Source organism: Passer domesticus, chromosome Z, assembly GCF_036417665.1.
Source record: "Passer domesticus isolate bPasDom1 chromosome Z, bPasDom1.hap1, whole genome shotgun sequence".
Lineage (NCBI taxonomy): Eukaryota > Metazoa > Chordata > Aves > Passeriformes > Passeridae > Passer > Passer domesticus.
The window spans coordinates 58222765-58511122 of NC_087512.1; the positions used below are offsets into that span (position 1 = coordinate 58222765).

The following is a 288358-nucleotide window of genomic DNA, read 5'->3' on the forward strand; positions in this document are numbered from 1 at the left end:
TGGGACATTTGGGAGGGTCAGCTTCTTACTGTGGCAGCACCTGACCTCCAATCAAGAGTTAAGGAAGTAAACTCCACCACTGGACAGCGAAGAAGGAGTCAATAGACAGAACTCTGGGAGAGGCTAAAGGGTTAAAAGCAAAACCTCCATTGTGTGGATGAGCACATGGTGGGAAAAAGCTTCTGCTCCTGGTACTGTAATATTTTCTCTATTTCAGTCTTCTGTTGTATTTTTGATAAGATTTTAATAAACCTTTTGAAATTCTGGAAGTGAGTATCATTTCTCACATTAGCTTCTATCCTCAGCTTCTGTGCTGCTTTGCAAAGGGCCCTGTGTGCTGCTCACCATGACATCAGGGGAGGCTTTGCCAGTGTGACTTTTAAATCAGTTCTGATGCTGTTCATCCAGAGGGCTCTGCAGCTGCAGCACTTTTTAACAGTTACTGGTTTGAAGGATGTGCTGGATCCACAGTCCTGATCACATTCCCTCTGTATGTACCAGTTTTCTCCCTTACAGAAGAAAATTGACAACTGTATGGCATTCTCAAAGTTTTTCTCACTTTTATGTAAATTTCTTTATGAACACAATAGCATAGCTTTATACTTTTACCTGGTAATAATTACAGGTGCAGTTTCAGCCCAAAAATACAACCTGCAAATTGTTTTATAATCTAGTGAGAAATAAATTATTTCACTTGGCCTTAATTACTAACAGAAAATCTGGAAGATGATAATAAATATAAGAGTAGTTCTCAGCTCCCATGTACAATCATTTTGCACCTTTTTAACCTTTTTAGCAGGTACAGTCTGAGCCAAGCACAGGTATGAACTCAAAGGTCTCCACACCTGACACAGAGATGCAGGGATTGAAGGGTAATTTATTACTGGAAAAGGTCACCTGTGGATTATTAGTATTCTGAGGAGTAAGAGGTGACCAAAAAACAAAACAAAAAACAACAACAACAACAAAAACACCCAAACAACAACAAAAGAAGATTATGTTATTAGCTGAGACCATTTAGGAATATAGTTAACTTTCATCATATAAATAGTTCCACAGAAGTCAACAAAGCTTTGTGTGCTTCATGTTAGCAATTCTGGGCACTTGATGCTCTTTTTATTTTGAATCATTGAGGTTTATGTGAAATGTGTTCACTCTAGAAATACATTACCTAAAAAATATTTTTCTATGTATATTGACAAAATATACAGTTACAGTATGAATTTTATGAATGCCAGAGATTAAAATACTTTTTACAAATATACTGACATTCATAATGAACTAATACCTTGCAAACTATTTGTGTTTCTCTCACATTCACGTTTTTTTGTGTCTGGCCTTAGCCCTGCAGGCAATTATTTACTTCAGTAAATAATTTTTAAACTTTTCCACATATGGCTTCTTGTGGCAATCTGAAGGCCTATCCTCAAAAAAAAGATAGTTATTTCAGCGCTTCCCTAAGGTTGCTAAGTAATAATTTCCACTTGTAGGACTTTCACATGACTGTCTTGGTTTTACAAGCCAGGACACATGACACTTAAAATAAACTGCTTCATTAAATTGCACAAAAGCTAGGTTGTCCTAAGCTCTTCTGATAAAGACTTTTCTTTGGAACTCTTGTCCCCAAAAGAACAGCCACATAAATCTAGATACTTCTCTGGATAGAAGAGTGCCTCCCAATTTGACTTCAAAATCCTAGAGATTTGCACCACTCAACCAAGGGCCTTACTCCAGATGAAGTAAAGCCTGGCTATGAACAAGTGAGCAAGGGGCTACTATGAAGTGAATTCCAGGGACCCAATGACAGGAATAATATGTGTGGAGGCAGATCAACCTAACACAGCTGCATGAGTAGGGAAAACCAGAAGATGACCACACAAAGGAGAGTCAGATTGCGGAGGCTGATTGAAAAATAGGGATGTGGGAGAAAATGCAGTGGGAGGAAAAGGAAAGGAGAAAGGCAACAAATTGAAGGAACAGAAGGCTAGGAATGAAGGTAAAGACTGACAAAAATCCCCCAGCAATGGTGAGCTAAGAGTAAAAAACAGTTATGGGAAATAGTAAATTACATGTTGGAAAACTAGAATAGTTTTCCAAGATGTAATTTACATCTTGGAATAGAAACTTTATAGAACTTAACAAAAAGCTGAACGATACACACAAAACTATGGGGATGGACAAGTCTATATCATGGCCCAGTATTTAGCCTTTCCTACAATGTTTTTGTAAGAAAGCTGAGCAAGATAATTGAAATCTCTGCTGGAAAACAGAAGGTCTAAAGGCAGACCACACAGCTACAGAGATTTCTATATATGGTGACAAAATTGAAAGGGTGATAGGAAGTTGCTGTGGCCTTCAGTATTTCTTGCTCTCCTCTGTAAATTTCCAAACCAGCCCTGACAGGGTTCAATTTTATTCTTAGTTCTTAAAGAGTAATTGGTTTTGCTTGACAAATAGACTACAGAGCAGGTATTTCCAAAATATCACTCACTGCAGAAACACTGAATTTCTTTAGGGAACTGCAAAATATCTCTACTTTGTACAGCAAGTATTACAATCCTTGCTCTGTAAAACACATAGCTGATGCTTTTTGAATCTGCCACTTCATTGTGCTTGAGCAGAGCTCACTGGACATGGATAGATACAACTGAGAGTAGTATTAGATTATATATTAAGAAGAAATTCTTCCCTAGTGGGGTGGTGAAGCACCAGAAGAAGTTGCCAGGATGTCCTGGGAGGGTTCAGGACCTGGTTGGATAGGGTTGAACCAACCTGGTCTTGTGGAAGGCATCTCTGCCTATGCAGGTGAGTTGGAACAAGATGATCTTTAAGATGCCTTCCAACCCAAGCCATTGTATGATTCTATGATTCTACAATCAAACTGTCCAATGCCTGTGTTCCCTCCTTTATCTAGTTCTTCACTTACTCTGTGCAGTCAGTTGAACTGGTAAACTACTCTGGATAATATCAGTATTGTTCTGTTCAGGGTTGTGAGAGACTGGAATGTTAATGATTAATGACTCCAAGTATTCTTTCATTTGTAGAGGCAGGAGGGTGCTTTGCTGAGGCCAGATTTGCACTCACCACTCAACTGAGAGCAAGGCAGAGAGTTTTTTGTGTGCTGCGGTTTGAGCCAGGTAAGGGAGAAGTCTGGCAAGAAGCAGATCATGCAAAGAAAGGACAGTGCTTTTTATCATGCCAATGGTTTTACAACTGGTTCAGTTGTAAAACTCCCCTCTCACCTTGCCTTGCTTTGCCTTGTCTTGCTGGAACTTCCTGGAACTTCCCTTCCCAGAATTTCCCATCTTGTAACTTTGCTTCCTGGAACCTCCCCAAATTCCCCTTCCCAGAACTTCCCCTCCCCTGTAGGACTGTGATTAATTCTTCCCTTCTGATGGGGAATAACTGGCTCAACCATGCTGATAACAGAGGCAGCTGTCATCTTTTAGAGAGGCTCATAAATCATCAAATACCCTCAAAGTGCCCCCAGACTTTCCTCCTGAGGTCTGCCACCAGAGAACAGCACAAGATTCACATTGTTACAACAGAAACACAGTGTTGAAATAGGCAGTGTAATACTTCTTTCTCCCACCCAGGGGAGGTACGTTCCACCTAAACCTAAATGTACATTAACCAACTGATCTTGTGTTTCAACACAAATTCATCTTTGTGTTTCATGGGCTTTTCCCATGTCCTGACAGATCAAGACTGAGACCATAATCTCTACAAACTGACACCAAAATTGCAACAATCAAGGTTAGATCCATGGGTGGTGATACCTTTCCTGTCTTATCCTTTCTTTCACTTTCTTTGTTTTCCTTATACATTTTTGTCAGTGTTATTTTTAGGCTTATATGTTACTATATTACTATAGATAATGATAACAAAAATGGCTACATACCCACTTTCCACTGTAACCAATTTGTTCTAAAATAAACCTACATATATATATATATATATATATTTATTTATTATACACACCAATCATTCAGTGTCATCTCACTTACTCTGCCCCAAGGGATCTTTTAACAAGAACCTGGGTTACCTTTACCTCCTGGGGCAGGTGATAACAAGAGTCCACCCAGGACATCCTTACAGCCACTGTCTGGTCTCAGCACTTCTACGCTGTTCCTTACATGAGGGTTTTGAATGCAACCCAAATGTTAACAAATTGAATACTCCTGCAGTTTTACAAAGCTACAAAGAAATTTTACTGTCTGTCTTTATTTCAGGGGCATAAATTTCCTTAATCAGAATGAATTTGTCCTCATGAGGCAGACTTCCCTCACAAACAAGCCTCTGGCACGGCTGAGAACAAAATCTAAGTCCTATATATTTATTGAATTATTTTCCTTATTCTAAGAAACCATTCTCAACACAGAAAAATACTGTTCAAAAAGCTACCAAAAACCAGGACAACAAAGTTCTATTAATTTTCTCTCTCACTCAGCAACACAGTTAAACCTTTGCATATCTTTTAACTGTGAGAACACAGTTAAGTTCATCCTGCTCATGAGTCTGCAGCAGATTAGTTTCAAGGTACTCAGTACCTTGCAAAGTTGCTCTGGTGATTTTGTTAGCATTATTAATATTCCTTTCAAAGTGTAATTGTGCAGTTTTCATTTACCTTATGTGTCATTGACTAAGAAAGTAGTGCTGGTGAAAACTACTCACAGGACTACTACAGAATTAAGTAAAATGTAGCATATTCAAAACTTTATTAAAGGATTTTTGTGTAAACAACATGGCAATATTTCATCTTAGTAGTTTTTATTTTCCTTTATTAATTAAATTTCCTAGTTAAGGAGAAATGAAAACACAAACTTTACAAATTGTTGCTGGGTGTGTTTTTCCTTAAGCTATGTAAGAATGAATCTGTTCTGTAATATACTTGGTATTTTTATATTATACTTAATATATTCATTTTTTATAGTAATAGTGTAGTAATACATTATAAGAATGAAGATTTGCTTATGGAAACAAAAATTTGATGCATACTCCATGTATTTATATGCATATTTATATTGTGTGTATTGAAATAGATACATATTTATTGATGTATATATGTACACATATATTTGTAGTATCGCTTTTTTTTTAAATGGTATACTCTGTCTCACCCCTCCAAAATGTATGGTATATCCCAAGCCTGTAGTCCTGCCCTGAACCATCCTGTGTCTGTTATTCCATTGGCACAAGTCTGATTCCACGCCCACATTCAATCTGCCTCTTAAACCCTGCGAGCGAGACCAGTCCCCCTCTTAGCCTTCCTACCCTCTTGTCCCTTTCCTTCCCTAGGCTCCCCCTCCTTCCCCCTCCCCTCTTTTCCCTCAGTAACCATGCTGTTCCCAGGGATGGGACGCCAAATAAACTCTCATCTAATCAGCATCCTCAGAAGCTGTGTGGAGTCTCCTTGCCTGCCTGCTGCTGCCAGCCAACTCACAGCCTAAGGGGCCCTCCGGGGACTCCCCAGGGTGCCCCCTCCCAAAACGAACCACAACATATATTTTATATATTTATACTGAAATTTTAACATAATATGATTACAGTAAAATTATATCTAATATGAAATATATATTTCAGTGTATGTTTATATACCTGTATATATATATATTCTACATGTTCTACATGCACATATTGTATGCTGCAAGCATTGTATATAGAGATATCTATATATGTGTTTATATAGAAATACATACTTTCATAAAAAAACCCCAATTTTCTGATTTTTAAACACTTTTTGCCTTCAAATAAAATAGGAGGGAGGCATTATCAAAATATTTATTTTGAAAAAGTTTCAATAATCTCCCCAAAGGATTATGTTTATGTAATCTAATTTTTCTCAAAAGCTGTTTAAAGCATAGAATACAAAGAAATATTGGCTAATTCTTCTGGGAATTTGAAGGCTGCAGTACTGTTGACTGGCCAGAAATAGATTTTCAAAAATAGTGGTTATCTTAATATTCTTTCTACAGATCTGGCACCAACAATCCCATATTTAAATAAATGAGATAAAAGCCCTGTATACAGGAACCACAGAGAACATTTAATTTCTATATTATACTGATATGTATTAGGACCTCATGATATACCTGTAGCAGCTAGCATAAGCTAAACAATACTTTCATGTGCTGTTTTTATTTACACTATAATTGCATATTTAACTAGAAACTCTTGAAAAGACAAATAATCACTCATGAGACAATGCAGGTGTACTTTGCATAATTCTCACACATGATTGCACTAGCTACATGTCTAAGAATATATATAACTGTTCTGTAATGGATAATAAACTTAGATTCTGTTATTATAAATTTCACTTTTTATGTAAAGAAAATGACGATCTTGTAGTTGCAAACTACACTATTGTCACCATCATATATCTGGGAAAAAACCCTTCACCAGGATTCTTCTCCTGGGAAGCTGAAAAGCCTCAGAGAAAAATGAAAAAAATAATTACATTATTTACTTCTTCTATGTTTTGCTGCTTTGCAGTTTACCAACAGGTGCATGTTTCATTGGTTTCATGTGAATTGTTTTTACTAATGACCAATCACCATCAAACTGTGTCAGGGCTCTAGAGAGAATCAGGAGTTTTTCATTATTATCTTTTAGCCTTAGGTCTGTATCTTTTCTGTATAATATAATATAATATAATATAATATAATATAATATAATATAATATAATATAATATAATATAATATAATATAATATAATATAATATAATATAATATAATATAATATAATATAATATAATATAATATAATATAATATAATATAATATTCCTTCTAAGAACATGGAGTCAGATTGATCAATTTCCTTCCTTCGACAGGGACCCCAGAAGCTACCCCACACTATTATTTTCCTTATAGACAGACATAATTCAACTATTTTTCCCTATCTTGAAAATGGTGCTGCTCAGTTTAACAACAATCATGTATATGGTACTGAATAAGTAACCTCAAAAAATAGCACAAAATCACAACAGTGGGCTTCTGATCAGTAAACACAGTACCAAATAATATAAGAAGGATTATTACTAAAACCAGGATTTTTTTGCCTGTCGTCTCTGAATCTGCAGAATAATTTCCTAAAGAAAGACATTTTATTTTGATAGGTGTTAAATCAAAAAAATCCGCATAAAAGACTAGACCATTATACACTGAAAAGGTAACAATAAGCTTCAACAGAAAGCCAGTTCTTAATTTTTGTGAAATCAAATTAAATTAATGATATGAGATAAGAATACTAAAAATTGCAAACATGAAACAGGGTTTATATTAATTGAGATCACAGAGGGTCTTAAGGGAATCCTTGTGAAATAGGTCTTGTTTTGTGATTCAAATGCATTATAAACCCTTTTTCTTCTTGCTACATAGTCAGTACAGAGTCAAGATTTAAAAACATCTTGAAATACAATTTTTGATAAATATAACATACAAGCAATATTGTACCCTATTGGAGACTTTGTATTACAGGCCAACATTCATAAAATAATATGTTTTTATATGCTTTAAATATTTACACAGTTTGTTATGGTAGCAGAGCATACTTTGAAAGGAACTAAACTTTGCAAAAACATCTTAGATCATCCTTACACAAATTTTGGCAGTACAAAGCACAAATTGTAAAGGATTTTTTGGTTTTGTAAAATTGATTAATTTTTGCTTTAATTTTGTAAAATTGTTTAAGAATCAGATACTTCTCTATACGAAAGACTGCTTACGACCTTCTGCATCATTATTTTATAGTAAGAGTCTGACTTCATCAAACTTTCATCTTGGGTTTTGGGATAAGGATTTATTATAGATCTTTCTTGTAGAGGCTCTATGCACACCCTGCAGCTTGGCAAATGGATCATTCAATGAAGACTCCTTTGTCTTCTTTAGAATATTAACACTTAAAACAGACTTTACCAGCACCCTGTGGTAGATACATAGTTAAATGCAACATAAAAAAATGGAAACTTCACCCTGCATCTCTGAAGAGCACACCACTCTGCAGATGACTGAATATTTACAGGAATGACAATAATTGCACCATCAAGCCTGTCAAACTTCCTGGCCACTTTCAGGTGAATATGTATAAAAGTCTGTGCAAGAAACACTTGAGAACTATTTTGAGGGTTTGGCTTTCTCTCACAAATGCCCAGCTATAAAAATATGAAATTACTGACACTGAAATAGAAATATTTCTTTGTGCACCCATATCTCCTATACCATCATAACATGACTATAAACATTTAAATAACCTCTAGATTCCTGATTTTCTAGTGATACAAATTCAACAAATGGCTGTGTGTTTTCTCCCACTTTGTTGTTTTGGTGATGTACATTCATTTATACAAGTATTCACATGTTTAGGTGTATCTTTACAGTTAAAAATGCCTAATGCAGGGTCAGATCCTGAGTCGTTGCTGAGGAGGCTTTCACAAGCCATATTACACATATTTCCATTGTTTAATCCCAGCCTTTCCCTACAGACAGTGTAATTTACACAGTTGCAGGCCAGGGCTTTAAGTCTTCAAACTGCAAACACAGAGCTTCCATTGGCTCCACTACAAATAGGATACGCAAAAGGCTCTTGTGTTGGGACCAAGATTAGGTCACCTTGCTCTGAACAGAGGATGAAGTGGAACTGGAGAACTAGAATCATGGCATGTCCTGTGTTGGAAGGGACTCACAAGACTAAGCCTAACTCATCACTACTTTCTGATTTCTGTTCTCATGGTGAGCAGCATTTGGCCCCAAAATAAGCAGTGGTAGATCAGTGGAGTGGCTCATGAAGCAGGCATCATTCAGGGAGAAGATCTTGGAACGTGGTCGAGGAGTAACTTGTGGCCACCATGTGTTCATATTGATCCTGAAGAGTAGATTGAGTTTAGAAACACGAAAAGATGTACACAATTGTTCATCCAAAAGCATGCAACTGTGTTAGTAGAGTGTGAAGGAGAACTTTGAATGGAAGCCGTACAGTATCAACACTATCAGTGTTTTGAAAGCACAGGTTTGAGCACTGTGGATGTTGACAGAGTTGTTGTGAATGCAAGTAGAGAACTGCAATTTGCTGAGCTGCATGGTCATGGTATAATGTCTAAACAACCACATAAAACATCACCTTGCTCATGTTGTGCTCTTGCCTGTAAAAAACCCAATAAACAACAACAACAACCCCGTACAAATGAAGCATCAAATGCAGTGGTCCCTCTCTGGTGGAATCACAAGTATTAAAGAGGTCTAATCTTTACTTTTGGGTTTGTTTCCTTGTTAGGCTCTAATAGCACCTCTGCCCCCTACACTGAAGTCTTGATGGTATGACAGGTTTGGCTTCTCCCCATACAGCTGGCACCCCTGATGCCAAAAACTGGAATCTGCTGCAGCAGGATCAGGAGAAGCTCCTCTGGAATGGGGTCTGGCCATCAGTTTCCCACCAGCAACCAACTTCCTCTCCAAAGGCACTCAGTGAAGTGGAGGACAATATCAATTGTTGTTCCTATAAGGGAACTGGAGGAAAGAATAATCAGGTTCCCCAAGCATCTGTGCTGGTCAAACCCTGCCAATAATTACTTCTAGGGCCTCTAGTTAACTCTACTCTCCATTTTAACATAAAATGCTATTAAGCCAGAGGCAGGAAAAGCTTTCTGTCTCTCCCAGACTTTTAAGAGATTTCTTGAGTGTTTTCTGGGCCTCATCTTGGGTGCAGAAGTGAGGGTGCACTTGAATCTGTGATGGGCTTACATGGGTCAGGTGAACATTTGCTGGAAACTCACTTTCTGCCTCCAAAAAATAAGACAATCTTGAAAACACACATCTGGTTTCTCATTCTTGGATTTCTTTATAGCTGTCAGTAATAGGAAAATATGTTTCTAATTAACATGGGTATCCCCCAGAAACTTATCTAGGCTAAATTTTTCTGGCTAAGTAGGGAGCACAAAATTGCCAGCAAATTGAAAGCATTACGGGAATGGTGCAAGGCAAATTGCTTTGGTTTTGTAAAATATAAGCAAAAGTGTTGCCGAGACTGTTTATAGGATGCTAGTAATAAATTTAGTCTTCCTGATTCATCCAACTCCTTTCACATCCCCCTCATGCAAACTGCTACTAGTGCTATGCTTAAAATGCATAAATATGCTTAGTTCTGGATATTTATGGTAATTTTTCAGGATTATCCAACATGACATGTATAGGACACAAGCACACATCAATTTAAATGAGCGACAAATATACTTTTTATTTCTATAGTATTTTTAATATTGCCTTGAACTCTCCTGAGAACAGTTTGGGCTGGTAGGAGCTTGAACAAAATATTTTAAAATTCAAATACTTTGCTGGTATACTACTTTTAAAGGCTTCAGGTTTTTAATGCATATCTGGTGTACATTATCTTAATGCAGATTATTTATGTGCAATGATAAAAAGTGTTCCTGTAGGTATTTTATATGTTATTGTTCTACTCCCTACAGATAACAATCGAGAGTAAAACAATGTCATTAATTGGGCTGATTTATGAAAATTAGTTTGATTTTCTAATTACTTTAATAATTATTACCCACTTGATAGAGCAAGATTTTCCTCTCATTTTTATTTTAACCGCAGAGACACAGATTTGCTGCAACGGCAAACTGCAATTACATTCCAGATCTGTTGTATGTCATAGAGGTTTGGATACATTTTTATTGGAGAAATTAACGGAGACACAATCTAAAAACTTACTGCTCAGTTACTAATTATGAGCATTTTTGTTCTTGGTATATTGAGTTGGCCAGCACACCAGCTAGATCTTCAAATACATGGTTTCAGTTAAGATTAGTAAAGTTACTTGTAAATGAAGATGCAAAGCATTCTGAAACATCAAAGTATCAGTGGATATTTACCACACAATAGCACACAACAGAAAGTTTGAGAAAACTAAGTTTTTACAAAAAACTATTTAAATTGCATGTTACATTGCAATAACAGTGATACTGGATATTGTTGTCAAATGAATTAATTTGCAAAACAAAGTCTTTGTAATTTACACTGCTCCGTGCCTCCAAATATTCACTAGTAAAACATGCAACATCATTATTCTATGAACCTTTCAATCTTAAGAGACATTATTCTATTCTCATATGCCTAAACAGAAAAAAAAATGTTGCAGACCACATAAAAGGGAGAACACAATTTTAATTGTATATGTTTTTAGTAAAACTTATTTACTCTTCATATATTTCAAGAATACATTTCACTGCGTCTCTTAAATATATAAATACACCGCTGCATTTGTACTTTGAAAAATATATGTACTTTTTGCTTCATTTGTTATTTTTTCTAAGCTATTTTGTATGGTATTTTAATGGATACCAACACAATCCTGTCCTTCTTGTGGAACAAGAGTGATAGAAGAGTTCACTGAAAGTTTTTCATTATTGTGCAAGGTGTTCGATTTAACTGGGGAGAATAGCCAGAAGGTAATAAAACAATGTGGGAATTTTTCACTTTGCATGAGACAGGGATGTCAAATCAGGCAGTTAACCTTTATTTGTGGCCATGTATATACACAGTGTAAACCTGACTGTGACTCACTGCAAATACAACTTAGAGCTGTGTTACTGCATATGAAAGGAGAGAATATTTTGCACCCAAGGACTCAGACTCGTGGAGGTGCTCACATATCTGCACAAGGACATCGGTACATGAGCTTCCCAACTACACAGACCAATATGGTCCCCCCAAACACTGCATTTTCAAAATGGTTAAAATTTATAATATGCCAGAGGATCTGTGAAGATCAAATTAATATCTTAAACTGAATATGTGTGTTTCAGAATATGTGGATATGCATAGATATAAATATAGGAATTTTCTCTGCTTGAGTAGATATTGAGCTTTTATCAGCCACAGAAGGAGTGACCAAGGTTTACCACCATCTCCTCCCTGTTCACAAAGGTTCTATGCCCAGAGACTTCCATACAGTCACAAGAAAGAGTCCTCCGGAAACATTCAGTGCCTGACAGACATAGGGCCAAAGTGAATATCAGGGCATGGCTTCTGGATAATCTATTTCATCACAAACTTATTGAAGAAAACATAATAGGAAAATACTAAGGCTGTGTCTCTGTGTACTCTCAGGGCATATTTTTTTCTGTTAGTGTGGTAAATAGGTGTGATTTGTGCTGATAAAATTGAAACAGTAAGCAATATTGATACAATAATTAGTATTTGTAAATAGTGAAATAGTTAAAAAGTGCAATGCCAGGAAAGAAAGGGAGAGGAGGGGTCCTGTTCCCCCCCACCCCCAGCCACTGCAGATGTTCAAAACAGGAAAAAGCAAGAGATAACGATTACTAAAATTAACAGAAAGAACAGAAAATTTGGATTAGGACCCAGGAAAATGCTAACTGTATGAGATTTATTGCTTTGATGCTAGAATATCATATTGGCTTATATTATACTAGCTTTGGCTTGCATTATACCAGCTTAGTGCGTATGTGTAATCCAAAAGATGAATCAAAGCACATCGAGGAAGAGGGGAGGTCTTCATCAAAGACGACCCTCAAAGAGAGGGGTGTGACCACCTAAAATGGTGGAGCATGCGTGGTAAAGGTGATGATGAGGGTGCAGATACAAAGTGTGACAAATCGAAAAAAGGAGGAGATGGTGATGACATACAGTATAAAAAGGACAATTTTGGGCTTGGAAATTCATACGTGAGGTGGCAAGGGTTCAAGGACCCTGCCCTCCGTACCCCACGCGGTGAATCTTGCTTACACATTATTATCAGAACAAAAATTATTCCTTATCATAACCAAATTATATTATCAATATTTTTGAGTGTATTCAATTTTATATACTTTTAAGCTACTTCATTAAAAATTGTTGCTACATTTAATCTCATTGAGTTTCTTTTATGATGGAATAATTGGGCAAATGTAACAGTTAGCATACACTAACTCTTGTAGAAGCAGCATGGAGACTGAGCTGGTGTTTGTCCTCTGCTCTCACTCTTCAGACCAAGCTAAGTTTCAGAAAAAAAGGAAGATTTGGAATCCACATTTAAGTGGATATGGCCTGCTAATGCTCTGATCCTGAAAAGCCACTTAACAGGTAATAGAAGGTATTGGCATCAGAGTTCCTGGGACAGCCTTTTGGAGAGCAGCACTGGTAAAAACTGTGCGGTGTTTCTTTAAATTAGTGAGCGGTCAAAGAACTGTACTATCTCTCAATAAAAATGAAGGTCTGGTGTTACCGGATATCCTGTACTAAGCCCCAGAATTGACTGACAGGGTTGTCTCTCAATCAGATCTCTTATGAAGCTGCAAGCATTTCACTGGCTAGATCCTGAGGGGGTGTGGAGTTCAGACCAATGAGAATATCCAGACCGGGTCTTTCAAAAGTCTTTATAAAGGGTAGGCTGCAGACGAATGTTTGGGGGTGAGTGTCTTTGTCTCCTTGCCCCTCAGCGTCCACCCCTCCACCCCCGCCCCCCATCACATGCAACCTAACAGTCTGATTTATTTAAAAAATTTCAATATTGCATTATGGGTTTTTATCACTACCAGATATTAAGACAGGAGTGCTAAGCATCACCAAAATATTTTATGAAGTTATTAGGTAACAAAAATCAGATCGTTCTCTGTTATAAATTCACTACCTGCACACTCACATGTAAGTTACTTTTATCTTTCATGCTGCTTGGAAAACAGTAATTGATGCATAGAGCAGGTAGAAAATTGCATCTCTCTACATAAAGATAGAAATATGTAAAATCTTTGTTATGTATCTCTTCGAGATTGTTTTAATTTCCCTCTAAAACCATGATTTGGAGTTTTATTTATGACACAAGTAAACTTCTGGAATCAAACATGTCGTTGTCGAGGCGGTCACGACACAAAGCAGAGACCACAAGCAGTCTCAGATGGCAACAGTTTATTATCGAACATGGCTGACCTTTTATACACTTTTTAATTGTTTATGCTTCTTCTACCCTAACTATTGGATACAATAAATCAACATAACACCATTGGTGAAAAGTTACAGTGACTTAACTAACTTTCTAAATATACTTCATGCAGCTGTGAAGTTCTTATCTTTCTTCAGTCCCTCAATTCTCTTGGTCTCCTTGGTTACAGCCTTGGAGAGAGCTCCTTATCAGCTTCTTCTTTCTTCTCAGCTTCTTCTTGCTCCTTTAGCTAACAGGCCCGCTGTTAGCCCCTTCCACAATTCCCCCTTTTTGTTTTTAAACACAACTGCTATGGATTTCTGCAGGGCCCTTTGCAAAAATCCAAGCAGACAGGGGAAACACAGAACAACAATCACAACCATCAACAAAATCAACATTCCCATTCTTAATACAATCATTCCTGTCTTTCATCCATCTATAGGTGCTTTAACATTTCCTAACTACTTTATCCCATAAAACCGTGAACTATAACCACCCCAAAGTGCTCAAAAGGAGCTGCAGGAATACTAGAACAAAGGTTCCAAAAACCTGCATTGTCTTGGTCAGCCTAAACCAAAACTACACCCTTTAATTACTATGAAAGCACATGAAGAGCAATGAAATACATATCCTGATTTATATATCTAGATATAGCCTTAGCCAGTGTCATCCGAACGTTCTGCTTCAGCTGCGGAGCCATCCGTCTTGTCCCTGCCTGCTCGCTCCAGATAAGGTTTGACACAGCGAGCAAGAACCCATCGAGGACCATTATCTGTCAAAACACAAGCATAACCTCTTCCCCAGGTTATTAATTCCACTGGGCCAGACCACATGCCAGTAATTAAATCCTTGACCTATACCTTAACATTTCTACGGAGATCTGGTTGCTTAGCATTCAAAGAAGAAAAATGGTAAAAAATTGGAGATAACTGTGAGTCAGGTAGGGGACGCAAGAAGTTTAACACATAAACAGCTTTATCTAATCTCACTTCAGGTGACTCCTGTTGCATTCCCCCTTTTTGTTTTTGAACCTGACGTTTAGGAAGACCGTGAGCTCTTTCTATAATTGCTTGGCCCGTGGGGACATGTGGAATACCTGTTGAATGTTCAATGCCCCAAGCACGAAAGAATGCTTGCATTTTCTGCGAAACATATGCTGGGCCATTATCTGTTTTTATGTGACACGGAACACCTAGAACAGAAAAAGCATGATAAAAACGACGAATAGCATCACGAGTTTTTTCTCCTGTGAATGCTGAAGCAATCATTGCGTGAGAAAAGGTATCAACCGTAACATGAACATACTTAAAGCGACCAAATTCTGGCATTTTCGTAACATCCGTCTGCCATTCCTCTAAAGCGGAAAGACCCCTAGGGTTGGTACCATAATATTGAGTGACATGACTCATGTGAAAGTCAGGACAAGAAGAAAGAATTGATCTCGCTTCACCAGGAGACAATTTAAATTGCTGCTGTAAAGCTCGAGCACTTTGATGAAAAAATTGATGAGATAAAATTGCCTGCTGCAACACATTAGGTATGGTTTTGATTGCAGCAGCAGCTACTAGAGAATCCACAGAGGCATTGCCTTCAACAAAAAATCCTGGTAACGATGTGTGGCTGCGAACATGCATGATAAAGTAAGGATGTTTTCGAGCACCAATGACTGTCCATAACTTCATAAACATGGTAAACAATGGTTTCTCTTGGATATTATACAACTTGATCTAACTGCTTAACCAAATTGGCAACATAGATAGAATCAGTGACTATATTTAGAGAATCAGGAAATAAAGTGAAAGCCAGAAGAACAGCACAGAGTTCAACTAATTGAGGAGATCCCTGCTGAATCATTGTCTCATATTCCCAGTGGTTATCCTTTTTCCAAGCTACAGCTGCTTTTCCGGTTTTCCCGGATCCATCTGTAAAAACCGTTATACCTTCCACTGGAACAGGAGAACAAATTTGTTTTCCTTCAAAAGGAATCTCCTTGGTCAGTTTTAAAATTGGATGAGAAGGTAAATGATATTTTATTTGGCCTGTAAAACAAGACAAGGCAGACTGCAATTCATGATTATTTTGAAAGCACCATTCAAAATACCACTGTTGCACAGGTATCACAATAGTCACAGGGTCGTGTCCCAAAATTTCATGACAACGCCTGTGGCCCTTGATGATAATATCTGCAAAAAGCTCATAAAGTCCTGGAGCTGTTTTCTGAGATCTGAAAGACAAAAATATCCATTCCAAAATATGCAGTTGATCTTCCCAATTATCACTCCATTGACACAGTATTCCACATGGTATTTCATGGTCTCTCAAAATAAACAATTGGACACCAACAGAGGTATCTATTGATTACACGTATTAATTACATTACCTCAGAGGAATTAATACTATATTGAGCTACCTTCAACTGGAGATCTTGTACAACTCTAGGCAAAGACATGATGACTATTATCCTGCCTTGTTCCACGAGCTGCTTTAAAAACTGGAAAAGCCATAGGGTTAGTACAGGCAGCAATTGCATCAGCACTCTTCTCCTGAGGTACTTTTGGAGGACCTAATCTTTCTATTATGTCCCAATTATTTTCTTCAACTGCTTTTTTTCTAACAAATTCCCAAAACTCCTGAGGATGTCGAGGAAGCACAGTTACTTGACATGGAGGCAAAATCCATGGGGCAGTAGGGCTAGAGCTATTAAAAGGTAAACTGACAACAGTTCCTTGCCCCAACTCAGGTGTTACTGCGGGTGACTCATCACTTGATTCGCTCTCACTGCTAGGTAACGGAGGATACGACCTTGCAGATTGTTCATGCAGTTGAAAGCGGAGCGGGGGGGCAGATGGCTGGACTAGAGCAGAGGGAAGTGGGGGGGGCAGATGGCTGGGTTTCTCTCTCTGCTAAAGACAGTTCAGCTAGCTGGCGTAGCGGTGTATCATACACAGGCACCATCGCGAGCTGCTGCACAGGTGTGAGATACAGAGGTTTAGGAGTCTGATAAGGAGACGCCACAGCGGTTTGCCCAGAAGTTTTGGCAGTTCTCCCAGAAGCTTTGGCAGCTTTCCCAGAAGTTTTGGTAGCCTGCCTGGCAACTTCCACAGCACCTGCACCTTCTTCAAGGATAGTTTCAGCAAGTTCCCCATCAGAGGCCCCGTCTGCCTCATCCCCCCCGTCAGTTTCTATTATCAACCCCGATTCTTCGTCCACATCCCGCTCTGCTTGTTTCTGCTCTGTTTTCCATTGTTTCAACGCCTCAAAGAGCGATCCCCAGGTAACAGCTAAATCGACAACACTTTTATCTCCCGCTCGGATAACTTCCCACAGTCTGTCCCCGACTTTTTTCCATGCCTTAACACTATATGCTGTACCAGGGTCAGTGCCAAAACCCTGTGATTTAGCCCACAGCAATAAACTTTGAAGGGCATAGTCTGAAGTAAAGATTCCCTTATTTCTTAACAAAACTTTCCATGTAGCCAAAACACTTTCTTCCTCTTTAGACAAATTATTTCCCATTACTGCTAGTTGGTGGCTCACCTAATTCCAGGTGTCTTGATAGGAGAAAATCAGGTCCAGACCTCCCTGTGGCTTTCACCGGCCACTCTCAGCTACACCAATGCCGCCTCCCCCACTACGTCCCAGTGGGTCACGGTTGCCAATTGCTAGGACCCCGAGTATGTCGTTAAGGGTCTTGTACCACATCAGGGATCACCAAATGTCGTTGTCGAGGCGGTCACGACACAAAGCAGAGACCACAAGCAGTCTCAGATGGCAACAGTTTATTATCGAACATGGCTGACCTTTTATACACTTTTTAATTGTTTATGCTTCTTCTACCCTAACTATTGGATACAATAAATCAACATAACACCATTGGTGAAAAGTTACAGTGACTTAACTAACTTTCTAAATATACTTCATGCAGCTGTGAAGTTCTTATCTTTCTTCAGTCCCTCAATTCTCTTGGTCTCCTTGGTTACAGCCTTGGAGAGAGCTCCTTATCAGCTTCTTCTTTCTTCTCAGCTTCTTCTTGCTCCTTTAGCTAACAGGCCTGCTGTTAGTCCCTTCCACACAAACAGAGACTTTTTCAACTGGAACATGGTAGCTATTGATAAATATTTCTTTGAATTGCCAGGGAGCAAAATACAATAATTTGATAGCAAGAATCTGCCTGGTTATCACATAAGATAAATTTGTAAGAAATATAACAAAGATATTTATGTACTACTGCTGCTAAACTAGCTTTATTTATCTTAGAAGGTTTTTCCATTTATGAAGGGAAAACAAACTTTCCTTTGAGAGGTTTGTGAACTAAATAATAAATGTCAAGTTTAAATCCCGTGTGGAAATTCGTTGGATTTTATCCTGGATTGTCTTTAAGATGCAAATAAGGATGAAAGTTTTCATAGTTCTGCTGTTACACAGGCAAACAATTTACAAGCATGGACACACGCTGTACGTCCTGTAACTCCCTCTCACCCCAAGGCTTGGACTCAGCTGCCTACCTTTCATGGAAAACTACAAACTAAGGAAAACATATCAGTAATAGTGCCCTGTAAATTAACTTCACATTTGATGCAGCAGAAAAAACCCAAACAACCAAATGCTAAAAGCCTACAAAAGGCATGGAAAACAAAAGACACTCAGGACATGCACTATATATAGTGTGAATTTAAGAGTTCTGGAAGGTGGTTATTCTCTTGGAAACAACATACTTAGCCCTCCTTCTCTTTAAGAAAACTCAGTTGTTCTTTGTTAAAGCCCCAACATCCACCAAATAAAGCAAAAATATACACTATACTTTCACAAAACAGTCTGTATGGGCTCACCTTCATCTTATATTTTTAAAACTGTAATTTTTTTGAATATGCTGTTGTTAAAAGAGAAGTTGTAATTAGTGATATTAATTCACTCTTAATAAGCCATTCTAAGTAACCAAGATGTATGCCAGTATTTTATGATTGGCAAGCAGCCTGTGAAACATGTGAGGCACTGCTGTATCTTGAAAATTAGATTAAAGTAAATATTTCATTCTCCCCTGTACTTGAAGTTACAATTTTTTTTTCCTATGTCAAAGAATATTTGAATTAGAAACCAGCAATTGATGGACAATCATCTGCTTCTGTGACCCTGCTTGCAGTACTGATAGCAGTAGAACACAGATGGACAGAGCAGACACGTGCCCTCAGGAATGTTATTATGCTTTATAGTGTCTACATGTCCCTACCTCTATTCCTCTCCCTTCTTCTTTGTGTCCTACACATGCACACGCACACACGCACACACACACAGACACACACACACACACAAACACTCCCCTCTGCAGAGCTGGCAGTATTGCATCTCACAACTGCCTACCTTACCGTTTACAAGCAAAGGGGTGTACTGATAAAATCATAATCTTAGCATCCCTGCCTCTTGTTATTCTCAGATTTATTTACAAGTTCCCATGTTCTGCTTCTTTCCTGTTACTACAGTTTATATCACTGGTAGGCCTATAGCTTTGCAAGAATTTTGAATAAAAGTCTATATATATTTGGCAAATATTCTGTATTTCCATAATTTAGCTGTTTGGGTGTTTTTTTAAGACACAATTTAAAGATGTTTATGAACTTACAGATATGTGAAAAATATGTTGATTTGCTTTTTTAATACTTCAACTATATAAGGTTCTGTTTGTGTAAAATAGCTTGAATAAAATGAGTGCGTGTGTATGTAAATGGATTTGAAATGAAAATGTTCATAAATCCTTGTCAATTATGCTGATTAAACCCCACACTGATATGGGCAGTGATAAGGTTTTTTGCAAAAGAGTTGAAGAGTAAGAGAGTTACTAATTTTAATTTTTCTTTTGGTAGAGAGTAAAGAAAGGATTTAGCTAGTTCAAAGAAAGCAATTCCTATTTATCTAATTTTCATTTCTTTAAGAAAGCCTTTCTTTAGCTTACAATTGCCAAATGAATGTTTCCTTTTTGTGAAGAGCAGGGTTTCATGTGTGACTTATTTTCTAAATACAGTCTTGGGCTTTAATCTGCAAGTTCTTACAAGATGCAACACTTATCCTCTTAATATCAATAAATTACTGATCTGAGTAGTTTCTTTTAAGTAAATTTGCTGAATCTGGCTCTAAAATTTAAAAATAATTTTAATATTAATTCCATGTACCAGTTCTGTGTATTTTTCTCCTCCCACTTTTTTCCTTTGAGAACCACTTGTGAACAAATAATTGATATTACTTTTTCAGAAGCCAATATAAATTATGTTTACTGAGCTGCAATAATAAAAGAATCTCACAACATGTACATATGTAGCATCTACTCCCCCCCCCCCCCCATTTTTATTGGAAGTAACAGGATTTTCCTCATAAGTTCTCCATAAGTAAAAGACTGTTGCTCTTAATGTGGGCATGCATGCCACATTATTGAGAGAAATATATTTCAAAAAGATAGTTAATTTGCAGCCAAATGCAGAACAGTTCACATTAGCATTATTCTGAGGCTTAAAGATTATTCATTCTAGAGCATGAGGTTTTATTTTCTTCTGTAAATAACCATAGTGCTTTTACAAGACATTGCCTCAGCAGTAAAGCAATTTAGAGTGGCGGAGAGATTACATAAATTGGAAGAGGGGGAGGGAGGCAGTGAGGTAAGATATATGAATTTGTAATTCATATTTGTACTCTGAGCTCATAGTTGTACCTGGAGCTTCCATCATGGCTGAAATTGGGAGCTGACATCTAGGTAGTGCAGCACGGCTGTAAAAAACCACTCTCAAAACACAGAACAGGGATTCTTTCGCTCTCTCTTCCATTACTGCTGCTAACTATTACCATGCTGATTCTGTTTTAAAAAACATAAGTAAATAGCTGTGGGGCAGAAAGGCATATCTGGGCAGTCTGTTAAATAACACTATCAATCCTTCTGGTCCAGAAAGACATCTTTTCATTCTGATCTTTCAGGAGCCTCAGTCTACACATTCAAAAATGTGACAGAAAAATAAACTGAAATGACCTGACACTAAACACATCAACTCTCTACTGCTTGGTCATTTCACTTATGGCCATGTTTTAAATTCTCCCCTCCTCCACCATACTTTTGCTGATTTCACCTCATTTTCACAACCTTATTATGCATATAGCCTTTGTTCTGATATAGAGTGCAGCATGGTGACAAAGCAAAACCTATATACAGAGTAAACATTTTCTCTTCTTTAAAGTTGTTCCTGCTATCCAGTATTAACATTAGATTTTTCAATATAATTCAACATTAAGTTCTTGCTGATAAAAAAGTTACAGATTTATTATTCCTTGAGAAAATAAGAAGTCAATGGCTAGACTGTCTCCAAAAGTCTTTCACTTTTAATTTTTCTGCTGAAAACATTTTAGGCAAACACATTAATGGAAGGTAACAATTGAGAACATTTATTTTATTTTAAAAATAAAATACTATTATTAAAATATTATTTTATTTTATTTTTTTATTTCTTGTTTATTTACACCGTATGAGATATCTGTTACATGCCTAATTATAAAGACAGAGATATCTGCTATATGCCTAACTACTTGATAAAGTAATATTGTAAACTCCTTAATAAAACTGATAACACTCAACATGGACAACCAGGTTTCAATTCCAAAGATTTCTGATCGCCTTGTTTCTGAAAATAAAGAGACTGTATTCCCTTACTATGTTATTACTTTCTGGTTGTTCTTATACTGCAGTAAGTGTATTTTGTGTTATGGAAGTTTCAGTCTGATTCATCCAGATTTTCACTGATTTAATGGATCTGCCAATGAGAGAGAAAGTTTCATAATGCAATTTCTTGGTTGCTATCCAGAAGTAGGGGATAGAGTCCTTAAAGTCATCCCCTTGAAAGGGGAAAAAATCTCCCTCTGGCTGCTACCAGAACACAGCTGGGCCCACCTTGTAAAAAGCATGAATTATTTTAAAAAAGAAAAAGCCTTTCCTTCAGTAGAATTCTAGAGTGTAAAAAGAAATGAATAATCTAGATGAAACTTGAACTTCATCTCGTGATTCTGCAATACTGAGTACCTTCCCTGCTGAAAGAATCCTACATGGGAGATAAACCATTTTGTTAATTTCTAAAATCTGGTGGAAATAGTGGAATTATTCAAATACAATATCATTAAATTTTTTTCTAAACAAGATTTTAGTAGTGCTCAATTTTTACAATACCACCATCAACACCTTCCCATAGAAACCAGAATGCAAAAGGTGTTTTCTTTCTCAAAGGAGGGTGTTCTCACACCATTCTTAAAGAACATGATGCTGTCCTCATTACCTTGTTTAAGCGCACTTCCAGTGGAAAACTTGGTTACATCTCATCAACATGATGCAGCAGCTCCACAATACAAGAGGAAATATTACCTCTAAGAATTTGTCCATGCCTTTCTGGTAGCTGCCAAAATTACTCAATTCAGGCGGCTTTGTTCAGTACATATTTTTAAGCAAAATAGTGAGATGTGTAGTGCTTTTAATTGTTACCATTACTTTGTTCCAATTGTTTCTTGTGCTGTATAGTCCAGTCATCTTTCATACATGGATATAGCAGTTGTTTATGTTTTTCATGACACCTTTTTTTGTGGGAGACTTTCTATAAAAGCTGACAGATACAGTCTGGGAATATGCATATGGGGGCTCAGAATTGTCAAAGCATCATTTCAAACTACCAAACTGCCAGTGAGTTCTGCACACACACCCATACCAATGTCCTGTATGCTGTCTTTCCCAAACCAAACCATCAGGCAGTAGTTTCACAATAATTATAAATGATATTTTAATAAATCTAAAAGGCTTTGTCATGTCATGCATGCTATTATGCTAGCTTCTCTCTTGCTGTGTGTGTGGTTGGCACAGAAATCACCACACTGAACAGGCAGTCTATGCAATGTCTTTGTCAGCAGAAGGCAGGAGTTCCTTCCTGTTGACTGCTCACCATGAGCCCTCACCAAGAGGTGACCATCAACATGACCTGACTCAGTCACCCTGGTGTCTCCCTGATGAGACATGGGATGAAGGGTATCCTGTAAACTACTGGTTTTACAGAGCTTTAATGTGAGTTGCCTAAGAATCCCTTCAAGGTCTCACTCTAGACGCTTTTCCTATATAGGAGAAATAAGATCAAAGTCAAGTGTTATGGACAGATCATGCAGAAGTGGGTTTTATTGAGAGTCAAAAGTCAACTCATACTCCATAGTGAAATATTTAATTTACACAGTCTTTTGCCATGGTGTCATTTCACACAAATACACTGTCCAGGATGACAAATCTGCAAGTATAAGAAATCTAAACTCCTGGGAGCAATGTCAACAGGATCCTTTTCATCCATTAGATACTTATGAAGCTGACAGAAATCAGCTGTGGAAGAAAACATGGTTATGTGCAGCGGCGATGCCTGGCTTCCTCAAATTCGTTGGTTTGCCCACGCTAGCACGGCCAGCACCGCCGGCAGCACCGGGGCACTCTCCCAAAGGGGCGTCCTCTGAAGGAGAGCGCCTAAGGCTTTCGCCTTTGGGAAGAGGATCGACAGGAACAGTTGGTAGAAAACAGCTGCAACCCGTTGGAGGCGAAAAAAGGAGGGAGGCCAAGAGACGGGGTAACAAGGGTCGGGTTTATTGAAGGAGGTCTGTCGGACTCCGAATAACCCAGAGACGACAGTAGTTCAAATACGAAAACAGTTAACCAATAGTACACAAGAACCTGGGAGGAGCAACATGAATGACAACTTCGGGGATCCAAACAGGAGGCAACTGGGGAGGGGCCCTGGCCCTTGAGCCAATCACAGGTTACCTTTGGTAGAACTATCTGGAAAAGGGAGGGAGGTTCCCTGTGACGGACAGGGGCTCAGGGCAGGGTGAACAATGTAACATTTGTCAAACTGGGAGGGGAATAGGAGGGGAGCAGGGTGAATGGCAGGGCGAACAAGAGCTACTGGAGACAGAGAGAAAAGGGAGGAGACCTGAGTGGAACCTTATTGCATACAACATTATACAAAAGCAAAAAAAAAAATGATGCACCACTACAGTTATGAGTCATCACATCCCAGCTGGCAATTTTGAAAATAAACTAGAGATGAGGAAATCGGACCTAAAAGTAACCTGTTAATACCTTGCCTTTCCATACCCATCCAGGACAAGCCCACAAGACAGGGAAGCAATTGCCTTCATAAGCATGAAGTTCTGAAGAGTTTACTTGAAGACTGTCAGGTGCAGGAATATATGAGCTATATGGTAGCAAGAGAGGAAGATTGGAGGGAAGATGTTTTAAGATTTGTTGGGTTTTTTTCTCCTTGTTGTACTCTGACTGGATTGGTAATAAATTAAACAAATTTCCCCAAATCAACTCTATTTTGCTATGGTTAAGCATCACACCAAATATCTTTGCAGATTATCTTCCATTATCCGTGATATATTTATGTCAAAGACATATTTTATATATTTTGTTATTTAATAAATAACTTTTTATCTAAAATAATTATTTCTAAATCAATATCCCTATTTGGTTATATAAGTAACATAAGATTTTCTCCTGCGGGCTAATAATATTTTGGAATGAGACTTTTAACACTCATGGCTGTGAATGATAATTTCCACATCACGAGATTAAAATTTTCTGTTAGTGATTGTTTACTCCAATAAACTACTTTCTAAGACTATTCATACAGAGAAGAGCAGAGACAACTACAGAGACAAATCACTCAAAGATATGAAAAAACATTTCTTGACATTGATGTGAGGTGTTCCCCAGCCTCTAATGCAGAAGGAAGGCAATAGCTATAGGCATTCAAAGTCATCTCTGAAGCTTTAAATTGATTTCAAACAGGGAAATAAATGTTTTTAGGGGTGGTTTTGCCTTATTCAGGTAGATTGTGTACTCAGACTGGCTCACTTGCTCTGAGGTAGTTGCTGTTAGTTTTGTATGGCTCATCCACTGCAGTTGCTTTTATCCTACCTTATATTGCTGGAGATGGTGAGTGGAAGTATTGTTTCAGTTTCAGATGTCAAAATCTGATTTTACCTTATATAAGTACAAACATTCAGCTAGATCCACATATTTTCACATGTTGATGTTGTAATCAAATACATGCATTTTCTCTCTTATGTTTAAAAATTTCCTAATCTACTTTTTACCAAAAAGAAAAATAGAAAAAAAAATATTATTTTCAAACAAGTAGATGCTAAGATTTTTCTAGAAGTCAGAGAAGACATTTTAAATTTTAAAATGTGTCTGTTTACCTGCTCTTCCCCTATGCTGATGCATAAACTGCAGTCTAATATTGGCCTGTATTAAAACAGGGCCTTTGACACTTTAGTGCTGATTTTTCAGAAGTCCAGATTGATAGTGGCTGAGCTGTAAACAAAAAACTGTGGTGCAATGATAGTCAGTGGATTTGGAATTAATCCAAATTAAACAACCATCAATGATTTTCTCACAGCTTTAGCTCTGTACCATATCTTGAAGAGAATATATAAGCAATGAAAAAACTGTATTTAATAAAAATATTTTACTCTAGAGAATGAGCTAAAACTGAAAAGAGCATCACTGAAAATAAGAACCAACCTTGCATTCTTCCAGTTTTCCAAGGGTATTCTTCTTGCCCTATGCCTTTAAAAAAGTGCCATGTTCTGTCTCCTACTTTTATTTAAATACATACATGCATGCATATATTTGCATATGTCTATAGCACTCCCACTGTTGCAAAGGGATTTATGTGTAGCATCTAGGGCAAAAAAACCCAAAGCACCACAAGCTTTAAAAAGTTCATTTATGGAAGGAAAATACACTCAGATATGATTTAAGGAACAAAAGGACTGTTTTACTTTCTTTCTGTCTTAGGATGAATTTATGATGATACTCTATTCCCTAATCCTCTGCTTTATGCCCAGTACAGGTTGTTGTATCTCTAGGGTGGGGCTGGGAGAGTGGGAAGCCTTGGGCTTTCTGGCATATCTTTTTTTTTTTCAAAGTCTCATTCCCATGGCATCCAGGGTGCCATGCAATCTGGGTTTTTTTTACTTGTCCAGCTTGGCTTTTTTGTTAGTCCAGGTAAGGAGCTTTCTTATCCTTCCCTGTCCTTGGAGAGGCTGCAGCATCAATCCTTTGGCATATTTTTCAAAGTGAACTGGTCTAAGATTAGAGAGGGTTACTGGCAGGAGCAGGGTTCAATCGGAACTGGCAGGAAAGGAAAGGGGCCACTCTTTTTTGGCTCCAAACTTCAGAAAAAGCCCAGCCACTGAGAGAAAGCACACCAAGCCCACCTTCTTCATCTGCTGTGAAGAGGGGACTGGCACCAGAGTTACCAGGTTCACATCTGTTTGCCTGAACTGTTACTTGAATCTCATATTTGTTTTGTGTTTGGCTTTTTTTCCTGAATGCCCGTGCCATTTTCTACCCACCATGTTGCAAGCTGCTGTTGCTTTTTTCTTTCCCTGACATTTTTGGGTTTTGTTGCGGGGTAGGGGGGGAGGGTGGCAGGGTTTAGTTCTGACATTTCAGTAGCTAGCATTTCATTACCTTTTCCCTGTGCTATGTGGGCACTCTGTTTTTCAGTAAATAGTTGGTTTTGGGGTTTTTTTTTCCACATTCATTCACTAATACTCATTTCCTGTTAGTTGAAAGGGGTTGTTGGAATCCATCTAGAGGAAACACTCATTCCATAGAGGGTTTTCTCCTAAACTTGTCTCTAAACTGAGACATGTCCCCATTGTGCTCAGAAGAATTCCGCTCTGTTTATATAAAGCTTTGTTTCGCAGTATGATTTTTCCCTTCACAGATAGCCCACGAAAACCTACTTTGCAAATAAAATGTCCATAGGATTACAATTCTTGTAGAATCTTGTACAGGGCTACCAAGCCCACTCCAGCTCCAGATGCAGAGCCCAGCAGCCCAGCTAGCCTAAATTCCACTCATGCATAGCTTGGAGGTAAAATATACATGGTATGTCTCCAAGCTCTGCCCATGTACAGGAAAGTGTCTGACCAAAGTTGACTCAAATGAATGCAGCCTATGCTACAGCTCTAAAGGTCCTACCATCAACTTCTGCTGATTGAATAACTAAGAAAAACATTATGTGAAAGTATCATAATGGCTTCAAAGGAAGCTTTAATTCTTACACTGCTAAACTTTCAAAAACTCAGCAGCACAATTCTCTTCTAGGGAAATTTTAAGACTGAACTTAAAAACTGACAGTTTTCCAAGATTCTGATGCAAGAGGGGCTTATCTTTTTATTTTTGCCATATATGGTTCACTGCCTGACACACTTTTTCTGTAAAATGGTGACAAAACAACAAACATGTAGACCCTGGAAGAACAGGGTCTTTTTGTGCTGATCAGTTAATTAAAACATTTATTATATGAAACAGTAGGTAAAGAGGTGTTTGGGTTTGCTGCTGACATTTATTTTGCCACTAGCTTTATCCCGGTTAGTGAAATATTGCCCTTTGTGAGCAGGAGAGCCCATTTTATCACACAGTTTAATAAAAACAAAACAAAACAAACAAAAAAAAAAAAAAAAGAAAATAAAAACAACAACAACAACAAAAGCCTCCCCTCTCCTCCACTCAAAAATCCCCCAAAACCAAAAAACCTCAAAGCATAAAATCAAGTGATGGGTCATAGTAGTGGTTATGGTAGGAGAGCGGAAGATAATGTTGACAGAGATTTGCTTTTCAAAGGACCCTTACTTTTCAGGAAAAAAAAAAAAAAGACACCTTATTGGGAGCTTGTTCAACTCTCCAAACATATCAAATTCATCACCAGGCTCTGGCTTATCAGATGTAGAGCTAGTGGAGATGTCAAAACGAAGGAGTTACATAAATTAAGCTGGCCTGGATGCAGGCAGCCTAAATTCTACCTAAATCCTTCTGCCTGTCCTTATTATTGGCTGCTTCTATTTCCTATCTCTAGAGAGAAAGTCAGAACTATTCCCCTTCACCAGGAATGGGCAGTTTCTAGATGAGGACACTCAGTCTTGCTCAACTTGCAAAGTTGATTTGCCTCATTCATGATTGCCTCATTCATGAATCTCATTAATTCAAGATTCATCAGGCCATAGAGACAAAGAAGTAGAACAGCTTATGCTTCCACTGTACAAGTTTTATGATTTCTAAAATGTAAAAAGCCCTGTTTCTCTTATACAAAAACTATAAATTTTTTCAGAATATGACATATGAACAAACACCACATCAACTACACCCACCTTACTGATCCAAGTCAGCTGAGCTGAACATAAAATTCATCCTATCTAAACCCTTTTCCAGGGGGAAGGCACCTTGATGCTATTGGCTAGCTTGATGAGTCTTTCTGTATCCTTAAAAACTGGGATGAACCTACCCTGGAATTTAGATGAAATCTCAAAGCTTTCCTGAAGAAACAGTTGCATAGAATGGCAAGGTAATTTGTTTTCCTGTGTTCAACTTAAAACAGGTTCTTAAATTAATTATAAAGAATACCTTGAATTAAGGCATTTTCTACTTTCCAAGAGTCTTAATTTTTATGGTTTTCACCTTCTTCTAGATAAGCTGTCTTTTCTGTTGTCTTTAGCCCCTTTTTACTAGGGAAGACCAGCACCTAAGTTACATATATCTAAAATAAGACTGAGGAGAGCAACAACAGCACACTCAGTCTGAGATCTTATGAATGGTTTCCCAGATATGAGGTAGCACTAAAAATCCTGAAGACATTAAGCATTTTGTTGAACTCCATATTAATAAAATATTTCTTAAATTAGATGGTACTTGTATTATAGAATAATGTACGTTTTAATAAAGACCTTCAACAGCATAAGCATTTCATTCTTCTAGAATTAGAGACCACTAGAAATTGCAGGAACATCTGCATATATACCAATCTGAATAAATACACAATTTTGTGCATACTTCCTTTTAAAGAGAACTGTATGTATGTATATATATATATGTGTATATATATATATATATATATATATATATATATATATATATACACATTTTTGTTCACACTTTTTCTTAATATCAGTTTGGTCCTTTGTCCTACATATTTTTGGAATGAGGATTTTGTTTTTAAGAACCTAGATTTTCATTCCTCTGTTTATAGACTTCCCACGGAAATCAGGTCACACTTTTGGAGTAAATGGAACTTCTGAAGATGAAGCATATTGTTTGCAATGGGTTTAGCATTTTCATTTGTGTTCTGATAGTAATCTGAGCACCCTGCTTTTTTGGGGGGGTGCAGGTTTTTCAGGTTGCATAATGCCAACAGCATTGTTGGCAAGTTATTCCTTCTCTCAGCAAAGGTGGCAGAAGCACAATGTACCTATAACATAATTAAACAATAATTAAACATAATTAAAATGGTACCAATTTTGTTTTGACGAAATTATTAGGAGAGGCAGTATTTTATTTTACACTACAGACATCTTAACGAACAGTTTATCATGTACTCTTTTAAACACAAACAATTTTTTAAATACTCACAAGAGAGAAACAATTAGTCGAAGATATTTCATAATAGTTTATATCTTTCTAAGGCCAGACTACTATCCATAATGAAAATGCCATACATAATTTATGTAACCTTGATCACACAGAATGAGACAGATATACTTCATACCAGGGCTAATTTAAGGAAAAAATTTCAAAAAATCATTCCAGAGTAAGAAAATTTATGCTTGTGAATATCACTTGGCGAATTCTACTTGTCTTATTTATGTGTGTAATCCTAATGTGGCTGATTTTGACTTCATTTTATGTCAGGTCCACCCTGATAGAAAAGCATTGTAACCAAAACCTGTTCTGGTGAATAGTTAAAGCAGAATTTGTGAATTTTCTAGCAGAAGGCTTAGTAGTAATACACTACATAATTTTACTGCCCACACTATCATTTTAAATTGTCTGATTTTTTCATAGTGGAATCTCTGAGATTTTAAAGGCTCTACAAACTAACCAAAAGCAACACCTCTCCTGGTTTTGCCATTATGTTGAGTATTGTTAGGTAAATAACTAGTTAATTAACCTCCAAGAAGTTGCTTTGTTGTGGCAAAAGTCTGGGCTATCATTGTTAATAAAACCTGCACCTAGAAATTACCTAGAGAAGCTTTTGGCTTCACTAACCACCTATCCCTCAGAAGAGACTGATGTCCTCAGGTTTACCCATTCTGACTGTTTCCTTTGGCCTTAGGCATGGGGAACCTTTTCTGCAGTTGACATTGTCAATGCACAGACAGTTGGACATATATTGCTTCAGTTTTCTTGCCTTTCAACAGAATTACCTCCGTTTGTTAGAGGAGATCTCATGCTAGTTTAATTCCAGGAGTAATTTCAAAGACATCTCAGCCATTCTCCTCAGGAAGATAAGTCACTGGCCATGCTCTGAAAAACAGAATTATTAAGAATATTAGAAAAATGTTTGCTATGAAGCTTAGTAATTTTTTTAAATTTAAATCAAACTTTAAATGACAAAACCCGCCTTCTTTGATTCTTTGTGCAATACACTAATGCAGATTTGTGCTCATCTACCAAGACATGATCACTAATTTTAGAGGTAGCATGACACACAAACACTTACACAAAAATGTTTCTGATATTTTGCTTTGACAGTCTTGTCTTAATAAATTCATCTGTATTAGAGGAAGAGGACAAATGATATATAAATATGCAGTCCCTAAGAAAACGAAAAGCACTTGAAACCTCCTAGTTTCAACCCTAGTTCTGATAATATCTTGTACTTTTCCTATAAATAAACTCTACCTCTGTGTATACCTCTATTGATCTGAAAAGGGAATAAAGACATAATTTATTGTTTGCCAAGGTGACGGTGAGGATTTTTATTTAAAGCAGGTATACTGTTTTAAGGCATTACATGATAGTTATTACTACTAGTAGAGGTTCATGCAGTAAACCTCTTTTAGAAAACTATTTGCTAGACAAAAATGTCAGCATGAGCAACAAATAAGATAATTTTGCAGGAGTGAGCAGTATCTGTTTAACTTTGTGGGGGGGTTTTGTGTACTTAGCTTGCTACTGTTTTACCAGCTAAAGTTCCAAATTATTTGAATCTAACAAAAAAGACCAGACTAACCTCTTTTTCAAGGGCAGAAATACAAGCAACCTGGACTGAAGCTGTCCCATTTTGTCTCAAATCCAACTTGACCTTGGATTTCCTTTGTTGTTTCCATAGCCCTAGTATAGGTGATAGGTTGCAGACTGTTTCAGACTAGTATCTGCCCATTGCCTCCTCACCAGAAAGCATCACATATAGGTTGATGGCTGACTCTCACTTTCTGGCAGCCAGGAACAGAGCAGGTCATGCCAGACAATATTTAGATACTTAGTGAGAATGGAGCTAAAGATCTACACAAGCTTACCTGTCTTTAGTACTAGGCCAAGTATATCAGCAATCTTTGAAGCAGCCCTTGAGGAACTGGGAAAAAGAGATGGAGACACTGATTAAGGAGTGTGGGAACACAACTTCCAGCAGCAAGTCCATCTGATGGCACCAAAACCCCAAATTCAGCTGTGTGCATCCCATGCACATAAAGCATCATTGCTTCAAGACATACTTAAAAGCAGATCAGATAAATAAAAATAAAATTTACTGGAATATTAGCTGCACACTGTGGCCAAGCGTTGAGCATTGGAAAGCATTCCACAGAGATGTAAAGATACAAGGAGATTTAGGGTTAAGAAGTATTATTTTAGAGTGCACATTAACCTAAGTGATGTGACAGAGCATATATTTTCCATCATTCATTAGGTAAAATTATAAGAACACTAATATTACATCTTAATATTGCCTTAACATAATAATTGTGTGCTTTGCATGTCTGGGTAAAAAATACACTTCTGATAGAAGGAGTCCTGAATTATTTTATGCCTGTGGTTAACACAAGTTGTCATTCCGAAGCTGTAACAAAGTTCAGTCAAAAGAGAACTGGAAAGACATAATTTATAATTTAAATGCAGTGCCACCTCAAGATATTCAATGAAGGTGTGAAAAATATCTTTTTTCAAATTTCAAAGATAAGTAAATGTAATATAGGCAAGGACATTCACTGTCTATATCCTCCAGATATTTTTCTGGAGGATATAGACAGTCATTCTCTGAAGTGAATTAATTTTGCATTCTAAAAGTATATAATGACATGAAATACAACAGCACATTTTTGCAAAAAACATTTCTCAGAAGTGTTTTGCTAATCATGTTAGAAACATACTAGTTGCTGGGGTTTTTTTTCTTTCATCCAAAGGCTGCATTATGTAGTTAGGTGTTGCTAATCATTCAGTTTATTAATTTGGCTTTATGTTAAATGAAAGGTTCTTACAATTTAGCTGTCTTTCAGGTTGCGTCAGGCTGCAACGGAAGATGTGTTTGCGGAACAGCCTTAAGAATAATGTATTGTATATCTCTGATGAGTTGTTTCGTAAGGTCACTTCCCCCATTTGAATTTATTGGTATGACTAATGCTTGAGTTAGGCATGTGCATTCAGCCCTGAGCCAGCAAACATTAGCACAGGGGCAGGGAAGTGAATCTGTGCAGAAGCCCGCCGGATTCAGTATGGGAACACAGAAACCTGCCATGGCTGGAAACAAGGTGTTTACAGGACAGAAATTAAAACACAAAGCAATTCAACTCTGCTTTCATAGCAACCCATTAAAGATATACACAAAAAATCTGTTCACTTCATTTCCTAGTAATGTAATTTCAAATAGGATCAAAAGACTTAATGTTGGGAAAAAGAAGGACCATTTAAACAGAATTATTTCTAACTCACTTTTTAAAAAAAAGAAATACAGGAGAAATCACTAATATGGTATTCTCTTTGTTGTGTTTATTCTCGGATAATTTCTACAACTGTGTTATTCTACAAAGAGCACTTTCTGACTGCAGTCTTTACACCTGCTCCAGTAGCCTACACCTGAAAATAAGTTACTATCTCATTGGAGTAACTGCTTCTTCAGCCTGAGTTTCAATAGGGTTACACTTGAGTAAGGGCTGTCTATAGTGAAGCAATTTTCTATGTGCATGAAAACCTTCCAAGAAGAATTTAACAAACTCAATACTGCAATATCTGCATTTAATATTATGAATATGAGCCATCTAAATACCCTGTAGGGGACTCTTGAGTGCATAAATATTTGCAAAATTGAAAGTGACATATTTTTGATGCACAAGAATAACAGAATTTAAGTTTTTTCAACATAATTGCTGTTGTAGGTTTCTTCCTTTTTTCGCTTTGGCACTCCAAGTCTTTAGTTCAGTGAATTAAACCATACTGTCAAGACAACAGGGGTAATTTTTGTTCATTCTCACTGACAAAAATAGAAAGATAGGGTGAAGGAGGAGGTGGGGGCAGAGGGAAAGAGAGAGATGAAAATTGGGTCCATTCAGTAGATCAGCAGATACATATGGTTAAGTGCAAAATCTACCCTTTTATAAGTTTATATACGTAAGTGTAATGTTTATATGTAGACATGTTCATATATATATATATATATATACATACACCTTAATTAGGTATATGCTAGGTTCCAAAACACTAAAATTTCTCTCTCATGAAGGAGACAAAGACTTACTTCGCTTACCAACAGCATTTAAGGGATTGCTAATTTTTTATACGATGCATATGTGATGCTTCTGCTATATGAACTGAGTGAAGAAGGTTAAGTTTATAGAGATTTTTTCCATATAGTATGAGAATCAATTTATTGAAAAGTTAAGCTCTTGTTACAACTTCAACTTCTAAAAACACAGTGGTCAAGTCAGTGTTTTCCCACAGATTGTCAGGCTTTATAAACTAAGTATTTATATAGCTTCTTGACTAAATCTGAGAACAATTTTTAGAACTTGATTAAGGTCACATAAAACAGGCTTTCTTTCATTAACAATTTTAACTACAAGTCCCACCTTACAGATCCTGGTGAGACAGAAATTATAAATAAGTTTGAGCTGCAACTATTGGAAATGCTAGATTGTAATGTTTAAGACTGATTTTAAAAAAATTAATAAATATCATATTTTCCAGTCCAAAGGAAACAACTTTCCCATTTCAGTGGAGGCATCAAATGTGTCTTCTCCAGACTGCTTAACAATGGTCCTTCCATTACCTGCAGGTTCAGGAGAGAGTTACATCACTTGTATCCTCATCTTCTGGGCAAAGGCCCCTTAAGCATCCTCCAGTATGTCAGCACCTGCATCCTCCAGTATGCAGCTGCTGCTGCAGACTCTGAGCCTGCTTCAGAGCTTATTCTTGCCCTGACAGCAGCCTCAGACCCTTGCTGAGCATCCCTTCTCCTGCTCACATCTCAACTGCCTTGCAACAGCCCAGCTCCCAGTAAGATCTGTTACCCAGGAGATCTGGCTATCACTCACCACACATTTTCTATCACTGCTGCTCAGAACAGCCCTTCTTGCACTCCATAGCTTGGTGTACCCTTGATTTACCCTCCTTGTCTGCAGAAACACCCCCCCCCCCCCCCCCCCCACCCCGTCACAAGCTTATTAATTATTCCCTCCCTAACCCCACTTCTCCCCAGGTGTGATTTCAGGCACTCTCCTGAGCTCACCATTTCCCGGTGATGCTGGCAGGTGTTAGTGATGCAGCAATTAGTCCACCACCACTATCATAGTGTGCTGTGGGCAGCATCTGGATGAGGAAATGGCTTCCTGGCCAAAAAGCACTAGAGTTTTATTAGCAAAAGAATGCCTTCCAGTAATTTAATTGAGTTATTGATGCTGACTCTTGTTTAAATCTTGTTATTTTTGTTCTTCCTCCCAGATTCTCTGTCAAAACATCCCTCTTTTTCATTCCAACTATCCAAAATGTATTTTCAAGATGACTCTGCAAGTACTTTTGCAAACAATGCCCTCAACCAGCTGTATCATTTTTTGCAGCTTCACTTGGCTGCTTACTCTGAAAACACAAGAAGAAAAAAAACCCTCAAAATGAACTCCTAGTAAGATGACTGATTTTACTTTTGTTTTTGCTATAATCTCTACTGTAATATAAACAGCAAAATGACACTAGGCATAGATAATTGCTAAAAAGAAAAAAAAACCCCCAAGCATTAATATATTAATACTTGAAGACCAGATTTCTACATGTTCTGTGTTTTTCCATTTATTTCATCAGCAGAAATAAATGCTTATTGTTTCTGGAAAAATGGATGACATTGGACAAGAAATCTGAAGCAAGATTCTCCATTAAATTTGGTGGGGTGAAAGAAAGCCAAACCCAAACTCTGCTATCTTTGGTTTCCCACAGAACATTATTAAATCCCAGGCTTTAGAAGTACTATATCTCTTCTGGGTAGTATGAAAGATACCAAAATTCTCATTAATTGTGCGTTTTCTACTGCATCACAGCAGTAGCAAAATATTGCAAAGTTGAAAATAACAGTAAAATGAAAGACTCTATGGGAAAAGTTTATAATATGCTCAGAAGGTAGTGTAAAAGCACAGATTGTACCAAGGAAATCAGAATAAAAATTGTAAGGACTAAGCTGAGAAAAGTGTTGTATAGTGATACAACAATGTGTTCTTAGCTGCAGTCAAGCAAAGTGCTCTTATTTCACAAACTCAGTGAAGCTGGACCATATCAGTGACTAAGGTAAGAGATATGTGATACCAGTGGTAGTTTTTACGCATCAGCAGCTGGCATACTTCTGCAAAAGTGGACATTAAACATTCAGGTGAGCAGTCAGTTGTGCAACTTTGCCAGAAATTGTTCAGAGAAAATATCGTTGTTCAGAACAAAATCCAAATCCTAGCACTCAGCTGGTTAAAAAACTCCAGACATAATAAGGAATTATATGAAAGTCACCATCATCTATGAGCACCCATAATATTCAGTTTTTCCTATTCATTTGGTACTTAATGAATTCTAACCTTAAAATTCAAATTTTAATTCTAAAGTCAGATTTTCCCAGCACAGCATCCACTGAAATACAGGCATGGATTTTGCAATTGTTCACAGGATCCCTCAGGCCCTATTATGATTTGTTCTCTGGACTCAAACAAACAAACAAAAAAATCAGTGTTTAGTTAGATAAAGTGAAAGACTGGCTCTTTCTGTGGTGTAATGCAAGTTTGGAGCAGAACAGTGTTGAACAATGAAATCCTGTGTGAAGGGTCAGAATTCTGGACAGACCCATTTCCACAAGGAAGCAGTGATTTGATGTAGCCAAGTAGAAGGATGAGTAGGTGATGAAACATAATCAAGAATTCATATGAAGAAAATCAGAATATATGATTATTATCCTGCAGTTGGTAGATGTGTGAGAGCAAGTGTACACACAGGGCTTTCTCTTTTGTAGTTATGATTCTCACTTTTCAAATATATAGTGTCAATAAATAAAGGGATAAAACTTCACCTTCTCAATTAAGTTTGTAGAAATACAGTGAGTTAACTAAAAATAACAGCAAGAAAGTTTCACTGCTGCGTACACAAGGATATCTTTGCACCTAAAAAGAAGTTCAAAGAAGAAAGTTTTGATATAAATTTTCTGTAGCTCCAAGAAAAGAGAAAGATATGTAACAAAGGCATTACGTTGCATGATTTTATCAAGGCCACTTTCACATAATCATGGTTTTATTGGAGACTGATTTATAAGTGGGCAGATTTGGCAAAAATGTCAAATCACAAGATTTTTAAAAAAATATTTTAAAGAATACTTTGGTTTCATTTCAAATAAATTACATTGTTGTATATTTTTTCACATTTACTTCATAGGCTAAGGACACAGGAGAATTCTGTTGTATAAATAAAAACTGTAGAACAAAAAGGAATGGAGGACTCCTCTTGGTTTTTAAATTATTTCTTAATTTACATAAACCCCAAGCTACATTTGATGTTGGAGTGTGAAGCCTATGGAGAATTGCAGATTTTTTCTCTATTGGAATTTCAGGATCCAACTACTACTACTGTTTTACTACTAAGAATGCATAATTTTTCTTAGACTTTATATCTTTGTTAGGCATTGAAATTTCCTGAAACATTTAAATTTTTAAGCATTAAATTTTCACGTCAAAAATATTAATTTTTAAAGCATTTTTAACCTTCTTAAACATTTTTAAATTATTTTTTAAGATTTCTTAGGCATTTTATTTCCAAAGCAAACATCTTTTTTTTTCCCTAAAGTTTACTACCATTTCATCACAAGTTTGGCAACAGAATCAAATGAGACCAGTGACGTAAACCTCACAGCATAAATAAGACCAGTGACGTAAACCTCAGTTATTTAGCAAAAGCAGTTGATTATTTCAATATTTATAACTTCCAAAATAAATATACTAACAAGCATTCAACAGTATCACACACACCTTGCTTTAATTTTGTTGCCAAATATTAAGTTCTCTTTTGTCGGGCCAGGGTTTTATGAGCCTTTAAAAGGGAACTTAATACACCAAGGATAGCCTAGCTATTACCTTTGGAGGCAAATAATGAGCAGGATGGCTTCTGCTGCAGTGTTGGAAACAAAAAGGTTTAATAAAAGGAAAAACAATAAACAGAAAATCCGATCCAGGTACAGAGGTCTGCTCCTGGTAAAACACCTTCACAAAAGCCTCGTGGCTCTTTTGTCCTCTCTTTTTCTACCTTATGGCCCAGGCGGGATCTTTTGGCTCTCATCCAATTAGGTGACCCCAAGGTTTTAGTGAAGTCTCTGGGGTCCTATAAGGTGCCTTTTCACCTGATCGTTGGGAGAAACTTCTGGGCTTCCTTCCTTTTTTGGGGGACAAAGGCTAGTTTGCCCCTCTCTCATTGGGGGCATCCCCCTACACTCCTTCAGCCAAAACTTGGAATTCCCCATGGCTTCTGCTAAGAAGAGGTGGGTATTACTTAATTCCTTTTTCTGAGGATGTGAATGGATAGGAGGAGACAAAACAACACAGATGAGGAAGGTAGCCAGGACACCATGGGTAACACTAGCAGAATTGTATTTGGAGACTAACTTTTCATCATTGTACATTAGTGTAGGAGTGTAGGAGAGTGCCCCCTCATGACAGAGTGGCAAAGCTAACCTTTGTCCCCCAAAAAAGGAAAGAAGCCCAGAAGTTTCTCTCAACCATTAGGTGAAAAGCCACCTCATAGGACCCCAAAGGCTTCACCAAAAACTCGAGGTCATCTAATTGGATAGAAGCCAAAAAGTCCCGCCTGGCCCATCAGGTAGAAAAGAGGAGAACAAAAGAACTGAGGGGCTTTTGTGAATGTGTTTTTACCAGGCGCAGACCTCTGTACCTGGATCGGATTTTCTGTTCGTTATTTTGCCTTTTTGTTTCTAACACTGCAGCAGAAGCCATCCTGCTCATTATTTGCCTCCAAAGGTAATAGCTAAGCTATCCTTGGGTGTGCTAGGTTCCCTTTTGAGGGTTCATAACACCTGGCCTGGGAAAAAAGAACCTAGCACATTAATAGTGACTGTAGAATTAGGTCACAATTGCTTGGAAATGTGTCTGGAAAAATTATATAGTCTGTTTGTCAGATTATTATCATGAAATAGAAGTATATGAATGAAATGAAGAAAAATCAAATGTAAGATGAACAAAGTGAATTCTATTATATCAACTTCTGTTGAAAAGTTTCCTGAGACAGCAGTGGGCTTCTGTTCTTTTCAAGATAAAAACACATTAAGGAACAATCCCTCAGTGGCATAGAAAAGCATAAGGTGACCTATTAGGTCTTCACCATGCTTTATTTCTGTGGAACTGAACACAGTCAAAACAATAGAGCATCATTAAGAAATCACAAACCCTAGTTTAGGGAAAAAACCTTATTCCATCAATGTTTGTGTGACCTGTGAAAATGCAGGTAGGTAAGTGTTTGCTACCATGACAGAAATGGAAGTACCAAAAATGCTAATGTTGGTGCTTTTGCAAATATGTGTTAATGCAGATGTCCTAGTCCAAAACAAGCTATACATCTTTTTAAAGACACCTACTTTCATGAAATAAGAAGCATGAAAATTCATTAAATAACATAGGTAACATAACAAGAAAGTAAGGTAATACCACCTGCTATACAACACAAGTGTTGAATTAGAATATAAAGCATCCACATGAAAGTACAGTCAAATGCCTGAGAATTTATCCACTGCACTAACTTTATCTGAGCATAGTACTGTTTTACAGAAAATTGCTGTGAAGAAGCCATAATAAAACCATATCTATTCATTACTGATTTTTTTTTCATTTTGAGTACTTTCTGTATAATTTTGACAATTAGTTTCTCACAGAATATTATGAAGAAATATTTTTAAAATATCATTTTGCTAAAAACACCCAATTAGAATAGTCATTCCTGTGATACAATATAAGGCAACAAAGAAGTCTTGTTGTGAAGTCCAGCCAACTAAATTAATATCATCCCTGGATCTGTAGATTTGCAACCAGAATCCTCAAACAGAAAAGTAAAAAGTGCAACAAGCAACACTGCTGTTTTTCATTTCATTACGGTCACTGTTCTGATCTATGAAAAGGTGGTTGCACTCTTCCTTCCACCTTCCACCTACATTATTGTAGGAACAAAGAAGTGGTTATACAGAACTATTATCAATCTGTTCTTCAGTGTTAGGTTTTTATTTTGATAACACTCTACTTGAGAATATTGTAAGAAAAGTCAAGTAAAGCTCTTTTGGCCCCATCCGTGCTCCTGATACAAGGACAGGTGACAAGGGTACAAGTAGAGAAGGGCTTTTAACAATATTGAGGGCTAAAAATTGGAAACAGTGCAAGAGCCTGATTGCAGTTATGGCCAGAAACCCTCACAACGGCACATCACATATCCTATTCTTCCTGCTCTGCACTTTCGTAACGTTGCTTGCACATGTATTTTGAAAAGTACCACAAAGAAACTTTCAGGGATCTTCCTTGAAAGTGGGTGCAGCTGCCTTCCCAATGTAACACTGCTCTTTGTATGTATCTGAAAATCTGTATTTAATGAGACAAGTTTAGATCTTTTCCATAATCACTCCATTCCATTTTCAAATCCTTCCCTTAACTGGATATTTGGAGATAACATTTCAACACGCACCTGATTTGCTGTGTTTGATTTTGCATGCATTTTTTTCCCCCTCATTCATCATATGTTTACATACTACATAGTGCCATAGGAGTTGAAGATAACAGTCACTTAAAACAGATCCTGACTACATGTTTGTTTCTATCCTAGTGATTTTCTTATTGTTGTTATCTTCATTGGAGGTATTATTCATGATCCCAGTACAGCTCTATAATAATAGTCTCTGTATTGCAAAATCATTACAAAAACATGCTGTCAAGCTCTTTCTACATTCCTTTATTGCTGGAATCTGATATTTTTATTTCAAAATGTGTAAATAAGTCTATAAAATGCCTTTTAATAAGGAATACCTAATCCCTATGCAAATAGCAAAAATAAAGGCCAAAACCTGAACCAGAACAGTTGAAAAATGGTAAAATTATATATTCTAATGCAACATTTTTTGTCTCTCTCCACCTCTTACCTTATGAGTGATAATGCTTCAGAGGAAGATCTCACCTTAGAGAAAAATTATATAGTAACTTAAAAGGTTTTTGAGTGATACTGAGGCTGACTTGGCCTTTGTAGATAAACACTTTTCAGAAACTCTTCCTGAACCTTTTGACATTGACCAAATTCTGTTTCACAACATTCTAAACAAATGGAATTTGGCATTTTGGTCAAGAAAGGGTAGTATGCATATAGGTAATACAAGGTTAACAGATTTTATTTTTCCTTTTAAATTTTAAGGACTTTCAATTTCAGCTTTATTTCTCTATTCTGTGACACGGGAAAAAGGCAACAAATGAAATATTTAGCATGTCAGCAAACCATTGGTGTGACATCAAGCCTGAGCAGGATCTTGGGGCTGTTAGAAAAGGATTTAGTTCATCTAATGACTGTGATTTCTCTTTATGGACACTTGAGGATTTCAAGTCTAAAATCCTCAACAGACATTTTCATTAATTTTAGTTTTATTTTTATTTAGCACATGATGCATATAACCCAAATTTTTAAAAAATATTACTTGATCAATGGGAAACATATAGTAACAAGAATAATTATGCTTCCTGGGTCTTAAAATGAGACCAGTTTTTTTCTGAGACATGACTTCATAATTGTTCTGGTTTAGGGCAAATTTGGAAGAAAATCTCCAAAGGAGACCCCTCCAGGAAGCAAATCTGCGCGTCCCCTTCCCCAGACAGTTTGGGAAGGATTCCTCTGAGAAGTGGAAAGAACCTGTTTATTTAACAGGCAAAGCACTGCCCAGCACACAAAATGAGCAATACCAGATAACAAAACTCATTTACAGCTCTGAAGAGATGACAAATTCAGAAAGTCTCTCCAGTGGGTGGTTGCTCTGTTATCAGTCTCTCTGGCGCTGGTAAAGGCTGCAGAGTGGTGGGGGCAGTCTGCAAAGTGTTCTCGGTGTTTCCCTGGGTCCTGGTATGGAGCAGGTTCAAATGGTTCCAAGAAAAAGGAAAGTAAAACAGTCCAGGGAAAGCTCAGACTGCCTCAGCTAGCTAAACTAACTACCTAGCAAGCAAAAGGAGAAAAAGGAGCACAGTGTTCTGCCCTGTCCGTGCCCAAAAAACACAGTCCAGCCGAATGTGGAGGAGTGAGTGAGGCTGATAACAAAAACTCTGTGCTTCTTCTCCCCACCTTCACTCTCAGCACCAGTTTTGAAGGCACAGAATAGAATATCCAGCAAAAACACAACACACAACTGGGGATACAAGCATCATAAAGTTACCCTAGGACAATAATTTAAATCTAATTAAGAAAGAACAATAAATTACATCCTAAACCCAGTGCTGAGATGACAATAATGTCTTATTTATGTGTATATTTGTACATAAACAGACTTGATTAAGAAAACTTAATTATATGTATCTTTTTACGGAAGATAAACTGGACTGAATAGAGCTGAAATAATTTAATCCATGTTTAAAATCTCCGTATTCTATAGTTTCAGTATACTCACACATCAAGGTGATCTTGAGATATTTTATACTATACAGGGTTGTAAATTCACCTTGCCTTTTACTGCTTCTCTAATGGTTAAGCATACATAAGATGCACTGTAATTTTGGTCCTGTGATCCTTGTCACAATGGATAAAAGTCTTTAAATAATGATTCCAACAATACCATTTCCCATTCACATAAAAAAAGAGCAGGATTTTCTCTTATTTATGCCAATTTGTTTTTTAAGGTACTAAACCAATTTGGAAGAGTTGACTGATGTGACAGATAATCATATATAACCCCACAGCACAAGCAATCTAGACACAGAGTTACTTTACTGACTTAAGAGAAAGATCATCCATCATACTTGAATGATAAGGGTAAGAAAGTCAAAGGGTGTATGGAAGAAAGAGTAAGAAGAGGTCTCTGAGACTTGGAAAGATATAAAAAAATGCATATTGGAAATGATAAAGAAAAAGCTATATAAAAATCATGCAGAGAAGAAATCAGAATAATAAAAGAAAATACATGCAAAAGATTTGCAGGAGTCTGTCTCAAAAGAGGGTTGATAAAATTGTGCAGAAATTGGCTACAAAGACAGAGCTTACATCAGATTTTACAGAATAAGGGGCTTTATGCTTTTACAGTACTCTTAAGATAAAAAGAAAGCTTCATTTATAATTCAAATGGAGTATTTGATCTAATAAATATACTTATCAAAGAAAGAACACCTTGAAAGTACCTTAAGGAAGCCTTGGGTCAATAATTTTTTCTGAGATTTAACACACTGTAGCACTAATCTTATAAAATTATTTATATTGTATAGAATTATCAAATTTAAGGTATCTTCAGTTTCTAGATCTGAAAGATCACCTTGGTTTATGTTCTATACAAAACACAATTTCTCTAAGGATTTTTAGTTGGGCTTTTTTTCATACAAAACCTTTAATCACAATTCTCATTAATTTGTAATCACTGTTGTACCACATACAATTTCCCTTAATTCTGTGGGAATTACGTATCCAGTAGAAAAAAGAATTGGAATTAGTATCCTGGATCAGATTGACTTGACTCTCCAGTTTGCCAGCATTATCTAAATTGAAGAAAAACAATTTACAAATAGAAATGGCCCATGATGAAGTTACCAGTCCAGAGGAAATGTTTTGTTATTTGACTTGTTGATTGTTTATCTGTATGCAGTTTACTTCTCATATGACATAACTGTGGCTAATTGACTTGTCGTAAAATACTTAGTATTGTGCTGGAGTGTCATCCTGGTTATTGCTTTTGGAAGTGACTTCTACACATCAGTTATGTAGCTTACCTTAAGAAACAGCACCTCCTCTCATCTGGTTTAAAATATTCCTTTCAGGTTTTGAAAATTATCCCATTTATTAAATGAAGTCTGCCTTGCTTTCTATGGCAGGAGTTATTATATAGCACCCATGATAATTTTACTTTTGCAACTATTCACAGGTATTTGATCAAGATTACTTAATTAAAACCCCAATATTAAAGAAATGAATGTAACACTTCTTTAGAGTTTATGTGCTAGCAGGTTACCTTAAGACATAAATTAAGACATTAATGGATAGGCAGAATTGACCGGTTTTACATGTAAAGGAATATACTAAAGAAACCAGATATACTATGTTGAAATACTGAATTATAAGGAGTATGACTTACAGTTTATTCCAAAGTAATTATTATCTATGTGTAAAATTTTAAAATCAGAAAAAATACAAAAGCATATAAAACTTTAACTGCGAGTGATTATATAAAAAAATTGTTGTTTTTCTAATAAGTAAATAATAAAAAATGAATGCAAAATGTATTTTCACAGCAGACAATACTTAAACCTAGCTTAGTTACTGTTTAAGAAACTTCTTAAGGTGGCCATATGCATTTCAGCAAACACCAGTAATTTTAGTCCCTGGTGTATTGATATTTAATAAGTATATTGTGTTTTTCTCCTTTTCTTTTGTTCAAGATTATTATTTCCAAAAACCTGAAATCCTAATAACTGTGCTTGAAAACAGCTCTGAATCTCAGCTACATTTACATTGTCATTCTGTAACCCTGGATCATTTTAATTTTGGAGGAAGGTCATCTCTCAAGGTCTTCTGAAAGACAGTTACAGAGTTGAGAGATTACCCTGCTTAAAAAAATAATAAAAGCCTCCAAGTAGTGACCTTCACAATCAAGTGTATCTTATTTTATTATTAATAAACATTTATGAAGAATTTGATATATGAAGTGCATTCTCTCCATCTGTGTATACATATGCATCTTATACATTAATGTAAACATTTGAGACTACACATATAATTCCTCACATACACATATATATATGGTAAGCATTTTGTAAGGATGCTGTATGACTTTCAATATCTTTGCAAGTAAAGACAGGAAAAGGGTTTTTTTAAATCCTGATTTGTAAATTAAGATCAACAGATCACATTTTGATATTTTAGAATCTCCATATTTTTATATTTTATTTCATTACTACTTGAAATTTACATTTTATGGAATATTTTAAATGGCAATTAACATACAAAGACAAGTTTAAAAATATGTTAGAATTCTTCCAATATTCTTAACTGATTAAGAATCATGGAATAATGTTATTTCCTTCAATAAGTTTTTTGCCTTTGTGAGGAAGACATTGTTTGTTTTGTGAAATATTGACTAAAATATAGTTTATCCATTTATAATCTGTCCCAAACTTTCTGTACAGAAAGGCTTATAACTAAACTATACACACATTTTATACCTAGCTTAAAGAGAAATCATGTAGCAAAACCACAAATCATGTTATTTTCTTAAATTTACTCAAAGGAAAAAACCTTTTTCTTTACTTACTAAGTTTCAGACCTTAGCATTTTGGAACAGCAGTTCCAAAACTCTACAAACTTTGTTGTAATAATCCATTTCTATCCAAACCCATTATATATTAAGTACAAATTTATCTGGAACTTTAACCTAGATTATGAAAAATAAATTTCATAAATACATTGTAGAATGAGTCTTCATGGCAAAATTATAATAAAACTTCTTATTGCAAATTACTGTGCAGATACACTCAATTGCTGTATAAAGTTTATTCTTAGCTTTGCAATTCTTTACCTTCTGACTTACTGAAGAGCCTCTGATTTTACCCATCATTGCACATTTTTTCCTCTTTAAGTACCTCCCCTTTATATCCTTTCCTGCTCTTTGGCAGAGTGAACCAACCAGAGAATCTGGATGTACATTATATATATGGGGCTATTTTTTGACAATCTTACTTCCACAATCCCTTACCGTATTTGTTAGATTGGCCTTAGAAAACAAACTTTCCAACCTTAATCCTCATTTAAATACTGAAAAAATGTGTTGTTATTATTATTATTAGCAAAATAGGGCTGGCAAACCTAAGGGGAGAAAATAAATAATTTTATTCTCTTCTCATTTTAAATCATGGCAAATACAAATTAGTTCTATTAACCATCACTGGGAACAGCTGAAGTCAATAGGTCAGACAACGTCCTGGTTTGAAAAGGTAGAATTCTAACTGATGCCCACACTGCAAAAAATATCTTCTCACTTAGTTACCATTAACGACAGCAAAGCTCTCATCTCAAGACCAGCAGCTATGTGTTTGCTCTCTGTGTTTAATTTGACAGCAAAATCATCCTCTGCATGAAGGTATGTAGGAAAAGATAGCAAGCACAGAAGGTGAAAACAAGAAATTGAATGTGGAGAAAGTGCAAGAGACAGATCCTGTGAAGGCTATACTCACACTTGCACCAACACTTTGTGACTTCTAATACACACCAAGATATAGCTGGCATCAAATGATGAGGCGGTATTTGAGCAAAAAAGGCTGTATGAGAAAACATGTAAGACAACACACTGACTTTGTCATACCTAGTTACTATTGGAAATTATAAGGAAAAAAAAATTAAAATGGATTCCCTTACAATTCAGAATATTGTTTGATACTGAGATTCTGTGATTTTGTATTGATAGGTCTTTTTTCCACGTTTATTTCCTTTTTAAAAAAAATATATAATTTCTATTATTTTTGAAAGGTCTTTTTTTCCCCCCTCTAATTTGGCAAATAATGACTAAAGAAGTTCTACACTGAAGTAAAATCTGTCTAGGTAGTTCATTCTATATTGTACATAAAATATAACCCATATTGTATATGGTATATGTACATGTGTGTATAAATATAAACATATAGATATACGTATATATGTATAACTATAAATGATGCACAGCAGTGATGGTGACAGTAAGACATAGAGAACAACTCAGAGACACCAAACTAGCTTTCATATCATACTGCCAAAGTGCTTGAATTTGGTGGGCTGTATTATATTCTTCTTATTGAACAAGGAGGTTGAATATTCCTGCTATGCTAAAACTGAAAGTTAAGGATGAAACCAGGACAGATCTCTCTGAAAGTAACCTGGTCTGATATTCTGTCAGTGCCTACTCAAAACCAATACATATTTGACACTCAGTAGTTTTAACCTTCTACAGACATTCATAAAGAGATCTTGATTTTACAATACTACCAACATCATTCATCGACTTCAGTAGAAAGATGCAAGCATCCTTAAAAGACAGTGTAAACTGCCAAACCACAAAATTTTAAAGATATCTTTTTTGACCATTGTTATGGACCACAATATAATGATATACAATATGCTGTATTTGTACTTCATGCACTCACAGAAAGGAGTAACTCATACACTGTGTTACCAGAAACTGTGAAAAAAAGGCAAAGGCAGTAGATACCTATGGAGTGTTGAATAAATGGGAGGTATGTGCCAATATCTAATATAATTAGACCTTTGAGATCTTCAACACATTTTAATTTCTGATTTTTAAAATTTATATTTTAAGATAATATTTGTATTCCTATTACTCCAGTGATGGTGTCTGGGCAGCAAACATTATCAGTAAGTCTCTATTATACGTGCTTCTCAAAATAAGCCTTCAGATGAACTTTAGAAAACATTTTATTTGAAGATTAACCTGAGGCGAAATCATCACCTGGAATCAAATCTAGATCAAAACTATCTAATAATAAAAATTTAGATATGAAAATAAGATCTAAGAGCTGATCTAGTCAATCCTCTCAAAAACCCAGGACTATAATCTGCAATAGGTTCTCTGGAGTATTCCTCACTCCGAATTTAAATGGATCAGGCTATGGAGTCAACATTATTTCCTTTCAATCTAACCCACCATCTACCTCCTAACTAGGAGTTTTTTCAGATACTCAGACAATGACCTTCTGTGTTCACATTCTTAGTTACCTTTTCTAGATAAACAGCTGATCACATCAGTATGGCCCTAATGTTACATTGTGTTTTGTGTTTTATTAGCCACACCGTTTTGGTTAACGTTAAAGAAAACTCTGGGTGCCTACAAAAAATGACAAAAACAATGCAAGCCTTTGGTTGCTGAAATTCTTCCTTATCCAAACACCCACACGTATTTCCCTTAATCATCAGTTAGCTTAGTCACTTCCCATAAGCTTTTCTTCTGAAGCAATGCCTCCATTCTGTTATTTTAATAGATTTTTTCATTTTTTCCCTGCTTGGTTTGACTTATTATACATCTTTTTTAAAGGCAAGTTGTATTCTAGGTAATCTAATGTTTCTACGCCAAAATTATGGGGTCCCAAGAGGATGCTTTAAAATACACTGCATATGAGGGATTGCTGCTATTTCTTTTTTGTGTTGTATTTTTTTAATCAGATTTCATCCTTATAAGTTGTCCTTTTCACCACTTGGTCCCTTTCTATTACTCATTATCTGTATCTATTGAATATTTATTTGTGTTTCAGATTTTTTTTTTCCAGTCACATATACACTGCCTTTTCTTTACTTGTTAAATCTTACATCTAGGTTTCCAGAAAATATTGATAACCTGTCTTGACTATGATTATTCTTTTACTTTTCCTACAAGTTTTTATAGCATCTCCAAATACAGTAACATGAGTTGTTTCCTTTGCACTCACCAAATTATTAATGAATAAATACATTCAGATTTTAATTCAGTATTCATAGACCTAGATAATAAACTTTCTTAAAATTACTAAAGTGTCTGCAATTTTTTAAGCTTTTTTTTTGAGAGGGGGAACATTATTAATATTTTTAATTATTAGAAGATTAAAATTACATGTTCGTTAGCTTATTTTTTGGGTTAACTCATCATTTTGTACTTGAGAATTCAAATATCCTGTGGTCCTAGACTCTATGTAACTGGTGGCCAGTTAGACACAAAATTGGTCTTCACTTGAGGGTGTTAAGCTACAGGGATGAAACATTAAAAACAGAACAAAATCCAGTTAAAAACTGAAAATAGAGAAGATTGTATCCGTTAATGAGAAATACTAATTTTATGTATGATAGCATGAACCTAAGACTCTGTTTTAGCAGCTCCTAATTATAGGAGATGCTGAATTTAAAAGACACCATAAGACAATAAAAATTGCCTGAAAAGCAGGGACCTTACAGAATTGGACTCAATGACTGGGAGTCAGTACAGGATATTTTTTATTTGATAGCGTATATTCCTACAGATTCTTGAATGTATACTGCTTGTGAAATACTCATGAAAATATCCACAAGCTTACTTTTTTATAGCTGCAAGTAGATTAACACTTTAAATTTCACTGTGAAATTAAACCTCTATGCTATATAGAGTATCTTATGTTTATTGTGTGTACAGCCAGGGAATGTTTCTGTATATTACATGTTTCTAGGAAAAATGTATTGAAATGGCTGACTTTCATTTCTATGAACTGGCATATCTCTTCAATGATACACTATTTATTTTGCAGATGTTGAGAGATAAACAAGTGCATATTTCTAAGCAAAAGGCTTCAAAATTTTATACTTTCAAAGACAGAAATATTTCAAAAATATAACTAATTTATACTCAATGGAGTACAAAATTTATAAAAAAATTTATACAAAATGGTCTTTCCCTGGGAGAATTTACATGTTTCAGCATTGTCTGTCAGCAGCATTTAAAGCAGGAGAGGTACCTTTCAAATGCAGCATTTAGAAGTCATCACTTGTCATTACATGTAACTGTATGTCAAAGAGGCTAGTAATAATAGCCTTTAATTAAACTGCAGACTGTTAGAGGTTTTCTGTTGTCCTTTGAAGTTCTTAATGATTAGTTGTATCCAGTCTTCTATGCCACACTTAAGGTTAAATTAAATAATTAAAATATACCTACAAGAGAAAGAAAGACTTCATAAATTTTAATTTGATTTCTGAATTTCAAGGTTTTTAAAATAATAACACGATTTGGTTTTATTTTGTTGGCACACTACGATGTGATATACATTAAAAAAAAACAGTACATTTTAATGGGAATAATCAGTAAGCATGACACATGTAAATGAGCTGTTTCCTATGCATGGCTGGCAAAAGTGCTAATTGAATAGTTGGTATTCCAGGCTATGCTCGTTCATTGTTTTGTGACATACAAATCCAGTGATGTGTGCCAGCAGACATTTTAAGTTGAATGTTTTCTCCTCTGTGTTCTTTGCCATGAAATGGAGGCACCATGATGGGAACACTAGTGTAAGCAAAACATTGAAATACGCTTCAGTAATGTTTTAATCATGTAGTGTTAGTAGTCTAGTTTTCTAATGAATTTTTAACTTCTTCCCTCACATAAGGACATTATGAGTTATTACCAATGCATATTAAATCATATACAGGTGTTGTTTTCTCACAAAATTTACATAAAATGGCTAAATGCGAATGCACCAAATGGGGTTTACTATATATAGTAAAGTAAGTAAGCCTTTGCAGGTTTTCGGCAATTAATCTTCTGTTTTTCATCAGCAGCCTGATCAAGGTCTTTTCTGAAAAGGGCAAATAAAAGCTATGGCATGTACTGAGGTCAGATGATGCCTGTGATGATTTCTACAGGGGGATTAGAACACAGTCTAGAATTAAAATTTGCATGAGACTAAAAATAAAGTTCTTTTACAGATAGAGCTAAAAGTACAGCCTTGTGCTTCTAATAACCACCAGGCTACTAATTGAGGCTTTCCACATTTAGCACTGAATACTGACTTGAAAACACACATAATCCATTATTTTAATTTTGCAATCATTGATGTATCTCTAACATTCCCTATTAAACCTATAGCTGCTGAAATCTTGCCATCTCCTCACTGTTTCTAAGTGTAAGTTAAAACTGCAGTTCTTCTCTTACTGTTACATACAATCATTTTTCACCCACATTAATTCTTACCTTCTTTCCTCCTTTTAATAGAAATTCTATATATTAGCCAAAATATATTATAATTGATAGCAAGTTCACAGTGAGAATGGCACCACTGTTGTAATATTATTAACCAAAACAAAGTCCTTACAGTTAACGAAGGAAACTTGGTTCTCTCTCTCTCTTTTTTATTTTTGATATCTGCAACATTTTTTGACCAGATGCAAAAAAGTGCTATTTAAAAATAAAGGTATGCTTTTCCTTACTCTTATTTTGAATTAGTCTTGATAAGTAATTAAGTAATTTGTAATACATTCTTTAGATGCAACGGCTTTTCAACAATTATAGTAATTTATTTATCAGTAAAAAATTTACATAATCACACTTTCAAATCCATTGGAGAGATATCAGAAGGACATCCAGGAATGTGCATAATGACTCTGGACATTAGATTAACTTAATAATATAGTACTGTGCAAAATATTATAATATGTATATTTATATAATGAATAATTTTTAAAATATGAAAGCAAATAATCACTTTCTCTTCTCAGTTTTATTTTAAGCAAAAGACAATATTTGCACACAGACTAGGAATGAAATTATTCTATAGGAAATAAAGTATTATTCCTACAAAACTGGAAGAAATTAAATTAAAATATAATTTATAGTATCATCCTAGAGTCTCTCTCCAACTGTTGTGGGAAATGTCAATTTAATTATAGTATCATTAAATGGTTACTTGATTTTTTGTAGTTTAATATATCTCATTATATATCTCAAGGTATCTCATTAATCATCAGGGGTAAAGGGCAATGCAGGGAAGAAATGGAAGTTTTTAATACTCAATACTCACAGTCTGGGGACAGAGGTGACTTACTTCTGGTAACTGTGTTCTGGATCTGTGTGGAGTTGTGTTATCTATGAATATTTCCCCAGCACAGTTACAGAATCAGAGAAGCACAAAACTAACTAAGCTGGAAAAGACCTTTTGGAGACAAATGAGGTAGACCGCATGGCTATGATGGAACATAGTAAACTCGCTTCATGATGGTGCTAATGCTGATACAGATCATAGGTTTCCAGATTCAATGTTATGAATTTGGATATGCCAAATGCCCATGCATATAAAAGAGGATCTTCATAGCTGTTATATAAGCCCAGCCATATGAGGATTACAGGAATTTAGAGGAAGACATAAATTTAATATTCATCAATTTCCCAGCAATATACTGGTAAGAAGATATTGGTGCCTCATAAAATCCCAAGTACTCAGCTGAAGAGAAATCTCTACAATGTATGCTTACACCAATTACAGCCATAGAGAAGTGGTCTATTTTGAAACAATTTTCCAATGTGAAAAGAAAGTAAAGAATTATCTCTGAAGAATTATCTCTGGCTCTGTGTCAGTCTGTACCACCACCAGCCTGTACCTTCCTACACACCTAGAGTGAATTCTGACATGCTACAGTAGCAATGCTTTCTGAGATAGAAAATAGCTAAAGAGAGTAATGTACATATATATATATGTATATGTATGTGTGTGTGTGTGTGTGTATGTGTGTATATATATATATATAAAAATTTTAAGAAGAAAGGTAATTTTACCTTTATGGTCTACCACAACTGCTGCTGAATTAGATGAGAGGAAACTGCATATGTGCGATACCACCCTTTCTGTGCAGGTTTTCTGACTCCAGTTTTCTCATACAAGGTTATTATAGTTTAGATTCCAATTACATTAAACCAATACTGTTATTCTGATTATAATTATATTATTTTATTAATAATCTTGTTTCTTAAAGACAGTATTCTACATGAATGATACTGGAGTATTTTTATGTTAATTTCCCTTTCAGTCAACTGATATTATTAACAGAGACATATTTTTAAAAAATCATAGTTAACTATTATATGCACCTTTTTATTGACACAGAGTTTATTCTGAAGGAAAAATGATCCCATTCAGACTACACAAGTTCTTTTTTAAAAGGTGCAGTGCTGCTCCTATTTGAGTCACTGATAGACTTACCAAGGTTTGACCCAAAGCACAGAATATTAATTTTTCCCATCAAACTATTCTAAGACTCTAAAGAAGACAAACTGCTGTCTCACATATTCATTTACTTATAAAGTTCATTTTGACCTGGCTTCTACTTTCCCCATGCTGAGATACAAATTAGAGGCCAAAGGGCTAAGCAGAAGGTGATTCCTTATCACAATTCCCTGTGCACTGTCAGTTTTCTTACTTTATTTATTATATTGGTGTGCTGATCTTGCTCCCTTCTGCAACCTTGCTCACCCACCTCACAGTACCATCAAAATCGTAATAGTAATTAAACAAAGAAGATCTGGGTTATTATCACACACTACAATTTGACACAGATATTTAAATATTCTGTTGAGGAGGTGTGAATACCTATTACTCATGGTGTGAATCTTGGGCCTATCCTGGGCAGTTCCTTGGGCCTATCCTGGGACTTCAATGATCCTTGTGGGTCCCTTCCAACTTAGGGCATTCTATGATTCTGCACTTCAGATTTCAGTAAGAGCTGAACAAACTGAGAAATAAGGCAACAAAGCATCTACACCTGAAAGAGAAAGATCAGTTTTGCCCTTAACTCAGTGCATCCCATGATTTTCCCTACATTAAATATAAGTGTTTATCATTCTAGAACAAACCACTTTTTAAATGTGTTTTTATGTAGGTCAGGCACAGAAATTTCAGAGGTGGCTATGGATTTTTAAATGAAAAGCAAGGCACCTTGGGTATGAGGTGACAGCAGGGCCCTCCAAAGAGCCTTTTAGTGGCGTATGCAGAGCGAGTGGGTTGAGCTGCACCTGCCACTGCTGTGGAGCCAAAATGGTATCATTAGACCTGTGTAGCATGATTTCTCCTTAATCCTTTCTTTAACTTAAAACAAGTTAAAATATCCATGCACGATGTCATTAACTGGCTTGAGTAACTACTTAAGGCCTGAACCTTTTTTTTGTATGTTTTTTTTTGTTTGTTTTGTTTTTATTTCTGTTGTTGTTGTTGTTGTTTTGTTTTGTTTTGTTTTGTTTTGTTTTGTTTTGTTTTGTTTTGTTTTGTTTTGTTTTGTTTTGTTTTGTTTTGTTTTAAACCTGCCTTGTCGGAGGAGCACACTAGCGCGGCGGGTCAATTGCGATAATGCCGCAGTTACACGGCGACGAGGGGAAGAGAGCGCTGGCTGCCTCCAGAGGCGGCTCCTCGGCGGGCAGCGCTTTGAGTTTACCACTAACAATTAATGGCGGTAATGCAGCCCCGCGGCCGAGCGAGGGCAAGAGAGATGAGGCCGGGCGAGGAGATACCGGCTGGGTACTAGCGGGAAGAGGAGAGGCACGGAGCCACACACCGGCGCATCACGCTGCATCCCGCCCTATCCCATGCTCTCCGCCACCGATCTCCCGGAAACTCCAATCAGAGCGGTCGTCGGGCAGCGGGAATGGAGACTGGCGACTGGACCGCGTCATCCCCTCGACTGGGCTGAGGCTGCGGAAGCTGGGGATGCTCTTCGGCGGTGCCTCCGCGGATCTGGGTCGGTGGCTTAGGCTTCGAACCAGCAGGATCCGCCTGGGGAGCCGTGGAGGCAAGTGTGGCCTGGTAGGGAATCAGCGGGCCGAGTGCAACCTCTTCTTTTGCCAGGGGAATTTCTGTCCCCTCCTATCCCTCCCCCACCTCCGCAAGCATGGATTAGCATTAGTTGTACTGAATTATTGGGAAAATAGCTTTTTGAGCATTAAAGACACAGACTGAACATTCCCTTTCCATTGCATTACTCCATACATCCCTGAAATCAGGCTGTACAGCTTGGTGTCAGACTCAATCCTGATCTCCACAAAGTGGATGACACAAGTTTTTCCATGTCAGACTCTGACTCTGACAGGGTCACACCAGCTTTACACCATAAACTATGGATGTATATGTATACATACAAAAATGTGTGTCTCTAATTATATGTTTATACATATATTATATGTTATGAGAACTTCAGGAAGAACAAAACAGGTTACTATTGACAAGCAACAGCACAGTCAAAGGGCTCCTTTTTCCTCCTTTCCCATTCCCAGAAAGGGCAATAAGAAATGCCCTAATATTTACCTCATGCACTTGCTGTTTAATAGGAAATCTAATCGTCAAAGTCTCACATTTTCTTTCTTCTAAATTAAAGTAATGGACGATGTAAGGGGTAATAAATGTTCTCACACCAGGGTGAGCAATCTCTGGAAGCGGTGTATGCTTTAAAAAATTTAATGGCCTTTTAAAATAGTGTTCCTGTGGGACAGCTATGCACATATACCCCTCCTTCTAGCCAAAATAAGTCAGAAAACTATTTTTAATTCAGATGGGAAGGGAGGAATCTGGCTAACAAGCAGTGTGTCTTTGGCTTCTCTATGAAACAAAATATTTCAAAACACCAATTTTAATTGAAAGAAAAATAATTAATCTACTCTATTCTATTGCATGTTAATGGCAACTTCGGGGAAGAGGAGGTGTGCACAGGAATATATCCATTCATACAAACAACACTTCTTTGGTAGGTGAAAGGAACTCCCCCCTCCAACAGCTGCCAGCTGTTGTACGGCAGGCAGGGGACTAGTGAAGGACTGGCTTCTCTTTAAAACTTCCCATCACCTTGCTGTGTTGCCCTGCTTCTTCTCCAGATCCAGATGGCCTCAGCTACCCCTCATTCACCAATGGTTGCATGAGCAAGTCAGAAAATAATTTATCTAGCCCCAACCCCTGCCCAGTTACCCCACCAGTCCCCTGCCTGCCCCATGCACCAGCATTCCCAGTTTCCAGGGCTGCAGTGATGGAACTGCTGAGAAATGCAGCAAGTGGAGCTGCTGAAGAGATGTGTTGCTCAGCATAAGAGTAGTTGCTCATCATTTCAAGTTTTTATGCCAGGAACTGTACTGTGCTTTATGAAATGCAGACAGAATCATGGTCACCTGGTTTAAAACACATTCCAAGGAAACACACACAACTAGCTCTTCACTATGCCTTTGAACTGTTTCATAGTCTTCACTGTGCATGAATCCTAAGCAGAGGACTGACCTGAACAGTACTCAAAATAGAAAGTGAGGGTAAAAAAGCAGTAGTTATAAATATTCTCATTTATACCCTCATTATAAAGTAAGGGCAAAAAAGCAGTAGTTAAAAATTGAGAGAACTGAAAACTGTCCTTCTGGTACCCGTGTAAACACTGAGATGCCCTGGTGGATTTCCTTCAGCACCTGAATAAATATATTTCTCATTGCTTTGCTTGTCATTTCTGCTGAACATTAAAGAAGAAATCATCTGCTAGACTCATAAAAAGTTATCTGAGTACTGTAAAGTATATCTACTAATATTTTATCACTCCTAAGCTGGAGGGTTAAAATACTTGCTGAATATAAGTCAGTTTGCACAATTTATTTTTTTAAATATCATAAGAAGCAGTTTGGTTTCCTGACATTCTCAGGAAATTATTATCCAGCTCTATGTGCTGAAGTAATTTTAAGAAAATTAAAGTGCTTGTCTGGCTGAAATAACTTGTAAATTAACTCATTTTTTTCCTTGGCCTTCTTTCGTTGTATTTCATGCATTCCAGGCAGTAGCAATGATATTAGTTCTAGTGTGGGAAAATATTATAGTTGAGATCTGGTAAGTTATTTGCAGACTTCCAAGTTTTTCTTTACACTATACTGACATTTAGTGCAGCCCCGTTGAGGAAAACAATGCTGCCATTCATAGCTCTAGACGCAGATTTCAATCGACTTAAGCGGGTATAATGAAACTTGGTCATTCACCAGTTACCCATATTGTGTTCTCAAATTTTCTCTCAGCAAAAGTATAATGACTCAGTATTGTGTGGTTGCATAGACAAGGACACAGAACAAGAGACACCAGTTTTGTCTGATGGTGTGAGAAAGTGGTCAAGGGATGTTTTCTTCCAGATGGTGTTAAATTCAGCTGCCTTTTTAATACTGGCCTTGCACAGCAATCTGCTATTCTCTTTTCACAAAGAATAAGCCCCAATTCCTGCTAGTTAACATGCATATTCACACAACCTGCAACTACCTTCCAACTGTTTTACACTGCACTGGTATGCTAAATAAACTTGATGGTCTCCTCCAGTGCTAGAACTGTCTTGGAGAGAAATGCCCACTTATAGTTCAACTTTTTGGGGTTTGGGTTTGGTTTCACTTCCTGTAACATAAAGCTTTTTCTTTGTTTGACAGAGTGACTTTTTTCCACACAAGCTTTGAGGGAACAGCAGGTAACAGGCAGACAATCCTAGGGAAGGATTACCTTTCCCAGTTACTTGCTGCATGAGCCTGTTAAAGCACAAAATTGAGGGCCTGCTACCACATTTCCACATGCTCTTTTTCCCCAAGTCAGACTGTGTAGAAGAAAAGGTGCCGAGAAATGGGTCTCTGTTCCTGAAGAAGTGGAGCCAGAGCAGTAATAATAGCCAATAATATTTTATTGATTGATAGTCACGTGACATTATTATGGTACAAGACAATTTAATATGACAATAGCAAAAGCGCGATTATAATGCTGCTGTTTTTCTCTGGTGTTTTCTTTCACAAATTTACAAGACCAAGACGCAAACAATAGCTTAAATAAATTAACCCCATTCATGCCTAAGTAAACAAGGGATTTCCCCAGAAAACAGCTTATCGCCTTAATTGAAGCTCGTCAAGAAACAAGACCGCGCACTTTGTCATGCAAACGTTAATTGTAGCAGACAATGACTCTAGGTAAATAGCACCCCGAGATAAGCAGTTAAATGAGAGGCGGGCACTCTGCGGTGTAAGCCTGGTGGCTCAAACACGGTTCCGATGTAAATAAACACGGATCCCCTCGCCGGGCACTGCAGCAGTAAAACTTTGGCACACGCAGCGCAGACAAAACAGAGGTTTAACCTCAAAAGATCCTAGCCGGGGTCCCGGCCAGCATTGCCGGCTGCCAGCGGGAGGACCCTCCGGCCGAAACTAAGGTTATTTTAACAGCTACAGAGACGATGGGATAAATTTGTAGGCAAAATTCTTTGATTTAGCTACAGAGTACTCCTGCTGCTTCCAGAACACGCTGACTGGCTCTTTGTTCCGTCCTTTTCACAGTGCAGTGTGTGGCGTGAAAGGTAAATATTCCCATTATAAGCCCCAAATTTTTTATAAGCAGTTCAACAGCAAAGCGAAAATACAAAATAAAATCAAATAATTATAAAAAGCGGCGCGCAAAGGTTTTGCCCCAGACGGATGGAGACCGCTGACCCACATTCTCTTATCGTTGATCTTATTTTAATCTGCCGTGGAGAACGTTCGGTTACTAGCTCGGTATCACATTCCAGCGTGCCTCTGGACAAACCTTTAGGTCAAGTCCAACGAAAATATGTTACTCTGAGCAATTAATTCCCCTCAATTTCACTGCGAGAGGTGCCTAAGCCGCCGTAATTATAAAGATAATATTTGTTAAAAAACACAGGACTGTTTGCATCCCGACACGCCTGCCCTGACTTTTCCTTCCTCCATTGGGACCAAAATCCGCGTACCGCCGCGACCTTCGCTGGAGAAGGGCGCAAGTTCCACCCGAGCGCAACTTCCACCCTTCTCCCTCGGAGTGCAAGGCGGGGTGCGGCGCAGGGGAAGCCGGCGTGTTCTGCAGCCCCGTCCCTTCGTCCAGCATTTCTGGGATGGCAGTTGGTGGGAAATGCTCTTGCGGGTGCCGGCGGTGGGGGCCCTGGCCCCCGCCGGGCTCTGTGTCATCGATCGCCGGGGCACGGCGCTGCCATTTGCCTCGAGCGTGGGAATGGGAGCACCCAGCCGTTCACATCTCCTGCATGTCGTTTAACGGAATCAATTAGGCAAGACAGACCCTCCGCTTCTCCACCTCCTCCCCTCCCCCTGCCCACCTTCCTCTCCGTGTTTTTGTCAGGTCTGTATACGAACTAATTATTTCGGTATGGGATGCCAGAGCTGTTTCCAGGATAGACCTGATCATTCTTAAACAAAAAGACAGGAGGCGCACACGTGGGTTTTGGAGTAAATGTCATTTTCATTTCCAATGCTAGGTGCAGAGCAAGGTGTAGAACATTTTTTCACACTTTGACGGGGAGAGGGCGATCTCGTCTCCATCATGTCTTTCTGCTTCAGTAGCTTCCTCAAGGAAACCCTCTCGAAACAGAGAAGCATTTATGCTCGCGTTTTGAACAGAGGAATAAAAATCGGCCATTACTTTTTTTTTCTTTGTGCAACTCCGCCGAGTTCCAAGTATGTATAAATTATTAAGCTTGCCTGCACTTCGGTGTAAACTTTTTCTGAAAGCCTGCTTTCACATGATTTGAAATTAACCTCAATGCTTTTTCTCAAATGCACACAGACAGGTTTTGGTTTGTTGCTTTTTGTTGTTGTTGTTGTATGGGTTTTTTTCCTCAGTTCATTAGTCAGGTCTGTATCATCAGCGCCACCATCTTCATCACCACCAACTACCACTTAATTAAGGCCACTTAATTGCAATGAATCACATTGCAAAATGAAACTCACCATTAGGTTTCTAATAGAAAAAAAATTATATATATCATCTTAGTCCGGTTTAATGCTGACTGTTCTGGGTTTCTCTTTGTTTATTTATTCAACAGGAATAGTTGCACATACATTTTTTTACCATCAGTACCATGTTCTCTCTGCAGTGGGTGAATATCCATTCTGTGCCATGCGACAACTTCATATTTTGGAATAAGTATGCCATTTAACTTTCTCCATTTAGTCTCACCTTTAGCTGTAAAAATGTTAGAATCAATAAGCTTTCCTGACCCTTTTCGATTTTTACTGTCTCTTGCAGCAGTCTTTCATTTTCACACACTGTACGATGATCTTGAAGGAGTTTTTACTTTCGGTTATCTAGCTTTATGAAGACCAAAACACTCATACAGCTAGATAACCAAAGATAACAACTCACTTCCCTCAGAACTTTTTTTTTTCATCCTTCTACAATTCGATTCTTTCTGGCAAAAGTATTGTTTCCACCATGAGCACTAGTGCTGCTTTAAAATGTCATCCTTTTATGTAAGTATTTCTGTATACATACACGTGCAGCTACAAAACAGCCCCTTAATTTCCGGCAGGAATAGCCAACAATTCATCTGTTAATACCAGAAAATAAAACCAGCTATTAAGTTGCTTCAAGCTGCGTTAAGAGAGAGGAGCATCCGTTTCTTTGCAGGCCTCTATTTGCATTGTAAATAGCTTCGTTTTCACGAAAGATTCCTTAGCCTCTATAAAGATGAAAAGCCTTCGGCAATTTCCAGCACAGTATAAGAAGGAACAAGAATGTGGGGAAAATCCAGTTCAGTAAGAAGTAACAAGATGATTCGAGGATGCGGCTCCTGATCCCCTTAGATTGTGCTCTTTGCCAAATGGTGGCAGCTTGATTGCAAATATCTTGCCTCCTTGTGTGTTTTAGAGGGGGGAGATTTGCTCTTTTTCGGAGCTCCTAAAGCTGGGGAGAAGAAGACAGCAGTCTTGCCGGATGTTGCTGCCCCCGGTCTGAAAGAAAAGGGCCGTCATTGGAGGACTTTCAGTGCCAAAATGCGGGCCAGCTCGGCAAGGTCAGAGATCCTGGGCCGCGGGAGACTAAGGTAATTATGATGTCCTGAGAAACCTCGAGTACACACGGCTATTAATATGCATGAGCCACCAGCGGCCGGCGCCGGGACCGAGTCCGGTCTCGCCTCCACCATCGCCGCCTCCTCCGCCCTGGTGCGGGGGATCCGCCCGCCGCCGTTACCGTGCTCCTCTGCAGCACAGGCCGCTCTAACATCCACAGGCCGGGAGAGAGGACTTTTCCCGGCGACGGGAAGTAGGCTGTCCGACGCCAGTGAGCGCTGCTGCTCTTCTCTTAGGGCAGCCCCCGCTGGTGAGGAAGGATGCCGCGGCGGGGAGCGGGCCTTGCGCTTGAAAGCCAGGAGGGGGGCTGTGCTACGCAATGAGTCGATGTGTAATTACGCTGACAATTTGTCCTGTCTTTGTGTGTCTATGGAGGATTTTTTTTTTTTTTTGGGTAGGATGGTTAGTTGCTTTAGGGAGAGAAGGGGTGTGCATTTTAATTTGTTTTTACTCATCTCTCTCGTGCTTCACACTCATCGTGATTCAGGTATTTACAGCGGGACGGTGGTGCGAGGCCTGTCTGTGTGGGAAGCTGCGAGCAGCAGGCTCAGCATATTCTGTAGCTTCTATAACCTCTCTCTGCCCTTCTTTCCACCCGCCACTCCCTCCCAGCCTGTGCGTGTTTTTGTATCTGTGTTAGAACGCAACACAGGTGAACATTGCAGCAATATTTACTAAGACCATGCACCATGCATCTGACGAAGCACCTTAATAAAAACGCTGGTTTATAGTTTATTTTTATTGACCTCATACTAAGAGAAAAGAACTGCATGCTGGTGTTACTCATGGAACCGACAGAGAAAAGTTTTGATGCATTATGTAGAGTTTTAGGATTTAAGTCTCTCAGCTTCTCCTCCTCCCCCTTTCAGCCACCTGCTAAAAGAACATTGTACTTTGAATTATTTAACAAAATAATTTTCATAGAAATCTCTCAAGTGCAAACATTAAAGGTCTCTTGAGTTTTTTGATAAAATGAACCTTCTTACTGTAATGTACTGTTTACTGTTGAAATTAATAAATGCACTTTAACAACTCTTGTGTGCTGTGTTTAGTATAAGATACACATCAAAAAATTTATCACAGACAGACTATAGGCTGTTCAGAACTCCTAAAGGAATACCAGGTTAAAATTCATGCTGCTACTCTTCTAAGCTGACAAATAAAATGTGTGCCTAAGTACATATGTGCCACATTAACACAGATGCATACTTACATGTTAAATGCATGCATGTCACCAGCTGTCACACCGCCAGATTTAAATGCAAGGTATGTTATTGTAAATTGGCATTTTTTTCAAAGAGACAAAGCATATTTCTAAAACACCAAGCTTTCACAGCCTCACACACTAGCTTGGGAAGTAACTGCAATACACCTGACGTATTTTGTTGATTAATCATTGGAGCCTAAGCACATCAAAAGAGGCAATGTGGTGGTTATGACCCAGCTGTTCATTAGCCTTATTATCAATTACATTTTCTAGCTCTGCAACACCAAGAGCCTCAACATCATCATGAATTTAACTATTTGCTTATTCTGAATACAAAAATATATTCAGCAGTTGTAAAGCACTTTTCTAAAACTGGCCTGTTGCCTAGCATGTCAAAAGTTTAAGCAAAGCACGTTGTGGAAATTCTGCCCAAAATATCACTTGGATTGTCAAAAGCAGCTGTTGACACTGCCCACTCTCTTCCAGTTTACATAATTGTATAAAACTTACTTATTCCAAAATCACTGTAGAAATACCTGCCTATTGGAAGTTATGGAATACAAAACACTGACTTTTTCCTTCTCGCTCCCTAGCAAGTTCCTGCTAATGGCTTGTAGATGGCCATGCTTGTTTTCTAATCTTTTTATAGGTCTCCAGATGGCTGTGATGTAAAGAAGAAATATCCTGTATGGATTTCTTAAGAGTAAACCGTCTCTATTGACTTTAAAGAGGAATGCTTATGATTCTCTAATTATTCAATCAGACCCCCATCCTATCTCCAGCAACCCCACCTTCTTTGGGAGGACACACAGGAACCCCACTTAAGCTGCTGTGATGTACATAAGAAGGGTGTAGTGTTACATACATTTCCTTTTTGCACTAATTTATGACAAAATTCCTGTAGAGGTAAACAATGTGGCATGCCAGTATGGTCCAAGCCATTTTTCTCTGCAGAGCAGCATCCCTTTTCTCCTCTCCAGGTAAGTCACTCAACTGCCTCACCTTCAAATGAAGGTGGCTTATCATTTCTTTTGTGACCACAATTTCATTTTACAGGCAACTGAAAGTTATACTTCTCTTATATTAAACATAGTGTATGCAAAAGGGTATCTACTACAAATCCAAATTCAGATATAAGAAAAGACAGAGTATCAAGAATTTAAAGTCACAAAAACAGTCGGTGATTACACGTGGAAACCATGTGCCATTAAAGGACATGTATTCTGTTAGTAATGCATACAATATTGTCTGACTTTTATTAAACAAAAAAACAAACAAAAATTACCATTGCAGCTGTAACTACCTGTGGTCTGAGTTGTTTAGACTTGAAAAATAGCTCCCTAAAAAGCAAAGGATCATAATTTAAACATCTTGTTCCAGAAAGATATATGAATGGATAAATCTATGTGATTAGAAGATGCTGAGTATATTAACTTTTGGGATTATTAGATAAATCACTGAAATGCTTGACCCTAGAGTAAAGGTGGAAAAAACTAGCCACATTTCCTGCAGATGATTTAAGATGACACAAAAAAGATATGAGTGATATACTCCTGTATCTGCAGGGTTAAAGATGGTAATCAATTTACCATAAATATTACGAATAATATAATATGTGTATTTTTAACTGCATTATTATTTCTGGAGAATTACACTTAAAAATAAAAGGCTAAAAATATTATTTGGGGCTCTGAACAGAAGGGGTGAAAACTATAGAGGCAGATCTGGGATGGAAACTGTAGAGGCAGATATGGAATTTTTGTACTATAAACTGCCAGTTACTTAATGAAGGTTGGAGGCTTCACCTAGCCTTCAGCTCAAAACGTGCAAAATATATTATACCAGCCTTTTCCTGCCAGATTTCCCACATGACTGATTATGTCCTGAAACCAGAATTACTAGGAAGGCATAGTCTCTATTTACAGCTCTGCAAGCTTATCAAGGGCTGCGGGGGTAAATAAATGTAATGTAAGTTGCTGGTTTTTATTGCATTATATCGATCACAACAGCCTCAGCTAAAAAATTATTGTTATTGTTATTGTTATTGTTATTGTTATTGTTATTGTTATTGTTATTGTTATTGTTATTCTTATTCTTATTCTTATTCTTATTCTTATTCTTATTGTTGCTGTTGTTGTTGCTGCTGCTGCTGCTGCTGTTGTTGCTGGTGCTGTTGTTGTTATTTCCCAGGCAGCAACGCTGTTCTTAGATGTTGCGATGAGGCAGTTTCATCCGTTCAATAGACACGAGTGGACCGTGGTTGTTGAAGGATGACATTGTTTTGGTGGAAAGGATAGGGGGATGCAGAGGGGCACGCCCGGACCAAGATGAACAGCCGGGCTGCTCTTCGCTGGCCCTCCTGCAACTCCATTGGAACTGTCCTGTCCCCGACACTCCCTTGCCAGGTGCATTCCTGTGCTGAGCGGAGCCATGTTGGCAGGGATGGATTTTGGAAAACCCGAGAAGTCATGGTCGCTTGCTCAAAGTGACCCACTGCGTGGGAGGCAGCGGATGGACTAACTGCTGCGGGCAATCCTTTGCACCCTGACCAGCTGCAAGATATGCCTCCGACTTATCTTCTTTCCTCTCCCCTTGTTTTTTCTTTTCCTCCTGCACATCTCCTTCCCATTCCCCCCACTACCGCCCCCCCCCCACCCCCTCGACTTTGTGGGTTTTTTGTTTGTTTGTTCGTGTGGTTTGTTAACTGCTACTTTTCAACTCTGTGAGTATTTGCTCTTGTGCCTGCACATCTTCTGAGGGCAACCAGGCACCGCAAAAAAACTCCCTGAGAAGCCACAGCTGCTCAGCATCCACTGGCAGTCTGCTAGATAATTAACATTTCCCGCAACTAAATACAGCCCCCACGACCAACAGGTTTAGCATCAGACACACAAAATCGGCTCACTGGCGTAAGCTGCTGCATCCAGTCATAAACCTGCCTTGTTAATCAAATGTCCCTTGCTGAGAGTGAGAGAAGGCAGATCTATGCCGAGCAACCTGCTCTGGCTGTCCGGGGAGAGCCAGTCTCATCGCCGGCTCACAGGCACTCGGGAAATCTGCATCTGTTGGGGGTTCAGCATCCAAATTTTGCAGGAAACTCAGGACACACACACGTACACAAACACTGCAGTACTTACATATCTTCGCCTTTATCAGGGAATGATTTTACCCCACATGTAGGGGTTGAGTTGAGCCTCTGGTGGCATACAAAGATTCCCAAGGCCAAGGCCCCTAGGAGCAGAAAAAGCTCTTTCAGATCTCCAGAAATTCAAGTGCTTCCCCTCTCCATCCCTATTTAAAAGTGTCCCTTAAATCTTTGCTCTAATGACTCTAAAATAGTTTAAAATCTTCCATCCATGAAAACGGGAGAGAAATGGAGAAAGTTGGCTTGGGTTTAGCTTTTTTTTTTTCCTTTCTCCACAGTGTTTCCTACGTCCCGGAATAGAAAGAGAACTATTGTATGTGAGGTTCTGCAAGGTTTTTGGGGGGTTGGCCAAGGTCTAGTCCAGCCTCTCTGCTGAGGAGGACGTGCTGCGAAATTCAACTAATTTCCCCAACGCTTTTGTTGTTGATGAACTGGAGCCCTATTGTTCTTCATCCATTGCCGCGGTCTTTTTCAGTTCCTATTATACCTTATGCATTGCCAGAGATAATGAATTTGCACCAAAACCTCTCATAGTCCCATACTGACAGACAGAACAAATTAGAAATGTCTAGTGCAGAGAAGAGCAATGAGTACTTTTTTCTTTTTTTCCTAGAGAAGAAGGGAAGCTCGCATTTCTTTGGAAACTAAAAAAAAAAAAAAACCCAAAAAACCAAACAAAACAAAACAAAACAAAAAACCCAAAAAAACCACCAAAAAAACCCCAAAAGGTCGAGCTTCCTAAGGTGTTTTCCTCCAGTTAGCTTCTGAATAACGGTTTCATCTGAGTCTTCTTTCTGGGAGGCACTGATATTTTATGCAACTTTTGTCAAAACCAAGCAGCCGGTCAACAGCAGGTAAAAAACCGCCCCCCCTCAAAAAACCAACCCCAAAACAAAACAAAATCAACCAACCAAACAAGAAAAAAACAAACAAACAAACAAAAAAAAACCCAGGAAAACCCATGGTGTTAACAAAAAACCACTCTTCCGATTCCTGTTGTCAGGCGAACTTGTAGCGTGACCTCTCGTCACTGGGAGAAGCATGTCCTAAAGCGCTGCCATTTCCTTCTGCCCCCTCTCATCCATCTCTCCGAGGCTGAGAGCAACATGAAAACACCAGTAAAAGCCCCACCTAGGTTTTAGGGTGCGGGGGCCGACGTGAAGAATTTTGGGTTATTGCCAGAACGGGAGGTGTGCAGTGAGGGAGGGGTGGAGGGAGAGATGGAGGAGGAATAGAGGTATAGAGGGACGTATGCAGGGCGAGGGAATGGCAGGATGGCTCGTCCCTGCTCTACCCCTCTCTGGGGGCATGTGGGGTGTGACTGAGGGGGGCCGATGTCGTGTTGGCCACTCACTCTGGGTCAGATATACACGGCGCCCCTCGGAGGGGAGGGGGCTGCGAGGGGTGGGGGCTGGCGGAAGGAGGGGCGACGTTAAAAAATTACTAAATACATACATACACACACATATATACACCCTACAGACGCCCCTACACAGACACGTGTGCGTATGCATGTGTGTGCGTATGTATGCATCCATCCATATAAATATTTATATATTTATTATATTTTAATATATAAAATATTTATATATAATATTTATATTTTTATTTTATTTATATTTTTAATGTTATGATATCTATAAATATAGAAATATTTATAGATATCATAACAGCGCCCGTCTGTCCCCCCCTCCCGGCCCTTGGCTCCAGGGAGAGGGAAGACGCTCTGCAGTTCCCAGCCACGGACTTCCGCGGAATGTTTCCAAGAGGAGAGCCCCGCAGCAACCCCGGGCAGACGGGCATTCCCTGCCGGCACAGTCTTCGGAGAGCCGGCGGACAAAGAGAGCTCTGTGAGGATCCCCGAGCGAACCGAGGGAATTCAGCACGAGTGCCTGGCTGCACGAAAAAAAGAATGTAAGAGTCGACACCGGTCCCCCGGTCAGAAACACACTCATGTTTCCACTTCCTGGAGAGTGCATTTAAGTTTAGCTGATATGCTTGAAGGGGGAAGCAGTGCGTGAGTATGCGGTGTGCAGCCCTAGGAACGGCTGTGTCGAGGTACACAGACATGCTCTGGAACAGCTTTTAGAAGTCTAAAAAAGCGTAAATAACGCCAGCAGAAAGGGAGAGAAACTCTGGTCCTAACAGAGAACACGACCCGTTTCTAAGACGCCGGTTACATCTCACTCTGCCGGCCTCTCCGTCTGAAGTTCCCCGGGAAGTGAAAGTTCTCCCAAACATCACGACACACCGCAGTCTCCAAAAGCAGTGGGGGAAGGGAAAGAGGACGACAGAATGCTCTAACCTACTCCCCGCCAGTACGGTATCTGTAGTTCACCGAATCCCCACTTACACCCCGTCTCCTCCCGGTGCAGTGAGAAAGCATCACTGCAAAGCCGTGAGAGCGCCTTGGACTTGCAGATCAGACTGGTAGCTGTTGCGACCCGAGATGAGGGATACCCCACTCCTCCGGCCGCCAGCCTACCTTCCCCTGCTTCCTCTCTCCGAGCCCAGTACCTGCGATGCACTACAGAGCAGCGTCCGGATGAATGCTGCGCCCTCACCAGCTCAACGTTCCTCTGTGCTCAACGCTTTGTATAGGGAGGTGGGAATTTTCTTATTATCTTTTAAAACTGCTTGGAAGTTTCTATTTCGTCTCCTGATGAAAAGAAACAGCAAATAACGTCCAAATACCACGACTACTATTACTTTTATCTATCTATCTATCTATCTATCTATCTATAAAACAAAAAAATTGAAAAATTGAAAGAAAAAAGATAGAGAAGGCTGGACGGACTCTGCAATGCTGCGGTGAGGTCGGCTTTCTTTTTGGGTCAAGCGCTGGGCTGGGCAGTACTGCTCCTGCTGCTAGAGCTTATTTCATGAGGTAGAGGGCGGGCGGGAGCCTGCGAACCCGCGGAATAGCGCGGAGCATCTCCGCGGCTGCGCCCTCGCCCTGAATCCCCCCATCCCCGCTTCACGTTCAAGGCTTAGCGGAGAGGTCGTGTCTGCTGACATCAGCTGAAGGTATTCTGCACATCCGTCTACACTTACACACATGAACGAAAGTCGGGCATTAAAAAAAAAAAAAAAAAAGAAAAGAAAAAAAAAAAAAGAATATGCAAATCACTCTGTTTGGAGAAGAGTCCGCGGATTCTGGGAGCGATCGTCCCTAATTGCGAAGATCCTAATTAGTGGGAATTAGCGGAGCCTCCCCTTTTCTTCCAAATATCATCATCATTATCAACAAAACAAACATCCCCGAAATGACCGATAGGGGCCGGGCTACGGCGCGTAGAAGAGCCCGTATGGGCTCGGGCGGCCGCGGTGTGTGAGCCGGAATTCACCGTTGCGCCATTCTCTTCTCCTCTTCCTGCTTCTGTTGGCTCCAGCGTGTGTTACTTTTAATACTGATGCGTATGTAAGGTATATTCGCATTGTTTTTAATTTACTGAAAATTGCAGACTATCACTTGTCCTTTGCTCCTTCCTTTCTATTTATTTAAATATACTTGTTTTTTCCTCCACTCCCCTCCTATTTTCCTGTGTTTTGGTGAGACTCTGCAGTGCGACTTTATATCCAGTTTCCTCCATGCTTCTATTCTGTATAAGAGTACAGATTATGAACAGTGCTAGTCTTACAAATCGAAGTGCACAAGACGTTTATTGGACATTAAAAAGACTTGAGGGTTTTACTATCCTCCTCACCGCTAGCTGGAGACTGGAAGTTGATCATCTAAGTAATTTCATATTAACAAAACCAAGGTTGAGAAATCACCAACACACCCCTCCTTTTCTGCCCAATTTTAAAGTATAAGGCAATATAGATAAGGGGTGTAGTGCGGGAAATGTAAATGGATTTAAAAGATTTTAATGCTGTTTTACGGCTTCTAAGTGCACTAGTATCTGCCTTTATTTCAGCAATAGCTTACTTCAAAATTCTTCCTTAAAATATGCAGAGACGGGTACGGAGAGCTTACTCTGAGGAACACATTTTGTAATTTCTGTTTTAGGTCCTGAATTATTAAATGTAAGACATGCGGTTTCTAACATGTGCATATTTGAATCCAGTACCTAATTCTTCATAGAAAGAGCGTTTTGATTTTTTTAAAAATACTGCTTGTAGCCTTACACTTGTTTTATCTGAACATCCCTAGGCTTTGAATTATATGACAATCACAGGTAGCATATTTCAATTTAACTTAACGTGTAATGAAAATAAAGTTTGAATAGCAAAACCAGAAGATTGCTCTGTTTTTATAGTCCAGGAATGTTGTTTTTAAAAGAACAACGTTACTCCACTAAAAAAAAAAGGCCATACATAGTATTTTTTTTTCTTTTTCGAAAGCTCAAATGCATGCCTAGGTTATGAATGACTTACCTGAATGAACATACCAGGCAAAAGTTAGCCCTCTCCAAAGACTGTTATGTATGCATTTTTTAAAACAAAATTTGGAGTGTCTCTTACTCTGTGCTCTCTTTAATTCTTTGTCGTTTCTAACTTTATTTCCTGCGCTACTTCTCGCTCCAGTTTTACAAGCCCTACGCTGACATGTCATCCAGTAAAAGCTGTCGTGTGCCCACACGTAAAACGTATAAAAAATAATACTCTCCCAAAACGGAAATCGACACGTTCATCCATCAGATTAGCTCTTACCTTACCATATATAGCAGCAATCCATTATGAAAGCACCATTTCTACACATTTTTACCAGTAGCGGATGCCGGGGATTCCCGGCCCGCGGCGCAACCCATCCCCTGCCCACATCCTTTTAATGAGCACACGTGTGCGCACGTGCAGCTGTCGCTTCCTTGCGGAGCTGCATTAGCATGTGCGGGGAGGCAGGCAAAAGTGAGCGTGGGTCCGTCCATCTTTCTGTCGCTGCAGCGCAACCCGCATCGTCCCTCGCAACCCCGCGCCCCGCTGCAGCCCCGACGGGAGGGGGTAGCCGCCGCCTCCGCCCCCGGACCAACGCCCGCCAGGATGCCGGGGGTCCGCCTCGCAGCTTCCCTCCCCCTCCTTTCCCCTCCTCGCCCCGCTTTACTGTACGGCGGCCCCGCGAATCACAGCGGTCTCTTTTGTATCAGCTCTGGGGCTGGACGGGTGGCAGCGCAATTATTTGGTGAAATAATTGAAGATGGCATGACAATTTTTTTTCCCATAAGAGAAAAAAACCCCAGAACTTAAGAGTTTTATCTGTGCATACGCACGCACACACACACACACACACAAAATATAATTTTTTACACACAAGCTTCCAGTGCATATACACCCTCACTATGTACCTCCTCTGGAAAAATAATAATAAAAAAGCCAATGACCAGTTTTGTGCGATTAAGAACATGTCTCCTTATTAGAGGTACAAAGGCAGAAAATCAAGAGGAGCAGCAGAAGAGGGGAACACAGAACCTGTGGTTTCTTTCATCCAGATTCATGTGATCACTAAATGTTAAGGTTTTCAGAGGTTGAAGTATAGCAAAAACCCTTTATTAGGTGTATTTTGGCAAGCATGCAGAATGCCAACTTCAGCTCCAGCCCGGGGATGACTGGCCAGAGCAGCCGACTCCGTGCTAGTCATGGTTTTGACTTTGCGGCGCAGGCTGCTGAAGAGTGAACCAAATTTCCTTGATGTCATTTCTGTTTGTTTGAGTATTCATTTGGTACCTAGGTGTAAAATAACTCATCGGAAAGGCAAGGTTTGGAATGCACAGTTATCTCTCTGTTTCCCGCTAATGTGGTCCCTAGAAGCAGAATGAATTGATTTTTTATTTTAAAAATTATTTGCTGGTTTTATGGGGTCTTTCTTTCTTTCTTTCTTTCTTTCTTTCTTTCTTTCTTTCTTTCTTTCTTTCTTCTTTCTTTCTTTCTTTCTTTCTTTCTTCTTTCTTTCTTTCTTTCTTTCTTTCTTTCTTCCTTCCTTCCTTCCTTCCTTCCTTCCTTCCTTCCTTCCTTCCTTCCTTCCTTCCTTCCTTCCTTCTTCCTTCCTTCCTTCCTTCCTTCCTTCCTCCTTCCTTCCTTCCTTCCTTCCTTCCTTCCTTCCTTCTTCCTTCCTTCCTTCCTTCCTTCCTTCCTTCCTTCCTCTTCCTTCCTTCCTTCCTTTCCTTCCTTCCTTCCTTCCCTTCCTTCTCCTTTCCTTTCCTTCCTATTCCTTCCTTTCCTTCCTTTCCTTCCTTTCCTTCCTTTCCTTTCTTTCCTTTCTTTCCTTTCTTTCCTTTCTTTCCTTTCTTTCCTTTCATGGCCTCATTTCATGGTTATATTTTGATTTCATTTTGAATCCAGTCTGCAGGTAGTTCATGTTTACCTCTCCCTCCCCGCCCAGTGTTCAATGCCTGGCAGGCCGGACTCCACTTCTGAGAGGGAAAAAAAGTCGGGAAGGAGGCGAGAAGACGTTTAGTTCCTCGTGGGGTCAGTCCCGACTCGCGCCCCTCATCCTCCGCCGCGGCGGGGGAAACAACGCCACCTCCCGGTGCCCGTTCGTGGGCAGGACCCGCACCGAACCGCGGATCCTGCCATCCGTCCCCAGTGCTGTCCTACTGGCACATCTGGCCGCCGTGTATGGACACTTTTCTAGCAAAATTTTAAAAAGAATAATTTGAAAAAAATTGAAGTGGTAGTAAAAACCCCCAAACTATAGAGAGATACCTAGCGGGAGGAAGCATGCTCCACAGGTAGAACATCTCTCGGGTGACAGGCAGCATTCTCGGCTCTCTGCCCCGTCTCTACTCTTCGTCCCGAGAAGGAATGAGGTGCGGTAATTGTCCGCCTCCTTCCCCGCCCTACAACGCGCTTCGCATGATGTTTGCTGTGATCAAAACACGGTGTCGGTCTGTGGGTGCCTGTTTGAAGATAAGTTGGGCTTGTGAAACGCAGGGGGCGGGGGGAGGGAGCTGCAATATCTCAGGGAAGAACAATACTTTAGTATTCGTCCCTGCAGAATGGCCCTCCGTTCTTTATTGAATTTGTACCGGTGTTGCGTGGAAAGACCTTTTACTCGGAAGCTCTTGTTAGCTGATTGTAGTAGGCTTTTATCTTCCCCACTCCTCGATTCTCCTTTCCTCTTTTTAATAAAAGTAATGAAAACGAAGGTTTGATGTTACAGAAAAGCAATTCTTCAGCGAGGGAATGGCGGGGAGCAGCTCTAAACGCAGTAGGCTGTCAGGAAAAAGACGTACTCCCGGGAAGTTAGAGGTCGTGTTGGATTGGATTAACGGCCCCTTCTTTTTCAGGTTTTTATCTTTTTTTTGGGTTTCTTTTCTATTTTGGTAGTTCATTAGCCGAACTTTCTCCAAGACGATGTGTTTTTATGATTGATTTTTTACATCTTCTCTAAGGTATTAGTGGTTTTCTCGTATCTTAACAGGCTGTGGACAAACAGAAGGGTAACCCGTCTGTCTCTCATAGGAAGTTTCTTCTGCACCTCCAGGAAATGATTTCAGAAAAAAATACAAGAATAGGATGTGTTGTGTGTGTGTAGGTTAGTTCTTTTTAGTTGTTTGGGTTTGGCTGGTGGTTTTTTTTTTTTTTTTTTTTTTTTTTTTTTTTTTTTTTTCCCTCTTGTTCCCAGTGGGCACTTTGGGCTTATGTCCATAAAATATTTAAATTTAAAAGCAGCGTCGCTGCTAAATGCAGTTGCAAAATCACGCATGACATATCTTCCCTTCGTGTTTTAGCTGCCGTGCTGCATGTGCCGATGGGTACCAGCGATGCACACAGAGGGAAATACACAAAGCTCGGCTACATCTACCACATAGTAAAACCCGAGTGTAAATTTCTCCGCCCGCCAATAGGAGAACAATTTCGAGTTGTTTTGCTTAGCATAGGCATCTCAGCCAAAGGACCGAGCAGATTATCTGAGCGCCGCTTTCACTCCGGGCGGTGGAAAAATAAATATTAAAAGCAATGACAGAAGCGACGAGCTGCAAAGGTTCTAGGAAAGAAGACCTGGTGGTGGCCTTTGTCCGTTTGTCCTTCTGGGAAGGGTGTTGTCCTTCTGTTCTGGTAGCACCTCAAACTGCGATGATTGTTTTGACACCAAAAGGACGGTTCTGACTACTTTTTCCCTGTGCAACATGTCACGGTCCTTGTCCCTCTCCCTTACTAGCGGCACCGTCTCCCCACCGTGCCGCGCCTTGCAGACGAATGGGCGGACAGACGGACAGTGCTGCTGGCGCCGATTCCAATGCTGCCAGAGCATCAATCCCCCTAGCCGGGACACCAGCATCCTCATTAAAACCTCGCAGTTTGAATGCTTATACGCCTGTTGACAAAACGTTTCGGAGCTCTCCCAGCGCATCCCCGAATCGAGCATCGGGAGGAGACCTTATCGGGCAGCCCATCTCACACCCGGGACACACCAGGACAGAGACGTAGAGCCCCTTGCCATGATAGCCCACATGCTCTCCTGTTTTCTTCTCTATCTTTTCAGTAGTAACAGAGGAATCTAGAAACAGAGCTAAGGTGATGCTAGACTGCTGTTCTGTTGCCACGTTGTGGGACCTGTGGAGGTCTGGCGGGAGAACACGGTTTCAAAGCGAGATGCAGGGCTGTCACTACACCTCCCTCCACCTTTACAGGACATCAGATCCCCTTTTTTCGCCCCCAAGAGGACGCTGAACGGAGGAAGACAGACTTGTACACAAACCTGTACCTTATCCTCTGGCGCAGGCTGCGCCCCATCCTTTTCCGGTACAGACCGGCACGCCCCGAACAATCACTGGAATGTGCCCACCACCTCGTTCCAACACCATTGATTTTTATTTCATCCCGAGGGACACTTGACGGCCTGTCTCCGCTCCCTAACCTCCCATGCCTGTGCAGGGCGATACTCAGGGCACAGTCAGTGCGGTGTAGATACACTACGGACTCCAGCTCATGTGTTTAAAGAGGCCCATGGGCCCACGGGCCCACGTCAGCTGATCAGGTTTGAAATCCAATAGCTTCCCTTCACGCGAATAAGATTTATTACTGACGGCAAGAAATTAGGGGGCAGGAGGATGTTAAGGAGAAAAGGGCTGCGGCGCAGGGAATCCCCCCGCCCGGAAGGGATGCCTTCCTGGATCGCCCCCCTCTTTCCGTTCAGCCCCGGACCCCAGCTTTTCCCGTCGCGCGTCATTTCGGAAGGCAGAGACATGAAGATCTGAGAGGGGACGGGGAACAGGAGGGTTTCCCCGACTCGCGCTCAATCCCGGACACACTTTTCCCGCCTCGTGCTGACACGGCACGACCGGACTGCTCCGAGCTCGCCGCGCGTCCCTCACCCGGGGCTCCCCATTCCGGTACTCACCGCGCGGCCCCCGTTCCGCAGCCGCCCACCGAGCACCATCATTCGCAGGGACATCAGGAGAGGCTACTCCAGACTAGTCCCTCTCGGGCGGGCGGGAAGAAAGGAAGAGGCCACGGGGGGAAGGAGGCGCAGGTTGCTTTTGGAGAGAGGAGGGCGGCCACGAAGGCTGGCCCACACCGGACTGCTGTGAGGCTCACCCCTCCCGTTTGCCCCGGTATTTCCTGCTCACCTCCCCCGTTCCCCCCCCCCCCCCCCCCCCAAGACAGACAGGCATCGCAGGCATCGGCAGCGATGGAAACGCCTTTCGAGGCGGCTTTCCTTGAGGATCCCTGTCAGGCAGGGCGAGGAGTCCGGGCTTAGGTCAGGGGTACTCGAGATTGGGCCAAGAGAGGGAGAGGGGCGTCGGAGGCTGCTCGAGTCCCACGCCGAGGCTGCCGGGGCTCGGGTGGGTATGGTCCTCTCCACGCCATGCATCGCCCTCCGCACCACCCCTACTTGTCGTTTTTAACAGTACTATTCTACTGAGAACGATGGTAAACTTAAGAGACCTCTGCAAGCGGAGGCCGGCGGGGGGTGGGGGGGGGGGGTGCGGTGCTGGAGGGGACAGAGAGCATGGGGAAGAGTCTTCTTGAGGAAGGTGGGCTCTGCTGGCCGCCAGCCCCCCAGGAAAGCAGCGGGCCCCTGAAGAACATTGCTGCACATTGCTGCTGAACAGCCGGTGGTGCCCGGCACTCTGGAGCACAGGGAGCCAATGAGCGGCAGCTGCCCCTCTTTGCCACATCGGTGTCCGAGTGTCTGGGGTCGGAGTATATGGATCCGGACCCCCTCGAAACTTTCACTGCTGCAGATATACCGACAGCTCTTGCAATTCCTTGGCCGGACCTTTATCTGGCTATATTCTCCCAAAGCTTTACCGAAAATTGTTAGCATCTGTACAGGGTGGATACCTCCCCACGGTTGTGACTGCCACATCCATCACGACTTGTGCGCGATTTGCATGTCAGGATGGCATCATTCCAAGCCTTCTTCCCTCTGTAATGCCAATGACGACACATATTATTTGCCATATAGCTATTTGGAGCAGAGTACGTCACCAAGACTATGGTTTCTATGGGGTTTTGCAAGTTTTGTTAAACAGAGTGAAAACAGGCCAACAGTGATATTTGTCAACATATTTCTGGATGTTTATACCTTATATATACTATACCCCAAAACCCAAATAATGTAATGAGAAGTTGTGTTAATGATACCGAATTAAACTAATAAAATTACAATATATTAAAACTTAGATTCTACTAATATGACAATAAATATAGCATAAACAGAAAAAAGTATTTTAAGTATCATATAAAATATTCACAAATTATCTTTAGTTTCTACCGGCTATGGTTTTATATAAAGTTATTAATATAACAGAAATAGCTAAGCCAGACCACATTGAAATTCTTATTACTTAAATTACGTCAATAAAATCCTTGAATGATGCTATTCATTCCAACGAATGCAGAAACATTTTCCTTTTTGCAAAACAAAACCTATAACATATTAGACCTGTCTTCATTTTACAATGAGAAGAGTTGGTGTTATCCTTGCTTTAATATTCCATTACCTGAAGCTGATGAAATAGAAGGAAACTCCTGAATTTGCGTGGTTGGAGGTTTTTTTTCCTCCCTTACCCAGTTTATCATTACTGCTGTTAATTACACGTACTCACTTTCTCACTTTCTCTTATAAACCATTGTTTTTCGTCTCTGCATGATTTTGGAAATACTCAAGCCTAGGTTTTCTTCTTCAGCAGTTTTTTTTTTTGTTTGTTTGTTTGTGGTTGTTTGTGGTTGTTTTTTTTTTTTTTTTTTTTTTTTTTTTTTTTTTTTTTTTGTGGTATGGGGATTAATGAAAATTGGTTTTGACTTCAGAAATCACCTAAGTTCTTTCTGGGCAGGTCAGCCCCAGGCATGAGCTGCTATTGAATTCTAAGAATTCAGGAGCGATAAAAAGCTCCTGATTGTTAGGCAGGAAATAATTGAATTGGTTCTAAAGCCATTGAAATCGGTACACCAGATTTTTAAAGAGTGAGAATTTGGCCCAGTTGTTTAACTTACAAGGGTGTGTGGCTGCTTGTTTTAAAACATAGCTCTCAAATGTATCTCTTGTTAAGTTATGTGTAAATGTATGGTAGGTAAAGGCAAGGTATTTAGCTTTTTTCAAAGGATTTTAAAGGGGCAGGAAATCTGCCGAAGTTAAACAAGTTTATTTACAAATTATTAGTGTTCCAGCCATGCAGCTGTACGGAACATAATTATCGGATAAAAAAGTCTTGCTAAGAGCCTGAAACCATACAAGAGGAGATTAAGCACTTAAAATTCTTCTTAATTATTCTGGTCAAGGGAAATACTTAGTTCTATTTCCATCTTTCCTCTGATGGTGTTCTCTCAACAAAATTCTGATCACGAATAGCACACTGGATTTCTAACCATAAGAGTAGGACATTCTGAAAAGTGTCCAGGCAACGAGAGCTGGAATCAGGATGCTCGGTCTGTGGCATTTCCTGAAGAGACCTCAACTTTAAACAGAATACACTCGTGCTCCTCTGCCCCAGACATAATTGCTTCAAATGCATCGTAAGTATTAAACGTAATATTTTTTCTTTAGTTATTTGAACAGCTCAAAGTAGACTCCAGTCCTGCAACTGCTACTGAGCCAAAACTTCCGTTATGGGGAGAGGACACTTTTTCTGGTGGAGAACCGAACATTTCTCAAAAACGATGATAGAAATTCTTCTGTGGTCTTTGGAAATGGCGTCCCTTTTTATCATTTTTTTTTCTTTTCAAACTGAGCAGAATGTTATTATAAAATTATTATAAAAATGTGTTTAAGTAATAAAACGAGAAGTTCTGGACATGCTTTGGCTTGGCATGTTTTACTTGAAGCGTTTAAAATAGGATAAGATTCCACTCCCCCTGCAGTCCAACCCAAACCATCCTATGATCCTGTGATTCCGTGATTCTAAGATTCTGTGGCTCTACGAGCAGGAACTCCGGCTTGCGCACTGGGGGACGCCCCCGTCGGGAGGGACACAGTGATAGCTTCCTCGTTTCTGTGTGGGTGGGGAAGGAGAAGTGAGCCTGCCCGACCTCAAAAACAGGGTGGGAGTCTCCCTGCTGGGAAGGTATGAATAAGCTCATCTCAAACAGCTATGTGAAGAACATAAGGCAATTTGCCCCTGAGCTCCACTGACTCATTTCAGCTGGGATCATAGAGGAAAATGAAAAGCGATATGAAATGCCGCAGTTACCTATTCTTTTCTTTTCTTTTCTTTTCTTTTCTTTTCTTTTCTTTTCTTTTCTTTTCTTTTCTTTTCTTTTCTTTTCTTTTCTTTTCTTTTCTTTTCTTTTCTTTTCTTTTCTTTTCTTTTCTTTTCTTCCAGCCATGATTAAAGGGGATGATTTTCCCAAAGAACTGTAGAAACAACAGGATGAATTTTCTTCCCCCCCTTGTTTTTTAATGCCTGTATGAATAACTACACTCGCTAAAGACCACGGGGTTGGAAATTATCTCAAGAGTAGCTCACAACCCACAGTGATCGTGCACCTGTGACCTGGGATCCACCAGGAGCTGGGATTCAAATGTGTGTGTGTGTAGGAGCAAACTTGAAACTCTCATGTATGTGTCACACCGCACTGCATGCATTAGGTGTCCCTATGTGTCGGCAGGCACCCCCATAACCTGTGTCACACAAGCCTCTGCGTCTGTGTGTTAAGGGTTGTGAGAAGAAGGACTTCGGTCACCAGACGGAAAGCAGCTTTGAGGAAGAGTTTCCAGGCACAGTCCCTGACAGGTGAGAAAACACTCTCGTCCTGCAAGGACAGCTTCCCTCCAGAGACAAGCTGCACTTTGCTTCTTTGCTCCTACTTCCAGAAAATCAACCTTTACCTCATGGGCAGATTGTCCAAAGCAGGGACGGGAAGGAGAGCAGAACGCAGGGACACACCTTCCAGAGCAGGGAAAATTCTCTTTGCTGTGGTTTGCCGGGATGCAGCACCATCCAGAGCAGACTTTTGTGCAGGATGATGGAGACCCCACCTCTTCCTAGCTGTCACCGGGACCCCATGACCATGCCGCCACAGCCAGCGAACTTTACCAAGTGAAAACTGCAGCATTAGGGAAAACCACTACAAAAACTATATTTCTCTGCCCCCACTCCCTCCGACTGGGTTAATATCTTGCTTTCATCACGATGTAATTGTTTCTGCCTGGTTTTCAAGCTGTTCTGAGCAGATGGATGCCTGCACCTAAGCCGTCTGGTGCGGGGGGAGATACAATAACCTCCCCCCAAACAACCAACCTCCAAATGGTATATACACTATACCTGGTGTTATTACCATTATAACTATGATTATTAATTATCATTTGCATTGTTACTAAAAGAAAGGTCGAAGAAACCAACCTGTGGAGGTAGAGTGGTGTACTCTCCCCGGAACGGAAAGACAGACGGTAAGACGGACAGAGAGGGAGCGGGTAGCAGACCCGTCTCCACTCAGTGAGACTCACTCCTCGCCGCCGGTGGGTGCGCGCGGCGGTGCCAGGCCCGGGGCGGCAATCCCTCGGGACCGGCCGGTGCTGCGCGGGGCGATCTGGGGGGCCGAGGGGAGCAGCGGATGTCCTGCGGCGCTGCCGCCCCCTGGCGACGCCAGGCGGGAGCGCCTCAGCTGGCACACGCGCATCCCACATTCTGCCGCGTCCTCGGGATCCCACAGCATCCCTCCCCGCTGCCTCGGAGGGGGCGGGTGAGGTGGACAAGAAACTCGTCAACATCCGAATAAGCAGGAAAAATAGTGTTAGGAACGACAAGGCACGCGGCAGTGACGCGGGAGAGAGAGGAACCGCCCATGTCCGCCCATGTCTCGCCACCGCCTATGTCCGTGCTTTGCAAGGAAAAAATCAAAATCGGAGTAAGCCTGATAATAAAGGAGACTTTCTTTTTAAGAGATACTCGAAACTTCGGAAAATCACTGGGAAATGCGGCAGTGTGTTTGTGGAGAGTCCCTCTGGATAAGCCAGGGCCCAAAGTGAAAAATATAACAAAAAGTGAAAATTTGGAAAGGGTAAAGGGAGAGAAAATTTGAAGAAAATGCCGTGGAATGAGACCAAGGAAGGGGATCATACTGAGAATAGGTGTGTAGACAGGAGGGCTGCTGAAACATACATGACACAAAAAGATGAGACCTGAAAACACCCGCAGCATGGAAAAGAGGAGTTGCGTTTTTTTTCCTTTTTTTTTTTTTTTTTTTTTTTTGTAGTATATATGCTCAGTGGGGTGTTCATTGTGTTTGCTGTTTTTTTTTAATGTTTTATTTATATATTTTTGTATTAAAATTTAATTCAATAATTTTATTTTGTCCTCGTTAGTGGTATGCAATGGTTCTGTCAGCTGGATCCTCCCTACCCTGACCTGCACAATCCCATGGAGGTTCCACTGCTGTCCAGAGAAAGAGGTGAAAGTTTGAATAACTGTATAAGGGAAAGCTTCGTTTGGGAAGTACAACCTGAGAGGAAAGCTCCTACCAATCATCTCTTTAGTCACTGGTCAACTCTCATTTGCAACAGAAAGCATGACCAAAACTGACCCTTGAAGGGAAATGCATGTTTATTAATGAACATTAGCTTTCTCGTGCCTAACAGACCCCTCCAGTGACAGAGTTTTGCTGCTACTGAGACTAAAACAAAAACTTTGTGAGATTGGCAGAAAACTGCTATTCAAGGTATCAGCTGACCCATTTCAAAACTGTTTTCACTGGGGCTGTGATGAAGAATTAGGGTCTTATTTTTGCTGGCAGACGCTGCTTCTTACACAGCACTTCTGCTTTGCTTGTGACTCCTCTTCCCAAACATGTGAAATAAATAGGTTTTCTTCCTTAAATATTATGGGGCTTTGTTTTGTTTTGAATGAATTTTTAGATGAACCTACAAACATGCAAAACATTTTAACTGGTGTTCAGCAGCCAACATTCAAAAAGCAAGTACAATGACAACAAAGCTTTAATTAGTTGCAGATAAAATAATATTTCTCTTGCCTGAGGATTGTTGTAATCAAGATTTTTTTTTCGGGACCAAGCTTTTATTTGTTCACAGAGATGCATACAACAGCCCTCATCTGTGACTTTATGTTTGACACTTGTTAAATACAATGGTTGGAGGCTCAGTTCCCTCTCCTCAACTCTACCAAAATGCCTATCACATAATTTTGACAAACAGAAAAGAGACAATTAATAAAATGGAATTCAAAATCTGTTCTCTATTGGACACTTTAAAAAGAACAAGACTGAAATGGATAAAAGTAACATGCCCTTTCCTCTCCCCTCCCATTGTGTCCAGACCAATAAAAGGAAATTGAGATTAAAAAAATTATTAAGCACACACTTAAAAATTCAGGTTATGTATTTTGTGATTTTGTAAAGTGGATGAAAGCAGCAGTTTATCTCTGTGTTGTTCTCAATGACAGAGAGTGACAGAGAGTGTCAGACAGACATTATTTTAGAACCTTATTTCAGAAGTGAAGAGATTAATACTTTTGTGGATGGAATTAGCTTAGGTGGAAGAAGGAACTATTTTAAACACAAGGAAAATAATGCTGTTTTTTCTACTCCCTGATCCTTGATACAGTTCATATTGACAAATATTTGGTAGGCCAGAAGGCAGCAAGTATTCCCTCTTTGTAGTATAACTGAGTATGTCAACAGTTTTTTTTTTGGCTCCATTGGATAAAATAATATCTATCAATTTCCAGAAGAAAATAACAAAAACATGTATTTGCCTTTTAGAAAATGTAAGGATTTTTTCTTTTAAAATCAATTTCTGACAACAGAAAATCCTTCTAATTTCCTAAAAGTGGCTACTTGTCTCCCTTACTTGCCCTAAAAACAAATCACCTTTTAAAAGTGGAAAAAAGGAACGTGATTAAGAAAACAACAGTGACAAAACCAGAAATCTGCTTGTATTCTATGCTCTCAAATGGGAAAGACAGGATAGTTAAATAGTTATGATATCATTAGCAATTTCCTCTGAAGAAGTAAGTAAAAGTAATTAAAGCATTGACGTATAGACAGCACTACTAGAGGACAGCGCTGAGTTAAACAAGTAGTTTTGTTACCTATTTAGTAAATGGAAAAATGAAGAAAACTTATCCTTTGTACAAATAGGCGTCTTTTCACAACCATACACATTTCCTGCTACACATATTGTCCTTATGGTCTGGCCTTGCTGTTTTAAAATGAGCCTAGCGTGAAGGACGGAGCTGTTCAGGAATTCTTGAACAGTCCTTATTTTCTACTTTGAATAGTTTCATTCTTGGCCACAGGAGTTTTTATTCTTGGCAACAGGGCAGTGATCTCTCTTCACTCTTGAAATTTAGCATTGGTACATGATGCGCCTGTGTGTGTGATTTGGCGGGACAGAATGGTTTGTCCCTGACATTTTTGGGGATTCTGGCAATGATGGTAATTACAAGGAGGGATGGTTCTGAGACTCTACAGACTGAGCTGTGGACATTGATTCCCTTCAGCAACAGAAATAAATTATTCATTCAAGTACATATAACACATTTTTCCTAATACCATTACTGCTCTGTTTGTGACAAGCAATCTCATGTGAGATCATGGTTTGTTTGCAAACTCCCTCCGTGTTGCTAAAATAGGGATGCAGTGTCTGACAGCCCTTGTTTCCCTCCAATGTGCGTTTGCATTTTCCATTCTTTTCAGATGGTACTGTTGATTGGGTTTTCGGATCAAGACTAACAGTTGAAATTTCCCTATGAAATTTTTCTTCCCTCAGTTTATTGTGCTGATGACAAAAGCAGCCTCTCAATACTTCCCACCATATTGTAGTCATACAATAGCAACAGCAGCAACCCTCCCTGCTGAATGGTCCAAACACTGATTCTCACATTTTCTACTGCCTGGTAAATATATCACATGTTTAGCATTCAGCATGGGATTTCTTTCCTGTTGTTCACAGCTTGTCTGGAAGGCAGTGGTTATGCAGTTTTTGTGTCTCAAACAGATGACAAGCACCTGTCCTTTGATTACCTTTCTGTCCTCTTACACCGAGTAGTGGGGTTCTTTGATGAAGTGCTCACTGTGTCCTTCCTCACTTTCACCCATCTGAACTAAGTAAGCCTACATTCATCTTGTCTGCTCTGCTTTTGGGACTGTATTTATTGTCTACTGTGTCAACAAAGACATAGAAAGAAATCTCACTCATGATGCATTTTGAAAGTAATTTTCTAGGACAATGTCATATTCTATGTGACCAAAAATTGATGCTGTTTTTGGAAAACTATTTGAATTTACATATAGACTTTCAGATATTTTCAGTCTCAGAACAAAGATGACACAGACTGCAAATAGAAGGAGAATGGAAAAACTCAGTACTTTTCCTGTGATAATTTTAAAAATTATATTTAATGCATTATTGACACAAGTCAGGACCATTTGTCAGCAAGGGCTTAAGTGTTTGTAGAGGACAACTTGCATTTCTTAAAAGGCATATATTGCTACCAATAACAACCCTTTTTCTACTCAACAAAAGTACCAAGAACAATCTTGAATCACTCATAATAAAGTTTCTGTCTCTGTACATAGTCTAATTTTTTTTTTTTTTTACATCAAGTTACACAGGAAAAACGAAATAATTAATGATTAATCTGACACAGCACAATGAAGAACTGGCATATGATTAATTAAGAAGAAATTAAGAAGAAACTTCAGGATTGGCAGCACAAGGAGTGCCAACTAACAGTTTTATGGAAAATAAGTTTAAAAAAAAAATAGATTTTTTTTTATAAGATATCTGGGTTGACTGGTAAGAGTTACTGTGTAGTTCTACATAGGGCAGTTTGATTTAGCAATGCCTGACAGTCTGACTGAAGACTATCAGTTTATCAATTTAACACATGCTGTAACAACTCAGGAACTGGTCAACCAGTAGACCTCAAAAGTTGGTGTCAGAGATAAAACTCTCAAATGAAGTGTTTTCCTGACAGGAGTCTTATTGCTCAATTGATGGCTCTGTCCTTTCCAACATTTTACTAACTATTTGAAACTAAACAAAACACTCTACAACTGGCAACTGCAGAGACAAGAGAGAAATAACATTAGTTACATGTGTTATAAATGAAAAATGAAAAATAGCCAATTTCAGTAAAAAAATAGAAAAATAGAATTTATTTTGCGACCATAATACAGTCCCGACAGCCACCAATCAATCGGACAGCATACCACCCCTGGGAGGTGAGCCGGGTGGACGTGAGATTGGTCTCGCTAGCACCAATTCTACCCCGTCCACACTGGCTGCTCCGAGGCAGTGGTTATTATACAGTTTATTGTGCCCGCGGCAGAGTCTCTTTGTTTCTTTCTGAGTTCTTCATATTCAAGTTGGTTTCTTTCTTTGGCTGGAGCTGCACAAAGCTTTTGTCTGGAATAGAATAATACATTTCCCCGATTCCTGGAATCTTACATTCAGGAGGAAGGTGTTGATAGCTCTGGTCATCTCAGATAGGTATCTTCTCTGAGCCATCATCGCTTGGGTGTCACTGGGTGCATGTTTCTATGAATGCCCATCTCATGTGCAGCCGAGGTTTCCTTTGCATGTAAATGTTGTGGTGCCTCTCTGTCCATCTGCCGTGGTTTTGCCATCCTGGGGAAGAATTTCTCCCCACCCCCCCCTTCTGTGTACCAGCCGTTTATTTTATACATACATATTTGATACATCTTTTATTCCCACAAATTACTAACCACATTTTTAACAGTTCCCTCCCCTCTTTTATTAACACATTAATTCATGGATTATTCTAAAAATTTAACCTACGTGTTTTATTTTTAGCTATTTAGTGAATCTATATACATACATGTGACCTCCCTTTTAATCGTCCAGAGGTATTTCCTGGTATGCCCTGAGTTCTGACCTGTTGCGCTCAATTTGCTTTTCAAACTGAGCTAGGGCATTAGCGGCCCATTTATGTGGGGTATCCTCTAATTTCATAATTTTCCATACTGGGTTAGCTTTCCCTGTTGCAAGTTTCGGGTCCATTGGCATGGCCGCGATCTGCATCCCTTGTACTACTGAGTATATCAGTCAGATAAAGCAAGGGATCAGACAGGGTAGAAAGATGATTCCGGCTATGGAACAGACAATAAAGAAGATTAACTCCTTCCACCATGCCCCATTAGACAGATTGTCCCACCACAAAGCATTCAGGATTGAGTTCCACTTCTGGATGGGCACATGGGCAACCCTTTTTATTTCTGCTGCAAGTCCTCGGATAGTCTCCCCATAATCGTCAATTTCAATGCAGCATTCAGACTCATTGAATTTGCCACATACTCCCCCTTCCTCTGCTAACAGGTAGTCTACTGCTATTCTATTCTGGTAGACAAAAGCCCTCATCTGAGAATGCTGCCTTGATAGTAACTCCAGGGCGTCTGCAGTGTGGTTGGATGCAATTTCCACCACTGCTTGGAGTCTGATTAACCGGTTCAGTAGATATATTGGGGTACGGTAACCCCAACTACCATCCTGAGCCCGGGTAGCAGGCCCGTAATATTCGATAATATGTTCCGTGGGCCATTCCTCCTCCCCCCATTTCTGGCTACCTTCAAAGATTGGAAATTTCTTTCTTACATCTCTCTTTTGATGGTCCAGGGTCTTGTATAGAGGAGCCCCTAGTGAGCTGCTTTCCGACCAAGGCAAGGTAAAGAAGGCTGGCCTGATCAATCCCAGGGTGCATGACCCTTGCCACTTCAAGGGCAGCTCACTATATGCCTTTTTCCCACAAATCCAGTATATTCCATTCGGTGCTTTCCAATTCTTTACCTCCCTTGGTTTATCCCAAAAGTCTCTTAATCCCCCTAGGGACTGGAAAGGTTTAGCCCCAGCCTTCTTGTTCCAGCAAAGTCCTATTCTTTCATTCCATTCACATTGGTTATCTTTTTTCTGACTCCAATACCCAGAGGGAAGCTCTGGTTGACACCTTTGGCTTTTGTTATCTGAATTTATGATCATCGTGGAAATGCAGGGAGTAAAACCTACTATCTCCGTATATTCCTTTCTTTCCCTGCTTATACAAATTGTCCCAATTATTCGCTGATCCAAAATCCATCCCTCGGGTCGTTGAAATAATTTGGAATTTTTGGTATGATTCCACTTTAACAGCAGTTCTGGGGTTAACCCTTCTCCTTTCCAAGGCCACTTTTTGGCCGGTTTTAACCCCCTACATATCCAGCAATTTGTTAGACTTAATTCTGTAGTGATTTCCTGCATGAGGTCTATAAATAAGTTTTTGTCTGATGCTAGCAAACCAAACTCACAATATTGTTTTTCCAATTGTTCATAGTGTTCACTTAATGTTTTTAACCTTTCCTGCTCGATCCTGCGTTTTCTTATTTTGGATTCCTACCTTTTTAATTCTTGGGTGACCTGTTGAATTTTGCTTTCAGGGTCCACCCCTTCTTTATTCCGGGAAAAACAAAAGGTTTTGTCATATTGGAGGCAGGTTTGATCATCGTGATCTTCGAGTAAACCTATGATGACCAGCTCTTTTCCCAAAGGAATCTTATTCTAGTATTTTAGATTCTTCCCCACCCAATATGTTTTTCCCCCCATTCCCAACTGTTCATTGTTATAGCATAACTGGTTCACCTGAAAATAACCTAAAAAAATCGAATCCATCCTTCCCCCAGTCCACACAGTATGATTGCACTTATCACATATTGGAATCTTAACAGGTTCAATACCACGCCTTTTTCTGATATGGGTTGACTTACCCATTCTTGACGAGATGCAGGCTTTTCCCCCCACTTTCAGACAAGCTCCATATCGAGTGCCGTTTAACCAACAGTACCTACATGCCGTGCCTTTAGTGCAGTCTCTAGAGGTGAGGTTAGGTAAAGCCTCTGCTTCACCCTGACCGTCCTTGGTGCAAATTTTACAAATCCGGCTGGGGTCCCACCGATTCGAATCGTTTTGGGTTTCGACATATGCACTAGGCCTGAGGCACATGACTAGACTCAGGCTCATCAGGGTTACTCCGACTATCATTCCTCTCCCCCCAGTCTTGCCCACTGGGTTGCCACCAGCGGCGGGGAGAACCATCTTCTTGGCAGCAGAAATCAATATCTCAGAGATCATAGCTGGCCCGAGCCGCGTACCTTCGCTTAAAAACTCCCCACCAGTTGAGTCTTACTGGCCGGGCACTGCAGGGTACTTTGTTCTTTTTCCAGCACTCGATCGACAAAATTTGAGCCTGATATTGAAGTGTTCCCCTTAATCCATTCTGAAAAAGCCTAAACCACGGTATAGAGTCTGCTTCAATCACTCGCAATTCTGTGAGGAGTGTCAAGAATACGTTAGTCACACGCACTTTGTGGTTAAAACAGACTTCACACAGACCCCTGGGTCTCACCCCCCCTTTCACAGTGTGCCACCCATGTTATTTTACAATAATAACACCTAAATGATACAAATGGATAACAAGGGCAGTCTGGCTCTTGGCATTCGATCTGGTCGATCTCGGTCATTAATGTGGTCTGCGCAGAGTTAGCTTCAGATTTCCAGGAGGAGAGATGACCTCCCATTCGGGTGTGCTCCTTTTAGATTCCACCTTTTTGACTCTGGATGTGTGCATCCAGCCCTTTTCAGTGGTTTGTACTGCTGTATCTGTGGTCAAAAGAGCAAGAAAAGTTCCTTCCCAATGAGGAGATAATGGTACGTCCTTCCAGGTTTTTATCAGGACGTGGTCTCCGGGTTGGACGGGATGAATGGAAAAACCCACAGGAGTCCCCTGCATTACAATTCCTTGTTTTCTCAGTTCTTGTAAGTTCCTGTTAATAGCCACCAGATAAGGTCTTATTTGCCTGTCCTCAATTCTGGAGTGTCCTATTGGCATTCCGTGTTCATAGGGCATCCCATATGACATTTCAAAAGGTGATATCCCTGTTTCGGAATTTGGCAGAGTCCTGATATTTAGTAGGGCTAATGGTAGGCATTTGATCCAGGACATCTTGGTTTCTAATATTAATTTTGTTAACTGTGCCTTAAGTGTTTGGTTCATCCGCTTAACTTGACCCGAACTTTGTGGGTGCCAAGGAGTGTGATATTCCCAGCAGATCCCCAAGGCTTCTGCCATTTGCCTTATTAGCCTAGAGGTAAAATGGGTGCCTTGATCTGAGTCGATATATTTTACCAGTCCGTATCTAGGCACAATTTCTTCTAACAATATTTTCAATACCACCTGTGCGGTTGCCCGGGAGCTAGGGAATGCCTCTACCCAGTGTGTTAGTTTGTCTACTATGACTAGTAGACATCGGTACCTTCCTACCTTTGGCAGATCAGTGAAGTTGATCTGGACCCTTTCAAAGGGTTGATATGCCACCGGTCGGCTTCCCATTGTTGTTTGTTTTGCTTGATTTCGATTGATTTTCTGACATACCATGCACCCTTGTACTTCTTGCTTGGCTAATTCATATATTCCTTTACACCCAAAGAATCTTAGGAACTGATCTGTTAATGCCTGGGTTCCTCAATGTGTTTGTGCATGTAATATTTTCAAAAGCTTTTGTGTGTATTCCTTAGGTACTAATTCCCTCCCATCGGATAATTTCCACTTATTTCCCTCTAAATTTCCCCCTATCCTCTTATATTCTTCAATATCTTTCTCAGAGAGGTGGGGGGGAAATTCCCGTATTTCCTCCTCACAATTCTCTGAGGTACTTACCAGTAGGAGTGCTGCGTGTTTAGCCTCCTGGTCTGCCAGATTGTTACCCCTTATTTTAAACTGAGTTCCCGTTTGATGCCCTTTTACGTGTACTATAGCGATGGCTTTGGGTTCTCTTATAGCTGCCAGTATTTGTTTTATCAATTCTTCATGCACTAGTCCTTTCCCCTTAGTGCTGATCAGCCCCCTTTCCTCCCAAATTTTTCCAAAGGTGTGAACTACCCTAAAAGAGTATTTTGAGTTGGTGTAAATGGTTCCGATCTTACCTTTCAGCCTTAGCAGGGCTCTTAACACCGCGTATAGTTCACACACCTGAACCGACCATCCTGCATTTAGGGGACCTGATTCTACCGTCTCCCCGGTTACCCCATCTATGATAGCGTATCCAGTTTTTCGTTTTCCCTCTATAATCCGGGCTGATCCATCCACAAACCATTTTTCCCCTATTTCTAATTCTTCCTCCTCCAAATCAGGCCGAATTTTTGTTTGCAACTGGACTATCTCAGTACAATCATGTGTGGGTGTATCTGGGACTTCTCCGTATAAAAATTGACCCGGGTTTTGGACTGCTGTGGTCTTTAATTCCAGATAATGAGAGTGAATTAGGATAGCCTCGTGTTTCAGAACCCTTGCATCTGTGAGCCACTTTTCTGCCTTCTGTTGCAAGATATTCCTGATGTTATGCGGGGAATATACCTCTAAAGGAACCCCAAAAGTTACCTTTTTGGCTTCTTCTACTAGCATCGCTGTGGCCACTATAGCCTGGAAGCAGGTGTGCCACCCCCTGCTGACAGGGTCTAATAGCTTTGATACATAACCTACTGGTTTCCTTGATCCTGCCCAGTTTTGTGTTAATACCCCATACGCAGTGTGATTGCTTACATATACAAACACTTGGAAAGATCTTTTTACATCTGGGAGACTTAGTACTGGAGCTACTATGAGAGATTCTTTTAGTCTTCTAAAACTCATCTCATCCTGCTCATTCCACTTAGGTTTTTCTGTAGTTAATTTTTCATTCAAAAATTTTACTTTCTCACTGTATCCCTCAATCCATTGCCGACAGAAGCCCACCAGCCCCAAAATCTGCCTTACCTCCTGCTTTGATTAGGGTGAGGGCAAGGAGATGATTCCTGTGATTCTCTCAGGATCTAGCTTTTTCTTCCCTTTTACGAGCCAGTGACCCAGATATTTTACCTCTGGTTCTGGAAATTGGAGTTTAGTTTTTGAAACCTTTAACCCTCTATTTCCCAAAAAATTTAACAGGGCAATGGTGGTTATCCTTACCCCTTCTTCATTAGGCAGTAGGTCATCTACGTATTGCAGCAGCTTGATCCCTTTCATTGGGACAAATTCACTTAAATGTTGCTCAAGGGCCTGACCAAACAGGTTAGGTGAGTCTACAAACCTCTGGGGGGGAAGGTCCACTGGGGTTGCTGTTTACGGTTTGTCTCCAGATCTTCCCATTGAAAAGCAAAGTAATTTGGCTTTCCTCTGCCAGAGGGCACGTCCAGAAAGCATCTTTCAAATCAATCACACTGTATCAAATATCTTCTGGTGAGACATTATTCAACAGGGTATATGGGTTGGGGATTGTGGGGAACAGAGTTTTAGTCCTTTGGTTTACTGCCCTAAGATCCTGTACAAGGCGATAGCTCCTGTCCAGCTTCTGGACTGCCAGAATGGGAGTGTTATGCCTTGACATACAAGGTTCCAAAGTCCCTTTCCGAATTAGATCATTTATTATAGGTTTCAGCCCCCACTGACCCGACAGGGGTAATGGGTACTCTTTTGCACTAATAAGATCTTCTGGTTTTTCAATTTCTATACGGGTAGGTTCCGTTTCCAATTTCCCCGCCTCCCCCCTGTGTGCCATACTTTGGGATTGATTTTTCCCTCATCTTCTGAGGTCAGCTTATATAGACTTAACACAAGCTGTGATAGACTTACCCTGCGCTATCAGGCTTATGCCTAAACTTACCATTAAGTCTCTTCCTAACAAATTATACTTAGCCTCTTCTACCAGAAACATATTCCCTAAGCACATTTTTTTCTCAGACTCCACCTCTACATTTTTTATTACCGGTACCTTAAAAAGTTCCCCTTTTGCCCCGATTACCATCATGGAATCTTCACTCTTTGAACACCCTTGAGGTAAATGTTGTACAGTAGCTTTCTCTGCCCCTGAGTCTACTAAAAACATTGTTTCTTGTTTCTGAGGTCCAATCTTAAGTTTTATCAAAGGCTCTCTCGGTATTACGGACCCCAAATTAAAAAGCCCCTGACACCTCTAGTCCTCCTGGAGCATCTTCTCATCTTTCATTATTTTCTTGCACTCTCATCAGAAGTGTCCCTTCTGTCTGCAATAGTAGCACTCCGGTGCCTCCCTCTGCCGGGGTGCAGGTTTCTTCGGAGGATGTATGAGTTTTCCTGAAGGTTTCCGAGTACGTGCCGCTTCTCCTGCAGTGAGATCTTTTTCTTGCTTCTGGGCTTCTCAGACTGCTGCTACTAGGACCTTAGCCTGCACCTTCTGCTTCTCATCCTCCCTTCGCAGATATACCTTTTGTGCCTCCCGCAAAAACTCTTGCAATGACTTTTCCTGCCAGTCCTCCAATTTTTCTAATTTTCTCCGTATATCCTCCCATGATTTTGCCACGAATTGTGTTTTTAATAATATGGCTCCTACCGGGGAGTCAGGGTCGGTACCTTAATACATTTGGAGACTCCTCCTCAGCCTTTCTAGCCATTCAGTAGGAGTCTCGTCCTTCCCCTGGCATTCCCCCAAGGCTTTTCCCAAATTCTGCCCCTTAGGTACTGCCCCTTGGATACTTTGGATAACCATATTCCTTAATTCCTTAATAATCTTTTGCGTATCTTCCTCTATTTGGGCATTCCAGGATGGTCTTTGGTTAGGCCATTTAACCTCCCCACTCTCTCCTTGCGGGTTCCTGTGTTGCCAATCCTTTATTGCAGCCACTCGTAACATATCTCGCTCCTCAGTATTAAACAACAATCTCATAATAGTATACATATCATCATACGAATAAATGCTATTCCCCAAAAATTCATCTAGTCGCTCGGCCACCCCCAAAGGATCATCCATGATTTTCCCCATCTCCTTTTTGAATGCCCGCACATCCCCTGAGTTTATTGGTACGTTAACATAACCAATAACCCCTGGAGCAGTTGCGACCTCTCTGAGTGGATAGAGTCCCGGCTGTCCCTCCTCGTCTTCGCTGTCGTCTGCGTGTACTTTCTGGGTTCTATGTCTCGTGCGACTGGCGAGTGGAGATTCCTTCCATGCTGCGTTCTCCTCAGGTTGCATGAGAGGAGGTCGAAGGGACAGAGTTCGTTCCGATGGGGAGGGGTTCGCTGGTGCTGGCTCCTGCAGGACTTCGAGCGGTGGTGCCTGCGGTCTTACCAGGTGGTGTCTTAGGTTCTCAGGTTCGGGGAGAGGCTCCCGCATTTGATGGTTTGGGTACCGGGGAGGTAGATTCTCCAAAGGTTCCCAAGTCTTTACCGACCCCTTTGGTTGTTTACATGCTCTAACAGGGAACAACTCGACATTAGCGTACTCCCATATCCGAGCATATTCCATTTCCTCCTCATTAAATCCCTCCTCAAACACAAACTCCCCTAATGCCTGACATATTTCCTTATTAAACGACCTGAATACGGGCCAAAAAACGCATTTTCTGATTTCTACATCAGCCCACTTTTCCGTACAGTCATAGACTGCCTTTTTCTTAGATTTTCCCCTTCCAGTAGTGCAGACTTCCCAGTGTTCTAACATCGATCCCAGAGGACTGTACCTCGGAATGTCAGGGAGATCAAACCTTCCCTTTCTCCCTGGTTTATCAGGATTTCTTTCTTGGATTTTACTCTTTTTCAACCCCATGTTCTACTCCCTACTTACCTCCTTCAGGCCTATTTAATTGCAGAACTGTTTTTTTTTTTTTCCTTTTTACTGGTATACCGAAAAAAACCTTTGCTGACCTACTAATCAGGTAGCGAACCAAACTGCGGATGTTTAGTCAACAAACTAGTGAGCTCACACAATACTTACGGTTCATTTTCCTGAGAGGATTCTTCATGCACATTGTTTTTATGAGTACAAATAGCCGGCTTCCACAGAGAGCTATCTCCGTCTTCGAGAGCTCTGGGCCCGTTCCCACCGTTTGGCTGTGGCTAACTTTTTTTGGCTACAAAAAAGTTCATTTTATCTGATTGGTTCCAATGGGCTTACCCAGTCTTGTCTGGCCGCTGAATTCAGTGGGGCACTGCCTGGATTATGAGAGGGGACCCTGGAATCCTTATCAGATCACGTCGGGCTAGTCACCAAATTGTTATAAATGAAAAATGAAAAATAGCCAATTTCAATAAAAAAATAGAAAAATAGAATTTATTTTGCGACCATAATACAGTCCCGACAGCCATCAATCAATCGGACAGCATACCACCCCTGGGAGGTGAGCCGGGTGGACGTGAGATTGGTCTCGCTAGCACCAATTCTTCCCCGTCCACACTGGCTGCTCCGAGGCAGTGGTTATTATACAGTTTATTGTGCCTGCGGCAGAGTCTCTTTGTTTCTTTCTGAGTTCTTCATATTCAAGTTGGTTTCTTTCTTTGGCTGGAGCTGCACAGAGCCTTTGTCTGGAATAGAATAATACATTTCCCCGATTCCTGGAATCTTACATTCAGGAGGAAGGTGTTGATAGCTCTGGTCATCTCAGATAGGTATCTTCTCTGAGCCATCATCGCTTGGGTGTCACTGGGTGCATGTTTCTATTTCACTGGGTGCATATTTCTATGAATGCCCATCTCATGTGCAGCCGAGGTTTCCTTTGCATGTAAATGTTGTGGTGCCTCTCTGTCCATCTGCCGTGGTTTTGCCATCCTGGGGAAGAATTTCTCCCCACCCCCCCCTTCTGTGTACCAGCCGTTTATTTTATACATACATATTTGATACATCTTTTATTCCCACAAATTACTAACCACATTTTTAACACATGGAAGTCACAGAGTATATTCTAGTTGTGACTTGTGTCAGTCAAAGCATTTTCTAGCACTTGTAAGTCAAAAGCGAAGTCATGAATCATGGGTCAATGATTGCAACCACCAGCAGGGTGGAGTTTCTTTTGAAAAGCAATAACCTTGTTGAGCATCTACAGTATTTTTCATTTTGAGGCTATCAGAAAAAAAACCAAACCCAAACCCCTTGTTCTTAAAAGGTGATGTGCAAAAAGATTGTTTTCCTTTTTTGTACAACTCAGGAACAGTACATCACATTCCCTCATGAAGATGTTTCCTCATGTTCACACATTCTCAGATCCATTTTTAAAAACAAAAGCAGAAAAATTGTGGATCATATCTAAAAGCTATTTGAATGCTGGGAAAATAAAAGCCTAAGACAGGTAGAGGTTTTAATATAAGTTTATATTAAAAAGCAACAACAACAAGAAGTCTTGTCTACGTAACAAAAGTAGCTTTACCAGCTGTAGAGGGAAGGGCTCTTCCTTGAGGGAAGCATTTGTATTTGTCAATAGTAGGCACAAATCTTTAATGGATAGAGGATATCACAAGTACAAGAGAAGTGAAGCTTTTAAAGCTTGTAATCCTGCCTCAAACATGTATTTTGGCACATGAGTGAGGTCAGTAAAGGGTTATGTGAAAATCTACTTCCCACAAGACACAAAAAGTCAGCTGAGATTATTTTAGATTAGGTCTGTTTTTCTAATCTGAAGGGGATCACTTAATCCATCTTTATTTAAAAAATTTAGGAGGCTATTCCCTGTAGGTATTCAATAATCATTGGAGGGAGACAGTCCTCTCTGAGAGCACTTAAGGACTGTTTTCAGAAGGAGTATTTTCTGTTACGGCTGTACAGCATGTCCAGAAAGAGAGCTTTTTCCTGATACTGATAGTAAGGCAGAGGTGACTCAGTGCTGATGTGTGTACATTGCTGCTGGGCAGCTGGAGCCACCTCAAAAGTGCTTATGCAAGCAGGAAGTGGGACAGAATATCCGAAAAGTGCTGTCCTAAGTATCCCAGGAAGCAGTCTCCAGGAAAAGGGTGGACCAGGAGCAGGTGGTATTTCAGATGCAGTGTCTCCACAGAAACAAAGCAAGACAGTGTAACTGAAACACCACTTTGCTCTGGAAATGAATGTCATTACCTGGTTGTTTGATGTCAGCTCCACAACATCAGTTTCTGAGACAGGGGTGCCAGACAGCTAGGCTATAAAGATTCCGTTTCATGTGTATCTGTTGTTTGGGAGGAGTGATTTTCTGCTGCAGGCAATGGGAGACAAAGGGGGATGGAAGCTGGTAGCACAGTAAGAATCCAACTTCTCTGCAAGAAAAACCAAGAAGTAAAACTCTGTTCCTGAAGAAGCATAAATTCTAGCTTCCAAACCATGTGCACCTCTGTACAGCAAAGAAAAGCAATACATGGACATTCACTGACAAAAATTCCTGTGTTTCCATGTTACAGGCAGTTCACAGTTTGGGACTGAGCCCTCAACAGTACCTTGGGTGGCCTAATGACCCCTCCAGTGCCAGCAACAAGACCTGGCTACACTTGATAAGCCACATGGTAAATAAGTGAGCTGGCAACACCAGCACCCATCCTACTCTACCTGAAGATGTTAAAAGATGGTGGTAGTTGAAAGGAGTAACCACTTTGGATTTCCACTAGACCTCCCCCCTCAAGATTTCTCATCAATATAAGCTGAAATGGGACATATTTGAAAAGGAAAGTCTTGACATCTTCTTTTAGACCTTCACTCTCTTTTCTTTGTCTTTACTGATATCTCTCTGGTGCCATGGCCTCCCTAACTTGGACTTATTTTTTAGTGTCACCTCTGCCTACTTTTTTTGTATAGAAACTTGTCAGGTCATGTCACCTCTCTCTGCATATCAGAGGACAGAGGAAAAAAGCCACTCCAGTGCCTTCAAAATAGTTCTGTGCTGTGTCTTAAACTTTTCCCTGAGGAAATACAGGCAGCAATATGCTCTCAGGTTTGGCTTACAGGTAATTCAGGTTGTTAGCAGATTGTTCTATTTCATGACCCAAAGTAACACAATCAAGTGAACATCCTGAACCTCCCTTAACATCTCTGAACACATTTTTTCCCTGTAGTCAGCTTTTTTGGTATGGATTGTCTGGTGACTTATTTTAAACACATGCCCTCACAAACACTGAGGAGGTAAAAGAATAGACAGTGATGATAAACTTTCACCTGCTACTGACTTTGCACAAAAGATGGGTTTTTTATTAGGCTCATAAAATCTTCTAAAGTTTTATATTTAGGTTTAATTATTTATTTATGTATCATAAATGATACACTTAACTATAACACAATTATGTACTTAAGAAAAACTACACACTTAATTTGTCTTACTTAGTAAATATAGAAAATATTGACCATGTAGTGTTTAACTGCAAACCCACATATAAATATGAGTGATCGTCAGAGTTTCCTCTACACCACAGACTTCTTTGAAGAGAGAAGATAATGTCAACTCATAAAAAATATCAAAACAAACCAGCACTTTCCATCTCTACATTCAGAGATTTGAGGTAATGAAGAACCATTTGTATGACAAAGTCAGATGTCTTTGTTTCCAAGATGTAGAAGGAAGATAATGCGAGCTGCATTTTTACCAAAACCTTGGGAGCAGAGACCAGCAAAGCAACACTAATAGTTTCTATATTTACTCTATCTGATGGAAGCTGCTGCCACATGTCTATCAAAACACACCTACACAACCACACACAGAGAGAAGAGCTTGATTGATCAACAAACAATGGATTTTTGTCATAAGACCTGTCCCCGTCTTCTGTAGAAGAAAAGGAGCTCCTGCTGCTCACCCATGAGCTGGGAATGGGACCACTAACGAGGGATGCAAGTTTAAGTTCCCACCAGGAGGACGAGTATTCAAAAATCACTCTTTAACTGCTTTGCCATTTTTATTTTATGAAACCCATGCACCAGGAGCAGGGATTAACAGACAAAAGGACAGATCCTGCATTCAGGGCACAGTTTGTTGCACAGACCTAACAGGGTCTGTGCAACAAAACTGGCCAATGCATAAGGGAGATGCTTGGGGTGCTGCTAGGCAAAGCACATTTTGTCTTGCCCACAGCAGTGGTCAGGCAGCTCCTGATGTCATTGATATACCTTAAGGAAGTGCCTTTGAACATAAAGGTCCTACCCAAAACCCACTGAAGACAACTGGAGCCCTTCCAATGCCTTCCATGAGGTTAATCTTGAAACATGCACTGCCCAGTCAGTTCAATCAAATGGATTATAAAGCTGTGCACACAGCTGCTGTGTCTTGGTGAAATGCTTTCATTAGGCTTAAATTTCACCTTTCTTTGTCTACACAGCTGGATTATTAGTTACACAAGTGGTGTCAGGTCATCAGTCTCTGTGCTCATTCACAGAGATGGAACAAATTCCACCAACAGACAGGTTTTTCTATCTCAGCATGCAGGCCTTTCATCTTCCCTCACCAAGAAGACAGTCATATGTCCCCATTTGTCCTTGTTGACTTACACATTTGCAGTTGAAAAGGTCTTGAATTGATAAGGAATATCTTTCAGAAGAAAGAACTGCTTGCCTGTCAAGATTTGTAGAATTTGTATTCCTTCAAATTTAAATGGTAATTAAGGTGGAAAAATTGCCAGAAAAGTTTCTAGGTATCTAACATACAGGTAATAATTATTTCAGACCTCTGATATGAAAATATCTTACACTCAGTTACAAAAGATTTGTTGCTGTCCTACACCACTTCAGAAAGGATTTCCCCATTGCTCTCCAAAGAAACATTGATGAATAGATACATTTTGCAACATGCCCAGAAGAAGGACAGGCCCAAATCAGACACGCTACACAACAGAGATTAGGCATATCAGTGCAACCTTCACTTCAGTGTGACGCCTATGAGCTGTGGCTTGGCATGACTTTGAAGACTCACAGTCTTTTGACAAAGACTTTTAAATCCATTTCTGATATGTTGTTTGTCTATTCACTAACTCTGCAATTAAAACTATAATTTTAGTTATAGTTTTAACCATAAAACTCCTAGTATGCATAAAAAGTCACTTTGGAATTATCAGAAAGCTACCTGTAGGTACTCCATCACTTGAGTACCTGGCAGAGTTGATTTTTCTTCCTTGGGCAACATGAAGACAACATGAGATTTTTCCACATATTGTAGCCACAGAAAAGAGTTTTCTACTGTAAATTAAACTCAGTCCTGCTGAAACTGTGCTCTGGTATAAAACAGCATTAACTTCAAGGAAATTAAGTCACCCAAGAGTGATTCGCTTCTGTGAGAGTCAAAGTGCTTCTCTGCAAGGGCTGTGCTCTGGCTGACTGTTTGCATTTATCTGCAAAACCCAGTATAGTGAGCAAAGGAGTGGGACCACTTACTGATAGAGAGCATGGTTGGACCCGGTCTCCAAAAATTAGGAATTCCAGGGAGGCAGTGGTGAAGTATGAGATTTCTTTAAAGTAACTGGATGCAGTCAATAAACAGAAGAGATTTTAAAATTATTTTAATTAAAAAAAAGGAATAGAGGAACACTCTGGGATCACTGATGAGAAAATCCAAGTGTCTGTGAGTGGGAAAGAAAGGGTATTCCTGAAGCCTAAATACCCTGTGACTCCAAAAAACAGGATACAGAAACTGTGTAGGAGACAGGTACTTCTTGCTAGCAAAACTATAATCTAGTATAACACTTTATAATCCAGTAGGCTGGAGAAAGCTGTTGCCATTCAGAAAGTAGGAAGAGAAAAGGTCTTGCTGATGGTCTGACTCTTCCAGAGCTATTAATAGGAGTATTTAAAGGAAGACTGATGTTAACATTAGCTGAAGAACTATCCAAGATCAGCTACATAGCCTCACTCTAGCTCCCAGCTATCCAGGTTTCTCAGAAACAGATGGTCTGTTTGGCTTTGACAGAAGAAATAAGTACAAGTGGGCAGCTAAACCTGTCGCAGCTACAAAAACTTTCAGAACAGGAGACCATATTGGATGAAAATGAGCTGAAGGGCTATAGCGCCTACGGAAAAATTACCCTTAGATTAAGATATTTTAACTAATTACCCCTAAATTAAGGTTAAGTCTTAAAAGACTTAACTATCTTTTATATAGCCTTATCTTTCCATGTTTGGCAAACAGAACAAACATGATGTAAACTGTCTTTTCATACATCTTCATAAAAAAATACATTTTATTGTGTTTTTTCTTCCAGCTTCTGACTAGGGAAAAGTAATTTTTCACTTAGTAAATTACAGCCACAGTAAACCAGAAGCTAAGTCTCGATATCCTCAACAGCTGTATGATGAGAGCCTTGGCTTAGCTGAGCTTTCAGGTGGTACTGTTTGAATTTCTCTTACTGTGAGCATTTTTATTAGTGCTATCACTCAAGCAAGATTTTCTTAAAAAGTTAATTTCTAAACATAAGAAAATTTTAAAACACAGGGTATCAGGAAGAGGTACTAAATGAGAATAGGTGAACTTGCTCTTCCCTCTGTACTTTCTAATATCGCAATCTTCATTACTGGTCTTGTGCTCCATTCCAGTAGCAATTGGTCATATGGTACACTGTACAATCTTCACACAAGCCCCCTCAGCCTCTTAGGAAATATTCCTTCCTTCTTTCTTTTCAGTATTTGCTGGATGGGTGATTTCTTGTGGATACATGATCAGTACCCCGACCCCTGCTAAGACTCCAGAAACTCTGCTCTTTTTCTCATGGGAGAGGCTCTGTTTCCCTCTTTTTCCTGAGGATGTAGTAGTGTAGTAGTTTTTGTTTGCTAATTTGAGATTTCTCAGCTAATGTACTAATGAGTGTGGTGGTTTCAGTGCTGACTAATTACTAGTGCACTCACTAGAATTTCTGCTGTGATATAGGATTGGGAGAAAAGCAAAAACTTAAAAAATTTTAGGTGTAAAACTTTAAAAGCATATAAAGAAAAATTTGTTAACAGTAACTAAAGAAAGAGTAGTAAGAATCAGCACAAAACTTTCAGGACACTTTGTCTCCCCCTACAACGTTTGCTTTCTCACTGACAATGTAAAGAAACAAAACTTAAAATTTTAGTCAGTTTACCACCTCCAAAGCAGTGTTTATTCAGTTCACTTAGGGAGAGAAGTCCTTCTTGTTAATGTTATGAGACTCTTCTAGAGCCACAAATAGCAGCTGCCTGGGGAAATCTGCAATTGTGAAATCCCTCCCATTTTCCACAAGCTTTTCCCAGAGCTATGTTTATGGGCTATAGCTATGTTTATGGGCTATGTCAACTTATGGGGCACTGTTTTAAAGATGAGCTGCTCAAAGGCAAAAGTTATTATTTATCTCTGAAATCATCTTCTTCCTAGGGGCACAGAATCTTCATCACTCTTTTACTCTGTTCAAACATCTCATAGGACCACAGCTACTCTAACACCTGCTTACTTTAGTATGGAGGCCTTTGCTTAATATCTACAATTTGAACACTTTCATCTCCCCATACCTTTATGCATTATAGGGAAAAAAGAGTCCTCTATATCTTCGTAAGAGGATTGCAGCCTAAAACTAAAGGCATCTCCTTATCTTTCCCATCTGGCACTTGACTTCTTCACTGACCTTGGTGTCTTCATGTTGCTCCTCTACACTGCCTGCATTTTCTTCTTTTTTCTCACTCAAGGGAGGATTGAAGCACTGAAAGCATTAATATGTTGCCCAGGGCCTGACTCTGGCTTGCTGCCAGAGCTGGGGTCGGGGGAGAGGTTGAAGGCTTCTCCTGCTCCTGCCTGGGGGTTGTGAGCAAATCTCAATGGTAGTAGAGTCTTGGCTGAGCCAGCCTGGCCCCACCTCAACTTATGGCCTCCCCTCTCCCTGCCATCAGCCGATGGAGGTGGGGGCTGGCCCGGTGGGCACCCCGGGAAGGAAGCCTCGGCCCGCCGCAGGGGCCGGGTCTGGGTTATCTCTTTGCCAACCGGGAAAGAGAGAGGAAATTCTCTGGTTTCTTTCGTCGTTATAACGTGGTTTTTACAGAGGTGTTTACAGCTTTCCAGTGGCTGGAAACGTTGCATTACTTCCATAAATGCCTCCCATGTGAAACCACAACACTAAAATAGTAAGAGCTATGGTAAAACAAACTGTTGGTTTTTCACAGTCCTTCAAACCAAGCATACAGTAACCTGCAAGCAGATAATATCTCAGTGCTGCACAAGGTGTATAACCCCAGAGGTATGTGATGCAGTCAAAGTGATAATCTTACTGAGGAAAATTACTTCATAATTTAGAAAAAAAATCCCTTGAGAAGCCTTGGAATTATAAGCAGTTTATTATAATTTTCATGTTTCTTCCTTCAATACCTTCATTCAGATGTTATTCAACCTGGAAGTAAATAACAACAACATATTCAAACAGCATATCCAAACAATATATCCAAGTAGCAACATGTAGATTAACCATGAATTCTCAGCTAAAATTTTCCAGTTAAAATTATATCTTTCTATAGAAACATGTGGCTAATACTCCTTAAAATAGCATTCTTCCCTAAAATCTGATAAGTTATCTAGAAATACTACCAGGAAAAATTAGAAAAGAGCATACTGGCATCTTGTATATCTGGCATATGAAAAAAAAAAGGACAAATGACAAGAAATTTGGGATATCACTTTGCATGAGGAAATATTCTGAAAGATTAAATTCATACAAAAATGGTATTACATTTGTTTTTTTTTTTTTTTTAGATCTTGTATCTTTTCTGTCCTCCATCTTAAAATATGCTGGAAGGCAGTAAGCAACTCCCGAGGTTGAGTATAAAAACCATGTGTTTCAGAGTCAAGGCTGAGTGCCAGGTTCTGCCCTTGAGTCACAACAATCCCTCGCAGTGCCGTAGGCTCAGGAAAGAGTGACTGGTAAGATTTCACTTTGGTAAAACTGGTGAGATTTCTCTTTTCCTGGTGGGAAAGGATCTGGAGGTGCTGGTTGAAGCAGCTGAACATGACGCAGCATGGGTCCAGGTGGCTGAGAAAGCCAGTGGGATCCTGGCTTGGGTCAGCAAGAGTGTGGCCAGCAAAACCAGGACAGAGATTGTTCCCCTGTACTGGGCACTGGTAAGGCTGCATCTTGAGTGCTGAGTCCACTTTTGGGTATCTCATAACCCAAAAGACATTGAGGTGCTGTAGTGAGACCAGAGAAGGTCCATGAAATTGAGGAAGGGTCTAGAGCACAAGTCTGACAAGAAGCAGCTGAGGGAGCTGCAGAGGGCTTAGCCTGGAGAAAAGGAGGCTCAAATGAAACCTTGTCACTCTCTTACAGATGCCTTAAAGGAGGAGGTAGCCAGGTGGGTTTTGGTCTCTTCTCCCAGAAAACCAGTGACAGGACAAGAACAACTGGCCTCAAGTTGTGCCAGAGGAGGTTTTGATTGGATATTAGGAAAATTTTTCTCACCAAAAGGGTTGTCAAGACAACCCTGGAAGAGGTTGCTGTCAAGATCTGAGTACTAAGGTTCTTAAAAATGCCCCTGTCTGAATTAAGGTGCAAACAAGATCATATGCCATTGTCAATAGTATGAGTTTTACCTGATAGTAAATATGAGGGGGCAGGATGTGTGTGGAAATAGAAAATAGGACAGAAAGGGGTTGACAGAGACACAATAAGGAAAATATCATCACTCCGGGCACTGAAATTATGTTCGCAAACTATTTTCTTGTGTGCTTTTCTTTTGTCCAGGTCTCTCCTTCTATCTGTTTTCTACCTTGGGAAAAAGCCTGTTTTTCTGCAACAACTGAACAATTTGGTAGACTGTATTGTTCAATTGATATTCAAGGGCTATAAATAGCAAAGAAATCATTGCAGGAGGCTGTATTTGGCTCAGCCTCTGCCTCTGCATGTTAAGGTAATACAGGACAGATGAAAAACATGATTGTTATATTTAAGCTGCATCTGTCATTATAATATCTCATGAGTTGCTATATTGCCCTCACAAAATGACTTCAAATAAATAGTTAGACTGTTACTAAACTTGACTAGTTCATTGTCTGAGATATAAAAACATTTTAGGGAACTCTGAAAATATCCCAGTCTACATGAAGAGATATTAGAGGCAGGAGAAAATGTCATCAACAGCCTTTGATTTTGATCTGTGTAATATATCTGTGGAATTTTGCTCAGGAGTTTCTGCACTGAATGCTCTAATTCTTATTAGACTACAGCATATCATTGCTAAGACTGGTCAGTCTGGATACTATAAAGAAAGTCTGCACAGGATGGCTAATCCAGAATCTCCATTTGCATCTGGTCTGATTGGCTATTTTAAAAAGTAATCTTAAGGTTTGATATGAGCACACAGAGTATATTTCCTGATAATGTCATTTTGTGAAATTTTCTGTGTAACTGGGTACTCTGACGCTGAGCAGAGATGTCATTATTTATCAACGGTGCATATGTGTTTTATTAATTAAAGTTTGATGGCTAATATTGGCATATTGTTCATGCAGTTTTTTTCATGGTGGGAACAGTCTTGTTGCATTAGCTGGCACTTTGCAGACAACTACAAATCTTTCAAGCAAAGCTCTGGTGTAATGGTTGAACAGTAAGTATGTGAAATTACGGACCAATGTTTACATTCATGTCATCGCTCTGTTTTCATTTTCCGTGTCTATACTCACACAGAGATATTTTCTCATTCCTGCATGTGCACGTTAATTCTATCAATCATGCACCCTTAAGTGTACCCTTGTGTCTATAATTTATGCAGTTATTAATTTTTTCTTGGATGTTGTGGAATAAATACACAGCAGTATCTTTACACATAACTCAACTGGGTATACTGCACAAAATTGGAAAAACAGAATCACAGATGCATGTAAATTTGAAAAGACCTCCAAGATTATTGAATCCAACCTTTGCTGGATTACCACCTTGTCAACTAAACCATAGCAGTAAGCTCAGTCGTTTCTTGAACACCTTTAGGTATTGTGACTCCACCACATCCCTGTGGCCTGTTCCAATGTTTAATAACCCTTTTCATTAAGAAATTCCTCCTGATGTCCAACCCAAATCTCCCCTGACACAGCTTGAAGCCATTTCCTCTTGTCCTGTTGCTGGTTGCCTGGGAGAAGAGACCAAGCCCCACCTAGCTGCAAGCTCCTTTTGGGGAGTTGTAGAGAGTGATAAGGTAACTCCTGAGTCTCTTTTTCTCCAGTCTGAACAATCTCAGCTCCCTCAGCTACTCCTCATATGACTTACACTTTAGACCTTCTCCAGCTTCATTACTCTTCTCTGGATTCACTCCAGCACCACATGACCTTGTTGAAGTTAACGGTCCAGAACTGGACACAGCACTCAAGGTGTGGCCTCAGCATGCTGTGCTGAGGGGGACAGTCACTGTACTGCTGGCCACACTGTTGCTGATACCAGCCAGGATGCCTTTGGACTTCTTGGCTTCCTGGGTACAATGCATTCTGTCCTCGCTGTTGATCAGCCCCCCCACTTCCATTTCCAAGGCAGTTTCCCAGTGACTCTTTCTCCAGCATGTTGCACTGTATGGGGTTATTGTAGCCAAAGTGCAAGGTTTGTCACTTAGCCTTGTGAATCTCTTACCATTGGCCTCAGTCCATCAGTCCAGGCTGTCCAGATCCATCTGTCCAGCTTTCCTACCCTCCAGCAGATCAACACTGCCAGACAATTTAGTGTTGTACTTTCTGAGGGTGGAGTCAGTCCTCTTGTCCAGATAATATTGAACAGGACTGACCCCAATGCTAAGACCTGGGGAACACCACTGGTGACCAACAGCCAGCTGGATACAGCACCATTCATCACCATTCTCTGGGCTCAACCATCCAGCCTGTTCTTAACCCAGACAAGAGTTCACCTGTCCAAGCCATGGGCTGCCAGCTTTTCAAGGAGAATGCAGTCACAGACAGTTTGAAGACTTTGCTATGTCCATACAGACAGCATCCATAGCTTTTCCTTTATCCACCAGGTAAGTGACCTGGTAAAAAAAGGAGATCAGGTTGGTCAGGAAGGACCTGCCTTTCCTAAGCTCCTGCTGCTGATCCCCTGGTTGTCCTGCAGGTGCCAGGTGATTGTACTCAGGTGGTCTGCTCCCTAATCCTGCTGGACACAGAGGTCAGGCTAACAGCTGGTAGTTCCTCAGATCTTTCCAGCCCTTCTTGGAGATGTACCTCACACTGGTCAACCTGCAGTCATCCATGACCTCCCCCGTTAACCAGGAGAGATGATAAATCATGGGCAGTGTCTTGCAGGGCTTTTCTACCAGCTCCCTCTGTACACTTGGACAAAACCTATCTGATCCCATAGACTTATGAATGCCTAAATTGCTCAGCAAGTAACTAACTACTTTCTCTTGGATTACAAGGGGACTATTCTGCTTCCTGTTTATTCTCCCCATGTCAGGGGCCTGGTTTCCCTAAGAATAACTGTCTTACTGTTAAAGTTGAGGCAAAGAAGGCATTAAGAACCTCAGCCTCTATCTTATCCTTGCTGACATGGTCCCCCTCCATGTTCAATAAAGCACGGAGATTTTCTTTGTCTCTGCTTTAGTTGCTGATGTATTAGAAAAATATTTTTAAAACATCTTTCACACCAGTGATTGACCAGATTGAATTCTAATTGAACTTTTTCCTTTCTGATATTTTCTCTACATGACCTAATGACACCTTGTATTCTTCTTGAGTTGCCTGCCCCTTCTTCCAAAGGTCATAAATTCTCCTTTATTCCCCAGAGTTCCTCCAAAAGCAAAGCCAGGCTAAGTGACAGATTTAGCTCTTGGCTAATTATGTGTACTGAATGCGTACTGAATTTATACTGTACTAATTTCCAGCACTGTAAAATCAATATGTTTAATCTGAAAAAAAGGGTTTGCAGGGAAAATTAGGATGGTTTTATGTGATGTCTAGACACAAGAACTGCCATATCAGAACAAAGTCCACTTGGATCATTATCTTTTCCCTGACAGTAGTCTGTAGGGGATTTTCAGAGGGAAGTGCATACAACATTAAAAGCGTACATGAATTGTTCCCTAGAATTGTTCTCATTTTCCAAAAACAAGCTACAGAAAATATTCCTTTACTCTAGCTGGATACTGTAAGTGTATCATCACACCTAACAAGAGAAATGCAACTATGCCCTTTTAACTTATCTGAACGATTATGAACTTACCCAGGATATTTGTTTCCACAATCCTTTATGGCCAAAAATCCCACTACTTAATTGCATATAACATGCTTATCATATGCCCTTGTAAGCATGCTGTCTGATGGTTTCTTTGCATATATCCTGTGCTTCCAGTGTTTCTGAGAGAGAGCACATGGTGTTTTCCTGCAGATCTGTTATATCCATATTATTCACACATAAGGATATACTCTCTCATTCATGTATTTTCCAAGTAGAAAATTAATATTTTATGTAGGTTCTTCTTTCAAGCAAATTTGTCTCCTGCCCATCTTATTCTGTATTCAGAACAGGCAGAGTAATATGTATTACATGAAGGTTTCCCACAGTCAAAATGCATCTGTAAAGGATGTCATAATGATATTTTCTAACTTTCACTTCCCTAAAAAATTGCTACCATAGTGTAAAGCATTTCAGAAAAGCCACTTGGGCCTCACAGGATTCTGCATTTTCACTGTGAGTCTGAAAACCTGATCCTTAGCAACTCTGCAGAAAATAATTAGCTATGCAATGTGCTGTGAAAACAAAAATCAAATTTACACCAATTATATTTATAATGCAAACACATTACCTTTAAGTTTTATCACTTCTAAGTTTTCCTACATAGTTAAGTCTTCTATTACATTATTTTATGTCTTCGGTCAGAGAAGTAAAATCTGCACAGCTAATGGTGATCAACCCCTGCTCCTAGAAGGAGGCAACATTTTCTAACCTTTTTTCTTTAAAAGAACTTATGGATCATTGTCCAGATAAATACAGATACTTGAAGCTGAAAACTTCGGACAGACTGTGAACAAACCACAGACAGAAACACAAAGAAGAGGATAGAAAGCACAATTAGAACAGCACACTTTGCACCTTTCAGAAGTGAGGAACTCTGTTGAAATTCAACATTCACACAAGTATTCTCATGTTAGCTTTCAAGTGTTTTTAGCAATCAAGGGGATCCAGAATGGAACCAAAGCATTCTACAATATCTTCTGGAAGAGGAGGAAGAAATACCAGCAGTATAAAGATTACTGTTAACCAAAATATCTGCTCACAAGACTTACCTTGGATGAGTCTAGATGGACTGCAGAGAACGCAGTATAGATTTACCTATTACAGGTGCTCTGAATACTTAGTGTAAAACATTAAGTACAGTACATGAATACAAAAAATGTAGCCCTGTGACTAAGCAGTCTAAGTGTCTCAGTATCAGGGACTCCAGAAAGCTGGAGTTCCATGTATCAGTTTAGGTGTAGCAGGTAACCTTGCTGCATTGGTGAATTTACAGCGAATTAAGGAGGAATAGGCTATATCTGTCAATAGAGAGAAACAGTATATTTTTTCTGCTTGTAGACTTAATAATCTGATTATTTTAAAATCATTCCTCCTTGCTGTTCCTTGGATTCTTTCGTTCCCCAGTATTTTACCTCGGGAAATACAGGCATTGTGTTTAAGAAAGGGTAATGTATGAATGAGCCACATTGTTGGCTTGCTCTCCTTAATGTGACATATGCATCAACTGTCTCAGCATAGTTGCCCAGTTCTACAAAGATACATTGATTTTTGCTAAAGAAAAGAAGAAAACAATTTTCAGGGAAAGTAAACAATCTGGATGGAAAGGTATTAGTTATTATTTCAGACTGTACACTTCACAATTGCCTTTTAGGATGGCATGTGAACCTAAAGTGAAAAAGGTTATTCAAACAATTGTTAACCAATCCTCACTCCTATTTCAACATAATTTAAAAAATTGTTTATAAATAGAATTAATAGAATTTAAAGCAAAGTAATCAGGAAGTTTATGCTTATTTTTCTCCAGATAAGCAAATAACAGAACAAAGTACATAACAGACTCTATTTCCTATGTAATTTTTTTCCAATGCAGGTATAGCATTATCAGTATTAATCAGAGAGATGACTGCAAGATGGGAGACTCCCAGATAAATCTTTTAAGACAACCTCATTTTCAGAAATATTTTGTTTATCCTGGCCAATGATGAAAAAAAGCTATTTACTTGTACAAAATATGTTCTGTAGTAAAATCAATGACACTTAATCTTAGTTTTAGTATCTCATTGCAAGGCAGTGTCCAACACTGCAATACTAACAATATTTCTCTTAAAAGAAATTGTCATGAAAAGGAACAGCACAGCTCTTTTCTTTCATAAACCTATTTAGAAACTAGGTTTTGTAAAGTTATTTTTGAAACTGTAACCTTCACCAAGCACCTTAGCTTCTTAATAACTTGTCTGCTTCTGGTGTAAAAACACATCTTTTTGAAATAAAATGATTCTTTCTCAAACTCTGAAACTGTAAAATATCAGTTGGAAAACCCCCTGTAACTCCCAATAAACAAACAAACAAATAAAAAACAAGCAAACAAACATTCTGAGGAAAAAATATAGAAAAATGAATAGATCAATTCTGACACGGTCCTTATCCAGTTTTGTTAGAGAGCATATATAAACAGAGTGCAGATCCAATGATATATGATTTTGATGCAGTACATATGTTTTTTGGAGGGTTTTTGCATGATTGTCCCCATGGGTAGAATTCACAGGACATGTATATATGGGAGTTTTGATTCCCTGTCAGTTTACTAAGCACTTGAAAGCCAGGCATTATTTCACCTAGCTCCTCTGCTAGGGACAGATTCAGATGGCCACATTCCAAATTACACTGACTCCAGAGCAGTGATGGGATTTCCCTGACTTGGTGTGATGATGTGTGCCAGAAAATATTGCTTAGCTTTCAAAGCAAGCACAAATAATTGATAAAATTGAGACAGTTGTTGGCAGTTAAAGCGCTGATTCTTTCATGTATTGCATTGTGAAACAGTGAAAACTGAACACTATTTAAATTAATAAAAAAAATGCACAACAGACACCATATCACTAAGAAAGCCAGTAACTTTACTGATTTGTCTGCAAAATACAAATTATACCTTATTTTCAGCAGGAGAATCTTTTGAAATTTTCCCATTTTTGTTCACTACAGACAGCTGAATTAAGTCCCTTGAGATACACATATGTGGTTTAACTTAGTTATAACATCTTGTCATCTAGTGGCGACAAAGTCCAGCTTATGCCGCTGTGAGCCTCTACTTTAATATTTGTTGCAAATGCTTGTATGCTCCCATTTACAAGCTATTTTGTTATCACCATTATTTTATGGAAGCAAATCCCCATGAAAGAGAAGAAAAAAAGAAAAAAGGATACAACAAACCATCTGAAGCAATCCAAGTGTAATGCCTGCAGTAACCCAGGTCTGATATTAAATACACAGACGACTTTAGTACTGCATTTTTAATTTAAATTTTTTTTAAATGACTTTCTTAAATGACCTTTTTTTAAAAAAAAATCAAATAGAGGTATGGATCAGTCTGAGGTATGAGAAGGGAAGGTAGAAATGCAACACGAGACTACGAAAAGAATCAAATGGATAGTTTTGATGCAGAAAGTCTGTGGCTCAAAGCTTGGATTGCTCCACATCTTTGGTTAAAATATTTAACAAAAGCCTTTTATTACATCTACAGTGTGAAGCGTTGTAACAGACACCAGTGTTCCATCAGTCCTTCAAGAGACCTGTAGTGGCAGGAAATTAATGCCATATAACTGACGACATCACAGCAGATGGCACAAACAGGAACAGATGAAGTATGCCATGTTTAGGCAACAGCCTTTATTGAGGTTTCAAGTGGCTTTTAAAAAATTACAAAGCATTTACCTTCAAGGTGAAGGAAGAAGGAAAACAAACAGCTGTTAGACTACAGGTAAAAGTGGGTATATAGGATTGCAAATACAATACAAAAGGGTTGACATCCTTGGAAACAGCCTGTGAGTTCCATTCTTATACTAGCTTTACCTGAAAAAGATCTGAGGACAACAGGTAATTTTTACACTAGTCATTAGTCATTAAAAATTGCTAAATTTCTCTTCTGGGAAAAATATAAGCCATTTTGTTATAAAACACAATTTTTGAGAGACACTGAAATGAACAAAGTTTACCGTGAATGGTTCAATTCATACAATATATATGTTGTGCAGATAGAGTATATCATATAATTGTCACCAGCAATTAAACACAAACTGACAACACCTTCTAATAGAGATTAACTTAGCTATAACAATACTTGCAGATGTCTAGAATGCCACTTCAGGTGTTTGAACTTACAATTAAGAATGTTGCCTAAAACATCATATAGCATGGGTTAAGGTAAAGTAAATGTTGCTCTTTCAGGGCTCTGCCCCAAGCTCCTTAAATACAAAGGAATCACACAATAAACCCAAATTAGCTTTTGCAAATACAATAAATGGTAAGATACAGATAAAGGAACAAGAAAGGTAGACAGTTATAGTTTACAGAAAGTGACTTCACAATCAAAGTTGTGCTTCTTTTCATTAGATCAGTTTGCAAATATGCATTATCCCCCACAATTTTGCCAGTATAAGTTAGTTGCCTTCTGCAGCAGGAACAAGAGGGCTAACTGGCATTTATTTCCGTGTGATTCAGTTCTACTTGTGTTTATACAAAAAATCACTGTCAGAGTTAATATAAATTGCCCAGGCAATACTTTTCATGCTACTTTTTGCTTAGTTACTTGCAGTAATATTATACACTGCGTCTTCATTAAATGATATCTTTCATTTTTTTCATGTGTTGCTGAGGCAAATCGCAAGGTAAACTATTAATATGGCTATTCTTAATATATCAATAGACCAAATCCCCTTCCCCACTGAGAAGTTTCTACTGCTATACCAATAAAATTGTATTTTTTCTTGAAATGACAAGGTATATTTATGATACATTTGCATATTTTTGACACACTAAAGTTTAAAATTCTCAAAAGAGAATATGAGTACAGGTTAATATGAGGGTGAGGAAAGTGGTTTTTGTATTGTAAAATTAATTATGGGCCCCATTTTACCTTTTTTTTTGTTTGTTTTGAGTTTTTAAATTTATTTTTTGGGTTTTTTAAAACATGCGTATCTTTGTTTACCCTGCAGTTTGCTACACGAGGTAAGATGAATGCATTAGTAGCACAGTATTCTGCTTAAAGAGTTTACACATTATGTACTAGCCCCTGCATGGCTGAAAGTGCCTGTAAGGCAGGCTTCTGTAAAGTCATGGTAAGTGAAGAGCCTATGTCCTAATGCACACTGTTGTCTGATCATCATTCTCTACTACAGAGAGGTACACTCCATCATTGAGCAGTGCACAGCACCTGCATGTATAGGTGGAAAAAGTGTGGATTTCACTTAGAAGTTCTTTGCTGTTGCTGCTGTATTTTTCATCATAATATCAATGTATATAGTTGAGACCTAGAAGGACTCTTAAAAAAGGAGAAATAATACTCTTTTACTATGACACTAACATTTTGCTTAAACACTTTTCCCTCCAACAGAAAGATGAAACTGAAACACTTGAATATACATTTTTTTCCGAATAAATAAGAGGGACAAAGAGGGACTTGAAGGAAATGACACATTACCTCTGGTCAAGCTATCTTAGTCAAAGGAACAATATGAGGCTGGAGAAAATGTGGATGCTGTGTGCTGAAGCAAGTCCTAGTCTGGTGTAAACACACAGGGAGTGTTGCTCAACAACATGCCCACTGTGAGATGATATGACTGCAGAGGTCCATGAGAACCAAGAACCAGATGGCCAATATTGCCTGTGTAAAATCAACTGATCTTGAACCACTCTTTAACTGATAATCTCTTTAAGAGTTTTATGTCTGTGAGAGGGAAGGAATCTATCCAGCAGGTACTTTCGTGCTGATCCCTCCTTTTGCCTCCCTCTGCTGCTTTGTTACATATTTACCCGCACTCACATAGCTTACAGCCATTAGAGCTGCACATTCAATTCAGACAGGCAGAATACCAGCTTCATTAATAAGAAAGGGCCAAGTTATGCCACTTTGTCATTTAACCCATGGAAAACTACAAGATACGCAGGATGTTACGTAATAGAAGGGCCCTTAACTTGTTACAATGCACAAAACAGCATGAAAGAAATAATCAGTATATACAACAGATGGCAGTTCACCCAGCTGATTGTAAAATACTGTATTAAAATGATTTGTTACACTATGGGTAAAGTCTAATTGTTTACAGATCAGTCTTTCAGCAGCTGACTTTGATCTGTAAAATGTATACCCACTAAAAGAAAACCAAAAGAAAATAGTTAAATGTGCAACTGCACAAATATAATTCCCCACTATCAAGAGAACAGAAACTATTACCATAATTATTATATATTAGAAAGCTATACACAAGCATGTTAATTTCACAGATTTTTTTAAAAGATTCTTAATTTTTTATATAATTAGAAATACACATTTCAAAAACAAAACTTCTGCAAAGAGAAAACAGTTATCTTGATTAGCAAAGCATGGAGTTCCTCAAGGCTTAGGGTAGAGCTTTCTATACAGAAAGTCCTTTTTGTTTGTTTCTTCAGGACTGCTTAAAAGATTAGCAAAGCTATCAAGGGAAAAAGAACAAATTTTGGCTTAAGGAAACTACAAAAGCCACAAATGTTTTGCAAACTCTGTCTTACTTTTTAATATGAAAATAAGCTAAATGTAATGTACATATTTTTATACTTTTTTATTTAATAAGTGATGCAGACCCAGAATTTTTGAAATCAAGTATGTCAGCCCTCGAACTCAACATTTCTATAAGTATGGTCCTCTTGAAATGGTTTGATCCTTTTTAACTGAGTGCCATACTCTAACAAAATGCCTGCATGTTTGTGAGCATTTTCAGTATGTTAGGTGACTCAGTCTCTTTCTAGCATAAATTCATGGCCACCCAACTGCTGGATCTGTCAAAACATCTGTACATTTTCTATATGTTGCATAACAGCTGCTTTCTCTCTCAGTAAAGATCTGCCATTTTCTGGCAAATGTTTTCATTTTGTCTATTTACATGTAAATAACGTTGAACCTGCAACATGACACTATCTATTGTAACATACATTTTGCAAGGGAGCACAACAGTGAAAAGAAATTAGCCTTGAAATCTATTTTGTACAAGTGTTCTGTTGTACAGCTCAAGTGCCAAGCTTATCTCAGCATTTCTGTTTATCCTTATACTGCATCACTGAGGCAAGTTAAAAGTACTTTTACAAAACAGAGTACCTGACTTTTTTTTTCACACACAGCACATATAATGTATATCGACCCTTCCCCCCTCCCCCTTCCCATTAGAGTATAGCACACACACACTGCAAGAAAAAAAAATCTCAACTAATAGGTTATAATGTTATGTTGCCCATCCTTCAGAGAGCCGCATGCGCTTGACAGAGGGGCTTTCCCTTTCGTCCGGCGAAGGTCTGGTGAGTCCAATGGGGGAGTGGAATTCATTCCGGTGATCTTCTCGGTCACTTCCATCGTAGGAACTGCTGCAGCTGCTCAAACTGTCAACAGGAGATCTCCCCGCCTCATGGCGCGTGTGCTGTTGGTATCTCGATGGTGTGGTGGTACGATCTCTAGGAGGAGAAACAGGTTCTGACTTGATGTTGAGGCTTTGAGTAGAAGGCAGGGAGAGATTTGTACTCTGAGATAAATGAGTGCTAGTGCAAGCTCTGTAGGAGGAAAGGAAACTCAGTTACAGATGGAGGAGGCATGGAGCCCCCCAGATATGCACAAACACTCACATGAAACATCACTGTAAAGGCTCGCACAGGATCAGCACATGCAGAAGTCATGGGGACTGTTGTCTGAGAAGAATTCATGAATTCCAGGAGATGACAGCACCACAACAGATGTGGTCATCTTTAGGGGGACAAGCCCTCAGTTTGGAGAGAGGTTCACTTTCCTTCTCTCCTTTTTTAAGATGAAGTGTCATCACAAATTTAGGAAGGTGAGCCTTTGCATTGCTGGAACCACCTTCAGGTTTCTGTATAACAAATACTTGTGTGTGTATGCATTGGCTAAGATGGAAAGCATGGACGTTCTGCTGGGTTTAATCCAATTAATTTGAATGCACACAACTATTTTTATTGTGGTTTGTTTTGACATATGACTTCAGATGCAAAACAGAAACACAGAAAATCTGGTCTGGTAATTTTTACGCTTTTCAAAATAGAATTGAAATTAGCAGTCCTAACATTGACATCAACAAAATAGCACAAGTAGGTAAGGATTTAGATATGATTTTAGGGTTTAAATCCATAAATCCATGATTTAATCCAGAATGCATTTGGATAAACTACAAAAGGGAATCTGAGGAATAGTAGAAGATAAGAGAGGACTACACTATTTGCCCATAGGAAAGCCAAGATCAAAGGGTGCTACTAGTAGACAGACTGCTATTCTGAAACTTATTCAAAGGTAAGCTATGTAAGTATTCTAAGCTTCTTCTTTTTTTTTTTTTTTTTCCTTCCTTTTTTGTGCATTTTTTGGGCAGGTAGTGGCAGAGGAATGATGAAACAGGCAGGAACGAGAGTGAATACTAGAACACACTTTATCTCTATGGGAGAAATGAGATTACTTTCATCTACACAACATTTTGTACAAAAGCACCACCTCCTGGCAAAACCTGACTTTTCATTATTAAAAGAGAATTTCCAACACGCAGTTCCCATTATGTTCCACTTCAAGGACCATTTGCTAAGCTGAAGTTAGTGTCTTACCCAAGAAACATAATTTCAAGGCTTCTATTAAGGAGTATTTATTTATACAGGGGTAGGAAGGCAGTAGGGGTAACACTTCAGAAGATTTTAAACCTAAAGGGATATGCAGGCATTTTTAATGCAAGAAGGTGTAATATTGGGATTTGGAAGGAATTTCTAAGAATGACACAGGTAATTTTAGTGCAGACTTTTAACTTTACTGAAATACTCTACTTTCCCTAGGGTTTCACCCACTGAGAGATGAGTATTATTTAAACAACATTTACTACTACTTTGATGAATTTTCTTTTCTTCTGACAGATTTAAAATAAAACTGTATGGCTTCAATATTGATATAAAAATATCCTCTGATTTTATCAGGAATTGCTGCAGTGTTTAAAAATTAATGGATGGATTTTGTTAGGAAAAAACCCAACACATTCTACCTCTAATTTTTTCATCAATCCTTCCTTCCTATACAGACAAATTTTTCAAATCTGCAATGACCCCTTTCCTAAGTTTCCGAGTTCATAAGTAATAGCCTTGAAAGTAAAAATGCAACTTTTTTCTTTTTTTCAAAGAGAATATTTTCTTTGTATTGCTTCTCTAAATATTAAATTAACACATATAAGAAACTATAAATATAAGAATCAAATGTACATTTCTGCCTTTTTCTTTTTTTTTTTCTTTTCGTTTTCAGTGACTATTTTTGTGTTGCTTAGGAGATTCTAGGATTTCACCTGAGTAAACAGTTTGTCAGTTTAGTATGATAAGATTACATATGATGTTACACGCCAAGCTCATAGCTAAACCTGAAAGTTCTATAAAAAAGGATGGTGGACCCTAGAGAATTGATTTAGAAGTGTTTGATTTGAACAAGTGATGTGCCACATTACAAAGCTCAGGATAATTAAAAAAGATAAAAATATACAAAAATAACCACATTCAGTCAAATTTGTTCTCATGGAACATACTGGCATTCTACTGTGTGACAGCATCCAAAGAAACAAATCTAGAGGGATAAACTGAATTTCAATGATACAGAGCTGGTATTGCTGTACTGGAATATTGCCTTTTTAATAATGTCTCAGAAGTGAGTATGAGAATGCATCTCTACAGACTTTTCTACAGATTCCTTGTGATTCAGCAGTGGTGTTACATAATAACCTGGCATAAAAATTAACAGCACTTTTATAAATGCTTCAGGTCTTCAGGTTTGAATTTTGAACCACCTTTAAAAAAAAAAATTATAAGAGGATAAGAAATAATTTTAGTAGGTCAAGACAATTTCTGAGGTTTAAAAAAATATTAAAACAATATAAATAAATTGTAGCATTTATTTTGATTCACCTTTTTTTCTTTGTAAATATAGCCTTTTGCTGCTGAAAGTATTTCTGAAATTTAATATATTTTTATTTGACTATAATTTGCTTAATACTTCATTAACGTTTTCTGAAACATTTTTATGAGAAGATCATCTCAGCTAAATCTGCATGAGAAATGTACTGTTACACATACATATTGATAGTGAAATAATAGGTATTTAGATGCAATCTTTATATCTATATTCTAAACAACGGATTGACCTCTATTTAGAATAGAAGGTGCACAATAAGAAATGAGAATTCTGTCTGCTGCAAAATGATATAATTTCCTGTATAGGTATGTGTTGGTGTAGAAACAGCTGTTTGCACCTAAATGTATCAATGCATATTTTACACTGTTGCTTCATATAATTACACAAATTGGGCCCAAGCATGCCCTATTGTAATTACGTGAAACCTTCACTAAACCTGGTAAACAAACATGTTTTGGATATGGAAAACCTAGTAATAAACTAAAGAAAATGTTTGTGTACAATTACATGCACTGAATAGGTGCTGGGCAGTCCATTTATGCAGACATCATCACCTTTTTCCACATGTTGTATGAAAACATTTCATTTTATGGGGACAATGAAGAAAATTAATATATTAAGTTGGCACACCAGTCCCTCTTGAAGCCAGTGTAGTTAAAATTTGATTTTTATTCAGATTATGATGGCCACATGGAGAAATGCTGCTTTATCTGGTTTTCACATGGAACGTCTACACAGCTCTGCCATATGAGAAGTGGGGGAGCAAGACAGTGCCATGAGATTGGGATGATGACAACTCTGTGTGCCTCTCCTTCTGTCTGATTCTCCAAATGGTATTGAAGTCAACATGCACAGGTAAAAGTGCAGGTCTGGGTAAGTGATGAGTGAGAACATGAATATTGACCATGTAGATTTTTCTAGAATGAGAAAAATCAGAAATGAGAAAATCTAGAATGAGAAAAAAAGAAGGAAGGTAGCCTCATGTGCCTTTTCTTTTACACCCACTCTCACTTCCCTAAATCAGTGTACTTCCTCACTTCATATAATTTCCCCCAATAAATACATGTGAAGGACCATTGAAAATTCATGGTAATATGCTAATTTACATCTAGGAGAAGATATTTTTGACTTATCAACTATTCAACTTCTTCCCTCTCTATTTTTTTTTTTTTTTAGGTGAAAGCTAAGAGGTTTTTATTTTATTTTTTTTTTAGTTTTCTGATTAATGTAAAAGCAGAATAAGAAGACATTTTGTCAAGACATTTTGCTTGGCTGTCACAAGTTAAGATTACACCTTTTAAACAGGAATTTAAAAAAATAGCATGAAACTGAGTTACTTAAACATATTATAGTAGTGGCATATGAAAAAAAGGCACAATCTGAAACACATAAGGTTTTTTATTCAAAAGAAGGAAATTGGTAAAACTGATACAAATTCATTAAACGTGATGTACCTGTTTCCAAATTTTTCAGTAAAAATAGTTGAATGTTGAATAATTTCCTATGTCTAGCTATATTTATAATCTAATAAAAAATAATTGTAGCTAAGTAATAATCTTTCAATATAAGGGTCACAGAACAAGTCAACATAATACATGAATTTGGACAACTTTTTATTCATGTAGGTAGAAGTTTTGAGAAACTTCTCTTACATAAATAATTATCTATACTAAAGCACCTTCAGATTAAATATTGTTTCTCTCCCTGCATTCATATTGTAGGAAAGTGGAAACTTCACCTGTGGATGTTACTTTTTGATGAAAAGATTGTCTCTTAGGCTAGGAAATGTGGATGCAAGAGAACATATTCCATACTATGGATTTGTGCATAAAATATTTTGATAATTTATTATGATGTTTGGAAAGGACTTCTCTTCTTGTTATCAGCAGTTAACTTCTAGTAGTCTTTTTGGTACATGTTAAATAAGCAGTAAGAGACTTTGATGTACTATTCAGGCAAAATCCCAAAGCTTTGGGAAGGACTGATTTTCAGCAGAATTTTTATATGTATTTTTTCCAGATGTAGATGCAGTTAAAAGACCATGAAAATACTATTCTGTTTTGTAACCGAAAAAGTTGAATAGTCTGGCTTGTTTTAATGTCCCAGTCAGGTCTAAACAGCCTCTACATGTCTAAACAGGGTCTACATTGCTGTGCTGTTCATCAGGCTCGGCAGAAGGGCAAAAGCTGCACAGACAGGGAAGGTGAACTACTCCCATGCCCTCATATATTTGCCCTCTAGTCCACCAGCGCTAGTGTGGCTCCTAATTGCACAGTCAACTTGAAGAACTAAGAACTTAGTTGCAGAGATCTCAGATTATCTCCAAGATGGTTCTGACAGTGCTACTGAAATTGCTGAGGACTTATCTGAAGCAAGATAATGCTTCTAATCCTATCTTATTCTATTACTAATCACATTCTTGTCATGCATTGAGGAAGCAGAGCTGATTTTCACCTTTAGACTTTGGTGAAAAACAAAAACTGAAAGAGACCTGGAATGTGTCTTCCATTAACTGTTTTCTCACAGGTTTTTATAGCTTACTGTTAACAACAGGCATCTCACTGCCAAACCTTTTCAGTATATGACCCCACCAAGCACTGAGATTTATGTTGTCAAAACATTTCTGGATGGGTTTTCTCAAGTATCTGAGGATGACTGTAATTTTGTTTAATTTTTAAAATCTTTTTACAAATTCTAAATCAGGTTTATATACACTGGATATATTCCACAGAATTTCAAGTTTTTCAAGTAATTCAAAAGCTAAAACAGATGCTCTTTCATGTAGAACTCAGTGATTATGATTTTCTGCAGTGATAGAAGACTTCTCCAGAACTGTCTGTGAAGCAGCTTTCATAGCTGAATTCACTTACAAATCACTGAAAGAGTAATAATAATAAGAGTAGCAACTCAGAATGTATTTCACAGCCACAGATATTACACTTTGACATACTGTGATACAAATCAGAAACAGATCATGATGTGTGACGTATCTGAAAAGGCATGTAATTAGTTTAGGAGTTAGTTTATACTTTTTTTTTTTTTGCTAATCAAATAGCCTTATTACATTCTTTGGTATGGTATCAATTGTTTATACAGTGATACCTTATATGTGAGCTTTCAATTTATTTGAGAATTTATGATTTTAGTTGTACAATAAGTCTGAATGCTGGCCCAGAAGTAGTGCAAACTCACAAAGAAAAGTATAAGAGAAAGATATTAAGACTATTTTTTTCTAGTACAAGTATTTCAGTTGTATGTTTTTATGACATTTGTATCTATATGTAGTTATTTATGCAGAAATAAGCTTTAAAAAATGTGTTTCCTTTGATACATTTGAATAGCTCTCCTTAAAAACCCAAATTATCAACATGGTAAAGACATCAAAATAAGTTACAAAAAATGGTCAGATAAAGTAGAAGGAGAATTTTGAAGTTTAAGGCACATTTAGAGTATTAAATTGTTCCACACTATGGAAACAATCTCAAAAAGAGAAAGTGCATATGTGGAAGACCTCTTTCTGAAAAAAAAAGGTTTTCCTTTCAAATGCATATGAATTAAATTTTTTCCTCATAAATACACTTCTGCTGTTCTCAGCTTCTATTTTTATAGCTAAACCTTTTAAAATTCCAACATGTCTAAACATACATTAAACTCTTGTGCCACACTAGTGCATGCCTATTCTACTCAATAGAAATTGTAGATATCAAGATGTTTGAAAACTGTACACCTGTTCACATACATAAGCCAAGAGGTTGCTTGTTCAGGTGATTTCCCTGTGTGAATTTTCACACTTCTAAAAATCCTGACATGATTGAGCGCTGTGTTTCTCTGAAACTTGAATAAATATTGTAAAATCAGCCACTAGAGGGCAGGAATACCTGTACTCCTCAGCACAGGCACATCAAAATGAGTTTTGTAAGCTTACAGTTCTTTGGCTTAATCATGCTATTTTCTCATAAAAATCATGTAGAAATAAAAGAAACTTGAATTTCAGAGTTGAGCAGAAGGAAGTATGTGATTATTATATAAGGTTAAGACTTAATGTCATGTCAATTAATTATTTAATGTTACTTTATTAAAATATTGAAAAAAATTCTTACTGTAAATGTTTGTGCAACAGTAACTGGAAATTAAAAACATAAATAATAAATATGGCATCAGAACAATATAGGTGTATGGTTTTAGTAGTGAAATAAAATCTTATTTAAAGAAATAAAAACTAAAACATGAACAATACACTACTGAGAAAATGCCATGAACACAGAATATTTCATTGTAGCTCCCAAGCAAACTTTCCATGAATTACATTGCTCCAGTTTTGCAAAATCTAGTTTTTATACACAGTAGATATGCTCTGGTATGTTATCTTGACATATTTCACATTTGGAATTACTGGGGAGACTGAAGTCACTGTAGGACAGTAAAATAAAGAAAGCACTGCTTACCCCAATTGACTGAGGGCAGATGGTGGCATATTATGTAGGTGTTGCTGTTGCCAGCCAGTCACAGAACCAAGATGAAGAGCACTGGCAGTATTAAAACCAGAGAGAGATGATATATCTGCACTACTCAGAGAATATTCTAGATTTGAAAACAGAAAGATGAAAATTAAGAGAGAATTAGAGAGGAAGCAATTAAACAACAACTAGCATAGTAATTTTCATGTCACTTTGTAAGCCTTTTAATTTTAATTACAGCAATCACATTAAGTTACAGCAGAAAAAGAAAATCTCCCTCTTCCCTCAACTCATTGACTTGGAAGCAAATAACACACTAATAATTATTCTGTAATCTAGCAGGGTTTTACTGGGTCTGCCAGATCTAAAGTATTCTTAGCCTGTAAATTAACCATACCTACAAAAGGACTGTCAGAAAGACTTGGAAACTATAACATTTTGGTTACAGTCTTCCTTGCAGAAGCCAGCAGGCAGCCTGCTTCTGAACAATATATGTGTTCTCAAAATGTGCTGGATCTGTGTCACTGTGTGCACTCTGTACAGCAGCAATACACAACAGGAACTGTAAAGATGCCTTGAGGCTTCATTTCTGCACCCTCCCAGGTAGGAAGCCGTGATAGCCAACAGAGTTACTGAACTCTGGTTGGAGATAGTGAACCTGCTTATTTCCACTACCCTAATGGCTTTAGCATGGTGCACTCAACTGCATGAAATTATATCCAAGGAAGACTAAGAACTGCTAACTGTTTTAAGGCTGCTGGATTTTTTTTTTTGTGGTTTTGTTTGTTTGTTTGTTTTTTTATTAAAGCCAATGAAACAAAGCTACCAAATCAGTTTTACTTTGAGCAAATCAGCTAACTTTGAAACGGATACGTGTGAGGTTAGTGACAGGTACAGAATAAGCAAATGTAGTGCAAAGGCATAACAGCTATGAATTCTTCTTCTCAGTTTCTCCCAAAGAACATTAGCTAATTAATTTATTCTGAGATATACACTTATCTGCACCTTGCTCCCTTCCCCATCCTTTGCATCCTGCACCCATACTTACCAGTACCATATGTTGTTGAGATGGCTGATGGATATCCTCCCATCCCTTGCCCTGGTAGAGTAGGAGTTGCTACGGAAACCACTGGAGTAGCCAATGACTGAGCAGACTGGGAGTTATTTATCCTTTGATTCTTTTAAGGTAAGTAAAATAAACATATTATTGACCAGTTTTAAGTCAGCTGAGTGTATTTGCTTTCTGGGAATGTTTTGTGCATGAGAAAGACAGGCTATTACAAATTTCTAGAAATTAATCATTTAACATGTGGCTTTGATGAACTCTGCCAACCCTATAATTTACAAGCTTTCAAGAGACCAGTTGTCACCATAGTAACCCATTACATCAGTATCTCCTAGGTAACTGAACTAGTAAGACTGATTTTAATGTGGATAGAAGAACAGATCATGTGAAAAACTAATGAAATATACCACCTCTATTCCCATTGTTTTCCTTTTCACTCATATAGAAAAGACAACCTACCACAAAAACCAATTAAACCCAAAAAGCAAAAGAAAAACCCCCAAACCCAGCTCCTGGTGGGTTTTGAAAGTGAGGTGCACCCGCAGACTGCTGAACACTGAACTCTTACCAGGGGACGGAGCTCTGACTACTTTGTTTTTGTGCAGTGAAAAAACCCTTTAAGGCTGTTAGAGTGCACAGCAGTTACACTCTTCTTTTTAACTCCAGGGCACTAGGTGTTGCACTGTAAGAATTACACTAGAGAACTCTAATTATGTGAGTGGCAGGAAAAAAAGGCTGGAGAGCCACCAAAAAAGGCGGCTGTCATAAGGCTGCACCACCTTCAACAATGTAAGTTTACATGCTCTCCATGCATCACCAAAAATAAAGCTTAATTCCAGCACGCTTAATTTGAATATGTGCAATAAGTGCATCTGGCCTTCTATCACTATATTTAAAAGATTGCCATGACCTTTTTGTTCACAACATAGTTATTTTCCATTTTATTTCAACCAACATTTGACCTACATTATAGGAATACCTGTGTTTTTTAAAATTTGTTATTAAGATGAACATCATTACCACTTACCAGAAGCAGATCAACATCCTCAGACTGATTGCATAGGAAAGGAGTGTTAAAAATTAGTAAATATAAATATTTACCAGGATGCAGGTTTTAGCTTAGGGAATATTTTCATATCATAGGGGCAGCAAATTAAACATCTTCTGATGTTTAGTCTTGGAAAAAATACACCTCATAGATGTCTTATTTGTCCTCATTTTAATGGACTCTTTGACTCAACCATAAGAACGACCCATCCAGTTTTCAGCACAAGACTTTCTCCAACAAACAATTAATTTGTCTTCTACAGTCCCATTGTTTGCAGATTGTCATGCTGTACCTGACTAATCACAAAGTATAATAAAATTATAATTTTTAAGGGGCTTGGAATAAATTTTATGTAATATAATTTTAAGGGGCTTGGAATAAATAACTTGATGCAGACAGCTTGTCACTGCCTTGATCAACTTGAGTATTGCCGTATTTGTCACTTTTTGACTTAGGAGGTAGCATCACATTTATGAGCAGTTTTAGTTTGACGATTTATTTTACATCAAGCTGAAGAAACCAACTTGGAAGTTGTTTTAATAATGTTTGTTATAAAATAGAAAACTGAATCACTTAAATTACTATTTTTTTAAATTAAGTTCACTTTTAATGTTAAATAATTCAAAACAGCCTTACTTGGAAACACTGATGAACTTTTGAAAAGAAAGTGCAAGACATGGACACAATACCTTCCCAATTCAGCCTTCTAGCATAGTATATTGCCTAAATTTCACTAGTCCTGGCAGGAGATACAGACATTTCATATTCCTTTTTCTCTTGTTCTGTCTGTTATCATTACAAAATTCTCTTATCAGTATCTCTTATCATTACAAAATTTGGAGCTCACAGCGATAGGGCTCAAATTAATTTACTACTGTTAATATGCCATCTGCCTGGAGTCTGTGTGACTAAATATTTAAGAAAAACATAATAAGCTAGAAATGCTCAGGGTTACATTTAGCCTTTATAATAGCGTCAGGAAAGAGTCTTCCAGCTACTGGGAGACAGACTGCAGAAGGTTAGGCTGTGCACAGTTAGGACATAGTTCCTATTTTGCAACTCAACAGACAAAAGGTAGGAAGTAAATAAGACTTCAAAAAAACAACCCCCAAAACAATCAAAGAGGCTCAGCCTACATCCTCAGCTTGATGTCAAGCCCTAGCTGGAAAAAGCAAACAATCAAGAATTTAGTTTCCTGAGTGAGCCCTGAAATTCCTAAATAACTCTTATCTGAAGCAGATAAAAAGAAGAGCTTTGAAAATGCATTACCACTGATGGCATGGTACTCTTGCTGCCAGGTGGAATAAGCACACGGAGGTCTGGTTTACGGTTGTTCATTCCCAAATTCATTGGAGGTGGAGATTTTGCTTGCATATTCTTGTTCAAGTTGCCAGGTGAGACCAGCAGACCTGGTGAGTTGCGGGGGTTTCCATATCCATTTCCTGTTAAGGTGAAAAAAAGAGGGAAAAAAAAAGAGAGAGAAGTTTGATGATATCCACTGCATCTTTTAAGCCCTTCTAAAATTGTGAAATTAAAAACTCATGGTAGATATCTGTGTCATATATCTTTATAGTAAAATACAACATGTGCTATATTTGGAATAACTGTTTTTCAAATGCTTTCTCTCATGGCTGCTGACATCTCCGTGATGTCCTGAAATTAACCAGACAATACAATTTTGTTTACAGCACTGTGGTATATAGCACAATATACTGTGCCCTTGTAGCAGTCAACATCTGACATTTGCCTTACAAGAATCAGGAAAGTCAGATCATTTAAGGGCATAAAAACTGTCAAAGATATTTCATATTTCCTTGACATCTACAGAAGATTGTGCCTTTTCTGACAGCCCTTTGCAGGTCATGATTTTTTTTTTTTTTGTTTTAAATAAGAGATGAGTTATAGCAAGGCTATAATTTCCACAAAAGGTGGGGGGAGGACCAGAAGGATTCATAAATTCTTTTGGCTCTTTTTCACTACACTTCTTGGATCTGGTTCTGTAAACACTAAAAATCAATGGGAGCAAGGTCATAATCTTACTGGAAAACACCACCATATCTTCTCTCTTATGCAGGCCCCAGGAACAATTCTGACAAGCAAATGTTTCCATTATCTTTTTTAGAAAAGAGTATTCTTTCAGTCATAGAGAGGGAATAGCATGAAAATTAATATGGCAAGAGAAAGCCTTTACCTTGGGTAAATAACAAAGAAACAAATGCTATGGAAGAGTTTATTTTCTGAGCTCAACTTTTGTTCACAAGCTGCAACACACAGCCTAGAATTTGTATAAGAAGATAAACTAGTGAGTGTTGCGGAGCCCTCTGGGTCTGGAACTCCAAATTTTCTTTGTTTTCTCAAAGTCAGCGAAGACCACAGTAACTCACCAATCCTCCCCAGTGTGAAATGGTATTTATAGCCCTAAAGAACATAAATGGATTATGGAACTAAATTTGATAATGTCTATGAGGTGGGCATAAAAATGACAGTACATGACAGCAGTTTGCTCTTCTGGTCAGGATAATGAAGTGTGTCTGAGCCTGACTAAGATTTTCAAGTTTTTAATCCTCAAGTGCATATGCCACTTGAATTTATTAAATCAGAAAATCCATGGAAATAAAATTTGTGAAAGGCTGTTAAATATACAAACACCACTTCGGCTTTGGAAGAACCTGAATTGTGAACACTAGTATTATGGCACAGGAAAAATATCAAAAACTGCTTGAATGCTGTACTTGTCAGGTACTTTCAGTAACTGGTCTGGTCTGGCTTATTTTTTCTCACAATTTCTATTATCATGATTTCCAAGCCTTTGCAATATAATGAAAATTTAAGAGCACTCAGATAATTTCTAATATTCTGTATTAAAATGATTTTGGAAATTTTGTACTAAAATATTTTTCATAGTTAATCCTGTTGTTTATTTCCTTAATAATATCATAGAGCTAGGAAAACAAAATGAGTTCTGAAATGTATTTTATACTTTCCAAACAAATTTAGCAGAGTGCTTTCAAAGGGTTTTAATTTTGTACCAGTAGGCTTTTTTTCTCAAAGTGAACAATTGTCCTCAACATAGATGAGCTAACTATTATGCTCCAATTAATGCTATATGTTACTATAGGTGGTGAAATCAGAAGGGGCGTTTTGAATATACGACAGTATTTTCTACTACAAACCACAGTGTGTTTTAAAAAAGTTCATCTTTTACAAACTGAATACTGAGAATCAAGACGTGAAGTGATCAACAGAAAAAACTGAAGCAAATCTAGGGTTTCTCTGGTGTCATACCTTCATACAGGAGGTATTTTACCAGTAGGATGTAAAAGTGTCTGTGAAATCTGTCACATGACAAGGATTTGCTCAGAGAGTGGCAATGGAACTGTTTGAAGCAGCACTGAGTTTTTTTCAGTTCTAACAATATAGCACCTAAGATATATAGCAAAATGGATTCCACTGTACTCTATATGTTTCTAGTTGTGAATTTTAGAGAATAAATCACCTTACAAGAAAGAACTCCCATTTCCTACATATATACTATTAAGAAATGGTGCTTAGGAGAAAGAGTGCTTCTGTATAAAGCTTTATTCTTCAGAAACATTCATCTGACCTTTACTAATGTAAAATAGTTTGAATTATTACATTTATATTTTAAAAACATCAAATTCTTTTAAATAACTACTTCAATAATTTCTTTCCCAGCAGATTTCTGCTGTTCATGGCATATTATGCCTGCTAGTATTTTGAAGCCATATAATAGTTCCTCTTTCCAGTCACCAAACTTATTGTTCTGGTATAGTGAGGATTCAGGAATGAATCCTAAATCCTCACTATATAAGACTATGGACCTTATACCAATAATACACAAAACTATCATTTGGAAATCTGTGATGAATGCATGCATGTGGTTTAAAGATAAGAAGAGTCTGCATGGAAAACAGTTCTTTAAACTGTCCTCTTTTAATTCAAGAGAGCTGTGGCCTGCTCTAAGGCAGCTGTCCCACTTTCAGATAAATCCACCAAAGAGAATGGCCTCATTTACATTCAGAGGCAAAACAAATGCATAAGACTTATAATGTACAAATTAAATCTTCCTTCATGCTATACTTTAAAATTATACTCTGCCTGGACAAATATCAATTTAAATGTGATCATATGCAGAACATCTCATTCTGCTATCCACCTGAAAGCACAAAAATTATATGCCACATATGAATGGATTTCCTGATTATAGATCATAAGAAAATGAGCAAGTTGGCTTTCCATTTTTATTTGAGAAAAAGTCATATCTTTTAATGGAACAGAACATTTTTAAACATTACAAATGGATTCTATAAAGGCATAATGAAAACAATGAAAATAGAAACAGTGGATGCACAAATTTTAAAGGGCATATGGCAGAATTTGTAAATTTATAGCATTTTTAATTCAACAAGTTTTCAGAAAAAAAAAATATTTTTCCTTGTATTGTTTGTTACACTGACTTGTAAGAGTAAAAATATTTTATTCAGAAAAGAGATTGTTTCTAGACAAGCTAGTAGAGCAGCATGTGTCTTGAAATTCAGTGCCAGACTTTGTATTTGGACTAATAGGAGAATGTAAGACAAATACTTTTTGAGCACAGAACACTCCTCTTGGACATGCTCTCACATTTTGCATTTAGGCACAAATGCCATTGACTGTAGAATGAATTCTGTCCGAGTACAGACTGCATGATTAATCCCTGTAATTTCACTTTTCAAAAAATTCAGGAAAGTTATTTTTGTGCACTGATAGTTATTCAATCAAGAATAAATATTTTTAAAAATCCATTTAATAATGAAAAACTACATTTTTAACTGTGCTACAAATTCATGTAATACTGTCTTAAGTATCTTAATCTTAAATTTTAAGATTTTAAGGATACCAGAAGGGCACAAGCTTAATCAGGACAGAATAGAGTGCAAAGTTTAATTCTCTCCTTTCATCCCCTATTAGCAACACCTGTACCTTTAAAGGAGTTTTGGTCATTGGTGTTACAGGGGTTGCAAAGTGGTTGCAATTCTTAATATTCTCAGAGTAGGACAATAAATTTAAATGGAGCAGTAAGCCAGGAAACTTTCCACATGTTAAGGTAGCACAAATGAAAATAGAGTAACTTTTTCTCTTGTCTCTCATCATTCTTGAACATCATTTTAATAATTCATGTCTTGAAAAATTGGAAAATTTTAGGACTTTGATTTCTTGAACATTTGAAATTGTCACGTTCCTCCTTGTTCCTTTTTTTTCTTTTTCTTTCTTTCTTTTTTTTTTTTTCCTTTTTTGTCATCCCAAAGATATAGAGATATACTGAATGAAAAATTCTCTATGGTGGTCTAAAGAACTGAAGTGGGAGCAAGAAGTACACGATACACAATTTGTATGTCCTTTATTTGATCTCTTACTTGTTTATTCTAGTGCTTTTACTGACAATATGGGTTGAGAATTCACAAGATCCTTAGGAACCTGAGATTAATTTTAACACAAAATGAACTTTCAAATTCTTGAAGGAGTTCCTCCTCTTAAAGGAGGAACTTGCTAATTTCAAGTTTCCAATAAGTGTACGCTTTTACTTGTGAAAGCTTTAATATTTCTTCCAAGATGCATATATACATTGGATTTCATGGAGGAATTCTACTTCCTATTTGGTTGTACTACATGCATATGTCATATAGTCATATGACATTTTGACTGATCACCAAGCCTCTAAAAAAGAATTTTAAGTACAGAATTAATACAGATAAACATGAGAGCAAAGTATTCTGCAGATTATCTCTACTTCAAAATATATTTATGTGTACGAAACAATCAATAAAAATTTTGCCAAATTTGCATCCAGTTTTTCACTGTTTTATCAGTTTATTTTCCTATTTTCTGAAGGAATGGTAATTGTTCTTAATAATAATTAAAATGTAATGAAAAGTTTCCTTTTCTCTCTTACTTAATTTATTTTGTTTTGTTGGGGGTTTTGCTTTTTTGGTTTTTTTTTTTATACACACTGAAGCAAGCTATGGTTAATTACCCAAAATAAAAAGATACCAACAACAAAGAACTAATGCTAGGAAGATGTACTGTTGTTCACCTAAAAATAATTTTTAAAAGAGATAACTAAAAATTCTTACTCATATGTCACATTTGTCACATTTCACAGCAGACAACTGTTGCTAACTGCAAATAGGAGAAGAAAACCAAGCTGCTGCTACCCTCATACAGAGAAAAAGGAAATCTTCACTTTTAAATAGCTGCCCATTCCCACTACACTCAACTAATGGACCTTCTTAACTGAATTATGGGGAGTCAACTCATACAGATGTGGTATTAAGAAATCTAATGACTTTGTGTGGAAGAATTCTCAAACATCCTGTGAAAGAATCAGCTACTTTTTCAGGACGGCTGAAACAGGATGACAGTTCAGAGAACACTCAGACTTTTGGAAGAATGGGAGGAGAATGAGAAGAAAACTACCTCAATGACTCTGTTAGTTTTAAAACTAACCACTTAGAAATATAAATATATGGTAGAGATTTCTACATCAACAGAAGTCTAAGCCACCTCTCTTCAACTCACCCATTCTTGCCATGGAGGTCCTATAACTGTCAATGGTAACTTCCTCTTTAAGTTTAAAAAGATGAAAAGGGCTCTGATGGCATTGCAGTTGTCCTGCGTGTAGGATGAAAGACCATGAGAACAGAAAACTGACCTGTGCATCGTACTTCATACAAACACTTCACTGCTGGGTCAAGTGCATGGCAAGCTAACCTGATTACAAAGATTGTGGTTATATTTTATTGCTATAAGAGCTGTACTTAAATGTTTCTAAATTTGTGCTTCCAGTAAGTATTCTCCCACTTTAGGAGTTCACACCTTAAAAAAAATAAAAAATAAGTAAAGCTGGCATCTGACTCTTTGAATTAGCCTGTGGCTACCCACACAAGCACCTCTGAGAAACCCGTCAAAACAATTGTCATTGCAATTAGTCTTTCCAAGTGGCTGGCAGATATTTCAGCACATGGACTCCCTCGTTGCAATCCTTGGAAATAGGATTGTATATCATAGACAATGAGGGTCTGTAGTAAGTTATACACTTAGAGAAGGGGGGATGTGCTTTCTTCTTCATCATTATTCCTTTTTTTCTTTTCTTTTTTTGTTTTTTAAAATTTTACTTTTAAATTCAGCAAAGAAGCAGAGCAATAGATGATCAAAGTTAAGGTCCTGTTTGTGTATTTTCAGTCTTGCACTACAATTACTATTGCCAGTATACCTATAATGTAATGTCCAATCATGGCTCTTACTGTGGTAAAAAAGGTGTCTTACCATGCTAAAACAGGTCTCCTGCCTCTACCACTGGTGTTGTATCTACTTCCATGAGAAGATAGCACAGTGCAATGCCCCTGACCTTGCATAGTTCTCCGTCCTCACTCTCACTTGTCATTTACAAAAGTTAAGTCCACGTTCTGCAGTAGGAATGCACTAGTCTTCCACACTAATATGTAGTCTAATAGGAGAGGTCAGTGCCTCTCCTATTAGTGATGAGGTGGTTGTCTGAAACATAGCTTGCATCACAGCTTTTCCAAAAAATCTTGCTGAATCTCCAACTTATTGGCATAGCCCTGATCTCTGTAAACAACTCATATGTGGCCCTCCCCTGAGATCTGAGATAAACATGTATCCTAAATATGTTTTCAGGACTTAACCATACTCTTATAAGTACACTAGTTGAAAAGATGCTCCATTTTAGTCCTGTTTATGCAAAAAATGAGAAGTTGTTTGTTTAGTTTTTTTACTATGGGTTGTTTCAACATTGTGATAATTGGGAAAAAGAAAGCAGCACCAGAATGTGACTTATGTCAGAGAGAAAACTATATTGCTGAAAAATATATTACTTTCTGAAGATATATAGGAGAAAAACACATTCCTGGGAAGAAGAGAGAACTTATCTCTTTTGACTGCCAGAAAGACTCTTTTGACAAATCATGACAAGGAATCACAGAATGGCTTGGGTTGGAAAAAACTTTGGAATACTCAGATTCAAACCCCCTGCTAGAATTTACTCAAAACTCTATCCAAAGTGGCTTTCAGTACATCCAGGGGTGGGGCACTCACAGCTTCTCTGGGCAGCCTGTGCCAGAGCCTTAAAATACTCAATCAATAATTCCTTCTGAATACCTAATCTAAACCTGCCCTGTTTCAGTTTTAATCCATGATCCCTTTGTCAATCATCTGCTTTTAACAAAATATTTGTTGATTATGAATGATTTCCTTTCTGGGCTGTTTGAAGTCAATTGTCATTTTGAGGAAACTGCTTTTCAATGAAAAATATTTCAATAACTGGTATAATTCCAATTAGAAATAGGATGCCTTATTTGAAAAGATACCTAACCCATCCCTGTCTCCTTGGGCTTCTATTATTGGGAGACTGCTCCAAGTGTTAGCACAGGAAAAATGACCTTGTAAGAGATTTGGAAGACAAAGGGAATGGTTGGGTTCAATATCTTAATTGGTGGATCACACTGAAAGTTAAAGAGTAGGGGTCATGTTAACTTAATACTGTCAGGAACTTCCATGTGGGGCTGCAGTCACAGCTTCAGGAGGTTTATAAGCATTTCTTGCTTTCTTTCTCACAGCAAAGTCATTGCTCCAATCCAGATCCAAGATGCATCAGCTACTCCTTTCAGGACAGGCATAAAATACAGACATTTTTCTAATTTGCAACGCCTTCTTCTATTTTCTGAATTTGAACAAGAATATGTATTGCCGTGTACAACAGAAGACAATGTTGTGTCTTAATGAGCAAGAATGCAGACAGAAAAAGCAGTGAAATCCCCGTCTCATTTAAAGAAAGCATGAAATTCCCCCATACTTCAGTTGTAAAGGGATTTTATCTAAAGAACACAAATTAGTCTTGAGGATCATTTGAAACTTCTTGTAATAAAGGAAGTCAATCATGCCTGTCTTTAAGATCCCATTTACAAAGAACCAGTTCATATGACTCAGTTGTTCATTACATGTGAACTTAGGGTCTTTTCAAACCTTTCAAGCTTTCTTTTTATAAATACAAATATTGAGACATTGTTATTAGAGACAGAGAATAACTAAATATACTATTAAATTGATGTCATAATGATATTTTATGAAAATACTTTGCTAGGATTTTTCTCCTATTCCTGCTGAGAAGCATCAGAAAAAAAATGCAAACAATAACTATCTGATGGCTGTGGAATGTGGTCTGGACGTTGTTCACCAACAGGTGCATCTTTGATTTGTCCATTTGGATTGTTTCTACTTAATGACCAACTGTGTCAGACTCTCTGAGAGTCACAGGTTTTTGTTATTCATTCCATTCTATTCCTTTCTAGCTTTCTGATAGATCCTTTTCCCCTATTCTTTGTAGTATAGTTTTAGTATAGCATTTTAATATAATATTATAATAAATCAGCCTTCTGAAACATAGAGTCAAGATTCTCATCTCTTCTCTTGTCCTGGGACCCTTGAACACAACCACAAGTCAACACTTACACAACTGGTAGAAGCCTAATAAAGGCCAACTTTTTACAGATTTTCATTGAAGTATACTGAGAGTGGGCTTGCATGGATCTCTTTGGTAAGAGGTCACATGAATTAGTTGAAGACAGATACATCCAACCTTTGTATATGACACTGCAAGATTTTAGAATTTTTTTATATGAACAGCAACATCTAGCCTTTCAAGCCTATTCTCAAAATTTCATTGATGTGAGTTTTGTGTGTTATTTGTTACTAGGAATTAGAGTTGGAAAGGCCTGTGTTGACATAGACATAAAATTCAGTAGGTAGACTATTTCCTTCATACCATGTATCAGACCTGTCAAACAAGTTTTAGTGTTCTGCCTGCTTTGACAAAATCTCCTACCTGTAGGTACTGCCCTTAAAACAATGAAGAAAAAAAAGTATCTATCATCTAATCTATCTATCTATCTATCTATCTATCTATCTATCATCTATCTATCTATCTAATCTGTCTATCTATCCATCTATCCATCCATCCATCCATCCTACCATGTATTTGCATTTATGCATACATATATATATTATAGGGGAGAAAACCTTGGAAGAGGAACACTTAAAGGCATAATACAAGGGGAAAAGGAGAACCAGAGCAGTTACATTTTTAATTTCTTATCCCACTTCATGGTTTTAAGTCAACATGCCAATTTATGAATTCTTATTGTTTGGATTTGGCTCTATTGCATCACAAACTCTGTTATGAATGACTGTGTGTCCTTTCTTTTGTGCTGTGAGATTCCTTGGACAGGAACTATTTACTTCTGTACCACATTTTGCCCAGTCTTTGGGCCAGAAGTCTGTGGGTTATTGCACTCAAGTAATATGCGACAGACAACAACTTATGCTCTCTGTGGCAAAGCCTGTTACTGTCTTACTAATAGGTAACCCACAAACTGTGGTTTGAGAAATAGTTCTCCAAGCTCATTTGTTTATTTAACATATTTCACACTTGTTGTCCAAGAATTACCTTCTCTTGACTATACCAAGGGTAGTGTGAAGAATACTTATATAACATTTCAATTTATTTTTAAAATAAAATTTGTTTGTTTATTTATATTTATAGCTCAAAAAGTCTTTAATGCAGTTAGATGTCTTTGAAATCATGGCTTAATTTTGGTGCTGCTGGTCAGCTTAATTGGGCAGATTGCACATCTTTTTACTACATCACTCTTTGAGGATATACCATCTGGATTGCTTCTACCCTGAGGGAATATAAATTAAAAATTGCTACTACTACACCATAGCCATATAGCCATAATATAGCCATATTCCCATGTAGCTAGAAATACTAGTAGAATATATAATACATTCACCCACTGTCAATACACCACCCAGAAAAGGAAAAGGAGAATGAAGGAGAATGAAAGCACTAGCAAATTATGATAGTGGCTGGCAGTTCAGGACCTCAACCTTCAAAAGATGAGAAGGCAATTGTTGGTCTGTGGCTAATTTCCAGAAGGAAATGACTTGCTGCTGATTCATGACATGCTGCTGATTCAATACAGGATTTGGTTATTAAAAAACATGGGATAAATTTTCCACAATGCAATGCTGATCTATTCAGTTTCTAGTGCTTTTTAATACAGGTTTAAAGGTAGTTTGAAGATGCTAGATTGAAAGACAGCAAGTGCTGAGTTCCTCTGACAGGGTTTGTAGAGCCCCAATAACTTTTGAATAACTTTCTCCTTTAGTTTAATATTAATGTCAAGATGGGGGCAGTGCAGAAATTGAATAGGGAAACAAACATATTACAGAAGTAAAGTGTTGAAGTAGGTATATATTTTATGATACCCGTCATGGATTTAAAACTTGAGATGGAAATTTTCCTTTGATTTTATTATTTACAGTTTTTTTAAGTCTATAGAAATGCTGTTTATATAAATTGGCTCACTCCATTCAAAAGAGAACTTTATTACAAAATACAAAATATCTTTCTCTGAAAGGCATACAAAGGGAAAAATAGAACCCAGTCTAAAAGTAGAACTCACTTTGAAAATCAAAAGTTCAAAGGACAGATGCAAAGACTGTTCTATTTTTAAAACTTTAAAACTATTAAAAAAATTTAGTTTTCTATCAAACTTTCAACATAAACAATAAGCCACTGAATAAAAACTGAGTTGAGATAATTGACAGTACTAAAACCTCACAGATACTTATTTGTGTTCAAGTTGCCTTTAAGAGTTTTGTTAAAGACTACAGTCTATTAAAATTAAAAGATCTTAAGTAGTCTATTATGTAAACAGGTAAATATATCACTTAGCCTTCATATTAGTTATGCAGTAAACTAAAATGGATTTATAGTATGCCTATTGGGGTCCAAAAAGTTCTTGTTCTGTCTTTCAATCAAAAGCCTCTCTTTTGAGGAAACAGTGTCAAAAACATTGCTGTATTTATAATTTAACAATGATATGAAATGTGAAGATCACTCCAATTTTGTTGGCCGTTGCTACTATCACATGTTAGAAACTACTCACTCAGTGTTTGGCTGAGAACAAATTTACTCTTATGAATCTAAGACAACCTTGGTTAACCTTAAAAATACCATATATGGTAATTCGTTCTGTAATGAAGAAGTAGTCAACTTTCTAAGTTCTGTTTATGTCTTGGGTTAACTCCCAAGGTAAATTGTGGATCATTCCATGGTTACTACTTGAAATAATCCAAAGCAATGAAAAAACATACTTCTTTAAACACTGTCTTAAATAATCATTTTCCATTTCTCATATTGCAGTGACAATGCAATTTATTTTGATGCAATTTATTGAAGTACTGCAGAAACTGAGGTCTGGTGGTAATAACAAAAAGTAGTTTCATTTTATAATGACAAAAATGAAATTGTTTAGACTCTTTCTCTTGGAGTATATTATTTTGAATATATGCTATTTTTTCACATTGTGGAAAAAATGCAAATTCAGAAGGTTCTAATTTGGCCAGAAATATGAACCCAAACATGATCATGCTACCAGCTTCTCAGATGCCAGAAAGAAGAAAACACACAGGTTTTTGTTTCTTGTGTAAAATTATGAACAAAGAGAACTTTTGATATTTTTTCTTCTTTACCTTAAAGAAAGATGCCTGTTCAAAATAGCGCCATTGCGGAATGATACAACTAAAAGGATTCAACCTTATAGTGACCTTTCCATCTTCCTTCAGCCCTTCATCTAATTCTTCCTATTTTTCTGCTTTAAGGAGATTTACAAAACATTTCTTTAATGACATTTAAAGCTTTTATTTTCCAATAAAGAATAAAGACTGTTCCTTTAATTAAATATTTATGATGTATTCTCAGCAGTGTTCCTCATATATATGCTGTTCAAATAAATTGCTTACTCCAAAATTGCATTGTTTGAAAGCTTAATACAATTCCTTAATTTTTGAATAAGAATAATCAAACCATTGCTTCTTATGCTTAAGTATGCTTTTAATATATTTCCAAAAAAACTCCATATTTAAAAAGAAAATAAATCTTCAGCTGGTGTAGTGATACACAGACTTTATTAAGAGCAAGGATTATTAACAGAAATGCACATGCAGATGAAATTTTATTTTAGTGTGGCCCTGTTTTAAAATGAAACACTGCCATCTTTACTAATTGCTTTTCAGCATCTATTTAAAGGAATGGGAGATCAGTAACAAGGTGATGATATTTCTATATGAGCCAGGAGAGGGAGCCCCTTAATAGGGCGATCAATTCCTATGTCAGTCCCTCTGCCCCTGTTCCTGAAGTTCTGCTCAAGCTCACAAGTAAGATGAAATGCAAATACTGCAGAATGAATATTTCTTTAGTGCTGTGTCAGAGGTTAACAGGAGACAATAAAAAAACCTATAATTTTGTGTCACCCTTTTTTTTTTTTTCTTTGGGAACAAAGGAGACTGATAGTGAAGTTTCCATGGTCTGCCTTCCCAACTCCAAAATTAATACAAAACAACTCCCTAAATCTTTAGTATGTGTTTAAAGTGCCTTTCTGGTACAGTGCTGTGCAGCTCCAATTGTACTGTGAATGCATCGCACAAATATCTGTGACTCATCTATGTGTGAAAATAAAAGGGGAGTGGAGGTCCCTAATTCAGGCTGAGAAAAGACAAGGAAGAAAAACCCTAAACCATTATATCCAAAATTTCTTTATAAGTGATTTTAACAGACAGTATTGGAATTGCCATATATATCAGCCTTGATTTATAGTGCACAAAATGGATCTTCCAACTATTTTTCTGTACAATTCTGCCTGAGAGCAGTTACCCAAGAAAAACATCATGCTTTACACATTATTTTATGTGAATATACATGTTTACTTCTCAAACTTCAAAAGCAATTTTGCCATTGTCTTTTGTAATCTCTATTTGTCATAATGCAACATTGCTGATATTGCTAACAAATCCCTGAGTTTACTGAGCAAAGGGGACTACTCTGACAAGATTGCTTTGATAATACAGACCTCAGCAAGTACACTTCTTCGTAGTTCTAAGGGAGCAGGACTAAATGGCATATCTTTTTCTCTGCCTGGGTATTTTGAAAATCCTTTACCTGTTGTGTATCAAAGCAGTAAGCAAATATATATGACAAAGCTTAAGTTAATTACTAATTATTTAAGAAAATGCTAACAGATTTTGCTGACTAGAAATAGTCTTAGAGCAGGGTTTGGAAGTACAGATTACACACAGTACATTGAAATACAATGAGCAGCTCACTAGTGAAATCTTTATTCAAGCTTAAACTAATAAAATGAAGCCCTAATTCTACTCAAGTCAATGGCAAACCTTCCCAGAATGCAAAAAGGTTCAAAGCTTCTCACATTGACCCTACCAGGAGTTTTTCTGGAACAAGGCAAAGCAATGTAACCAAAAGTTTTTATGGAAAGGTTAATGTGAAGGAAATCAGACATTTGTTTCTGTGAAATTTGTTGAGGTGCAAGATTTTAGATGCTGGTGGAGAACAAACCTCTTTCTACTAATAAGAGAAGCACAAATGCCAATGAATGCTCCACAACCCAGCTAAGGGAATTAAAAAAATGTAAATGGATTTTTACTATCCCCTCTCCAAAATGGAGCTATTTTTGAACTCAGCTTTTGAAGTAACTCCTTTATTCACTTGAAAAAATAAGTAGAATTTTTCTCTCTTTACCTGCACTGGTGCCTGCACCGGTTGTGAGGTCCCCACCCATCAAGCCACCTGGGGGTTTGAATGAAATGTAAATAAGCACAATAAATTACAACACTCAAACATTCAAAATATTTTCTGTACCTTCAATCAGCCTGCTGTAGTACCCATTATTATTTCGTCTGACTTCAACACGCAGTTGAATCAGATCCATAATTATAAAATCGTCATGTTTGACGTTACCTGTATAAGACACTTGCCTTTCAAGGACAAACAAAAGATGGAGTACCCTTAATTTCCTTATTTTAGTTTCATGCTTCCACAGCATATGAAAAATTATGTTTGAAAGCTATGTATAGTACTCCTTCATTTGAAAACTATCTTTAGTTGAATGCTAGTCTGAAAAGTAAAGGATTGGGAGGAAGAGGCTGATGATTCCTGGAGAAGAATGCAACTCAGAATAAATACATATCCATAGTTTTTAATTTTCTCAGCCTTTCACAGACATTTACACTAAGGATTTTTAAAACTTCTCTTTGCACTTGGAAACCTCAAATGATTCTTTGAGCCTGGTATACTTAAAGATCTTGATGTTGCTGGAGGCAGACAGATTGAAACAACCTAATCCCCACTTACCCTAATCAGAGACAGCTCTGGTCATCACCAGAACAAAGCACAACCCCTTGCTATGTAAAGTACTGAAGTACAGAGCTCAACTAACATTAACCCATCAAGGAATTTGTGAGTGAATCAATAAAAATAAATTCTTGATTTAGCATGTACACTGATTATTTAAGTAATCAGTGTTCTAATTTACTTCAAATTTTGCATTGGCTACATTTTCTTCCCTGTTTTATGTTATAATGAGTACTTGCATGAATTAAGTAGATAAACTGCCTTTTTATGAAAAATCAAAATCATGCTGTCTGCCCTTCCGTCCTTTATTGACTTCACTGATTTCCTTCAATCTTAGTCAATATTCAGTATTCTGGTGGGTTTTTTTGGGTTTTTTAATGTTTTGTTTTGTTTTGTTTTGTTTTTGGGGTTTTTTTTGGGTTTTTTTGTCTCTTGATTTTTCAACACAGCAGTTTTAGACAAGTTCTTATGACTGTTAATGTTCTTTTTTCTTGGAGTACAATTTAAAGTGACCCGAGGCATGCAAGGAGCTGATAGTAGAGCATTTGAAGGAATGGGATTGAACAGAGCCTACCTGTGTTACCTGCACTTGGAGGCCGATGTGACACACCAGGAGACATACTATTCCTTTGCAAAGAAGGATGAGCCAGTGGTAAAAGGTTGGGGTTTCCCAGTGAGTTGACTGGGTTACTGTATACCAAACTGTTGTGGTTGGACACTGGGATAGAAACTGGCATTTCAAAGTTTGGTGGTGGAACAGCCTGTACAAGCAAAAATGGAAAACAAATACAAGAATAGTACAAAACTGAAACAGCCTTTAACTACTCTATATTTAGTTCAAATATTTTGTACTTGATGGTTAAAATATTTGTGTTTTCCCCTTTTTCCTAAGACTCAAGATAAGAGTATCAAAATAATTACCAAGTCTTTTAAATATGATTTTTGAAATAATGATTCCATTGTCCTTTAATACAGCTTGCACATTTATTTTGTGAAACCTAGAAATTTTTTTTCATTTTTTCTACTTTTTTTTGTTTAAAACAAACCTCTGCCTAATGCAGCATAATTTCCTATTTGTTTCATTCTTTGAAGTCCTAATTGTTCACTTGTCACCTTAATCTAGTGCCATAGATTACTGCAAGATCAAGATTACATGACAACGGTGACTTCATCACATGGAAAAAATTGGAAGGGATGGAATACAAAAGGGAAGTCTCTAATTTCAGCTTGTGTTGCCTTAGTAACCCGAATTACCCCAAGTCACATAAAAGATGCCAGCACAATAAAGCATTTTTTTATGAGTTTCTATTTTAGATTGGAAGGGCTTAAAAAAAGTAAAGTTCTCCTCAGGGACAGCAACAAATACAAGAAATTTAGATACACACTAGTCTTTGTCAGTTATTTTTTGGGGGACGGAAGTGGTGTTTAGTGATGCTTTTTCAATATCCTATTTTCATACCTAATAACATAATCTTCTCCTGAGCCACTTCCCATTGCAAGAATGATTTAAAAAAACCCTGCAAATAATGTACCACACTAACAGAGGTTGTGAGGAGACACATGTCTCATTTGCTCTTAAGAAGCTCAGTTCAAGTTTTCTTGGCTGGTTGTGATTTTGTTGATTGGGATTTCTTGGGTATCAATTGCTTGAATTTCTATAAAAGTCATGACTACATTAGAAATCCATATTTAAGTTATTTGTTTTAAAAATTAAGTTTTAAATTTCTTGTCTTTTTGATCAGAAAATCCTTTTCAGAATTACCTGACAGAATTTTAAGTATTCAATATGTGAATATAGACCCTCAATTTGCAAGTTTTCTAATATTTATAATCTTATAAGCTTCAAGAGCTTAAACATATCAAAAAATTGTTTCAAGTACACTGGTAACATATTCCAAGGGAGGAAATTAAAGGTTTTAATTTTATTGTTGGCAGCTGATAGTACTGGTATGTCTTCAAGGACCTAGGAGGAGAGCTGGACATATCAACTGCTTGTCAGGCAACCGAGGCACCCTGACCTTGTGCCACCTGTGTCTCTTCTCTGGCTGGAGCTGTTGGCTATGCCCTCTGTATTACAGTACTATCCATCAAATTAAAGTTATCTCTTAAGGTTGTTTTTTTCTTTCTTGGTCCTCTCTAGGAACAGAGAAAATTTTACTCTAAATATGGAGGAATTATTTTGCCTAACCACTGAAAAAAAAGCAAGATTTTCAGGGTATGATGTTAAGGATACTTTATGCAAATGCTTTTGTATTATTTTGAAGCATTAATTTAGCTCTGATACCCTCTCCTTTTTTCGAGAGATAGCCATAGCAACAGTAGTTGAATAGATGGACATGCTGGCATTGCTTCCCATCCTGGGGGCACATGGGAATTTGCTTCCCTTGGCTGAGAAGCTGAAATGCACTCTAAGGGCTGTATTTTTCATAGAGCTGATTGATTTAAGTAGAGGTAGGAAAGGAAGGTGTTTTGGGAATCCACATGTTCTACATCTAATCTACAGATGTAAGAATCTACATGTAATCTGCACCCTTATGACTCAGGTCTAAGCTCCTTGAAATAGGGTCACATAGCATAATCTGAAACATTGGAAGAGCTTGAACGTATGTTTTGGTCCTTCTGTTATGTCAGAAGGATCAAAAATGTTCCTAAATCCCATGTTAGTCAGAAGCACATGACTGTTTGTGGAGTTCAAAGTCAGTGTTTGAGCTCTCCATGTTTCAGTCCCAATTATAGCCTGATGTGATGGAGTTCTCTCTGCCTGGTGGCTTTGAGCCCATGGACCTGCCTGCTTGAGTACCAGTCCATGTTGCAATAACTGTCCAATAAAGGGAGCACTGTGCATAAGGTTTACATCACCCTGTGTCACAAGATCTATGAAGACTACCTTCTGAATCTGGGTAGAGACTATTATTGTCTCTATTTTCTTAATAACTTTTCCTAATCTAAATTTCTGTTATCTAAACTTAAAACCCTGTACTAATGCAAAACTGAAGGTCTTGCCATAATTCTAAAAGCTTGTTTGCTTTAACCATTATTCTCTTCCTTCTAGTACAAACCAAACTGTTCAAGATTCTTCTTTTTCTACATTTGTACAAGAGCTCAAATCTTGGTAGCTCTTTGAGTTGCCAGTCTGCCTAGTCATGTAAAACTGTTACTTAGCTTTCATTTTGTCATTTAAAAATTATATTTTTAAAATAGTTGAATTATTTAATTTCTGTACTAATAGTCTAGTTTTTGTCATTTTACCCACTACCTAGATCAACTTGCATCTGTTTACAGAGCACTTCATAGGCAATTTTATAAGGGCAAAGTTAGTTTACTTTCTGCTTTTCAGCACAATATACTATATCTGAAACACCGTAGTTTTTATTTCTTCTTCACTACGGTCAAAAGATAGAGAGAGAAGTTTGACTGGGTAAATATCAGTATTAAACACTATATTTCTAGGTACAGTTTTCTCTTTGCCTAACTTTATTAAAGTGTCCTCACATAGAACTGCAATGTCCTGCAGATTCCCTAGTCATTCCTGGTGAGCCATAGGTCATATTGATTCCATTTCAGCTTGATGAACAATAAATTTTCTGATGCACTTGTGTAATACCTAGATCAGCAGGAGCTAGGGAGGAACTGAGGCCATCTGAAGTCACAGAGCAGTTCACATCCATACTACTAAACTTTCTCAGCCTCAAAAAAGTCATGACTACGCATAGACTGACAATTGGGAATTGTTCCTGGCTTGGACTAACAAACAAACAAAACAAAGAAATTGTCTGGGAGAATGTCATTTGGCATCAAAGGTGTCAAAAGCCTGATAGGGATTGTTCAAAGAATTCACATCAGAGATACGCACACTTCATGCTGCTTTAGTGGTTTTTTTTTCTTTTTTTGCTAATTCTAATATAGACAAAGTCTATACTGTCATGTGTATAAAGTTTGCCACACTTTGCCTATTTTTCTCCCTCTCTTTGTCTTTTCTCCTTTAGACACTACTGTCAAAGAGCGCAGAAGGCTCACCAGAGATGATACTGCCAGTGTACAGCACACAATGTTAGACGCTCATTCCACAAGCAGTGATATGTGATGCCAAGCAAAGTGTTGGACACTCAATCCCCTGGGAACTTAATGGGCCAAACATTCTGTGTTAAGTATTGGTTTTATCCCCCCATATTCAACCAGGCCTTCATTCATTTAAACAGAGATACTTATAGCTTCCTTCTAGTGAGCTATTTCTGTCTTCTCCGCTTTCATAATTTTTATTAAATTTGCAAATAAGTGTCCAATTTTTATCAGATGGTTTAGAACAATATGAATACTTATCCCCAGAAAATTATCTGAGGAAACATTATTGGGTTTAGTTGTTAGGAGCAAATGCCAGTGTTGTTTTCATTTGGCAGCAGCTTTTTTATGTTACAAAACCAGGCAGAGGTAATGCATTGTTTTATACATTCTATAAGTAGTGATTTAGAGACTTGACTCAGTGACTTTATTATTAATTTTGCTTTCTTCTCCCCAGTTTTCTCACCTACCTTTGATGATCACAAGTAAATGAATATATCTTCCCTGACTTAGTTATTCTGATTTGTCCAGTTAAGGAAATTACCGTATATAATACATAATATTTATATATAAAACCAGGCTGTTACAAATTTCCCTTATGTATGAGTTGTGATCTCGATCTTGCTTATTACATGTTGGCTTATGCCAAGAGAAGGAGCTCTTGTTGCGTTACCAGAGAATATCTACTCTTTCTTCCTATTGTGGTAAGCAGCTTGATGGAGGACAGAGGCCCTAATCTTGTGATGTATTCAGAGAATGGCTATTCTGTCTTATATGAAAAAATGCTAACATTTTACTGTTCTGTATCTCTGCAGCATCTCTGAAGCAATTGCACAAAAAGATTAATACACTGCAAATCATAACCTCCTGAAAGGTAGGAAGTTGTACCCTAAATCACCAATTAATTCCTGAAGTAGGACTATATTTGATGTCAAAAAGTTATATTTAATGAAAGCAACTGGAGGGAAATGCCATTAATTTTGGGAAAACAAAACTGATATACCATGCTCACATTAACTGTCTGGTTTCTAAATCTTACATATTTCCTCAGTTTACAGAAAAGACAATTTTCCCAAATGCTTATAGAGGTAAAGAAAGAGATAGAACTCACTACTACAGGAATGAAGTTTTTTTTCCAAATTTTTTTTTAATTACTTAAGATTTCAGATGATTATAACATGACCTGTTTTGTTAGGAAAGAAAAGAAACAGGTAGCATGAGATTAACAGATGTTCTGAAGGATCACTCCAAATATATTTTTAAGGCAGAAAAGTAGCTTGATGAAAATTCTCTCAGTTTTATTTGAAAAAGCCAAAAGTCATCCTTGAAAGAGCAATGGCATGAAAGAATGACAATTGGTTAGATTTTGATGTGAAAAAGATTTAAGCAGTCTGGCTTATAACAGTCTCCCTCAATACTGCAGTCATCATTTGTCAAGCTGAGTTGCATCCTGAGAAACCAAATTAATAGTGACAGCTTTAGAGCTGTTTTGTTGAGAAAAACAGCTTTCCAAAAGAAGCAAATAAAATGGGAGGTAAAAAAATTTGGATAGATCTGTATTCCTCCCTGATATTCTACATACATTTTGAGCACCCTTAACCAGTCATTTTATATATTGCTTTATAAAATTTGGTGCTTTTCTAGTCTAGTCACCAAATATTATTTGGTATCCTTATATTTTTCCAAAATATTTTTGGCTTTATGTAAGAGCTTATTCAAGTTTTAAGTATCTTGAGTGAAAAATCCTTCTGCTGAGAGTTAATAGAAAGAACAACTAGAGTGCTGGAGAGAGAATCCGAGCCTCCTTAAGAAGTATTCTCATCTTACTTGTCAGATTTTTTATGTGCAATTGACTAACAGTATAGAAGACACTGTGCATTCTTGGTATCCAGACAACATTTTTGGCAGATAACCATGCAACCTTTGTATGGGAATGACATGAACACATACAAATCATCTCTTATTCTTGTTTTTTAGAAATAAGAAGTTACCTATAAAAATTCAAATGCCTCTTTGGATCTGAGCAAATATTTGGTTTCCTATTTTTTTTTCCACAGACACTTAGAAAACCAATCAAATACAACCTCCAAACCTCCATACTTGTCTTTTACAATGTAATATTAAACATAATGACAAATAATTCATCCTTTGTATGTCTCGTGCAAAACAAATAGGACATGCAGAGTTATTTCTCTTAGATATCTGGCAAGGCACATGACTGCTTGTTAGAAATTTTGCCTTGGTTAAAACAAAATTTAGCTCATGTTAAAGCATTAAAGTAATGCTGATGACGTCAAAGCAAATTATCTGATAAAGCTGTAAAATCACCCCAACACACAAACATGTCTGAGACCTGCCATTAGGCTCTCATGCAGTCTGTTTCTCTGCAGCGAGCAAGTAGCTGTAACCCTTCAGTGCTGCAACTGAACTTAGCAGAGACAATTCTAAGAATTTGAAGTTACACACACTAAACACACTAATTGAAGTTACTAAACACACTAATTGAAGTTACTAAACAAAATTGAAGTTACACACACTAAGCACACTAATTACTATATATAAGGCAATTTCAGTTTTACATCACTTTTTGTATATCACCACAGAAAGTAGTTTGTAGATTTGTTAGCCTGTCCACACAGAAAGATTTCCACTGTTATTTTTTAAGTATAATTTGGGCAAGTGGTGTGGTAAAACACTTCTGTAAATCAAGTGAGTATAGTTCATATACATATATTTCACTTCCTTCCGTAGGTTTCATCCATAAGAGGCTTTGTCTCTTTCTCAGAGTTAGAGACTTGAAAGAAAAATATGCTGTGTGAAATTTTCTCACCACACTGTTTAGTTATATATTTGGCTATTAAAGCCTCTTTCTAGCTGAATTTACTTCCTTAAGAAGCCAGAACTGAAAGGGTTAACTGCGGCAGTTATCAGCAGACAGCCATCTAACCTTTGGTACTTACAGGTATTTTATGGCTCTTGATCATATTATCAAATTCTTCATTAATTTTTTTATATTTTTCTTCAGTGCGTGGGGTGAGAGCATAAGAGGAGTCAGGATCAGGGCTTTCACAAGCTTTGTTTTCTTTCTTGTGCAATGCCTGCCAGATTCAGAGAAATATCAGAAAGTAAAAAAAAATGAAAAGGAACTCAGAGTACTTACACATAATCTTTGCCTGCTGATCATTAGATCAATATCTTCATTAAGTTTTCTGTACTTGTCCTCAGACTCAGGGCTGTGACCTACTGAATCGTCTGCATCAGGGTCTGGACTGTCACAGCCATTAAGTCCTTTCTTTCTTAATGTCTGAAATATATAATTTGGGAAGTTCAATCCTTGACATGGACTGCTAGAAAGACTCAGCAGTGTTAAAGAAAGACTAACTGCTCATCACAGAAAAGTGTTAAATTACAGTTTATGGAAAGAAAGCGACTAATGACCCACCACACTGGTGTGTGGCTTCCAGTAATGAGTGAGGACCATGCAAGGCCTCTTCTGAAGCTGGTACCAATCATTAAAGAATGAATCTGGCAACTAGCAAAAAGTTGTGCCTATGCTAGTATCTCCCCTGCCTCATGATTCCCATATCCCACAGCATTAAGGGTTTAAGCTAAACACAGAATGCAATTTATTTTAACATAAACCAAACTTAACATATATATTTATACTGTTTACTGTGGAATACACTGATGTTCTTATTTTCTTTTAAGGAAGGTGCAGGAGGAGCAAATGGAAAAAGAATTCAACCTGCAACAAATTTAGGAGTCCATTTCTTCACAGAGGAAGAATAATTACCCAAATAGAATTCAAGGACTTTAGCAATGTAGTTCCTAAGTCTATGCTTGTGATAGGACAAGAGGGAGGACAGAGTTGATGATATGGCTATGAAATTACAATTAAGAGCTTCTAGACATTTACTTTTTATTGACTACACTTTGAGTGTTACAAATATGCAGGGCTGAAGCTTAATGCAGAGGAAAAAGCACTGCTAAAACAGATGCTTAGTGAAAAGTCAAATGAAGGAATTTCGGGTTCAGCTATTCAAATACACACAAACATGATTATCATCACTAAGATAGGAGAGTTGAAAAATCTTAAAACCAGAGTTGAATCAGTAGCTTACAATTCAGCACTGGCTTTAAAAAGGCTTCAAAAACTGATCTACTTTTACAGAGCACCAAAGAACAGCCGTAGGCTACAGCCTTTTAAGGTAAAAGAATATGAGAAGAAGGTATAGAATCCTCAAGTACAAGCAGTAGTACATAAAGCAAATATATTCACAATTTCTCATATTTAGCTTCTAGGATGAGTCACACAAAAACTCCTCAAAGTCTTGGCTTTATGTACTTGGCTGTCTACAAACTTTTAAAGTTAGCTTGCAGTCCCTTCTGTGTTGAAGGCTAAGCAATCTCAATTACAATGAAATATCACATATTTTACCATTAGTAAGTGGCCAATGTGCACTGTCTGTCAGTATGGGATACTCTGGTATTGTTTTGCCTTCTCAGAATGGTTGTGTATCAGCTTTTTGTTCCTTCAGGAATAGTACCTTTCATAATTATTTTTTTATGACAATGGTCAGCTTACTACTGTTACTACCCTTAAATATTATAATGTCATGCCTGGTTCTTATACTATGGAAACACCCCTGAACCTTCCATTTTCATCAACTCAACAAAGTGATGGTGATCTGCTGTACAAGATCTGAGCCATCAATCTCCCATTGCAGACCTCTGAAACAGATTTAGGCATTTGTGAAAGGCTGGCTCAATGTAGATCTTTCTTTTCAAGCTTCATATCGATAAAGACTTCAAGTCAAATCCATGAGCTGCTTCCTTAACACTAACAAAATTATAATCAATTGGAACAAAAACTTGAGATGCTAAAACAACCTGAATGATTCCCTACATCTTTTTCCACTCTCCTCACTTTTTTATCTTTTAAATGTTAAATGTTCACTTAGCAAAACAGACATGATATCTACTGCTAGAAGCTTGAAACCACCCAATTAGCAAGATGGTTTTGCAATCAGCTGCTGTTTAATAGATTTAAGAGACACAAGAAGACATAGTATAAGCAAAATATTGCAATCTCAACTAACATTCTTCTCTTCACATAAGCACAAAACAGTTTTCCTCTGAATACCTAAAATATTCTGTTTCAAGCTTAGATCAATCTGTCCAGACATGAAACCAAGATCAGCATACTTGGGACCATTTCCAGAGCTCATATGATACATTCATGGAGTCCTGCTGATTCCTATGGAGTCCATGAGGACTGATGTGGATGTGAGCTGAACTTTGAGATGACAGACAAAAAGTAATATGAAAAGAGAAGAACCAGAGGAATGCTTTGCAGCCTCTTTGAATCTTTTCCCCTCCCATCATTCACAAATCCTTGCCTGCTGCTTTCACAATACTATGTCTATGAGAAGCAGATGCATCTTGCCCTCAGTATACTCACAATGCCCTAAAGTTCTGCAAATGATTATTTAGCACTCAGTTGCTACTGTGGTTTGTAGACATTTGGGGATGTACTGCACCTTTCAGATGCTCAGAACAGGAAAGACAATGTGAGCTAACATTGTCTGCAATGGAGACAATGTCTTGCAACAGTCTCCAAACAGACTGGATTCCTTCCCATCCTATTCCTTCCCATAGTAGTATTTTTACTAGATATTTACTTTTACATTATTTTCATACCTTTAGAAAGCAGGTTGCTTGCCACACCAGGCAGAGAAAAAGCAATTTCTATTTTCACTAGAAAAGCCAAGGATGAAATGTAAGAAATTGTGTCAATATTCTACCCAAAATTAACTTTTGCTCTAAAGAGAAGAAGGCAAACCTTTCCCTTGCAAAAACCTATCAGTCTTGTGTTTTTGGCTGGTACCTTGGCTGACGGTGCAAACCAAGCTCAGTAATGCAGACCACTTGCTCCCTGCCCATCACACCTCAAAAAAAGTCAATTCACATCAAATCAAATCAAATCAAATCAAATCAAATCAAATCAAATCAAATCAAATCAAATCAAATCAAATCAAACACAGACACAAACCCTTAACCCCCATCTAGAAAACACTACAGAAATCCCAAAGAAAAACAAGAATGTGTTTCAATGAGATGAATTAAGGCTAGGCAACAGGAATTTCCACATATTATTTCCACTAAGAGGCACAGCTCCTTGCTTTGTGGGTGCTAGAACTAATGCCTAGTTTCCTGTGAATTTCATTTTGGGGTAAAGTGCAATATGTAGAGAAGATCTCATGTGGAAGGGTCTTTGGGGATTTCTCTTCTCAGTACCCATCCTTCTGCTTACCCTTTGCTGCTTCTGTTTGTCACAACTCAGGCTGAAATTCTGCCTTCAGCTGAGAGTCTTTCTGAGAGTAATTTCTGGTTCTCTTTTCTTGCACAAGAACATGAAACTTGTTAGAATTTCACTGACTTGGAGACCCCTCCCTTTGTACTAGATTTGCTTGGCAATGAGAAAAAAATGAAATTGTAAGGGAAAAGACAGAAGAATGGATTGATAAATTACACAGGGACAGGAACACACATGTTCACATCAAAGTCTTCCTCTGGAGGGGAGAGCAGGCTGGAAGTGACGTGATTAAACTCTGCACTAAGGTAATAAGTTGTATCATGGACAGAAGTAATGACCTGAACATATTAGGATTATCTCTGGCTCCTCAACATGCAGGCTACAGTTTTCCCTATCTTATTATCTTGTTTGTTATTTTACTTTCCTCCATGTCATTAACTACCACATAAATCCTCTCTTTTTTTTTTTTTCCCTTCTTTTTTTCCATTATTGGTGTTACAATGGAAATTATTATTTCCATCCTTCAACACAACACAATTTTGTACAGCACAGGTAAAAGTGATGCTGACCACTGTCAAACTGATTAACCCTTTTCCACAAGCTCTCCAAACTTTGTTTCAAGATTTCCTCCTCTATTTAGCGTCACCTCTTGAAAGAAGAAGCTGGTTCTGGAGTCTTTGACCCAGTCTTACAATAATTTTGAAATAATTTTTCTTATGAAGTTGAGTTGTCACAGTCTCTTACAAATCCTGGACAGACCTGTCACATCCTCCTGGAGATTAGCTAGCTTCCAAAGATTTCATTACTATTCTGGGAATTTTAAAAAGAATAAAATAACACAAATGTATAGTGTATTGCACTCTAGAGCACCCTAAGCCAGATTTCAGTTATTTTTGAAGAAAATAAGCTATTTTTCAACTACGGAAGCGCCCCTTCTTCCAAGCAATCAAACAAGAAATTATATTGGACTCCAATTACCTGCAATTAGCCAAGGCATATGAAAAACAAAATGGTTAAAGGAAAACAACCTTTGGCTGAAATGTGCTGTGCCAGGAATTAGCCTAAATCCTACTCTGTAGATCTCAGAGAAGTACTAACTTAGTGACATGCTGACTGCTGCAAAATGGAGTATAAACAACTATTTGCTTTCATTTTATGCAAAATTTATAATCATTATGGAAGCTAAAAACAAAATATGGCAGTAACACGCAGGTCTAATTTTATCAAAGCAATGAAAATAATCGAAATTTTGAAGAATTTTGAGAAGAAAAAGCCTTTCATTTTCCTAATCTAATCTCTGTTTCTGCAGTTTTACCCTCCAGATTTTTTAGGGTCTTTTTTAACATTTATTTAACAGAATGAGTGGAGAAGGTTAGAAATTATTTTAATTTTTTTCCATCTCATAATTTAGTTTGTTCATCTCTCTTTTTAATTGGTTTTTCTGCTACGGAACTGTAACAGCAGCTCTCTGACCACAGAGAGAAAAACAACTTTCCCAGGCATCATTCTGGAAAAGCCTGTGAGAACATCAGAGAAAAGAATGAGAAACAATTCTTATCTTAACTCTTACTAGTATTGTAAACATGTAAAAATATATTATAGAAATGTATTTACCAAAGAATAGTTTCTTAATTAACCAATAGTAATAGTATTTAAATTAGAGGACCTAGTAGGTCCAGCTATATAATATCTATCTAAAAAACTCAGTAAGTTTCTCAATAAATAATAATCAGCCTTCTATAAATATATGGGATTTATATAACTTATTATCCAGTCCTGGCTTGTTGCAATGACATGGAACTGCTTCTCATAGCACTCCAGGCTTTGGAAATGCTCACAGTATAGGTGCCAAATTAAAGACTAGGTCAGTTGATGAGGTTCCCAAAAGATTCAGACCAGCCCAATATGTTCCTTTTTTATATCCTCTGCAAGAAAAACCTAACAAGGTTAGGTTGACCACTATCTTCATTTGTGTGATTAAAAGTGTGATCTCACTGGGTCTTCAAATTTTATATTATGGAAAAATTCAGAATTAAATGTCTATTTCTAAAAATTCCCATATCTTTTATGTTGTCTAGGAGCCACCACAATGATCTTTAACTGAGAGACCCACTAGTGCCAATCAACAGAGTTGCAATTTAGTAAATTGTATTTCACTGTCAGAAAAAACCTTCAAGTGCCCTCCATTTTCACTAGCACTTTCTTTCCTCTGTCTGGATGGAATAAATCTTTTAGCCACCAATTATAAATGTTTTTGTTTTTTATTTTTTTTTTTTACTGGAGGTACATATTTCCATGGTAAGGCAGACAATAGCCCATTTCAAAGGAATTATAGGCTACAGTGTTCAACTTCTCCATAATTTATAGTCATTCTATGATTCCAAAGAACCGAGCTAAATTTTTGGAGGTCCCCCAAAAGAGCAGAAAATATTTAGACATGGGCCTGATTCATTTAAGCATCAGTTAGCTCTCTGTGCAACTGAAAAATTAAAGTTAGAAAGTGTTGCAGGAAGAAAACTCTCTCCTCTCCTCTCCTCTCCTCTCCTCTCCTCTCCTCTCCTCTCCTCTCCTCTCCTCTCCTCTCCTCTCCTCTCCTCTCCTCTCCTCTCCTCTCCTCTCCTCTCCTCTCCTCTCCTCTCCTCTCCTCTCCTCTCCTCTCCTCTCCTCTCCTCTCCTCTCCTCTCCTCTCCTCTCCTCTCCTCTCCTCTCCTCTCCTCTGAAATTTATGAAATTGCATGATACAATGTATGGTGCAATCAAATTCTACTGAAATGAAAACCTCAGCGGAAGAGAGAACAACCCATCTGAACTTCCTAACTTTCATGTAATTAATGTCTCAAATTTTATGTTTCATTAACACAAAGTTCCTAAATTTTTACATTTAATAGTGGACATAAACCAGTATGCTGGTACTAATGTACTTTATTTGTATATTTAGGAGAATCACATGAAACATTATTACAATTACATTATCTAACAAACTTCATGCACACAAAAATGTATAGCAGTAATAAAGAAAAACTGAAAATTTCTTACCTCTTTTTCAAAAATTATAAAATGCTTTTGTGGTTTGTACTCATTTTGAAACAAGATACAGAGCTTATATAAAGCTGAACTTTTATAACCCCATGCTAATATTTTTGATACTACTTTACTGAAGTTTCAAATAAAAAAATTCCATTGCCTGGTACCATACATCTATCTGTTTTCTTAAAAAAATACACCTAAATGTGCTTTCCACAACATTACACCAAACCCTCTGCTTGGATTTGCCTTTCATTTACACATGCCATGTGATTATTCTCACTGCCTTCAAATACCTTCTCTAATCACACTTCTTGAGAAACCAAACAGCACAGACACCCTTTGCCAGCAACATCTGCTTCTCTCTGCTTACAAATGATCGAACAGTGGATACTGACAGTACACAGTACATGTGTACTGCAAGTTCATCAGGGCATGAGATCTCTACCTGATTACAGAGTTCAGTCTATCCTCTTTCACTCACACACTTCTTGTGTGCTAAGGTGTCTCTACAATATTTTGCTGTGTCAGTACAAACAAAATCTGTTTATTTAAAAGGTCATTAGGATAGCGGGATTTTTGCTTCTTTGTTACCTATAGCTCTGCTACCTAACTTGGGTGTGAGGAAGCTTTGGAATGCAGTGCACCTGGTGCAGCCCCAGAGCCCCCAGGACTTGTCTGTTTGTGATGATCTAGCAGCCTGGAGCACACTTGTCAGTATTACCAAATCTCTTGCTGCCTCTTTGCATGCCTCTCATCTATATCAGAGAGCACACCTTGCCACGCTGCTGTGCCTATATCTCCCTTCTGGAGAGATGATGAGGCTGGATGAAGATTCCAGAGGTTTGTGTGCTCTCTAAAAGAGAGAATGCAAAATCTCTTTCTTTAATCTTTTAATAGTTTCTTTCTCAATCTTGCCAACTTGCCAGTGCTTTTCTGTTAAGTATTGACTTAGATTACACTGGGTAACTTTAGATTTTTAGTATAAAGAGCATACATCAGATTCAGAGATCTCACAGCAGCTAAACTAACCCACATATTTTTGTGATTTTCTCTGAAAGAAATAAAAGCAAATCACATGAGGACTCCAGCATTAAAGCTTTATATTAAAATTTCTGCTAATGCTGAAGAACTTGATCTGTTCAGCTGGTGAAGAGGAGACTGAGGTGAGACCTCAGTTGTAGACTGAGGTGTAGTTGCAGTCTACGACTCCCTCATGAGGGGAAGAGGAGGGACAGCCACTGATCTCTGTGGTGCCCAGTGTCAGGACTCAAGTAACTGGCCTGAAGGGGTATCATTGGAGGCTTAGTTTGGATATTAGGAAAAGATTCTTCACAAAGAGGGTGGCTGGCCATGGGAAGAGGATCCTCAGGCAAGTAGTCACAGCACCAAGCCTGTCAGAGTTCAAGAAGTGTTTGAACAATATTCTTGCGCACATGGTGTGAATCTTGGTTCTGTGATGTGCAGGGACAGCAGCTGGACTTGATGACCCTTGTGGATTCCTTCCATCTCAGCTTATTCTGTGATTCTGTGCAAACTTACACCTCCCTATATTCACAATTATTTCTTGGGACATGCAAAACACTTCTGTCCATCACTTGTAAACTGTTTTTAAAAGAAGAATTTAGATCTGAATAGTTCCAAGTGTTCTAATTAGGGATATTTTCTTATCCTTTGGGCTTATTCCCATCCATGATCGTGTTGCAAAAGGTCTGAAAACCCACATATCCCCTTGGGCAGCTGACATAAGATTCCTACGCCAACCCTCAGAGCAGGGGATCACATTTCCTGGGCTCTGAAAGAGGAGATGGCAGCAGCACCTTCGGATCCCAGCCACCCAGGAATCTGTGCAGGGAGAGGAGCATCAAGTGACCGATGGTGCTGACTGGCATGACATGGCCGCAGCCAGCAGGGAGCGGGTCCCCAGCTATGTCACACATCCCTGCCATCTCCACCTGTCAGTGGCAGCACCTGCTGCCCCATGGCCATAGATGGCAGTTCCCAGGGCCACAGTGCTGACTGGGGACACTGCTCCTGGCTGCTTGGTTTTTTGTCTTTTCTTCCCTCATGCTACTGTCGCAAATCTCAGTTCTCATGTGGTCACAGTTACAGAAGTGCAGTGTTTGCACCTTTCAGATATATACACATAAATAGGTGTATGTATATCTTTATATATATATATATGCATACATACCTTCTACTAAATCACATCTCATTAATTTTTATTCAAGTCTAGATGGATTTTTTAGAAGTGTTCACACTTGCTTCATGACCAGCTTCCATTTGCTATGATGCAGTATAATACTACCTTAATATTGTTGGTGTGCTGCATTAGTGGAGTTAAAAAAAGAGATGTTTCTTCAGACAAGACTAGCATTTTCTAAATAATGAATTCACATGTGAGATTAATTGGAGGTGTTAAGATTTTAGTGACATAGATGTAGTGCTGACCTATTTGTGATTACAGCTTCTGATGAAATCCTCTCTACAAGTATCTGAGGTTTAAAAAGAAAAAATACTGGCTTTGAATGAACAGAATTCCTCATAAATGTTTGTAAAAAATACTGTAAAATGCACTGTTTACACGCAAAGACTGTATTCAAATAGAATAGAAACTTCCGGGCAGATATTTTTTCAACCTGTATTTGAAAAGAAACTCAAATTCTGTTCTGTTGCATTACAACACCCTACAACAGTCCAGAGACTGGGCGTCAGTGCGTTATGCATAAAATTAGCAGATTATCTAACTTAGATCAGTGATATCCTCAGGATGCTTTTGCTTTAGTGATGGAATTGTGCCTTTTCAGTATCCCAATGATTCTAACTTCTTACTGAGGGCTCAAAGGCCCAGGAACTACTTTTGAGTTATGGAAACATGGAAGATATAGACAAAGGTAAAAATCATGAAGTTACTCTCCTGTATTTCCCACCATCCTTTCTACTTTCTGTCCTCCTATGAATGTGTGCTTTCTGCAGAATGAAGGCTAGCACCACAGCCTAGCAGCAAATATCCCATTTTGCATGCCCTATCTTTTTGCAGAAAATAGACTCCTACTATTTTTTGAGATAGACTGCAGAACAACTAACTTCATTAAGACAAAGCTTCTATATTTTGGCTACTTCCACTAGTTCACCGGCTGGAGCACCACCATTCCATAGCCAGACCTGGAAGCCTTGGCTTGTAAAAATAACCTGAAGCCAGAATAGTTGCATTTCTGACTTACTTTTTCCCCTTTTCCCAGTCCCGTAGTGGACTGACATATCAGTCCACTATATGTCTGCCTGATTTTTCAAACCCATTGGAATGTACAAAGTTTTTAAATGGCCAGGTTTTCCCTAAGCTTTATTGAACATCCTTGAAAGAGAACAAGATACTGGTGAGACATAGTACATTTGATTTGTACAATGTTTTGCTGTTTGACACAGAAGTGTATGGTTGGAAAAATAAACTTTACAGTAGTCCAGAAGAATAATTTCAGTTTCTTTAGGGAATATGAGGCCCCTTAAAAATAACACTGTAATCATCAACAGTTTGTTATTTCACTAATTCTTTTTATGTTCATCTGTCTATAATCCTCCTCTGGCTCCAGCCCTTCTAGATGGAGCGCCATCTTCAACATTTTCATTTGTGTCTAATTTACTCAGACATATACAAATACAAGGCTGAAATCAGATCTCACTTACACTAGAATAAATTTGTAGGTGGATTTCAAACAGCTGTAAAGATACCAGTCAAGATATTCTAGATGTAGCCTGGTGGTACCAAGTCTTTACATCATGGTTGTTAGCTCTTGAAATACAGAATATTTGAAATATGCAGGGCTTACTATAAATGACCACAGAAAAAATTAACTATTTTAAAGGTAGCTGGTGTTTTTCCATGATATAAATGGGAACCTTTAATACTAAATGCCATATTCAAAACACTTTAAATGTGAAATACAGACCTTGAGAAATGTGACATACAGAAGAACACATAGCATTACAAATTCTTTTTTCACAAAAACCTATGTGAATGACAGCTTATATGAGTTATTCTTTGCACATAGTTTGAGCATTATTTATGTTTTAAAAGATCTATAACATATTCCGAAATTATATCTTTAAGGACTGCTTCATATTGCCAACCTGTGTAGCTTTGCTAGTCACTGAAGTTTTCAGGAGTAGAAATGATGGGTTTCTCAGACAAATAACACTGTAGCATACAATATAAGTTAGTTTGGATGCAACTTTTCCTAGACTCTGAGGCAAACATGTTTGCTCTCAATCATGGGGCCAGGGAACCTCTGATGACATTTTGCTTGTCTATTTAATCTGAAACAGAACACTTGCAGCATCACTGAACTCTGCAGTACTGACTCAGCAGTGAAAATACCAGCCAGTGAGAAAAGAACACCACTTGCTTCAGCACCTGGGCTTTCTTTGGAGGTCTCCCATAAAAATCTTGAATGAATCAATGTTCTGAACAGGTTTGTTTTTCCTCTCAGAAACTGAATATTTATTTTACAGCAGATCAAATGACAGGGTATTATAAAAAGAGAAAGTACCAGTATGACAATGAGCAAATGTCCCTTCTATAGGAAACAGAATATTTCCTTCTATTTTCACAGAACTATAATTGCTTATTCATTGGTAAAAATGCTCAAAGCAATATATTTTTCAAAAATGGTGAATTACAAGAGAGGCTAGATCCCTGAAACTATAGTGTTCTCTTTCTCAGCAGCATGGAGTCCTTAAATAGCACAAAGCAACCACCATCAACTGAATGTTCTGCTGAGAGAGCTGTCACAAGGAGAAAGAGATGAAAGGCTCTTCAATAAGTTTAGAGAAAGCAGGATTGGCCCATGATTTTAACTATGGAAGCAGAAAACTCAAATACTGCAGAATTTAATATTTAAGATGGCTTTTTTCTTTTTCCTGTATGTAAGTTCTGTTATTTACCAGAAACATCCGTGCAAATTGTATCTATCTTTAACGGTTGCTGAAATCTCTAGACTATGTATTTGTCAGCTTACCAAAGTGTCATCTGCTAGAAACAATGACCTGGATTTTGTTTTCCTATGGAAAATACTACAGGAGTGGTAAGATGCAGACAGAAAGTTTATAGCTGAAATTTGCAGATAAATCAACTAAACACTAGCTATAAAAAGGAGTGAGAAAGTGCAGTCAGGAGTACAGGGAAGCTTGATGAAACTCCAGAATTGGATGATTATGTTCAAAAGCTGGCCCTTCAAAACAACTGTTTCCCTCAAGCATAACTTCTTTAAAAGTCATACTGCTCTTATCCCTCTGCTCTTCCCTTGAGATGGGTAAGCACTTCTCTCAAAAGGAGAGAATTGGAAATGGCAAAATTATCAAAAAATTGTCAGATTCTGAAAAGCTTTTTGATATTTTCCAGTCAAGGAAATTCTAAATTTCTATTATGGCAAACTGTGCCATCACGGAGGCAGAAGCCCCTTTACATGAGATTATCCAAGGGTTAAGCTGCATAGCCCAAGCAGATGCAGTTTAACTCCCGCTTCTCTTACTGACTTACTGCAGAGGCTTCATTAATTGACTTTTCTACAGTTTTCACTCTATAAAAAGTTGAATGACCACCACCGTAATCGGGGTGATATAAAAAGGAAAACCCAAGAAAGTGGTAACATAGGTAGAAGTATAAATTTTGTAGAGAAACAGACTGACCTTCACATACGCCTGCAAAATATGGCTTTACATGCTGCCCTCTGAAGCTGTTAAATTAACAACATGACTGTCAGTTTCACTGCTCTGCTTGGGAAAGAAGGAAGCATTACAAACAGAGTGGCTTCTAGTTCTTATAACTGCTTGCGAAAACAGGTATGTCAGAGGCAGACGCAAGATCTAGTCAGAAATGGCCAGGACATGATTACAGGAGTACTAGAAAAATCATGGTGGAAAAATAGAAAGTAAAGGAAAGTTCCAGGAAAGGAAAGTTCAGGAAAGTTTCAGGAAAGTTCCAGGAAAGGAAAGTTCCAGCAAAGGAAACAAAAGTTCAGGAAAGTTCAGAAAAGTTCAGGAAAGGAAGGTTCAAGAAAGGGAAGTTCCAGGAAAGTTCTGGAAAGGAAAGGGAAGTTCCAGGAAAGTTCTGGAAAGGAAAGGAAAGGAAAGGAAAGGAAAGGAAAGGAAAGGAAAGGAAAGGAAAGGAAAGGAAAGGAAAGGAAAGGAAAGGAAAGGAAAGGAAAGGAAAGGAAAGGAAAGGAAAGGAAAGGAAAGGAAAGGAAAGGAAAGGAAAGGAAAGTCTCGTTTCAGGTGCATTCCAGGAATGTTCCAGGAAAGGAAAGTTCCAGCGAAGATCGAGGAAGTTCCAGGAAAGGAACATTCCAGGAAAGTTCCAGGAAAGGGAAAAAAATTTTCTTAATTCAGAATCTAAATGTTTTTTTGAAAAACCTGTCTTCTGGAAGCAGCAATAACATTTTAAATGTTAGGGGTTTTTGCTGTAAAACTGGATTTCTTCTTTGGACAAAATTATAGCTTTGTATATCTTGGTATATTGGCCTGGCAAAGTCTTACTGTCTTAGAACTTAAAATCTTTAATCATACAGTATTTACAGAGAGAGATCCGTGGGCTATAAATTGGTCTCCACTTAGGTCCCCGAATTCCACAGGAGAGATGAACAAATGGAACAAGATTTTGGCCTGCCTAATTTTTCTAAGACTTGTTAGAAATAGTCATGAAGGACACTGTGAATATGGGTAGAATAGATACTGTTTCACTTGCTAAAGACTGAAGTGTGGGGTCTTGACCAGTTTTGATCTCTTGTTCCTGCAGCATAAATCACTGTACAGGGCTGCCTGCTGTGCCCTGCCATCAGAAGCTTCTCACCCCATGCCGGAATTGTAGAGTTGGAGCAGTGGGCATGCATTCCCTTCCTCAGACTCTGCTGTGTAGGTGCAACTTCCAATGCAGAAAAAGCAATAAATAGCTTGGGGGTACTCACATCTCTATAGGAACTCACATAGGAGTTTCCTCAGATCCTCACAGAGTCATGTCACAGATAAGAAGGGGAGCTTTTTTAATTAAAACCCCCAAATCCAGAGTGGCCTGGTGGACTTCATCTGTTTTAATGAATTGACCAATGTGAAAATCTTTGCACCATGGATATCTATAGTGTTTTGGGGACTGTGTTCCTGATAAAAAAGTAAACCTTGATTTCTGACTGAGAAAAATATTCAGGAGCCATTAGTGTAATGATTTTTTTCCCACCATACTCAGCCTGTGTAAAAGAAAGAACCATACAAGGTCCTTTCCCAACAACGAGTTGAAATCCACAGGTGGAAAAACACCATTCCCCGTCTTCTTGTGCTGGAGGCTTGGACCAACTACAGACCAAACTTGAAACCATTATGATGTGAGATGGAAAACCAGTGATATTTCTGCAGCAAGAAAACTTGAGCTCATTTACTTATTTCATTATCTTGGCTATTTTCTAAGCTGTATGCAGCAATCCATCTGCTGCCACAGAAGCCAGAACTCTTTTCTAAGCTCTGGAGAGCATTTACAGTGCAAAAAGCAGCCTAGAGTAAAGAGTATTACATAGGATGATAAAGGAATACTTCAGGTTCTCTAACATTTATTCTCTAACATTTACTCTGAATACAAAATATTTAATCATAAGCTAACTGTACCAATGAAAGCAGAGATGTGATAAGATTGACTAGGATTACCTCAAAATAAACATGGCTTTTCCTTTTGGTATATGAAAATTAAAGATCTGGCAAAGAGATCCTGACTGCTTTTAGTGGGCTCAAGCTTTCACACAGGACATAGAGTAGTGAAAGGGACCAGCAGTGTCCTAAATAACTAATATTTCAATTCAAGAATGCTAGAACACCCAAGGGGCCATATAAGCCATGGGTATACAAGAATGTCTCCAGTTCAGAAGTGCAAAATTTTGATCCTAGAATCTATAGAGAGATTTGCAGTCCTGAGTTTTGTCTAGAGTTTCTCAACAGTGTGAAATTTTGAAATAAACTGCACGAAAACTTACTTACATTGATTCCAAAGTCAGCAAGATTTGTATTTCTCCCTGGGTGTGGTAGATCACAAGACCCCAAATAAAATAGCAGTAGCAGGAATTGATGAGAACTTCTTCTATTTCTGCCACTCATTTGGTCATGGAGATCAGTAAGAAGTAGACTTAACTTCAGAACTTTTAGGTTTTGTCAGGTATTTTATACCATTACCCTTCATGAAGAAGGAGGTGTAATTACGAACATTTCTTCCAGAAACAGACTGTACAGGAGTAGTTGAATTTCTCAGATTCATTAATGGGAAAGGAATAAGAAGGTTAATCTGTGGAACAAACAAAAGAATTTTCCAGAACCCTTGGGATCCATTGCGTCATCTCAAGCCCAAGCCCAGAAACATCTCCCTCGTTCAGTACACAGTCATGAATTTCTCATGAGTATTACTATCAGGCGAGTTTAGTCGTACTAGATAAAATGCATATTATTGAAAAAGGTAGTTTCACAATTGTAATTTTATATTTACATATATGTAGTTATCTATGGGGGTCCTAGCTGTTCAAGGGTTCTTCTAGTGTAGCCAATTAGGAAGAACCCCCGCCTCTTCCTGGCCCCAACTTGAAAGATATAAATTAAGATCTCTCCAGGATAGTGAAATGACAGGACTTCTCTCTAAGCCTCCTTGGAACAGAAGCAATTTTTAAAGTGTCAGGGTATGAAAATGGTCAATGAGCAATGTTCTTTCTTGCTATGAGCTTATACTGAAACCATAAAGAGCAGTCCACACCCTGCTGCAATTGCCTTGAGCAAAGAAGGACCTTGTGACAGGAAAGGGCTATGGAATAGATCCAGTAAATGGTTTAGGGACATAAAAATCTCAGTTTGGCAATACCTACTATTTAGGCACCTGATTATCACAGTGGAATTCTCAGTGTGTTAGGGTCTGAGGCACAGGAAGAGTTTGATGCTACCGAACAGGATCCAAACCTCGCAGTATTGGACAGAATTGTGAGCAACCCAGGCCAAGCAAATGGGTTTTCAAAGATCCTATCCCTTATCAGAAGCATCAGATGCTTACCCGGGGCTACAGAGATGCCTTCACCCATATTCGTGCTGGGTATTCAGGTACTGACTGAAGCATACTGCCCCCTCCTACAGGCAACTTTTCAAAGAGCTTTACTCTTCTCTTAAGAAAACTTTTCTGTTCCTGATTTTTTTTCTATATAACAGCTAGTGGTTAGAAACATGCTAACCAGAAACATAGGATCTATTTCTTGTTTGATCTGAATAGGCTCAAACCTATTCCTCCCCATACTCCTAGAAGGGATAGATTTACTCAACTTCCTATGCTCTAGGCAGTCCTAGATAGTTGAACATGTATATAATTCACTGTAATATTTTGCATTTGAGCATTGAAAAATGCATGATTTGTTCAGTCAGAGAAACATAACTTGAAAGCAGACCAAGTTCTTTGACTCATAAAAGCATTTTTGTTTAAGGAAAACCTATTGAAATTATTTGTGTCTTAAACTGGGACTGGGGAAGATTGTCACCTTTGACCCTTTGATAAGTATTGGGTCAATACTTACTAAGAACAGTACAGGCCCCTAGTAATATTCAAGGTCAAATAACAGATTGTCCACAATCTGTTGTGTCCACAATGTGTTGATGTTCATGTGCCTCCAGATGAGGGTTTTAGGACAGATGACTGTTACCATATTTTAAGGCAAATTTAGATACTTCTGTGAAACATTTTCAGATATAGAATGGAAAGTACTGAGCATAATTATGAGCTTTATTTGTGAGTTAAACAATACATGTGGGTCATGAAAATTTACATGTAGGGTAGCATTCAGTTTTCTTTTAGTGAGCAGTTTCAGTGTCTGAAAGGTGACTTCTATAAATCTTCCATAAATAAGTTTTATTTTCAGAAATAAGACCTATTCTAGTATTGCTTACTACAAAAAGAGGCAGGATCTGTAGAAAGTCTTGTACATGTTAGAAACAGTAACAAGGCAGATGTGAATTTTGTCAGAACACTCACATTGACATCTCTAGGCTTTAATCAGGGACCTAATAAAACCTGAATAGTGAACTTTGCATAGGATAATTTTTTGATGTTTGATCCCATAAGGCTCTTTTAACCTGATGAGTGATGGCTTGGAGCCCACATCTGGAAACATTTGTATATCAAAAAAACCCTTGTTCTTGTGCATCATGTAATTGATTTTGCTAGAAACTCAGCGTTGCATAATCTTCAACACTGATTTAACAAAGAACAGTCAAGAGCTTATGGGAACCCAATGAAACAAAAAGTCTTGGGGGGAAAAGAGGGCAAGGTCAGTAATTCGCATTAAAGATAGTTGTGATGTAAGAGAATATGTAGTATTTTTACATTTATCTTTATCACTACTGGGTACGAATCTGGGCAAATAACCACATTTTGTATTTGCCTTACAAAGCAGGGATCTTTTAATGATGAAAATTAAAAATGGGCTTGCTCACAAAAGCCTTTGTGTCTGGAACACAGCTATAAGTAGCTCACTATCTAGGTTGAAAATGGTAATGCAGGGTAGTGTGTCCTATTTTTCTGTGCTTGAAGTGAAGATACAATAGTAGAATTCAGCCTTGGTAGTTACTAATACACCACACAGACACAATAACACCCTGTGTACTGCATAAAGGAATCACTTGTGGCCCGTCTCCATTACAAAGAGCAGAGGGGGCCAACATGCAAGAGGACAAAATGCTTTACAAGGGGGAGGGAGACCAGAAGAGTTGATGTACCCAAATACAAGGGCCTTGATTATTTTTTAGAGTAATTTAAGTCCCTTTCCATCAATTATTGTCCTTTGTCTTCAGAATCTTATCACAAGCAGCATTACAGGAACCAAACAAAACAATACTCAGGCTCAAATAACCCTGTGAACTGCACTGACATTTCCACACCCTGTTGCTGTGTTTGACAGGTTACTCAGGTTAAAAAAAAAACAACCAAAAACAAAATGCAAAAAATTCTGTACAGAACAACAACACACATTCTTGGTTTAAATAACATGCTCAGCCCTTCCTGGTGTTTTTTTCTGCTCTGTAGTACTACTGATATCTCATACTGCAGTGGATATGAAAAACTGCAATACAGAAGATTGACTTTCTCTAATTTGACAGCTTTTCAAGTGAAAAGTTCCCACTTTGCAGGCTTCTCAACAGGTTTATTTTTGAGTAAATTAGATCCCACCCTTTTCTGTTCCAATCTTCCACAGTCTTTTGGTGAAATTTGAGTTTTAGAACTATTATAGACTAAAAAATGTATATATCTGCAGAAATGCTCTGCAGCTAAGATTTGATTTTTCAGTGAAATAAATAAAATCTACTAAATTAGATTTAGTAAAAATCTAAATTTTTACTGTTCTGGATAGAGTAATAAATTTTTCTTTCTTACTGATATATGAAGTTTTGAGAGCACATGAAATCATTGAAAAGCATCTATTAGTTTCATTCATTCATGCTAGATATGTGACATTTCATGGTAATCCTTCACAGAACACTGCAGTCATTGCTTGTCTTCAAATAAATTAAAAACATGTGAAAAGTAAAAAAAAAATAATTGGACCTTAGGAAAGTCAGCTGTTTTTGACAATAAATTAGTTTCTGTGAAACAAAGCCTTGTATTTCAGAAATTGTTTATGAACCATGAAGAAAAATAAAGTGTATCCTTGGGCTAAAATATTTATTGGCACCTAGGAGTCTGAAGAGAGCAAGTCAGGCCTGTGGTTTTTTGAGGGCACTTTATCATCGCCTGCATTCTCAAAGGGATCAGTAAATAAATGGAGCTGGATTACTCATCCTTCTATTCCACGCCTATTCCTCTCCATTTTCCTTGGCAAGACTGAGTGGCAAGCTATTTTTAGTAAGACAGTGTTCTATTTTTAGACAAATAGCAGTTAAGACACATTGTTAAGAAAAAAAATTAAAAAAAGAAAAAGACAGGGAGGAGGGAATGAGGTTTGCCATCTCTTATTGTGAAGCAAGCCCTTCAACGTGTAACTTCAGGCATTTCAGCTGCTTCCAATCTTGGAAAAATAAAGAAAATTCAGAGTGCAGGGATTTAAAAATAAACCTACCCTCTGGCAAACAGACCAAAATACAACAAGCTGTTACTATGTGAAACAGTGATTGCAAAAGCAAAGACTGTTTCTCAGTGACTAGATTGGGATAAAACTTTGGAGCTATTAAGATCTGAGAATGTTATACAGACGTGTAAGATATTTCTAGCTCCTCAGCCAGATATATAATATTTTGAAGAAAGGAAGAGTGATCTGTGAAGTAGACCTTGCTCTAGAAATTACAGCTTTAGTATTCCAATTTGGCAAAAAGAGGAAGAATGAAAAATTTGAAACATGTTTATATTCTGCACATATTTTTCACTTTCATAATTTCAGCATTTTTGCAACAATTCATCCAAAAAATTTACTAAGTTACTAAAATATTTTAAAATATATTACAAAATAATAAAAGAATAAATAAAAAATAAAAGGACATGATCCTCAAAAAGGTTAAAACAGGACACCCAGATCACCCCTTAAATATACTCAAAAGAAGCTTCTCATGTGCCATGTGCTTCAGAATAATTAACTTTGTTATTTTTTTCTGTCCCTTCACTCTTGTTCCATATATGGAGAAGTAGCTCTTAGGTGAGTGGCTTTTCTTTCATTTGAGATACATTAGGGCTACAACTTATGTTTCATGTTAACCAAATCCTTGCCAAAATAAATAATAATTAAAAATTTTCTATTTTTTGAGACAAAGCAAAATGAAAAAATTAATTTTGTGACTTTCCGTTTGCTGCATTTTTTCACATACTAAATTAATTTGAAATATAAGAAATCCTCTATTTTTCTTCTTCTAGATTGCATAGCAACTAAAGTCTTTGATTTTTTAAATGCAGAGTAACATGGAGATACAGAATTATCAAGAAGAGCTTGAAAATAGCCTGGGAGTATGAAGAGTCAAAAATCTCATGAGTAAAAGTGGGAGGAAGGGAAAAAAATGCTGCTTAATGAGTGCAGTAGAAGGACTACTTTGGACACTCTCACTGACTGGAACAGCAGTTCCGTTGAAGGACTTCTTTGGATAAAATAGAATTGTCATACACAGTTTTCCAGCTTTGAAGTTTTTCTTGTGGTCTTGTAAGAGCTACTATTTATGTGAATCCCAAATTGCTGGAATAATAAGATTAGGTAAGAATGTAATCTTTTGTTTAGAAAAGATGTATTTCTAAATACATAAATTCTAAAATACACAAATTTCTAAATACATTCAATTACTTAAAAAAATGAAATGAAGTTTGATAAAATGTACATACTTGTAAAACATTTGAAACCATGATATTTTTCACTCTGAGATTTTTTTAATAAGTCATGCTTAGAAAAAACTCACATGAGGACATTAATTTACGAACACATTATTCAAATCATGTTTAAATTCAAATTAATTGGCACACAAAGACCAAAGAAAAAATGCTGAAGATCTTGCATTCAGTCCTTTGGTTCTGTCATACATGATGCTGGCAATAATGGTTGGGTTTGTATTTTCTAAAAATAAAAAAATCCAAAAACACAAAGGCATTTAAAAAGCTTAAATCATCACCCAAAGGAAATTTTTGGCCAGTTGACTCTTTTCAAATGTCTGTCCTGTGAAACTGGTATCACTAGCTGGTTTTTTAGCAACTGGTCTTCAACCAATTTACAAAGGAAATCTATAATGCTATCGGCATTTCAAAGATAGTGAAACTGAAGCATTAAAAGGAAATGTCACTTAACCAAGGTCACAAAACAGTATCTGACAAAGCTATTAATAAAACCAAAGTCTCATGTGTCCTAGTCCAGGGCAGTATCCAATACACTGTACTGTCTTTAGATCACCCTGAATAACCTTTCTTACACGTAGAAAGTGAGGACACGTGTCCCAGGTCTTCAGCCCACAGTAGCTGAAAGAAATCACCTGATTTCAGCAGCTCAAGAGTTGACTTGATGTCTATTTCTCAGCTTGTTTATATGCAATATTATGTTACGATGATAAGAGAAGAAAATACTTATTACATTAGTACTTATTACATTAAACAAGCTACAACAGTTGCCTTACTTTTCCTAAAAAGAGAACATTTAGAGAGTTGTATGGGCTTATTTACTATGATTATACAGGTAAGAGTCTTATTTGATATGAAGAGGCTTTTAGAATCTAATTAACCTCCTAGCTAGTCATTAGCTCTGTGACCTTTAGAAATAATTGACAGAAGAAAATTTCTTTTCTCTTTATCTCATTCAGAACTTCCACATCAAGTGACTAAACCTAATGTGCAATAGAACCCACAGCACATCTGTAAGGACTGATAGGTTAATGTACAGTAAGACCACAAGTGAAACAGGACTGTGGCATTCCTCTCTGGCACAAATACTGCCCATGGCTACCTTACTGCCATTCTCATCAACTCCAACCTTCTACTGTGCTAAAGCTGTACTACGTTTTAACTCATGTCCCTCAAGGAGATTTAAAAGTATGTCAATTAACACATTGTGGCTGGCCATACTAAAAACATCTGGATTTTCAGTTCATACTAGCTTTTCTACAAATCTGTGGAAGACTGAATTTCCATCACTAATTATATGTTTTCATTAGACACTTTTTTTTTTAATAACAATGGTTTTCTAACCAGTAAAAAAGCACACAATAAAAAAATTCTGAATTCCACCACCCTGTAGGTCTTGGTATTACTTTGTTCCTTGCTATCTTGTTATTAAGGTCTTTGAAGATCTCTGTGTGTTGTAAAAAACAAAGGATGAGAAATCTGCAGGGAGAATTTCACATGTACAGAACCTCACTTCTTCCTCTTAGGGGAAAATAAAACTGCAAATGGCACACATTTCTTCTGCTATGTTAAGACTGTTCACCAAATACAGAAGTCCACTGGAGAGGAAAAAATACTCTGTGGAAGGTCAATTTACCAGCAGCTCCTAGAGAATGAACATGTGTGCAAAACAAGTTAAAAGGACAATGCTAGATGCTCATTATCCATGAAAAAGAATCTATAATGTATAAATTAAAATGTGACATATTGCAAATTAGAACTACTTATCTTTGTTTGCTTTGTTTTGTTTTTCCCTGGGAAACTTGTAACCACATCAAAATGTCCCTAAAATAATTTACTCCCTCGAATGCTTCAAATTAATTCTTTATGAAGTCTTCACTATTACTAAAAGCAAGAGTTCACTCAATCCAAGTTTTCCAAATTTACCTAATTACCACAAAAAAGAGGAGGCAAAAGAGGATGGAGGACCACCAAGTGTAATGGAAAATTAATCTCTAACCAAGTAAGACAATGTATAGATGAAAAGGCAGATGAGGTTAAGGTTTTATTGAAGAAGAAATATATGCCAGTATATTGCAGGAGCTGGTATCTTCCTATATGTAAAAATACATGTTGAGGACCATGAAATTCTTCTAACACTTGATTAAAAAAATTGAGAGAGAGAACGAGAGAGAGAGAGGAATAAAGGAGAAGTTCAAGACATGTACCAGAAAAATATCAAAAAGCAGGTAATAAGAGATATTTCAGAAAAGACACAGAGCTCATGGAGAAATTTTTTGTAAGGTAATGGGGACCTGCAAAGATCAGACAGATGTCTGTGCATGCATACAAATTAGTGGTTTTCTGCAGTAAACGTTGCAAAATTAAAATATTTGGTGGATGATTAGCATTCATGTCATAAAACCTCACTTAGCAAAGAGAAAGATGAATGAAGACTGTGATCTGCTTTTTTCTCTACTAATGATTAGTGGTGTGGTAAGGGGGAACTGAGGAGATGGATGAATGTGTGCCTGAAAATGGAAGGTAGGGGTGAATTTGAAAGGGCTGACGTAGCAAGGGAACTTGAACTAAAGGTAGTGACCACTGAATCAGCAGATGAAGAGAAGTCAGGTGGAGAAAGACAATAAAAGCAGCAGGGTCAAATAAATTGATGGATTGGGGGTTCAAAAAGAGCTGAAAGATAAAGTAGTGGGTGATTTGTGGAGGAATGGTTCATGTGCACACAGAGCAAGGCTCAGCATATACCAGAAATACTGGTATATACTCAGTATACCAGAAATTGAATCAAAACCAAGAGTCAATGAAAACTCACTAGAGGTCTTCTAAAGCTAAGACAGTAGCTGATGCCTTGACATGAAAGAAGGAAAAAGCGACAATGAGTAAGAAAACAGGCAGGAAGTTTCACCTTTAATCAGCAAAGACTTGATGGCTTAGAAGAAGAATCATAACAGATTTCTATAGCATAGTTAGACTTTTAATTATATTTGCAGCAAAATATTTCCCCATATTCCTGCTCTGAAATCTGTCCCCTTCCATCTAAGGCTGAGGTCTTTCCTGAGCTCCTAAAGTAGTGTGCTTTCAGTGTTACAGAACTGGATTCTTTTTGCTTACAGCAGTGTGGCAGTGAGATATCATTAAAATAAGTTGTGCTACATCCACTTCTGTTTTATAGAAACAAGGAAAGGATCTGGCATCATTTCATAATAGATCCAAAGAATACATAATGCATACACTTGACTGTTTTGAAATGCTGACATTTTTTTCTTTTCTATTTCCTTATTGCCAGAAGTAACTTATTGCATAGTCTTATACAATTATGCTGGATATATTATTGTTGGAATTTACATACACACTTGGAAGTTAGCATAAAGATCAAATGTTATGTTTCTCTTCTGTGTTGAATAAACTCACCAGAGTTTCTGCTGTTCCTTAAAAGAATTTCTAAATCCAGCAATTAATGCTCACTTTTTAACTGAAGGAAAATTGAATGAATGACTGTGGTCTGAATAGTTTGGTGGGTGAGGACATAATGGCTTCAAATTTAAGAATCCAGTTAATGCTAAAGAGAAGTTTCAGAATGTACCTTTTTTTTAGTTGATTTTGTTTTGTTGGCTTTTTTTGTTTGGTTTGTTTGTTTCCCAGAATTAATGTATATCTCCATGCACAATAATTGTCACTGTTGCTTGAAATAAATGTAAAATGCTCACATTTTCTCCTTCATGACTACATATTGAACTTTATTTGCCCTTGTATGTTGTAGGCATATTTACTGGGTCTTTACTGAAACATATTCACCTGGTAGACAATTTTTGTGACCTGAAAAACTCAGATATATCAAATAACATGTTAATCAACTACATTTTGATGAAGCAACTGGAAATGTTGTCTCAGTTATATTTATTGAATGTAAATAAAATTTCTACATATGTAATGAAAACACGAGCTGTTTTAAATCATTAAACCAGAAAACCTCAAACAACTGCAGTAACTGGCCTTTACAAGTCTAACTATTAGCATTAAATTTTTTATCAAGACAGATTTGTTGATATTGTATATCTCTAAGTTGGGTGGAACCAATTTTCTGTTAAAAAAGTGTGGTGTTTGTTAGATTTATGACCATGTTTTCTTATTTATTTGTTACTTTAAGTAACAAGTTATGCCTTGATGACTCACTTTGTCATAAATGCTTAATATAATTAACCCCAGTAATTATATTGAAAATATTTCCTTAATAAAATTAACAGCTTTAGCCAGATCCACATGAAAAGTTATATAATTTTTGTACTTGAATAGCAGTGGTTTAACTTAAAAATAATTAGCTACATATTAGAAAGCTGCTCTTTTATTTTTCTTTGAATATAGATAGTTCAAAGAACTTACACCTCATTTTAATTAATAATAAAACAGTTCTACCACAACTTAAAAGTAACTAAATAGTTAATATTATGCTGAATGTGAACAGAAATTGGATACTAAATTGAAGACCTTTATATGGTTGACAGTTATATTTCAAATTTTCATTGGTCTGCCTAAAAAAGTTTTCTTTCTTGAATACTGTTCAGGAATATATGAGCATAGCTATGTCCTTGTCTTCTGCTGAAATATAGTTATTGAATAGACATTTGGTTGAAAATGCTCAGATTTAAAAATATTGTCTTATTCTCAGCTGCTGTTGATTGGTCTGGAAGACAAGATTAAAAACTTACGAGTGAAATCTAGCTGTCTGAAATGGAAAAGAAGATGGACCTCTTACAAGGAAAATGTGTGTAATGTGTAATTGATCACTTTAACTGATCAATTAAAATAATTAAATGTGTGGCAGATTTATATTCTGTACCTGAAAATATACCTAAACTACACTAATAGTCAAGCCATTCATCAAAGTTCTATTCTCTACTGTACTTGTAACTGTGATGTTCATTATCCATTAAAGACATGATAATATGGAATTCTTGTTCAAAACCTACACGCTGGAGAAGGACTCCTTGGATTCTCAAACTGTACCAGCATTGATACAGTTTAAGTATTTTATGTTACAGGCAGAACATAGAAAAATGTAAGAGAAAGTCAAACTCAGAGCTCATAGAGCATTCACTTCATTTGGACTTTTATGTCTATTGTTCAATTTAAAAAACATTCATTTCAATTACCCATTTTTATATTGTTCCTTTTAGAAAAATGAAAAGGCTTGCCCACCAAACTTTGGGTTTAGCCAGAAAATTACACATCTGCATGCAAACTGCTGATCAACTATCCAAATTTCTGCTGTTTATGCAGAAAGGGATTTTGGTGGTGCAGTCAGTTCTCTTTCTGAAAATTTCAACATTATTTGAAATTTTAAGTTTTCTTTCAATATCCTTGAAAAATCATAGTCCTTATGATAAAATGTATTCATTTATTATAAGGCAAGCAATAAATCCCTGAGTGTATTTCCACCTATTTCCACACAAAAGCCTGTAGGAAGAAGAAAAGCTGTCACAGGAAACTCTTCTGCTAAGAATATTCTGGCCTTTTGCTGCTAAAAAAGGACAGGACTTTATTTTGGGCATAGAATTTGAATTCTTTTGGACTTCCCAGATCTGGGGAGCAGGAAACACTTCATGTCTATACAAAAGATCTGAAGTAAGAGAGAAAAAGAAATGATGGATGAAGAAATTATGCACTTTCCTCCTACTCTTAACTCAATTAATTTTTTTTTTTTTTTTTTTTTTTTTTTTTTTTTTTTTTTTTTTTTTTTTTTTTTTTGCTGTCAGAACCTCACCCTCTTCTAATGGGAGGCAGAATCTGGGGGAAATAAGGAGGGAAGCAAAACAGTAACTTTCTGGATGCTAATATAAGGATACTCAGAGAAGTGATATATATTCTTGTGGGCAGTCTTTGCCTATCTAAGGTGGTGTGACTGTAACTCTGTAACAAGTTTAACAATCTTAATTATGCAGAACGTTTTATCCTTTTAAATAATTTATGTATAAATAACTCACTATCTTACACTGCTAGCCTCAAAAACATGACTAACCCTGGTGAAGATTCCAAAAGTATCAAAGTCATATTTCAAACAAAATTCAGATCATTCCAAAATCTCAAACTAACTTTTAAAGATCTGGAGGAAACTAAGTATATACATCAACATATTCAGAAGTAAATTTTCACTGACCCTTAAGATAGGTCATCATCCTTCTATTCAGTTTTTAATTGATACTGTTAGATCAGTCATGCACTTTAAAAACAGAAGTTGTATAGGTCACATACAACTTCTGTTGTATCTTTTCTATAACTTTTAGAGATCTTCTATCATTTTTAGATATCTGTCTAAGATATGAGTGCTTTGTTAATAACAACAAATTCATTCAAGGCTTTATGTATTTTACATAACTTGAATCCAAATGTGATTGCAATGTACACTGACTTTTCTACAAATATTAGAAGATTAAATTCTAAAATTTTAAATTTAAATTAATTATTTTCAGTATTTGTAAATTAAAATTGCTCCTTGTAATTAAAAAAAAATAAACAGTGTTTCTAGCATTCTGACACTATTGCTTTGATACTGTCACTATTATATTATGGTAACAATATTCTGTGTGAGCAGCTGATATATTTTTACTGTGCAAATTGTAAATCAACTGTTCTTTTGCATTTTATTAGACACCCTCTGTAAACAATCAAAAAGCTAAGAAAAGCAGTCAAATTACAAAAAGCAACAAATGCTTTTAAATCTTCCACATCTTTTACAATGTATTCTTAATTCCTCCTGGACAGACAGTATTATAAATTTTTGATTGTGGAGACAAAGTATGCAATATCTTCTGGAGAGCCTGTCCCTGGAAGAGACTAGGAGACAAGCAGGAGATTCAGCTGGTAGGTAGTGATCAAGGCATGGAGAGGATTCATGCAAAAAAGTAACAAAGCAGCACAGAAACCTGGGAAAAAATCCTGGAGTTAGAAATACCTTTGCAGAAGTTTCTGCAAGACTCAGAAGGATAAAATGCTCACAAAAGACATGGATTTCCTGCAGCTTTGGCTTTGTCACCTCCAGTGCTCAAGCCAATACACCACTGCTGTTTTGCTCTCCCGCTGCTATGTCACTCGAAGGTATAATCTACTTGGAGCACCTCCACCTCAGATCAAAACACAAAGTCTTACCTCAACAATATCTGAATTTGTTCGGCTCTCATGTGGTTCATTATACTCCGTATATTTCAGCAACACTTTGTCCATATCAGTGCTGGCATACTGGAACAGTTTGTTGGTGCTGTTGAAGATGATTAGAGCAATCTCACAGTCACACAGAACACTAAGCTCATAAGCCTTCTTCATTAACCCAAATTTCCTCTTTGTAAAAGTCACCTGGAAAGAAAAGCGAAAAATGTCCATCAGAAAACCACAAGTTGCTCTCTGTAGTCTTTCTCATTTTTTTCTGAGCTATAATATCTGAGTGCTTTGTCTTTGAATTGAACATGCTCAGAAAACAAATCAATAAAAGAACTCATAAAAGAGTTCCAAAATAGAATTTACATGTTGTATGTATTACACAAGGGAGAAATACCTAATTATCACTGCATGAAACTTGAGATAGAGGTAAGGACCATGGGGTATTTTCATTTACTGGTGCTATGAAATGTTGATACTACAACTTTAACTTTTAAATTCAGATATCCTTTAGATGGCATACATCTTTCCCATCAACATTTGCAAAGTGCACCTCAGATGAGCAGCTGTAAATACTTTGAACAAGTGTAGTCAATTCTGATTTTTTTGATTCTGATAGCAATTGGCTTTGATTTCAAGCCTCCCAATCCCTGCTAGCTTTGAAGGAAAGAAACTATTTCATAAGCATTTAAATATTGCAAAAGAGATGCATTGCTCATATAAACACATTAATCATACTTCTGAAGAAATATCTAGTGTGAAAAATGGCACTCATGAGGAAAGAGAATTATAAAGCATGAAAGAAGAAAATATCTGGTCAGCACCCTTTGAAACAAAGTCTTTTTTGAACACACACACACACACCCACCCACACCACACAAACATGCATCATATTTTATGTTATTTCAAGACATATGCTTAGGTATATGAACTGGCATTTTTAGTACAAAGGGCTTTAGGTCATATAATATAGAAAAGGAATAGGGATGTTCTTGCAAGTTTTCAGTAGGCCAGCAAATGCCCCTACTTTATTGAATTTAACATCAACTGAATTTAACACACGGTCAAGGTAGTTGTTATGTCAAGGACAGGCACACAACTAAGTTTATTGGTCTGCCTGATTCTACATTTGTTGCTACCATCCCTTACATACCCATTAACAATGACACCTCTGCACATTAATGCTCTGGCAAGATTTGCCTGTCTGAGATTCATATGACTAGTGTTTTAAATTGTCACACTTCTTGTCACAAATTAATGCTAAGTGCAAACCCCAGACTACCTTAAAATCCCAACATGTCAGGCCAAGGAAAATGTAACTTTTTAAGTATTCCTAATCCCTATTTTTTAAATTCTTTCAGAAACATGAGGCTTTGTGTCCATAATGTGAACACTTATTCTCCCAAATGCATACCGAATGTTATTCCTTTTATTTTAATTTCAATAATTTTAACTTCTGTCAACATACTGTTAACAAAAGATGGATTGCCATTAAACATAAATATTCAAGCATTTAAAAAAGACCGCTTTCTACAGCACTAATCTCAAGTGTGCATAATTTAAAGTTTTTTCTAAATTTGGTTCTCATGGTTTTTGATATTTGGAATGAATAATGAGATAGGTAACAAAACTTCATTAAAATTCTAAATAATAATAATAATAATAATAATAATAATAATAATAATAATAATAATAATAATAATAATAATAACAACAACAATAATAATAGTAATAATAATAATAGTATCAATAATAATAAATCATGCTTTTCTTCAAAATACTCCTTTAATGGTTTCTCTGATTACAGGAAAATGCAATGAAATGCTTGAAAGATACACACATATATAGCTATGTGTGTGTATATATATATATATATATATATATATATATATATATATATATGTATGTAAAAGCTCATTTTAGAAATAATTAGTGATACAGAAAATCAAATGTACTAATTCAACATATTTTTCTGCATCTAACATGACTTTCAGTCAACTTTTTGACCACAGTGCTGTAGGTGGAGTATCTCTGCATTTTGCTTGCTTTTCATTCAAGTCCACCGCAGCACAAAAATATCCTTAAAGCCAGTGTTTATGTCTAATATTTTGAAAAACCAGCTGGCTGTGCTGCAGAGCAGACACTTAATTTCTAATACTTATCACCAGAGTGATACTGGTTAGAATTATATTTTATGGACAGTGAAAAACCCCACAAACCAGAACAATGAATAATCTAGATCTTAATTTTCTCTTTCTTTAAAATACAATCATAATTGCTCTGAATTTGATATGTTTTTAATTTCTTGATCTTCCTATATTCCTAATATTTTCTAAATTGACCAGATAATGCCTTCTGTAACTGATAATGAATTAAAGGCAATTTTGTCTAATATTGTTTCACTACTTGTGATTTGGAATTTTAATTTTTGAATAAGTAATTCATAGTGGTTTATGTTTACGCATTATCCATATACATAGATGTAAATTTATTATACTTTTATTAATGTTTGTAATAGAGAACTTTTCAAATGTGTAGTGAAACATCATTTCAGTGACTTCACAAAAAATACTAATACTCTTCAAGCCATTTAAAAAACAAAATTACCTTTTTTCATGCATTCTTCTATGTGGCTACATAATGAAGATGAATATGCCATAAGCTAAAATACTTTTGTGAGCAATATAAATGAACAAAATGTTTATTATTTAATTTTATTTGTTCAATTTGTTCACCATTTGCTATGTTAACCATTCTCGTCCGCACTAAAAAATATTAAAATTAAACACCCTCTAATAAATATTCTCTAAGGTAGCAGATTATATTCTAGTAATGAAAAGGTTTTGTTGAGAGGTAAAAATTACATAAATTATTTAAAACTTCTCTTTTGGCTAGTTGGAAGGCAGTGTGGAATCTTCACTGAAAAAATCTCTGATTATGCTTGAACTGACTTAGTGCTGAGAATCAACAAGACAGTCACATTGTCATGAACACAAACAGTAGCTACATCACCAAAAAATTCACATGTTGACATAGTCTTATAATTTGTGTTCAAAGCACGCAGTCTTGGTAGTGTCATGTAACAACTGACAATGTCACTTTGTAATTTGACATAAACAATGCTAGTGACACAAGGAAAACACACAAACAGTAAGAAAATTCATTAACATATTTCAAATAAGATGCCCCCAAAAATGCATACCCTTCGATATCTCTGTAACATTTAATTTTTTCAGCAGCAACAATCAATTCACTACATGTTATTTCCTGACAATATTAGTGAACATATGCTTAATTATCCCCATTATCTACATCAATGCTAATTTGCAGATTTTTCAGGTAACAAATCTGTTTCTTTTTAGGAGAACGATAAGCAGTTTAGAAGGTCCTTTTGGGATAGAATATTTTATAATGACTGGGTGAAAATGAATAATTAAAGTGGAGTGGAAGTGGAACAGAAAAGAGGCAGATATTCAATGGTCTTTAAAACCTTTTTAAGCATGTGCATATAAAACACGAGGTTTTTGACAATGATACAATTTCTAAATACTTGTATGAGATACTTGAATGCATTGTTTTATATATATTGCAAAAAGAGCAGGGTGTGATCACCAAAATTATTTCTGAATCCAACCAAAAATAACTCAATTATATCCCTTTGTATTAACTCAAAACCCACTAGTCTTTTATGTTTGTCTAAAAACAATAGTTATTCTACTTCTTTAATTTTTATTTATTTATTTTAAATGTAATTGTCATCTTAATAAGAATGGTGGTATCAAGAAGATAGGTTACTAAAGCCTGAAATTTTTTTTTATATGAATAAGCATTCATGCTTATGACTTTGTATGGTGTAAGCTAATCAAGACATTACTTGATTATAAAATACTTACAGTGAAGTAGTTAACTCTCAATTTCCTTGATATAAATCAAAGTGAGATTTTTATATATTTTGGATTAAGTTCTAACTAAAGGTGAAATGTACTAAAAGAAAGGCATTGAATAAAGAGAATTGTTAAAAGTCTGATTTTCAACTTCAACTCTGGCTCTTCAGTTCTATGGAAGCAGCTTTCAAATGGACTAATGATATGCTCAATTTAGAGGACAATTTCATGCAGAGAAGACCGTCTTGTTTAATCATTATTAAATTAAACTTACTTAAACTATATAAATCAGAAGGTACTGTCACTTGGTTGCAATTACAAATTCTTTCTTCTGCCTAAATTTTAATTTAGCTATGTGGGTTTGTAAATTGGGATGCTAGCCACTGGAAATATATTATATATATTCTTAAAATAAATTTGTAACAACAGTTTTATAATTTTTATAGATTTTAATATACCAATAATGAAACAGAAGCAACCATAAATAGTCTCATTTAATGAATATAGACTGAAGGATACATGATCTACAATTTTCGCCATGTGATCATTGTGTCTTTCCTTTGATGGGAGTTAGTTTGGGATTAGTTAAATTCAGTTAAGCTTAGTTTTATTTTTAATTTGGATTCTTTGAGTAATTTTTTTCTGAAATCTCACAAACTATGAGAGGCTGAACCATAAAACCACTCCATATGTGTCACTAGTAGTCACAGCATATGTACTAACACTGAGTTTCCAAAGTAGCAGTCTCATGATATTTCAAGTGATTCAGTCCAGCCAGTGTCAGAATATCAGTGCTCTCCTTACTTCTTTCTATTCTGACTATACATATATGTAGCTGCTGAAATAGGAAAATGAGAGACACAGAATTTTCACATATGCTTCCCAAGTATATTTCCTGCCATTAAACTGGTGAAGAAGAGGGATCACTGATGCACAGAAGTATCTGATAATGGCACCATGATGTCAAAAAGAAATGTTATCTGTTTGTCCTTATTTCATCTGGAATGTCTAAATTTCTGACACAGGGACTAGAAGAAGTACAGTAGATATGATGTATGCGATAAATAGAAGGTACTACATGAGCAGTTTACCCAGCTTCAAACATAAGGCCAAGTTGGCCATATGTAATCAGAGGGGCTCCTCACTAAAATGTCACTGCCAAGAACCTAAGCCTATCCTGCTGAAACATCAAATAACTACCGGAGAGGCAAAAACTGCTGTCATATTCTCTCTTCCCTTTTTTCTCTTATTTTCCTCTGATTTTTGTTTAGAACCGTTTGTCATATGAAGAGGTCTGGTTGAAACAATCTTTACCATAACTCTCTAATGGGAGTGGCAACAGACCAGTGCAGAATCAAGCCAAACCTTCTTTTATGCAATAGTTGGGCATACTGCATTAAATTAAAGACTTCCAGCAGACTGCTTCCATGTTCTTATAACCTTCTAGCATAACTTACAGGGATGAGACAGCATTGATTTATGCTGGTAAAAGAGCTATTGTCCCAGAAAATCCCAAGCATATTGTGCTATGACTTCATGAATAGTCAGATAAAGAGGAGTTCTAAGAGGAGGGTTTAAATTTATAGCCATAACAAATAAAATGTTCATGATTAACCCATATAAAAAAAAAGGTTTTGGATGTTATACCACATTTTTAGAATCTTTGTTCATAAATAAGAGATCATATACTTAAAGTAGTGATACTATTCAGTCTGCCCAAATCCAAGTCATGAGGGTCAACCTTGTAAGCTTTTTCTGTGTAAAAAAAGAAAGGAGGGATAAAATTGAAAGATATATTAATTAAAGACAATACAGCAACCTCAGAAATTAGGTGCTCAGCCAGTATCAATATGCTTCTCATTTTAACTTATAAATTAAGGCCTAAGACCAAACAGGAATAATAAGGGCTAATCTTTGATGCTCCATTTCTTTTTGTGAAATAGAGAGATATGATTAAGTCCTTTATAGACAGATCTACAGATATGTACAAATTTTAGGCAAAAGAGATAATCTCAAATAAAGAGATAATCTCAAATACACAGTAACTGATACAATATACACAAAAGCTAACTTTTTTTTTTTTTTTTTTTTTTTTTTTTTGGTATGCTATCACCAGTTCTGGCAGGTACAAACATATGTTTATAGTAAAAAACATGTTTATAAGTACTGTGCTGCTAAAATGTTCATATGGTAAAGGTCAAAGAATATTTCATTCTCTGCTGAGCAAATGGTCAGGAAGCACATTTGTCTGCATTTCCTGTCATAACAGGAAGAGTGTAACTTCTTCCTCTTCACAATGGCTTCAGTTCTGCTTCCCACCTCCAGCTCTTTCTCCCCCAGGGCTTGCTAAACCATTCCCTGCAAGACAGCAAGACTGTGCCTGTGTCTGCATTACTTTTCCGCTCTGCTGTGCTGGCAGATGTACTGCACTCTCTTTACTTAGGCTTCCTGCTCATACTTCAAATTAAAAGTAATTTGACCTAAATATTTACCTTAGGATAATTCACTCCAAATTATGCTCAGAACATCAATTTGTAATACAAGCACATTTAACCTCAAAATATTGCATTATAGAAATTCATGGTTCATTTTAGTAGCTCTGTTAAAGTTTTACTTCTCTGGTAGTCTGGAAGAACATGAAAGGGGTTGCCAGAGTTGTGTAGATCATCACAAATGAGGAGTCTTGAAAATTTGGGGTGCAACTCTTTTCTTGCAGAAACCTAACTTTACCTCTGAAAAACCAAGGTCACTGTCTAATTTTAATGCTATATTTCAAGTATATATCTGTGTGAAATTTAATATAAGCAATTAATAAAAATATGCAAAAGATAAAATATGTGATGTTTAAGACAAAGGTTAATTGAACAAGAAATTATGCTTAGGTGTATCGTCAAGTAGTTATGTTTTCATGTGAAAATATTTCCCTGGAGACAAGTGGGGAAATGTTATGTCTTGGATAAAATGAAGATGCTCCATGAAGGAATAATGAAAATAAAAGTAAAGAAATTGAAAAAATGTTTTTTATCAATCTTGTGCTCATGTTTGCATTATTATTCAGGGGTCTTTGCTTTTTCAACAGGAAAACTTCTGATTCAGACAATAGTCTCTAAGCCTTTCCTTTTAAATAGAGCTGAAACACAGAAAAAATAGATACATGAGGCTGAAATTAATTTTGAAACTAGCAGCATAAGATATCAAAGTCAGTAGAACAAATCTAGGTCTTCCTGCAAATGGTCATTTCCTTCCAGGATATTCTTCCCTTGCCCCATAACTTTACTTTAATATCTGCTTAGTTTTGTTCTCTATTGAGCTGATAACTCAGTAATTCTCAGTTTATAGCTTTACAGATATTCTGAAATTAGAGAATCATAAAAAGTCTGGGCATGAAAAATTTAAACAGCAAGTGTATGTTACTGTTATACCCTACAGATGTGATGCTTTAAAAAGGGTGTCTCAATGTTAAACACCTTAATATTGAAGTTTAGACTTACTATGATATTTAATAAAATTAAGACCCCAGCAGCTCATTAAAAATTGAAAGAAATGAACATTGCGCAGAATCATTAGATATGATAAACTCAGTTGCAATTGTGACTCTTCAGCAGCCAGAAAAGAATGCACAACTAATGATCAAGAAAATGCATCACCCTGTAAGGCTTCATATTTCCTAATATTAATTAGACAAAAAATGGGGATCAAATGCAAGAGCGTGTTCCAGATCTGACACCAGAAAATCACTGGGTCAATAACATCCTCATTCCTGGGTCAATATACCTCTGGATTTAGCTCACAGACCATGGATTTAATGAGATATTTTGTAAGAGACCTCGTATAACAGGAAGACAATATAATTTATGTCATTACATCTATTTATTTTAGGCCTCAACAGCCCTGTCTGGATGGCTGCAAAAAATTTCAGATGGTCCTCATCTGAAGCAGACTGCAAAAGGCTATCATTAAAACTAACAAAATGTTTCACACTTATAAAAAACCCAGAAAAAACACAAGGATTTTCTGAGACAGAGGAATAAATTTTTTCCTTCATGTGTTGACCATAGCAAAAGTAAATAAATTATTTCTTTCACTTAAGAAAACATAGGAAAATAAAGTTCACACTTTTTTCCAAGTGATCTCCCTCTTTTTCTTTCTTTAACCATCCTAGAAGTGTTACCAGAATCTCCAATCTGTTCTATTGAAATTTCCACAGAAAGAACTTGTAGCAGTCAGGAATTTCTAGCATCAGATGTCAATGCTAACATTTTTGGCTATTGATTTTGCTGATGGTGGAACTAATATCATGTAAGCAACAACAGTTTATTTGAATGATCTGTTGACAAAGCTAGCACAACCTCACAACCTTGTTGAGCCTGAACAATATTACCACTGATTAATTCCACATTTATCAAGACTATATTATCCAAGAATTATCACTGGAGTAAAAAGAAAATATTTGGTCACTTTGTCTAATTATAACAGGAATTACTTGAGAGTTTTGATTTTCGTGTAATGCTATGGTGGCGACCAAACCACACAAAAGAAATAAATATTTAATCTAGTCTGGCAGTTATTAATTTTCCTTCTACATGTGTCAAAAAACAGTGAAAAGGAATTTTTCAGGTAGTCTTCTCTGGAACCTTTCCAACCAAAGAAAATCCATGATCATTCATAGAATTTGTGCCATATGGTCTTTGTCACCATAAGATATCAATGAGTACTAGAAAAATATAGCCAACTTACAGCCCACAAGAAACATCATTAAATTAATGGCTTCTGCCAGTTAAAGTCCTGAATTCTGCACTCACTAAAGTCAATGTGAGAACTCTTTAGCAGGCCAGGGTAAAAGGACTGGGCCTCTAATAACTGAGTTGAAGTAGTTTACCTTTAATTTATCCCCAAAAGTCAAAGCTTAAAATAGTTTTTGGAAAAGTGCAGATTGTATCCTCAAATTGTGCATTTCTCTGATATTTTCAGCCAGAAATATGACTCTGGATAGTTTGAAATTACTTTTTTTACCAATATGATCACTAAAGTATGCAAATCCAACCAACTAGACTTGCTCAGAAGAAATTCTCTTGAAGAGAGATCAACTCTATTTTTGCCCTTCCCAATCCCCACTCATACAAGTACTTTGAAGAGCAGGGGAATCTTCTGCTACAGCAGATAGTACTGTGGAAGAAAACAGCTTTTTCACAGAGAGAACAAGTACATCATTCAATGGCTGACATAGAGAAGGCTAGGAAATTGAGTGGAAAAATCAAGGACAAGAATTTTGCTCCCCAGGCCTTGTAGCAACTTGAACCATTTTGCAAATATTCCGATTTCCAAATAGATCTAGATCCAAATAGCACTAGGAGACGAGACAGAATAATAAAACTACTGCTATAGCTCCTCATTTGATACATGTTCCACATATTTTTTCCAGCATGTGCCTTACTGCAGAGGATTTATGTGCTTGAGAACAGCTGAGGATGCACCATCCAGGTATATAATGGATAACACACCTTGTATTGTGAAGCCATACTGTGTTTGAATGTAAGCAAAAATAAGGCAGTTTCTAGCCAAGCCACTTGATGCTGTTCTTGCAAATGTTTTTTGGTGAGGTAGAAAGAAAATATCTCCGGCTGTAAATGGAGCTACAAATAGGCTTTGTGGAACTGTGCTTGAGCTGGTATCTTAGCTTCACTAATCAAAAAATTGTAACAATTTTTTTTTCTGGTGCAACATTTTAATTTTTTTTTACATATATATTTATACAATCAAATAAGAAGAAAAAATAGGAATATAAGAAAGTTAATATTTTAAGATTACTGGAAATGTGCAAGTTAGGAAACAAACTGATGCTGCTATGCTAGAGGAGCAATACGTTAAGAACCAGTAGGTTTGTGAAAGAGTACATCTCATATAAATGGTTAAAAAACCCAATGAGCTATTATTAAAAATCCAGTTGTAGTTAATCACACATATATTACTAAAATTAAAAAGCCTAATCTTGCAACCCAATGAAATGATGAAAATCTTTTAATTTGCTTCATTGAGCTTTAAATCAGGGCACTCATGCAAGATGAAGTACTTAGAAATACTTAAAAAATTGTCATTAATATAGTAGTAGAAATAAGAAGCAGAATCAAACCAGTTTTACAATATAGAAAGTAAAATAATGTAAATCTATACCTCCAGCCTCACACTGGCTAAGATACATTAGCAAATATTGAATTGGGATTGTTCAGCCTGGAAAAGATCAGGCTGGGACTTAACTAGAGCCTTCCAGTATCTGAAGGGAGTCTACAAGAATGACGCAGAGGGACCTTTTATAAGGGTGTGGGGTGACAGGACATGGGGGAATGTATTCAAGCTGACAGAGAGTAGGTTTAGATTAGACATTAGGAAAAAATTCTTTACTGTGGGAGTGGTGAAGCACAGGTGTAGGTTAAACAGAGAAACTATGGCTGCCCTGTTCCTTAGAGTGTATGAAGTCAGGCTTTGAGCAACCTGGTCTTTTGGAAGGAGTCTCTGCTCATGGCAGTGGAGTTGGAACTATGTTTCTTCCAACACAAACCATTCTGTGATTCTATGAGTCTAAAAAATGCTAGTGAGACAAACACTTCCTGTGCTAACAGTACAATTGTTAGTATTCTAGTATTACAGTTTTATTCATAATTATTAGTTCTGAAAGGTGTTCTGGAATTCTTGAAATGCTACTGTGAATAATTTGAAGACTAGCTGTCTTCATTTTTAAAACTACATTTAACCATTTAAAAGTGGGGTTTTTTTTACAAAAGTGGGGCTAAAATCTTTGTAAATACTACATTTGAGCAAGCAAGTTGAGATTGAAACTGTTGTATGAACTAATGTTGGGAATGGCAAAATTTTGTGGTATCATTTACAAAATAATTCAGGTTACCTTCAAAAAGAAGCCATTATAGCATGGGCAAGTTTCAAACAACTACTGACTTAATATTTATAATAAATTCAATTCAATATTTCACATCCAATTTCAACTCCATGCTATAAGACAATTAAAATAAATATGATGACATTTATATATTGTTAGAATTATTGTTTTTTCACTTGTCTCACCAAAACTGGAAACTTTTAGGGAAAACACAAAATGCATCCATCACAAGGAACATTTTGCTGTTACACCTAATTTTTTGACATAGGGACCACAAGTTACTACTAACAATACAATATTTAAAAATTCTTGGAAAGCATATTTAAGGACTATAATTTGTTGTTATGCCTAGGCTGATTTTTTCATAGCTTTATAAAATCCTCCATGACTAACAGGTTCTTAAAAAAATCCCATAATAGATGAAGGAATTTATAGATCAAATTAGTAGTACTATTATATTAATAGTAACTCAGTATCAAGTTCTTAAAAATCAGCTACTGAAGATTATTCCTAAATTGCAGCCAGGTTTAAGAAGAACATTAAGCATAGTGTTAAATAATTATATGGAGAGGTTCTTACAATTGTGGATCTCCAGCTTCAACAAAACATTTACATCCATTCATCTACATCAAATATAAACAGCAACAATTTTCACCAAAATTATTTGAAGATATCAGTCACTGAATTTTATTTTTGTGAACACAGGAAAGAAAATTTTCTAATTTATAGTCATATTTTAACTAGCAGAGATAGTGTTGATAATATGTGACAGCTCCCTAGTCATTTTATTTAAAGCAGAGTTAAAAATTAGTTAATCTGTCCTATTGGACCTTTTTAGCCTTAGATAAATACTGATGGTTTTATAACTACAACATGCTAGTATTATTGTATGTGGATTTTAGAATGTGTTAGGCTACTCAAATTCTTCTTAAAATTCAGACAGGAAAAAGAGGAAACTTTTTAATGAAGTAGTGTCTTTTTTATATGAAGGAAGTGAAAATAAAGACACTGCAAAGGTGAAGGAGCACCACTAATTGGGATTTCTGAATTTAAATGAAAGTGCTCATATTATAATAACTCATTAGAGTTCAGAAAATATAGTACTAAAACCTGTGTCCTGTAACAACTCACAGGAGTGCTTAACCATGTATATTCCAGACTGAATTCAAAGCAAGTAGAGTAGAACACAGACAGCAGTCTTTATAGAATAAAGTCTTCCAGTAATAACTTCCTAACTGTGCAGTGTACTGAACTTGAAAACACTGTGCGTGAGGTTTCAGGTTGTTTACAAATATATTTTTAATTTGATAGTCTAACATACGCTGTGCATATGTATATGTTGGTATATGCATAGGTACGCAGACTTATTGACTTTTTAATCACCTTCAATAAGAAGTTACCTTATAAATATAATATGATGCTTAAGTCAGGTATTTCTGCAACTCACCTGTCTGTTACGTTCATCCATAATCCTTGTAATCTGAATCTTTTTTCTCCCCATAGTCCCCGTTTTTTTTTCTCTCCTTCTTCCTTAAAATTACGTATTTTTCCCTTCTCTTTTATTCCTCTTTCCTGTTTCCTCAAAACAAACCTCCTTCTTCAGCACTTGCACCACTCAGATCACAGTCCCCTGCATCCGTTCCTGCTAAACACAGAAAGGAAATCAAATGTTATCATGAAATTGATAACCAGAAGAAACTTATCACATGGAGGAAAAGAAAATTATTCAAAGGCTTACTTTTATGAAAGAAAACACCAAAACCAAATGTATCAAGAAATAAAGAAAAAGACTGAAGTACAAGTTGTGAAAATTTCAATGGAATTAATGTCTCTAATTTTAAATATCACTCAGAGGTCTAATATGAAAAATTACCTAAATCAGAGAGTTAATGAACTGTTCTGTATCTATGCTAGGCAGGCCAGCTAATTTATTTCTGAAGGGAAAACAATTTTGTGCTTTGACAGCAGAGGTGATAATTTCCCTCATTATGCAAATACAATGGACATGTATTTAAGTGTGCCTTGATATATAGGATTTGCCAGCTACTTTAAATTCAAAGTTCTTAACTTTATTCTTTAAGAATATAAATTAGTGAAAGTATTACTGAAGATACTTGAAAAAACGCTAGGGCCCTTTTCCCTCATTTCATTCTAGTGTAAATTCTAAAATGTTTTGCAAAGGATTTCTAACCAGCAAACACGTTTTCTTATAAAACAGAACAATAGAGGCAGATGACAATTTTAAGAATGTTTTGAAAAATATTTTCACTGTTTCAGTAGTGCATGAGCTTTACAATACTGGCTCTATCACAGAGCTAAGAAGAAAAAGGTACAGTACATAAAAATACACTCTGCAGGAAGCATATTTCACAAAATGTTATAAACCACATAATTAATTTATGTAATATCCAAAGTATTTTAAAAATAAAATACTTTTATTTTAATAATAAAAGAGTCTATGGAAATAGTAAAAATTACCAACATTATTTTGTCTAGTATAAAGTAAAAGACACAAGTTTTTCTGCTTTATAATCTCAGTTTACCATATTAGTATATTTTTGTATGTTTTAAGTGAACAGCACAAAGGCTTTTGAAACACAGAATACGAAAAAGAAATCTGAACAATATGAAGTTAAATGTTCTTCTGAAGTATAATAAAAAATATTGTCTTGGAAGTAAAAAATTAGTAATTTTAAAACAGAGACTGGTATTTCTTCATTTATTCTAAACTTATAGTATCTCAGCCAACCTGATAAATTCTCATAATATATTGCATAACACTAAGCTGAAGTCCTGCTCATTTAATCCATTATTTGGCTCTAATTCAAAGCTACTGAGGTAGGAAAATTAGATCTCTGGTCTTTGATTCTCTTTTGATTTTCGTAGCATACATTAACTTTTAGCTGTTCAAGTGTTTTACCACTCACTAAGGAAAAAAAAAAATTAACAAATAAGCAGTCAGTCTGAGTTTTCTAGCTAGCTACTATAGTGCAATTAACCTGTTGGGCAAAACAAATCTTCAAGTATAGTACTTATTATATTTCTATATATTAATGTCTTTTTTATATTATTTTCTTAAACTATTTGTATATTGTTACCATAATGCAGAAAACAAAAAGTGGAACAATTCATATTGTAACTATAACAAAATATAGACTGCAAAAATTCTTAGCTGCATTTTATATTTGAAAGCAATAGCTACTCACTGCTTAAATAGATACAAAGGTTCTTGATCATGCAGCACCAACAACAAAAAAAAGACGACCAAAAATTTGAAATAAATTTATTCTGTAAATGTATTTTTAAAAGCTTTTATTCCAAACAAAGTTAGGGGACCATCTTATCGGATTTTCAGTGTTGACAAACAAACCCAGTCTATTTTTAGAAACAGTTTTACATTTCCTTGGTTTGGGTTTCTTTCCTGTTTTTCCTATAGTCTTACCTCCAACACAAAGCACAAATTAGAGTGGTGTTTCCCATGCACATGCAGGACTCAGAGTCCAACTGTCTTTCTCTGCAGAAGCAAACCCATACTCTAATCCACAGCAAGTGGAAACTTCCTTTTCTTTCATTCAGCTGAGGCCAGTGGTGCTATTGGTTTACAGCAGTGTCTGCCTAAGCTATTCACTGCAGTGAAGGTCAGGGTGGGCAGATTAAAGCAGTTATGGCTGGTTTGTGAAGATGAGCTGCTCTGCAGATCAAGATGCTGATGCTTAGTGAGTTCAGAAAAAATGGCTTAATACTGAGAAAACTCTGTCAGGAAGGATAAAAATCACAGCGGAGGAGCAGTATGTTAAGTCCCTCCTACACACTTACCAGTTCTACATTTAAGACCAGTCTTCAAACAACAACAGCTTTTACAGACAGTTTAAACTCAGAACCTTAAAATTCCTGTAATCTACACAAAGTTATCTTAAAGTAACTCTCAGAAGGCTTGATAAGCAGAATTTTATATAAAAACTATGATTAGGTCATCTGTATGAAACATATAATTTGCAAAGAAACATAAATTTCTTCAATGGGCAGCGAGTTAGGTTTTTTGCATGGATGAAAAAAAAATCTTTCCTCATATGTGCCCTAGTTTGCCTTTTGCTTACTAGTCCAATTTCAAATAAAAGGTTTTGAATTTTTTATAAAATTTATTTCCTTTTAGAACCCCCCCCATCCCCACCTATCAACACATAGTCTTTCAAGTGCTATTCTTACTATCTATTAGCTAATAGTTCTATGTATTTCATTAGTATATACACAAAAAAAGTTTGTAGGACTGATTCCCAATTAATGAAATTCAGATAAGTCATCTCATGCAGGGCTATAACCTGCAGAGCTTGGTAATTTCCAAGTCAAACAGAATGTAAAGAACTGTGGAGACCGGCTAATCTCCATGGCTGCTTAGGATTTCACCAGTGCTCTCAATACCTTTTGAAAGTTCTTGCAGAACTAAGGATTGCAGTAAGTAAGTATTTAAAGTTCCTGTTAACTGGTAAATTGTTATTTTACTAACACTAATAAAGCACATTGACTAGAAAAGTTGAATGTACTACAAAAATCAAATAGTACTGCAGGCCTCAATTATCCAAGTGAATTAAAAAATCAGCTTTGTTGAAGTAGCTCCACATTAAAAAAATGTTCCAACTTCATAATATAGTCATGTGCAAACAAATTACATTTAAAGAAACATGGAATTAAATGATATTTTGTTACAATTTTCTGCATTTTTTGCAAAGCCAAGTAGTTAAAAAAAATCAAAACCAAAACAAACCAGACTGCTTAAAAAAAGAGGAACTTTATTTTTGGCAGGCTTCTGTTGATTATATGATTCGGCAAAAGGCAATGGTAGCTGACAGAAGATTGATCTGAGCCTTGAGAAGGGAAAAGAGCTAAAGGAAAAATGCAGCAAATTGCTTGACTGATAATGTCTCTCTTTTGAGCACTGACACACAGACACATGCACACACATATGCACACCTACACACACATATGCACACCCACCTATCCCTTCTCTGCAACACAGAAGAATCTTGACAGAATGGCAGGAAGCACGCACAGAGCAGTCAGGGAAGGATATTATGTCAGCAACCACGAACAATAAAAGGTGTAAAGGTGCTTCCTTCCCTAAACTGTTCCAGAAGTACAAAATGGGAACCAAAACTGTCCACTTCCTTCTCTGAGCAGAACAGTCTGAATTTGCTGTGCTGCAACACCCCAGACAGAGAATCCTTTGAGCAGTTACACCAGGAGAAATAAGGAGTATCAAAACAAGGCAGTAAAAATATTTTATTTATAAACAAAAGAAAGAAGGCAGCCAGAGAAAAAACAAGGTAAAATGTGCTAGAGTTTATGCCATTTTCATGGTTGGTTTACAAAAGTAACAAACTTGTCATAAAGATGTCCTTGTTCCATTAAGCAGCTTACATTCTCAGTTGATTAATTAGGTTAAAAATGAAGAACAAAATAATTTTTTAAAATTATGCTGATAAAAGGAAGTAAAGAAAAAAGTGCTGTTCCCTTTCTCCTACCATTCTTATCTTGATATATAAAAGTAACTTAAAAGGTCTATGACATTTTTTAATGCAAACTTGTTTTATCAAACAAGTTTTGAATCTGTGTCTAAAAATGAGAATGTGTTGAGTAGGACCACATAATCTACTTTTCCAATGAAAATTAGCTGCAAAAATGTAACCATGAACATTGACAATGAGGGACACATATTAAGATAAAATGGTCACTCACATGGTTTCTGCAAAATCCTGACTAGGTTCCACACACGTACAAAGACAGCTGGGCATACTGCATCCGTTGAAGACATCACTCACTGTCACCATGAGTTTGGTATAGTTTAAAGAAATGCAGAGAAGTGTGAAAATAATTATCTATCATGTTATCTGACTGAAATCAGCTGACATTAAAGATAGAAGTGGTTCTTACCATTTACATGGTGGTTTGGTTGCATGGTCATAACAAAAGACAGAGTTTGGGCCATTACCCTAAACCCAGAAGGTTATGATAAAATTATACATGTCATCACCATGGCAATATACCAGTAAAGCAGCAATGGTACAGTCTACAGTATGTTTCTCCAGGTAGAAAGCCATGTAAAAATTAATCAGAATCTTCCTAAGCTTTCAAACCTCTGTCCACAACATTCTGATCTGGAAATTAAACATAACCTACACTTCAGTGTTTTGATCTTATGGGCAGGCTGCCATATGAAAAGGTTGAAAAGGAGTTAATTATAATCAACTAAATTTAACTCTCAGGAGATCATGTGTTTGGCTACAGGAAATATAAAACAAACATTTAAGCTATAAGAGAAAAATTATTATAGATGAAGTACTAGAGACTACTGGAGAGACTGCATGTCAAACCAAAAAAATCTGTACATAAAGAAAATATTTGTAATCTGTAACTACCAAGGCTTATTATATTATCTATTACCTAACCTGACTTCTGACTTATGGCATAAGCTTAATTTATAATGGAGGCAATTCCAGGGCAATGAAGTTCTGAACCAAGGCAGGAGTAAAATGTTCATGAAGTTGCAAACTACAAAATTATTCCCAATATGTAAATTGTTACTTAAAATTTTAAAAGAAAACTTAAATTATTTGATTTGAATTCATATTTCGTTAATTTTTCTACTGATTTTGAAATAATCTGCTGGATTCCTAAGATTATTTCTACTGATAATCCATTTATTTGTTTGTTTATTCATAAAGGATAATAGAATATGTATATTTTAAATCTGAACTTCCAGAGCTGTACCTTATTTGCTTGTTTACATTCAATATACTCCTAGTATAATGACAATATAGTAATGAATTGTAGAAATTTCCTTTCTTGCAGCTAAGTTACTGGCTTAATCAATACTGTTATTTTCTATGCCTTGGAACAGCCATGAGGATATTTTGCAATGCAATTTATTTTTTTTAATTTGGAATTAAGCACTTCAGAAGGCTCATTGTAAGAATGCTTCAGACAACTGTGATCTATGTAGCTTATCACTCAAATACAGCACCAAATTATCTTACAGAGCAAGAACTTGTGCATTATGGGTGGAAGAGTTTCTTGTTTTGCAAAGTTCCCCTGAAAAGTTTTTTGGGGCATACTAAACATCATTGCCAAAATAGCAGAGAAGATGATACTTCCTAACAATTGCTGTATTCCACTGTGCCAAACACCCTGCTTTTCAAGACACTGAGGCATTGAGACACAGAATATCTTGTCTGTAGCCACCTCTCTATTTAAGCCAATTCCTGCCTCTATGAAAGGAAAAGAGTGACTTTAGCTTATCTTCCACAACATGTGCTGACAGACATCCATCCAGTGCAGTGGTGGAAGATTTTATGAATATTGCATTCATGCTATACCAAACCTGGTCACGCTGGAAAAGAACCATGACAGAAGATCAAAATATTTCCATGTGATAATGGAATTTGCTGCAGATGATGAGTCATTCCTTGCAACAGTGGACCACAAGAAGCAACCACCAAATGTAAACTAATTGCCTGGATTCCAGCAGATATGTGCCTGCTGTGCTTGAGGAAGAAAGGAAGACCTGGCTAATTTACAACATTTCTGAAGATGGCTAAAATGAAGAGGAGTATTGGATTTGTAAAGCAAATAAAGCAGATGCTAATTAGATTTTCGGAAAATAATTAAGTGAAATGTTAGTATAAAATATATATCTATGAAGAGTCAATTTTAAAACTACAATAATTATTGGGTGGTATTTCCATGTGTACCCATCACCAAAAAAAAAAAATAAAGTAAATACTTTGAAGAAAAGGTTTGTATGTTTAAGTTCATTATGTACCCATAGCTGCTAGGCAGACATAATGGGAGTCTGAACAACATATATGGAATAAGATGCATAAGGTGCTTCAGACTGGCTCAAACATAACAGTTTATTCAACTGGACACACTAACAATAAAAGGGGAGAAAATAAAGGACTGAAAACTGAATCACTTAATGGAGACTGTGGCTAGAAATGGGAACCTGAAAGAAAATAGAGTGAGGAAATTGGACCACTGCAAATTCACCTAGGAATCTCGACAGATTTGAGCTAATAATTTGATTGGATTGCATTGTAGTAACTAGATGCACAAAGAATGTAATGAACAGTGTTTACAAATTCAGTCTGTCATTTACTGAGCTAAAGAAGAACTTCAGTGGTCAACATGATAAGATTTAGCACCTTGTGAGTTGAAAAGGTCTTGGAGCTTCTCTGATTTGGGTCTGCTTGTATTGAAAGACATATTACACACGAGGTAAAATACTAGTGTTACAGTTTGGAGTAGTCTTAAACACAAAGGACTTTGGAGAGTGTTGGCTTTTTACAGGAAAATGTAAGATCTCTAGTGTTAAGTTATTGCATCACCTGAAAGCAGTCTTTGACTGTGGTTAGATCTAGATTTATAGATTTGTTACTGATGTTTGCATGTGAGGAGGTTTATGGAACTAAAGTCCCCAAAATAGCTTTTAAGAATCAGGGATTATTCCAAGTATTATTGGAAAAAACTATACAGTACAATATCAAATCATAGTCTGAACTTGGGTACAGGCACTTAGTGATGCCAGTATCAGTAACAGGCAATTTTAGATTTCCTCTATTGAAGGAACTATGGATTAATTCTAAAAAGGATTTTTTCCCCAGCAGATTTTTGATTACTTTCTGCTTATAATTTGCTAAATTCTAGGAAGCTTGGTACATGCATTTAGACAGTGTCTGTCTAAACTATGGTCAATGATGAGTCTAGAAGCAACAGGTGGAATGGATGCAGAAGACAATTAAATTTTGGATAAAATGGATGGAATTCACAAGATCTACACAGGCCTTGTCTTCTTTCTCTTCATCCAACAAGCTCCAGAGAAATTTTATACACCCTGACCCTGAATCCTCTTCTTACTCAAAGAATCCTGTGGAATCCTCCAAAGGAATCCTCCTTTTTCTCACTGTAATCACGTGTATCTATAGTTTAACAACATAACTGAGTTCTGCTATTCCAGGTTTGTGTTACACTACAATTTCATCTCTGTGAGGGTGAACAAAGACTTGGATTGCAAAAACCTCATAATCTTATTTTGAAAAGGAATGTCTTACACATTTGCAAATGAATAATTTCAGGAAGTTTTTAGAGAAAAAAGAAATCTTTTATAAAGAGTATTTTTGTGGTATAAATAAATGTAACAAACTGTAATAAGAACCCAAAGTGTCTTTAAATTACCAAGCAAATGAATGACTGAGCACTGTAGTTCAAAGACTAAGCTGAAAATTAGGAAGGATCATCTAAAGAGGTAGAATAGGACAAAAAGCTGTGGATGAAAATACCATAAAACATGAATGTAGAAACTAAGAGAAAAAGCCCCGAGATGTGAATAAGTTCCTAATTGAAAGAAAAACTTCTACCAGAGAACAGACTCGACGGAAACATTTTTAAGGAGTTAATGAAAGGAATCCTTTCCAACATAATTAAAGTAAGTGACAAAAATTGCCTAGGTAAAGCTTGAATGAAAGTAAAACTGTTTCAGGTTTGTGATGGGAAATATCTTGATGGGAAAACTGAATAAATGTTAGGGTGGCATAACAGTTTTAAGGAAATATTTGAGTCACTTATCAGTTTCCCTGCCCTAATGGCAACAACCTTTATAATACTTTGAATTTGGCTAGCTTCTCAAGCCAAAACTGAGCAATGACTGTTAAGCATATGAACCTTAACATGGTTCAGCTTCCTACCAGAGAAATTAAGTAATTAAACATAAAAGATTTTCACATGTCCTGAGACACTGAAATTCCACAAAATCTGCACAAACCTTTGTAGTCCCATGGAATCTCTGTCTGCCAGACTCTCAAGCTATTTGATAGTATTTTGCTGTATGATAACACCTGCTCAGGCTTGAAAATTTTGATTATAATACCTTAGATATTTTTAAATTTATTTTTCACTATTAGATCTTGTATGATACAACCAGCCACTGAAGTTGATCACTGACTCTCTAGAGATGGAAGGAGTCTCAGACAGACATTACTTTAAATTTAGAGAATATTACTGATTTCTATATTACTGGTTTCTATGTCTGTCCTTTTAGCTCATACCAACATGATAACACATCCACCACTATTACTGAAAAAAGAAGTCAGATAAATGTTGTAAGTAGAGTTAGTACCTAATGTAGACTAACAATTTTGGAAAAAATCAATTACCTTTATGTTGTATGATTATTTGGATCCTCAGTGTACCCCAAAATATTCCTTTATTTCCAGCTATAGAAGCTGGAAAATGAGATATATTATTTCTGTCTAGAAATAATTTACCTGTGGTGTTACACCATTTCAACTAAAACTATACTACCACAAAAAACAAAACATTGGTTTTCTTATAGGACAAATCTAAATACATAACTCATGTTTAATTACCTTGATTAGATTTTTAATGCAAGTTCAGACTAGTATACCCTTCATTTGGTAATTTATTTCTTAAAGAGGAATGATGAGACACAGAGACTTCTGCTTTTCTTTTGTGTGTACTCAGTTCTAGAAACACATTTTTTTTACTTTAATTCCTGACCTTTCTAGAAATGTCAAAAATTAAATATAGTTCTTCTGAAAACATTGTGGAGAGCTGCCTAGCTGATAACAGTTCCTTCTTTTTGTATGAATGGTAATATGATAGATATGAGTGCAAAAACTATGAAACTCCCTGAACACAACTGCTTGCCCAGAGAGAGCTGTGGGCTTAAAATGAAGAGAAGGAAGAAGAAGTGGGAAAAAAGCAAGGGAAATATATCAATCTTTACGATGACCATGACAATTCAAAAGTCTTCCAATCCCACTCAGATATATTTTTTCCCCCAAGGCCAAAAGGAGATTAAATGTACATAATAAGGCTAACAATAAAAAAAGAAACCTCACAACCACATTTCACTGCAGAGAAGTAAGGAACTACCTCTGAAATATGAATACCTGAAATATGCATCCTTTCTAATGGCAAAGCTCATAAATTAGGAGAGGCTGGTGCTGTTAAACATACAAAATACAGACAAATTACATAGCAACACATGAATTCAGAATGGATTTGCTCTGAAAGAAGGAAAGACAAGTACAGTGGCAGTATAGCAATGAAGCAGTTACAATTGCAAAGAATTTACAAACCACTTGATAGGAAATTAACCTTGCACATACATTGTCTTGTGCCTCACGTCTGCTATTCTGCATGTTCAGGATATAGCATCTGTTGGAGAAATGGGAGGTTCTGACTACAGAGAAATAATGTTTGGCCAGTATGTGGACATATCTGCTAGCATTAGCCCACCATACATCATTGGCTGGAGCTACCTTCTGGCTGCATCTTGACAAGAAGGATCTCTATGCTAGATGATACAGAATGGATTCCCACTGGTTTGGAACTAGGAAAATGCATGAACAGATGAAAATGCTTATAAGAAAAGAAAGATAGGATGGAATTTGCTGTGTAAAAAAGGGTAGAAAAGTGCCTCATGGGAGCAAAAAATTTGTCTGAAATAACTGGCTTAAAAATCTATTTAGGAAGAAATTTGCTGTTCTATCTTAGTGGAATATTCTATACATTTTATGTTGTCTTTAGTGGTTAAAACCAGACAAATATTAGATATATTTCTGTTAACAATATTCAAATGAAAATAGAGAAAGAGAGAAACCTAGGGTATACAATACACTGAAAAGCTATGTTGTGATATAATAAAGAGATAAAAGAGCTGCAACTTTGTATCAGCATTACTTGCAAAGATATAAATAGCCTCATCTAATAAAGTGTGCTGCTCAACCACATCATAGTTTATATTTAGTGTTTGAAAACTGTGCTAGGTAGCTAATTCATACTTTCCACATGAGGATTTGATCTTCAAATTTTTCCCAGAATTGGAGTGTAACAGCTCTCACCTCAAGACTTGTAAAAGAAAAATTTTCTACTGAAAAGGATGGTGTTTACCACAGAGTACACTTGCTACTCTGTGTAACTACAAAAGCCACAAGTGAGCATCTCACCCTACTTACAGAACCTCAGGTATAACCACTCCACTAGCACTTGCAGCTGGATTTATTTATTTCTTGCTTGTATACAATGCACTGCATTTGGCAATAGCCAATGCAAAAAGTCAACATCCTTTACAAATATCAGAAAACAGACAAAAGATATTCATAATTTGCAGAAGGAAAATATAGTGGAATTTTCTGGATCGTCTCCATTCTACCTTCAGTGAGCATTTTGTCTAATAGGATCACTGGCAGCATTGCCCATCTTACAATCATACAAAAAGCATGCTGAAAAAGCAAAAACCATAACCAATACAAGGATAGATTAGCTAAATCTTATTGTGGCTATGAATGTACATTATGTGGTTATGAATGTACATTATGTTTTTGCAGCAATGGCACTTTTTGAGCTCTATTGATAAGTAAGATGGTTTCTGATAAATTATATCCTTAGAAACAGGCAGCTGCGGTGAAAGTAGCAGGCAGCGTAATTTAAGGAATTGTATTCGGTGTTGGGATGTAAACATGTGTGAGATCTGCTCCCTTTTCTGCCAAAAATATGTAATGTCACTTCCAAATTTTTAGTCAGTTTCTCTGTTGGAAATCTGGGGATAAGGAACCTGTGGATTTGCCCATGCAAATATTTTGAGAACAAAGGACAGTGAATATTTATTATGCAATAGAGAAATTCTAAGGGCTATACTTCTCATCTGCCATAATCAATGAGTATATAAACAAATAAAGAACTTAGAATACTAAAAATATATATAAAAGTAATATTGAGGGCTAAAATTATGATCATAAATATATTGATATCTATATTTAAAACCACCAATTTCAGAAAGTTACAGTTACCTTGCATACCTAATGCATTATATGTGCTTATCTGTGTTGTCGTAGCTCTATCAAACTTTGTGCTAATCTATATCTTCTTGAAATAAAGATATTTGGCAGTACTGTTGTATATGGTCCACCGTGGTACACAGCAGATACATCAGGTTCCTGTTTCCTTCTCTCTCTTACAGCATCCTAATCAGCATAATTAAAGCTTAGTTCATTTGAAATCTCAGATGGCAATTTGTTTTACTTTATCCCACTGTGGTCTTTTTTAAAAGAGAATTAAATTTGATCTTCTGACAGCAATTATTAGATGATCCCAACTGGCCCCAATTAAGACACATGGCTCACAGGCCTCAAAATTCAATAAAGTGTCAATCCCTGTCTTTCACATGTATATCTCCCTTTACCTTGTTTTATTTTCTTAAAGCCAACTAAGCTCATGTTAGCAAGCACAAATGATTATCATTTGTAGATTATTTCAAGATAAAATGCATCACTTTATTTTCACCAACATTCTGAAGTAGGGCCAACATATTCAAAACCATCATTTTGAAATCTGTCTCCAATTCACCTATCTTTAATGATCTTCACTGTGCTGCATATGACCTACATATGCTCATTTTTAAATTACTGCTGACAACAAGCAGTGACTAGAGAAACATATTAAATATCCATGGTCTTAGTTCTACACTGCTTACAATTCTCCTTATAGTAGTAGATCTCTTCTGTAGGCATTTCCACGTGGCTGTCACCTCTCTACTGCAGAAATTCAAGGAAATATGATGTTCATGTAAATTCTGAGGTTAACCTTTTTAACTCTAGTTTCCGATCTAATTTTTCCACACATGTGCGGTGACAATCTGTGAAGAAATATTTCAATGATTTTATATAAAGGCAGGTAGCCCCAGGATTTGGAACTCATTGATTGTGTGGTACTCCAGGGAAATAGCTAAATTAAAACCACCCTCACGAGACTGAAGTTGCTTCCATACACATCTGGTTCTTGTTCTAAACTCTAACACCTGCTTGGAAATTTAACCTCTATCTTTTCTCTGAAGAACAAATGGGACAGATTTATCTAATGCCATTTGGTTTAGGTCAAAGCTGAGCTGTGCAGTGTTCTGCTAAATTAACTGCAGTGTAATTGATACTGTTTGACACAGTTTTATGACCAGGTTGTTTTCTCACTATTAAAAATATATATAAAATTGCATATTTCTGCACATTCACCCTAAGTACAGCTTTGAGTAAATACAGCACGCATTTTTCGTCCCAGTATTTCTAATGAATTACTGTAGAAAATACAATAAGGTGTCCAAAGGTCATCAAAGGATTAGGTACCAAATAACAAATGAAACAACTTCCATTGTGGTATTTTTTTCTGAATTTCCTTAATTTATGTACTGAACATATGTAAGCATGATTTTCTTTAATACAAAAAAGTAAGAAAGGCACTAATTTCAGTGCAAAATTCTCTTTACTAACAGGAAAATATGCAACTTTATGTAAAACACCATTAGACACATCTCCTGTAGAGCTGGGAAATACACTTTTTTGGTTTTGGTAAAAATTAAAAAAAGTTAAAGTGAGGCTAACCACTTCTCAAGTATTTTTTTTTTTTTACTTGCAAATATTACATTTAAGAATTAGAAAACATTGGCTCCAAAAAGCTGCCAGCATTTTTGCTTCTGGAAATGCTCTGTGGCACCAGTAAATTTTAATGCAATAAAGCTGAGAGAGAATTTCTAACCAGGCATTGAAATTTCTGAATATTTAAAAAAAAAAATTCAGTATATTGTTAATTACTTCTCATTGTATTCTAATAAGCCCATACAATATATTAATTTTAGCTTTTTTGCTAAAACTAGCAAACCCTGTAACAGATTTAGTGCAAAGAGCTGAAAATATCCTGTGGGAAAAACTCAGTACAAAGATCATATCAACCCAAATCCTGCCATTACTCAGCACTGCAGTGATGTGCAGATGTTTGTAGTGGTTTAAGGAGCCAGTGGGGGCTGGAAACTCTACATACTCAACTCCAGCATGATTGCAATTGAACCTCATCAAAGTAAGAGCTCATAATTTGTCACAGAAAACAGCCAATTAACATATGTTAGAAAAACGCTCCATAAAGATAATATATGATTAACGATCCAATGCAGCTGTCATAAATCAAGTCTGCATTTTAAAAAGAAGTATTAGCCTGGGTTTCTCAATGTTTACGCTGACAATAGAGACTGTATTTAAAAAAAAAAAATCCAAAGAAGAAGCCCCTAGTAATAGTCCTCCAGTCAGGTTGGAGTTAGAGTTTGGAGAGATCCAGCACTTTCTGCAGTTCTAACTGTTCTGCTATAAGTAGTTGAGACCCTTGTCAAAACACAATGACTATTTTGTTTTAGTGCTCTTTTAAAATGCAGACCTTCACTGTGAGTGAGGTGGCCTTCATTGATATACTTTGCTGTCAACACAATCCTCTTAAAACACATTTTGCTACCGAACATATTGCTACCAAAAATGCATTTTAAATATATGCTGGCCCCAGGGCCAGCGCTGTGATCCTGGCTATTGAAATGCATAGCCCTGAGTGAAACTGCATTCCAGCCAGTCCTGTTATTTCATATTTACACTGCAGAAAATGAAATCTGAATGCTGTCTGCAACCATAATTTTTTATAAAGAGAAGGATTTAAAGAAGTTTACACAAATATATGCATGGAAAGCATATATGTTAGCATATATGCTAACCCGTTGCTTTATTAAGACAGAATACAGGCTGTGATGCCTAATTTGAACAACTATCTTTACTCCACATATTTTACACAGCACCATTTTAATTCTTGAAATACTGCATAAATGAGCTGCTGGTTTTCCAGAAAGCATTATTTACTTTCTTCCTGTTATTATTTAGGATCCTATGTGGTGACTAGTAAACTCTGACGTGACTTGAATAGTACCTTTTTTGTATGTGTGTGCATATATGAGAGTGTGTTTTTCTTGACATGGTGTTGTAAAAGGAAGTACTTCCTTTTTTCTGTTTAAAAGAGATCCTAAAAACCCAAGGTTTTGAAACTCAGTAGTCTGACTGGACATTAGTCAATGTATTTTTAAAAATGGTTAACTCCTATTCAGGTATATGTTGTCAAAAATAGACAAATTTTAGTTGGTGCTAACGAAGAACAGTATAATGGCAATAGTAAAAGTGAACTGAAATGAGATTATTTTTAAGGTGCTTTTCTCACCTTTAAAGTCCTTCAAGGATTCAGAAATGCTGTTTCCATTAATCTTACAGGCTGGAGTTTCTGTCATCAGCACAAAATTAATTCTCTTAAACGAGAATTTGTTATATTGTTACTGAATTATCTGGTGACTACAAAGCTATGGATTCACAACCGCTGAATTGGCTAAGACTTTTGAATATGCTAAAACTAAATATGCTGAGAGGCCAAAAAGAAAACCTAAGTGTTAAAATCTACTGATGTAAGCAAGACTGTTTCAAAAAGATCAAAAGCACTGGTATTTCTGAGCCATTTATGTAGACCACAAATGGATAATATTGTCATTTCTCACTATGTTACATTATGATAAAAAAAGTCATTATGAATTACTGCCCCTTTTGACAAAACATTGTGAATTATATTAGGGTAATGCTGCCTTTTTTTTTTTCCCCCCTCAGGGGAGTGTTCATTGATTCCTAAGCAATCAGTAACATTTTTGATTAAGATTTCAGAACCAGCTGAATATCCCAAGGCTTCTCTACTACTGAAAATTCATGATTTTACTGTCCCCAATTAATGACAGTAAACTATGCAGCCTCAAGCAAAAGAGAATAATTTTAATTTTGCAATTAACAGAAAAAAAGACTGGCCAAAATTCATTCCATACCTACTCAATTGTTATGCTTGTAACAGAAAATTCACTTTTGGCTCTAGAGACAGTTTGAGGTGAGTAATAGTATTCAAAATGCAAAACAGTACTTTACAAATGATACAATAAACAAGAGTGAGATGAGAACTGCTTATTTTTTCGTATACTTTTTTAGAATGAAATCATATTTTTTTGGATAAGACTTAAGGTTAGCATGTCTTCCTGTTTATAAATCTGCTCTAAAATATTCTGCTAATGGTAAGAGTAGAATAATTGAAAAAGGTTCTTAATTGTATGGCAATATTGTGTCAGAGGGATATCCTAGGTTGTAAATTTAAATTTCCTCTCTTTGTAGGTAATACAAAAATAATTTCACAGCTAGGTCATGCATAAATGGCCAGTAAATATCAGTGCACTGCTATTATCAGCAAATTTTCCAAGAAAATGTATCAAATTGTTGTTTATTTATCACAACATCTCCAGGTAAGAAATTTCCAACATTCTCCTTTATATATCAGATATAACAAATTATTCATGATGAAATATTGTAAATACATTCTTCCTGCTATCTACCCATGTTGTGCTGTAAAAGTGGAAACTATCTGAGTCAGTAACAGCTTCTACTAAATGGAAATGTCAACAGCATGCCATAATGTAATTCAAGATGTTTTTAAAATTATTTCAAAATCAGAATGTTTGCAAACAGAGTTCGTGAAAATAATATCCCATTTCCTGATTGCTTCTGTGCATATATAATTCTGTTGGAATCTTTCTATTCGTTTTTACAAGCTGAGACTTTGGAAAAAAGTTGAGAAATACAGTATTAAATGCCCAAGACCACTTTAGTATCAAAGCTACAGATTCCAAATGGCCTTAACCCACAGATCTCTATGGCATTATCCCATTTAAATGAAATAAAAATATGCTGGTGCTACTCAGTCTCTACAATAAGTCCACTGGTTGGGTCTGGAGAAGAGAGATGAGTTGCCATGATGTGAAAGGCTCTAAATCCTCACAGATAACAGTGGGGTTATACAGTAATGAAGCATCACAAATTTAAGCACAAAACATTCAAACAGAAATATTCATCATCATCAGCATCATCATCATCATCATCATTTCTTCTTATTCTCCATGTGCTATGTTAATACAAAAGTTCTATTCTTGTTACTTAGAAATTAACACTGAGAAAATAAATGGCTTCATTCTGCAATTTTGCGTGAAGCCACTACAAAATACTTTTAATGTGTTCAAGAATAAATTAGGAACTTTAACAATTACAGCTTTTGCTGTTAAAATTCCTAAATTACTGAGAATTTTGGGATGAAGTTACTGGGACACTTTGAATACTTTAATCATCCAACATTTTCCTATACCAGCTCATGGATTTACTTTTCAACACTAGCACCCTGGGACACGAACTAGCTGATTTGTTTCCCATGTTAGAAGATCTTGTTGCTCAATTCAAAAAAGCCATTTTTGCCTTGGCTCCAATAGATGGAAGCAAATCTCTTGGTGGAATGTATGTTTAGTGTGGTTTTGGGGCTGTTTTTTCAGCTTGAAGTCTTTACTTTCTTATTTTTTGTTTGTTCTCTGTTATCCTTTGATGTTAGATTCCCAGATAATTTGTTCCAGTTCACAGAGCAGTTTCCTCAGATGAAAAACATGTGTTGGTGAGTCTGTAGCTCCTGCTGAAATGTCTTGCAGGGATAAATCGAGAGTACAGCAAATCTACATGAGATTGTTTCTGGAAATCCTACTGCTGCATGATTCTGTAGAAATAACCTCTGACAAGACATATGCAAGAATTCCTGGTATGAATTCAGATGTATATAGACTGGTAGTTGTCATTTTACTGTACAATACCTTGTCTGCTAAAAAAAGCATGGAAACGACAAAGTGCATATTTTTTCAAATTTGATTAAACATTGCATCACCCGTTTCTCTTCATCAGTCAAAAATCCACTGATCATGATTTACAGTGTCATGTCCATGGTAGGCTGGTTTTAGATAGATTTAAAGCATAAAGTTTTAAAACCACAGCTCATTCTGCTCAGCCTGGCTTATCTGATAAAAAAGCAGAAAAGCAGCAAGAACAGAGTCTGGTGCTATCTGGAACAGACTGTAAGGATACTTTCAAAATTAAGTAGGCTTTGCACCTGCCACAGACAAAGCATATTCTGCATCAAGACAGATATGCTTACAGGAGAGTAGTAATTGCTTGTTTCCTAAACCTTTAGTCAGAATCATGGTCCGCTGCCATGTAAAATGATGAGATAAGATGTTTGTCTTTGTAAGACTTGTCAACCTCAATTAAAGAGGTGTCAAATGCTCTTAAAATACATGGTGTATGGTCACCCTGATAAATGGATAATACATTTCCCCAAGTTACTACAGTCAAACCAGCATGTGCTGTGATCCTGTTGATTCTCACAAACTATTCAGGGTCAATCAGGATCAGATTTATGTATTGCGAATTCTTTAGAACAAGGACAATATCTTCCTATAAACTCCAACAGTGCAAAAAATAACAGGTTAAATGATGGGCCGCCAGTCAGAAGACTCCACACCTGTATAGGTAACAAAGATATTTCAACAATGATGTTTTAAGGCACTATGCTAACAGTAAAGAATGTGTTACTAGTGAATTACAACCAAGATCCTGATTACTGGGAATGTTAAAGATAATTCGATAAATATTTTCATATGCCTAGCATCCTGGCCAAATTCCAACCTGGGTCATTGTTCTGCCATACAAATTGTAATCCAGCTGAAAAATAAACTCTTTGCTTTTTGGTTTAGATATATTTCATAATATTTTGTCCTGTTTGAAGTATTAACACTTCACCATGGCTCTGCTTTCAGAATCCGGTGAACTAATGGTAGTCCTTGCTCATATTTTGTTTCAAGTAAGTTGTGTAGAGGTCTATTTCAAATGCAATTAGAGAGCTTGTATATGAGTGGGAATTTCAACTTATCTGAAGTGAGCAAAGCCTTTCACTTCTACTTTTCTAGAAAAGTAACACAGAAAAGAGATGCTTATAAGAACTTACTTTCCAATTAATGAAGATTAACAAAGACATGAACTTTTGGCATCCACCTCTCCCTATTAATTAATATCTACATTCTGATAAAACTGATTACAGTATGGAGTTTTTGGAAATACCAATTTAAGGATGACTACAACAATGCTATGAAAGAAAACAATGGATTAATCCTAAAGGAATGACAACACTTCATTCTTGAGCATTGTCTGAATAAACCTAAATTGTCTTTCCAAGGTTGAGTCTTCATGCAGTTTTGTCAAATACCAATACTGATTTTGAGTAGATTTTTAATGTTTGATACTTCATATGCCTGAAATATATGGCCTGTAACTAATCAATTAGTCTTCAGTTTTCCAAGATACAGGTGGTAGAATTCATGCATATAAAGTAATTCATCATTACATTTTGGATTCTGGTTTGCTGTATGAGATTGTAGTAATATATTTGCTTATATATTAATGGAGTTTTCTCTCCAAATTTTGGCCGTCTTTCAAAAGAAATTGTGAAACTTTCTACTTGACAGGGTCAAAACCATTTTGGATTACAGTAAGACGTAAAATTACATGGAAACAGGATATATTTTGAGCCCGGTCTCACTGAAAGAAAAGTAAGTTGTGAAAAATATGGTACAACATACTCAGTACATTAAGATCGTTAGTAAGAAATTGCATGTATTTTAGTCAATATCTATTGTGATATTGATTTTTTATAAGTATTATAAATTTGAATCCTTTGTTAAGTTCACAGTGAATATTAACATAAAATGTCATATTGGTTTTGACTACTGCTAGGCTTTTTACATTGTACTGCAGAAAGTAGACCCAGTGTTACAGCTGTGGGGTTTGTAGCTGTATAGTAGGATTACATGTCATACACATTATGAAAGCAAGATGTATGAAGGGTAAATATGTCCATTGCATAGAAATAATGGCTCATACCATCAGGGCTGTGCACCTACTGGAATGTGCAGTGACTTTTTTTTCTTCCCTGTTTATGGAATAATGATCAGTAATTAGTTCTACATCCTTTTTCTCTTCTGTCAGCTAGGAAATGAAAAAATTCTTAGTTTGCATTTTAGGAATGACTATGTAGTCTCTCTAAAAATCCGATAATATTGTAGTATAACATTTTTCTATTGCTGTCTTCAGTAAGTCTAAGATTTTTAAAGATTAGCAGAGCCCTTCAGAAAATACATTCTACAACTGGAGTTCATTTTTAATCTCTTGCTGCTCACCAGTGATTTGATCTGAGGTTACAAACCGGGTTGATACCTTGCTCAGATTCCAGCTTGAAGTCTCTGTTCTGACTTTTTGCCTCCATACACATGCATCTTATTTCCCTTTTGAAGTCCTTAAAATATAAATACATTAGCTACATAGAATGAAAGAGAAAGGGAGAACACTTTGAAAATGTGCAATAATGTTCCAATTTTATATATTTTAAGTAAAACTGGAGTTTAAATGAACATTACATCCAATGTCCTGAAGAGATGAAGCTTCCATTAGAATAAAAACAAAGAACTTTAAGAAATTGAACAGCTCTGACCTATTCAATCATCTGACTTTTCTGGTGTATCTAAGTACATCTTAGTATCTAAAATCATGTCAATCTCATGGCACCCCTTATTTTATCCTACCTTCTCTGTGAATTTCCTTTGATAAAAGAGGAAAAGTTCATAATTTTAGTTCATCTTAAATAGAATAAAAATATGTCCCTGATGCCATGTTGTTAATTTTAATGCAATATTCCATCTTTAGATCACTAAGCAACAAAATCTGAACATGTCAAAATTAATGAAAAAGATTTCAGAAGTAACCTTCACTTATGCACTTCATCAAGTGCCAGCATACTACAATGAGGACTGAGATCAAACGAGAAAGGGAGAATTTAAATTCCTGAGCAGATGCTAGTCCAAATACATTTGTGCAAGATATGAAGAAAAAAGAAAATATGTATTTGTTCGTTAAAGGAATGGCCTTTTTGTGTCTAATATTTTAATGAAATTCTTAAAATTCATCCTCTCATAAAGATTATTTGTGTAATGCTGCCAAGGTGAGGATCAGCCTGAGTTATCAGCCACAGACTGGTAAGTCCCAGACAAGAAAGATAAGCTGCCTTTTTCTCCATTCTGTACTGTCTAACAGCCAGTTTCTAACTGCATGCTTAAAACCAGGTAATCGAGTAATAGTTTCCCTTAACTCTGATAAATTTTGCATTCTGACACATTTCTTTTTTAATTGTATAAATTCATACACATGTAGGGCATAAATCTCAGAAAAGTTACTTAAGTAACAAGAGGGGAAAAATATGAAATTTTGTCATTCTTTAAGGATACTATTTAGTGACCTCAGTGTGAGTCTTCTTCTAGAACAAAGTTGCAACCAGAATTGAAACACATTATCTATTATTGAATGTAGTAGCTTTACACTTCTGATTTTTAGCAGTGTTTTGGGGAACACTGAAACAGAGGAATGTAATATTTAGCAATGATCTGTAAAATGTGCTGTATATCTTTCCCAGTAATTGATCAATATTCTCACTGTGAGCATCCAGCATAGCATGACTAAGAACAAGTAGTGTGTTAATACTGGTTATTCAATCTCTGAACTGTAACAGAGCTAAATACTAAGTACTAAGAGCTAAGTACTTTGAATAAAAACACATTAACACACCTCTTTTACCATTTTGTATCTAGGGAGAATAAATCATAAGCAAAATAATTAATAGTATTCCATTATGCCACAATAAAATTTGCTCATAGGAAGTAAAATTTAGGATGATCTAAATGCAATGAAGTTACTTTCAGGTATGCATGTCAACTTCCTCTATTTTAGGGTTATTTTTTTTCCCCTGAAATTAACTAATTTGTAAAATTTGATGTAAGAAGAAGAAACCACCACCAACAACTATTTTTTCCCACTTTGGACTAGCATTCATTTAGCATCATACAGTCTAGAAAACACTCTGAACTGTGCTCATTTAAATCAGATTATTTCAGTAACTTGCACCCATGAGATAGTGCAAAATTCAAAGGATTTAAAATCATTTAAGAAGACACCATCACTTCAAGCAAAGTCTTAATGGGGCAGCATTTTACTTGATGAAAGTAATTGTGACATTTGTACAAAATCCAAAAATAGTAAACTTGAACAAATATTTAAGTCTTTGCCGTACTGTGACTTGTAGCTCCAAATCTACAAGCATGACTGTATATGACTAATTTGAAGCACTTAAATAGTTTGCTGAGGACTGCAGAACTCTTCTTGTACCTAAGGTTAAATACATATGTAATGGTTAATATGAATAAAATCACAGATATTGCTATTGTACCCTGATAAGTCAAGCAAGCCAATGTGAATCTGAAATCAATGAGTATGTGAGAGATGAAAAAACAAATCCTTCATGCAGTTAACATGGAGTTAACATGCAAGTTTTGTGCATTCAAATACAGTTCTGTATTCAGGTGAAAGCGGGTATTATCAGTACATGGAACAGTGTTTAGAGTAACTTGGTAAAAAGTGTCCCAACAACTTCCATAACACTTCAGGTAATAAATTATTAGACTGAAATTTCCAGATATGGAACAGAAGAAAATAGATTATGTCTTGTACAAAGTACTTCATAGAGGCCCACAAGTGCAGAATCCATTTGACCTCACTGAAGCCATTAACATTTGGCATCTAGTCTAAGCTTCTTCAAACATAGCCTTATTACTTTATCATCAATGAGGAAAATCAAGCACCATACTAATGTAGCTGTAAGTATCTCACTATAATTACAAGAACAATAATAGAAATAACAAGATGTGCAGCAAGATGAGCAGAGAAGAGGGTTCCTTTCCATCTACAGTGTTGTATAGCTGGAGCCTAATGTCTTACAATGCATAATAGGAAGAAGAAAGGGATGATTCCTTGTAAAGAAGAGGAATAAAGATTCCCATACAAGTTTTAGAATTACATTAAATGTAAAAACAGCTTATGTATTGTTTAGTAAGCGATCACGTTGACAAGTTAACACAAAAAAGTTCATGCTCTTGACATGAAACATGACATGCCATTAAGAAGTCACTATCCATAACTACATCAGTGGTATGCTCAGGCAAAAATAAAATTTGAAGGGGAATAAGGGAAAAAGAAAATTTGACAGAATACCTCCAAGTACTAAGGAGAGGAACTGGAATAAATACAGTCCTAATAAAAATTACACTGAACAATAAGAAATACATAGAATATATGTTTAATTTTAATGTTTTCTGATAAGTATGAATGGTTCAAGACAGATTTCCTGGAGAAGTTCAGGAAAGCCTATCTTGGCAAAGAGCATAATTTGGCAACCTAAGATGTGATGATGTGATTCCTAAAATATGCTGTGGGGGTGGTTGTATCTGTCAATATGATATTTGTGGAGGACTTTTTGAAAATAGCCATGATCTGAACAACTAAGGATTTCAAAACTAAGGCAGCAAACTACAAACAGCTAACTCAATCTACAAACAGCAAACTCAAACAGCTACATCATAGCAGATAAAGTAAATAAGTGAAGGTACAAGGCAGAGGATTGTACTTGCTCAAGACAGGATGGGAGTGTGCATTCCAAACAGGCTGCAAGTGACAGAACTGAGCTGCTGGAAGCCTTTCTAGGAGGGAATTACAATAATCCTCTCCATCAAAAAGGCATCTGCTGCTGCTATTAGGTCATCACAGATAAATAAGGGCTCTGTCTGCATCAAGCACACAACTGAACAGACATTTTTCAATCTCATTCACTGCAGAAATCTCCACAGAGAAGACGGGGATGAACTGGATAATAAATTTTTACTACAATTTCTTACTGTCCTCAAATCCCTAAGTCAGACTGTAGTGATGTGTAAAAAGAGTGAGAACTCTTTTAAAGGAAAAAAATACATGCTGGCAAGATTTGTGCTTTTGCTGTGGCCAAAGCAGAGATAGCTGACAATACGCCTGCTTTCACCTGGCCTACGTGAAAAGAAGAGCTACATTTGTGGAATCCTTTGTGCAAGAGTAACCCATCTTCTTATTGCTCATACTGGGACAAAATCTTTGATATTTAACATTCCTGCAATACCCATGAGCACTCACGTCATGACGTGATTTTTGTGTCTGCCAAACTAACCTTAAATGTCAGCATTTTATTGTTACTTTGACAGCTTGCACCACAAAATTGTTTGCTTCTACCAGAATCCCAGAATACTTGAGGCTGGAAAGGACCTCTGGAGATCATCTACTTCAAATCCCTCAAACAAGTACGAGAACTAGCATGTGATTTCCTCATGCTTTGGCAAACTGAGATTTTCTTGCATTTACATATGTTGAATTGGCCTGTAAACTGAAAACATCTTGTAAGTTACAGCACACAAGACCTCCTTGTGTTCATAAATTACAAAACACTTAAATATCAGAGAGTTTGATTCATCAAGCTGAATTAACGTAAAAAATACTACATGCATTTTTAAAACTTTTTTCTGGTAAAAGTTACATTTTTGAAAGAATATCAGATTGTTCACACTATTCATGAATTATTAGTATTAAAAATATTAAAATTAGTATTAAAAGTATTAAAAATAAAGCACTAATTAAAAATCTGCCCCCAATGAACAGTAAGTAACTTTCTTAAAAAAGAAAGCTGATGTGATATAGTTTATGAAAATTCTGGTAGCATGATTATTAAAAGCAACAGCTTGTACTCCTGTAGCCTGACTGAATTTGAAAGAATGTTCACAATGGAGTGGGGGAATTAGCTGATGAACTTCCATCAACTATAGCAATAGCCTTTATGAATAATTCAGTATCTGCCCATCTCCTGTTATGTCTCTGCAGCTCTCAAATGACAAGTGTAATTTTTTTGAAGCTTCTGAAAAAATACACTGATTATAAAAGAATGTATATAATAAAATTTTCTTTCCCTCCTTTTCACTTATCACCTATAGACACTGGTGAAGTTTTACAGCAAAAGTAGAAATTTTCAAATGGAATTTTTGGAGTTATGCAGCAGGTCTACAGAAACAGGTGGGAAAAGAATTCAGGCCTTCTGCTAAAAGTTTGGTCCTTTATCTTAACACAGCCACATAATATATTCATATTATTGTGTCCCTGAAACCTCATTTAGATCAGCTTTGTGCATGTACAAGCTATGACATTACACTTTCATAACACCTATGGCTTCTACAGACAGGAAGAAATTTTCTGCTCTAAATTTTTAGAATCTAAAGTTTTTTGTAATGTTCTGTGTGAAAATTTCACACTTAAAGATGCCAGAACATGTTTGGTGAATATTCTGATATGGATAAGAGTTTCTCTTGTGCTAGCAAGACTTCAGTAAATGGAAAAAGAAGCTTAAGGACATAGCAATTCAAGTTTCCATGTGCAAAGAAGCCTGTACCACTAGTCCAGTTTTAGGAAGAGAACTGGCTTTCACAGAATATCTTCTTATACTTCAATTCAGAATAAAACTGTACAAATCTGCTTATATTTTTTTTTATTAAGCAAGATAGGTAATAAAACCAAAACTGGATAAATTTTACTCCTTCAGAAAAAGACCTTGCACAGTCACCAGGCCTTATTGCTTAAAGGAAGAGATCTCTCAGATAAGCTTGTATAAACAAGATGACTATTTTTCAGTGTTATTACATAACAGTGGGTATTTAGGGAACGAAAATACTAGCTTAATATAATGCTGAAATGCCTGGTTTTCTGAGAAGCTCCTGCATGCAGAAATTCTGACTGAAACCTGTAGTGGACAAAGTCTTTTTGATGATATAAACTTGCTGCTTTGTCTTCTTTTTTTCCCCTTATTATTTCAAAATATAGAATATATCTGTCTATAACCCAGCTTCTGCTTATAGGAAGTGTACTCTATGCACAAGAGAAGAAAAACTCTCTGCCTTGCATGCCCTATATAGAAAAACATGATAAAAATTAAGAAAGTACTGAAGATTTGAAAGTGATCCTGTTGACCAGAGATTACATGTTCCTTAAACATCTGCTTTACCTTCTTGTAATTAACTGTTTCTTTTCTCAGCTCCAGAAATGCCCTGGTTCTTGTCATTCAATGAAATATTAGGATCTTTCAGTGCTTGAATTGCCCAGTGGGTCTGATACAGGCCTGACTTTAACTGGGATGCACATTGAGCTATGAATAAGAGCTTTCATGCCTGGAATTTTTCTAAAAACATACTGAAGAGAGAGGTTTCATTCTATAACATCAAATGTATATTTCTACACAATAGAATCTACACAATCAGAAAGATAAAATATATGTTATGTTTTCACCTACTTATATTTGATATTTTCACACTTAAGTTTTCAAACAAATTAAAGTGGAATTATAAGACGTTCAAAACAACAAAGCTATCTGTTCATTCCTATTTTTACATTTTTTAAATAACAGAAATAAAAAACTGGAACAGTGACGGAGACAGTGTATTTGCAAGCTTAACGACATTGCCAATTAAAAAAAAATTAAATGGTATTAGTAGCTTTGTCAATTAAGCTCAGTATAAGATTTAGAAGTGTTACCACGAAAGACCTGCATTGTTGTCAGTTGTATTAACACTGTCAACAATGCAGAAAAGGACACTCAAAATTACAGTATTTTTCTTCAAACTAGTAAATTTATAATTAAAGTACTGTCTATATTTTTGCCAATGACAAATTGTTAGAGAAACAATATAATTGAACAAATAATTGATTTTTGTACATACATTTTTTTGTGTTGAATATTGTGATGGGATTCAAAATTAATAATTTGTATTTGTAATCTTGCACTGCATAGAGATAGACACAACTTCTGGGATTGGTGTACACCACAGCAATTCTGTGCACTGTGTAAGATTTAATGGTCATCTCTGTCTTCATCCAGACAGTCCCCTTCTCTCTTAAACTGTGTATAAGTATAATTTTTTCTTGAGTAATGTGTTTCTCCTGCATCCACAGGCAAACAGATTAAAGAAATGGTATGGGTATTTTTATAAAGAAAAAAATTCCCCATACCAACACTCCTTTCACCAGGGGCTTGAGTGCTAGCTCCAGCTATCATTACTGGTGAAGAATCATGCTCTATGAATAACATATTTTGAAGGTCAGCTCACATGACAAAAATAGTTTGTTTCTGCTCATGAAAAATCCACATCTAGCCTTACACAGGGAAAAAAAAACCTGCTTCAGCCAACTAGAGAGGGTGGTTGTCCCATTGGAAACATGCTACTGGCAGGACATTGGAAAAAGCCCCAACTGTTCTACTTCCTTAACAGCAAGAAAACATAGTCTTATAATATTAATTATATCTTAATTTTCCAGTATATAATCATACATACAACTGATACCTTTAATTATATTCTCAAGTTATTTAAGTTACTGTTGAAGTGTAAGATGGAAATATACACAAGATTTACTCACCTGTTCTATAAATTGGCTTAACTCAAGTTACACAGATATATGCATACTATCACTTAAGTATTAATGTTTATTCCTGAAACATTACTGGGAGACTGAAAATACTAGTCCCTGTTCAGTAGTGATGAAAATAAATGGAATACAAAACTCCATGTAAATTAAAAGCTGCAGTACCTGTGAAAAAAGTAGCTCTCAGTCTATTGCTTTTCTGCTAATCATTTGACCAGTTCTCTTATGATTTTGTTTATTTGTTTGTTTGTTTTTTCATGGAAAGTTATCTGCTATGTAAAATGAAAAAAAAACCCTGAAACACCCTCTTTATTTCATACCTTCTTACTTATTAGATATCTACAGCAGAGACGAGCACTGATGTTTGAAACAGAATCTGAAACTGCTTAACATTCAGAATAAAGGTCTATATAGTAAGTCTTCAGTTTTGGAATTTATCATTTAATTCGTCCAGTTCGGATGTGTATAAATTTCATCTTTTTTACCATATAAGATTCCATGTAGGATCATAAAATACCAGGCAAATGGTGTTGAGATTCTGGTGTTTAGCATTTAAATCTAAAAGCAATGTATTGCTGTACTAAGCTGCAATTAATTTTATAGGCTTTTTAAATTAAAATTTATTTTTTGAGGGGGAGGTTTTTTGTTTTTGTTTTTAATAAAGAAACCATAGTCAATATGCTTAAATTTTAAAAAAAAAATCACAGCTGATAGGTGACATAATGAGAAAATGTTACATTCTGAGGTCTTTAATTTGGTCTTTACCATCTTTCTGACACTTCAGAGAACTATCAATTCTCAATATCAGCGTATAAATTCTACTCTTTTAGAAATGTATTAAATTATTCCTTTCACTTCTTGCTGCCCAAACAACTAAGAGGTGTGTTGCAATCTTAGTCTTAAAAGGGTAATAGCTAAGTTGTAACGATATTTCTGGAGTTAAAACTGAGCCTAGCAATCAAGACTTAGAAGTAGTAAAAGAAATCATCTGACTACCCTATTTTCTCTGTCTGCTTTTTACATTATATGTGATAACTGATACACTGATGCTATTTGTCTCCTAGAAACGCCCACATTAACAAATTCCATCCTAAAGTAATTTTAGGACTAATTAAAAAGTTCAAATTCTTTCCAGAAACTTTGAAGGTCTAAGTTGTAACAGACCTTTCCAAAATACAAGAATACTCTCATAAAAAAACATGCAAACAAATTGAAAATAATGCAATGAGAAACAGGGGTTACAGTGATCTTTAAGTTCAGCCTGTTTATAAAATCAAGAGAAATTAGGTTTGGTATTCTTACATTTATTTTTTTATATCAAAATATGCCAATATATAAAAAAGCACATATAAAGACCCCACTAAAAAAAATATTGTGTTTTTGACCCATAATTCAGAGGATTTTAAGTTAAGATCAATGGAAGAAAGAATTTTATTTTATATAGTAACTATATATATATATATATATATATATATACAGTTATATATATATATATATACAGATATATATATATAAAAATATATATATATATATATGGAGAAAGAATACCACGTATTTATGGACTGATTATTTTTATGAGGTCTAATTGAAGAGACATTTTGACAGTTTTATTTACAATTTAAGGCATACTCAGCAGTATGCATTCATAGTGTGAAAACTATTAATATTTATATAAAAAGCACACACACATGCATATATACACACACACACACGTACATATGTTTAAATATATGTACATGATCATAAGAAACAATTTTACAGAAAAAACACAAACCTAATTAATGTCAGTCTACCACTGTTGCATATTTCCAGATAGCTTTTTTAACATAATAAACTATCAATGATACAAAATCTGCAACTAGGTGAGGGACAACAATGTGAATTCAGAGTTGTAAGTATATAAAGGCATTTCCCAAAATGAAATACTGTTTAAAAATACATCCTAAAAATATAGGTCAAATTTACTTAAATATATTTAATTTATGTTAATGTATATATGCAGATATTTCAAAGCCAGCCAAGACACTAGGCTCACTAAACTAGTTTTCAATTTGGGGAATTAATAGAGATTCTAGCTGTTAAAGAATTTTTCTTTTAGCTGTAGAATAAAAAAATAAAGAGGCCAGAGCCATCAACCCGTCCGAACAAAGTACAATTCAAAGGAAAAATTTAGGTCAAAATAAAAGAATTACAGGTAATATCAGCTTGTAAACCAAATTCTGTTTTTTAATAAACATGTAGAATGCCTATACGTATTTAATATTAGCAGTTTTTTAATGGCTTACACTGTAAACTTAGTAGCCCAGTGTGGAAATTGCTGTTGTCATCCCTGCGTTCATTGGAATAAAGGTAGAAAGTAAAGAAGGAACACAAAATTTGAGCTGTCGATTAATTTTTTCTTTGGCAAAGACAGTGACAACACCCCATCACCTAATAAATAGTATTTTTCTGGTTAGATACCTTCCATAAAGTTTAATTACTTACGCCAAGTCTTCCTTTTGTACACGGGGAAGAAAGGCAAGACATTCATAATAGTAAAAAATCTTCATTTCTTTCCATCTATGTTCTTTTTTATTATTCTTTTTGTTCATGCTGTTAAGGCCAAAGGTAGAGCCGTTCATTAATGTGTGTTTGCACAGCATCATGCACAGGCCCTAATATATATTAAGACCTGTTACCACAATATCACAATAAATTATAACATTAAGGTTTATAGTTTTTATTCTGTAGGCAATAAAGTCAAACATTTCATTTTTTGATTTGTTTCTACTCAGTCTCTTACTGACTATAACTTTGCATGAGAAGGAACACATTATCCCTGTATATAAAATCATTTTGTATAATGAATATATATCCAGGATACTTAAGAGTGCACATCTTTGGATGATCAGGATTATTTATAAATTTGAAAATTTGTATTTATATTATAAAACTTAAAAGAAACACTATAATATTGTCTGAAATAGTTGGGAATACTATTCCCAAATTCATTTATTCCTGAATGGCCAGAATTACTGCTGCCACTTGAAACTGAGGTCTGTCAGCATTCTGTGGTGATTTCTCTAAACATACAATTGACAAATTTTAACTCTACAAAGCAGGAATTAAAAAAGCAATCTAAGATGTTAAACAAATACCCTGTTCAACCCAATGCAAAGCAGCCTGGATAAACCAAGACTGAACAATATGGAAAAACATAAAAAGAATTAATTTCTTCTCAGTTACTTAGAAAAGAGAATCCTGTATAAGTGACTACAGCAGCATGTTCTGCCACAATTTTTTCATAAACTGAGCCCTGTCAATGACAGCAAAACAGATTGTGTGCATCTGCTGGGAATGAGCCAGATGACAGTGGAAGAAACACACATGGATACCTTGGCACAACTACTAAAGAAGTAGAAGAAAAATGGACAGAAAGAAGAAGGAAGTTCTAAACTTTAATTAAAATGGATTTCTAGCAAAAGTGAAGTTATCTAAGAGTCAGTTCCTTTTCTTTAGACTGTAACTCTGTAAAAGCCACTACATATTTATAGTCTACATTGCCTTGTTTACTCTCCATGGTACTCATATGGACACTGTTACCACAGTGCTTTGGTCACAGAGAATTTACCCATTCTACAGACAGGGAATTGATGCTTGAGCAAAGTGAAAGCCCCACAGTCATCTAAAAGAGGTTCTTGAAGAGTTGATTCCACACTTCTCAAATTCAAGCTGCCATCACAGACACTAGAATATCCTTCCTCTGCTTAGCTATGCTCTCAGACAAAAGTAGCATTATACCTAAAATCAATACAAAACAAATAACCTAATACTTTAGCATTACAGGACATGAGCCTCTCACAAGTTGAATTAGCATAAATGATGATTGAGTCAGCTTTGCTATTGCTGCTTGCATCGTCTCAAATTTTACTTGAATATATGGATTGACAACCCAAGATGGCTCTAAAAAGAATCAGTGAGTTACAGTTGTCAGTACAGAACTGCCACCACAAATAGTGGTAACTATGTATTCTCACATAAAAGGAGAACCTGATCTTCAGTAATAGTAAAAAGCACTCTCCAGCTATTGAGTTTTCATGGCACCAGAAGTGCAAGCTTATTCTCAGGAAAGAATTCAGAAATTCTGATGAGTCTGTAAAATCTTTTTTCAGCTGTAAAGTAAATAACATTGTTGCCATTTTTGTTAATTGAAGACAAACTAAATACTTGAAGGTAGACCAAATAAACTTGCTCATCCCTCCCTCTCTCCCTCCCTCCCTCCCTGCCTTTTTGAAGAATATAGTGTTCCAGTAAAAAGGACATACAAACTCTTCTGACTTTTGTTGTAATGTTTTACACACTTTTGTCTTATAATTCAGGAACAAAATTGGACTGCCAGCTGAGTAAAGATTCACACACCACCTAATGGTTTGAGCACCTTAAGTAAATGAAGCACCTAGAAGTCTACGAGGCCAGCAGTCTCAGCCTGTATATATTCCATCTACAGTGATTATTTGGTACTCTGAAAGCACTTCAGAATCAGATTAGAAAAATTGAATTATTTGGACTTCATGAAACTCATACAGATTGTTACGTAATACAATTAACATCTAGCAGACAGAGGCTGAGGTATACTTTCCTAATCTGAGAACAGCTCTAGAAAACCATAAAATGTACCTTCACATTCCATCTCATTTCAGGATGTGTGAATGGCAAGCACACATGTACACCCAAGAGGGACTTAGAAAACTGCTTAAATCTGCTTATAATGCTCTTGATCAAAGAAGTGGTACATCTTTATACATTCTTCCCAGGGTGGTCCAGAAGAGAAGAAAAGAAGATCTTCTTTTGAAATGTTCTATTCAAATGGTACCTTTGTTTCTAATGAGTCTGGAAAAAGAGCCGGAGTGGAACTGAGAAAAAGACGTGGATGTTAATTAACAGCATGAATCCTGTATATAAAGCAGTTTTTAGTTGGTCATAAAGTCAATGATGTTATGCTAGAATACACGAGCAAAGGACATAATGTCATATATTACCTATGTCTTAAATACTCTTAAATGAATACATTATTATATTTTGATGTAAGTTCTCTTCCTTAGAAGAGATCAGAACTTCCAAATTATAGTAAAAGAGAAGGAAAAAGTAGCATGTTTTTATAACTTATGAGCAACTTCAAGCTCTTCGATAAATACTAATCAAGACAGAATATCAGCACAACTTTTTAACTGGAATTAACTCTTCATTAATTCAAGCATAATAATGTGGTCATGAAATCAGCTTTTGACTCACACCCACATATTCAACAGGCACATTAACTATACAAGAAAATGACTGAAGAGTCATGCATGCTCGGCCACAAGGTCTTTCCTAAAAGAGCACCCAAACTCTAGGTGTGAAGCTGAGAGGAAAAAATGCTTATTTTGGAACTATTTTTTCTCTTATAGGTTTATGAAACAGTCTTAGGTAGACTGAGAGATTTAGCACACCCTGGAGCTGTAATTTCTGTTTCAGCCAACCCATAATCAATTCATTACTCACAGCATGCCCACTGTCCTCATATTCAAACATCTCTTCATGTTTCTAACTCCTATCCTAGATTTCAGAGCTTCGTTAGGCATGGTATGTATCTGTTCAAAAGCAAACTCAAAATGAAAGAATGAAGTCAATAAAAATTATGAAAAACTGTCACAGAGGTATTTATTATCTAGTTTTATGTATTTAGATGAACACACTTGCAATTATAAAGGTAAAATTGAAAGGACTATTTTCTTATGCATTGTATTTTATAAAGCAAAATCCAACTTTTCAGACAATGCAATAGCAACAATGGCATTGAATTGGTTGTTTAAACTGGCTATAAGTTTAAACAGAAAGATATATTACAGACTAGAAACATATAAAGGTTTTGGTATTTTTTGGTATGAGAGGTAAAAGAGATTGAGAGACTAACTCAATAGGTAAGGAACTATGGCATTCCAGCAAAACATTACCCAGTTACAGTCCTTCCTTTGATGACTATTTTATTACCTATACAAAAATGTACAAATACACATTTGGAAACTGAGACAAGCTTTCTCCCACAATGTTCTATAACCAACAGAAAAGAGAATTTACCACTAACTGCTCTATATTAAGAGTAGAAAGTCTTTCCAATCACGTTTCTCAACTCTTGAATTTCTGCCATAAAAATTAAACCAATGTTCATAAAGAATTTATAGATTTAATTTGGGATGTGGATTCCAGTAGACAACAGGACGCAGCAAAGTAAAACTTAAATTCCCCTTTTAGATGTTGCCCTAAGTCTTTTCTAATTTTCTGAACACATCCCAACACGAATGTGAGGTTGATAATTTCATGCTACACAGGCATTACATTGAAAATTTACATTTGGGGGTTATGAGTCCCTTTTCTTATACTGTTTTTCTTGTGCTGTTTTTCAGCTTCTGCCCTTCACTTGCAATTTTTTTACCTTCCATCTGTTGCCTTAAATAAAGATCATGTATCTGTTGGGAGATGATGATTACTGAATTGTACATTATGGATAAATATACATTTTTAAAATACTCCCAATATTTTAAAGTTTTTGGAATTCATATTGAAGGCTTCTCCTCCCTAGTATCCTTGGCAATTGAAACTGATGGGTTGCATTTGGTGCTGACAATTGTTGCATTCAAGAAACTTGTTTAAATTTGGAGCACTCTTTGAGGCTGATTGTGCTGGATGCTCACCTTTTCAGTAGAAAACCTGTATTTTAAATATCTACTTTACATCATGGTCACAGAAAGTGGTTTTTTTGAACAGACATAAAAGTGGGTATTTATTTAACTAGTCTGCATATAAGAATAGGATATAGACCAACATATGAAAATAGAATGCTGATGATTCTTCCTTTCACATATTATCATCATCAGAATCTCACAAATCTATACATCTTTCGATTCCTTACAATTTTAAAGAGGCTTTTTTAATATATCCACATTGTATTTTGAATTTATATTTATCAAACATGGGAGTTGTATTTTTAGAATGGTATTTAATTCATAGAGCAATCTTCTGATCCATTAGTGGAATAATTTCCTCTTTCTGATCATATCTGGAAAACAGTAAAGCAAAAGGGGAGAACAAATACTTTCTTCCTGACAATTTTCAAAATTATTTTTTATCAGAAATCTATAGAAGTGTCCTGTTGGAGTAGCCACAGACATGATGGTCTCATGACAGGTTTGCTTATAATCATATACATAAAAATGTGGTAGAACAGAGTGCTACTGTTTTATAGTGGTGACTTTTAGAGACTTTTAACAGAAAGCAGATCAACAAAATCATCATATAGGTGACAAGTACTGCTAATAAAAACAGGGCAGAATGTCTTTCTTTTTTTGTCATGGCTCTATTGCACGGCATATTGCTTCTCACTGTTATATATTTATTAAAAAAAAAGTTAAATAAAAACACACCTTCCCTCCATTAAGAAATACTTGCACCCTCAGTTATGTGTATTACAACATGATTATTGTATTTGCGGGGTGCCTCGTGGCAGGAAGGAATGATGAATCTGACTCCATGTTCTTACAAGGCTAATTTATTATTTTATGATACTATATTATATTAAATAATACTAAATGAAACTATAGTAAAGAACACAGAAAGGATAGTTACAGAATGCTAAAAAATAATAATGAAAACTCGTGACTCTCTGCAGAGTCCAAAACAGCTTGGCACCAATAGGCCAATAAGTCAAAACAATTCACGTGAAACCAATGAGACAATCACCTGTCAGATAAACAATCTCCAACCACATTCCAAAGCAGCAAAACACAGGAGAAGCAAATGAGATAATATTGAAATTCCTTTTTCTCTGAGGCTTTTCAGCTTCCCAGGAGAGAAATCCTGGGCAAAGGGATTTTTCCAGAAAATATGACTGTGACACATCATTAGAAATTTAGGGAAATAATCCTAATAGCATCAAAAATATGATGAAAAATTAGTAATTTTTCTATGGATTGCTTTTTATCTGTCATAATAATGTGTATTAACACTATCACCGCTGTATCACCTCTCATGCAATTTTTAAAAATATTAAATTCCACAAAAGATAGAACTCAGTAAGGATGCTTTCTAGATGACTACTTTGCATGTCTCCACTCAGTGTAATACTAAGCCTGTGACACTATCTACTGGAAGCATAACTGAACTAAATGCAAGGTTCTCAATGAGGATTTAAGTACTGCAACATGTATTGAAAATAGGTTTTCATTTTGCTTTGTCAATAACAATTTTTCAAAAGCCTACAAAAATGTTAGTCCAACTTGTATGCCAGTATTACAGGAAATGTAGAAGATCATTCTTCTCTTTCTATCCTATGCATAATCTTTTTTATGGCAGCATCAACAATAAAATGGAAACACCAGATCCTATTGTTTTCCCTGTGAAGATATACAGATTTCTACTAGCTATAATTATGGGAAGTTTGCTTCAGTTAGGTAGCTAGGCAATCATTTAATCATGTTTTAAGAGTAAACTGGAAAACTTTTTTTCCATTTATTTTTTTCCAACTTATTTTCCACTTGATGTGGAAAACATGTTTTGAACATAAATTTATATTATTTTCAATTGTTAACTACACATCATCGAAGAGTACTAGTGTGGGTTATAATTTTTCAAATGTGTATACTCAAGAACATGAATAAAATTTGTTTTAGTTTTAAATGACCATACTAGTACATAGTCTTACCAATATTTACGGTCATATTTATAATATCTAAAATTTGTCTTGTATGTTTTGGACAAAGCTATAAATTTTGTATGCCATTGCATGAATGCATTTTCTGGCTCAGTATTCTGAAACAAAAAATGTGTTATGAAGAAGATTAGTAAGTATGCAAATTCACACATTTCATAGATTGCACTGGGGATGTAACATGGATTTTTTTTCTCATTCTTCTGCTATATGTCCATCTTATACACATAAAGAAGATGATGGGAAAACTGATGATTTCTCCAAGATTCTGTCAGCAAAATCAAATCAAATTTGTCTCATCAAATACTGTTCCAAAGATCTTTCCTTACAGCTACACAAAATATTTCAATCAACAATCCAACAAGACCATTGCCCTAGGGGTGCTACAATTAAAGATTATGCACAGCAAGATTAATTACACACACTTCAACAGGAACTTTTAATGAAAAAGTTCTGCAAGATTAAGGTTGTAAGTTTGACTAACATGACTAACTCTCCTTCATTGCATTCCATCTTAACAAATAGACCATATCTGTGTTCTTCTAAGCTCCCTAAAAGCCTTCCTCCTCTATTGCTGTTCTCCCATTCAGTGTAAGCAGAAACACTGAATTCAGGACACAGATGGACAGACATAAAGCAATCCTGAGGCTAACTCTAGAGAACATACTGTCTCCTGCTGAGTTCATAGACTATCCCCAGAATATTAACATTTTACAGTAGTTGCCTAGGCATTCACATGGGATATGGCCATCAAAAGGGAGTTTTTGGCAGTAAAATTCTGAGGCTAAAATGCCAGGCTGAAGGGGACACATGGGTCAGCATTACAGGATGGCCACAGAACCTCAGTGTCCTGTTGTTTGTCTACAATGCCCTCGCCTCCTAGTCCCCTTTTTAGGGACAGCTTTTGCACCCAACTCCGATGAAATTATTTAAAACAGTGTTCATTGAGAAGTCCATATTGAATATTTAAATGAAAAGTGCTGCAGTCTAACTTCTTACAGGATGAATATGTTATGAAACATAATTTCTCTGATAATCCAACAATATCTAAACAATCTGGTTAAAAAATGCACTATTATTTAAAATATAATGCCATATCGAAATTTTTTTCACTAAGAATTTTATCCAAAATTACACAAATAGCACATGCTAATCTGTTACTTGGTTTTCTATACTACTAAAATTAATGTTCCACGTGGATAGTGTTCTGCAATTTGTCAACTTGTTGGTTTATAAACACTTTCACAAGCCTGCTTGCCCTTTGTACATACTTTGCTAACAGCTATTGATTGACAACTTGAAAGTAAATTTAACTGAGCGTGGATTCCACAAGTGGTATGCACCCTATATCTATAAAAGCAAACATAAATAATGTTGTTTCTAATTCAGTTCACTTTGACCTTGAGATTACAATATGAAAAATAAGAGATGGTAATATTTAAGGTGAATTCCTGCACTGGTATTTGGTTAATAATTTTTATTATAAACTTCATTTAATCAGTTATACATTTGAAGAAATAAGATAAGAATTGTTAGATTTGAATCTAAGTTTCATATCAGCTTTATAACCTGGGAAAAGAAGACAGAGGAGCTGTATGCCATCTGTTCAATTCGGTTCTTAATCTGTGGGCTGCCTTATGGTTAGCTTAAATGAAGGAAGCAGATACTGACTGACTTCCAGGACCAGCTGTACTGGCCAAGATCTCTGGAGCTCTCTTCACTCGAGCTCTTGCAGGCTTCCAATATTGGGGAAGGTGCCAGAAGGCAGAAATAAGTACATCTACCCTGCTGGAGCAGGTGGCTGCTAAAACACCTGTTCAGGGGATTACAAATGGGGCATAGTCTATCAGACCCCACTGGTGTGATTACTGCATCCATATTGTGCCAGTGTATTCCATATAGGACTGAAATAATTCTCAGACAATTTGTGCAGAAATTGTTCTAAGTCAGATAACACAAGTGTAGGCTGTAATTTAGATCTCTGCAATCTAAGTGTATTTAGTTGTTTAAACAAAACAAAAGGGGAAAAAAAGCTGGCAGTATTTCAGAGCATCAGTCCTACACTGGCAATGACACAAAGATTCTTTTTTGCTATGCTTCCCTCTATTTTTCTTCTACTTTTGCTTTCCATTCACAATTTAAGTTGTAATGTAATATATCAGAAAATTCCATCAATAGCATGTTAGCTTTCCTCGCAGAATAACAGGTGTGGTTTGCATACTTTGAAACACTTTCAAGATGCAAGGAAGTTTAAAGGATAGGCTTCTATGTGATTTCTTGGGTTCAATAGATAACTGATCTCATAAAGATCTCTTTGCACTTCAAAACTACTGGGAGAAAAATGCTATGTTAACAGGGCTGATGGCAAAACACAATCCTAAAATATGCACTTTTAGAATGTTCTAAAATCAGATACAAATTCGCATGACTGAGATTTGCATATATAGATTTAACGCTCTGCATTCAGTCAGAATTTTTCTGTAAATAGGCCCCTTAATTTATCATATGTGCATTAAGAAGACACCAATTTTTGTTACATATATTAACTCTTAAACTTTGGTTTTTCATTGCAAACTGACTTTATATATCTTTAAAACTTCTTGAATGGAATAAGTGCCAAGGAATTTCACTGCTTTTCTTGAAAGTCTTAGAATAAGGCTTTATTTCCAATTCAGTTTTCGCTAAATTGATCTCATACTTTACATAAAACTGTGGCATTAATTGTGTAAGAGTATTCTCAGTCTTGGTTGCTTCTTTATAAAAGCATATCTGACAGATCCAATATACAGCTGAGGCCCATAGGTTTTGTTTTGTCACACTGATGCTAGACAACTTTTTGAAAAATAACTTTTCATTAAAAAATCTACTGTTGTATGATAGAGCTGAATGTGGTTTTTTTGAGGCATTCAGGAGTTATATGACAACACTGCACTTGTAAGAAAAGGACTGTCTTTTCCACTTCAAACTCCATCTCAATATTTTATGCAAATAAACTATTTTTCAGAAGTATTGATCATCCATACACACAACTAAAAGAGTAAAATGCACATTTTGTGAATTTGAAAGCTGTCTTCATACAGTTTTCTTGATCATATAACAGTAAAATAATCAGGAGTGTCTACAAAATATGATAACTATTCTTTGAGGACTGTAGTGAGCAAGCATGTTGCAGACCAGTGTTTTTAATCTTATTTGGCTGTGAGGTCCCTTAGGACATTTCAAACATTTCTATAACTGTATTTATTGCCTATTTTGAGGGCTTACTTTTCAAAGTATCATGCTAGCCAATGTTTAAAATTCCTGTTTGAGCCTAATAACACATTGTTGAGAAATTCATTTAATGCACATAGGAAACAGAAGGAGAAAAAGAAAACCTACTCTGTATAACTAAAACTTTTGATTCAAAACACAGCTAGGCAAAGCTACAGTGAAAGAAAATAGAAATGCACCTTCAGTATCCATTAAAATAAGACATCTCAATTTATGTCAGTTTCCTGTCTGATTAAAATAACACATACAAAATTAAAAACATAAATATTAATTTTATGTACCACATAAGATGAAGAAAATGAAAGAACAATGTTTACATTTATGGTTCATTAGTGTTTTATTATGTGAAACACTAGGAGGCATCAGTTGGGTAAAAGAAAGAATTATTTTGAAATATTGCATGAAATTATCATACAAGTTGTCAGGTTTCTACTTTCATACTTCTAAATGCTAAGGCTGTACATTATAACTAAATTATGCAAACAGGAAAAAACTCTATTCTCACTGATAAACGACATATTTAATAATACAGTGGCAGCACAATTTCTTGGCTGTTTTCAAATCAGACTACACACATGCAACACAAATAATAGTTTTACAGCACATTATATTTTGAAAAAATAACAGAATAAAATAAAATTCTTAATTTGTTGTTCAATGTTATAATTTTTGATAAATCTGTGAAGCCCTGACACATTTTAAGCACTCTCCTCTGCTTGTAAGCTCTTAATATGGTTAAGTGCAGTGAATTTTGTATAGTCCTAGACAATTTTTAGAGCCTAGGCACTTTTAGTAACTTTAAATTGGGATTAGAGGAAAATATCTAGACAAATATCTTTTTTAAAAAATCCAAGAACAATAATATACCACATTTTATATGTTTTTCCCCAAAGTGGTATTAAGAAGGTTTTATAAAATTTGTGTAACAATGCTACAAGTGGCTGTACTTTCACTATAAATCATACAAATCCAATAACGTCAAAATTGATTTTTCCTTGATTTGAATTACATTTAAAATGAGTAAGCGACAGAGTTCTAGTTGTCTCATACAATAACCACTTAAAATTGAAGTGTATCTTGCTATGCCACAGCAATCAGCTTTTATTGCTGTCCAATCAAAATGACATGTGAACTGCCTAATCCTTCTTTTGTAAGGCACATAAGACTTTGTTGTCACTGTTGGTTTTGTGAATCGCTCCTATAAGCTGGTCTGATTTCCTGAAGATGACAGATCTCAGTGAACAGACAACCTCTACTTCGTTGCAGTCAATGAGACAGTGGCATTAAAGTGGAGGGCTGAAGATGCTACCTTTTAATCACCTGTCCACATGTATCATTGATCATCAGTTCTAAGAAAATGACCTTAAAACTGGTCAGAGGACTCAAGTAATTACTTCTAAAAATAATTTAAAAATTCAGTTTTTCAGTTTTTCACTTGTACAATCAGTGTTTGCTGATCAAAGTTCTTCTGAAGCAGGATCCAAAACTGTATTTTCATCCTTTTCAAGTATCAGAATTCTAACTAAACTTCAAGAAAGCTTGAAGTTTTCTAGCTTTCAGAATTAAACATATTATTTAAAAAATATTTTGTACCTACGTCATTACAGAGCCTAAATGAGGATACAGCAAAATCTCTCTGCTGATATCAAACAGCAAAATTAAAAAACTTAAAATGCATAAAAATATAAGTGTTTTGGCTATTATTCAGGATGCTAAAGCAAGGACTATAAATTCTTGGAAATTACATAACAGCTCATGTAGATTCAGCTCCATCATCAGTGTTTTCAAAAAAATACCAATATACCTTACTTGATTTTTGGAAAAATTATCAAGCAATTTCGAATAATTATATCAAACAGATAAAAATGGACCTTAATGTATCAAACATCAAGCTTTTTTTTTCTTTCAAGAACCTAATAACAATTAATGACTTCTTCCTTAATGAAATATAGAAATAACTTCAGCTGTCTCTGAAAATGAACTAAACTATCCTGATGAAAAATAAATTAATTTGTTATACAGAAAAGTAAAATTAAAAGAAATTAAGTTGGAAAAATATTTTATTCACAACTCCTGCTCAGTTCCTAAGTTTCTATATAATCAATTTTATCTACTGAATAATGAGTTACCAAAATATTTCTTAGGCAAACTTTTGTGAAAAGCTTCAGGAAGCTTCATTTCTCTTTATCTGTAACATTATAAGCATTTTTTTAAAAAAGAACCATTTAAGAAAGGTATCTCTCATTTTGAATATACATGTTACAGGTAGATGAAATGTTTAAAAAAAGAAAAAAAATAATCTGGTTCCCATATTGGAAGAAAATTCACAGTAAGAAGTTATTTGAATTAATTTTCTTATTATGGTCCAAAACTAGATACCCAGGCACATAACTAAAGACTTAATCTCCCACACTATTCATCATTTAGTACCAATTTTAATAAGGCTCCTAAACTTAAATTTACTTTTTTCTTTGTCAAATAATTTTAAGAGGATGCGGACAGTATCTGATTCTTGCATTCTTTTATAGGACATTGAAAGTGACATTCTTTACATCTCTGTCCTATGAAAGCTGTAGGACAGGCAAGAGGTTGGGTCCTGATCCTGTAAATAGTTTTCCCTGTGACTTGCTCATTTTCTCACAAGTAGTCTTGGCATTGCTGGTGGGACTAGTTGTGTAAGAATTCCTTGCATGAAAGAACCCTTCCATGTTCAGGTCCCAGAGCTACCTTCTCATACTATGTACAGCATATTAGCATAAACATATATGAACAACAAGTTTTTAAAATAAAAGTAACTACAAATCAAACAATAAACCTACTAATAAAAAAATAGACCACAAATAAAAAACACACCACAACATCATACAACCAGGAACATAGACCTGGGATTATGGGCTATTGTCTTAAATTGTTATTCAAGAAATTTTTCTATCACTTCCAAAAGTTCAGAAGTGTGGGCAGATATTGCAACATGGGCTCATTATGAATTATACTCATTAATATAGAAAGAATAATATAATGGATATTTTAAGAAAACTAATAAAGTAAGAAAGTTTTGTGAGTTTTGGACTTAAGGTACTTGAAATCCTGTAATAAACACAGTTCACAAAATAACAAATCCCCAGAGAAACCATATGACTTAACATTTGGAGTGAAAATTAGCATGTGGGCAATACAGAGGTGCTGGATCAGAGGTGGTACTATTTCCGTGCCTTGCCAAGCATCTAGGGATTAGTTATTACACTCCATATAAACATTTTTACCCTTCAAACACAATAGCAAGGAAAGTGCCAATGAAAGAAATCTAGTCTTCTAAATGAGAAGCTTCTTCTAAAATAGTTTGTTTATCATTCATCTTATAGTTATGTTAAAGTAAAGATATGAAACTAGGACATATGCCATTAAGGTGATTGTCAGATATGTGCAAGGAAAATTTTGTGTCAAAGCTATTATTTTCTAATCATCAGCAAAGTGCTTTTCTCTGTTTAATTATCTTAAACTTTTAGTCTTAAATTGTCTCTTACAGTATTTAAGTATGTAGTTATTTGGTAATAATAATCATCACACACAATAAAGAAAATAGAACTTTTCTATAACAGACATAAAAAAACCCCATCATATATCTTAGATATCCACAATGATTCATTAAGTTTTGTTTTGCACCATGCTGCATTGCTTTTTATTATTGTTATTAGTAGTAATAGTAGTAGTAGTAGTAGTAGTATGGAAACGGAATTATTTAGCTTGTTTTTTATACTTGTTTTGTTTTTCAGGCTGACAGAAGGTCCCACTAAGTTTTATGGGAAATAATAAGTATTCTAATTACATAATGTAACAATAACCTTACAAGTCTGTCATTTACATTAAGCTTTATCTTAGCCTGTAAGTAATTGTACTGCAATTATGTCAGCTAGTTCTGTAATTCTGATTAACTCCTTTGTGTTAAAAAATTTAAAGATAAATCAAAGTACTGTGTAAAGACCAAAGCATACTGTTCCAAAATCGGTTTGCAGACCATCACTTAAGTTCCCACATAAATGCAAGGGGTGTTTCCATCTCAAATGTAAGTAATTCAGATGAAAGATGTACAGAGTTGAACACTTGCAAGCATGCACTGCTAAAACTCAAGACTGAAGGGCGTGTGATACAATGAAGTTTAAGAGCGTTTCACTGAAACTAGATTGTTTCCCTAGTCTGACAAATCAGAGTGCAAGCACTACAAGGTCATAGCTTTTAAATCAACTAAGATCCATCTAAATCAAATAAGCTTCCAGTACTTCATAATATCAAGCACATAAATTATGTAAACTTCATCAAAGTTTAGACACTGATGACACTGATAGAGACAAGTTCACCATAATTTACTAGAGATATAACTCTTACTTGTTTAGCAAGCTACTTTTAAGCAACTGCACAATCACACACTGAAAGTCTGCAAGCAACCTCAATCCCAGTTCACATAAAATAACTGATACATTCCTCAAACGTGATAGGAAATGTACCTAGTGTTTTTGTGCCATCCCACTGTATTTTATTCTGACGCTGAATTTCGCATGTACTTACATTGTAAACAGTTAGCTGTTTGGCTGATCAGACTAGTCCTTCAGATATTTTCCTTTCATAGGAAAAAGAAAAAATCCCTCTGCTTCTTCCAGTCTTAAATATTCACCACCTGGTTCAACATGCAACCGTCTTGAATCACACAGACAACCTTCAAAGTCAATCCAATAAGCAGCCAGAAGGTGCCTGGGGTGTGCTCGCGCGCGCGCGCGCGTGTGTGTGAGTGTGTGTGTGTGTGTGTGTGTGTGTGTGTGTGTGTGTGTGTGTGTGTGTGTGTGTGCTGCGTGGAGGAGGAGAAAGTGGCTGAGCTGCTGGTCGGATTAAAAGTAACCGGACTCGTCCTGAGATCGTCCAGGAAGGAAGTGGCAGCAGGCGAATGGGAAAAGACGAATAGCTCACAGCCTTTGAAACATCGCGGAGGGGAAGGGGGAGGCGAGAAAGGGGTTGAAACTACACTCCTGATGAGGTGTCCTTTTCTGCTTCTCTCTCTTCCTCCTTTTTCTTCTCTTTCTCCGTGTCTCTATTTCTCTACCTCTCTCACAATCCCATACGAATGACTCTCTTCTCCCGAGTTGAAGAAATAATCAGTTTCAGTCTCGCAAAAAGGGGGCGGGATCAGATCCCGAAAGCTTTTTAATAAAACAAACATAGAGCAGCAGCAGCAGCGGCAGCAGGTCCTTGCCCCCCTAGTCTAAACTAGATTGATAAATTGCTCCACTACACTACTTTAATTATGTATATGGTATGCAGAATAAATCACTGAGCATCAGCATCTCAATCAAGCACTTTTTAAATGATAATTGCATCTTGGGTGAATCAATCTTTCCATTCCTGACATTTTGCTAATTTTAGTTTTACGGTGGGGGCAATAGCATATGCCACACGTAAACCTAATGACATCCTTTATTATACAAAGTGAAGACAAGGCGGCGAGCCGGCGCGTGTTGTCCCCCTCCTGGCGAGGTACCAGAGCGTGCGGAGGGAAGGCAGGAAGGCTGCGAACCTGGTAGATGCGCATCGCCCGCGGCAGCGCATCTGCGGCCGGTCAGGGCCCGGCTGTGGGGCACTAACCGATCTCACCGCACTCGGAGACCTGCGGAGCCCAGGGTTCGGAACGTGTCTGCGTGTTGCATCCCCGGTACCTCTAAGGCGGCAACTTCGGAGTGGCTTCACCTCCGTCGGGGAGGGGCGGGCACCGAGAGGGGGCAGCCGGCCCTCGGCCTGCGGTGCAATCCAGAGAGCGCCTATCCCTGCGTCGCCTCCGGAGCGCAGCAGGGCTGCGGTCCTCCGGCACTTGCCGCCGCCCCCGAGACCTCCTGCCCAGCCCCTTGGCTGGGCTCCCCCTCCCGAGATCTGCTCCTTCTGAGCAGTAGAACTTTCCCAACTCATCCGGCTCCGCGTCCCGCGTCACGGGAACTGCACCGGCGCAGCGCCGGCTCAGTGCTGCTTTACCCGCGATGAGCAGCGGCCAGATCCGGGCCCGCTCGCATTCTCGAGCAGGTCCCGGCCACGGAAGCTGGCGGAGACGGTCTCGTGTCGGACTTACCCGCAGAAATGCAGCTTTGAGAGCACTGTGTGCGTGGAGAGGGCTTTATTGTTTTTAATAGGTTCAGTCGCTTCTAAAACTGGACTGAAAGGATTGCACTGTGAGTTGGAATCCAGATTAAGCACATGCAGTGACTTCAGTAAAACTGGATCTTGCACATACTTTAAAAAATTTTATGCGGATAGCCAAATTTTATGATCCTTTGGGAGGAGCAGGGGAGTTTGTAAAGGCACAGAGTATTATTTTTATGATAGATTAAGGTACTGGAAATAGGAACATCACACGTGATAAAACCAAACACAGATAAATATATATTTGGTTTTTTTAATACAAGTCCTTGGTCTCTCAGTCTTTTCCCCTAGAAACCTCTCATTGGGCTACTGACCTACTTCCAAAGCATTTGACAGTGAATAAATACCTTTTCAGTTCAACTGTACTCTTTAAAACATGGATGCTCAAAGCACAGTCAGACCAAAACAAAGCTCAGGTAGTTCTAACAAGCACCCTGCAATTGCTCACAGTGCAGATTCTTAGAGAATACTGTGCGTCTCATTCATATCCTGGTCTGTCTAGGTGAGAGTGTGACATGCTACAAATGTACCCACACCAATACTGATGTGCTAGAGCCACCAGCAATCAGGTACAACTGAAGCACATTGTACACGGTGGTAAGACACACATATGTATGGCAGTGAACACAGCCTGAAAAATATTGGGAAATAAATACTTTCTCAGCTTCAGTTCTGCTGTGAAGCACAGCAGGAAAGACATACAGAACAGTTACATAGGTTGTTCCCTTGCTATGCCTCTTCCACAGACAATTTTTGTCTCTCCGTGTGGCACACAACTACCCAGTAATATTTGTATATTCTTAGTGGCAAAAATTAGAAAATTATGTTAAGGCTTGACACGTTTGTGCTCTAACTGAAAATGACTGGCATCTGCTTTATTTTGTGCAGGATGTGTAAGTTTTCTGGTGTCTGGTTAGTTGGTAACACAGCCCTTCAACTGGCAAGACAGAATGTGAACACTGTCATATTTTCAAAGTAATTATTACAGCAAGCAAATATTTCAGAAAATAAAAATACACAGCAGCTCAGAACTTCAACTACACCTCCATGTGGGCACCTGTGGTCTAATCTTTTTATAGTTGTGACCTTCACATACTGGAACACCTTAAAGTCATGCCAAGTTTTTGTCACAAGCACAATTAATCAAATCCATGTAAAGGACATCTTGATTTTTACAACAGGATTCAGATGCCAGATGGACAAACAGATATAAGGGGAGGAATCAAGATTTGTGACTCATTACATGGTTAGAAAAGGCATGAACTTATGCAGCATAATTTGAAGTGTTTGGGTAGTTTTGTTTCCCTTTCTCTGGATTTAATTAAAAAACCTGAAATAATTTCAAACAGTAAAAAAACCTTTTTTCTGATGTCTCTACATGTACTGAATCTCCATAAATGCACCCTTTTCAAATTTCTGGCACAATAAATTTCTGTGGACATCTTTTCTGCTGTCCACAGTCCATATATAGATCTGCTGACAATGCAGTGTCTTAAACCATGACGTAATAATGTCATAATGTCAAAATGTAATAATAATAATCACATGACATCAGTAATAATGTAATAATTATAAAATCAGATCTCCAAATGTTTATTAAAGAATGTATCCAAGTATCTCTTTCCACTACAACTGTGATTACTTTAAGGTAACATTTCCTTTAAAGATGATTATCGGAGTATATTTCTGTTCGTTTGTAGATGCAGAACATATTTTTCCCGTAGGAGAAACAAGATTGCCAACTTACATCCTTTAATGGTATTTAAACTGAAAAGCAGTGATGTTACTATGTAATTACCCACCTCCTTTGCATCTTAACCCTGGGCTAGCTTGGTTTCTATTTTCTGTTTAAAGTTCTGTTAAAACCCATTCCACTCTACACCTTGCTTCCTTCCACCACCTCCCTATTTGTAAGAGCAACACAGTATAACTCTTCTTCCCATGTCTGGCTGCTTTTAAACTTGGCCCACGCTGGGTGCAGCTCTTGAAGAGAGATTTATGAAATTATTTTAAAGTGAGCTGGGGTGGTTGCCACAGCAACCCACCCTGAGAGAAATCGAGGCTATAGATTAATCTACCCCACAAGATTATTCAACAGTACTGTATTTGTTCTTCATTCTTTCATAATAGTCTCCCAAAACCATATGCTTTTATAATGCACAAAAATATATAAACTCAGATAATTTCAAAGATAGCAGGGTTGTATTCCAGGAGCACAAATTAATTGTTTTGTAAACCTCTGCAATGAGATAACATGTACATCATTCTTTACAATATTGTTTAATTGCAAAAAAATATATCTGCAAGGTATGCCTTGCTGACATATTAACTTTAAATAAAATGGCATGCCATTACTAAAATGGTGTTATCATCACACACATTATGCAATGATTACAGAAAGCATTTGTCGCAGGTGTACCCGTAAGTATTTTACACAGCAGAGTTTTGCTCTCCAGGTTTTGCTTTGAGCAAAAATCTAAAAATAGTAAATAATACTTGGTGATATTTAATGTAAAAAATATTAAACACTCACCACATACACCCTCTTTATTGTCAAAATCATCCGCCTTCAAAGCTTTACTTAATCTTTCCCATGGTGTAGTTACTTCACAGTTTACAATTCTTGTTCGGCACCTTGGATGTTTAAAAGCACAAAAGTAGCATATTATTAAAATTCAAACCTCCAAATTTTAGCAGATTAATGAAGTAATTTCTATAAAAAGAATATGAATCTTTACTGATGTGTGCTTAGGCCTATCTTACTTGTAAGTAGCTTGACGTTTTCAGAAGCTGTTATAAACTCCATCTAAATCCTACCTTAGGGATGCTACACTATCAGTAAAATTACAAAACTATTGATTGCAGGCTGTACTTATCCTCCAGCTGGTATTTATACTTTGGCATGTATTTTGGGAAACAGCTATCTCATTGTTTATTAAATGCCTGTTTAAAAGGCCAGGGTGAATTATAAAGTGGTAAAATTCAGCATACAATTTTTTTCCTTCTATAAAGGGCAGGTATGTGTGGTGCCAACACCAGACATGCATCTCCTTGGGTCTTCTTTGAGAAAGGCAACCAGGTAGCACCAGCAGAACATTTTTTTTACTCCAAATATTAGTTTTTCTCTGCACATGTAGTTGTGGAGAGGGGGGGTCCCAACTGGAAGGACTTGGTTTTGAGGGGCGACCTTTCTGGCCTCTGTCCCAGCCCCTTGCACCTGCACACATCATTACCCGGGCTTCTAATAATTTATTTATTGACTCATAATTTCTACGTGCTGGGCTGTCTTTCCGGGTGAGGTGGTCGGGAGTCACAGCAGGAGTAGGTACGACACTGGTCTCTGGCCCCATCTCTTCCTGCTCCGCGGATCTGGCAGCGCCGGGCGAGGCAGCGAGTTACAGGGGGTCCCGGGTCGCGCCGGCGCTGCCGGTGCTGCGGCCACCGCCCTTTCCTCGTCCCAGTTCTGACGGGAAGACGCTGGGGCGGTGCGGGGGCGGTGCGGGGGCGGTGTAAAGCCGGCCGGGCGCCGACTGACACCAGAGCGGGTGGTCCCGGCGAGAGCGGGCGGCGGGGTCAGCCGCTGTTCTAATGCAACAATGGCTGTGTGGGACTGGCTGGGAGTAGCAAAGGTTTGGAATGTCCTGACCAAAGGCCGGCTCTGGGGTGGCTGGAAGCAGAACTCTGCCCTTCGTCTCCAGGGAGAACTGCCCTCACTGGGCCCCTCTGGAGCCTGTTCAGAGCCTTTGCCCGTAGCTCCGACCTTTGGAACAAATGGGTGTTCCCACTATGGCAGGTTCTGCAGTGCCAGCAGAACCCGGGTTGCCAGTCCGGGTTGTCAGCTCAGGGCCAGGCTGGAGCAGGGTCTGCTGGCCGCCAGCCGCGGGAGGGTAGGTGGTGGGTGGTCGGAGTAGGGTCCCGGGGCTTCAGAGAGGGCTGGAGTGGCCAAACACGTAGGCTCAGGAAGCTCCAGCAGCACATGACAGTCCTGTGAAGGGGACAGGTCGGTGTCCAGCTGGCATTGAAGCCGTGGAGTGAGTGAGATTACATGTAGGTCTTGGAGTTCGACTAACACAGGGCATTATGTGTTAGTTTCCAGCCTTTTGGAAAGATGATTTTTCAATTCGCCACTCCCCCTCTCCCGACACCGCCTTTTTTTTTTTTTTTTTTTTTTAATTTTTTTTTTTTATTTTTATGCTCCCCTGCTGATATTTTCAAGGGCCTTTGCAGGGAAGAGATTGATTTTAGAGGAAAAAAAGGCTGCCAAATGTGTTAAGTCAAACACAAGGGGGTTTGTTTGTTTTGCTAAATTGATCCTGTTCTAGTAATCTGCAGTGTTTCATTGTTACTAAAGGCAGTTTCTGAAACTGTAATTCACAAGTTGCTATTGTCCTTTAAATATCTCATAAACAGCTGCCCAAAGATATTTGTTTTACTCAAGACATTTTTAATTGTAATTTTTTAAAAACTATTTTCAGACTAGAGATAGGAGATAACTTCTTCAAAGACAAATACATTTTCTTTCAAAGATTAGACATTACTAAATTTGTCCTAAAGAGTATAAAAATAGTATTTATCACTTCGTGAATGACAATGCAGACTGATATTAGAATTAAATCTGTGTCTACTCTTGCCACAGATGCATTTTAGAAATAAGTAATTCTTAAGGTATATATATATATTTTAAAAATTATTCTTCAAAATGAGACTGAAATGGCATCTGAAGGAGGTTAATAGATATAGAAATCCCAGATCTCCTGCTTAGTGTGGAATATGGATGCTGTGGAGCAACATATGGTATGTCCAAAGTCCCCTGAACTCTGTCGAAATCCAGTGTACTCTGACAGGCTGAGGTGAGATACTAAAATGGAAGCTCAGCCCTATGTCATTGGCCACCCAGATCCAACTTCTGCTCTAAGTCCAGTTCCTGTACCAGCCACTATCTCTCTGGAAGTAATTGAAATGTACTTACTGTGGTACGCCAATGTTCCACCAAATATATAGAGTTTATATATATACACACATATGCATTTTAGGGGAATAACTCTTGCAGCCCAGGATCTTACTTAATTGTAAATATAGAAAGAATTTAACCTACTAACCTCTCCCTTGTAGAAGTTTAACTCTAAAAATGTGTGTCTAGGCTTGTCTGAAAGAAATGCACCTAGGATTTTGAAGATTTTCAGTGCTAGTAAGAAATTGGCAAGCAAAACTTTAGTCTCAGATAAACTCAAATCTCAGTAACTAATTTCAATTCTACATCCCTTCCCCAGTCTCTTCTGACACAAAGCTAATTAGGTAAAATTTTGAGCTAAATGGATTTTTTTCCCCTTATGAAAAAATACAAAAATAGATCAAATATGAGCTTAGAGTGGAAATTTGGAATCAATTCCCCATCTTAATAGGGTTTAAGTACAGGAATGTATTTGAAGAATAATTTTGGAAATGCTGTAATTTTCATGAACTGGTGCTCATGTCTATAATTTTGCATCTTCCTATGCAGAAGCGTCAGAATTTTTTCCCAAAGTAAATCATTTGGTGGAAGTGTAATTTACTGTGTGGTCTAATACATCTGTGATTAAAGTCTATCTAGATTGTTAAACAGTCTTCACCCAAGAAATACAGTATCTTTACTATTCAACTCAATTGCTAATATAAAAGAGGTATCTCTCACAGCTTCTAGAATTGATGCAGAGGAAGATATCTTTGTATTTCTTTGTTAATTTATGCAGCTTTAGAAATCTTAAACCTCTGTATAATTAGCTGGGTATTTCTAAAGAAGTTCCTGCTAGTGCAGTTCCTTCTACTTATCTCTAAGAGGAAAGGCTTCTATAAATTTTTTCAGAGTTAGCATCTAAGTAAGGAGCACCCTTGTAATTCCTTCTACCACATTTATTTGTCCATGTGATTGCCTGCCCTGAATAAGAAGAATCTCTCTGTGATTCACTTTCATTTTGGGAAAAGCTGGGAGAGAACTAGGAAATTATTTTTTTAGGTTGCGCATTCCTTCTCTTTTCCAGAAATGGAATCGCCTGACTAAGGTATTGTGATATTTTCAGATATTTTGATAAAAAAATGCACAACTTAAAACAAAAAAATATGATTGCACCCCCTTGCTAATTCTGTGACACTCAAGCTTTTTTCCATCTTGCACTGAGAGGTGACGTGATACAGAAGCAGACAGCCATAAATGGCCAGAAAAGGCTTAATTAAGTATTCTGCAGCTGCTACAAATTAGATCAGCATCTGCATCTGTGTAGACAATGAAATTCGTGGTAATTTTGAGGGCCAAGCAAAGTGGAGGTTTGTTTTGGATGGACGCCTAGCCGAAATTCAAGCTAAATTCAGAATCAAACATGTTGTAAAGGGGAAAAACAGGCTGGTCAACTTCTTCCTCTGTTGCTGAGAGCCACTATGGTTTCCCATTCTGGCTTTAGATGTTATTTCAGTGTCACACATGAAAAGCATCTCTTAGTGTATTCAAAATTTGGGGTTTTTGCCCCTAAAAAATAATTCTCATGATTTTTCCAGATTAGACTTTGAGCTATATTTTAGATAAGCAACCAGCTTTTTGTTGTATGCCTCTATTTCAGATTTCATACCACTTTCTGGAACTAAAATACGAGTAAATGATGCACAAATGTTAATGGTCAATGATCCGACCTGTTCTAACAGCAATATTTACACCATAAACTGAATATAGAATACAAGAGTGATAGATTAATATCTGGAATGAAAGTATGAAAGTATCATTCTCAAACTTTTTATGTAGATATGCTTGCATGCATCTGTATACTGCATGCAAGAACTAATAGGTTATTCTGTGGACATTTTGACAAAATGCACTGGTTTTAGGTGTTTTCAAACTCTTCTAAATTCATGGTTTTGTTTTGTGTTTGAACAGCTCCCAACACAAGTGTTGATTTGTAAATATGTCTTCTAAATGCTGCTGTAATACTAAATCTCTGTTGTAAAAACAATAATTAATACAAATATTTAATTAGATGATTTAGAGAGGCCTTTTGAAAGTTGACAGTTCTCCTTGATAAGTGAAGAACTCTTAATTTCTGTGACCATAAATGTAATTGCACAATAGTTGGGTCAACTTTTAGACATTATTATGCCATTTATGTTAATCTAATTAAACCTTCTATGAGCATCCTGCTGTGGGGTTTTAACTCTTCCCATGAAAGTACTCTAAAAAGTTTATATTACTGATGTTAAAAGGAAACTAAGCCTCTGGTCATGTTTAGATTTGTACTTTGGTTTGGATGTATTTAATCTGAAATTGTTGATACTGCCATATTATCTAGTTTGATCTTCTTTGTACAGCTCCTGTATGATGCACAGATTTAAGTTCCCATTTCTGGTCTGTTATGTTATTGCAAATTTGTACCAGTTACAGCAGCAAGTTTTGATTTCAGCAATGACTTTACAGATAGCTACCCTAACATGGCTAAAGGTTAAGAAATCTGATTACTAAATTGAAGTTCCTTTGGCTGGAAATTATTATTCTTTTCAAGCAACTAAAAACCATATAGAGGCAACTTCACAGTTTTCTTTTTTTGTCAAAAGTTCAATTAACTTTATGCAAATATGTATTGAAACTTCTTGAACTGACCTAATATATTATTAGCCTTTTTTGTTTTAGACTCTCAGTAACAAATAAATATGTTATGGTGACTCCTGTATTTGTCTTTATATTTTATTTTAGATGTACAGCCATTGGAATTTCTGTGCTATAAAACCTCTGGATGTGATTGAGTTGTTTTCTTTGCTGTTGCTCATCTAAAGGGGCAAGAGCTCGGGAATAGGTACATGTTTTCTAGGTCCTAAGTGAGACTGAAGGATCTTTTTGTGGTCTACATGTTCATGTAGGGGAAGATAAAACAATAGGAATATGAGCAGAAATAATTCAAGAGGACTGTTGCTAGTGGGGATAAATGGGTTAAGGATTTTTGGATTAAATTGAGATTCAAAGAGGAGTTCCCACATCCTTTTTGCAGATTAAACCTAGCAGTTGGGAAGCTATTGAAAGCGTTTTTTCCCAGGAACAAAGAAACCAAGTGCTTCTTTGCCCTAAGTGGAAGCAAGTTACCTTGTATTTCTGTGGAAGAATGCAATCTCATTTCAGTGAGATTGAGATGCAGTATTAAATGGCTAATGCATTGAGTTAGTGCAAGGACACACAATTAAATGGACAGATTTTTTTTTGCAAGGGTAGGAACAATCTCTTGATATACAAGTAAACTGTTTCACAGTCTCTTCTATTCTTCTCAGTGTTAATATACTCTTTTAGAATTACCGCACACAATAATAATTTGTTATTACCAAGCATTCTTTCCACAATAATTTTAAATTCATGAGATGGATTGATACTAGAGAAAGAGCAATTTGCATATAGTCATATAGGGCTTTAAAGAGTAAAATAAAGGAATGAATGCTGCAGGTAAATACAGCAAAAACTATAGGAAGCACCCATTTTGTCTACTTCTGTATTGTTATTTTTATAATAATAAAAGAAAGTAGAGAGAAATTATAATAATTGGGGGAGATGTTTTTTTTTGTTAAAAAAAGAGTCAAAGCAGAAGATAAAATGTAGTGACCAATAAACAGAAATGTTTGATTTGCAGTAAAGCCTTAGCACATTGGTATCATACTATTCAGCTTTTAACATTTTTGCCCTGACAGATGTTTTAGGATACAGTGAATCAGCTACATTAACATTAGATTGCACTTTATATGCCATAAGTACAACTTTTAAATATGTATATAGAACTAGTAATGCTATATAGCTATATTTAAGAACAAAACTGTAATAGTTTCATTAATTCTATAATTTAATTAATTAATTTTTAATATCTTTTGCCTATGAAATATTTTACATCTTCCATTAAGCTTGTGTATGTTAGCTTAAATTTAGATGTTTATTCTTTGCAAGCTGCATTTATTAACTTGATTTAGAATCCAGTGCCTTTAAAGTTATGCATAGAAAGCACTGTACTTTTGTCTTTATTGAAGATGTCTTAAGTGGTACTTTCAGAGCTTGTCTCATAATGCTTAGTTGCTTTCAAAGGAACAAACCCGTATCTGACCATGCAATAAATTGTCAGCACTTTAATTGAAAAGGATCACTCCCACTGACAAACTGTTTGTGTGCCCGTACACTGTGACAAGTGTCACACTTTAAGACCTGTCTTTGTTACCTAGTTTATGGTGAATGTAGAGTGCAACAGCATTTTTGAAATGGAATAGGAGGGTGGAGCTCCAAGCAGTCATTGAGAGTGGTGTGTGAGTGCGTCTTCACTTGGGAATCCACCACAGTGGCATGCAGGGGTAAGGAGCAGCTGCAAAGCCATCCAATTGCAGCCACCAGGATACACAGGGGCATGGAGCCGTCAGGCAAAGCTCCAAGTGGCTCTCTACATTGCCAGCAGACTGACAAAGAGGAGAGTTCTCCACTACTCCTAATGGTAGTCTGATCCTTTGATTTCCATGGTGACTGTCTCAGACCAATAACCAATTAAATTCTGAACAAAACCATTAATTAATAAAGTCCAAGAAGAAAGTTATATGACTTTTTTAGAATAAGTTTTGCCTACTGTACCAAGGGGAAAAAAGAGATAAATTTAAAGTGTATATATACAGTCATATATATATTTGTACATAAATACATTTTATATGTGCAGGTATATGTGTGTATATATGTATGTATATATATAAATATGCACATATACTTTGAAAGAGAAGCATAAAATGGAAATTTTTTATGTTTGAAGTACTCTTGTATCAAGCTGCAATAACAGCTATTCATTCTATTCCCCCACTGATTTTTTTATCATGCATCTCATCTAACTTTTATATGCAACTTCACTACCTTCAGTGGAAAGTGTCCAGTTTTTACCAGTGAAAGTAGAAAGTTATGAGATGCTTCTAAAATATGATGTAACAGTATAGAAAAAAAACTGAATTAACTTTTGAAGAACACAATCCAGATTGTGCATCTCATAAATTGAGATTTTTAGCAAAGCTTTGTGGTTAAATCCCATTTTTTATTTACATGCATTATGGAAAAACGAATATAGTTATCCTCCTTTCACTAAAACCTGGATTTACTGGAAAAGATAAACATAAGATTGAAAGCAGAGCTATGCTGTATCTTAAAAAAAAAAAAAAAAAAAAAAAAAGAAAAAAAAAAAAGTTGTAGAATAAATTGCCAGAATTTACAAAATTAACCACAGAGCTCTCAGTTAATAGGGAATGGTTGGTACGAAAATAAAAGAATGTATCAGGCATTTTAGGGGAGATTCTCTTTCTAACTGAAATAGTCATAAAGTTTCAGTGCATTCAATTAAGTTTTCCTATTTCTTAATCTTTCAATATTTCATTAATAACAGAAATATTTCAGAATTTCACTTAATGTGCTGAAATCTGTTGATAACAAAAATTAAGAAACCAGAAAGACCAATTTAGGGTACTCATTTAAATTTAAGGGTCTAAATTATCCAGTGAGTTATCTCTATATTTTGAAACATTAAACAGTCTTTTTCTAGAAAAGGAAAGCATCTTAACTTCCTTTTCACAAAATAATTTTTCTCTCAGTGCAGTGAAGTATAGAACTAACTTCAGTGGAATTTAATGAAATTATCCAGGAGTTTGTTACATTGATTACTGTTTCTAAGCCTTTAAAATCAATACAGCAAAATGCTGATGAACTAAAGGCTCTAAACTGCAGGCTGTATGTTTTTTCTTGTTTTGTGTGGCATGAACAATATCTAGCTAGTTCCAGGAATTGCTATTACTATTTACTGACTTTGCATTTAACAGTGCTTGGTTTTAATGACTATTTAGGGGATTTGGTTTCCATACATTACACATTATCTATGAAAGAGCAGAGTTTTACAGGCATTGCTCCTTTTAAAGGCAGCTCTAGTTTTCGGGGTTTTGTTTGTTCTACATATCATACTTGATCAGAAAATATATCTTTAATATTTAGAAGTATACTTTATGCTTTGACTAGTAATGTTTTATCCTATTGGCTTTTTATTCTCACATACAGCAGGATATCTTTGCAGCAAACAAAAATGTGATTATTTTCATATAGCACATTCCAAAACCAGAAATAATGTCTTCTCCATTTCCTTGCCTCTGACAACGAAGAAAATGGATGACAATTGTGCCTGATCTACCTCTGCTGAGGTAGGACCTCCCTGTCAGGGTCCCACACCAAGCAAACTAGCAGAAACAAAATCAAAGATCAGGGATATTTAAAAGAGCATTGTTATTTAGGTATTATTGTTCAGCTTAATCTTGGACTACTCATTGCTGATGTATCATTTATTTTGATATGTGGGGAAGCTCTACTACAGAAATAGTCTAACAGTATATTGATATATGATTCCTTTTTCTCTCCCATTAGTTCTTCTATGCTGTGCAGTGACTTGTAACTATGGAATCTGTTCACTGAAAAAGATTCGTAAGGTTAAGTTTTCTGTATGTTTATTCACTTAAATAAATGTTTTCAATTTAACACAGCAATTTGCAATGAATTCTGTGAAACAGCTGAAAGAATGAGTTCTTGAAATAGAAAAACAATAAAAAATGCTTTTCTCCTCTCAAAAATATTTATTTTAACATGTGGTCATATTTTCCTGAATTTTTACATTAATTGAAATCTTATTGTTCTAGGGAAAAAAAAAAGAAAATCCCCATCATCTAATTTTCCAGTTTTGATGCAAATTAAGGAATAAGCACACAGGCATGATTTGTGGTTTTTAAAAAAGGGAATGTGTAAGTTCAGGATGTTTTTAAAAAGCACCATGTCAAGCACTGCTCGCATGGAACCTGTAGCTTACAATTTACATTTCACTTTAGTATAAGGCAACAGATTTGCATGATAAACATTTGATTGTTTTGTAAAATGTTCTAAACAGTGTTAATTTTGCTCGTTTATTACAAAGGAAACTTAGTTGATGTTCAGAAGGAATTTCTAAGCCCTACAATGACTGCTAAAGTCCCAAATACTGAGCAGTCTGCAGACAACAAATCCTTTTGATTTGTTTGGAAATTACCAGGATAACTCATTTATTTTAAAGGATGCAGATGGAGAGCACAGAGCACACCCTCAGCCAGCACCATCTAGCTTCTGCTGTTCCGGCATGAAATTCTCTCTTTTCTTTCCATTGAGAATCATAGAAACAGTGGAAAGAAAGTGACTATAAGTATCCAGTCAGTTTTAAAAAACTTTTCTTGTCAAGAGAAGATAAAATCAAGCACTGTATCGAGTTAAATGCAAAGCATGCCAGAAAGCTATCTGTTTTCTCTTGAAGAAAGCTTTGTGAGAGTAACCATGAGCCTGGAGCTGAATCTCCCAGTGCCGTGGTAAGCAGAACATCCCAGAGACATAAGAATAGTTATTTAATATTTTTTTCTATTAAAACTCACCAGTGCCCTTCTTCTGCTTCTCCAGGAAGTTGTACCCGTCAGCACCTGCTGAGGGCTTCGTTGATCAAAAAAATCAGGTAAAAAAATTCCAGTAGAATAAAGCCAGACCAGCTGGCTTTGAAGAGAAGCCCCCCAGTTTGGGTTGTGTTTGCCTCACTCACCCTCTGCTTTGCAGACCCAGGCTTTTTCTCCGTTGGATGTTGACCTGTAGGCTGTGTGATGTGTGCGCACAAGTGTCTGGCAGGCCAAGGTGCACCTGCTTCTGTCACTCCTGAGTAAATTTAGCTGTAAAAGATACCACTGACAAGCAGACCTTTGTCAGTGTTGGCAAATGAACAGAGTATTGCCATCCCCCTTCAAAAGTACTCTGCAAGTTCAAATGGAAAATATCTACTTGGTTGTCTTATCCAGTACCCAGGAATCAGCTCTCAAGAGGAAGGAAGGCCAAGAGGCTTGTGTATGGCAAAAAAATTTCTTCCCTTAAAGAGATGTTAAAATTACATTATTCCAAGAAGAATCTATGAACAAGATGAGGCTGTGTTGTCTTAATTGTGTGGAAGAAAACTTTTTTAAAACAGGAACACAGCACACAGAAATTTCAATTCAGGTTGTTCAATTGTGCTCTTAAAGTTGATTATCTTTCTCTTCCATAATTCATTGTGCTTTTTATCCAAAAAAGTATTAGAAAACTTAAACATATCACATAGAAGGTAACCTCATTTCCACAATTAAAAAGCACGCAGAATTGAGAGTCTGAATTTCAAAATCACATGTGTAGCATGTGTATGCTGTCATAGTCTAGGAACCAGCCACTTTTAAAATGGGTCCGAAAATAAATGGAGGGTCTTTTGAGGGAAGTGATCAAAACTTGGCATTCTTACCCTTATTGGATATAATATATATAATATTTATAATCTATATAATATTTATAATCTATATAATATTTATAATAAGGGTGTTTATAATTTATATCTGCCCCTTGCTTTTATTTTTCTCTTTTTTTTTTCCCCTGAAGATGGATCCTGGTAATTGAAAGATAAAGGTGACATTTACAGCTGTGAGTCTTCTCACAGAGTTAAAAAAGGAGTCACCAACATAGATGCCAGGATTGGTAGCAACATACCTAGATACTCCATTTTCCACTTGAAAACTAGGCCATAAACTCAAGTGGCCTTAAAGAAAAAAAATTCAATAGTGTCCACTTTGCTCTATTATGCTATTTAGAAGGAGCAAAATGTTCCTTTCTAACAAATGAGGCAAAAATTGCAGATCAGGAGCTCTTTATAAGATAAAGAAGGTTCCTATTTGCTTACTTGTATAAACAACCACTTACCAAGCTTTATGTCTCTGTAGGGACACCCTTTCAGATAGGAACATGGACCTTATTGGCATCATCTTGTATCCATGGAAACACTTTAAGTACTGCTCTCTCAATATATACTTCTCTTATTCAGGGTTCAAGAGCTGAGCACGAAATAATTAAGTGTTTTTATTATTTTCTATGTGGAAGTTTGGTTCTTGGGGTTCGTATCTGTCATAATATGATCTTGTATTTTCATAATATTTGATAAAATCAAGTGTTTCATTTTAAGCCTTCTATCCACTGTATTTTTAGATTAAAATTAATGTTCTAAAAGTCCTGATGAATTGAAATTCTGAAACTTCTCATTATTTGAAAAACAATGATCGTAGTTCACATTATCATCAGACATAATCACTGTTATTGCATTGAAATAGTCTGGTTTTCTGTATTTCTGAAAAAAGAAATAGGAAAACATTGATAAGAAATCAGACAGTTTTCTCTTTTTAACAGCCATACTCACTCATGTGAGTCACAGGTCGGTCACAGAAGTTGAGAGCTTAACAATTGTCTTGAAACTGAAAAAAAAGGATTAAAATAAAGGATCTTATTCTTATTCTTATTTAACCCAGAAATTACTGGAAAGCAAAATAATAATTTTTCTTTTAATATGTGTCTGCCACGCTACTTAGTTAAAATATCAAAGCTGTAGATATAGAGCTAAGAGAAATAAGGGATTTTATTGATATTTCTATGCAGAAAAAGAAACACTGGCATGAACTACATTTATTTTCAAAGCTATCATTCTGATGAAGATCCTTTGCAGATCAAATGTAGTTACTGCAATATTACCTTGGCTCAAATTCAAAACTCTCTCGTAATTCCACCTATTAATTGGTAGAACTGATGCACATTTTTAATGTATTGTGGTTTGAAATATATGAAAATTAGTTATTGCTATCCATTAGTTAATGTCTTCTATGTATTTTTTAATAATCCTGCCCTAATTTTGTTTATAAAAAACATTTTCTTCAGTTGAGCTGGGCTGAAACAATGAAATACCTTGTTAATTATAACTGCTATCAGAAAAACACATTTCTGTCTGTGAAGATCCAGTACTTCTCTCTGAAATGTTACTGCTTTAGAGCCTTGGTTTGCTAAGTATATATCCCTGCATATCATTTTCATTTACTACTGTTACTGTTTTTATTTGACATGTTGTGTCCATAGCACAGTTCCTGATGAGCGCTGATGGCACAAATGATTTGTCCACTGATTAGGCTGGAACAGTATTTGTGTAGAAATTCTGTAAAACTTTGATATGTGACAAAGATTGCTACCTTTTTGCATGCCAGATTCCCTATATTAGGTTTATACTTTTACTTATGGATATTATAGATATCTGTTTACAAATGTATAATAATTTTATTTAAAAAGTGTAATCATAGTGTAGGCAAGTTGGAGCTGCCTGACCCCCTGTGAAAGCCTCTGCCTGTTTGCTCTGCAGATTGCCACATGAGACTTAAGATTGTGATTGCTCTCAGGAACTTTTACTCTGAGCCAACTAAGCATATCAGAGAGGTGAAACTTTCAGCCTCCAGAGAAGGAAGCAGTGCACATGGCAATTTTTTCATTTCCCTTTCATCATGTCCCTGACCTTGCTACAAGGTCAAGGTTGCTGAGGTACTAAATGGGGAAGTAGAGAGAGAATCTAATCTCAACTCTATGTGTTCAGCCTATGGAACTTCTGACCTTGCTTATCATCCTGAAAAAAAAAATCAGCTACTTTCTTGAAGGATTGCTCAGGTGCATTGCAAACTACAGTGAAAGCTGGTCTTGACTTTGCTGTTTTGAAATAATGAAACCAAGATTGGTCCTGTTGACTCTGTGTAACTGGTAAAAATCCAATTCTTCCTAACCACAGACCTTGCGGAGAAAAAGGAATGAGGAAAATTGGTAGTGGTATCTCTTGGGCACATAAATCTTCAGCTAAGTAATATGTTCTCAGCTTTATGATTTTTAGCTTTTTAACCCAAGATGTATTTTTTTTTCTCATAGCATTTGTTAAAGAATCACATCCAAAATGCTAGAAAGTCAGCATGAGCATATTGCAGATAAAATCTGTCTCCCTTCTCCATCATGCAAAATAGAGATTCAAAATTTGGCCTATATTCAGTTTTTCAGGTGCTAAAAAGCTATGACGAAACTGCACAGATCGTATGATAATGGGCATATTATACAACTCTAGATCATCATATGCCTAACTTATTATTACTATTTTAGTTTTCCGCAGATCCCTTTTCTAGTACCATCATCTTAGGCATACTTCAGAAAAATAAGACTCATTGAATGGTTTTTCAATTTATAGATAAAATACAAATAAGTAGGGAAAAATCCAGGAAAAAATTTAAGAATATGAAAAAGGAGCAGGTAGTATTTCTGTAAAAAGAAGAGTGAGCTATGTGAAGACTCTTATGGACCATCAGCAGAACAAAATGTAGACAAAGAATTTTCCCAGGAGTAAAATAACCTCCACTTATTTTTGAGCTATCAGAGCAAAAACAGGCCACAAATTCTGACCCTTCCATGCCTGAAGCATACCCAAATGAAAAGGACTGAGAAAGAAACCTGACTGACTGAAAACCAGCTATGTTTGAGGAACTTGTGCACGAGAAAATTGCTTAAAATTTGGGCTAGAAAAGGTGTGGGAGTCTGTTTCCACTGGTAGGAGCAGAGATTTTCTAGGAGGGAATTACAAAGTTACAGTAGCAAGGTGATGGAGTGTGAAATTCACTGTTCACAAATTTACCCAAATAGATGCAATACAGCAGTAAATATACATGGGCAACTTTGCTTGTGGCCTCCCCTCTATCACTGTGCAAATTCTGAAAGGACAAAGGATGTAAGTATACGTTTGGCAAGCGAGAGAGAGCAAATAGGTTTTCCTGATACAGAGTAGGAGCTGAGATTTTTCCCTAAAGAAAAGGTATTGAAAGGTATATAGAAACTAGAGGAAAAGAATGAGCTTAGCTGCAGCATTCTGAACAATTTTGAGAAAAGGATGTAGGGCAGGGTTAAGACGGATAAAATGAGGTATCTGACAATTTGAGTGGTTGTTAACAATGGTGGTGAATGACATTTCACAGAAATGAAGAACTTTATTTAGGAAAGAATTTGCACAGCAAAATGTTGGAAATAGGTAGGTCCATACAGTAGGTCCCAAGGTGTTGGTATTTAGTAGCTCCTATGTAGCTCCATAGTAGCTCCTTATAAAAGAGAATGAAGTAAATGCAGTGAGGTAGAGAAGGAGACAGAGGGAAGAGACAGTGTTTTAAGTAGGAAAAATTCTGTTTGTGGCTGTTTGTAGGAAGAGGCAGATGCATGCTGTGCAGCAGAACCAGTCAGATTTGGCATAAATGTAGCTGAAGGCAGGAGAAAAGATAATCCTAGAATCACAGAATACCAAAATAAAAGGAACTTCAAGGATCATTTGACCCAGCCTTGGAAAAAGCATGTCTATAATGGTGGGAGAAAAAGAAAACTTTGGAACATGCTTCTCTGCTTTTCCAGTTTAATGCCCTAAAGTGAAAACAACTTTTTCAAAAAAGAAAATTAAAAGCACTCTAGGGGTAGGATAAATGAGTGAATGAGAGAAGAATCTGACCTTGCAGTGAGTTACTGGTTCTGCTGAAACACTGAGACAACTGTATACACAACTGTACAAGCACCTCAAATGCTCCTATTTGTAGATTTTGTTAAAAAAAATGCAAAAGAAACTATGGGGAGAAGTCATTCATGTAGTCAGAAGACGTACTTTCTGACATATACAAGAATACTGGGTAGCCAGTGTGTTTGTGTAATTCAATATGCAGGGCATAGCAGCAGTAAAAGAGGAGATGACACTGCAGGGCCCAATTTTGTAATCTCATGCAGAGCAGCCTTTGAGTAGCTCTGGGAAGGTTGGAGCACTGCCTCAGTTACATGAGGTTCTCATAGAAGATACACACTAGGTGCACACCTATTAGGTGACGGGCTGATAATAAGGCTCATTCCAGGAACTACAAATACCTAACTCACAACAAACCTCTCTTATTAGATTCTCTCCCAGTTAAAATAATAAAAGTGAAAACCAATTTTGAGGTAGAAGTGAGTGCATCTATACCACTGGAGTGAAAGCTGATGCAGTCTGGAAGAACTCAGTTATGTATAGGCTTTTATTTTAAATGTGCTCCAGGATTCTGTCAACATAGAAAATACATGAGAACATCCCCAGGAATGCTTACTGTAGAACAATTATCACTGATTATAGGTTATTTTAAAGTAATAAATAGTGACCTTTTCTGCCAAAATGTGGTTTGTTACAGACTGATCTGCTATGTTTTTACATAGTAATTGCTAGTATAGTTGCTCAAGAATTGAAATGAAAATATGATAGGGAATCATTCACAGATACAATCTAAAAGCAAACTGAAACCCTCAAAATGTTATGAGCTTTTAGTGAAAATCAGCAATATGGTGTACTGTCAAATTAATTATTTGGAAAAGAATATTTATAATAAATATTGGAAAGGATCAGTGAAATAAGGGGTTTTATTAAACATTCCCAGTTTCGTGTACAAATGACTCAACTCTTCTTCCCACAAGTAATTTTTCATATTTTGTTGTTGTCTCCCAAACTCATAAAAGGTCTAGTTTTAGAAATACATTCTGTTCAATAGATAAGAGATTTATTTTGCATTTGTTCCAGTGACTACAAAAGATGCTTACTAATAAATAAGTGGGCCTCCTTTTTTATGTACTTTCATTCTATATGAACAGTTGATTTGAAAGCTATCATTTGAGGTGGTTCTGGGACCACAGACATGCACAAGTTGCACTCAATGAAAATGAGATTGTCATTGTTAGTTGTCAAATTTCAATCATTCAAATTTAAAGTTACTATTTTGGGGTATATGCCTCATGCTGGATTTTCTATGATGATTTAGCAGTAATTTGAAATGAGCAGAACGAGGGGTATTCTAGATTATATCTGTTAAGAGAACATGTAGAATTTTTTCACTGGGGATTGCTAAAACCTACAGATTTTTTGAATAATTGAAGAAGTTCAGGGATAGTCTTGGTAATGTACCTGCTGCCTGCTAAAATATCGTGTCTGCCAAGAAGAAATTTGCCAAGAAGTGAATACCAGGTTGTGTGTGCTTGTCTGAGACTTCAGTCAGAAAACTGGCACCTAAGAGAGGAAGGGATTAAAAGTTCTTGTCATGTCTATATGCATAGACCCAACTTGCTTAGAGTTGCATGGCAGCTAATTCTGATATTTATGATATTTTAAGCACTTGACTTAACATTATCACAGAATCTGAGCATTACTAAGATTACTTCGCATTTTGTATGGATTGATAGATTGATGTGCTGGCTGCTGTTTGCTCCTACCTGTTTGGTCACAGTTTGCAGTACAAAAGAAGGAATATACAGGTTGTTCTTTCACTCTTTACATCTTTTTCCTGTCCCTTGTAATGATACAGAGAACTAATTTCACCTTGACTTTCTCTCTTTGTCCTACCTTTTCAGTTCTAAATATGACAGCAAACATTGTCCAGTGCTCCACAAGCAGTAGGCAGAAAAATGTCTAGTAGCATTCAGATATTCTGAAGAATTTAGTTTTGCAATAGCCACTTGTACATGCAAAAATATAATTCTAATCCTCTGTTGTTTCTCGTCATTAATGTACCATATTCATTGCAACTGAAACAAAGCTGATGCCTCTAAGAGCACTGATTTGAACAATATCCAAAATCAGATTATTGTAAATGACAGTTGTAGGAATTTTGATTAACCTCTAAATAAGTGTTAAATAAATGTTACTTTGGAAAAACCCTGATCAAATGCATTAATGATAAGTTGTGGAGTTGTAGTAATTGCTGATATGGCTTTAGATAACAAAGATAGCATAGTTAATTGATATCACTGTCTCAAACATGTATACCTTATCATCTGCCAAGAAGCTGAAGTGATTACAGTAGTATTAACTGCAGTTGAAATACATTAGAAAAGATGCATAAAGTGGAAACAGGTGTTTGCTATGATCATTTTACTTGGTCATTCAGTGACTTTTTTTTTTTTAGTAAATGTTGTTTGGCTATTTAATGAATGCTTCCAGCTTTCTGATGGGCTTCTCTGTTCTGATGAGCTAGATTTTAAGAGAATATCATATGGTTCAGATGGAGACTGTAAGTAGTCCAGGGAGTCTGCACAGGGTGAAGTAATCAGTCAGGTTCAGGGATCACGCTGATAACACAGTCAGGACCAGGAAGAAGTGGACCAGGGACAGAGCTGAGATAAGGCTACACTATGGATCATTAACCCATTCAGGAAACAGTGCAAATATGGCACTGGCAAAAAAAGTAGAAGTCTGTTTATTCAGTAAACAGCTACTCAGAGCAAAGCCTAATAATACATTCAGAGACTACGGCACTTAAAACTTAGCTCTGATTAATTAAGGCCCTGGACTGAACTAAAAGTGAGCTTCTGGGTCTGAGAGCATGAGTGGAGGATAGGTTTATCAGTGTAATACAGCCTGTCAAGACAGTCAGAGCCTTGATGGTTTCTTCCTTTCTCTTTCCTTTATCAATGCTTGCAGCCACAGAGTTCACCAAATGCATCCGCCTAACTCACCTTACAAGTGGAAGTGGCAAACCTGTCCTCCTCTTGCAGGTATGTTAATAGAAGTACAGTATAGATCACATGTGCAGACTCAGGGGAATTTGGCTTTGCTTTTGAGGGAGGAAGGACACATATTTGATGAAGAGTCCTCAGTTCTTATTTCATCTTATTTCAAGCATGGCTCCAACCCTCAAAAGCAAATTGGGAGAAAATACAATGTGTGTTGGTGAGACAGCTACTGCACTACAGCTATTCCATTGGACTACAAGAATTTTTTTTTCAGCAAAAAAGAAGATGTTAGCTTAATGAAGAGCTGGGACACACAAAGATGACAGCCTGCATCAGCCACTTCAGCACCTCCCAGCACATAAGTCCAAGTAAAACTCTTGATTCCAGGGGAAATTTCTTTTGGTTGGTTCCAGGGGAAATTTCTTTCTTTGGTTAAGAGAAGTGACACTTGAATGACAAAAAGGAAGAGGAAGAAAAACTGGTTGAACATATTTTTGATGTCATCAATGTCAGAAAGAGGGTGCCACGTTCAAGGACAAAGCATCAAAGAAATGACTCTTTACATAGGAAACTTGCGTACCTGCAGGTGATCTTCCCATACATGGTATAATTCTGTTGTCAAGGAGATCCAAGTTTTTCATGACCTGGACACAATGCTTCTTGGCTGGCAGCCTTCTCACCAACAAAGACATGAATAAAGTGTAGACTTTTTTTTCAATTAACATTTGGAAGACTTCATTTTCTACCAAGCCCTATGTTAATTTTAAAAATTATAATCTAGATCCTGCAGCAGTCTGCAATAGTGAGAGGATTCTCTGGCAATTATATTGCTGCAGAATCAGACACTCAAAGACTTGTTAATGGGATGCATCAGGCACAGCATTGCCTGCTGGTCAAAGGACATGTTTGTTGTGTTTTATTTTGCATTGGTATGGTCTCACCTAAAATCCTGTTTGCAGTTTTGGATGCCACAATGTAAGAAAGATATAAGGACATTGGAGAATGTCCAAAGGAGGCCTGCATGGATGACAAAGGGTCTGGAGGGGAAGCCATATAAGGAGTGGCTGAGGTCACTTGGTCTGTTGAACCTGGAGAAGAAAAGGCTGAGGGGAGACCTCACAACAGTCTGCAAATTCTCCTGAGGGAAAGAAGGGGAGCAGGTACAGATACCTTCACTCTTGTGACCAGTGACAGGATTTGAGTAAATGACATGAAGCTGAGTTGGGGGAGGGTTAGGGTAGACAGCAGAGAAATGTTTTTCACCCAGAGTTGGAACAGGGTCCCCAGAGAAGTGACAGCACCAGCCTGAGCTCAAAATAATGCACTCAGACCCATGATGTGATTCCTGCAGTGTCCTGTGCAGAACCAGGATTTTGCCTCCATGATCCTTAAAGGTCCACTCTTTGATTCTCTGATTTTCTGATTCTCAACAGCTTTTGTTAAATAACCAGTAATTTGAGGAAAAGTGGATGCATACATTGGGTGGAAAAGGACTTCTGGTGGTCCCTGCCTGGCTTTTGCAGACAACTGATATCACTGGGTATAATTTCTGTCTTCAGAGACAAATGAGCAAATAATCTGAAGTAACAGCAAATACTCACTAACATCACTAGGGCTGTCTACAGACACAGATCTAGTGGTGAAGAATGAATCCTCGTACAGATCATGAGAAGAAGGGGAGGTTTTGGTTCCATGGGTCTGGATACCAGCTGCCAGCTTGACCACAGAGAATTTTTTCCTTGTTGTAGGTTCACTATTTTTTCAGGCTGTGCATGCAAGTGTAAAACAAGGATTTAGTATATGTGATCCAACAATTTTTTTAACCTTACAAGATCTCCATAAGATTGACATTATCCTGCAGTAGTGTCACTGTCGGCAATCATTTAATGCCTCAGCTTGTGAGGTCAGGATTCCACACCCAACTGCATTTAGCAGGTCAGTACAGTAATTTTAAATGTCTTTTTTTCAGATTTTTGCTACCTTCAATTATACCTTTCCACCTTATTATTTGTGTAATTTTCTTCTGTCTGAAGACTCTTTATTGCTGTTCTTGATTTCACAGCATGACAAACTACCCATCAAATAATATCTTTTCAGCCCAGAAATGCATGGTAACAGAGAGTCATGGCATTAACACATGTTGTGTATTTTATTTCCTCACAGTTCATTCAGGGGTGTCACTTTATTTTGCTGCTTCCTTTTGTCATCAGACGAAGATTAACTATTCTAGTGTTCTTAAACTTTAGGAAAAGTTAGAAACACATCCTAAGCTCAGAGCAATACATATACAATTCTGTATCACTTAGCATTTCTCCTGCATGGCAAAATCATATCAATGATTTTGAGTCCCTGCAGAAGCCATAATATACAGCTGAATAACCAGGGTGTGGGCAAGAGTATTGTTTGCAGCCTCAGGCTATCAACCAAATTAACTGTGAGTCACCACTTCGACAGTGTGCACTAGGTTCTCTGGGAGTTATGAAACTCTCTAGGTCTGATGCATACTGTGTCCACAATCTGTCCTCTCCTCTCCTCTCCTCTCCTCTCCTCTCCTCTCCTCTCCTCTCCTCTCCTCTCCTCTCCTCTCCTCTCCTCTCCTCTCCTCTCCTCTCCTCTCCTCTCCTCTCCTCTCCTCTCCTCTCCTCTCCTCTCCTCTCCTCTCCTCTCCTCTCCTCTCCTCTCCTCTCCTCTCCTCTCCTCTCCTCTCCTCTCCTCTCCTCTCCTCTCCTCTCCTCTCCTCTCCTCTCCTCTCCTCTCCTCTCCTCTCCTCTCCTCTCCTCTCCTCTCCTCTCCTCTCCTCTCCTCTCCTCTCCTCTCCTCTCCTCTCCTCTCCTCTCCTCTCCTCTCCTCTCCTCTCCTCTCCTCTCCTCTCCTCTCCTCTCCTCTCCTCTCCTCTCCTCTCCTCTCCTCTCCTCTCCTCTCCTCTCCTTTCTCTTTGATTCAAGGTAAACACCAGTAATTGTAACATTTGTGCTGAGATATCTCCCAGGCATTGCAAGCAAAATTAACTGGAAGAGCTAAGAGTGTCAGCAGCTTATATATATATGTATATATATAAGACTTTAGAAATTGTGATTAAGAAGACACAGGGAAATTTTGTTGTCCACAGTGCCCTCATTAACATTCAGGAGGGACAGTTTGACATGAACAGGGTAGTTCATGGGCTCATAGATTCTGCAGCATTAGTGCTCAGTCTGAATAGAACTGCAAGAGCAAACCCGGAGCTGTCCTCATACCTATCTCAGATGTGAGACAGGATCCCCATTCTACTTTACAAGGTATTCACTAGAAGAATGATTGATCGAAAGAGAGAAAAAACCCACTTCTGTAAGGCAAACCAGAGGAATTAGGGCTTTGGGTAATCAGAAAGACCACTTGGGATGAAATTTGGTTGGAAATAACTTCATATGCCTTCATGTAAGTATTATTGTAATTATTGTAATTAACAAAATACAGTTATTTTTATTTAATAATATTAATTTTATTTATATAAGTAATGCTTGCTCCTAGAAAAGCATGAAAGTAGAATACAATAAGCTGAAAGTGTTGTAGTGCCAGGAATCCCAAGACCCATTGCAGACTTGTGTTAATCGTCCAGCCTCTTAAAGAATGGTAGATACTGAGAGACTGGTCTTGCCAGAACTGAGAGACTGGAAGTGCCAGAATTCCCAATAGCCAATACAGGTACAGATTTGGCACCACCCTACCCTCTGCAGCATTTGACTGTGCACTTTGCAGCATTTACCTCTTCTGTGCCTATTCTGAGTCTTACATGTTGGGATTTTTAAAATTCCAGGTATCAGTTAGCACCACGAATAATGTAATTATGTTTAGTTTTTTCAAGCAAGTTCAATGGGAAGATTAGTATAGAAATAAAAAGACATGAAGAATTGACAATAAACCTGTGAACCAAAGACAAAATATTTTACTTTGTTTTTGCAACTTTTTATGAAAAATCTTGAAATTTATTTAAATGGGACTGGAATCTCTGGATGTTGCAGTTAATTTATGTTCTAATGCCTATTAATTCACTTGCTTTAGAATGTCAGGTGGAAAATTCAGCTCCAGTATGTTTCTCCATGTACCTCTGATATAAATATGTTGCTGCAGCTGATAATTGTTGCTGCAATTGTAAGAATTATACAAGCTTTGTCACAGAAATCACATTGTAAAAGATTCCCAAAAAACTTGACAATGTTGACAGTTGTTTTCAGCAAATGGCTGCTTTACTGCAGCACTGTTAATGCTGATGTCCTTGTGTACATTTAAAAGAGCAATGTGATTAAGGCAAGCTTGTCCATGCTAGATATGAGCCAAGTTTTCAATCTCCTCATGGCACTGAAAGATTGCTCAGCTGTTGCAGACAAGGCAAAAATAGCTGGCAGATTTCTGCCATTAAAATTAAAGAAATCCTTGTCTTTGGGCATGCATCTGTAGGAATGTGTAACATCTGCTATTGATCTTAAGTTCTAGATAAGAACAGCTTGTAACTCAGATTCATATACCTTGGTTTAGATTATGCACTTCCAAGGATATTACTAAAGTATTTTTGTAAGAAGATATTTGTCTAGACTGCAGTATAAAGAATGATATACTTCTGTTCATGATATGCTTCTGTTAAGTGTTACAGTAGTGAAATACCATTATTCCCCTAGTTACTTTCACTGCAACTTATGTCCACCTTATGTTGAATTTAAATAATCTATATTGTATTCTATTCTGAGAATATTTTATATTAATACATAAAAATCAATTCCAGTGTTCTATCTAGAACATCTTTTCCACATTTTTTTCACTCTTAATGAGATTAAAAGAGTGAAAAACTCATTTCTTTAACCTTTGTAAAGGGAAATGGGCCTTATTTAACACAGTCATATATCCCATCCTACTGATCCTGAATTCTTCATGTAAGATGTCAAAGCCATGGGACTTAGAACATTTCTTGCTGTGCCTGGGTGTGGAAATAGAGGGAAGAAGTCAACTTCAACAACATAATCTCATAAAAAACCCAGTGGGAATTTCTCATATAAATTAATATAGACTTTCTTAGTCCAAACATACTCATATTACACTTTGTATCCATTAAAAAACCTTTAAATAACCTGGATTTATGACAATACCCCGAGGGAGAGTAAGACATTGATTTCATGTTGACTTAGGGTGACCAGTTCAAGTTTTCTCAGACACTCAATGTGATGTTCTGCACATCACAGACTATTTAGATAAGTCTATGGCTCAGGGAGGTAATATGGAAAAAAGCTGTGAAGCTGTCTATAAGTACTTTTTTTTCCTGACAAGCATGTACAGTGAAAGAGTGTGGTACTGAAGGGCAGCATTGGATAGTGCAGCATTTGATAGTGTCTAATTACAAAAATATATTTTCTCTTCTTGCAACCCAGTGACACATTCACTCTTTTCCAACAAAATTCTGAAAAAAAATGCCTTGGACAAAAATCTTCTTCAAAAAATAAGCCCAACTCAAGCCTAGAAAATAGTTTACTCTCTATATAGAATGACACTGAACTCCGATAGAAAAATAAGTTTATGACAAGTTTATGAAGTTTATGAGACACATAATGCATGCAACAAAGGGAGGAAGGAGATAAGTTACAGATGCATTCCTCATCTTAATTTTAATATTTCCCTGTATTTTAAGACGTGATTCTCTAATGTAAACATTTTTTCTTAAAAAAACCTTGTTATGGCAAATCATGGGCAGAATCATCTCTGCCTCCTATAATTATTTTGTTTCAAATAAAATAACACTAAGTGTAACATGAAGGGCTTTCCTCTTAAGAGAAACCAATATTACTTTAGCATTTTGTATTGTTAGGTTAAAAGGATGTGGTGCGGTAAATGCCACATTGCAGGAATATGTATTAATTTTTACACAACCTGTGAAATTTAAGGTGACAATACACTTTTCTCCTACTGTTTTGGATAAATATTTGTAACCCAATACTCCAAGCTCAGAGAGTAGCAGATTATATTTCATTCTCAGGCTCTGTGGTTGAAAACCTAAATCTCATAAATGAACGGCTGTAATAATCAGCTAGTAAATTTCTCTCAGCAGTTATTCTGTAAGATCAATTGGAGTGAAGAATTTTCAATCTGGACTTATTACTAAAGGAAATCTTTCATGCAGAATTGAAATGGGAGAGGTTCTCCCTGTACCCCATCTGCTCTCTGCTTTTTGTGTCCCATCACTACAGCTGCAGTCATTACCAGGCTGACTCCACTTTGAAAAGCTGAAGCCACATTCTTCAGAGCAGTTGCTTGGTGTTGGTCAGATTTCTCTGCAGACTTTTTTTTTTTTCCATTGGAGACAGGGAGGCTGGCACATAGTTTCCAAGGACATTGCATGTCTTCTGTCTCCAGAATTGTCTCCTGAATTCCAAATATTTTTCAAGTGACTAGCAAAAGAATATCCAGGTAATTTTCAGCCTGATGGGACAAACTTTGAGTAGAAAGCCAGATGGCTGTGAAAACGGATTGTAAAGTAATTATTTCATTTTAAGTTATCTTGTTGTCTTTAATACATGTGTATTTTCATTGTTACAGTTACAGCATTCACAAGATCTGAAGAGATTATGAAATCCCACTAACTCTAGCGCAATTGCTGTCTTTGTTGCTCAGACTGTAAATGATATCACACAATGATTAATGTAAAAGAGCAATAATGCAACTTGAAAAAAGTAAAAGATGAGCAATAAACTAAACCAAAAGAGCTTGTTACCTTTCCCCAAACAACAATTCTTTGTTTCTGACCTAGGTTTATTTTTTCCCTCTTTCTTTTAGCATCTTTTACATTATATACGAAAAATAAATGCCTTCAAGGGTCAAAATTTGACTTAAAAATTACTGCCTTTCATATCCTTTATTTTCCTTTCAGGCATCTAAAAAATAAAGTCAAGCTAACACTGAATAATTTGAAAAGTTAACATAATTTTGTTTACAGGAAGTCTAAGTAAATGTAATTAAAATAACCTTTAAACATGTTGTTTGCCTTCAATTCTTAACTAAATATTTTAGAACTGAAGTTTTAGACAATTTTTTTCAGCTTTATTTTCCTATCAAGACAAAGGGGAAAAAAACCAAAACAGCTTCAAGGGACAGGACATGAACCCATCAGGGATCACTGTACCCTTTCCAGCAAAATTAATAAGTTTGGCTCACAACCTTGTTTTGTTCTCTCTCTCTAAAAAGATATCACTAGATATCACTAGGAAGATGAGGGCTGAAGACTGACACACAACAACTGTAAATACAAACATACAAGTTGATAAACAAGGCCCTGATTCTGTACGCAGGCCTGTCCAGTCATAGCTCCCCTCCAGACCTCTGCTCAACAACAGTCTATCTGCATTTTTGTTTTTCTATTCCTTTTCAGTATTATCATGGGCTTTAATCTTCTGAATACTCAAGGCTGACTGGTTAGAAGACATAACATGGGTAACACTTGATAATGAAGAAACCGTGTGCAAGGAAGAAAAGGAAATACTTATTTTCTGGCTATACCTGAAGTGAAAGATGAAATGATCAAGAATTTCTTACAACAACTGAGAAGGGAAATTTCCCTTTGATTTTCAGCTTTCTGTGCATTGGATAAACCACGTTTCCCAAACTTTGGGACCAATCTTTTAACATATGTTGGATGAACCCTGAATTACAGACCAAGTCAGGGAAGTCACTAGAGATCCTCACAAGGCTTGCTTAGATGTTCCACCTCTACAGTTCCTTTTCTTTGGCTGAAGCCATAGGAACAGTGGAAAAGGAACTAAACCACTGCTGGCATTTTTGAGCATAGTTAATGGGATTCTTCTCACCAGGAAAGTCTGGAATCTAATCTTGTCATTCAAGTTCCTTTTTCATCAGTGTGCTCATACTTAATTATATCTTGATTTCTGTATGCTGATTTATAAAGCCATTCCAGATCTGTTACATAGTCTAAGATAATGGGTAGGCTTTGCTGGTTCCAGGACCTCTAAAAATTTTGATGGTACCCTGAAAAACTGATATCCCTTGGTTGTGATCAGAGAGAACGCTAGAGCTGAAGCTTTGCTTAAATCTACAATATTTGTCCTGGCAGGTGGTGAAAACATAACTGTGCTGTTGACTGTGAGGACAAACATATTATGGGGTGCTTCCAGTCCTATTGGGATGCTTGGAAGGAGGTGTTTGGGTCAGAGCTGCAGAACACACGGTGCTATCGGATTTGTGCCCCATCATGCAGGTGTAGCCATGGCAATTCCAGGCTACATATTGGGATATCCAAGTCCATCAGATGAATGGGTACACATGAATTTGGGAAAGAGGTTTGCACATATGACAATTTTTCTGGCTGATGTGCAGGAAGGAGAGAAGATCATCCTGCTGCCCAGCTGGTATCTCTTTAGTACAGGTGATCCCTGAGCAGTGATGGCATAGATGCTGCGACTCATCTATACCAGGGGGCTAGTGGTGGTGAAAAGAGTGCTGTGTGCCTCAGAACCCCATCCATCACCCCAACACCTTGGCCTGTTTTTCAGACAATCTGTCCATTTATACATTGGTGTATGTTTTTTTTAGGAAAAAACACCTCAGGCCCAAGAATGGTGCTAATAATGACGGTGTAGTTTCAAAGACACTGTCTTGGCTTCAGTGCATGGTTTCAAGGAACAATATTGAAGGCAGAATTCAGACCATTTTAAGACCAGAGACACAATTTATCTGACTTCCAGGTGATGGAAGATTAAGGAAAATGAAGTACTGAATATCTTGATCTTTTCTGAATATCTCTACCTTTTCTGAATATCTCTTTCCTACATTTGATACTGGCCCTCTCTGCATGCAACAAAATGGACAGGGTCAATAAAAAAAAGCACTTGTTTTCCTTATATGTACTTCCTTGGTCTGTGTAAATTTTTCCTTTAGCAGCAAAGTGCCCTACATACCCCTGAAGTAACAGCAACAAAACAGACTGTTTTATGTGTTGGCAGCTGAGTAGGCAATACGTACCAGAAGGATTATAGGTGGAAGTGTAAACTTTAATCATCTGCCTCAGACCTCAGAAAGAGGTATTATTAAATATTTTTTACTCTTCTTTTCCTTCTCCCCCAAATGTGCCAGGTTGGAACTGAAATTTTATAAGGCACCAAGCTTTTATTTGCTCTTTTACACTGTTGCATTAATTTTGCACATGGGCACATGTGCCTTTTCCTGGATGATGCTGTTGTGTTCCATCATTATCCTCTATATGTAGAGCTTGACATGAAGAAGTGGGTGCCAGTGCACCCAGTTTTGGTAGGGAAACTTATCATCTGTTATCAAAGACATGTTTCACAAAGAACAGAAATACCAATTGAAATAGTAATGATCTTTTATTTTCATTGTCTGAAAGGTTTGATAATTACTTTTTCCTTTGTTAAAAATGGCATGCTACAAATTTGTCTTTGTTGGCAATTCAAGACTTTGTGCCCTCACTTAAGATTTCAAATCTAAAGCAACTGAAAAAAATATGCAGAATAAGATTAGCAATTGATTGGAGTAAGATAAAGAATTATATATTATGCTGAGCCAATTTCTACTCACTAATTTCTGATATAGGTAATAAAACCTTTTCAGAACATCTTCATTTATAATAAACCTGATTTTTTCTTTCCCTGTGATTCTTCATTAGGAGGATGTAATGTTTGAAGTGCCTTAGCTCCTGATGTAAAAGTCACTAAAGCCAAAGGAAGCATATCTATGCATTTCACCAGGCTGCAGTTTGAAATAATCCTGTACAAAATACATAATTTATGTCTCTCCAGCACAAATACCCTTTAATTTTAATGGAATATTTGCTGCTACGTAGTAAAGTATTTCTTATAAATTTTATTCTGATTAACATTTTGTTAATCAGAATAAAATTTAGCTCCATTAAATCTAAATAGTGTATCTTGAACTGTAATAGGTAGTGCTCTATAAGTAAAAGGGATTCTGTAGAAATGGCAAAACTCATATTTATTACGTGGCAATGCTATATATTTTCATTTATGATGTTAAGATAACTTTTCTGATGGAAAATTAGGGTTGCATCAACAATTTGAAAGTACTTAGTTTACTTAGTTACAGACTTTTTTTTCCTCAAAGGATCAAGCACCATTTGAAAAACCAACAACTAAAACCTAATGGTCCAGTTCTTCAAACACACGTGGCAACAAAAGTAATTCTAGTGGATAAGAAGTACTGCTCTCTTCCATTACATTACCAAGGAAAAGAAACACGTTCAGGGCTGACCCTTACCATTTAGTTTGTTCTTGCAATACCCAGTATGAAAAGGAATTTTATGTGCCTTTTTGATTTTATTGTAGAAATAAGATTGGACATTCTTCACCTGGCACAAAAAGAATGGCAAGATTCCTTGTTCCTTCTGCTTGTGTAAATATAGAAATTTGAAATCAAGCCATGCACTCTATTGTTGGTTGTTTTAAGGTTACCACATTTATGCCTTTAAATAAAAACTTTTAAAAGAGTAATTTATAATTATGAACATTGATATTCTGATTTAGTTACATCCTGGTGTAACCGTTGCAACTCTAATAAGTGAGAATTTCAATGTATTTAAAATGTGTACATTGAGGTGCTTCTGAGTAATTTCTTGCTACTAGTCCAAGCCAGCTCAGAATTTTACATCCTTGAACAGATTGACTGGTTTGGCTTGTGTAATAAGTACCCTGCTATCCTGGACTACTTTGTGAGTGGGTGGAGGTGAGTGCCTTTGAAAATACCAATTGGTTGCTAACCATAACAAGTCAGATTTGTGTGAGAGTGGAGAAGGTAGAAGTACATATGTAAAGTAAAATGGATCTACTGACATGCCTAGCACAGACCATGGAACTGGAAAGGATGCTTTCCAAATCACCCAAGACTTGGGTTTGAGACCATTGACAAGATTTCTGGCAGGAGTTTTGGGGAACAGATGCAGGAACATTTAAAATGGTTGGCTGCATCTACATGTAAACCAGCTCTGCAGGAATGCTGTCTTGGGAGTTCACATATTGCAAGGAAATCACTCTTTTTATAAGAGTATTGAATTTACTGTCATACTTTTGCTTTCTAAACAGGAAAGAAAGGTACATGGGAAGTCTAGAAAAAGGGAGTTTTGATTCAAAGTCTCCATATTACATTCTTCTGTGTTATTACACATACTGCATCTCTTTGGATAAAATCTGGAAATTTTTTTGTCTTTCCATTTGTTGAGAAGCACATAGTGGTATCTTATGCTATTTAAGCACCAACATATTTGAAGTTTGGGTGAGTTATTTCCTTTCCAAAAAGACATCAAAACAAAGTACATTAATTTTTAATTAACTCTTACATGGGAAACAGTGTTAGTGGAATTATTGCTGTGAGAAGTATCTTTGTCTTCGATGTATTATGATATTTAATAGACTTAAAAAAGAAAGACTTAAAAACAGGCTCCCCTGTTAGCTCAGTGTGCTGACTTCTGCCAAACCCACTAGGTCTGTTCTGAAATATTTGCAGTCCTCCCAGGTTGGGACAGGCTGCATGAGATCCTATAGGACACTGCTGGCAGAATACAGAGAATTCCTGGGTTTACAGGCCCTACATGATATTTCATGCAGCTCTTGTTTCTGCAGCTGTGACCTGTTGCTGAGAGTCAAGCCACTATCTAAACAAGAAGGACTTCAATCTCACAGTGTGCTGCTTTCCAGAGCAAGTGGTCATTTGTTCCAATTTCTCTTAACCACATTAGTGCTTGGGTTTGCTGCTCAGAAAAATACACCAATTTGGAGCAATAGTGCTAGACAAGGAAGAGGGGTTGCACTGGAAGTATAGAATGCATTAGTACATATTATCAAATGTACCAGGAGGATAATATTACGCTATCCCCAGTTTCAGCAGTTAAAATGTTCTCCTTACTAAAACTTTGAATGTTTGAACATTCAAAGTAGTGTAGCCAAAAGGCAGTTTAGGAAATATCTTATTTGCTATTAGCATGATGATATGACTTTTAAATTCCATCTCTGACACCAATTTCTCCACTGCTTCCATTTTTTCATACTATTTCAAATACATAATAATTTTCATATTATTTAAAATATTTCATATTATTTCAAAAATCATATTTTTTCATTGCACTTACAGATTTGTCCAAAAAGTGAAGAGAGAAAAGAGTATGAGAGAGTGATTTACATTACATTGGATTTTACTGCACCTTGGCATTGCAAAGGAATCTTTGAAAGAGTTTAAAACTACATAAAGAATAAGTCAGTTTCTAATTCACAGAAAAAATATTCTGAAGTAAGTGAAGTAACCAAAACATTGTGTCTCAAAGAGCACTCTGAGCAACTGCTGTTTCAGCTGTCTCAATCCACAAGTTACTATTAAAACAGACTGGCAGTAAAGGACACTCACAGCCTTTTTTTACCTGAAAATATTAACTCTTACAGTTGGCTGATGCAAATTAGAATTAATGAATTAATGAATTAATACAGATTTGGTTTGCAGAATCAGAGATTTGCATCTAGGGGTGTGCAGCAATAAAAGAGAGGCTGATTTGACATCTTTAATTCAAATGTAAATACAAGATGGCTAGTCTGAAATTGATGAGGTTTGTTTGGATTTATAGCACTGCTGATAAAAATAGAAACTGACAGTCTATTTTTGGATAATCCAGAGCAGTTATAGGTAGGAACCTTGCTGCCATGTTACCTCCTGCCTCCATGAAAAACCATAAGCATATTTGAAAATACACGATTAATTTTAAATACAGTTTGTTATAATTCTTTACATGCAAATATGCCAAGGTCTTCAGGAGTCTGTTTCCTGTCATACTTAATTGCTGATGGATGAAGGTGTTTTATCTCTGCAGAACCTTTAAGACAAGCTCTGTTTATTCACAGAAATTATTTTCTTCAGACAATACTTGAATAGCACCATAATATTTAATGGAGTTAATTTCCAAACTGATGTGAGATGTGTTGATTTTGCTATTCTTTGTCCTGGCTTCTTCAAAAGACAACAAAACCATTCCTCACCTGGAATAAAAAAGACCTGAAGTGTTAGCAACAAAGCTGATGGAAATGTCTTTTCTTTTTTTTTCAATAGTTGTACAGCAAGAAGAAAGAAGAAAGTGGTGCTAGGGAAAGGACATGCTCCTCTTAATGGGGAATCCCACCTGCATGAATCCATTTGAGTGTACTCAGGCAGAAACAGTGGGCAGGGCAATTAAGTTTCCTAGGCCTAGCAATTAATTTTAAAAAGACTATCTTTATCCAAACAGATTATCTATATTCTGAAAATTTGCACTATGCTTCTTTCTGAAGTCCTACTTTTCTTAAAGTGCAGAGCAGCAGGATCAGTAGTTGTTATGGGATAGGAGTGGCTGTAAAATCATCCATATTGAAAAATTAGGGCAATTTATTAAATCAGCATGAGTGATCCATGTCACTACCAATTTGTTTGAACTTTATAACAGTGGATTTAGTTTTACAGTTTTTAGGGGTGGGGTTTGTTGCTGGATTTTTTTGGGGTTTTTTTGGTTTTATTTTTTTTCTGAATTTGAATTTTCCATTATTTGTCAGACATCAGCTGTTGTCAGTGAAAGATTGACATGAATGACAGTGGCTGTGGGTGGCACAGGCAGCATTAGGTCTTTGGTGCTACTTGTAATTTAAGGAAACTTGAGCTTTTAAGACATTGGTGCTTTTGCACTTGGGCAGTGAGAGGGGGAGAGAAGGATAAGAGGGGAAAAATTAAAACAAAATTATAAGAGGAGACTGGAAACCAGTGAAATGTTATTAAATTAGCAGCACTGCAATCCCCATTTTCCAGAAATACGTGACTAGATATTCACATATAAGGTTGGCTTCAGAATAAAGAAAAAGAAATGCCCAAATTAAAAAGAGGGATAGTGGGAGAAACCTTATGATGTGATAGTCAAAGCCAGAAATGTCAGTCTTTCATTCCATGCATTCATTATTTTTGTATTTTGTCTTCTGTTTTTTTCACTTGTTAGTAGTCATGATTTTTTAAATAGGAAAAAAATATTAATAAGGAGCTGAGTCTTAAAGATTCTGGATTTAATTCTCTGAGGTTCACTTTTATGTAATCCTCCTAATATCCAGCGAATGGTCATAAAACTCCAAGTGCTGTCAACACTGATTAGGTTAAATTTATTATACTGACATAGTTAAAATAATTCATTACATTAAGTATTTTGTTTTCTTTGATTAGTGTTGCATATAAGTGAACATAATTTTTTTAATCCTCCTTATGATTTTCAGTCAAAATCTTAATTATCATTTAAACATTGTATTATTTGAACATTGAAGAGAGAAAGATATTGAGTGGGTAAATGATCTTACCTTCTACAGAAGGTAAGATAATTTATTTATTTTTTATTAGATCTTTATTTATTATTTTAAATAAAGGGTCCAGCAAAAGAGGTATTCCCTACAGCAGAATAAAATTAAAGTTTTCAGCATGTGTAGCAACTCTTTTGTGGAGTCTCTTAAAAATTTAATTTTTGAATTTTTTTTATGCTAATGATTGTCTTTATATCTTGAAGTAATTTCATTAAAACCACCTAAACTGTCATATGTTGAGGAACATCTTCAAAGCCGTAGAAATTCATGACTTCAAATCTGGCAATCAAGTACATGAGATGAGGGAGAATTAACAATACACATGACAAGTCTGGGGTAAAAGGTATTTTAGAAGACACAGCTTATAAAATGGGCTTTTAAAGAGTATTTTCAGACATGTTTTTGTACTTCATACATCTTGAAAAGGGAAGTAAATGGGAAAAGAAACAAAGGTAAGTAAATTGTATACTTTTCAGAAATTCATGTAAATATAATGATATCCCTACTTTACAATTTTGGGGTAGTAGGTTTTGCTATGGAATTAGATTTCCCTCCTTACAATGCATATCTAGATAAGGCACCTCCTACCAAATATATCAGTGAAAAATTTGCAATTGTTCTTGTGTTATTAACATGATAATGTTCACTGTAAGTGTTCATCATACTTGGGCATCTCAATCACAGAGAATTTAATTGACAGGCATGAGAAGATGTTTGCTGCTCTGTTGCAGCAAACAAGAGAAGATGACAGAGGATCAGAGGGGCTTGGCCAATCCTTTAGAGGTATGGCCACCAGAAAAAGCTGAAAAAAGATTCTTCTCTGATTGTGCCTGCCTGTTTTAGTAAACAAGTCTGCCTGCTGCAATGTGAATCCTCTGAGACAATCCCTGGGTTCCCTACCAAACTACATCCCATCAACAGACCCAGTTATGTACACCCACCTTCTCTATTCCCTTTCTAGCCTGCTACTGCATACTGAGAGATACCCATCACCTGAACATCAAACAATTCTAGTATGGTTATGAAAGAAGCAAAGCAAGACACCAGCTGAGGTACACTCTGTACCCCACTATATTAGCAAGTACCGACATGTTTATGCCCATGTTGATTTAACACAGCATACAAAATGCCTCAAAAGGAGAAAAGTTGTCTACTTTCAGCTATTCTCTTCCTCCACGTGGTAGTCATGCTTCTGGCAGTTTAGAGGGGGCTAAATCCAGCAGTTGGACCCCAGCATGGTCATGGTTTTGTGTTTGTGTTTGCACTGGTGATCATTGTGTGGTTATCCCTGAATGTCCCATCTCTCCTTGTTTCTGGAGGAAATGCTGTCAGAAAAAACAGGTACTACAGATGTGAAATAGTGAGTGGAGAAAGTAGATGAAATAATTAACAGAGATATTGATTTTTGTTTGTTTAGATAGAAGGATACCCAAAAGCTAACTTCAAAGTTTGTTTTCCTGGGTGATACCCTCAGCCTGTGAGTTGCAAAAAGGAAGAAGTGTGGTACTCTAGCTCTTACAGGTTTGGCTGAGCAACTCTCACGGTGCCAAACACTTCCTTATGTCTCCTGAAGGCACAAGGCATGGCCTGCATCCCTCCATATTGGTCCTGGCACTGATGCCAGGACGTGAAGGGGCTGGCCCATTCAGACTCAGATTCAGGATCCAAAAAAGCCCATGCTGGCCTACAGGAATGGCTAAAAGCAATGAGCATCAAATATATACAAGGAAGGGAAGACAATTCAATCTTTCAGCCGTTATTCTATCAGTTTTAATAATTTTACAGTGTGTCATTTGGACAACATAGCCCTAAAGAAATGTAGCAGTTGGGACTGTTTTTAACAGTCAGGTCTCCTATGATTTTCCTAGTTTTCTAGGCCCATGTCACTACTGCTTCAAGTTACTGTGAAAAACAAAACCTCCTTTTCTTCCTTTACACTGGCTTGGCATGTGACAAAAAGCCCCCAAACAACAAAACACATACTGCTAGTAATTTTGACCTACAATTGGAGCTGGTACCAAGAACTGAAAGCATGATTTCTTTAAGTGTGACATGCTTCACATAGCCCAATACCACAGCAGTGACCCTACTGGGCTTTTCTGAACAAGTTAAAAAAAAAAAGAAAAAAAAGAAAAGGGGGGAAAGAAGGGAAGGAATCCAAAGTTTTAAGCATCAAATTACTAAATAACAGAAATGTTTTTTTCTGTCTTAGTTGTTTAAGAAAGGCTCATGAATAACATGACTATTGAGTCAAACCTTTGGTTGGCTGTGCTGCAGTAGGCTGCAAGAATCTAAACTTTTTTCAATGGTTTCAGCTCTGATTTAAATATAGGATTTTTAGCAGTGAGCAAGAGACTATATTTGGCAAAAAACATTCTGCTGTCTTTACTTAGTTACCCAGCACATTCAAAACAATACTCCTTTATAAAAAAAAAAAAACAAACCAAAAAAAATAGTCTGTTTTTTTCACAGCATGTGTAGAACTTGGACCTTCCACCAAATTCCACTTTCTTCTCTTGCAATATGTCTGTTGCTGCCTAATGTGCTTGACAGTGCCTGTACTTCATTTTCAGCAAAATAAATTTAGGTCTCACAGGAATTGTGGTTTGGTCATGGCACTACTCCTAGGTATGCGTGAGGTTTGTTTTTTCAACCAGCTCTTGCTTAGCCACATGGGTACGTGCTGTCACACCACACAACAAAATCTTCTCTATAATAACTGGTTTAAGTAGCCATCCACCTCATGAAAGAAAATCCCATTTAATTTACTTTGTGTTTACTGTGCTTCCTTTCAAACTATATTGTTGGCACAGATGGATATTTATACAACTTTTATTTTAAACTATTTATTTAGAGTTGGACTTCAGTAACACCTGTTGTCAGATTTATAGTGCATGTTTAAAACCAAGGTTCTAAAAATGTAATATTTCAGCAAGGAGGAAGCAGACAATGAACTTATACACTTGTGAGTCTATTCTCTCCCTGGATATGATGGGTGTACACATTACTGATGAAGGAGCCAGGCCTATGAGGCTGACTGTATATGGCTGTGTTTATGCAATTATGTTTGATCAAAACCCATAAAGATTATCTGCAGTCTTCCTGCAAAAATCCACGAGGCTGATCAGGGAAGGTAGGCTTGGAATCTTGGATCACTGTAGTCCTGTGGCAGAGGCAGATCTGATGGGATACTCTGTGGTCCATGGGTAAGCTCAAGTCTTGCATTGAACTCTGAGGAAAATAAAAAGAACAAAATGAGATGGACAAAATAAAAGAAAAGAAGACTTTTGAGAAGACTGAGAAGACTCAGCCACTGAAACCATCATTCAAAAATGGTTTTCAAAAAATCTTCAAAGCTAGCAGGAGAAAAACATCTTCCACTTTCTAGTAAAAACTTTCAGGCTTGTTGTAGGGCAGAAGGAAGCATTATTTTGTCAATAAATTAAAAAATCTTCATATAGATAGATATTATCACCTGGGCACTTGTTCTCAATGTCCACTTTCCATGGCTACCAGAATGACCAGCAACATGTATGAAGTGCAGGTTTCTTTATGTCTACAGGAAGAAAAGCTACATTTCATGAAGGCAAAACCTGGTCTAAAAATTTTGGTTTGTGCTTTTGTATTGACCAATGTATTGTTTGTTGTCTTTCTCCCCTTTCAAAAGCAGTATTTCAAAATTTTGATTTAGAAAGCTACTGGTGTATACATCTCAGCACTCCCTGCACTAATTAAACAATGTGGAAAAATAATGAAGGAAAAGTATTTGTTAAGGACTTATTTTTTTCAGTCTTCTTGAAAGTTACAAAAACCACTAAATTGCTAAGCAAAGTCATAACCCTCTCTTTCTCTTGAGACTACAATACTCAATTTTTACAACAGACTTGTGAAATAACAGAGATATAGATGAAACGACAGAACCACTCTTTACTCAGAACTTCAGTTAATCAGCAGTAGATTGATCAATCATGCTTGGTTCTCCATCCTGTGTTGTAGCTTCTAGGGTTATAACTTTTTAAAAGCTTATAGTCTTTATGATATTTACTTTTCTGCATAAATTTGACTAGTTTTAATGCAAGATCAGTTTAAAACTTGACAAAAAGGTGAAAGGAGAAAGCGAAGCTCTTTTCTCTCTTCATTGATACCAAAGAAAAGGTATTTTGAGAAAGACATCCATTTTAAAATAATAAAAAGTCATAGTGCAATACATGCCAATATACATATATATATATATATATATATATATATATATATATACACACATACATATACATGAGTGCTAACCTTAAAACCTCATTGTTCACCCCACTATGTTCTCCATATTCAAATAACTGTCCTTGATGTCTTTTCTTTATGCAAAACAGTAGAAAATGGACACAAAACCCCGCAACTTGTTGAAGCTGTCTTTTCAAAAGGTCAAATATTTTAGGCTAATGAGTAGGAAGGGAAAGTAAGCTTGGAAAATGCAGTATCATCTTTATAGCACAGGCAGAGTGATCAGACAGACAGTGCCAGTGCTTCTGGATCATGCAAAAAATGCTACACAATATGTATGCTACACAAATGTTACACAATAGTTTCATCCAGACTGTGAGCATGCAGAGGTGCAGAGGACTGAAGCAAGGCCTCTGTCATCTGTTCTGTTTGCACCGCAAAAACTGCATCTTTTTCTGGGTAGGCGTAGGGGAGAACAGGTGATTTTTTTCATGAAGAGTATAATTACATAATTACAAATGGCAGTACATTTTTCTCATTGAAAAGTTAGTGAAGAGAAAACAGCGTGAAACAATTAATAGCTTACAACAAGGTTAAAATATTCATGGTGGTAATATACTTAATTGATAATGTTCTATATAGGAACTTTTCATTGCCTGTTTTCCATGTCTCTGCAGAGGAGGAAAGAAATATTATCCAAAACACCAATTAGATACCTTTTAGGAGTTTTTCACAGCCCAGTCCTGTCTTGCTAGTGCTTGCCTCACTTGGATGCTACAAAGCCATGCAGCTGGTTTTTGTTTTCAAGCACCTTTGAAAATACTAAGCCTTGGCAGAAGTGCAAACCCTTTATTTTTTATGAGATTTCCTCCTTTTGCTGAATGTAAAATTGTTGTTGGATATATTGCAAAGATGGAAAGACACAGAGAGTGTCATTTGAATGGTAAGGTTTTCTTCTTCAAATTATCTTTTCAGTTTAATTATTAAGAGTAGCTATATCAATATCAATTTCCTTGTGCTGCCTGTGAAGCTGTGCATTTATGGAATATCACTAGGGTGAAATCTTATTGCCCCAGCTGTGAGTAGTTTCAAGTGGTTGCAGACAAGTGCAGACGATCAGCACTAAAACAGTGTCATTGTCAAACACTTTACCTCATTTATAAGTGGTAAAAGAAAGACCTTATGGCAACAAATCACTCAGCCCTTGCAGCCTTGAAGTGGGGAGGGCACTGCCAAGTAGGTTTGCAGGAAATTAATTGTGAGCTGGCAGGCAATTTGTTATAAACAGTGCAAAAGTGCAAGAAGGTGACTTTTCCCTTTCTTTTCCCACTTTTACCTTCCCCCCCCCTTTTTTTTTTTAGTTTTTTGTAGGAATTACTTGAGCAACAGGGTTACTATAAACGCATTCATAACAACAGTACAGGGATTTCTGTGAAGGTGTATGTGTGTATTGGTGTTATTTTCATCTATTTTCCATTCACTCTTCAGGTGGTGTTAAAGTGCATACGTGAAATAACAGTTGTGCTTGTAACAAACCCACATTCCTCATAATGGTTTCAAGTGGTGACTGTAGAGGACTTTTAGTTGGGCTGTCCTGCAGAAATAGGCCAGAGATTGTTTGTGCTCAAAAATAACAGGAAGAAGAATTTCCCATGTTTGCTTGCATTGTACTGTGTGATACAGTACACAATTTAGGATGCTGGCATCCAAAAAGAGATCTGGGCTTTTTCCAAGAGAGTCAGAAACTAGCACAGTTAAAATATATTTCTAGAGCATAAAGTAGAGGTAAACATTCAAGCAGAGCTGTTTACAAAGAAATATTTTCTAGTAAAGCCTAAATGATTTGGTTCTCAGAATGACAAAAAAAAAAAATCCCAAAGAAAACCACCAAAATCAAGCTGAAACAAAATCCAGAGAAACTTACAGTACAACTCTTACTTTGAATTTTATTTTTTGAGAGTAGTGTAAGATTTTTTCCCTAAATTTGATGTTTATTTAAAAGCTAATAAAGCCAGATAAGAGAATTAAAATATACCATGATATAATAAAAAATTAAACAACTTCTATGTAGACTTTCAAATGCTAAATTATTTTATGTTGAAAGCTAGAAATTAATGCTTTTGAATATAGTGCATTGGAATTTTCTTATCTGTTAATTTTTTAAAAGCTCTACACTTAAGAGCACCATAGTAAGCACTCCTGAAGCTGATTTTCATTACAATTAATCCTCTGAGAGCTTCACTGAAAACATTTCCTCTGGGATCAGAGAGACTAGAAATCAATTCTGATAGTACTAGAACAAACTTAAAGATCAAAACTTCCTTTATTTATTAATCACATACAAAAGAGATCTTCATTCCTTGTATAGTCTTTTTGGCCTCTTTTCTACTTTGTTGTGCTCTAAACAAATATTTTTGTCTTGCAAATATTAATATCTTGAAAGATTTTGTAAAAATGTGTCTGAAATTATTCACTCTGAATTATGTGAGTATTTAAACTAGTACTATTTGCAAAGTAGAATGTGAGAAATTGAGATATTGAAGACATCTTTGCCTATGACTTGTTGTTTGAGCATATGTGTCCAGGCTACATCAAGTCTCTATTGAGGGCTGTGAGAATCTGTCTGAAACTTCCCTCATTTTTTGCCTCTCGATCGTCATGAAAGCCAAGACCACTGGGGAAAGGGAAAGATCCTGTTCTGAAAATCCAGGTCTGTCTGGTCCACCAAGCCAGATTATTGCCTACAGGTGTGTTTGCTCAACTCATGGAACACTGCACCCAAGAAGGGGCAGTGTGCTCTCCTTCACCTGCATCACCTAGCAACGCTAGTGCTGGAATTTCTCCACCCTTCTGACTTGGCTGGACTTTCTCTCTGGAATGACCTTCCTGGAGGTCACCACAAAAGGACCCTCCATTCACCGTACATCAACCACCGTGACAGATGGACTGAGATGGGAGAAGGTTCTCCCCTCAAGGACTGAGACGTGCGACCCCTACATGGAAAAGCTCCCCTCTTTTCCCAAAAGGACTAAGACTGAAATCCCCACCGTAGGGTGAGGGAAGGTATACGTGGGGACCGGAGCAAGTTTTGCAAGCGACCACTGGACCGAGAAGACAATGGTTCCTGCCTACGACATCTGCTGCTGACGACGCCTGTTCCTGATGGACTACTGATGGACTACTTGTACCCTTTATCAATAGACTATTTTGAAATGGGTCCCCTTCCCCCATTTCAAAAGGACTATAAAAAAGGTTAGACCTGACTGATACCTTTGAGATCTCCCCTGACGTGAAGACGACAGGCCTCTTCGTCGACTGGACTTCGAGGGACTTTGTCATCCGCACGTCTGGTAGCTATATACCTCCTTGCCCTCCCTCTCTTCTTTTTCTTTTCCTTATTCTTTTCCCTTTCTTTTTTCCCCTTCTCTCTAACGCATCTTTGCTATGGCTATTTAATAAAAGTACATGTATTTTGATTTTACTGCAAATCCCCTTGTCGTGTCAGTTTTTGCACCCTGAGATCAGTGAAAAAGAACCTACACGAATCACGTCCTTAGGACGGATCGTGTCAAGGGCTGAATCTGAACGTCATTTATTTCCCACCCCAAAATAAGCCCAAAGTTTATGATGATGAAAAAAAAACCACTTTAAGCACAAGTTCAGCTAAAGTCCCAGTCCAGTGGTTTACTGAGGAAGAATTCTGTTTTACATGGATGTCACCTCACATACACAACTTTACTATGATACACTGCAGTAAATATTGTCAAGCAAATATATGTAAATGACAAAAAAGAAATAATAGTGAGATTTGGAACCATTCAGAATCACAGTTCTTTGCTGTTAATTCCATTTTTAGACCTTGACACAAGTGAGGCTCTCATATGAACTCAGAGAGAGGGTTAAGTAATATTTTTTCACATATTCACCACATACAAATAAGTACCCTGCGCAATTTTCCAGAGTTATACACAGGGAATTAATATTTTCTGGGCAGCAAATTCTTGTCAGGGGCAGGACGATGTTAGCACTTTCATTTGAAAATCACCATTGTTCAGCAGGCAGAATATGTTTGAGCCATTTGAGTCTGAGGGAGCAGTGACCATACAAGAAGGAAAAAAAAGAAAAATATCCAGCCATTTTCTTGGTTAGAAGCATTAGCACCAAAGAAAAGGGAAATTTGCCACTTTTAGAACTCATCCCACAATTTTAAAAGACTTGAAAAGAGGGCACAGCCCTGCTTATATTGATATTCCCAGACTACAAAGTAGAAAGCTGAACGCTACTCCACCATGATGTGAAAATGAGTCAACAGTAGGCTATGATTCACCACAAAAAAGCTTTTGGGGACCCTATGCAGAAGTACAAGCAGGACAGGATTGATTGAGGGCAGCATGTTTAATCTGAAGATGAAGCACCTCTAATGGAGCACTTGCTCTTCATATTTATGTTTAGGGGAGTTCTTTTGAAGCTGAAAACTGCTGGTTGGTGTGGCCCAGAGCCATGACATTATTTTAGGACTCTTCACACCGTTGAGGACTGGTTATGTTCTTGTCTGCAGGCAGGGTTCTCAGTGGGTTGTCTACTCTGAAGTTACTTGTGAGCCAGATCTTACCTCCAAAAGCAGTGGAAGGCATGCCATTTACCACTTCTTGCTGGTCTTTGTGGTCTGGGCACAAAGAAAAATGCACTAACAAGTGGTTGTGTAGGATTACCATGCCCTTTTGGAAGAGGCAGGAGACAGGAAGTGTTATGTGGTGAGGCAGTATGGCTGAAGAGCACGTCTCTCCACAGAAAAAGGCCAGTCAAAACGGCTTCTAAATAAAGGTGTTCAGATGTGACAGTACTAAATACAGCATGCAAGAAAAAAAACCCTCCATGAACACATGTCCAGAAGACAAACTTGATGCCTGTCATGGGCTGCAGATGAAGCTTCAGATGCTGTATTTCTACTTTTCTTGTTGGGTTCCTCCATGATATGGGTTATACCGTACCACAATGATTAGAATAATGTTCCCATTTAGCTTTCCATGAGGTGTGAATAGTTTAACTCTGCTGCAGTGGTGTTTCATCTACATTTCATCATGCTGGGGAAAAGGAGCCTTTGAGCAGTTCTGAGGACAAGCTGTGAAGAGGATAGGCATGTTTCCTCATTGTTTTGTCAACATGTGTGATGGTCTTCCTCTTTTATGAAATGTCAACCCAATTTGTGAAGTAAGCATTTAAGAAATTTGCTGTGTTTTTGTAGTTTAGAGGTTACTTCCTATCTCTGGCACAGCCAGGGATGTATGAGCCTGATTGGTGGCTACATGGTGCATAGAAGCAATAAAGTTATTTAGAAAGACAAACCCTTACATAATTTTTCTTTTCACATGTGCTGCAAGAAAAGGAGACCTCTCATTTCCATTGCACTGGTATCAATACAGACGACCCCAGAGAAGAATTTAAGAGGTAATGGTCAATAGCACATACCATGAGCTTTACACGACAAACACAATCTTCAGACCTTCCTAGGGTTAAAATACTGATGTTCCTAGATAGCTGGAACACCAAAAAGAAAGACTTTTTAAAGCCCTGAGAACACTGGAAGTTCCCATAGTAAATCTACTGCAACAGAACAGTATGTATTACTATGAACCTTTTCACTCATCACCATTGTTTTTTCCACAAAAATATATGGGCTGCTAATATACATTATTCAAACTTCTTGCCGTCCTTAGCTTACCCAGTTAGAGTGACCTGGGTACTGCATATGTCTACTGGCCCACAGCAAACCTCCTGGCAGGTGATGTGGTTCTGTTTTCCCTTAAGAATTCCATAGAAACACTTGCTGTGTAATGTAATCCTTCACTGTTTCCTTTCTGAGCCTACAAATTGCCATTGTGAAGAAAAGAAAAAAGTTGCTATTAATATAGTCTAAAGATACTTAGTTTATTATTTAGTGGTTAATTTATTTATTGACTGAGTTAAAAGGGAGAAATACTATTTCAATGGAAATAAGTTCTGGTCTGATAAATGAAAGAAGTCGCCCATTCCCAAACTGCATGAACAATCTCATAAACATCTCTCTTAAAATTACAGAGATTTCAGGAATTTATTTGTGGCAATTTGCTTTCAAAATGAATCTGAGAATAGTTGGATTGGATTTTTTTGTTTTTGGAGACTCTGCCGAAAGGCAAAGCATCCCTAACATGTGTTTCCACATACTTTGGCTTCACTTTAAGATCTGGTAACACAAAAATGACATAGTTTGATAGGTAACTGGAAAAGGGGAGATGGATTAGAGCACAACACTATGTAGAAAATACATATGCGCACTGCAGCAGTGTTGTATATTGTGATGCAAAGGAGAAGTTTATCCATGTCATATAGTTACAGGAGAAGAGAGTAGATTGAGTGGCTTGAGTGGCTTCACAAATCTGGGTACTTAAAATAAGGCATGAGCAAAAGCTTCATGCCAGTTTCAAAGATTTTGTCACAGATCAATCAGTACTTAAAAAGTGAATGATGAAAGCAGAAATGGATGAGAGTGCCTTGAAAACTTGAGCAGAACTCCAACCTGGGACAAGCAGCTCCCAGGCCCTGCCAGCAATTTGCTTAGACTATATGAGATTTATTTGTGCAATCAATGCTACTGCCTCTTGTGCTTTGAGGAGATGAAGGAAAGTGCAGGCAAGGGAAAGCATTGCCAGATAAAATCCCACAGGATTGGATGTGGGAGAGGATCTTGACTCTATCTGCCACTTGGCCTCAATTTTGCACAGCCAGATGAAACTGTCATCCTGTGTGTGTGCTCAGAGCTTGGATCAAATACATTGTTTGTAGTTGAGCACTGGTACAGACCATGGTGGACAGCTTTTCTTTTGTTTTAGCTTCTTCTGGTTTTGGTTTTTGTTTTTTTTTTGGTTTTTTTTTTTTTTGAGTCTGTTCATTTGTTTCTTTAATTTTAATCATAGAAATAAATTAATTTCTCCAATATTTTATTAGAGCTAGAACATCAGCAAACATTGCCCACTTACATCCTCACAAGCAACTAGCAACCATGTGTATCCCCAAAAGCGTATATGCATTATTCTTGCTTTACCTTTTTTTGTGAGCGTCTGTAAAATGTTGACCTTTGCAAAGTTAACTTAAGACTGTTAAAAAGCAAGAGGTATACTATCAACTTTACAGATCTTTTTGGAATCTGATTACAATTTCCTGATTCAAATTCTTTATTGTGAATATCTTAATTGATTTCAGCAGTTCTGAGTCTGTCACAGCTGTTCAGGCTTCACAAGCATATTTGAATCTGACCCATTATGACCCCACCCTTTCAGACAGCCTGCTAGAGAAGCTTTGTACTTTTAGTTTTACCAAGCACTTCCAGCATCCCTGGATATACTGGGAAAAAAAATGTTCAGGCATTTTTTGCTATATCATCCTTTCTCCCCCAGGAGAAAATGGATGCTGTAATATATTTCCCTCTCTGTTCCTTATATAAATCATAGTTTATATCTTCTCCCAGAATTAACAAAACAAAATAAAAAGTCTCCTCACAATTGTTGATGAGTAGAATCTTCCAGGTTTGATCCTTTTGCAAAAGTCTGTGGTTTGGCTTTCTCTCTTCTGTTAGTATTGTGTGCCTCATTTTCTTTGATTTCACAAAACTATTTAAGTTTATCCATTAGCTTTTTTTCACAGTTGCCAGTTGCTTTTCCTTTACAAGTTACTTTATTGACTAGACTATTAAGTACTCTGTTTTCTGCATGTTTTGGCTACCTCATTTCCTCAGTGCCCATTCATCAGAACCAGACTCTGTGTAATGTACCTCTGCCATTTTGTCCATGTTTTCTATCTCTCTCTTCCCTAATTTCCATTTGCCCCCATACCTGTCACTCCTTGCCTTTAATGCTGTTTTTTGGAAAGTTGTACTCCTCTAAGTGAAGCTGTCTTTTCTTTATTTCCACCACCTTATCTTTTTTATTTATTTATTTATTTTTTCACTCTATTATAATTATTGTGATTTACTTTTGTGTTCCCATAACAAATAGAAAAATTTGATTTCATTAGACATTTTCAAATTCATGTCAAAATCAAAACTGCCTTCTCAAATTGCTACTGGTTTAGAAGACACTTCCTAATTTTTAAAATGAGAATGGAAGCAGCAACAATATCTCTCAGGGTATTTTCTTCCCTGAAATGAGGCAAATATTTTCTGTTAAATGTTTTTGTCACAGAACAAGAAATTTTGGGCCAAAACAGAGAATTTGCTGTGTTTTGACAGTAGGTAAGTTATGACACAACTTCTCAGTGTTATGTTGAAGATCTCTGTGGAAATACTTCTATATTTGTATAGTGAGTGCTTCTGGGCTCTCTATGGTTTCCTCTGAATTTTTCTATTCATCTCTGATTGAATGGGAGCAGTGCTGGGTACTCTGCGTAAGACCTGAAAATAGTTTTCAATTAAAGGATCTGTAAGATTTAAAATAAAACCCAAAAGACTGTAAGAGTTTGTACCTGCAAGAACTTGCACTGCTGGCTTGTAAACTGGGGCTGCTTTGTGAATGTTGGAACTTCATGATTCCCAGCCCAACCAATTGTTGAATGGGCATGGAACAGAGAGCCAAGGACACTAATTTTATCAGCCTTCCTCATTTAAGCTGTTCCTGCTCACTGTTACTTATTGCCTAGAGAGCTGTCTTGGTTTGAAATACAGGTCTGTTAAGGAAAGTGGGAGCCTCCCTTAGAACAAAGAATGTGAGCCCCCTCCCTCTGAATTATTAGAATTTTGAAATTAAGGGGCTCTCAGGCAAAAAGATATGAGAATAGGAATAACAGTTCTTTACTAGTATGTGTTGTGGTGTGTTTCTTATATGTTAGCCTGATTAAGCTGTAAATTGGTTCGTTCTGTGTACCCCTTTAGTTGTAATGGTTCTGCCCTGGTTCTCCCTGTCCTGGATCGCTCCATCAATACAGTTTTTTCCCTCCCCGTTGTCATTGACAACCTATGTATAAGTTCCTGAGTCCCTCCCTGGTACCCTGTCCGTCACTTGGTGGCCCATCCTTTCTGTCTAGAATCTTCCAGCTAGGGCATTGAGTGATTGGTTCAGGGGCCAGGGTCCCTCCCCAGACCTTTCCCTATTGGTTTTCCCATTATGCCTGTCTCTCTCTTTTCACTCCCACCCTCACGTTCATAGGCTGAAGACCAAACTCCGTGTCTGTACCCTCCCCTCTTTATAAGCTCGTGTCTGACACCAGTTTGGGGTCTTCACCTCTTAGTTTCCCTAGAGCTAATAAATCTGGACTGTACTACAGCTGGAGTCTGTCTCTTCCCTCCTGTTGGGTAGCAGCCTTTTCACTGAGGATCCTCGTCCCTCAAGGCGAAAGCCTAGGCACTCTCCTGACCAAACCCAGGGTCGGAAGTGTGCCCCCAGTGTTGCTGGTGGTGCTGGCCACAGCTAGCAGGGACATCTCGAAGGGGTGATTGTCTCCCCCCTTTTTTGAGGCCAGCCGCCGCTGCAAGTATGTACAACAAGGCAAACAAAACAATAACAACTATGGCATTAACAGCAACCAGAACCCCAGTCCCAGCCTTCTTGGCCACATGCACTTTCCCCTTCGGTGCAGTTCCGGTCACGGCCGGCAGGGGCGCTGCTGGCTCCCACTGGGCAGGGCAGGTGCGGTTATTCCCCCGGGGCTGCAGGGGGCGCTCCAGCACGGGCTTGTTGAGCACATGGTGCTTGCGGCTTTGTCTGAGATGGGAAGGAATGGAAGAAAGGCTTTGCTTCCCAAATCCCCTGGAGCAGTTGGTCCCAGTGCCCCAGCAGGACTCTCTGAAGCAGCAAGCTAGGACAGCGTCAATGAGCAGAATTGCCAGGGTGGTTGACGAGATGTATCAGAGTCTCTGTGGAGGTAGTTGGAACTGCGGGATGCCCCAGCAGGGCAGGGGATGCGGGGCCCAGCAGCAGAAAAAAGGCAGCTCCCGGCTGGGTTATAGTGGTGGCAGCAAATTCCTTTCCCCAGGCTGTGGGTCTGACTGTCCTCCTCCAAGGCCTAGAGAGAGCGAGAGATTGCAACTGCCCCAGCGTCTATCCTTTTACTTGTTTCTAATCTCGTGGTATTTCTGTCTCTCTAACAGAAACTCCCAAAAATCAGAGGAGTTCCCCCTCCCCTCCATCTCAAGCACCCAGCCATCAGTGCTTCTTAGCAACTCAACGGGGAAAAAAATTCCACAAGTAACAAGGAAAGAAAAGGAAAGAAAACCCAACCCCCAACAGGGACAACAAAAAACCTCAACTAGTGTCTATCACACACAACAAAAACCACAACAGTGTCTATCATGGAAATGCAAGTAATTCAGTGGTGAGCTTCTTTTGCAGATCAGCACCTGGATTTTTAGGACTAATTAATTTCATGTCCAAAGAGCATTGGAAATGTTACTCAGTTTGGTTCTAAAAGAAATTTTGTCAAATATACTGTATTTAATAGAGTCTAGCGGAAATAGTTAACCACACATTTACTTTAATTAATGAAAATTAAAAGCAACATCTTAAATTTTAATTTGGTGTTCTGCCAATTTAAGCATGAGGAATTATGAATGAGGCATATTAAAAATGAACACAGCTCTTATTTTCCCTTTCTCACTCATGCATTAGTTAGCAAAGTCTCCTTTCAGCAGTGGAAATTTCATTATCACTTCTAACACAGGTTTTGTAGGGCACTGAAGTTTTCAACAGTTAATGACTGCGGTTTCTTTCTTTGCAAGTTCACCTTTCGTGAAAGAGAATGGAAGAGGAAAGAAATGACAGTAAGAGTGAACCATGAACTCCCAAAAGCTGAGGACAGAAACTGCTTGTATTGTGGAAGCTGAATTCACTTCTCTTCATTAATTCCAGGAAACAGTGATCACATGCATGGGTTTGCTGAAGCAGTTGTAGCTCATGTATTAATCATTCCAGTGCAATATTTCAGTGCAATATTTTAAGAGTAACACAATCAGCACTGTAAAAATCTGTCAGTTGCTTGAAAACTGGTGTCCAAAGTTCCTCACTTCCCACTCTTGGGTAGACATCAACATCCTCCAATAGTGAACCAATAGTGAACATCCTTCTCAATTCTGACCTGTGCATTCAGGGCATTTAGATGGAGTATCAGCAGCACCACCACCACATCCCTATGCTGTCTATGCTACTGTTACCCTTATATCTGGTGGTTACTGAAGTCAATATACCTCAGTAAGTTTTTATGTACTTACCTGAGCAACTTTGTGTCTTTGTGAGGGTCACCCCAGAGTAGGACAACTGCAATTGTATCTCACAAAGGTGTCACAGCTCTTAATTACACGGTCTCCAAAGTGCTTGGAGGTTCCATGACAAAGGGATTTCAATATGCAAAATACTGCAGCAAAATAAACTAATCTAGTTAGTAGAGGTCAGTCCTGTCTGCCTACATTAATCTAATAGTCTGTGCTTTTCCTCTTTCCTTCACCATTTGTTAAAACAGATAGGGTGTGTTTTTCCTTTGATTCCATGGATTTGACAGTGAAGGACAATTCTCAGTTTGTCATCCTGAACCTTCCCACTTTCCATGCCACAAGAAAGAGCTGTAGTTGTAGACAGATGCCTTTTTGAGGAATGTCAAGATACTGCAGGAGACATAGACTCCCCAGAGTAGCAGCTGGGGCCTGGAGATGGCTAGTGAGAAATAACTGTGTGAAGAGCAAGGATTTTTCCAAAGCTATGTCTTAGAATTTCTACAAGATAATCTAAAGAGTCTTTTTTCTCAATGGGGTAGATATTTCAGTACTTATTTTGAAGATTTCAGTATATTTCAGTACCTATTTTGAATACACTCTTGTGGGAATGGAGAGTCTTCTGTGCTCAATCTTCAAAAAATTGGAAAACTGATGAAAATGGGTTTTGTCAATAAAAAATAGGACTCACTCAAGATCCAGCAATGGGTTGTATGTACATTAGTGGTACCAAGTACATATAGAAGACTAAGGGTAAAAACAAGCTCAATAACTGTCAAAATCAGTCAGCCTTGCTATTCTCCACATCCCAAAGCTCTTAGCCTACTTTGCAGTGCAATAAAGCCAAATGATGTCTGATAAGTACATAGAAGATGCGACATCAAAGCAAATTGAGAAGGCAATGAGACCCATTTACTCAAAGTAGTGCTGTCACAGTGAGGGTGGCTGCAACAATCCTCACTGGTTCCCTGAATTCTGGGTGAGGGTGGTGAAAATTAAAAGTAGCGGGTTTGATGGAGTTGCCTGAAAAGAACTTTAATAAAGGGTGAAAAATAACAAACCCATATTTGTTATTTTTCACCCTTTATTAAAGTTCTTTTCACCAAGAAGAGGAGCACAATAAGAGAGGCAGGATCCAAAGACCGGAAACAAAGGGGAAACAACAATATATACACTTGGGAGTGGAGCATTCTAGAATGATAACCATATAGAAGAAGCTCCAAAGGCTTATGGGGGAACTCTCAGGCTCATCCTAAGTTAAACAAATGATTCCCAGGGCTCGAAACTAACTGGGTCTTTCAGAGTAAAATCTGGCTAACTCCAAGTCACAGCTGAGCCAATTCCCACATAGACCCAGCTTGAATATTAGAGGGGAATGTTCCAGGATTTTTCTATGCCCTCTTTAAACCTTCTGGGGCTGGATACCAGCCGGCCTCCTTTGGTTATCTACCCCATTGCCCAATATCCTCATGGGAAACAAATTTCAACCTATATCCAACCCAAACCTTTCTTATTATCTCTTGTCCTCCTATCATATACTATTTTGCAGGACTTGTCTTCATCTCCTACATGACTCCCAGGTGCAGTGGTCACCCTCATTTGGTGACATCTTCCACGACACTGATAAATGTGGTTGGTCAACAGGACATGTCTCACATATATCTGGACAAGCAGTCACCATTGATATTACCGGTGATATTAGAACATCATATTATTTGCTTTAAAGAGCAGAAACAAACTCTAAGATCTTGGAGAGACTGGCAGACTAGAGATTGCACAGAGAAAATCATAGCAATGTTCATGAGATGCGAAGTGATTCTCCTCAGGAGACAGTCCATTCATTGAGATTCATTACACAAACTTAATGACTCTAACATTTGCAACTCTTGAAATTTATTGTTTCAGTCTGGTCTTGATCATTAGCATATCTGACTAAAAACAAGGGACTGAATTTTGAATTTTTTCAGCAGTCAGGAAGAAATAACTAATTAACAGAATCATACTTCTTAAAGAGTCCTCCCAACTCTTTAAGAGGAGGGAGGAGGCAGGGAGGGGGAACTCCTCTGGTTTTTTGGGAGTTTCTCTGGGGTGGGGGGCAGGGAGGGGGCGATCGGAAATGACAACACAGAGATACTGTGAGAATAGAGTAAAAAGTCAAGGGCTATGGTGTTGGAGTGTCTCTGCTGGGCTTTCGAGGAGAACGGTCAGACCTATGGCTTGGGGCAAAAGGAATTCACTGCCACCACCATAACCCAGCAGGGAACCTTTCTTCTGCTGTTGGGCCCCACATCCCCCTGCCCTGCCAGGATTTCAGCTGGCAGGAATACATCTTGTCCAACACCACAGGCTTTCTGCTCATCCCTGCCATTCCATCTTGCTGCTTGCAAGAATCCTGTTGGGGCACCAGGATTGACTGCCCCAGCGGGTTTGTGAAGCAAAGCCTCTCCTCCATCCCTTCCCGTGTGGGTCAAGCCGCCATAGCACTGTGCTCCCCGAGCTCGCACCACAGCGCCCCCTGCAGCCCCGGGGGAGTCACTGCACCTGCCCTGCCCGGCGGGAGCCACCAGCGCCCCTGCCGGCCGTGACCGGAACTGCATCAAGGGGGAAAGCGCCGCGGCCAAGATGGGCCCAGTCACTGGGTTCCTGGTTCTGTTATTATTAATGCTGTAGTTTTTGTTGCTTTGTTTGCCTTGTTATACATACTAGTAAGGAACTGTTATTCCTGTTCCCATATCTTTACCTGAGAGCCCCTTAATTTCAAAATTAAAATAATTCTGAGAGAGGGGGTTTGCACTCTCCATTCCAAGAGAGGCTCCTACTTTCCCTAGAAGACATCTCTCTTGTAAACCAAGCAAAATCATAAGATGCTGTCAGCAGGTTCTAAGGTAATGCTTTCCTTTAAGCAAAGTAATAGGTAATAATATACAATAAAACAAAACAAATGTTTTGTTTTCCACTGGTTTTGAATGTACAGAACATACAAAAATAATAGTCCTGTTCAAAGTTTTGTACATCATTACACTTATTTTGAAAGAACATTTTGGAAACTTTCCTATTAAACTCTTAAAAGTCATTTCTAAATCAAAGTACTCAAATATTCCTGTAGGGATAGCATGGTCTGTGTCATCCTATGAAGGTATAGCACCAATATAATTCTATTATGTCTCTGTGCAAGTGTAGTAAACCCACTCCTGGAAGATGGCATTCCCTCCACATCACTGTGTGCCTCTGCATTTTAGCTCTGTTCTAACTATCAGACATCCAGAAACCCCAGTATCCAAACATTGTTGGAAAAATAGGAATGTTTCTCAGCTTTTGGGAGAGAGAATGAAATTAGAGGTCAGAAAATTGGGATGATCTAATACAGCAAACTGTTGTAGACAAATATTGAACATACACATCCACCTTTTGAATATATTCAGATACATGTGAAGTAACTCAATAACTCCTAAGAGCTGCAGTTAAGTGATATGTTATTAAAAAACCCCAACAGCCTTCATATCTAGTCTTTGGGTTTTTTCCTATTTTTAGAAAATTAGGCAATTGATGGACTTCCAAGAGGAAAATATATGCCTAAAGACTTCCATCAAGTAACAGCTAGTTCTTACCCACTATTAGTATTATGTGCTGTAATAAATTACATCATATTATTGTTATTAAAATTATATATTAAATAGGTTCTACTTTTTATATATATTAATAGGCTCCACTTAAAAATATAGATTTTCAACAGTCCCACAGAATAAAGCAACTGAAGACTGTTTTGTGAAAAACTACAATGGCCCATCCTACCTGCAGGAAAACACACCTCCACTCTGCATGTGCAAGAAATACTTGAATGGCTTTGCAAAAAACAAACATTTAAATGAAGCTTCTTAGAAAGCCATTGTCAAAGTGACTGCCCACCTTGGAGGCTTTGTGTTTTCTCTGCCCTACTGAGGCTTCTCTGTGCAAATCCTTTTATTTTCTGGTAGGCCAGTTTACGCTGACACTTCAAATGTTAAAACCCTTGCCTTGCTTTGCCTTGCCTTCTTGGAACTTCCCTTCCTGGAACCCCCTTTCCCTTTCCCTTTCCCTTTCCCTTTCCCTTTCCCTTTCCCTTTCCCTTTCCCTTTCCCTTTCCCTTTCCCTTTCCCTTTCCCTTTCCCTTTCCCTTTCCCTTTCCCTTTCCCTTTCCTCTTCTGTCCTGGATACTGCATATGTGAGGTGGAGCTGCTTTTAAACTTCAGAGATTATTGCAATAGGAGGTTGGTGGAAATCAAACAAACCTTCAAAATTGCAAGGGCAGTAAGGTGCCCACAGAACTAGTACCTGGATACAGAACTAGATGGATGGCCAGTTTCATAACAGACAGTCCATCAACAACCTAACCATAGGTCAGACCTACTCCCATGTTGCTCCTTCTGTCTTCTGACATTCACCAAGAAGCCATATATTTCTACCCAAGGAATTTCCTCCATGGGGATTGCCTTTAAAGAGGGAGGCAAAAGTGAGTCTCCTAAAAAAATGCACATGTATGCCACCTAATGAAAGATCTATTAAAAAAAAATGTGGCAAATCAAACTTATGTTGTTGATTGTATAAGCATGGTGAAATGGGAATTGGACTTCCACCTCATTTCAAATCAGCCTGATTTTTCCTACACTTGAGATGAAAAAAAAAAAAAAAAAAAAAAAGAAAAAATGTTCATAACTGTTTGTTTTTTTTTTAATGTGAACTCCTTCAGGTGGCATTCTGCTAATTCACTCCCTCCCCATTAAGCTGCCAGTATAAGTATGCAAAACATCACTTTTTTACGCTTGCTTCCAGCAGTAGAACGACTGTTTATTGTTCTTCAGTTTGTATTGCTGGTGTAAGACAGAGGATTCAGGTGCTTTTGGCAATCAGTGACATATATTATGCTTGTTTTGAATGCACATACAAGCTAGAGAATTGTTTGACTCAAAATAATGGTTAATGAGAAAAAAAACCACCTCAGCTCCAAAGCACTTGCAGTCTGAGGTAACAGACAATGTACATGACGGTTTAATAAAAAAAAAAAAATCATAAGTTGTTTGATTCAATCAATTTAGACTCCAAAGACAATTTAGGCTCTGAGGACTTACACAGGCAACTACAGGGCAGCTATTGAGAGTCAGATGGGCAGATGAATTCATCTATGTGTAAACAAACATGCAAAAACTTAAAGGTCTTTATGGCAAAGTTTGGGTTCAACACCTCTTCTGGGTTTTAAGCTACTGCCTGATTTCTTGATGTGATTAAAAGTGAATTCCAGTAAAAAATCCAAAAAGCCCCAACTAAATATATCTAGTTCCTTTCCCTTTGATTTCAGATTTCCTACCTACCTATACTTCTGTCTGTTAAATTAAAATTACTGGGTTTATAATAGAAAAAAGTGTGATTTCCAACTGTTGATCTAATTTCTTGTTAACAGAATTTTGACTACAAGACACTCATAGGAACTTGGTCAAGGTATAGTTTTAAGGAACTAGCACAAAACAAAACAAAAAAATGCTAATGATGAAGATATTGAATTGTGTGTGTCTAAAGTGTTGAGGTAGATTCTTTAGGATGAGTTATCTGGAGTGAATCAAATAAAACAGCGCTGATAAGATTATAAGGACTTGTACCATTAGTTCTGCCTTAAATTCTGCAGAACAAATGAGGGGTGTGAGTGCCTCAGACTTTTTTGTTGTTAGCTTTCACTAATTGTGCAAGAATATCTTTTATTCACATATGACTTCACATTGACTATTTTCCAATCAGCTATGTGTTATGCTCCTGAAAAATATCTTTTCTGCTTATTAACTAGAACACGGCAGGCACTATCTTTTTGCCATAGCACAAAGTGAAATTCTATATAATCCCCATGTTATGGTTCCTGTTCCCTCTAGTTTAATCTACAATACTGGGAATTTGTTATACAATAAGAAACACATTTTAAGAATTGTCACTTTTTAAAATTCCTTTTTGTGTTGGGAGCTTCAGAAGCATTGTGGGGCCAGTTCAAGCCAACTGCAGCCTGGAAAATTAAATATAAGCTAAAAATACTACAAAAATGGAAATTTCTATCCTTAATCTTGTGTAAGGTTTTTACATTCTGCAGTGAAGCTATCTGAACCTGAAAGAGACTACAACTGAAAATTGAGGAGTTTTGCAGCAATTTGTAGTTCCTCTCGTCTATCCTGGCTATGCCTATGAGTTCTGTTCATGGAAGAATCTTTGCAAGGAGACCTTGCTCCACTCAGGAACCTACTAAAAAGCCTTCAGAAGCTTTCATGACAGGATGGCTCTATATTGAAGGAAAGGATGGTGGGCTAATGTCACCAAGGAGGATGAGGACAAGAATGGCTCAATAGATAGAGGCAACTGTTTAAAATATTGGCAATCTAAATTGTAATTTTTCTCCTGCTGTTGGTTTCTGGGGAAGTCCTGGGCGTATCTCTTACTCTGTGGTGAAGGTGGTTGACCATATAATGGGGAGAACAGACCCATGGAGAATGACAGCAAGGATATTTGCAAAAAAAGGAAGGAAGGATGTTGGATAAGACTATCCCATACCAGATATCATGGTTTCCAGGGAGGGTTGACACGACCAGTGCTCTGCTTCTATGCAGATCCATTGGGAAAACTAGACAGCTCATGGAGTAGCCTCTTCAGGACCTCCATGAGCTTCTGGGAAACCAAGACCTGGCAGAACATGCTTTGTTATTAGTAACTTGTACCTGTGTGCCAGTGGCATGTATGCAAAGTGGAAGAACCACGTCTCCTTCTGCTTTCAATTATGAAAACTCTGTAATTGATAGAGGCTACATGTCAGGGCTGAATAGAGGCACAGAAAATTTGCACAGACAAATAATCATGCTACCAAAATAATTTGTATTTGTAACACATCTAATGCTCTTAAACATTTCTGTGGGTGAATCTGAAAGACAGTAGTATTTTTATGCTAATATGCTATAAAATGTCTCAGAAAAATAAGCAAGTCCCTTGATATGATTTAGAAGATTCTCATGTGACAATCATTTGTATTGTATTTGTAACGTAATGTCTGTGAGAATAGCACTACTATAATACATTACAATCTGAAATTGCTTGAGCAGCAGAAAGCTGTTAATACAGTGCTTCACAATGGAGCATTTAAACAGTTTAGAGAGTAGTTTTCATGTACAGTATTTTAAAGGAACTGCTACAAGCCATGCTTGCAGTGCTTTTGGAAAAGCAGAGTAATACTGAGGGGACAACTCACCAGTGAGCTTCCTGTCACTGAGCATTTCCAGCAAATCCAGGTGGGAACATTTTCAAGGAAATTTTGAATACTTCTTTTGCCCAGAAACAGCTTAGCTATTTTTAGGGATATTTTCCATTGGCCTGAAGCATATTTCAGTTGCTGTAGCTTGAGAGTGGCATATTGATGTTATGTTGAATTGAGAAAATGACTATGCTGGATCTTGTCTGCATTTGGCACTGAAGGATGCTGAGATGCTCATATTTCCTCATACTTGTGCCAATTTGTATGCAACACAGATATACCATGAATAAAACGTAGGGTATTGGACCCATCCTGCCCTCATTTAACCTTGTGACACCTTGATGGCATTTTATTTCTTTGTAGGAGACTGGAATCAGTCCCAGTCTGCCCCAACCTTAGGGTTTATGGTACTTAAAACTAAGATACTCTTGGTACTGTGTGAAGACCTCCTATAGTGATAGGTTTTTTTTAATGAAAGATGTCAGGAATGTACCCTGCACTCCTCATGGGGTTGGAGAAACAGGCTGTCCAGTGGGAAGACAGAGTTCCAAGTTGTTGTGATTTGACACTGGCCAAATGCCAGGTGTCAAGTCTTTCAACCCCAAAAGTCTTTAGCTCACCCTCTTCTGCTATAGCTGTGCAGAGGAAAGGGAAAAAAAATTATGAAGGGCTCATGAGTTGAGATAGGGACTGGGTGAAAAGCACTCTAAGGGCAAAACAGGCCCAAATGTAAAGGTGTAAGTTAAATTTATTATTAACAGAGTCAGAGGAGAATAATGAGAAATACAATAAGCCTTTAAAACACCTTTTTCCCCCCAGCTCCTCCCTCCTTCTCACTGACAGTGCAAGGAGACAGGGTGTAGGGTTTTGTTCAGTTTGTCACTCGGGATCTTTTCCTGTTCATTCAGAGAGAGGAGTCTTTGCTATGCCATAGGGTCCCTCCCATGGCCAAACAGTCTTCCCAAAACTATTGTGGCATGGCTCACTCATCCATGGCGTTCAGTCTTTTAAGAATAGGCTGATTTAGTTTGGAAGTAAGGGACTTTTCTCTCTATTTCTGGAAGCAGGAACTCTCTCTTGATTTGGGTCTCGCACTAGATTACAGCTTTCTTTGGTACCTACCCACTCCAGCCTGAGAAGTTTTCCCATCGGCTGTGAGTGGATCTCTGCATCTCCTGTGAACTTCACGCATCAGAGTGGGACAATTTGTTTCATCATAACCCTCACCACAGCCTGCAGAGAAATCTTGGCTCTGATGCTTGGAGCACTTCCTCTCCCTCCTCCACTGACCTTGGTGTCACTATATTGCTCTCCCTCATATGTCCTCACTCCCTTCTCTTAGACTTGAAGAAAAACTTGTAGGTACCATTGCCAACAAGTTCCACTAATTCAAAGATTATTTCAAGATCCCGCAGTGCCAAGAGATTAATCTTGTCTAAGTTCCACAAGTGGTTTGCCATGTTTTCACTGCTAGCCAGGCAGCCCCTGCCACCATTATGTGGGCCATGGTGGCCCCTGTGGTGCTGGCACTATTTAATGTCTCTCTTGATGTGGGGCACTGGGAAGAGGAAGCCGCCACCTCCCCTGCCCTTCTGCCTATGGCACGGCTCGCTAGGGGTGGCCAGGCAGGCGAGGCTTGCTACAGGCTGTGCTGGGATGGCCCCAGTGGCAGTGCCTTGCCATGTCTTGGAAAAAAAACTGCTTTGATTTTCTACTTAAATATGTCATCACAGAGGCCTTGCCAACCTCTCTAATTGGGCAAGCAGCATGTCCATCTTCAGAGCCATCAGAGATTGGCTGTGTTTCTTGTAGCAGCTTCTCACCAAAGCTACCCCTGTGGCCCTCCCCCACTGCTACCGAAAAACTAGGCTGTGCCAAATCAAGACAGAAGTTCGGGAGGTGCCTTTTCACTGAGGAGCACCATAACTGTGTGGGGATATCTTGACCCATTTCCCTTCATTCCTATCACACACTTCTGGGATGTGATCAGATTCAGTTTCTTCTATTCTTCTTGAGATTAGATGGGCATGGCTAGAGCAAAATGGGTTCTAGGAATCAGCTGCAAAATTTCTCTTTGCTCTTTTCCTCCTCAAATATTGTATGACATTTGGGGAGAAAAATAAAGTTCTTAGGCACTCTGTTTTAATCTATATAACTAGCACAATTAGTGTAACCGTAAGTCAGCTTTATATCACTGACTGCAGTGTATACAGTTAAAACAATTTTCTTTGGAGATACAGAAATTGCAGTGATTTTCCAGCATGAAATTGTTATGATGTTCCAGATCTAGTGCATAAGGAAGAGGACTCCACACTCAGTAGCAATCTATCTTGCACTGCTTGATGCAGATCAGGCTGAATTTGCACAGGGATTACATTGCTATTTACCCTCACAACTGACAATGACGGAGTAACAGGGGTCTCAGAAGATAATTTTGTAACTCAGCCACTAGAAACAGGAGATTTTAGTTTTTAAATCTACAGTTATTTTCAACCTTTAGCTGTGTACATCTTTATTCCCTCAGAAAATGCTACATCTCTTATGTAAAGATCTGAGCAATAAGCAAAAAAAGATTTTCTGATTTAAATTGAAAAGACCTTCCACAGTTTGCCTGACAAGCTGAATGGCACATTGAAGTCAGTTTTGATTTATTTATTTTAGGATATCTGTCGCTATCACAATTGTTTTCTTTAGCTCTTGAAAATGAGTTGAGGATGCACTTTGGTTTCGTGCGTTACTTAGCTGAAATAGCAAACCAAAGATTTTCAAAAGTTCTTCTAAACTATTTTTCAAGTCAATGAGATCATTTAGGCTGTTGAAAGATAACATTTTAAATAGCTCTTAGAAACAGTTTTTTAATGACAAATTGAGGCCCTGTCCACAGAAAGTTCCGTGAATCCAGGATAGAACTTGAGTCAGAATGAAACATCAGTGAATTGATATTTAATCCTGTAGTTTCAGCTGGTGGTGAATCAAGCAGCACCTCATTAGCAGTAATCCTTTCCACCATGGAGTGAAGCTGCAATAATATTTCGTGCCCTCACACAGTTCCCATCACTGCCTGATGTGTAATCTGCTGCTGTACATATCTTAAGAAAAATGAAGACACAAACGACATTTTTATTTCTTATCTGTTCATATGCAGGTTGTAACATGCAGGATTATCACTGCTCATAATCATGACACTTAATTACATGTCATGAGTCAAATTTAGAATTTGAATGTCACTCAAGTAGTTCCTGCACACTTTATGACATAGATTTAATCCAGAAAACCTGAAGAAAGCAGATGATTTAATTTTCTAATCAGTTTACCAGATATAGTGTGTGAGGCATGGAAATATTCTGAGCATTTTCTATGTTTCTTTAATGAAGTGTTACTACACTGATAGATGGATATTACAATACAGCTGTTGCTGTACATGGCAGTGGCTGCTGTGCTCTGCAAAGAGCATCATGCGCCGGGTCCCAGTGAAGCTCCAGGACTCCAGCCAAGGATAGACGGCAGCAAGCAGGAGACTGTGATGGTTTTCCTGTTCTGTTTCTTTATTTTCCTTCTGCAGTGGATAAACACCTCAAAAATTTTGGAATTAAAATTTCAGTATTATTAGGGTACAAAAAATAGAGACTGG

At 37.1% G+C, this 288358-nt stretch overlaps 2 protein-coding genes and 1 long non-coding RNA gene across 31 annotated transcripts; 1 reads left to right on the forward strand and 2 right to left on the reverse strand.

The window, feature by feature from the left end:
- Positions 1-13625: 13625 nt before the first annotated feature.
- Positions 13626-78403, reverse strand: LOC135291302 (uncharacterized). 11 transcript variants are annotated; one of them, XM_064405364.1, is made up of 6 exons: positions 77889-78401; positions 76737-76900; positions 74389-74473; positions 64151-64244; positions 31284-31339; positions 23075-30288 (listed from the first exon to the last, which is right to left on the reverse strand). In XM_064405364.1, exons 1-3 carry the CDS (start codon positions 78254-78256, stop codon positions 74442-74444), a joined length of 564 nt encoding a protein of 187 aa, XP_064261434.1. In that variant the 5' UTR covers positions 78257-78401; the 3' UTR covers positions 23075-30288; positions 31284-31339; positions 64151-64244; positions 74389-74441. The 11 variants fall into 11 exon arrangements, 3 of the variants coding, with proteins under 3 accessions (XP_064261434.1, XP_064261436.1, XP_064261435.1); XR_010354099.1 differs by lacking the exons at positions 74389-74473; positions 76737-76900; positions 77889-78401 and adding exons at positions 13626-16146; positions 66676-66802 and having other exon boundaries at positions 30189-30288; XR_010354103.1 differs by lacking the exons at positions 74389-74473; positions 76737-76900; positions 77889-78401 and adding exons at positions 66676-66817; positions 68815-69028.
- A 28890-nt stretch (positions 78404-107293) lies between these two features.
- On the reverse strand, positions 107294-227203 carry MEF2C (myocyte enhancer factor 2C). 19 transcript variants are annotated; one of them, XM_064405818.1, is made up of 13 exons: positions 225650-227149; positions 211579-211686; positions 182361-182558; positions 170132-170335; positions 143455-143598; positions 136810-136996; positions 135624-135671; positions 127526-127618; positions 122216-122388; positions 120926-120949; positions 119881-120010; positions 118821-118956; positions 107294-111989 (listed from the first exon to the last, which is right to left on the reverse strand). In XM_064405818.1, the coding sequence occupies exons 3-13, from the start codon at positions 182412-182414 to the stop codon at positions 111668-111670; spliced, it is 1515 nt and encodes a 504-aa protein (XP_064261888.1). In that variant the 5' UTR covers positions 182415-182558; positions 211579-211686; positions 225650-227149; the 3' UTR covers positions 107294-111667. The 19 variants fall into 19 exon arrangements, with proteins under 19 accessions (XP_064261888.1, XP_064261887.1, XP_064261890.1 ...); XM_064405817.1 differs by lacking the exon at positions 225650-227149 and adding an exon at positions 213751-213967; XM_064405820.1 differs by lacking the exons at positions 143455-143598; positions 211579-211686 and adding an exon at positions 143255-143392 and having other exon boundaries at positions 225650-227203.
- Positions 227204-247183: 19980 nt separating this feature from the next.
- LOC135290322 (uncharacterized) lies at positions 247184-248233 on the forward strand. The gene is made up of 3 exons (XR_010353070.1): positions 247184-247234; positions 247645-247718; positions 247951-248233. It is a non-coding gene; the product is annotated as an uncharacterized LOC135290322 (long non-coding RNA).
- The last annotated feature ends 40125 nt before the right edge of the window (positions 248234-288358 follow it).

Coding starts and splice junctions, on each gene's coding strand:
- LOC135291302 (XM_064405364.1), bottom strand. CDS start 78,256: ATGTTGACGAGTTTCTTGTCCACCTCACCCGCCCCCTCCGAGGCAGCG. Junction 76,901..77,888: donor ACACCACTCTACCTCCACAG/GTTGGTTTCTTC, acceptor TTGTTTCTACAG/TTCTTTGGGAAAATCATCCC. Junction 74,474..76,736: donor AAAAGAAAAGAAAAGAATAG/GTAACTGCGGCA, acceptor TTGGCATTACAG/AGGGAAGAAGGCTTGGAATG.
- MEF2C (XM_064405816.1), bottom strand. CDS start 182,414: ATGGGGAGAAAAAAGATTCAGATTACAAGGATTATGGATGAACGTAAC. Junction 135,672..136,809: donor TCCAAGTGCAGGTAACACAG/GTAGGCTCTGTT, acceptor TCAAACCCCCAG/GTGGCTTGATGGGTGGGGAC. Junction 120,011..120,925: donor AGGATGTTGATCTGCTTCTG/GTAAGTGGTAAT, acceptor TTACCTTAAAAG/AATCAAAGGATAAATAACTC.